Here is a 288,358-nt window from a genome sequence, read left to right as displayed (position 1 = left end):
ACAGAAAGCAAGGATACTTTGTGAAACCTCTCTGTTGTCCTAGCAGAAAATTTACCATTTTAATATCCACACAAATGATTCAGTTATACTCCTCATACTTCAGAAAGTCAAGGGCTATTTTTATGTCATTCTTACTAAGTCATTCAATTCAGGTTGGCTAAACTCCTGAGGGGTTAATGCTGCTTGGCATCAGAAGAAGACCCTTCAGATTCTACAACCATTTTCTCATGCATCTTATCCAAATACACTTGATCACCATATTCACTTTCTTTGTGCTTAGAAGAAATAAAATCATTGAAAACTGGAACCAGGAGTGTCTCAGAGTGTGGGATAGTCGTATTACAGAAGAAATATTAGGATATGTGATCATATACCATTTTTTCTTGTCAATGCCCTTTGTACGGATCAGACAGAAGTAACAGTCACTCCTATGGTTCTTAGGTTCACGCCTAACCATGAGAATATCAAAAGGCATTCCTTTGCATTTTCTTTTTGTCCAGTCACAAAACACTTCCTCACAATTATGACACACAATATGAGGAGCTTGATTCTTGTCTTGATTGCCAAGGGGAACTTGAAAATAGGCAATATATGCACGTGTCACAAATGATGAAATATTGTACCTTTGACAATGAAGTATGTAACAGCCACATATATAACAGAAGGTGTCAGGACTATTCTTACATTTATGCCTACTCGAAGAAGCCATGATTCAACCTTAAAACAAAGTAAGAGGGTGTTTTTATCAGATAAGATTTTTTTTTTACATTTAAAAACAACTACAATTATGTAAAAGTGATGTTTGTAAAACATTAATTGTCTTGTGGTTATGTTCAATCCAATAGTCATTGCCCTTTAATTCCAATTTAAAAATCAATGCATGCCATTAACTGTAACAAAAATAAATTAAAATTGCATAAAAACTAGAGCATGCACAAAAAAATGGATTTCAGATTGGAAATAAGCAGTGCAGAGATATATAGAAACAGTTTAAAACCTCATGGAACAGAAAATGAAAAGAAAATTGTTCCCCAGTGTTATTTATAGAACAAACAAATGTTTTGATTTTCAAGGAATTTTTTAGCTGTGTTCAATTGCTATCAAAAACAACTGTAAAGGAATTGCATCTTCAAACTCCTTCAAACTATTAGCATAGGTAGCTAAATACTAATAAGGTAAGGAAGTAAAGGGAATCAGACATTGAACATAATAAGCTAGAGAAGAGGGATCAAAATGTCAAGCTTAATAAAACTGGAAAGCTTGCTTCAGTCGAAAATTACAACATTCCATTTACTAGGTTATTATAGCGTTGATAGGCTCTTTCATACACTGTAAGGGACTATTGTGCCCTCTAACATATGCTTAGGACTTAATCCCTGAGCCATTTTGAAAGCATCTCACCAGGTTACTAATGGTTTAACCCTAATTATGAGGGTAGGTGTTTCTATGCTCCTTTTTTGAGGTATGCACAGTGCAAGCCAAGATGACAACCATGGAGGTCTGTCATTCTAGCCTAGAAGAACTTTCTTTTTGGTTAGAGGGATGGACCATAAGAAACCTGCAAAATATTAACCCTTTGAGTAGCACAAACGTTCATGTAAATCCTCGTGCCTCCTGGCCATCCACAGCACAATCATAACAAAAATTTTTATTTTCAAAATGTGTAACACAGAGATATAGATAACAGGACAGCAAATCCTAGTAGTAAAGGGAGAGGGAGTTAGGGGGAGGGGGGAAAATGGGTTTAAGAAGGGACACAAGGGTCGGGGGTAAGGGACTTATATTCAGTGGGACACTTGAATCCATGTAAACACAATAAATTAGAAATTAATTTAAAAAATGAAAAACAATAACCATGATTTCAAAACCATAAGAATAACTTGATTTTAATGACTCTTCTGAATTTTTCTAGTACAAAAGCAACAGTTTTTCTTTTTCCCTTTTGCAACTAAAATAAATTTAAGTTTAAGCCTGGAAAAAAATGTGTAAGGCAACATTAAAAAAAGGCAAAAGTATGTTCTTCTTGTTTCCATAAATAGGTTATCAAAAAAACATGATTTTAAATGAATAAAACTGTAACTGGAATTAATTTCATTTTTTGAACAACAACAACAAAAAAAAAACCTCACTCCTGGGGGTCCATGAGCATGAAAAAAATTCACTACTCAAAGGGTTAAAAAGCTGACTGGTTAGTTTCAGAAAAAAAGTTAGTCTTTCCCAACCCAAAATATAATAAACATCAGCTGAACAAAAAGGCTGTGCTCCTCTTCTCCGCTTGGAAACATATGCTCAGTCTGTTCCTTTGGAACTCTGTTGGTCACCTGGGGCCCAGAAGCAGCTCCAAGCAGGGACTCTAAACATAGGCTTGAGCACAGCACTAGCCTAGGCACAACTATGCTGGCCAAGTGAGCACAGGAAAAATCTCAGTTGAACCGTGGTGCAGATTTTCTGGACACTGATTTTTCTCCTGGGCCCTATGAAGACAAGGCTAGACTTTTTCCATGGTGGAGTGAAAAAACATAAAATGTTGGAAACTTATGGGCAGCCTTCTATTTCAACCCAGAATAAATCTTCCTGGGAAAGCTTTATTCCTTCTATATGTATGTCTTTCAGGATGACTTTTCTGTGGCTCCATAAAAGAACACTATTTCCACTGGCACCAAAACCAAATAATAAATTTTACAAAAATTGGTTGTTTTACACCTGGGTTTGATTCATTGTATAAATGCCATTAAGTCGTTGTCTGACTCTGTATTTATTTTCTCAGACACAAATAGGACTTATATTTATCAATCTGGTCACTATGAAACAATTTTCACAATGACATCTCAGAAAGTACATTGTATAGCAAAGGATCAGCCTGCAATGTAAAAATGTTATTAGTCAATAAGAGTTGATCTCAGTATGACAGCAGTAAAAACAGGTTTTGTTAATTTAACAAAATTGATTAGTTGCATGTGGTGACCGGTTGTGCAGCCCCAGTAAGTTATATGAAAAGTTACAATTTACAATGAAATGAATTTGCATTTGAGTTTCTGATCTCCAATAGCAAGTGTCAGAGTGCCCTCTGCAGTTCTCAAAGGAAGATCACATTTGCTTAGGTTGAAGCGGATGGAAACGCTAAACAATTTATCTGAAAAATTTAATATAAATCATGTTATTGAGAAACTGGCTTTAATTCACATCTTTAGTTTTATTTCTCACGAAAGTTGCCCCCACACATTTGAAGCTACTCTGAGTGATCCCAGCACTTCCAGCTGTCTGTTCATAGTATTCCTTTCTCTGTGCTTCCTTTCTCACAGACCTATCAGAACACTGCACATAACATCTGCCTCCACCATCACATGACACTCTCTCTAAAACTTTTTTTTATTTTCATTCTTTCTTTCCTTTTTTTATTGTAAGAGCTATTCTAATAGGTGAAAAGTGATATTACCCTGTTTTGATGAGGATTTTCATGATAATTTAGGGGTATTGAACAAATTTTTATGTTTATATTGACCATTTGAAAGTTGTCCTTGAAAAAAATGTCTATTTAGTTCTTCTGCCCATTTTGAATCACATCTTTTTTTACTATTGAGTTGTATGAGGTCCACATATATTTTAAATATCAATGCTTTATTAGTCAAATGGCTTACAAATATTTTGTCCCATTCAGTAGCATGTGTTTTTATTTTGATGATTGTTTCCTTTGCCAGAAAGAAGCTATTCAAATTAAGGTTGTTTCTTTTGTTAATTTTGTTGTTGTTGGTTAAAAATTTTGTGGGTATTTTTCATATGCTTATCAGCCATTTGTTTGTCTTCTTTGAAAATGTTCAGTCAGGTCCTTTTTCCAATTTTTTATTAGGTTGCTATTTTACTACTAAGTTGTATAAGTTCCTTAAATATTTAGATATTAAAACCTTATCAGATAATTTGTTTACAAATATTTTCCCATTCCACATGCTGGTTTTTTTCATTTTGTTGAGTGTTCCTTTGCTATGAAGAAACTAAGTGATTTAGTTTCACATGTTATTTTTGCTTAATATGCTTGTGTTTTTGATGTCACAACCAAAATACTAAATGTCAAGAGAATAACAAGAGGCTTTTATTTTATGATTTCTTTTTTCCCCCAGGTTATATTGACATTTGATTATGTTGCATACCCATCACCCAAAGTCAAATTGTCTTCCGTCACCTTCTATCTGGTTTTCTTTGTGCCCCTCTCCTCCCCCAACCTCACCCTCTCCTTCCCCCCATAACCCCCACACTCTTGTACATGTCTCTGAGTCTCATTTTTAAGTCCCACTTATGTATGGAATCATACAGTTCTTAGTTTTTTCTGATTTACTTATTTCATTCAGTATAATGTTATCAAGGTACATCCATGTTGTTGTAAATGATTTGATGTCATCATTTCTTATGGCTGAGTAGTATTCCATAGCATATATTTACCACATCTTCTTTATCCAATCATCTATTGAAGGGCTTTTTGGTTGTTTCCATGTCGTGGCCACTGTGAACAATGCTGCAATGAACATGGGGCTGTATGTGTCTTTACATACCAATGTTTTTGAGTTTTGGGGGTATTACACCCAGTAGAGGGATTGCAGGGTCATATGGTAGTTCTATTTTTAGTTTATTGAGGAACCACCATACTTTCTTTCATAGTGGTTGTACCACTTTACATTCCCACCAACAGTGGATGAGGGTTCCTTTTTCTCCACAGCCTCTCCAGCACTTGTTATTACCTGTCTTGTTTATAATAGCTAATCTAACAGGTATGAGGTGATACCTTATTGTGGATTTGATTTGCATTTCTCTAATAGCTAATGAAGATGAGCATCTTTTCATATATCTGATGGCCATTTGTATTTCTTCCTGGGAGAAGTGTCTGTTCATGTCCTCTTCCCATTTTTTTATTGGACTGTTTGTTTGTTTGTTGTTGAGTTTTATGAGTTCTTTGTATATTTTGGATATTAGGCCTTTATCTGAGCTGTTGTTTAAAAATATCATTTCCAATTTAATTAGCTTTTTGTTTTGTTGTCAGTTTCTCTTGCAGTGCAAAAACTTCTTATTCTGATATGATCCCATTCATTTATCATTGCCTTCACTTCCCTTGTGTTTGAAGTCAAATTCATAAAATACTCTTTATAACCAAGGTCCATGAGTTTAGTACCTATGTTTTCTTCTATGTACTTTATTGTTTCAGGTCTTATATAAAATATTTAGGTATTTGATCCATTTTGAATTAATATTAGGGGACAAACTGTAGCTGAGTTTCATTCTTTTGCATGTGGCTTTCCAGTTTTCCCAGCACCATTTGTTGAAGAGGCTTTCTTTTCTCCATTGTGTGTCATTGGCTCCTTTATCAAAAATTATTTGACCATATAAATGTGGTTTTATTTCTGGGCTTTCTATTCTGTTCCATTGGTCTGAATGTCTATTTTTCTGCCAATATCATGCTGTTTTGATTGTCATGGCTCTATAATATAGTTTGAAGTCAGATATGGTAATGCCCCCAGCTTTGTTCTTTTTCCTTAGGATTGCTTTGGTAATTCGAAGTTTTTTATGGTTCTATATAAATCTGATGATTTTTTTGTTCCATTTCATTAAAAAATGCCATTGGAATTTTAATGGGAATTGCATTGAATTTGTATATTCCTTTGGGTAATGCAGTCCTTACATTCTTTGTTATGTTTATTCCTAGGTATTTTGTTGTTGTTGTTGTAACCATGAAGGGTACTTTTTTTTTTTTTTTAGTTTGTTTTCTGATGTTTCTTTGTTGGCATATAGGAAGGCAATGGACTTTGGTATATTAATTTTGTATTCTGCAACCTTACTGTATTGGTATATTGTTTCTAGTAATCTTTTTGTGGAGTCTTTGGGGTTTTCGATGTATAGGATCATATCATCTGCAAAAAGTGAAACCTTTACTTCTTTTCCGATATGAATGCCTTTTATTTCTTTGTCTTGTCTGATTGCTCTGGCTAGAACTTCCAGTACCATGTTAAATAAGAGTGGAGAGAGTGGACAACCCTGTCTTGTTCCTGATTTAAGGGGAAAAGTCATCAGTTTTATGCAATTTAATATGATGTTAGCTGATGATTTATCTTAAATGGCTTTTATTATGTTGAGATATTTTCCTTCTATACCCATTTTGTTGTGTGTTTTAAACATAAAATTGTGTTGTATTTTATCGAATGCCTTTTCTGCATCCATTGATAAGATCATGTAATTTTTGTTCTTTGTTTTGTAGATGTGGTGTATTACGTTAACTGTTTTACCTATGCTGAACCATCCTTGTGTTTCTTGGATGAATTCCACTTGATCATGATGTATTATTTTTTTAATAAATAAATTTTTGTTTTAATGGGGTGACATCAATAAATCAGGGTACATACATTCAAAGAAAACATTTCCAGGTTATCTTGTCATTTAGTTCTGTTGCATACCCATCACCCGAAGAGAGATCGTCCTCTGCCACCCTCCATCCAGTTCTCTCTGTACCCCTCCCCCTCTCCCTCTTTCCCTCCCCCCACCCCCCGTAACCACCACACTCCTGTCCATGCCTCTTAGTCTCACTTTTATGTCCCACCAATGTATGGAATCCTGCAGTTCCTGTTTTTTCCTGATTCACTTATTTCACCCCGCACAATGCTACCAAGACTCCACCATTCCACTGTAAGTGATCCGATGTCATCATTTCTCCTAGCTGAATAGTATACCATGGTGTATATGTGCCCCATCTTCTTCATCCAGTCCTCTATTTTTTTTACAGTGATTAAAAGCCTTTAAGCAAACTCTTGGCCAATACAGCAAGAATCCATAAAAGAGTAGTATCCTTAACATGTTCACCAAGTCCAAGTTGGCCCCATCACCATGCCAAATCCCTGAAAAATGCAACCCAACCACAGTTCAGTCTGTTAGGAGCTGTCACAGGGAACAGGAGTCCAGGAAAGTTCTCCACAGGAAAAGTCTTCATGGCACTGGAATTGTTGTCACCATTCTATACTTTGCAGCTCATGTCCAAGTCCCAATGACCACTGCTTCTAGCTGGTAATGATTCAGGTAGACTTGAAAAAGCCATTTGCTGCATGCATGGATATAGAGCTTCTGTTCTCCTCTGCCTGGAGAGTTGAGACCAGGTTGCTTTTCCCTGGAACTCTGTGACTGTGCCATGGTAAAGAGAACCTTGGGATACACTAAGCTGGGTGGCAAAGGTAAATTCATAATACAAGTTGGCAAAAGGAAGAAAGAGAGCTCTAAATTAGGAGTAGGTCCCAGCCTGAAATATGAGTGGGGCATTGAGGTAGAAGGGATAAAGGAAACACTATATATTAAGCAAAGCAGCAGAAAATAGGACTATCAACACCCACAACAGAGATCTTTGAGGGAAGAATAAAAACCTGACTATTCAGGCAAAACATAGTTAAGTGGCCCTTGTGCAAATGAGATCAGTTTACCTGCTTCTTGGAAGAAATACCCTAGGCTCATCCACAGTGTCGTAGATGGGGCTGACAGCCCTGGGCACCTTCAGCCTTCAGTGGCAAACCCCAGCTTTCTGGGCAAGGTTAGGTGATAGGTGGCTGGAGCAGGGCTGGAAGAGACTGAACCCTCCCTTAGAGGAGTGAGGGGGAAGCCTACCTTCCAGTGTCCCTGTTTCCTCACAGCAGAGGCATGTAAGCCTGGCAGACTTTAGCTCAATGACCCTCCTTTCCGTATTTTTCTTCCTGGGTAATGTGCTTTGTTAGCCTGTATGGCTGGCAGAGGTGTACAGCCCGGAGAGGTCTGGGCATAGGGAAGCCGGCTTTCATGCACTTCCTGCGCACTGTGGTTTGGGAAGCAGGGATTATACAGAGACTTTGGTCGCAGCCCACGCAGAAGGCTACTGCTGACAGTCTCCAACCCTGTCCCTCTGTCTAGGAATGCAGGCGCCCATGCCCGGGTGCTAGGAGGAACCACTCGTACACTGTCTGCGCTTGCCCACCAGGGTATCAGGAGTAAACAAGGCAACTGCTCGCCCACCTCTCCCAGGGTTTCCTGTTGGTGTTAGCTCCACGCTCTGTGTGCGTTGAGCCACGGGCACACTCTCTCCTCAGCTTGAACATCTCCACCCTAGCCCAGCTTTTTCCACACCCCCAGCCCTCACTTTCTCTCAGTTCCTATGATTTCTTCTAAGAGGTTTATATTTCTTACGTTTAAGATCTATTTGTTAACTTTGTGAGTTGTACACTGTAAGGGCCCAATTTTATTTTTTACATTTTTCAGCACCATTTATTTAAAAGATTATCTTTTCTTCATTGTGTCTTCTTGGTGTCCTTGTAAATAATTAGTTGAACATATACGCATGGGTTTGTTTCTGGATACTTGATTCTGTTTATTTATCTAGATTTTTGTTTTCATGAAGGTACTATACTGTTTCGTATGCTATAGCTTTGCATACAGTTTTAATAAAAGAAATTGGATACCTCCAGCTTTATTCTTTCTCTGGAATGCTTTGACTATTTAAACTCTTTTGTAATTTTATACAAATTTTAAAATTCTATTTTCAATTTCTGTGAAAAATGACATTGGAATTTTGGTTAGGATGGTATTCAATTTATAAATGGCTGTTAGAAGTATGTACATTTTTTAAAATGATTATTCTGATTCATGAACATAAAACAGCTTTCCATTTATTTGTGTCTTCTTCATTTTTTTCATTAACATTTTATACTTTTCAGTATATACATTGCTAACTTCTTTGGTTAAGTATATTTTTAAGTATTTCATTACTTTTGATATTATTGTGAATTAAATTTTATTTCTTTACATTCATATATGTTGTTTTCATTTTATAGAAAATAATCATTTTACTCTATTTAGGCATAATTCAGGCACAAATTTATTAAGTTTTTCCAGAATTTTGGCCTTCATAACATTTCTTATTTTTCAAATTCTTTCTGATCTGTACAGTATCTCATAAAGTAACCTCCTTTAATGGGTTCAATGAAAATAAAATATCTAATTTTTTGATGGTTATTGAATGAAGTACAATAAATAATGTATCACCTGGAATTGTCGAGCTATTCATAAAAGCTTTAAAAAGTTCTCCATAACAATTAAGCTACTTTTTGTAACGTATAATAGATATTTGTCATAAAGCAAAACTTGAATAGTTTTCTGCTAATCTATTGCATTTCCATGTTTTAATCTGTAGCTTATATTTAATTATAATTATATAAATTATATTTATAATTAAATATAATCTACAGATTATAGAGATATATTGCTTTTACAAAGGTCATATAGATATGAGCTCTTTTTACTATTACTATTTTTTATTTTCATTTTTATTTTTTAAAATATTTTATTTATTCATTTTAGAGAGGAGAGAGAAAGAGAAAGAGAGAGGGGAGAGGAGCTGGAAGCATCAACTTCCATCTGTGCTTTGACCAGGGAAACCAATGTTTTGAACTAGTGATCTCAGTGTTCCAGGTTGATGCTTTATCCACTGCGCCACCGCCTGGTCAGGCTGCGTAGTCTCATGGAATTCTGAAGTTTCACGAAATTAATATTCTATACTTTTAAATATAATATTTATTATACTTTTAAATGATAGTGCTTGGCATTAATTAGTTGTAAACAAACTCTAAATTGTTAATCAATGCATAAATTCCTCTTTAACTACTTAATAGATACACTACCTCAGAATTAATCATTCAACAGAAATTAACCATCCCGAGTGGAAAAAAACATTGCAGAGTTTTATCATTTTCTTAAAGATATTCATGTACTATAGGAATACAAACTCATTTAAAAAACTAATGAGAATTTGGCATTTGATCTTGGTTTACTAGTTATGGATTAATAAAAGAGATATAAACAATATTCTTTAGCCTGACCAGATGGTGGCAAGTGGATGGAGCACTGGAATGGGACACAGAGGACCCAGGTTCAAAACCCTGAGGTCACCAGCTTGAGCACAGGTTCATCTGGTTTGAGCAAGGTTCACCAGCTTGAGGCCAAATTGCTTGGATTGAGCAAGAGGTCACTCTGTCTAAGGTGCCACAACAAAGAATTGACGATTCTCATCTGTCACCCTTTCTGTCTGTCTGTCCCTATCTGTCTCTCTCTCTGTCTCTGTCACACACAAAAAGCAATGTTCTTTATATTTTCCTGCTTAACATAATATACTAAGATATACTCTAACTGTTTGGGAACTATTTTCCAGCTTCTTTAAGTATGAGACACAATTGAAGTTCTATTACTGAGGAGAAATGAATCATCAATATTAGGTATCTTAAAAAGAAAATGAGGCCCTGGCCATTTGGCTCAGTGGTAGAGCATGGGTCTGGCATGTGGATGTTCCAGTTGGATTCTGGTCAGGGCACACAGGAGAAGCAACCATCTGCTTCTCTATCACTGCCCCTTCTTTGTCTCTCTCTCACTCCCCCCCTCCTCCTGTAGCCAATTCCTGATTGGTTGGAGGGCATGAAGATCTGTGGATGGCTCTTTGGAGCCTCACTCACCTCAGGTGCTAAAAATAGCTTGGTTGTGAGCATGGCCCCTGATGGAGGTAGCTGGGTGGATCCCCTTCAGGATGCATGTGGGATTCTGTCTCTCTGTCTCCCCTCCTCTCACTTGAAAATGGATAAAATGAAATAAAATAAAATAAAATAAAATAAAGGAAAATGGGAGACATAAAACAATAAGCTGATTTTGGCTTTTATTCAATAAGAACCTATCGTTGAGCCTGTCTTATGGCGGTGCAGTGGATAGAACATTGACTCAGGATGCTGAGGGCCCCTGTTTAAAATCCTGAGGTCTCCAGCTAGAGCATAGGCTTGTTGCCTTGAGTGTCAGTATGGCAGCTCGAGTGCGGGGTTGCTGACTTGATCATGGGATCATTGACATGGTTTTAGGTTGTTGACTTGAACCCAACATCCCTGGCTTGAAGGTCAAAGTCACTGACTTAAGCCCAAAGTCACTAGCTTTGAGCAAGAATCAGGGGCTCAGCTTGAGCTCCTGTGGTCAAGGCACGTATAAGAAGCAATCAATAAACAACTAAAGTAAAGTAATTTCTAGTTGATGCTTCTTATCTCTGTTCTGTCTCCTCTTTCTCCTTCTCAGTCTCCCACTTCTTATCTCTGTTCTGTCTCCTCTTTCTCCTTCTCAGTCTCTCTCTCTCTCTCTCTCTCTCTCTCTCTATATATATATATATATATATATATATATGTGTGTGTGTGTGTGTGTGTGTGTGTGTGCAGATTCAGCAATAACAACAGTAAAATAAAACATTACAATGGCAAGCCACCACTAGACAACACATATTAAGAATTCTGAAATAAGTAATAGATTTTTGTTCTTTTTGTTTTCTTTTTTACAGGGACAGAGAGAGAGTCAGAGAGAGGGATAGATAGGCACAGACAGACAGGAATGGAGAAAGATGAGAAGCATCAATCATCAGTTTTTCATTGTGACACCTTAGTTGTTCATTGATTGCTTTCTCATATGTGCCTTGACCGTGGGCCTTCAGCAGACCCAGTTAAGCTTTGCTCGAGCCAGCGACCTTGGGTCCAAACTGGTGAGCTTTTTTCTCAAGCCAGATGAGCCCATGCTCAAGCTGGCAACCTCGAGATCTGGAACCTGGGTCCTCCACATCCCAGTCCGATGCTCTATCCACTGCGCCACCACCTGGTCAGGCGATTTTTGTTCTTGCTAAACTCATTCTGTTTTACCTCCTTTTGGCTTTTCCTGGTTTTTGGTTGCAGGCAATTCAAGGCTTGCTCATTGCATACATTCAGCTTTTCACATGGTGATCTCAATATTATTATAGTCATAGTTACATAGCTTCACTTTTCATCAATCACATTCCATAACTTCACATTTTTGTGAAATTCATTCTTTCCTTTGAATACAATGTGCACATTTACCAATGTACTGTTTGGTACTACTTGACTAAGTCTGCTAATGAATTTTTAGTATATACTGAGATGTTGACTTCACCCTTAAGTCTGATGCCAGTCATGACTACAAGGAACAACGTGTTGCCAGCATCCTTTGCATTCCACATACATTTCCCTGTTGTACAGCTATCTTGGACTATGAATGTATTAAAATCAGAAGGGTGTTGTTGTTGTTGTTTCTCTACAATATTTCATCCCTTCATTGGAAATAGGTACTCAAAATATTGTGTACACAGAGTTCTTCTAAACTATGTAGACCCTAATGTGAAAAAAAACACTTTCCTCTTTTACATGTGGGGCCAATCTTAATTTTATTACTGTCTTTTACTTTCTTATTTTCTTCATTCCCTGAAGACAGTTTAAGTTTATCAAGTGCTTGTTTTAGGGAGTCAGGTATTTTTTTATTCCAAATTTGTCATTGGTTCATCTGGATTTGTCATCTCAATTGCTTCTATTGAAATGATGTGCTTCTGAAACTTGAGTTTAATCCAAATAGCACTTTTTTCTCAGTAGTCTTGATTTTAGGTTCTACTGGCTCAGGTGGCTTTTCACTATTATGCCTCCTTTTAGTACAGCCTATAATGCTTAAAACATCAAAAACAATCAGTAGTCTCTTAGAGTAAAACCAACCTTTTACTGCATCATGAAAGACAAGAACATCTGGGTGGTATGTATAAGCATCACTGGAATTAGTCTCAGGATATCAGAGAAGACCACAGCCCCAGTTTTAGCACAGCAGAGACATTTCTTTCCACAATTACAAGTTAGACTCAAATACCAGACATGTAGAAGGATTTGCTTACAATGCTCCTGACACAACCACCAGTCTCCAGATATTGTATTTTAAGTCCACAGAAATACAGGTGATTTTGTATCTAAATTTTGAACCTTGCAAATTTATGGAATTAATTAGTTCTAAAAAGATTTTTGGTGGTGTTTTTAGGATTTTCTACATATAAGATTTTATCATCTGCAAACACAAATAAATTTATTTCTTTTCTATTTAGATGCATGTCATTTATTTTCTTGCCAACTTTCTCTGGCTAGAAATTCCAGCACTACGTGAATAAGAGTAGCTAGAGGCCTGACCATGCAGTGGCGCAGTGGATAGAGCATTGGACTGGGACCCGGAGGACCCAGGTTTGAAACCCTGAGGTTGCCAATTTGAGCACGGGCTCATCTGGTTTGAGCAAGGCTCACCAGCTTGAACCCAAGGTCGCTGGCTTGAGCAAGGGGTCACTCAGTCTGCTGTAGCCCCTCCCCCCAGTCAAGAGACATATGAGAAAGTAATCACTGAGAAACTAAGGTGCCGTAACAAAGAATTGATGCTTCTCATCTCTCTCCTTTTCAGTCTGTCTGTTCCTCTCTCTGTCTCTCTCTGTCTCTGTCAAAAAATAAAAGAGTGACTAGAGAAAATACACTTGTCTTTTTCTTGATATTCAGGAAAGGAGAATCTTTTAACACTTTACCATGGATTATAATGTAAGCAGTGAGCTTGTCTCATATAGCTATAGCTTTTACTGCATTCAGATACATTTCATCTATAGCCCATTTTTACGAGTTTTTATCATGAAAGGCTGCTATATATTGTCAAATAATTGTCTACATTTATTCAGATTCTATTACTATATTATAATCATATAATACAGTTTTATTTTTATAGTTGATTTCTGATTTCATACCATTGTAATCTTAAAAGATGCTTGATATGATTTCAATATTTTTAAATTTATTATCTTGTTTTGTGACTTAACATGTGATTGAACCTGGAGAATATTTCATGTTCATTTAAAATGTGCATTATGTTGTTTTTAGATAAAATATTCTTTAAATATCTATTAAGTCTATTTGGTCTAATGTATCATTTAAGGACAGTATTTCCTCAATTTTCTATCTGGATTATCTATCTATTGATGTAAGTAAAGATTTAAGGTTTCCTACTATTTTTATATTGCTGTCTATTGTTCCTTTCAATTTTGTTAATATTTACTTTATATATTTAAATGTTCTAATGTTAAGTCTATTGTTGGTACTTGTTTGAAGTCGGAATCTCTGAGAATTGGTATAGGGGCTAAGATCATGGGGATTGTGCTGGTATTGGTGTGTTCCTGAAGATTGAAACCACAAAACCCAACCTGGGTCTACGAAGTTCAAGGGTACTTATTCCATGGGAGTTCACACAGATACTGGGGCTCTAGGTACCAGCCTGGTTGTTGGCTATACAGTTGCTATCTTGAATCAGGCATGGTCCAGAAACTTAGACGTACTGCATATTGCATATTGTATTTCCACCCTATGTTTTATTCTGAGGAGTTGAAGGGGCCTAAAACATGTGTCCATGGAATTCTGCCTTAAGTCTAAGGTTCTGGAAGCTGGTCTGATACTGGTCATGGACTGGTTATGGGATCCATGATGAAGTCAGGTGTTCTCTTAACTATCCTCCATGAAGAGGTTATATCTTCACAGATATGTTTATTCAGGTGATAAAGGTAATGCGAAACTGGCTTTTATATTATCTTCCATGTGTGTGTGCTTGTGTGTTTTTTCTTAATTTGAGCTCCACTGAGGTGCCATAATCCCTCACCTGGAATCTTTAGCTTTTGTAAAGATATTTTTGTGCATAAATAGTTGTTCAAATTTATTTGCCTATATGTAATGGTTTACATGGTTACATACAAATGCTGATTGTTTTATTATTTTTGTGAAAACTGTTATTGGAATTTTGTAACAGATTACATAAAATCCGTAGATTGCTTTGGGTAGTATGTTCATTTTGCAACATTAAATTTCCCAATCCCTGATCATGTTTTAGTCAAATCAAAAAAGTTTGCCATTTTATGACTTTTCCATCAAAACTTTACTAAATTTACATTTATTCCTGATATTTCTTTCTCCTAAAATATTTTCCTTCCATCTTAAAATCCCACTTATTCTTCTAGATATAATTAAATATTTTCAAAATTGCTACCAAAACATTGATATTATTATATTCTGCTTTGTGTTACACTAAATCATAGACATTTTATGTATGCTTTGTCAATTTTACTTGAAGGAAGAAGTAATTTTTTGTTCATTTGTGTATCCCTTCACAGTACCTAGTATAAAGACACAATCAACAATGTCCATTATTACAATGGGATATCACCTCACACCTGTTAGATTGACTATTATCAAAAGACAGGTAATAACAACTGTTGGAAAGGCTATGATTAAAAGAACCCTCATTTACCACTGGTGGGAATACAAATTAGTACAGCCATTATAGAAAAAAGTATGGTGGTTCTTCAAAATATTAAGAATAAAACTATCATATGAACCAGCAATCCCTCTGCTGGGCATCTACCACAAAGCCTCGAAAACATTGGTACATAAAGACACATGTACCCCCATGTTCATCACAGCATTATTCACAGTGGTCAGAACATAGATACAACCGAAGTATCCCTCGATAGAGGATTGGATAAAGAAGGTGTGGTACATATCTACAATGCAATACTACTCAACCAAAAGAAATGATGACATATTGCCATTTACAACATGGGTGGACTTAAAGATTATTATGCTAAGTGAAATAAGCCAGGAAGGGAAAGAAAAATATCACATGATCTCACTTATATGTGGAATCTAATGAACACGGTGAACTGAAGAACAGAAAAGAGGCAAAGGTTTGGTCACGGGTAACAGAGGGACAGCTGTCAGAGGAAAAGGGGTTGAGGGGACAGGATCAGATAAGGTAAAGAGATATATGAAACTGTATATGCATAACACATGGATACAGATAACAGCACAGAAAATCCCAGAGGGAAAGGTGGGAGGGAATTATAGGGAGGGGCAAAAGGGGATTGTAATAGGGGGCACATGGCTGGGGGGTGTTGGTGTTATATTCAGTGGGACAATTAAATTCATGTTAACACAGTAAATTTTAAAAATAATAAAAAAGGCTAAGAACTATACGATTTCACACATAGGTGGGATATAAAACTGACACTCATAGATATAGATGCAATTGAAGTTGTTCCTAGAGTATGGGGGATATATGGGAGGGTTGGAGGGAAGGGAGTAAAGAGGGACATATATATGTTGACAAAAATGATTTGACTTTGGCTTATGGGTATATGTAAGGCCAGGAGCCATGGCTGTCACTATCAAAGCAGCCGCCTGGCCCATGCAGGTTCCCATTGGATTCAGGCAGATGGTAAAGAAATGGCGGAGTTGGAAGATGGTGGGCCATCCTATTTATTGGTGTCTCACCAAGACAGGCAAACCACAAAAGAAGACAAGGGAAAAGCAGAAAACCAGCTTTTTCCATGAAGGGCAAGGGATCAGGGAAGCCCCTGCAATCGTGATAGCAGGAACTGAGAGAGCAAGCTCCTGGTCTGTCCCACTTTATAATGTAGAAAACTAAAATCCCTTAATCCAATATACAAACAAGGAAGTCTCTGACACAAAGTCACTTATCTAAGGCATAATTGGATTCCTCATGAGAGTGCACCACCCAGATCATACAATCAGTCAAGGGTGTGGGGAAAAGCTTAGTCCCAAAACCAAACCCCAGGCTACAACAACCTGGCCTGCTTATAGCCTGTCCCCCACACCCAATATAAGTCACAAGCGAGCAAACATATATATCATATTTACAAACTTATTTGACCAACATTCCACCCCTTTTGCTCGCTTTACAATCTAAACCACAGGCATCTTCCATGATGGTCACTGTACAAGGAGTGGGATACATTGCATAAACAGAAATAGTACCAACTACAGCAATGGGGTTAACAGATCAAAAACTATGGGCGAAATGAGAGAGCTGTAAGTGGCACCAAGAGAGGCAAAGCCTTTCCTTCTGGCAGAATACAGGCCAGAGTTTTGTCTGCAGACAGCACCGTAGCTGGCACCAGAGGCCGCCCTGAGCGGGCATACCAAACCTTATTGGCCAATACACCAGCATCTGCTGGTTCTATGTGTAGTAAAATAGGAGAACTCATTATTGGCCATAAAGAAATTACAAAGGTGCCCTTCAAAATGCTGTCCCCTTGAGCACTCAAGGGATAATACACTTCTACCTTAGGTGGCCAGGTGCTGGTTGCCCAAGGAGTTAACTGGAGGTCCACCTCTAGCCCCTTTCCCCATGGTGCCAACAAGGCCACCCATCTCAGATGGGGGGCCTGTACAGTCCAGGGCCAAGTCCATTGAAGCCATTGTCCTTTAATAAGGGCTGGCTTGAGTAAAATGTCCTTGGTGCGTATCTGCAACTGAATGGGGGCAGCTGTCCAATGCAGGAGGGCCTCTACTGCAGCTGGGCTCCCCCGTCGAGATCGCTCATTCAAAATCCGGAGTACTGTCCATAAGCGGCGTGTCCATCTAGTAAGAGAGCTGGTGCCCCCCTCCTATCACAGTCCCTGCTTTTAAGAGTCCATTATACCGCTCAATGATACCAGCAGCCTGGGGGTGGTAGGGAACAGGGTACTTCCAGTCCACCCCCAGCTTTTGAGCCCATTGCCTCACCATTGAACCAGTGAAGTGGGTACCATTGTCACTTTCAAGGACCAGAGGTTGCCCGTATGCAGCACTCAGGTGGTCCAGAGCCTGTATGACTGCCCTCTGGTCAGGGTTACGAGCAGGGTAAGCAGCAAGCAGCCCGGGGGCAGTATCTACACAAGTGACTGCATACTGGTACCCTTCTGACTTTGGTAAGGGTCCAATGATGTCTATCTGCCATCGTGTCAGTGGAACATGACCCCTCTGAATCTGTCCAGGCGACACCAGTGGTCTCCGAGGGTGTTCCTTGGAACATACTGCACATTGCTCACAGGCTGCAAGTACCTCTGCATAGGACACAGGCAAATTCCAAGCCTTAACCGTAGCCCACATAGTTTTCTGTCCTGCATGGAGCAGACGCCAGTGGAGCCACTGTGCCACATCACCTGCAGGGGCAGTCTCCAACCATCGCACCCTTGCCAACATATCTGCCTCATCATTCCCAGGATGGGGTAGAGGTGCCCTGTGACATGAAATACTGTCACCTGCTTCTGGTGTCCTATTTCCCATAAGTCCTGCCACATAGCCTGACCCCATAGTGGACGGTGCATTACCATCCACTGGTTAATGTGCCAAGTAGCAATCCAAAGGGTCAGTCCATGATAGACGGCCCAGCTGTCAGTACAGATTACCACAGGTGAAGGTTCATTATGGGCAACTAGCCAAACAGCTCTTAATTCTGCCTATTGGCTGCTTTGGCCTATACCTGTGTCCATCCAAATAGTCTCAGTGGCCAGATGGAAGGCTATAGCTGTCCATTTGGCAGGTTGGCCCCTGCTGGAACCATCAGTATACCAGGTATCCTCGGGGATGGGCACTCGCCCCTCCTGGTAGGGACTGACTTCAGGTTCTGCCTCCTGAGCCCCAGTTGCACCTGACTCTAAGGTCACATAGGTGACTGGACCCAAGACTTCCTGCAGTTATATCAATAGAGAAAAAAGCATTGGCCAAGTCTGCCACAAAGTGGTATGTCCCTAACTCATGGCTTAGCCGATCCATCATGTTAGCTATTGAGGGAACAGCAGCGTGCAAAGGGGGAACAACTTTATTAAGTTCCCTGTAATCTACTGTCATTCTCCAGGTTCCATCTGCTTTGCGCACAGGCCATACCGGGGAGTTGTAAGGACTGTGTGCTGGCCGGATGATCCCTACCTTCTCTAATTCGAGGATTGTCCCTGTGACTTCTTCATAACCACCTGGCAGGCGGTACTGCTTGGTGTTAGTCACACGCCGAGGGATGGGTAATAGCAAAGGGGAATGTGATGCATGTCCCCGCAATACGTCCTTCACGACCCTGATCCGCAGCCGAAACTCCCCAGCTGTAGTTTCCAACCACAGTCCTTGCAAGACATCTACCCCCAAAATATATTCAGGAATAGGAGATACATACACCTTATATGACTTAGGAGGCAGTCTTCCTATCCCCAATGGAATAGTTACTGGCTTCACTTGAACAGTTTGTCCCCCGTAACCGTCAATGGCCACTGGGGTCCCAGGAAACCGCTCTGGGTTCCCATAAAGGAGGGAACATTCTGCACCTGTATCCACCAAGGCCAACACCCGTTTTACATTGGAAGGGGACCAGTGGATAGCCAGTTCCACGTGTGGCCTCCGGTCCCCGCCCACCCCATTAGACGGGTCCCTCGGCCTTTTCCTATTCAAACTGGTACAATGGGTCTTGGGAGTTCTCCTCTCCCTTGGCCATCTCTATCATATAATCTTGTAACCGAGCTGTGCGCGCACCAAACGTTTTATTGGTAGCTGCTGGGGCCTTTCGTCTCAGTGGCTGGAACTTCTGTTCTGGTTTAAGCTGCCGCCAAAGCTCCAAAAGAATTTTATTAGACTGGCCATCCAATTTCCCCTTATCTGCTCCAGCCGCAATCAAATCTACCCACATCTGCGTTTGGGTAACCTTTACAGGCCCGTTTCCCTTGCTAGTTGGGGGGGCAACATAGGCAGCAGCCCTCACTGCTTTATGATCCCAAGTGGCCTCCAGCTCTCCCAAATCTGCTACCATCTGTGTGATTGCATTGATGGGCTGCCCCACATAGGGGCCCAATATAGCCACAAGTGACCCAAAAAGGGCTGACGGGGTGCTAGCAAGGACAAATTCCCTCATTTTTGCCGTAAACACTTCCTCATCTGGCCCACGGGACCCAGGGTTGAAAACAGCATTCTTCATACCTAGTTCCCGAAGGACCTTTACTAACTCACTGTAGCACTGCCACCGACTCATTGCCTCCAGCAATTCTCCAGCATTCTGCCAGACCATACGAATGGCAGCCATCACCCATTCTAATAGCATATGGTCTCCTGGATTGCCATGGCAGTTCTGAAGACGCTGCCTCAAGGAAGAGTGTGTGGTAATGGCGGCCAATTTCTCCATCTATGTTCCGGAGAGCATGATGCTATCCACCCCTATATCCCATAATCGTAGTAACCAGGCTACCAGGGATTCAGTAGGTTTCTGTCTAAATTGTGCCCCCAACTCCATCAGCTCTGCCTGGGTATAGGGCCGGACCACAGAGTGTTCCATTACCTGGGCAGGAGGCTGTGGCTGCCCCTGAGGGACTCTTTGGTGCTGGGTTTTTACCTTTTTGGCGACCACTGGTCGGGCTCTCAGTGTGCGTATGGCAGCTTCAGCCTGAGCATTCTCATCCTCAGAAGAGGAGTCGCAAGTGCCTGCTCCCGCTGACTCAAAGCCAATCCACCAGCACGGATGCTGCTGCTCCTTTGGTGACCATTTAGGCTCCTGTGGCTGCTGGCTTTTGGCCGGAAGCTGAGACTCGAGCTCTTGAATCCGCAGTTGTTTCTCCAACAAATGCCGGTGAAAACGTTCAGCTTCCAGGGTAAACTGCAACTCGCGAACCCGTAATTCCTTCTCCAGTGTTCGCTCCAATTCCAGCCTTTTCTGCCGTTCTATTTGCAATTCACACTGAAGCTTTTGACCTCAGGCAGCTTCTTGCACAGAACTCCTGGTTTCCTCTTGAGTAAAAAACACATAGCCCATGGCCCCTAAAAGGACAGCCATGGGGAACCAGAGCAGTAACCAGTACTCTATGCCACCCATCAAGGGTGGCAGCCCCATACCAATCTCTGAATCCTGCCAACTACGCCAGTTGTAAGGCCAGGAGCCATGGCTGTCACTATCAAAGCAGCCGCCTGGCCCATGCAGGTTCCCATTGGATTCGGGCAGATGGTAAAGAAATGGCGGAGTTGGAGGATGGTGGGCCATCCTATTTATTGGTGTCTCACCAAGACAAGCAAACCACAAAAGAAGACAAGGGAAAAGCAGAAAACCAGCTTTTCCCATGAAGGGCAAGGGATCAGGGAAGCCCCTGCAATCGTGATAGCAGGAACTGAGAGAGCAAGCTCCTGGTTTGGCCCACTTTATAGTGTAGAAAACTAAAATCCCTTAATCCAATATACAAACAAGGAAGTCTCTGACACAAAGTCACTTATCCAAGGCATAATTGGATTCCTCATGAGAGTGCACCACCCAGATCATACAATCAGTCAAGGGTGTGGGGAAAAGCTTAGTCCCAAAACCAAACCCCAGGCTACAACAACCTGGCCTGCTTATAGCCTGTCCCCCACACCCAATATAAGTCACAAGCGAGCAAACATATATATCATATTTACAAACTTATTTGACCAACAGTATACAACATAATCAACAGTTTAAATGCTATAGAAATGTTTATCTGAAACCTATGTACTCTTATTGATCAATGTCACCTTGTTAAATTTAATTTTCTAAATAAATATTAAATATGTCTATTAAATTGAATTTAAATTGAAAAATACTTCCTGTCTTGCTGTAAAGCCAGTATCCACGGCCAGGGCCACTATCAAAGCAGCCCGGCCCATGCAGGTTCTCATTGTATTCAGATAGTCGGTAAAGAAACAACGAAGCCAAAAACTGATGGGCCATCTTCTTTAATTCTAGCTTGCACCCGGCGGACAAGTAAAAAAATACACACTGGGCTCCAAAACCCACTCACATTCAGTGCTCACAAAGCTACTGACTTATCCGAGTTTCCTAGAATCAAAGGTTTCTAGCTCACCAGACTTATTCACCTCTGTTCCCCATCTCCTTCCTTCTCCAGCATCAAACTGCACAAACTGGCCTTTCACTCAATACTCCGCCATCTTGGCTGTTTCTCCTGGCCACATGGCCTCTTTCCACTGCCTCTGCTCTGCTCCCTCTGCCCTCTAATGCTAATCATCCCAGGAACCAAGAGCGCAAGCTCTTGTTCTGGTCCCATTTTATAGTGTAGAAATCCAAACCTTTAATCCAATATACAAAACAGGGAAGTCTCTAATACAAAGTCACTTCTCTGAGGCATGATTGGATTGTACCACCCTACATCAAAAAGGGTAGGAAAGGCTTAATCCCAAAACCAAGCCTCAGGCTACAAGGATTCTGCCTGCCTTTAGCCTACCCCAACATACATTAATATCACCTGGGCGATGGCCTCCTCGTGGGCAGCGTCATCTTTAACAAAGTGAGCATAATACATTTTATCTGCCCAACACTTGCCAAAATGAGCTTATAATAAAAATTCTAAAGAAAAGCAAGGCTATTTTTTTATTTATTCATTTTAGAGAGGAGAGAGAGAGAGAGAGAGAGAGAGAGAGAGAGAGAGAAAGGGAGGAGCAGCAGGAAGCATCAACTCCGAAATGTGCCTTGACCAGGCAAGCCCAGGGTTTTGAACCAGCGACCTCAGCGTTCCAGGTCGAGGCTTTATCCACTGTGCCACCGCAGGTCAGGCACAAGGCTATTTTTTTTTTAAAAAAATACATTAAGAATGATGTTAGCCTGACCAGGCGGTGGTGCAGTGGATAGAGCTTTGGACTGGGATGTGGAGGACCCAGGTTCGAGACCCCAAGGTAGCCAGCTTGAGTGCCGGTTCATCTGGCTTGTCCAAAAAAAAAGCTCACCAGCTTGAGCCCAAGGTTGCTGGCTTAAGCAAGGGGTCACTAGGTCTGCTGAAGGCTCGTGGTCAAGGCACATATGAGAAAGCAATCAATGAACAACTAAGGTGTCGCAAACGAAAAACTGATATTGACGCTTCTCATCTCTCTCTCCATTCCTGTCTGTCAGTCCCTATCTAGCCTTCTCTCTGACTCTCTCTCTGTCCCTGTAAAAAAAACAAAGAAAAACAACAACAAGAAAAAGAATGATGTTAGTGACATTTGTAATTGCATATTAGAATGGTAAGATCATATTTCATGGTTTAATCATGTATGTTATTCTAATAACAATAAAAACAAATGCTGTAATAGAAAATAACATGAAAAATGTGTAGCACCCAAATTTTAACTTATGACATTGTGAACAAAAATGGGCTACCTTGTTAAGCCTGACACGATCAGTAACTGAAAATAATCACACAGGATGCTTTTATCACAAAGCAATTACTAACTATGCAGTTTATAATGGAAAGGCCTATTTGATAGATTGATTTTTGCAATGATCATGCCCTATCTACTGTTTTTGTGCACCTAGGACCACATATTTAAAGGTCAGAATGATCTGTTCTTCAGACCTCCAGAAAGAAATACTCCTGATACTACAATACATATAGCAAAACAGCCCCAATATTCCTCATTATTATATTTTACCTAAATAGCTTCATAAACTATTTATGTTAAATGTTAATTACCGGCCCTGGCCGGTTGGCTCAGTGGTAGAGCGTCGGCCTGGCTTGCGGGGGACCTGGGTTCGATTCCCGGCCAGGGCACATAGGAGAAGCTCCCATTTGCTTCTCCACCCCCACCCCCTCCTTCCTCTCTGTCTCTCTCTTCCCCTCCCGCAGTCGAGGATCCATTGGGGCAAGGATGGTCCGGGCTCTGGGGATGGCTCCTTGGCCTCTGCCCCAGGCGCTAGAGTGGCTCTGGTCGCAGAAGAGTGATGCCCCAGAGGGGCAGAGCATCGCCCCCTGGTGGGCAGAGCATCGCCCCTGGTGGGCGTGCCGGGTGGATCCCGGTCGGGTGCATGCGGGAGTCTGTCTGACTATCTCTCCCCGTTTCCAGCTTTAGAAAAATACAAATAATAATAATAATAATAAATAAATAAAAAGTTAATTACCCTGTTCCCAGCAATGCTAAAAAATGTATGTTTTCATTTTACATTTTATTTATTCTTAGATTTTTTCATATTTTATTTTCTCCCATCTCCTTAAATGTATCTTCAATTAATTTTATGTAACTTTCTTTGCATCTTAACCTTTTACTCTAATGTATAAAATAAACTGCAAAACTGTTCATCTTCAGGGCATTTTCTCAATCCATGGAGATATAACTTCTGGGTCCAGATTTGGTTTAACACTTTGGCTTAAATAAACCTTTAGGTTTAGAATTCCTATTATCAACATCTTTTTTAGCAACTTAAGTAGATCTCCAAAGAAGACCACTCAGGATGACCCTGTGGATCCAGATACGGTGCTAGGCACCAGCAGGGCCCCACTATCGCCAGCTGGCATCCCATTTTACACCAGGTGAATTTTAGTAAACTCTCTTTTGCAATCCAAGACCTCCATTATTTTGGTTTCAATGATTTTATTTGAGCTGTTCTTAGAAAATCCTCAAGATGGCAGCAAAGGATAAAGAAAAGGAGGTGCCCATTTCTATCTCAGTCATTCTATTGGGATTGCTTTCTGAAAGTCTAAACAACAAAAATAAAAACCCTTGCTAATAAAATGAGATCTGACCTCAGTCAGATTCAAAGAAAAGGGACACCTACTACCTCCAGCCTGAAGTTTCTGTGTTCCTAAGTGACTAATAATCTTGTAGAGGTGCCTAGCGAACTCTCAAGGTATAAAATGACCCCATTAGGAATTTCATATCATTATGATTAAGTAGGTGACTCACTAAGGTAAATAAATAAAGATTTTTAATTGAACACTCTAGGTTCTCATGACAGTTTTATATTACTAGAGAGAGAAACTGAGACACATGAGAGGGTTTGAATGACTTGGGAGGATAAGCCTTGAGGAAATCAACCCACAAACCGCATACCATGTATGACAGAATATCCCTCAGAACTTGTTCAGATTCTGAAGATTTCAAAAAGAAACTAAATTCAAAATGGGAAATTATGCCACCAAGACAAAAAAGCCTCAAGGTGAGCAATCACCTACTACCACATCTGCATAAATTATAACAATGTTTTCACTTGCCTCTATTTTGTTCCTTAGTTCACTTTGTTCATTAGATTTCACATATAAGTGAGATCATATATTTGTCTTTCTCTGCCTGGCTTATTTCACTTAGCATAATAATCTGCAGGTCCATTCGTGCTGTCACAAAATGTAAGATTTTCTTCTCTTTCATGACCATGTAGTATTCCACTGTGCATATGTACCACGGCTTTTTAATCCACTCATCCACTGATGGAAACTTGGGCTGTTTTCAGATCTTGGCTGTTGTAAACACGCTGCAATAAACATAGGGGTGCATATCTTCTTTTGAATCAGTGTTTTGGTATTTTTAAGATATATTCCTAAAAGTGAGATAGCTGGGTCAAAAGGCAGTTCCATTTTTAATTTTTTGAGGAAACGCCATACTGTTTTCCATAGTGTCTGCACCAGTCTGCATTCCCACCAACAGTGCAGGAGGGTTCCCTTTTCTCCACACCTTCGCCAGCACTTATTGTGTGTTGATTTTTTAATAAGCACCATTCTGACAGGTGTGAGGTGGTATCTCATCTCATTGTGGTTTTATTATTATTATTATTCATTTTAGAGAGGAGAGAGAATGAGCGAGAGAGAGAGATAGAGAGAGAGAGAGAGAGAGAGAGAGAGAAAGGGGGAGGATCAGGAAGTATCAACTCCCATATGTGTCTTTTGACCAGACAAGTGCAGGGTTTTCAACTGGCGACCTCACATTCCAGGTAGACACTTTATCCACTGCACCACCACATGTCAGGCCTCATTGTGGTTTTAATTTTCATTTCTGTGATGATTAGTGACATTGAACATTTTTTCATATGCTTATTGACCATATAAATTTTTGGAATATTTGTTATTTGTCTTTGAAGTATGCCATTGGTATTTCAATAAGAATATCATTGAATCCATAGATTGCTTTGGGTAGTATAGACATTTTAATGATATTAATTATTCCTATCCATGAACATGGTATATATGCTTCCACTTGTTTGTATCTTTCTTAATTTCTTTTTTAAATGTTTTATAATTTTCAGAGTATAAGTCTTTTACCTCCTTGGATAAACTTACTCCTAAGTACTTTATTTTTGTCGTTATTCTTGTAATAGTGAAAGGAATTGTTTCCTTAATTTCTCTTTCAGACAGATTATTATTGGTGTATAAAAATGCCACTGATTTCTGAATATTAATTTTATATCCTGCCACCTTGCCAAATTCATTTATCAGGTCTAATAGTTTTTTGACTCAGACTCTAGGGTATTCTATGTACAGTACCATGTCATCAGCAAATAATGATAGTTTTACTTCTTCTTTTACCCTTTGAATGACATTTTTTTCTGTCTTATTGCTATAGCTCAGATTTCTAGAACTATGTTGAATAAGAGTGGTGAAAGGGAGCATCCCTACCTTGTCACTGATCTTAAGGGAATTGCTTTCAATTTTTGCTCACTGAGTATGATGTTGGCTCTGGGTTTGTCATAGATGACCTTTATCATGTTGAGGTATGTTCCCTGTATTCCCACTTTGCTGAGAGTTTTGATCATGAATGGGTGCTGGATTTTATCAAATGCTTTTTTGGCAACCATTGATGTAATCTTGTGATTTTCTTCCATCCTTTTGTTTAAGTGATGATCTAAATTTATTGATTTGCAAATATTGTACCATCCTTGCCCCCCAAAATAAATCCTACTTGATCATGATGTATGATTTTTTAATGTTCTGCTCTATCCAGTTTGCTAATATTTTGTTGAGAATTTTAACATCTATGTTTATCAGGGATATTAGCTTATAGTTTTCTTTCTTTGTAGTGTCTTTACCGGTTTTGGAAGGAGGATCATGCTTGCCCCATAAAAGAAGCTTCTCTACTCTTGAATTTTTTGAAATAGCTTGAGAAGGATATGGGTTAGTATATCTTTGAGTGTCTGATAAAATTCGCCTGTGAAGCCATCCGATCAGGACTTTTGTTTGCTGGGAGTTTTTTGATAACTGTTTCAATATCATTTGTTGTAATTGGTCTGTTTAGATGTTATAATTCTTCCAGACTGAGTTTTGAAAGATTGTATGTTTCTAGAAATTTGTCCATTTCATCTAAGTTGTCTAATTTTTTTGGCATATAGATCTTCCTAGTATTTTCTTACAATCCTTTGCATTTCTGCTGTGTCAGTTGTTACTTCTTCATTTTTATTTTTAGTTTTATTTATTTGAGTCCTCCCTCTTTTTTTTCTTGATGAATCTGGTTAAAGGTTTGTCAATCTTGTATACCTTTTCAAAGAATCAGTTTTTGGTTTCATTGATCTTTTGTATTGTCTTTTTAGCCTCTATGTCATTTTTTTTCCACTCTAATCTTTATTATTTAACTTACTTCTACTTCCTCTGGGCTTTATTTGTTGTTCTTTTTCTAGTTCTTTTAGATGCAGGGTTAAGTTTTTTATTTGAGCCTTTTCTTGCTTCTTAAGGTATGCCTGTAATGCTATGAATTTCCCTCTCAGGACTGCTTTTGCTGTGTCTCATAAATCTTGAGTTGTTGTATGTTCATTTTTATTTGTTTCAAGGAAAACTTTTTATTTTTTTCTTGATCTTGTTGTTAACCTGTTTGTTATTTAATAACGTGCTATTTAGCTTCCAAGTGTTGAATGTTTTTCAGTTTTTCTATTGTAATTGATTTTTAGTTTCATGCCATTGTGATTAGTGAATACGTTTCATATGATTACAATCTTCTTAAATTTATTGAGACTTGTTTTGTGTCCTAACATGTGGTCTATCCTAGAGAATGTACCATGAGCACTTGAAAAGAATGTATATTCTGCTGCTTTCGGGTGAAATGTTCTGAAGATACCTATTAAATCCACAGGATCTAGTGTGTCATTTAAGGCTGCTGTTTCTCTGTTAATTTTCTGCTTGAAGTATCTATCTATTGAAGCTAGTGGGGTATTAAAATCCCCTACTGTTATAGTATTACTGTTGATCTTGCCCTTTATGTCCATCAAAATCTGCTTTCTATATTTAGGTAGTCCCATATTAGATGTATAGATATTTACAGTGGTTATATCCTCCTGTTGGATTGCTCCCTATATCATTATGTAGTGACCTTCTTTATTCTTTACTATAGCCTTTGTTTTTTTTAATAATTTTATTTTTAATGGGGCAACATCAATAAATCAGGATACACATATTCAAAGATAACAACTCCAGGTTATCTTGTCGTTCACTTATGTTGCATACCCATCACCCAAAGTCAGATTGTCCTCTGTCACCTTCTATCTAGTTTTCTTTGTGCCCCTCCCCCTACCCCCTTTCCCTCTCCCTCTCCCCCTCCCCCCATAACCACCACACTCTTATCAATGTCTCTTAGTTTCACATTTATGTCCCACCTATGTATGGAATAATGCAGTTCCTGGTCTTTTCTGATTTACTTATTTCACTTCGTATGTTATCAAGATCCCACCATTTTGCTGTAAATGATCCGATGTCATCATTTCTTATGGCTGAGTAGTATTCCATAGTGTATATGTGCCACATCTTCTTTATCCAGTCATCTATTGATGGTATAGCCTTTGTTTTAAAGGCTATTTTTTTCAGATATAAGTATTGCTACCCCAGCTTTTTTTTCATTTCCTTTTGCATAAAATACATTTTTCCATCCCTTCACTACTTTCAGTCTATGTGTATCTTTTGTTCTGAGATGAGTCTCTTGTAGACAACATATGTATGGGTCTTGTTTTCTGATCCATGCAGCTACTTTATGTCGTTTGATTGGAGCATTTAAACCATTTACATTTTAAGTTATTACTTATTTATTGCCGTTTTATTCTTTAAATCTACTTTCCTCTTTTTCTTGACTTTTTTTTTCCTTTGCTCTTTTTATAGCAAGCCCCTTTTAACATTTCTTGCAATACTGATTTGGTTGTAATGAATTCCATGAGTCTCTTTTTTTATCAGGGAAGCTTGTTATTTTCCATCAATTTAAATGATAAGCTTTCTGGATATAGTCTTGGTTGTAGAATCTTGTTTTGTATCACTTTCAATATATCTTGCCAATCCCTTCTGGCCTCAAGTGTTTCTGTTGAGAAGTCAAATGTCATCCTTATGGGGTATCCTCTGTAGGTAATTAACTGCTTTTATCTTGCAGCTTTTAGTATTCCTTCTTTGTCTCTTAATTTTAGCATTTTAATTATGATGTTTCTTTGTGTAGGCCTCCTTAGGTTTCTCTTCAATGGGACTCTCTGTGCTTCTTGAACTTGTGTGATTATTGCTTCATCAATTTAAAAAAAATTAGCTATGATTTCTTCAAATAGTTCTCTTTCCCTTGTTTGTTTTCTTCTCCTTCAGGAATCTCTATGGTGCAGATGTTGTTTCTCTTCATGTTGTCACAGAGGTCTCTTAGAGTTTCCTCAAACTTTTTGAGCCTCTTTTCTTTTTCCTGCTCTGCTTTTGTGCTTTCTTTTATTGTGTCCTCTGACTAGCTAATTTAATCCTCTACTTCATCCAGCCTCCTGTTGATTCTTTCCAGTGCAGCCTTCATTTCTGATATTGTATTTGTCATTTTTGACTGGTTCTTTTTTTTATGATTTCAATGTCCTTTTTGATGCTTGCTATCTCTTTATTTAGGTGCTCATTGTTTCCATCCATTGTTGCTCTAAGATCCTTCAGTGTCCTAAAAATTCTTATTTTAAACTTTGCATCTGGGAGTTTGGTTACTTCCATTTCATTTGGTTATTTTTCTGGGGATTTCTCCTGTTGATTTATTTGGGTCACATTTCTTTGTATTCCCATTTTGTCTGTGTGTTAGGTAGTGCTGTCTGACTTTGAAATATTTGTGATGTCTTTCTGAGGAAGATGTGTTCGATGTTACGGATCTCCAGGACAACTGTTTTCCTTGTTCTAGGAATGTTTCTTGAGGGTACTATTTTCCCTCTTGTTATATGTAAGTATTGAATATAGTTGGCCCTTTTTTTTGGGTACAATTATTTCTCCAGGCTGGCTGGCTCTAAGGGTCAACCTTGATCATGTGTATTACACTCTGTGTAATGTCTGTCCTGTTGGATATATTTATTCTCCACAATGTCTGGTGCCTGCTGGACTCCTCCATTGGGCGTGCTGCTTGTGTAGCTAGATGATTCTAGGGTTGATGCTGTCTGCCACCCACTACCAGTTGTGTTGGTTCTAGATTTTCTTGGGTTGGCACCAGCTGTTATTTGTAACCTGCTATGGGTTACCTGTTGGCAGCTACTGCTCTTTTTGCTGTTTGCATCTGCATTTTTTGTGCCTGGGTAGTGTGGGAGGGGCAAGCTATCTATAAGGATCAGCTTCCCCCTGCTTAGAGATAACAGCAGCTCTGTAAAAGTCCCAAGCTCCATAAGTTTTGCCTCCACTTTTTAGCTGTTCCTCCTTCTCTTGCAGCTGCCTTGTCTTCCCACAGACTCCTCTGTAGACAGACTATACTGTGGGCTCAGACTGGCCTCACCCAACCAACTCCTCTACAGGTAGCAAGCTTGTTGTGCTAGGGCAGCTGAGGTTGGGAATATCATGTTAGTGGGACCCCCTATTTCAGGGTCCTCCTGATCAGTAGCTCAGTACAGAAATGTGTCCCTTACTCCAGAACCTAATCCCTCAGCCTCTGCTGGATAATCAAATTTTATTTCATCCCAACAAAGAGAGCAAAAAGTTCTGATTAAGTGGGGCCGATAGTCTTCTCTTCAGTTCTTACATCTGGTGAGACCCTGGTCTCAGGGAGGAAAACTGAGAGATTCCTCTCCTGAGGCTGACTGTGCTCCTATAGAAAGTGGCTAAGCCCCTTGACCAGATCCAACAATAGGCTCACAGGGACTCACACTTTAAATGTCCATGCTTCAAACTCTCTTCCTTTCTCCTGTGGAATCTAGCCACACAGAACAGGATATCCAGTGCCCAGGCCAGCTGACTGTGAAGCTCCACCTTATCCAATGCACATGAGCCACTGTGCAGGTGCTGATCACAGAGTGTAGAACTCATCTCAGCCTGGCCTGGTGTGAGGAACCCTTTCTTATGATTCCATTCGAGAAAAATTTGTTAGTTCCTGAACTGATGCTCTCTGCAGCTGGACACTGGATGTACCAGCCCTGAGACTTCCTGACAGAAAGCCAGTATAGAGCAGTGGAACATTTTGTTCATGACTGGCCCTCAGCAAACTTCTTGGAACTACAATCAATCCAGAAATTGTGACTGACTCTGCTGGGCCCAGGTGCACATGGAAATACCAAGCTGCACACCTAGGCTGGTTTTTACCCACATGAGGCCTGGGGGAAGGTCCACAAAAAAGCCAAGGTTCTGAGGAAGACAAGATGGTGCTGGAGTAGGCGGACGTACCAACATCCACCTCCCAGAACCAAAGAGGATTACAAAATAATTTTAAGAACTATCATCTGGAAAAACCAACTTTGGACTAAACTAAGAGGACTCTTCAACCAAGGAACACTGAAGAAGCCACACTGAGACTGGTAGGAAAAGCAGAAACGCAGAGAGGGCTGCCCAGCTCCCCAGAGCGAACAGCAGCCAGGAGAGACTTGCATGGCAGGAAGTGAGTTTAGCAGAGAGGGGAGGGTCCTGAGCCCCAGGAACAAAGCCCCAGCCTGCAGCCACAGAGCCCAGAAGAGGTATAAGGACAATATTTAGCTGGAAACAAGTCAGGATATGGTTTGTGAGAAAGAGTCTGATTTCTCAGACCCAAGATTCTTCTCAAAGGGACTGCACAGAAACCTCTCTCATAACCACTCACCCGGGGCTCCAGGGGTCAGAGAGAGAGGAGAGTACAGAGTAGCAAGAAGAGAGTGTAATCTAGGAGGCACAGGGAGAAATAATTTGGGAGACAGCCACCTAACCCCTGGGACAAGTCACTCCCCAAATCTGAAGTGAATATTTCCACTGGAAACAGCAACACCAGAAAAGGCAAGCAGGAGAGCAGCCAAACAAGCTCCCCCATGGCACTCAGAGCAGAGTTGCTTAGAAGGAGGGGCTTTCTGGTCTACAGTAGTGAGTGTTAGGGTCTGAGCTGCAGCACCCGCACCCCATATGGCTGAGGGCTCGCCGGAGAGCGGGCAGTGGCGGGACATGGAGGCGCGGCTCTGTCGGCAGGGGCAGAAACCTGCTGGATACACTGGGCTCACGTGTGAGCTCAGTCTTGCCCGAATGGGGAAGAGCAGGCGTGCAAAAACAGTCAAGCCCAGCTGCCGGCAGCCTGTAATCCAGCCTGTGGAAGAAGAGTGGGAACCCTGGAAGGGGCATAGAACAGCCCTTGAGAAAGAAAGCACAGCCTTGCCCTGCCCGTGGAACCGAGGTTTGTGGCCTGACTTGGGAGCCGGCTCCTTCCACGGGAGTGGAGCCAAAAGTCCAGAACAGGCACAGTTCCGCTACTGAGCTGAGCATGGGCACGCAGTCCTGCACAGCCAATAGAGCCAAGGCTAGTAGCCGTTCCACAAGCGGGCACCTCCTGCAAGGGTGGGACAAAAGCCCGGAAACAGGCAGAGACCCGCAGCTGAACAAAGGTGCTCGCCAGTGCCCTCAGTGCTGAGCATAATGCCACCCACGAGGACAGGGCAAAGGCCAAGGCCACCAAGGCTTGTGCACCCGAGCACATGATCACAGCCACTCCCATGAAGGAAAGGTGGAAACCAAAGCAACAGCCCCAGTGGGCAGGCACCAGCAACGCCAAAACCCAAAAACCCTAGGCAGCAACTGAAGATGGGGTGGCGGGCCTGCAAACAGACAATACCTAGGGAAGAGAGGCCTTACCCAGTTTTCTCCAGGAGCCAAAGCCTTCTTTTACACAGAGAAAATGCAAAGGCAGAGAAAAGCAACACAAATGAACCAAGAGAAATCCCCAGAAAAGGACATAAATGAATCAGATATAATCAAATTACCAGATGCAGAGTTTAAAATAACGATTGTTAGGATGCTTAAAGATATTAGAACAACAATAGATGATCATTACAAACACTTAATTAATAGATAGCAAATATAAAAAAGGACATTGAAATAATAAAAAAGAATCAGTCAGAAATGACAAATACAATATCTGAAATAAAGAACACAATGGAAGAAATTGAAAGGAGAATGGATGAAACAGAGAATCAAATCAGCAAGTTAGAGGACATGATAAATAAAGGCACGGAAGCAGAGCAAAAAAAGAAAAGAGAATGAAAAAGTCTGAGGAAACTCTAAGAGAGATCTGTGACAACATGAAAAAAAATAACATCTGCATCATAGGGGATCCTGAAGAAGAAGAGAAAGAAGAAGGGATAGAGACTTTGTTCAAGCATATCATAACTGAAAACTTCCCTAAATTAAGGCAGGAAAACATCTCACATGTTCAGGAAGCACAGAGAACTCCATTAAGGAGAAACGCAAGGAAATCAACTCCAAGACACATCATAATTAAAATACCAAAGCTAAGTGATAAAGAGAAAATATTAGAAGAAAAAAAAGACTATCACCTACAAAGGAGCCCCCATAAGGATGACTTCTGACTTCTCAACAGAAACACTTGAGGCCAGAAGGGAATAGCAAGGGATATTCAAAGTAATGTAGAACAAGAGCCTACAACCAAGACTACTTTATCCAGCAAGGCTATCATTTAAAATTGAAGAAGAAATAAAAAACTTTACAGACAAAAAAAATCAAGAAATTCACTACAACCAAACCAAGGCTAAGGAAATGCTAAGGAACCTGTAGTAAACAGATCAAAGGAGAAAAAGAATATAGCAAAAGAGAAATACAGTTTTAAAGAATAAAACAGCAATAAACAATTACATATCAATAATAACCTTAAATGTAAATGGATTAAATGATCCAATCAAAAGACATAGAGTAGCTGCATGGATAAGAAAACAGGACCTATACATATGCTGTCTACAAGAGATACACCTTAAATCAAAAGATGCACATAGACTGAAGAAAAAAGGAAGAAAAAATATTTCACGCAAATGGAAATGAAAAAAAAAAAAAAGCTGGGGTAGCAATACTTATATCAGAAAATATGGACTTTAAAACCAAGGCTATAGTTAGAGATAAAGAAGGTCACTACATAATGAAAAAGAAAGCAATCGGAAAGGAAGATATAACCTTTATAAATATCTATCTACACACTTAATATAGGAGCACCTAAATACAAAAAGCAGACTTTGATGGGTATAAAGGACGAGATCAACAGCAATACTATAATAGTAGGGGATTTCAATACCCCATTAACATCATTAGATACATCCTCAAGAAAAAAATTAACAAGGAAACAGCAGACTTAAAGGACATATTAGATCAACTCGATTTAATAGATATCTTCAGAACATTTCACCCTAAAAAAGCAGAATATACATTCTTTTCAAGTGCTCATGGTACATTCTCTAGAATAGACCACATGGTAGGGCACAAAAGTGGTCTCAACAAATTTAAGAAGATTGAAATTATATCGAGCACTTTCTCTGACCAAAATGGCATTAAACTAGAAATCAACCACAACAGAAAACCTGAAAAATACTCAAACACTTGGAAACTAAATAGCATATTATTACATAACGAATGGGTAAACAATGAGATCAAAGAAGAAATTTTAAAATCCCTAAAAACAAAGGATAATGAGCATACATCAACTCAAAATTTATGGGACATAGGCCTGACCTGTGGTGGCGCAGTGGATAAAGCATCGATCTGGAAGTGCTGAGGTCACCGGTTCAAAACCTGGGCTTGCATGGTCAAAGCACATATGGGAGTTGATGCTTCCAGATCTTTCCCCCTTCTATCTCTCTGTCTCTCTCTCCTCTCTCTCCCTCTCTGTCTCTTTCCTCTCTAAAAATGAATAAATAAAATTTAAAAAAATTATGGGACACAGCAAAAGCAGTATGAGACAGAAGTTCATAGCATTACAGGAATAACTTAAGAAACTAGAAAAAGCTCAAATAAACAACTTTACCCTACATCTAAAAGAACTAGAAAAAGAACAACAAGTAAAGCCCAGAGTTAGTAGAAGAAAGAAAAAAATAAAGATCAGAGTAGAAATAAATGACATAGAGGCTAAAGAAACAATACAGAGGATCAATAAAACCAGGAGCTGGTTCTTTAAAAAGGTAAACAAGATCAATGAACCTTTAACCAGACTCACCAAGAAAAAAAGAGAGAAGTCTCAAATAAATAAAATTAGAAACGAGAGTGGAGAAATAACAACGGACACAACAGAAATACAAAATATTGTAAGAAAATACTATGAAGAATTGTACACCAAAAAATTAGACAACCTAGATGAAATGGACAAATTCCTTGAAACATATAATCTTCAAAAAATTAATTTGGAAGAATCAGAAAACCTAAACAGACCAATTACAACAAATGAGATTGAAACAGTTATCAAAAAACTCTCTGGCCCTGGCTGGTTGGCTCAATGGTAGAGCGTCAGCCTGAAGTGCGAAAGTCCTGGGTTTGATTCCCAGCCAGGGTACACAGGAGAAGCACCCTTCTGCTTCTCCACCCCTCCCCCTCTCCTTCCTCTCTGTCTCTCTCTTCCCCTTCCGCAACCAAGGCTCCATTGGAACAAATATGGCCCGGGCACTGGGGATGGCTCCATGGACTCTGCCTCAGGTGCTAGATTTGCTCTGGTCCCAACAGAGTGACGCCCCGGATGGGCAGAGCATCACCACCTAGTGGGAGTGCCGGGTGGATACCGGTCGGGCACATGCGGGAGTCTATCTGACTGCCTCCCCATTTCCAGCTTCAGAAAAATACAAAAAAAAAAAGTCCTGGGTCTGATGGCTTCACAAGTGAATTCGACCAAATATTCAAAGAAGAACTAACTCCTATCCTTCTCAAGCTATTTCAAAAAATTCAAGAGGAAGGAAGACTTCCAAGCTCCTTTTATGAGGCGAGCATACTTCTGATTCCAAAACCAGGCAAAGATAAAACTAAAAAAGAAAATTATAGGCCAATATCCCTGATGAATTTAGATGCAAAAATCCTCAACAAAACATTAGCAAACCGGATCCAGCTATATATATAAAAAAATCATAAACCATGATCAAGTGGGATTTATTCCTGGGAGAGAAGGCTGGTACAATATTCGCAAATCAATCGATTTGATTTATCACATAAACAAAAGAAGGAGAAAAACCACATGATAAGTTCAATGGATGCAGAAAAAGCACTTGATAAAATCCAGCACCCATTCATGATCAAAACTCTCAGCATAGTGGGAATGCAGGGAACATACCTCAACATGATAAAGGCCATCTATGACAAACCCACAGCCAATATCATACTTAATGGGCAAAAATTAAAAGCAATCCTCTTAAGATCAGGAACAAGGCAGGGGTGCCCCCTTTCACCTTTCTTATTCAACATAGTTCTGGAAGTCCTAGCCACAGCAATCAGACAACAAAAAAATAAAAAATAAAAGGCACCCAAATTGGAAAAGAAGAAGTAAAACTATCATTATTTGCAGATGATATGATATTGTATATAGAAAACCCTAGAGTCACAATCAAAAAACTACTAGACCTGATAAATGAATTCAGCAAGGTGGCAGGATATAAAATCAATACTCAGAAATTAGAGGCATTTTTATACACTAACAATGAACTGTCAGAAAGAGAAATTAAGAAATTAATCCCCTTTACCATTGCAACCAAAAAAATAAAGTACCTAGGAATAAATTTAACCAGGGATATTAAAAACTTGTACTCAGAAAATTATAAAACATTGATAAAAGAAATCAGGGAAGATACAAACAAGTAGAGGAATATACCATGCTCATGGTTAGGAAGAATAAACATCATTAAAATGTCTATATTACTCAAAGCAATTTATAAGTTCAATGCAATACTGATTAAAATACCAATGACTTACTTCAAAGATATAGAACATATATTCCAAAAATTTATATGGAACCAAAAGAGAACACAAATAGCCTCAGCAATCTTGAAAAGGAAGAATAAAGGGAGAGGTATCACACTTCCTGATATCAAGTTATACTACAAGGCCATTGTACTCAAAACAGCCTGGTACTGGCATAAGAACAGGCATATAGATCAATGGAACATAATTGAGAACCCAAAAATAAACCCACACTTTTATGGACAACTGACATTTGACAAAGGAAGTAAGAGCATACATTGGAGTAAAGACAGCCTCTTCAACAAATGGTTTTGGGAAAATTGGACAGCTACCTGCAAAAAAAAAAAAAAAAATGAAACTAGACCACCAACTTACACCACAAAAATAAACTCAAAATGGAAAAAAGACTTAAATGTAAGCCATAAAACCATAAGCATCTTAGAAGAAAACATAGGCAGTAAGCTCTCTGACATCTCTCGCAGCAATATATTTGCTGATTTGTCTCTACAGGCAAGTGAAATAAAAGACAGGATTAACAAATGAGACTTTATGAAACTAAAAAGTTTCTGCACAGCTAAAGACAATAAGAACAGAATAAAAAGACAAACTACACAATGGAAGAATATGTTTGACAATGAGTCTGATAAGGGTTTAATAACCAAAATTTATAAAGAACTTGTAAAACTTAATACCAGGAAGACAAACAATCCAATCCAAAAATGGGCAAAAGATATGAATAGACACTTCTCCAAAGGGGACATACAGATGGTCAATAGGCATATGAAAAAATGCTCAACATCACTAATTATTAGAGAAATGCAAATTAAAACCACAATGAGATATTACCTCACACCAATCAGAATGGCCCTCATCAACAAAACAACACAGAATAAGTGCTGGCGAGGATGTGGAGGAAAGGGAACCCTCCTGCACTGCTGGTGGGAATGCAGACTGGTGCAGCCACTGTGGAAAACAGTATGGAGATTCCTCAAGAAATTAAAAATCGAACTGCCTTTTGACCCAGCTATACCACAGTTAGAAATATACCCCAAAAACTCCATAGCACTGTTTGAAAAGAAGAAATGCACCCCCATGTTTATGGCAGCATTGTTCACAATAGCAAAGATTTGGAAACAGCCCAAGTGTCCATCAGAGGACGAGTGGATTAAAAAGCTTTGGTGTATATATACTATGGAAAAACTACTCAGCCATAAGAAATGATGACATAGGATCTTTTACAACAACATGGATGGACCTTGAGAACATTATACTGAGCGAAATAAGTAAATCAGAAAAAACTAAGAAGTATATGGTTCCATCCATAGGTGAGACATAAAAATGAGACTGAGAGACATGGACAACAGTGTTGGTGTTACAGGGATGGTGGGGAGAAGAGGGAGGGGGTAGGGGAGAGGCAGAAAGAAAACCAGTTAGAAGGTGACGGAAGACAGTTTTATCAATATCACCCCATTAAAATTAATTTAAAAAAATAAAAAAAGAATGTGTCTCATGGCTAATTCAGGCAGTTAGAAGAATAGTATAAGGATCCTAATTCTGCTTCTCAGGCCACATCCTGCAAAAGGGGACCCAAGCAAATTGGTTATTTGGCTCCTCTGATTTTGCCAATTGGATTTAAAAAAAAAATAGGTCAGGAACACCCTGAAATGGAACTAACAATACATGAGCATAAATTTAAAGGACTTTTAGATGCTGGAGTTGATGTATCTGTTATTGCTAAGCTACATTGGCCTCCTTCCTGGCCCACTCATGAAGCAGCCACAGAATTACAAGGTATAGGGCAGAGTAAATCCCCTCCACAAAGTTCTAGTTTTCTACATTGGGAAGATTAAGAAGGTCATTCTGGATTTTTTTAAGCCTTATATGCATCCCTGGATGGCCAGTTAATTTGTGGGGTAGAGATGTTTGAAAAATATGGGATTGTTGCTTGTCAGTCCTAATGGTTTAGTCAGTACTCAAATGCTTGATCGGAAATTTTTGCCCACCAAGGGACTAGGGAAAGAACAGGGAGGAATTCTCACCCCCATAGAAGTGGCTCCCAATACCAGAAGGTGTGGATTAGGATATCAAAATTTAGCATAGGGGCCTTGGTAGCTCCTGCTACCCCAATAATGCATTGTGCAGAACCAATTACTTGGAAATCAGATAATCCTGTATGGGTAGACCAATGGCCCCTTTCTCAGGAGAAACTTAGGGCAGCTGATCAACTGGTACAAGAGCAGCTACAGCTTGGGCACATTGAACCATCTAATAGCCCATGGAATACACTTCCATATTTTGATCTTGTTGCCTCCTGGATTAACAAGGGGCATAGGCGACCCTTACAGCTTATAGGTTTTGAGCCTCAAAATTATTGTTGTTCCTTTTTTCAAAGGATCAACAACAATGGCTCTGGGAAACTTCCACTAAATGGCAAATCGCTCTTGCAAATCAATGGACAACTTTATACTGAAACTGTCAACTTAAAATCAGCTCAAAGTCTAAAATTATATGCCATGATCATGGCTTTTCAGCATTTGCCATATTCCCCCTTTAATCTATATACAGACAGCAAATATTTACTTATGGTGTTTCCACTATAAAGACTGCTGTCTTAGGGACAACTGCTGATGAATTATTTCAGCAGTTCCTCCTACTTCAAAGACTTGTATGTTAACATAGAGCTCCATGTTTTATAGGTCATACTCGAGCTCTCTCCATGCTCCCTGGAGCTTTAGCACAAGGGAATGCCCTTTTCTTTTCTTTCTTTCTTTTCTTTTTCTTTTTTTTTTTTTTTGTATTTTTCTGAAGTTGGAAGTGAGGAGGCAGTCAGACAGACTCCCACATGCACCCGACCGGGATCCACCCAGCATGCACACCAGGGAGTGATGCTCTGCCCATCTGGGGTGTTGCTCTGTTGCAACCAGAGCCATTCTGATGCATGAGGCAGAGGCCACAGAGCCATCTCAGCGCCTGGGCCAACTTTGTTCCAATGGAACCTTGTCTGCAGGAGGGGAAGAGAGAGACAAATAAGAAGGAGAGGGGGAGGGGTGGAGAAGCAGATTGGCGCTTCTCCTGTGTGCCCTGGCCGGGAATCAAACCCAGGACTCTTGCATGCCAGGCCGACGTTCTACCACTGAGCCAACCAGTCAGGGCCTAGGAATGCCCTTGTTGATCAAGCTACCCAAAAGAAAATTATTTGGAGTAACCATGACAGATTGAGCAATTCAGTCTCATACTATTCATCACCAGAATGCTGCAGCCCTGTGTAAACAGTTTTAACTTTCTCGGGAAGCAGCATGGCAGATTGGGATATCCTGTCCAAGGATTTGGAGTTATAATCTGTCCCTTCATTTGGAGTTAACCCTCAAGGGCTCTTACCAGGACAACTTTGGCAAATGGATGTTACTCATATACCTTTATTTGGCAAACAGTTCTATGTCCACGTTACAGTGGATACGTATTCTGGATTTATAGTAACCTCTGTCAGAAGAGAAGAGGCTGCTAAGCATGTTATAGCTCATTGTCTGTATGCATTGTTCTATTATTGGATTTCCTAAACTGGTTAAACTGACAATGTTCCTGCATATGGAGCAAAAGCATTTACTGTATTTTATCAAACCTTTCGAATTATGAGTATTTCTTACAATCTTTAAAGTCAAGGTATTATTAAAGTGTACCCAGCAAATATTTTAAGGTCAATTTAAAAAAAATTTAAAGGGGTAGTCATATCCTGGAACTCCTATGGGTCTACCATATCATGCTTTTTACTTAAAAAATTTTTAAATTATTTTGAATGCTGATGAACAGGAGACACCAAATCTTTTCTCCTGCAAACTACTACCTTCTTTATTTGATCCAGCTAATAACATTGTTTTGTCTTTTTCCAAATTGCTCCAGATATACGGAAAAGGTTTATATAGGCGGATGGGGGTCCTCAAACCCCTCAGCGTGATCCTCTGAACATGGCTTTTAAGATACCAAGAGGCAGAAAACGTCCAACAGAGATCAGGGGAACTACCAGCTTTTAGGATACACCCTTAAAGGCTCCAATGCCCCAAAGGGGTCTCATAGGATGCCATCTGGGTCCTGCTTCAATAGTGGAAAGGAAAGTCATTGAGCTAAAGCCTGCCAGACTTACATGCCTCTGCTGTGAGGAAACAGGGACACTGGAAGGTGGGCTTCCCCCTCACTCCTCTAAGGGAGGGTTCAGTCTCTTCCAGCCCTGCTCCAGCCATCTATGACCTAACCTTGCCCAGAAAGCTGGGGTTTGCCACTGAAGGCTGAAGGTGCCCAGGGTCGTCAGCCCCATCTACAACACTGTGGACGAGCCTAGGGTATTTCTTCCAAGAAGCAGGTAAACTGATCTCATTTGCACAAGGTTTTGCCTGAATAGTCAGGTTTTTTATTCTTCCTTCTAAGATCTCTGTTGTGGGTGTTGATAGTCCTATTTTCTGCTGCTTTGTTTAATATGTAGTGTTTCCTTTATTCCTCCTACCTCAATGCCCCACTCATATTTCAGGTTGATACCTACTCCTAATTAAGAGCTATCTTTCCCCATTTTGCCAACTTCTGTTATGAATCTACCTTTGCCACCCAGTTTAATGTATCCCAAGGTTCTCTTTACCAAGCCACAGTTGCAGAGATCCAGGGAAAAGCAACCTGGTCTCATCTCTCCAGGCAGAGGAAAACAGAAGCTCCATCTCCACACATGCTGCAGATGGCTTTTCCATTCTACCTGAATCATTACCAGCTAGAAGCAGCGGTCATTGGGACTTGTTCATGAGCTGCAAAGTATAGAATTGTGACAACAATTCTAGTGCCATGCGGACTTTTCCTGGATGTGGACTTTTCCTGGACTCCTACTCCTTGTGACAGCTCCAAACAGACTGAACTGGGGTTGGGTGGAATTTTTCAGGGATTTGGCATGGTGTTGGGGCCAACTTGGACTTGGTGAACATGTTAAGGACACTACTCTTTTATGGATTCTTGGTGTATTGGCCAAGAGTTTGCTTAAAGGCTTTAATCACTGTAAAAAAAATAGAAGACTGGATAAAGAAAATGTGGCACATATACACTATGGAATACTACCCAGCCATAAGAAATGATGACGCCTGACTTGTGGTGGCACAGTGGATAATGCATCGACCTGGAAATGCTGAGGTCGCCAGTTCGAAACCCTGGGCTTGCCTGGTCAAGGCACATATAGGAGTTGATGCTTCCAGCTCCTTCCCCCTTCTATCTCTCTGTCTCTCTCTCTCTCCTCCTCTCTCTCCTCTCTAAAAATGAGTAAAGAAAAAAAGAAAAAAAAGATTAAAAAAAAAAAGAAATGATGACATCAGATCACAACAAAATGGTGGGAGCTTGATAACATTGTACGGAGTGAAATAAGAAATCAGAAAAAAAAAAAGAACTGCAGGATTCCATACATTGGTGGGACATAATAACGAGACTAAGAGACATGGACAAGAGTGTGGTGGTTATGGGGGACAGGGGGAGGGAACGAGGGAGAGTGGGAGGGGCACAAAGAAAACTAGATAGAAGATGACGGAGGACAATCTGATTTTGGGTGAAAGGTATGCAACAGAATTGAATGACAAGATAACCTGGACATGTTTTCTTTGAATATATGTACCCTGATTTATTGATGTCACTCCATTAAAATTAATAAAAGTTTATTTATATAAAAAAACCAAGTTTCCCTGAGTCTCAGCTCCTGTGGCCTCTATCTACTGCTGCTTGTTATGCTCTGCTACTGAAATATCTCTGGTAAAGTCTAGGGCCAGTTGCAATTCAGGGATTAGAAAGGGTGGTGGGTGTGGCTCTGCTCCCTGGCCCAGGTGTCAGTTTGTCTGGATTTTTTTCACAGAACTCAGTAGCATGTGGCCACAGGAGTACTGTGGATGTGGCCTTTGAGACTCATATGTGTAGTCTGCCTGCCCTCCAGACAGTTTCTACCAAGTCTTCCATGAGGTGCAAGCACCATTCTTAGAGTCGGGAGAGTGTGGGATAAAGCTTCAGCCTCAACACAGAAAACTGACTCACTGACATGCCTCCTGCTTCCTGGCCTCTCAGAAACAACCTGTCGCCATGATTGGGACCAAAGAAAATCCTGAGGGTGGGGGAAGTTACTTTTCCCAAGGATGATGCCGCTCAAAGGGCACTGCTCCACCCAAGAAAGGTGGTGACTTCAGTATTGGAGAATAACTCAGCACAAGGGTTCTGGTAGCCATTCCCCACAGTGTCTTTCCCTGAGACACCAACTTCACACTGTCCTTATGCAACTCTAGTCCTCTCAGCTCTCCCTCCACAGAGTCCCATGTAAGTGGCTATGGAGAAGATTTTCTGTGCAAGCTCTTTAAGATGAAGCCTGCATCTCTGAGAGCTCCATTTTTTTCTCGCAGACAGAAACCCAAATCATTTTACCTCCAAATGCTTTGTGGGTGCCTCTTCTAGGCTCTGGGGCTCTATGTTGGGGATCTGGGCCTGGAGTTGAGGACCTCCTCCTCTCAGGGTGACCCTCCCTGCAGTGAGAGTCCTTCCAGGCTGTCAGCTGCTGCTCATTCTTGAGAGCAAGGCAGCCCTGTCCATGTCTTCGCCCTTCCTAACAGTCTCAATGTGGCTTCTTCTGTGATCCTTTGTTATAGACCCCTCTTCATTTAGTCCAAACTTGGTTTTTAAGATGATTGCACTTAAATTAAGTTGTAATCCAATTTGGTCCTGGCAGGTAGCAGTTGGAATGTCTGCCTACTCTATCATCATCTTTGAATCTGATGTGTTTCTTTCTTTACACAATAAATATATTTGTTTTACATAATAGATATCAAACTGTATGTCCAGTTTTATGTTCCTCTTATTTTTTCATGCAAATGCTAGAGATAATGCAAGTGTAAAAAAAAAACACATGATTCCTTACCTCATGGATTTTAAATCTAGAAATTACTGGAAATATTCCTTAATTTAGACACTTAGAGTTTTTCTAAATTTTAATATTTTATGTAAAGTTATACTGAACATCTTTAAACTGAAAGAATAAACTACTTAGGATGTATTCCTATAAATGGAAAATCTGAGTCTAAAGGTAAGAAGATTTTTCAAGTCTCTGTTTTTTGTTGTTTTTTTGTGTGTGTGTGTGACAGAGACAGAGAGAGACACAGAGAGGGACAGGTATGGACAAACAGACAGGAAGGGAGAGGGATGAGAAGCATCAATTCTTCATTGCAGCACCCTAGTTGTTCAGTGATTGCTTTCTAATATGTGCCTTGACTGGGGGACTACAGCAGAGTGAGTGACCCCTTGTTCAAGCCGGAGACCTTGGTCTCAAGCCAGTAACCTTTGGGCTCAGACCACAGACTATGGGTTCATTTCTTTGATCCCATGCTCAAACCAACGACTCCATGCTCAAGCTGGTGAGCCTGTGCTCAAGCTGTCATCCTCGGGTTTTCAAACCTAGGTATTCTGCATCCCAGTCTGATGTTTTATCCACTGTACCACTGCCTGGTCAAGCCATTTTGTTAGTTAATTTAATTTATTTTAATGGCTCTGAGTTCTTTACAATTTTTTTTGTAAGATTGTGGTTCTTTATTTTTTTTTACTTAAATATTGAATGTCTTTACATTACTTTCCTTCAGAAGGCAATACTATGTGAGAGGTTTGTGAAGTTAGTTTGGCCAATGAAATATTTCTGAGATATCACACTTCTTAAGTAGATACCAACTTGACATTTTGGATTACATTTTCTAAAATGAAATAGGATCAGTATTACATAACAAATGTAAACTTTCAACAATAAAAATTTAGTGAAAAAAACCTGATAATAAAGAATGAATTACTTCTCCTCCAGGGACTAAAAGATACTCACTTTCAAGAATTTAGAATACATAAAATACAATAGTAAACATCTTTACCTCCCACGTAAGTTTTTTATTTAATGAAATAAATAAAAGATTTACAAATTTCCTACCAAGTAGCATTTGATAACATGTTCTAACATAACTGTATACAAAACAGATGTTTTATATTGGGGAGAAAAAAACATTTTACAAACTTGTCAGTATATTCTATTTATTTTTAATTTATTTAATTTTTTAAATTTATTATGATAACACTGGTTAATAAAAACATACAGATTTCAAGTGTACAACTCTCTAATATATTATTTGTCAGTACTATTTAAGTAGACATTTTATCTATGATTAATTTATAAGTCTGAGAATAAACTATATACAAGGTGTTTTTAGGAAAAATCATCATAAATGTATACATAGCTTTTACAGAAAAAAAGCCAGAATATGAAGTAAATTTACAGAATCAGAGTTGCTTTTTGTAGAAAAATGTTTATATTCTTCTATTTTTCCTTCATCCCATTAAGCTCTTTCACACACACATACATACACACTTGTGTGCATCTGTGTACACATATACATGCTCCACTAGTTTTAAAATAGAATAAGAAACATAGATGTATATGCTTATGAAAGAACCAGACAGATTCAATCAGTGAAAAAATGATTCTCTCATTCAAGTTCTACAACACTGTGTGTGAAAAGAACTACAATTTTACAATATATTTCAGAAACATTTCTGCACTGTAAAATATAATTAGCCTGCTTCCCCTTTAATTTCTTGTTGCTCACAATGCCTTTATTACATCATCAATAAGCCTTACCAGTTTCAACTTAAATTGCCCAAGTCTTAGCAACATATAGCCAGGGGAAATGTCTCTTCTAAGATTGTAAGTACTCTTTCTTAATATGTTTTAATGTTTTTAATGACTAACATGCTCAATTTAGCTACATCTTTATTTGTTTAATATAAATAATGTTTCTGTTATGTTAATTTTATTTATAGATTTTTTTAAAAACAGAAAAATGAATTCCCATCAATGTCTTGAGTGTTTTGCTTTGAAATTTGGCTAGTTCAAGATCTGTCACAAAAATACCTGTATGACTTTGACCATTTTATCTCTTTGAGTATATTTCTGTGTTTATCTTTATAACAACATCCTATTTTAGAAAGAAGAGAAATAATAAGTGAGAAAGTCCTTTAAAATTTAAAGCAGAATAAAATATAGTAAGATTTTATTATACATTGATACAGTTAATTTTATTTGTAAGGAAAATTAGCTCATTTCTATGTTCTAATAAAAAGGAAAACTTAGTATTACTTTCAATGAAGGAAAAAATATACTGAGTGGACTTTTTAAAAGGAGTCATTAAGTGGCTACTAAAATATTATTCATAGGGAATTAAATAACAGTATTTCTACAGGCTTAGTGGCTCCATGTTTCAGTGTTAGCATTTTTATTTATTTATTCAGTGAGAGGAAGGTAAGCAAAGACAAGAGTACCGCATGTGCCCTGACTGAGACTCACTAGGGAGCGATACTCGGCCCATCTGCGGTGTTGCTCTGTTGCTCAGCAACCAAAATCTACCTAGCGACTGAGGGGGAGGCCATACATTTATCCTTAGCACCTAGGACCAATTCACTTCAATTGAGCCATGGCTGCAGGAAAGGAAGAGAGAGAAAGAGAGGAAGAGAAAGAGAAAAAAAAAGAAGCAAGAGGGGGGAGGGGTGCAGAAGCAGATGGTTGCTACTCCTGTGTACCCTGATTGGGAATCAAACCCCGGACATCCACACACTGGGCTGATGCTCTACCACTGAGCCAACTGTCCAGGCACATAAATATTATTTTTCATAAAACTTTTATTTTATTTTAAACAAGTTGTTATCAGTATTATTTGTAAATATTTAGTTTTCATGTTCTATACTCACATATTTACTCTTATTGATGGTCTTTATTTTATCTTGTATTTACTGTGCATTGTCTTGTGTCAATTTCTTATACCTAAAGTATTCCAACTTATATTTAATTTAGTGCTTTTTACTGGCAGTGAAGTTGACATTTTTGTTCATGTAATATTAATTTATTTAAAATGCTAAATTGACGTTTATTTATATTATAGCTTGTAAACTATTATTCCATGGTCTTCTGGCATCTATCTTAATTTTTCCTTTATGTCAAGATATAGTTTCATGTCATGTACCAAAGAAATATCCATAAAATCATTGATAAAATTTAAAACATATTTTAAAGTAAATATATTTTAATAATAATATATTTTAAAGAAAGAAAACTATTTAGAGGTTTAATTATATTTGAGCTTCTAATAATTTAAGACTGATACTACATCTATATAAAGCAGTGGTCCCCAAACCTCGGGCGGTGGACCGGTACCAGTCTGTGGGCCATTTGGTACTGGTCTGCAGAGAAAGAATAAATAACTTACATTATTTCCATTTTATTATATTTAAGTCTGAATGATGTTTTATTTTTTTTTAAATGACCAGATTCCCTCTGTTACATTCGTCTAAGACTCACTCTTGACTCTTGTCTCAGTCACGTGATACATTTATCCATCCCACCCTAAAGACTGGTTGGTGAAAATATTTTCAGACATTAAACTGGTCCATGGCCCAAAAAAGGTTAGGGACCACTGATATAAAGCATGTCATAATGTATGACTAAATTGTTTATTTTCAAATTGGTCCTTGATTGATTTTTCTAATGTTCTTCAAAATGATGTTCATATACAAATTAATCCTTTGAAGTGAGTGAATATGAAAAATTAAATTTATATGTTTTATTTTATTTTAAAAATTGTCTACCTATTATGTTATTTATATAATGTATATTATTACAGTAGAATACAAATTATACATGAATATTTCTTAAAAGAATACACAATTTTAGTCTGTGGAAAGAAAGTCAAATCCATGCAAGTGCAATGCTTTTTTCAAGAATTATGAAAACAGTAATTCAGTTAGCATGTCAGAATTTCAAACTTAAAGTCACAGGATCACTTTAATATCTTCTATCTACACTTTTGAATGTCTGTGATTGCAAAACAGAAATAGATCATTGATTAATTGCCATTAGCAAAAACAAAATGCACAACTTGAACAATTTCAGGTATCTAAGAAGTTTTCTTTTCTAAGACCATTCAAAATAGTAGTTCTTATCGAGAACTGAGGATCCAAATTGCCAGAGAGAATTTGAGTAACCACACCCACAGATTCTGTTTCATGGATCCAGGAGTTCTCAGGAATGTTTACATTTTTGAAATTTCTAAGTTAATTCTGATTTTTACCTTTAATTGAGAACCATTGGACTAAATAATTTTATTGCTCAGTGTCTCCAAAATCTTTCCTAAGTCAGTAATTATTTATTGTTGAGTACAAACCAGGCTTTGTGCTGGATACTAGAACTTTACTTAGGAAATAAAAATATATTTGATTCAAACATAAATACATTTGGCCATGTTTACTTATTTTTGTTTTTGTTTACTAATGATTTAGAAAAGTAAAATTTAAAAAAACTAAAAGTAAGAATAGCGCTAAATCATATGTGTATGTAAGTACAATTTCAGAATTAGGAGTGGTCACAACTCACAGTACTTCTAACTAATACGGAATATTTTTAAAATAAATTATACCATGGATATCATCAGTAGACAATATAATTTTATTACCAGATCAATTCAGCACTTTCCAAATGGAACATATCATGGGCCATTTTTCTTTGTGTGTAAGGACAATTTAAAGTCTAGATCAACAGTTACATATGCTACTATTACACATTATTAGTGGTTTCATTCTGTGTAAGTACTAGGATAATTTTTAAAGTTTTTTTTATACCTTATATAGTGAACGTAGAAAATATGTGGGATTATAATTGTTTTAGACATTTTCAATGAAAACTTGGAGGGATACAGCTTGAAATTATTACTCTATATTATTTAAATAAAATATTTTATTTTTTTGATTATATCAAATTAGTGTTTTTATTTAAGGTTTGTTCCATTATATATATATTTGTTAAAGTTCCTGGATAAAATACACATTTGTTCATTTATCACTTTATTTAGAGGAGAAGAAATGTAATATAAATTTTAAGTATATATTTTTAGATTATGAAGATCAGAGAAGGCATAAGATTTAACAGTTTTAGTATTGAGGGTTTATAATATTATTATTATCAATATTATTATTATTTCTTTTATTAGCCATAGTACAAATGCAATTAAAATATTTTTATTTTTTTCTTTTTTCTTTTTTTAAAGACAAGAGGTGAACTGCAGAGCATATGATAACTCCTTGCCAAGTAAGAATTTAGTTTTTGGAGTCCACTATAGTTTAAATTATATTTGAAAATAAATTTTGAGACAAATTACTAGTATCTTCTATTGAATATGATAAAGCATAAAATACCTTGAATATTTTTTACTTTAGGAGAATAATATATGTGTATGTATGTGTATATTGGTACATATTATGTGTAAAATATTTCTTGCTTTGATGTTGGTTTGTACTCACTATTTTAAAAGAAAATATTTTTGACAATTTTATTTAGAAATTTAAATTTAATTGGGTGACTTTGATCAATAAGTGTACATAAGTTTCAGGTAAACATTTTCATAACATTTTAACTATTGATTATGTTGTGTACCCAGCACTCAAAATCAAATAATTTTCCATCATCATATATTTGTCCCTCTTTACTCCCATCTCCCCCTTCCTCTGGTAACTACTTCATTTTTATCTATGTTCATAAGTGTCAGTTTTATATTTCACCTGTGTGTGAAATCACACAGTTCTTAGATTTTTCTGATTTACTTATTTCACTTAGTATAATGTTCTCAAGGTCCATCCATGTTGTTGTAAATAGTAATGTGTCATCACTTCTTATGGATGAGTAGTATTCCATTGTTTATATGCACCATATCTTTATCCAATTCTTTATTGAGGGACACATTGATTGTTTTTGTGTCTTAGCTACGGTGAATAATGCTACAATGAACATAAGGGTGGCATGTGTCCTTGTGTAACAATATTTTAAAGAAATATTTAATTTGGTCTTTCTAATTTTAAAAACCAACCTTAATTTGATAGGGCCCCTTGTGTATAAAATTCACAGTAACAAAACAAAAATTAGAACAGAAATATACATTCAGAATGATGAAAGTGCATGGTCCGTTTTTTACATGGCTACCACTTTAGGAAAGTTCACCTTAATAAATCATACATAACTCTACTTGCACTGCTATGACATTTGCCCAGTGATTCTAGTTCTTCCTTCAGGAAACATATAAAAGATATCTCTATCCTTGTGATTAAAAGAATGGACACTGGACACAAACTACTTGTGTTTGAATTTTAATTCGTAGAGTTCCATTGTAATTTTGAGCAAATAATTTAACTTCTTTTAGTGCTTCATTTTTCTATTTCTGTAAATTAAAGAAAATTTTAAATTATATTATCTAATTAAAAGTGTTGTTTGAGAATTAAATAAATTGATATGTATAAAGTGCTTAAAACACTGTCTTGCAATGGTATTATATTAGTATTAGAAGTTGCAGCAATTCTATAAATATTAATAATACTATTATTCTATTTAACATCTCTAAATATTTAAATATAGAGATAATTTTTTTATTAGTCTCCTTATTTCCAGGTAAACTGTCCTTAGTTATCTTACTAGTTCCTCTTTACACATAACTACCAGATAGCATGGTCCTTCTCATGACTATTCTGCATGCTTACAAGTGTGTGTATATGTTCCACTAATAAATTGTATTAAAATTACAGGGTGATATTAGATAATAAATTTAAATAAGTTTCAAGTGTACAATCCTATAAGACATCAATTGTATTTTGAGTGTTTGCTACCCCAAGTCAAGTCTCCATCCATCATTATTTATCTCCATTACTTTTCTCCATCTTCCCCCACCACTATTCTCACAGCGATCCCCACAGAGTTGTCTGTGTCCATGAGATTTTCACTATTTTTCCCCAATCACTTCAGCCCCTCTACAAACATACACCCAGCCCTCACCCCAAAAGCTTTCAGCCTACTATCTATCAATGATTCTGTCTCCATTTGGTAGGTTAGTTCACTTTGTTTATTAGATTGCACATCTGAAAGAAATCATAGGGTGCTTGTCTTTCTCTAATAGGCTGATTTCATTTATCATAATGCTCTGCAGGCCCATCCATGCTGTTGCTGTAGGATTTTTTCTTTTTTCTGGCCAAGTAGTATTCTATTATGTAAATATATAACAGCTTTTTTCTCCACTCATCTATTGATAAACACTTGGGCTGCTTCCAAATGTTGGATATTGTAACTAACACTTCAATGAACAAAAGGAGTGCATATATTTTTTCAAATTAGTGTTTTGTGTTTATTTGGATATATTCCCAGAAGTGAAATCACTGGGTCATAAGGCAGTTCCATTTTTAATTTTTTAAGATAACTCCATTCTGCTTTCCACAGTGGTAGTACCAATGTGCATTCCCACAAATAGTGCATGGGGATTCTCTTTCCTCCACATCCTTACCAACACTTGATGTTTGTTGATTTATCTGGCAGGGATAAAGTGATATCTTATTGTGATTTTTATCTGCAGTTTTCTGATTATTAGAGACGTTGAGCACTTGTACATAAATGCCAAGTTTTACCAGCACTGAGTTTAGAAGCAGGTCAGCAAATATCCCAAGGCACCTTGAAATCTGCCTCTGTCTGCTGGCTGCCTATTTCACTCAGTCACTAAAAAAGCATCAGGTTGTACTCTTCATCATGGTTAAGATCTACATTGTGGAGCAAGAGAGAGTCCAAGAGTGAGGTTATTGCTTTCTCTCAGGCTGATGCTGCATGGAACAGAGGGCTCTACTCAAGAAAAGTGATGTCTACCAAATGAGAGAATGTCTCAGTATAGGGATTCTGGAAGCTGTTCCTTCAGTTCTCTCCCCAGAATCACAAACCCCAGCTTCTCCTCACATAACTCTAGTCTGCTTCATTTTTTTCCCATGAGTCCAGAATGAGGAACCACAAACAAAATTGTGTCCACTGAACACCTCTCTCTCTCTGGAAGACAGAATCCTCATTACTTTTCACAGCCAGATATTATGTGGGTACCTTTTTCTGGCTCTGGTGCTCTGGGATGGGGAGACAACCTTGGAATTTAAACCTCATGTTTCTCAGAGGAAACCCTCCACAGCAGATAGTTCTCTAGAAACTCAATCTCCATTCGTGGGAGTGTTGCCAATCTTTTTTACATTTCTTGTTTTTCTACCAGTCTTATGTGACCTATGTAAATCCTTGATTATTAGGCTTCTCTTTAGCTAGAGTTTAGTTGGTTATTCGGGCTGATTGTTCTAAAATTTAGTTGTAATTCCAGTTTTATCCTGGGAAAAAGTGAAACAATCTTCCACCTACTTCATTACCATCTTGAATCTGTTGCCTTAATTTTTGTGTCTTGGAATGTTATTTGGGCCACAGTAGTACTCAAATAAAAATTTAGACTAGCCTGACCAGGTGATGGCAAAGTGAATAGAGCATCGAACTGGGATGCGGAGAACCCAGGTTTGAGACCCCGAGGTCGCCAGCTTGAGCGCGGGCTCATCTGGTTTGAGCTAAGCTCACCAGCTTGGACCCAAGGGTGCTGGTTTGAGAAAGGGGTTACTCAGTCTGCTGTAGCCCCACGGTCAAGGCACATATGAGAAAGCAATCAATGAACAACTAAGGTGTCACAAGGAAAAACTAATGATTGATGCTTCTCATCTCTCTCCATTCCTGTCTGTCTGTCCCTATCTATTCCTCTCTCTGACTCTCTCTCTGTCTCTGTAAAAAAAAAAAACTTAAACTTAATCAATTGAGATATTTACTACTTGCTTCATGCTAAGCATTGTCATAGTTATTGTGGGGACTATACAAAAAGCCATGTTGTCTGAAATCTAACCAAAAGTACATAAGTGAAAGAAGACTATAGAAGAGAATATAGATATGTTTGAAAAGAAGCAGTGCATGTTTCACTACTTTTCACTTCTACTATTGACTATATTTTTTAACTATCATAACTTAAATATCTATCTACATAAATAAGGTTAATCCTCAGAATGAAATTTTATATGATGATGAAAGAACATTTGACTTTAGGTGGTGTGCACACAGTGTAATATATAAATCATGTATCTTAAAATTGTACATTTGAAACCTTCATAAACTTATTAACCATTGTCACTCTAACAAATTTAAATAATTTTAAAGTTTACAAATGTCATTTTTAAACATGATTATTACTAAGTGGAGAGATATGATTTCATGGAAAACTCATTAAAATCTCTTATTTAAATGCTAATAAACTACAAACTGTAGTGGGCGATGAGATATTTTAAGTTATAACAGTTTAATTTAAACAATGTATCTCTTATTCATGAATATCTCAGTGCTTATGAAAGTCTCTCTACTAATTGCAAACATTTATTGTCTTCTCCTATGTTAGTCATAAAATCAAGCAGAAGATTGTGGAATCATGAATACTTCACTTTGATATTTACCAAACCACTTCTGTCAGATAGAAAAATGAGATCAAAACCTTCAGATTTACAAATCACTATTCCTGTAAGTAGTGAAAAGGTCTTTTTAAAACTAAATGTTTAAGATTATGTATTATATAAATATAGATAGATATATGTAATTTTAATTTTACCACCTATTGGAAGCAGATATTTTAAAATTCATAATTACCCTAAATCAGGTTGTTTTCACCTGTTTCAGATTAAACTTTTATTTATATGTGGTTCTCCATTTCAAAGGCATTACATAGCTAACAGAATAGGGAAGTTCGAGAACCTAATACTGCAAATTGTGGGATCTCTTAGGAAATCTTTATCAGCAGCAACAATATACAATTTGAAACTGTCTGGCTTATTTCACAATAGCTGATCTTGATGAGTTTCCATAGACTCTTTATTTTTCTTAATCTTGTGCTAAGAATATTAGATACTGGGAAATTCAAGTTCTTTTTTTTTTTACCATTTTTATGAAGTGGAGTTATCAACTAGCAAAGAGAAAGACTAGCACTCAGATATCAACACATGTTGATATTAAAATATGTTTTAAAAGCATCTCCCAAAATAGAGTTACAGTCAATGCATTTAAGCAAGGACCATTTATTATATCTGTAGAGTTCCAAGTACATGCTTCTTTTCATGGTCTTCCTTTAATTTCATATAACTTTCCTTGACTACTGATGTGTCTACTGAATCAGTGAAAAAATATAAAATGTAAAATTAACCAATGTGGCCACTACAACATTCATGTTTGACAAATGTTTGGGTGGGAGTTTTAGAAAATTAAACTTCCATTCCACAAATTAATGTGATTCAAATACTTGTTTCATTTCATGTCCTTTTTTTGACAGTACTTCACAGAAATTTTCGCAGGCTTTTAATTTGATCAGAGATCTTGAAATCAGTTGTAGAAATGAGGCTAGGCCAGAACCTATAGCTATCACAAGATTGTGATAACAAACTTGATGGGTATATTTCTGAAATAACTTGGAGGTGAAGACTGCACAAAATGTTCGAAAAGACCTCTCCCATTTTGGGGTGCAAAAGATACCCACTATCAATTGTAAACACAGGTCCTAAAATACTATGAATCATTGTGGGGCTGCTTCCCTCTCAATATGAATCATTGAGAAAATTCAAAGATTTCTTCAAAAGTAATTTTATTTCCAAAGTACAGTTATCCCACATAAATATATAAGCAAACATAGGACATTAAAAAATAAAACAAAAATTCGTTTTAAATGGGTTGTTATTAAGAAGCTAGACTATTTTCATGTTTCAATATTTAAAAGTGTAACTCATTCAAAATTTATTTTTGATTTTATAAAATTTTTAAAATTAAATTTATCAAAGCAACATTAATTTATAAAAATTATATAGGTTCCAAATGTCTAATTTTATTATGCATCATCTGTATATTACCTTTTCAAAAAAATTTATTATTATTTCAACCAATCTTTTTAGAGGTGTGATGAAAGAAAATTAGAGGAAGCCAATGAGCCAGGTCATGTATGGATAAGACAATTTTTAAGAAAAAAATTCCAAAAGCCACTTAATTACTTCATTGTCAAGAGACAGGCTCTATTTAGACATCCTTGTTACCATAAAATGCATCCTGAAAAGGTAGGATCTAAAAATTCAGGAGATGACAATAAAGGAACAACTTTTAATAAATATTTCAAGAAAAATACTGGCACACCCAAAACAACTTCAAAATCCAAGAAAAAAGAAAATAATAAAAAACCTAAAGGAGGGGATAAAGCACATAAACGTCCATCAAAATCATCATATGAAATTGAACTATTTAAGAAGTCAAAGTACAAATCAGAAACAAACACAGAATCCAAAGATTCAAAGGTAGTCTTAATGAAGGATCCAAACAAAAGTAAGAAAGACTTTAAAATTTTTGAGGAGGCAGATATTGAATCCATATGTACAAAAAAGGATTCTAAGATCTTAAAGAACACGTTTGAAGCCAAATCTGAGGCTTGCTCAAAAAATAGTTCAAATATAGATTTATTGATATATTTAGAGGAGTCTGAGGCTGAAACCATGGAATATAGTGTGTGGTTAAAAAATGACTCACGGAATAATTCACAGAAGCCTTCAAAAATGAAAGCAAAGCAAAGCTCTGATGTTGAAACTTCAGATTCTGAATATGCAAAGAAAGATAATAAAGGTACAAAGAAATACAACAAGAAGAAGGATGGAAAGAAGGACGCAGAGTCTACTGATGAAGAATATGAAGACTCAGAGGACTTAAAGAAAGATTCAAAGGAATTTGACAAGAAAAAGAATGAAAATAAAGACACAGATTCTACTGATATAGAATCTACAGATTCAAAGGATACAAAGAGAGGTTTAAAGAAGGCTAACAAACATTCAAAGTACTTTCACAAGAAAAAGGATGAAAATAAGAACACAAAGTCTACTGATACAGAATCTGAGTCTGAATCTGAATCAAAAAAGAGTAAGAAAGACTCAAAGCTTGATAAGAAATATTCAAAGAAAGGTAAGAAAAAGGATGTTGTTCCTAAATCTGAATTGATTTCAAAAGATGATAAGAAAGAGTCAAAGAAAGGTAGCAAAATGAAGTCTGAAGAGTCTAGTGAAACTAAATCTGATTGGGTCTCAAAAAAGAGTAGGAAATATTCAAAGAAGGTTAAGAGAGATTCAAAGAAAGATGCCAAGAGGCAGGATTCAAAGAACCTAGAGTCTACTACTGATTCTGAACCAGGTGTGTCCTCAAGGAAAGACATAAAAAAGCTTAAAAGGATCGAAAGTACAGATGTTGAATCTGAAGGGTCAGTGCATAAATCTGGGGCTCGACCAAAAAGAATTGAATCAAAGACATCATCTACAAATTTAAAGAAGAAATCACTGGAACAAAAAAAACGTTCTAAAATGCCATTAAAAAAGACCACATTCAAAGATGAAGAAACAAAATTAGATGCAGGTAGAATTCCTTCTTCAAGAGAAAGTTCACCACTATCTTCTTGGGAGCCTAAGACCAAATATCTCTGTTCATGCATGGTTCATCAACCACCTCCAAAACCAAGATATGCTCCTCTGGTAAGTTTACTCCTGTTTTATTTTAGAAACAATTGTATTTTTTGAGAGAGAGAGAGAGAAAGAGAGAGAGGGAGAAAGAGGAGAGAGGTGAGAAGCATCAACTCCTGGTTGTGTCACTTTGGTTGTTCAGACACAATATTTAAAATGAGATAAATTTTAGAGATTTGAATTTTTATTTTCTCTAAAGAAGTTACATTTTACTTGAATATTGACAAGTTTGGGACTCTCAGCTGAGAAATATAAAGAATATTTCAAAATGACTCAAACGAGTTGCAAAGCAAATATCAAAAAGTTAATAATAATAGAGTGGAACATAGAGAACTAGTTGTGATTTAAGAAAACATTTAAGATTACTTGTAAAGGGAATCATATTACAAAATTACTAACTGTTCTATAATTAAAAAAATGAAAATTTACTAAAACATGTACAGAGGCAGATCTGAGTAAGATGTGAATACATTTCTTAGAAAGTTGCTATATAATAAAAACATAACCAAAATCCAGAGAGGACTAGATGGAACATATCAGAATTCAGATAGGCAAAATATTAAATTATTTAATTCATATCTGAACTAAACTTCATGAGCATTATTTGTACTGATGATAAAAAAAAAAAAGTTAATTTGCCAGAAGTAACTTCTTGTCCTCTGGTTTATAAATGTCTCTTTCAGGTTAACCCAGTTTCTTTGAGGATAAAAATTCCACAAATTTAATTTTCCATTTTTGTCCTCCAGGGTATCTCCTCTTTCATTTTACTTCATACAAAATTTGGCTATAAGAAAAAGCTTAAGTAGACATTTTACTTTGAATAAAAGGTTTACTGTCTCCCATGCTGCCCTTATCTTTGTTTGGGATGTAGTTCTTTTGCATGGTTTCTGTTGATCAGCCTGTATTTCTCTGCTTTATCTCCCAGTGTTCTTTATCTATTTTCAGCATGGTAAGGCTGTTGCATTTTGTACTGATAAAATCAAAGAACCTGTAGATAAGGCTGGGTCTTGACCTTGAGTCTTTAATTTTAATTAATTGTCTCCTTCCTTTTCTCCATTTTTTCTCTGTCCTCCTAATCTTCCCTTTTTTTCTTTATTGGAGATGTTTCTTTTTTTTCTTTTTTATTTCTTTTTTACTTTTATTAATTTTGAGAGAGGAGAGAGAGAGAGAGAGAGAGAGTGAGAGAGAGAGAGAGAGAGAGAGAGAGAGAAGGGGGAGGGAGGAGCAGGAAGCATCAACTCCCATATGTGCCCTGACCAGGCAAGCCCAGGGTTTTGAACCGGTGACCTCAGCATTCCAGGTCGACTCTTTATCCACTGCGCCACTACAGGTCAGGCCTGGAGGTGTTTCTTTTTTTTTTCTTTTTTTTTTAATTTATTAAATTTAATGCAGTGACATTGATAAATCAGGGTACGTATGTTGAGAGAAAATATCTCTAGATTATTTTGACATTTGATTGTGCTGTATACCCCTCCCCCAAAGTTAAATTGTCTTCTGTCACCTTCTATCTGGTTTTCTTTGTGCCCCTCCCCTCCCCCAACCCCTCTCTACTTTTTCTCCCCATCCCCCCTCCCCCCACACCCCATCCCTGTTGCCATCACATTCTTGTTCATGTCTCTGAGTCTCATTTTTATGTCCCTTCTATGTATGGATTCATCTTAGTTTTTTTTTTCTGATTTACTTATTTCATTCCGTATAATGTTGTCAAGGTCCATCCATGTTATTGTAAATGATCCGATGTCATCATTTCTTATGGCTGAGTAGTATTCCAGAGTATATATGTACCAAAGCATTTTAATCCACTCGTCCTCTGACGGACACTTGGGCTGTTTCCAGATCTTCGCTATTGTGAACAATGCTGCCACAAACATGCGGGTGCATTTCTCCTTTTGGAGCCGTTCTATGGTGTCCTTGGGGTATATTCCTAAAAGTGGGATAGCTGGGTCAAAAGGCAGTTCAATTTTCAGTTTTTTGAAGAATCTCCATACTGTTTTCCACAGTGGCTGCACCAGTCTGCATTCCCACCAGCAATGCAGGAGGGTTCCCTTTTCTCCACATCCTTGCCAGCACTTATTCTGTGTTGTTTTGTTGATAAGCGCCATTCTGACTGGTGTGAGGTGATATCTCATTGTGGTTTTAATTTGCATTTCTCTAATGATTAGTGATGTTGAGCATTTTTTCATATGCTTATTGGCCATCTCTATGTCCTCTTTGGAGAAGTGTCTATTCATCTCTTTTGCCCATTTTTGAATTGGGTTGTTTGTCTTCCTGGTGTTGAGTTTTAAAAGTTCTTTATAAATTTTGGTTATTAACCCCTTATCAGCCGTATTGTCAAATATGTTCTCCCATTGTGTAGTTAGTCTTTTTATTCTGTTCTTGTTGTCTTTAGCTGTGCAAAAGCTTTTTAGTTTGATATAGTCCCATTTGTTTATCCTGTCTTTTATTTCACTTCCCCGTGGAGATAAATCAGCAAATATATTGCTCCGAGAGATGTCGGATAGCTTACTGCCTATGTTTTCTTCTAAGATGCTTATGGTTGACATGGAAACAACCAAAAAGCCCTTCAATAGAAGACTGGATAAAGAAGATGTGGCACATATACACTATGGAATACTACTCAGCCATAAGAAATGATGACATCAGATCATTTACAGCAAAATGGTGGGATCTTGATAACATTATAAGGAGTGAAATAAGCAAATCAGAAAAAAACAAGAACTACATGATTCCATACATTGGTGGAACATAAAAATGAGACTAAGAGACATGGACAAGAGTGTGGTGGTTACCAAGGGTGGGGGGGAGGGAGGACATGGGAGGGAGGGAGGGAGAGAGTTAGGGGGAGGGGGAGGGGCACAGAGAACTAGATAGAGGGTCACGGAGGACAATCTGACTTTGGGCGAGGGGTTTGCAACATAATTTGATGACAAAATAACCTAGACATGTTTTCTTTGAATATATGTACCCTGATTTATTAATGTCATCGATTACCATTAATAAAAATTTATTAAAAAAAAAACTATGTTAGAAAATGTAATTCCAAATGTTATTGTGCATTAGAAATTAAAGAGAAGTTTGCTGTTTAAAAAAAAAAAAAAAAAAGATGCTTATGGTTTCACCGCCTACATTTAAGTCTTTTATCCATTTTGAGTTTATTTTTGTGAGTGGTGTAAGCTGGTGATCTAGTTTCATTTTTTTTGCAGGTAGCTGTCCAATTTTCCCAACACCATTTGTTAAAGAGGCTGTCTTTACTCCATTGTATTTCCTTACGTCCTTTGTCAAATATCAGTTGTTCATAGAACTGTGGGTTTATTTCTGGGTTCTCTGTTCTGTTCCATTGATCTATATGCCTGTTCTTATGCCAGTACCAGGCTGTTTTGAGTACAACGGCATTGTAGTATAACTTGATATCAGGAAGTGTGATACCTCCCACTTTATTCTTCTTTTTTAAGATTGCTGAGGCTATTCGTGTTCTCTTTTGGTTGCATATAAAGTTTAGGAATATGTGATCTATATCTTTGAAGTATGTCATTGGTATTTTAATTGGTATTGCATTGAATTTATAGATTGCTTTGGGTAATATAGACATTTTAATGATGTTTATTCTTCCTAACCATGAGCACGGTATATGCTTCCACTTGTTTGTATCTTCCTTGATTTCTTTTATCAATGCTTTGTAATTTTCCGAGTATAAGTCTAGTCTCCTTGCTTAAGTTTACTCCTAGGTACTTTATTTTTTTGGTTGTAATATTGAAGGGGATTGTTTCCTTAATTTCTCTTTCTGACTGTTCATTGTTGGTGTATAAAAATGCCTCTGATTTCTGAGTATTGATTTTATATCCTGCCATTTTGCTGAATTCATTTATCAGGTCCAGTAGTTTTTTGACTGAGACTTTAGGGTTTTCTATATACCATATCATATCATCTGCAAATAATGATAGTTTTACTTCTTCTTTTCCAACTTGAATGCCTTTTATTTCTTCTTCTTGTCTGATTGCTGTGGCTAGGACTTCCAGGACCATGTTAAATAAGAGTGGTGAAAGGGGGCACTCCTGCCTTGTTCCTGATCTTAAGGGTATTGCTTTTAATTTTTGCCCATTGAGTATGATGTTGCCTGTGGGTTTGTCATAGATGGCCTTTATCATGTTGAGGTATGTTCCCTGTATTCCCACTTTGCTGAGAGTTTTGATCATGAATAGGTGCTGGATTTTATCAAATGCTTTTTCTGCATCTATTGAAATTATCATATGGTTTTTCTCCTTCTTTTTGTTTATGTGATGAATCACATTGATTGATTTGCGAATATTGTACCAGCCTTGCCTCCCCAGAATAAATCCCACTTGATCATGGTGTATGATTTTTTCCATATATTGTTGGATCCAGTTTGCTAATATTTTGTTGAGGATTTTAGCATCTATATTCATCAGAGATATTGGCCTATAATTTTCTTTCTTGGTGTTGTCTTTGCCTGGTTTCGGAATCAGAATTATGCTCGCCTCATAAAAGGAGCTTGGAAGTCTTCCTTCCTCTTGAATTTTTTGAAATAGTTTAGAAGGATAGGAGTTAGTTCTTCTTTGAATATTTGGTAGAATTCCGTTGTGAAGCCATCAGGCCCCGGACTTTTCTTTGTTGGGAGTTTTTTGATAACTGTTTCTATCTCATTTGGCGTAATCGGTCTGTTTAGGTTTTCTGATTCTTCCAGATTGATTTTTGGAAGATTGTATGTTTCAAGGAAGTTGTCCATTTCATCTAGGTTGTCTAGTTTTTTGGCATACAGTTCTTCATAGTATTTTCTTACAATATTTTGTATTTCTGTTGTGTCAGTTGTTATTTCTCCTCTCTCATGTCTAATTTTATTTATTTGAGTCCTCTCTCTCTTTTTCTTGGTTTGTCCACTTAAAGGTTTATCAATCTTGTTTACCTTTTCAAAGAACCAGCTCCTAGTTTCATTGATCCTCTGTATTGTTTCTTTAGCCTCCATGTCATTTATTTCTGCTCTGATCTTTATTATTTCCTTCCTTCTACTACATTTGGGCTTTACTTGCTGTTCTTTTTCTAATTCTTTTACATGCAGGGTTAAGTTCTTTATTTGAGCTTTTTCTAGCTTCTGAAAGTGTGCCTGTAGTGCTATGAACTTCCCTCTCAGCACTGCTTTCGCTGTGTCCCATAAATTTTGAGTTGTTGTATGCTCATTGTCATTTGTTTCTAGGAATTTTTTTTATTTCTTCTTTGATCTCATTCTTAATCCATTCATTATTTAACACCCTGCTATTTAGTTTCCATGTGTTTGAGAATTTTTGAGCTTTTCTGCTGTGATTCATTTCTAGTTTCATGCCGTTGTGATCGGAGAAAGTGCTTGATATGATTTCAGTCTTCTTAAATTTGTTGAGAGCACTTTTGTGCCCTAACATGTGGTCTATCCTAGAGAATGTACCATGAGCACTTGAAAAGAATGTATATTCTGCTGCTTTAGGGTGAAAGGTTCTGAAGATATCTATTAAATCGAGTTGATCTAGTGTTTCCAATAAGTCTGCTGTTTCTTTGTTAATTTTCTTTCTTGAGGATCTATCTAGTAATGTTAGTGGGGTACTGAAATCCCCTACTATTATAGTATTGCTGTTGATCTCGCCCTTTATATCCATCAAAGTCTGTTTTATATATTTGGGTGCTCCTATATTAGGTGCATAGATATTTATAATAGTTATATCTTCCTGTTGGATTACTCCCTTTATCATTATGTAGTGGCCTTTTTTATCTCTTACTATATCCTTTGTTTTAAAGTCCAATTTATCTGATATAAGTATTGCTATCCCTGCTTTTTTTTTTCATTTCTGTTTGCATGAAATGTTTTTTTCCATCCTTTTACCTTCAATCTATGTGTGTCTTTTGTTCTAAGGTGTGTCTCTTGTAGACAACATATGTATGGGTCCTGTTTTCTTATCCCCACAGCTACCCTATGTCTTTTGATTGGATCATTTAATCCATTTACATTTAAGGTTATTATTGATATGTAGTTGTTTATTGCCATTTTCTTCTTTAAAGGTGTATTTCTTTTTTTGTTATATTCTTTTCCCACTTTGATCTGTTTACAACAGGCCCCTTAACATTTCCTGCAGCATTGGTTTGGTTGTAATGAATTCCTTGAGTTGTTTTTGTCTGGGAAGCTTTTTATTTCTCCTTCGATTTTAAATGTTAGCCTTGCTGGATAAAGTAGTCTTGGTTGTAGGTTCTTGTTCTGCATTATTTTGAATATTTCTTGCCATTCCCTTCTGGCCTCAAGTGTTTCTGTTGAGAAGTTGGATGTCATCCTTTTGGGGGCTCCTTTGTAGGTGATACCTTTTTTTTCTCTTGCAGCTTTTAATATTTTCTCTTTATCGCTTAGCTTTGGTATTTTAATTATGATGTGTCTTGGTGTAGGTTTCTTTGGGTTTCTCTTTAATGGAGTCCTCTGTGCTTCTTGGACTTTTGAGAGTTTCTCTTGCATTAATTTAGGGAAATTTTCAGCTATGATATGATTGAACAACATCTCTATTCCTTGTTCCTTTTCTTCTTTTTTTATATTTATTTATTTATTTATTTTTAATGGGGTGACATCAGTAAATCAAGATACATATATTCAAAGAAAACATGTCCAGGTTATCTTGTCATTCAATTATGTTGCATACCCATCACCCAAAGTCAGATTGTCCTCTGTCACCTTCTATCTAGTTCTCTTTTTTTTTTTTTTTTTAATAAATTTTTATTAATGGTAATGGGATGACATTAATAAATCAGGGTACATATATTCAAAGAAAACATGTCTAGGTTATTTTGTCATCAAATTATGTTGCAAACCCCTCGCCCAAAGTCAGATTGTCCTCCGCCACCCTCTATCTAGTTCTCTGTGCCCCTCCCCCTCCCCCTAACTCTCCCTCCCTCCCTCCCATGTCCTCCCTCCCCCCCCCACCCTTGGTAACCACCACACTCTTGTCCATGTCTCTTAGTCTCATTTTTATGTTCCACCAATGTATGGAATCATGTAGTTCTTGTTTTTTTCTGATTTGCTTATTTCACTCCTTATAATGTTATCAAGATCCCACCATTTTGCTGTAAATGATCTGATGTCATCATTTCTTATGGCTGAGTAGTATTCCATAGTGTATATGTGCCACATCTTCTTTATCCAGTCTTCTATTGAAGGGCTTTTTGGTTGTTTCCATGTCTTGGCCACTGTGAACAGTGCTGCAATGAACATGGGGCTACATGTGTCTTCACGTATCAATGTTTCTGAGGTTTTGGGGTATATACCCAGTAGAGGGATTGCTGGGTCATAAGGTATATCTAGTTCTCTTTGTGCCCCTCCCCCTCCCCCTTCCCTCTCCCTCCCCCCCCTCCCCCCATAACCACCACACTCTTATCAATGTCTCTTGGTCTCACTTTTATGTCCCATCTATGTATAGAATAATGCAGTTCCTGTTTTTTTCTGGTTTACTTATTTTACTCCGTATAATGTTGTCGAGATCCCACCATTTTGCTATAAATGATCCAATGTCATCATTTCTTATGGCTGAGTAGTATTCCATAGTGTATATTTGCCACATCTTCTTTATCCAGTCATCTATTGACGGGCTTTTTGGTTGTTTCCATGTCCTGGCCACTGTGAACAATACTGCAATGAACATGGGGCTGCATGTGTCTTTACGAGTCAATGTTTTTGAGTTTTGGGGGTATATACCCAGTAGAGGGATTGCTGGGTCATAAGGTAGTTCTATTTTCAGTTTTTTGAGGAACCACCATACTTTCTTCCATAATGGTTGTACTACTTTACATTGCCACCAACAGTGGATGAGGGTTCCTTTTTCTCCACAACCTCTCCAATATTTGCTATTAACTGTCTTGTTAATAATAGCTAATCTAACAGGTGTGAGGTGGTATCTCATTGCAGTTTTGATTTGCATTTCTCTAATAACTAAAGAAGATGAGCATCTTTTCTTATATCTGTTGGCCATTTGTATTTCTTCCTGGGAGAAGTGTCTGTTCATATCCTCTTCCCATTTTTTTTATTGGATTGTTTGTTGTTGAGTTTTATGAGTTCTTTTATATCTTGCATATTAGGCCCTTATCTGAGCAGGTGTTTAAAAATATCATTTCCCAATTAGTTGGCTGTCTGTTTATCTTGTTATCCGTTTCTCTTGCTGAGTAAAAACTTCTTAGTCTGATGTAGTCCCATTCATTAATTTTTGCTTTCACTTCTCTTGCCTTCGGGTGTGTTGTGAAGCATCTAAAGACTCCAAGAATAGGTTTTTCTGTTTCTGGTTGAAGAACTTGTTGAGTTTATGGGGAGATTTTCGGTATATCTTCCTACCGTGCCATCACTGTGACATCATCCCTCTGTTCCTTTTCTTCTTCTTCAGGAACCCCTATGATGCGGATGTTATTTCTCTTCATGTTGTCACAGAGCTCTCTAAGGGTTTCCTCTGATTTTTTGAGTCTCTTTTCTCTTTTCTTCTCTGCTTTCATGCCTTCATTCCAGTTGTCCTCTAACTCGCTGATTCAATTCTCTGCTCTATCTATCCTGTTTTTAATTCCTTCCATTGTGGTCTTTATTTCTGATATTGTATTTGTCATCTCTGACTGATTCATTTTTATACTTGCTATTTCTTTATTTAGATGTTCGTAGTGACCATCCATTGTTGTTCTAAGATCCCTAAGCATCCTTACAATCATTATTTTGAACTCCACATCTGGAAGTTTGATTATTTCTGTATCACTCTGTTCATCTCCTAAAGGTTTCATTTGGATTGCACTTTTTTGTCTTCTCATTTTTGGTGTTTTGTTTGTAGAGTTGGTTGAGTCTAGGCTTGGTGTTGTCTGCCTCCATTTTTCAGTTCTGTTATTTTAACTTCCTTAGATGATAATACTTTTTTTGTGCATTCCCTAGACTCTTTCCTATGTAGAATAAAATATCTTGCTTACTACTATTCCCTTAATTGTCAAGTTAATTTCTCATCAAAATATTACAAGTTTAATTTTGATTGCTGTCTTAGTAAGCTTTGACTGTAAATAGAGTGCTTTTAAAAACATTTAGTTCTTATAGTTTTGAAGGCTATTAGTCCCGGCTCAGGATGCAAGCATGGCTCTTTTCTGGTGAAGGAACTTTCTTTGGGTTGTACACACCACCTTCTTTCTGTATCCTCCCACTATAGAGAGATATTCCTGGTCTGTTCATTCTCTGATAAGGACACTGATTTCTGATCCTATCATGGGAGATTCACCCTCATGACCTCATTTAAACATAATTACTTCCTAAATGCCTTGTCTCCAAATGCCATCATATTGAGGACTAAGGCCTTGTGATGTAGATTCTATGGGGACACATTCAATCCATAACAGTTACCCTTGCAGAGTTAACCATAGTTAAATTGAGATCTTGCCTGACCAGGTAGTGGCACAGTGGATAGAGCATCAGCCTGGGATGCTGAGGACCGAGGTTCAAAACCCTGAGGTTGCTGGCTTGAGCGTAGGATCACCAGCTTGAACACAGGGTTGCCAGCTTGATCATGGGATCACAGACATGATCCATGGTTGCTGGCTTGAGCAAGGGGTCAGTAGCTCTGCTGTGGCCTCCCAGTCACGACACATATGAGAAAGCAATCAATGAACAACCAAGGAGCCACAACGAAGAACTGATACTTCTCATTTCTCTCCCTTCCTGTCTGTCTGTCCTTCTCTCTGTCTTTGTTACAAAAGTAAAAATTAAAATTTGAAACCTTTAAAATTCTTAAAGCTCAAATATATAAATTAATGAATTTCAAATGTTTGGGTTTGGGGTCATGTGAAATGTTTTAGAAAGTGGTCTCTTAATGACTTCCAAATCACAAGTTATTGTACCTATATTTACAGCTAGATCAGTCACCACCACCTCATCCTAAATATTTGGTAAATATCTTGAAAAATATTGAACTACGAATTAAGAGCAGTAATGATAAAACACATTTCTGATAATAAAATCAAGATCCTTATAATAAATGGTCAAGAAATAGAAACAGATCATTTATGCAGAATGAAAAAAATATAAAAAACAAAACCATGAAAAATATTTGCTATGTAGCATTAGCAATCAAATCAATCCCATGAGGTCATTTTTTCATAAAATAATGCAGTAAATATACAAAAATTATATGAATACAAAAAATAAAATTTTGTATATATTAAGCATATGGTATATTGTAGAGAGATAGAGAGATAGATTTCATGTAGAGCTGTTTAGGCTTTAAGGTCAATGGTACATTTATTCACTGCTGACTGCAAAAGAGAAATGACAAAAACTTGCTCAACCTTCCTCTGGTTTTATATGGGATGATGTAGAAGGGTCATTAATGGGACAATACTATTTGACTTAGTAATCTCATTACTAAGAATGTATTTCAATAAAAAAATCAGCATAAATGGAAACAAATTCTAGGCATAAAAATGATAAGTGCAATACCACTTATAAAAAACTGAAATTAAACTAAACCTATAAAATTAAAAGAATGGTTTAGTAAAACATAAAACACAATAGTATGTATTCACTGAAATGATAATTATAAAATCTTGAGAATTTAAGAAAAAACCTTCATACTTTGATGTTGTAATTTGTGGACGGAGATTAGACAAAAATATGCAAATGTGAAAATACTTGTATTAGTGTATCATAACTTGAAGTGACTATCAGCTATTTTTAATGCATTTTTGTGTTTTTATAGTTTGTTATCAATTTTTAAAGTAATAGTCTGTTGAAATAATTGTGATATCTTAGACTTATAATGTAGCATTGTTAGGACATGCTTCCTACACAAATACTGTGTTTAGACTAGAATTCAGTACTTCTCATCTTTCAGGGAATATTAGAATTACCCAGGAGTGTTGTTAAACATGCACATTGCTAACTCTATCTCAGAATGAACCCATATTTTTAAGAAGAAATCATTAAACTTATATCCAAGGTTTCTTCTACCTGTGGCCTTCTGTGTTTGATGTAGTTCTTAATACATCAGAAAGTATCTATAATTACTAAATAATATACTTTTTTTTTACTTTATTCCTCAGCCTGAAGCAAAGTGGATTCAAAAGCTGCTTTAAAGAACAACTGAGCAGTGGGTTTCACAGAATGGACTTATTACCACAGTAAACACTAGCTACTCTCAAGAGAGCATTTCTACTTCTGTGGGAATGTAATAAATAAAATAAAGTCTTCTGTGAATACCAGGATCTTATTTTTTTTTTTGCATGTTATTTGTAGAGGTGCTTTATAGAGGGATGTGCTTTATTTCTTAAATATCTGAACAAAAATACTGCAGCATTGTACATTTCTGAAGCTTCATTTTGGAGTTTAGTTTAAAATTTAGAGATCTTCTTTCAGATGTACTTATTATGTTGTGTTAAATTTCTCGTTTATTTATCATTAAGAATGAGTAAATAGAATGGAAGGAAGTAGGCAGATCTTTCTCAACTTTAAAAAAAATAGAGTTTTATATATATTGTAATTTTCACTTCCCACATACCTATGCAGAGTTCTCAAGGTAATCATTTACCTTTAGACAAATTTCCCTTTAGTTTATTATTTTATTTAATGATAAACTGCAAGTGTCCTTGGAATGATAACACATGTTTGTCAATTATTATACATATTTACATGGTTGTAGTTGTCATATTCTTTCCTGAGGTCAGGAAAAGGGTTTGATAGGTAAGATAGATGATTGATAGACGATAGATAGATAGATAGATAGATAGATAGATAGATAGATAATGGATTATTGTCTTAGTACTTATAAACTGAATAGCTTAGAAAAATAAAAAAATATTTCACACAGTTTTGGAGACTGGTGAGTCGAACATCAAGGTGCCAGGAGATACAACGTCTGGTGAGAGCCCATTTTCTGGTTCATAGTCCTTCTCACTGTTGTCCTCACATTGTAGAAGGGGAATAATGAGCTCTGTGAAGTTTCTCTCATACAAACACCAATCCAATTCATATGGACTTTAGCCTCTCAAAACACCTCCTAAAGGACCTACCTTTGTAATATTAGGCCTCATTGTAATACCAAAACATTGAGTATTAAGATTTTACCATATGAATTTTGGAAAACAAACATTTAATCTATAGCAATGATACATACAAAGATAAACTTATATAGCTTCACCCAGTCTGCTTTCTCCCTTTTTATTATAATCTTCACTTCATTGTTACTTTCAGAAATGACTACATTTCACATCCAATTCTTACAGAGGTGTCACTTTTCTAACCCATTTGATTAGTTACACATGCCCTAACTTACAAATAAAATGTTTTTCACATTACAAATAGAAAAAAAATTAGAAATAATCTGATTATATATTAAAAAGTGATTGATTGAAAATATAACAATAATTCTCCACAATGGAATGCCATGTGAATGTGAAAAAGAATAAAGAAACATTCTATGCAGTGAGATGAAAAGATCTCCAATAGAAATTTAAGTGAAAGAAACAAAGATACCAGAGAGAATATATGCTTTATGAGTTGTAGCTTTTTTTAAAAGAAGATTATATATATGTATGTATATATGTGTATAATATATATTAATAGGTTACATATTTTTATTTGCTTGTATTTGTATTAAAAAACTCTGGGAGGATGTAAAATAAAATAAAAGTGATTACCTATAAAAGAGAAATAGTGTTTGGAGAAATAAATGAGCAGCAAGAATGAAGTTTAGACCCAATACTCATTTTCAGCTAGTATGTAAGGATAATTGTACTGGTTGATAAAATACAGTTGACCCTTGAACAACATGGGTTTGAACTGCATGGGTCCACTTACACATGGACTTTTTTTTTTTTTAATCAATAGATATAGTATTCTAAATGAGTTTTCCTTTCCTTAAATTTTTCTTACAATTTTTTTTCTCCAGCTTACTTTATTGTAAAAATACAGTATATAATGGATATAACATACAAAATATTTCTTAATTGACTGTTATTAAAAAGGCTTCCAGTCAACAATAGCTATTAGTAGTTAAGATTTGGAAGAGTCAAAAGTTATACAAGGAATTTTTTTTTTTGTATTTTTCTGAAGCTAGAAATGGGGAGGCAGTCAGACAGACTCCCGCATGCGCCCCACCGGGATCCACCCAGCACGCCCACCAGGGGGCGATGCTCTGCCCATCCGGGGCGTCGCTCTGTCGCTACCAGAGCCACTCTAGCACCTGGGGCAGAGGCCAAGGAGCCATCCCCAGTGCCCGGATCATCTTTTTGCTCCAATGGAGCCTCGACTGCGGAAGGGGAAGAGAGAGACAGAGAGGAAGGGGGGGTGGAGAAGCAGATGGGCGCTTCTCCTGTGTGCCCTGGCCAGGAATCGAACCCCAGACTCCTGCATACCAGGCCAACACTCTACCACTGAGCCAGCCGGCCAGGGCTATACAAGGAATTCTGACCGCACAGGGGTATGGCACCCCTATCTACCATGTTGTTCGAGAGTTACCTGTACTTCCAAACCAGTTGGTAAATGTCAGCTGTGCTGTTTACCCTCCACCTTATGTGTTGCTCTGACCTTCTGCTCCAGAGCACCAGGAATCTTCCAGATAGCAAAAGCTAAAACAAAATGATCGATATCTAAGATTTATTAAGGGAAACACGGGTGAAAAGTAAAGGAAGAAGAGAGGAAGGGTAGGTGGGGAGAGCTTTTAGACTCCCAAGCAGTTCTGACAACTATAAAAGAAGAACAGTAAAAATGGAAAGCTGTGCGAGAAGACTCTCACACGTGCTGCATCCCAGAGAAAGTCCCAAGCAGACCAATGAGAAGCCCTGAACAAACACTGCTCCTTAAAGGAATCTGGGTTGTATAGGAATAACCTGGCCTTAGTACATGCATAATGCTCAATCATTGGCCTGGAGCAGTCTAGTGCAAGTGTAGTCCCAGCTGGCACACTGATAGACTGCAAATTTGCAGGAGCTTGAGGCTGTCAGGTGACCACACTCCTCCCATCAAGACCTCTCTTTAAGTGAGATCCGAGCAGCAAATTCTCATGACTGTCACTACACAGATACACTTCTCTAAACATGTTCATTCCTCCAAAGTTCCCATGGGCTTCTCTTCCTTAGGGGAAAATTTAAAAAGAATATAGTGAGAAAACTTATCTTCCATCATTGCAGTTGACTTAAGGGCCACAAGTACTCAGCCTCCTATGTTGTCTAATCTAAATTTCTATTATACTCAACTACAGTGTCTAAAAGTGTTGATGCCTCATCTGATGATATGATCCCAAATTTTATTTCTGAAGAGTATGAGTTTCTAGTAATCATAAAGAATAAATATATATATTTTTGGAGGGGGGCAAGATGTATATAGCTGCAGTGACCAGAGCTGATTCAACAAAAAATATAAGCTCTAAGTGAGTCAGTAAAAGTGATGGTGAGACCACTCCCGAGCATATCTTTGGTTTCTGAGCACGAATGTTTTCTTGTATAACTCTCCTGATTTAATGCAGATATTGCATCTTAATGTATGGAACATAGTCTTGCTGAGTATTACATCCAAGCTATGTGTTGTACCTTCTGTACATCATTCAAGCTGTCTTTGAGGTGAGCTGCTTTTGAATAGTACAATATAGAATATATTTGGTGTACTTCATAGTCAGGTGCACACTCCCACACCTCCTTTACTTTGAAGTAAATACACATTGTCTCCTTAAGATCACTCACATGTTGCTGCAATGTAGATGTCATCCACTTTCAGCTAGCTTGAACCCACTGAGCCAATGTATTTATACATTAAGTTCAGTTTTACTCCCTTCGTTTGTATAACCATAGGTTCAAGATGAAGGAAGGTTCTGGTGTAAATATGTTGCATAACACAGAAGTCTGTGCTACTTTTTTATAAGCTTATGTATACCCTCTGGTTCTTCTCAGACTTGATTCCAGAATTAAAAATTCCATTTTATGATGGACAGCTGCTCTGTCTGTCTGGATTTACTTTGATAAGTTCAGCAGAATCTGACTTATAATTGGCGACTCTGAATGCATGGTCATTTTGTGACCTATTGTATAGCATTTTGTCTCTATTATGTCCCAGTACCATGCCAGGAGCTCTCTTTCAAAAGACATATCATTCTTTGCTATAGATAGTGTGACCTTGCTTCAGAATCTCAGGAATCAGCATTGAGATCCTTACCCTGGGGCCTGTCCTAAGCCTCACTTGCAACTTTTCCCACAACTGACAACTTCAAAACCATTGTATCTTCTTGATTATATGGCACAAGCGTCAGGTGTACTGATGCCACAACCCGGACTTGTTTCCAAGTCCTTTTCTGTCTCCAGGTCTCATTGAAATCTGGCAATTTAGTGTTACCCAGTAAATAAAAAGAAGCATTATTCTGAGGTGAGAAATGTGTTGCTTCAGAATACAAATTAGGCTACAAGAATTGTGCTCCTTCCTGTGCAATAGTAAATGCAAAATGCAGCAACATTTTTCTTTAGAAGGGACATTGTCTCAACGTCTTTTGACCTCCAGATTTTTAAAACTTTTACTCAAGTTGCAGTTTCTAAACATTATTTTTAGGATTTATTTTCTATTCTTTAAAATCATGTGCATTAATAAAACTTTCCAGCATATAATTTACCTTTTTTATTATCCTGCCTAATAAACATGATATTATCAATGTAAAGGAACTGGGTGATATTTTATAGAGTGTGCAGATATTCCAGAATATTTTACACTATTTTGACAAATAATGGGAAATTTACACAGCCCTGAGCAAAACTATAAATGAATAGTGTCTGTTACATGTGTAGGTAAACTTCTTCTGTTACTCATTTGTTATTGGATGAAAAAGAATTAATTTCCCACGCTCTGGCCAGTTAACTCAGTCAGTTAAGAGTGTTGTCCCAAAACAACAAGATTGCGGGTTGGGTCCCCGTCAGGATACACAAGAGAAGCAACCAAAGAATGCACAATTGAAACAACAAATGAATCTTTCCTTCCCTCTCTCTCCCTTTCTCTCTTTGTCTCTCTAAAAATAAGAAAAATAAAAAAATAAACCCTGGCCAGATAGCTTTGTTGGTTGTAGTTTTATCCCAGAGCACAGAGGTTGCCCATTCAATTCCCTGATCAGGGCACATACTGGAGCAGCTCTATATTCCTGTATCCTTTGCTTCCTGCCTCTCTCTCTCTCTCTCTCTCTCTCAAATAAGTAAATAAAATAATATAAATTTATTGTCCAAATCAGTGCTGATGAAGTCTTTCTAAACTGATCAAACTCTAATATTACATCCAGCAGAGTGTCTGCAATGGGAGATACTATATAGATGACTTTGTGGTAGTCTACAGTCATTATCCATAATCTTTCTAGGTTTTTAAGTGGCCAAGCTAGCAAAGTAAACAGAGATGAGTGAGACTGTTACCCATACATCATTTAGATCTTTAAAAGTGGTACAAATCATTGCCATGGACACAGAAAAGGTATGTTGTTTTGTATGTTTGCTTGTTTTGTTATAGATTATTTTGTATTTTTGTATTTATCTCCTGGAGAGGATAAGAAAAGTTGCAAATGTTTATACTTGGATCTTCCTGTTATAAGAGACCTTACCCCAAAGTCCATAGACCAAATACAGTGTGTCAGTAAAGTCATGGTGCACTTTTGACCGGTCACAGGAAAGCAAAAAAAAAGATGATAGAAATGTGAAGTCTGCCCCAAATAAAAGAAAAACCCTCCCAGTTTCTGTAGGATGATGTGGCAGCATGTGCGCATGTGCAGATGATGACATAACACCGTGTATACAAAGGAGCAGCCCACGGCCATGCCAGTCGAGATGTGGATGGTACAGAGGAAAGTTCAGTGTGTTCTGTGGCTTGCTACATTCGAATCCATGACCAAAGAGCAACATGAATATCGGCGCGTTTATAATGAAGCACCACCACATAGGAATAATATTACTCGGTGGGATAAGCAGTTGAAGGAAACCGGCAGTTTGGTGGAGAAACCCCGTTCTGGTAGGCCTTCAGTCAGTGACAAGTCTGTAGAGGCTATACGGGATAGCTACCTAAAGAGCCCTAAAAAATCTGTGCGTTAGCCCACATCAAATTGCACTGAATAGATATGAAACTAGGAGAGTTTTTCTTTTATTTGGTACAGATTTCACATTTCTATCATCTTTTGTTGCTTTCCTGTGACTGGTCAAAAGTGCACCATGACTTTACGGACACACTGTATAGGTTACTGCAAAGTATGGAATTGGCATATATATTCTTAGAGAATGAGAAAATGAGAACTGAGTGGGATTACAAGCTTCATCAGATATCGCGGTCCAGCCACAATGAGTCTATTATGGGGTCTTCGAATGCGAAAAGGTATGGAATTAAAATAAATGATATACAAGGACTTAAAGATAAATATACACAGATGGGTTCAGGAGGACGCCACTGCAACAGTCTGTACTGTTCATTAGCCGTAAAGTCCGCGATCCCAGAAGCACATCCACTTTTATTCATAGAACAAAACGTGGTCCATCAGCAATTCAGTTAAGTTTCCAAGGCAACTCAAAGGCAACCCCCACCATACCATCCAAATCTACTTTACAATAATAAGAAACTAGCTTCTAGCCTCCTCCAGACAACATGGGTGAGACAAATGAGAATCAGGTGTAGCTCTTTGTTAACTAGGCAAATGAGGTGGGGTTTGGGCCCAGCACCTCTGTCCAGATTGCAAAAATACCCTGTTTATTTATTCAGTCCCTAACAATCAGATCCACTGTTGCCTGAGCTAGAATCAATACTCTGTTTATTACCTGTCCACATGCATTCCTTTTCTAGGGCTCCCTAGCAAAGCAGCAGATGCCTAAGCCGCCACAAACTGAGTGGCTTAAATAAGATAAGTTTATTTTCTCAGGATTCCAGAAGTCCAAAATCAACATATTGACAGAGTATGTTCCTTCTGAGGGCAATGAGGGAGGGACACTCTCTCAGCTTGTAGATGGTTGCTTTCATGTTCACATGATATTCTCCTTCTATGCATGTATCTGTCCAATCTTTTGAAATTTTTACGTCAACACAAATCAAGTTAATTAGGACTTGGTATCATTTTAACTTCATTTCTTCTGTAATGACCCTATCTCCAAATGAGATTATGTTCCAAAGTACTGGTGATTAAGACTTCAACATATGAATTTTGGTGGTCGGATGTGATTGAACCCACAACACACTTCCAAGTCCTTACTAAGAAAGATACTGGAAAGATGATGCTTCAGTTCTCTGAATAACAACATCAAGTCAGGTCTTATCTCAAACAATACTCAAAATATGTGAGTATTACCCTTTCCCAGCATACAGTCACCCAAATTAATGGTTCTATGTCCTATAGAGAAAAGACTGAAGGAAGCTTTACATTCTACTCTTCTTGCAGTGTTGCAAGTTTTTATCCCCATGTGAACCTATATTCAATGGGTTGTGAAGTTGAATACTGGCTCAGATCCAGGTATTGTGCAATGAACCATGGCTTCTTATGGTAGCAACAGGTCTCAGATTCTGCTCTCTAATTCTTGTTTTCTTTTTTGGATTCTACATGTTAAGTAGTACTCTCATGAACTGCCCACATATTTTACACCTAGGAATGTCATGTTTTATTAACTACTTTAACAGGTTTCTCAGGGTTAAGCTTCCAATAGTGCCACTCCAACATGGCTGATTATTACGGTAATCACAATTTCCTGACTTCCAGCAATTAAGTGCCAACAGTTGGCCTCTGTGATTCTGGAGGCCCATCTTACCCACGGATGTTATCAAGCCCACTTCTCTGATGGCCCTTGCTACCACCCTGGCCTACAAGAAGAGTCACTACTGAACATTTTTAGTGAAGCCCGAGATTCTTTCACCAGTGGATTCCTAATGGCACTGGTAAATGAGAGGTCCTATGGGCCCTCCTGTGAAACACTATCCTCTGCCGTAGCTTCTTTGATTTTTTAAATTTTTAAATATTTAATGGCATTCATTTGTACAAACATCTTATTTATGTTTTTAATTTAATTTATTGGGGTAACACTGATTAACATAATTATACTGGTTTCAGGTGCCCAGTTCTACAACACATCTCTGTACATTGTATTGTGTCTTCACCTCCCGAGGTCAAGTCTTCATCTATCACCATTTATCCCACCTATACACCTAACCAACTCACACCCCTGCTCAAAAATTACCACACTGTTCTCTGTGTCTATGAGTTTTTCTCTTTTTTCTTTTTCTTTTTTCCCAATCCCTCCACCTTGATCACCCAACTTTCCCCCCAAAAAAACTATCAGCCTGCTCACTATCAATGAGTCTGTCTCTATTTTATTTTTTAGGTCATTTTATTCATTAAATTCTACATATGAGTAAAGTCATATGGTCCTTTTCTTTCTCTGACTGACTTATTTCACTTAGTATAATACTCTCCTGGTCTATCCATGCTGTTGAAAAAGGCAAATTTTCTTTTCTTTTCTTTTTTTATGAAAAAGTAGTATTCCATTGTGTATATGTAGCACGGCTTCTTTATATACTCATCAACTGATGGCCACTTGGGCCATGTCCAAATCTTGGTTATTGTAAATAATGCTCTAGTGACCATAGGAGTGAATATCTCAGCAATGAACAATCTCTAAAACAATGCATGCACTAGCCTTACAAAAACACAATTATAGGTCTGTGAGGTCTACTTACAGCATTGTGTAATTTTTAAAATATAGCTCAGTCTTTTTTAAGACGATTTCTAGAAGAGTTTATTTGAGCTTAACTGATGACATTGTCCGGAAGCAAGATCTCAAATGCTCCCCAAATATAGCTCAATCTTCAATTCCTTTATTTGGGAGACTTGGTGGCATTCTTCTTTATCTCCACTAGGGGACATTACAGCTCTACGACTTATTGAATGTTACTGTAGTTTCAAAGTAGGAATTTCATTTCATATACAAATGTATTGTCTACCCTGCATATAATTGTAAGTTATACAATTACTCTTGGGAATCACAGACAATTATTATTGGGAATAAATAACATCAAAATTTGACATTTTTATTAAACAATCACCACTCAGATGTGTGCAGAAAGGAGGCAGCTCACTTTATTTTAAAAAGACTGCACATAATGTTCTTGGCCCAGAAACCCTTGGGTGTCTAGAGCACACATCTTATTTGTATCCTATTTTATTTCAAAAATCCTATGTGGATGTTGAAATGTCAGATTCTTTTCAGTTTATTTCAGTAGCTACTTCACACATTCATAATATACAATAAAATATTAAGTATATTTCACATAATGAAAACATTTAGCATAGTCCATAAACCAAATATTCTATTTCATTTTGTCATTATTTATTTTAACTTATTGGGGTGATATTTCCTAATTGAATTATAGAGGTTTCAAGTGTACAATTCTATAATACATCATCTGTATATTGTACTGCCTGGGTGTTCGCCACCCCAACTCAAGTATTCTCTTTATTTTTGTAATAATGTTTTCCCATTTCTTAATTATTTTCTTTTACCATGGCTTTTATGAAGCTAGTGATGAACTCTACCCTTCTCTAATAAAATAGCACTAAATAATAATAATAATAACAATAATAGTAAGCTAGTATCAGCAAAAGGTTAGAGTCTTAATGAAATTCAAACATTGTGACTTTTTTTAAATACACTTTATTACTATCCCTTTTAAATAGATTTATTAAAACTTGATACAGTGTCTATCATCTCCTTTCCTTCTTTCTGCTTTGAATTTATTAATATCAAATCGGCATATAACTTTATGTAAGTTTAAGGTATACAACATAAGAATTAGATACACATGAATATTATGAAAGTATTACCAAAATAAGCTTAGTTAATAAATCCAACACCTTACATTACTTTTATTTTGGGATGAGAATATTTAAAATCTATTCACTTAGTACTTTCAAGTATGTAATACAGTATTGTTATCTACAGTCATCATGCTTAATCTTAGATTCTTAGAACTTATTCTTCTTTCAACTCAAACTTTGTACCATTTGACCAACATTTATCTAATTTCCTGCAACCCCCAAGCACTGGAATCGATCATTCTACTCTGTCTCTCTGAGTTTGGGTGGGCTATCTTTCAATTTCACATAAAACAGAGATCAAGTATTTGTCTCCCACTATCTGACTTATTCCAGTTCACATGATGTTCTCAAGGTCCTTTCTTGTCATAAATCACAGGATGTTTTAGTTTTTATGGATGAATAATATTTCATTGCATATAATACTACATTTTCTCTATTTATTCATGTGTTGATGGCCACTTAAGTGGTTTCCATGTCTTGGCTACAGTGAATAACGTTACAACAAACATGGGGTGCAAATAACACTTTGAAATGGTGATTTCACTTACTTTGACTAGATAGTCAGGGATGGAATCGCTGAATGATAAGCTAGCTCTATTTTTGAGTTTTTGAGTGCTCTCCTTACTGTTTCCCAGAGTAGTTTTATCAACTTATATTGTCATCAAAAGCATTTTAGGAAACGTGGGTGGAAAGAGACTTTGCATGGGGCATGGGAGCACAGTGCAGTTTGTAGAGGGTTTGTATTGAGTGGGACATTAAAACCATGTCAACACAATAAATTAAAAATATAAATTTTAAATTGAAAACAAACAAACAAACAAAAAGCATACTTGGGTTCTCTTTTCTCCACAAACTTTCTAGCACTTGTTATGTTTTGTTCTCTTGACAATAGCCATGCTACCAGTTTTGAGGTGATGTCTTATTCTGGTTCAGAGTTGCATTTTGCTTAACACTAATGATAATAAGGATCTTCTCATAGGCCTGTTGGCCATTTATATGCTTTATTTGGAAAAATGTCTTTCCAGGATGTCTGCCCATTTTTATTTATATTATTTGGGCTTTTTTCTCCCTATTGATTTATATATTTTAAATAGTAAAACTATAACAGATATATATCATATATCATCCCAGCCTGTAGATTGCTTTTTATTTTGCTAATTGTTAATTTTGCCTTTCAGAAAATGTTTTGTGTTATGTAGTCCCACTTACTGATTTTGCTGTTGATGCCTTTGCTTTTGGTGTGAAATTCAAAAACTTTGCCAAGATCAGTCTCAAGGAGTTCTTTTCCTATGTTTTACTTTAGAAATGTAATGTTTTCAAGGCTTACATTTAAGTCTTATACTCGTTTCAAGATAATTTTTGTTCTTTTACTTGTGCATATCCAATTTTTTCAGCATCATTTATTATAAACTATTTATCCCCATTGAACATTCCTAGCTTTCTTGTCAAATATTAATTTCTGGATTCTATTCCATTTCACTGGTCTGTTGTTATGTTTTTATGCCAATACCATACTGTTTTGATTACTACAATTCTGTAATATAGTTTTATATTAGGATATGTAGTGTCTATATCTTGCTCAAGATCATTTTATCTATTTGAGGACTTTGGTGATTTTATATGTCTTTTAGAATTATTTTTTTTTTATATTTCTTTGAAAACTCCATTAGAATTTTGAAAAGGATTTTATTGAATCTATAGATGGCTGATTTTATAGATGATAATATTTTAGCAGTTTAGATACATAAACACCTGATATCTATTCATTTATTTGTATCTTTTTCAATTTTCTTTGTCAATATTTGATGATTTTCAGTGTAGAGATCCTTCATTTCTTTGGTTAAATTTATACCTAAGAATTTTATTGTTCATAGGCAATTATTAAATAAATGATTTTACTTTTCTTCAAGATACTCAATTTTAGATGTATAAAAGTGCAACTGAGGCCTGACCTGTGGTGGCGCAGTGGGATAAAGCATCGACCTGGAACACTGAGGTTGCCAGTTCAAAACCTTGGGCTTGCCTGGTCAAGGCACACATGGGAGTTGATGCTTCTCGCTCCTCCCCTTCTCTCTCTCTCTCTCCCTTCTCTCTAAAAATCAATAAATAAAATATATAAAAAGTGCAACTGAATTTTGCATGTCGATTTTGTATCCTGCAACTTTACTGAATTTATTCATTAGTTCTAATAGTTTGTTGTGGCATCTTTGGGGTTTTCTATATATAATTTTCTGTCATATGCCTTCTTTTCTGGTTGGGGTGTCATTTATTTATTTATTTATTTATTTACATAATTTCTCTGGCTAGTACTTTCAGCAGTATGTTGGATAGGAATACTGAGAGTAAGCACTTTTATATTATACCTAATTTTAGGGGGAAAGAGTTCAGCTTTTCATTATTCAATATGATGTTAGCTGTGGATTTATCATATATGAAGTTTTTAATGTTGAGACATATTTCTTCTATGCTCATTTGTTATCAAATGCTTTTTCTGCATCTATTGAGAGGATCATATGAATTTTTACTTCATTCTATTAATGTGGTTCAATATGTTTATTGATTACCTTATGTTGAATTATTTTTGCATGTCAGGGATAAATCATCTCACTTCTTCAAGGTGTATGATCCATTTGCTGTACTGTTGAGTTCATTTTGCTAGAATTTTTTGAGTCTTTCTGCATCTAAATTCACAAAATTTATAGGTCTGTATTGCCTTTTTATTGTAGTATCTTTTTTCTTTCTTGCTTAAGTATCTGTGCAATGCTGGCCTTTTAAAATGAACTTGAGTGTTCTTTCATTTTCAACTTTATAAAAGTTTTAGGATAATTATTGTTCTTCTTCTTTAAATATTTGATTAAAATCACCAGTAAGAACAGTTGGACCTGGGCATTTGTTTAGAGAGTTTTGATTGTTGCTTTCATACTTAGTCAATATTTGTCACTTCAGACGTTTTATTTCTTTGTGTTTCAGTCTTGGTAGTCTTTATAATTTTAGGACTTGATTATTTCTTTTCATTTACCCAATTTGTTGGCAAATAATTGTTTATAATAGCCCCTGATGATCCTGTCACTAGAAAAATGACTCGCAGGTCTGGCTGACTGTTGCTAAGAAAAACCAGACTTGTGACACAGGTGCTAATGAGAAGAAAAGAAGTTTATTCAAGTGCTAGCCACCTGAGACTACAGGGGGACATCTGTCCTCAAAACTCATCTCTCTCTTTTGGTGCAGGCAGGGATTTTTATAAGGAAAGAGAAAGGGAAATAAACAAGTCAAATCTCCTTCCATCACCATTTGTCACCTCTATATCCTCTCCCACCTCCCCCAATCATTCTTTCACTTCAGGAATCACCATACTGTTGTCTTTGTATATGAGTTGTTTTTTCAATCCCTACAACTTTTGTCACTGAGTCATGCAAGCTTTCCCCTCTGACAGCTGTCAGTTTTCTGTATCTATAAGTCTATTTCTATTTTGTTAGTTTATGTTGTTCATTAGATTCCACATATAAATGAAATCACGTGGCAATTGTCTTTCCCTGACTGGCTTATTTCAGTTAGCGTAATACCCTCTGGTTTTACTGATGTTATTGCAAAGAATAAGATTTCCTTCTCTTTTACAGCCAAGTAGTATTTCACCAGGTAAATGTACCACAGGTTATTTACTCACTCTTCTACTAATGGGCACTTGGGTTATTTCCAAATCTTGGTTACTGTAAGTAATGCTGCACTAAACATAGGGGTGCATATATTCTTTTAAATTAATGTTTCTGATTCCTCTGGGTGTAATCTCAGATGTAGAATCACTGGGTCATAAGCAAGTTTTATTTTTAGTTTTTTACTATTTTTAGTTTTTTGACTGCTTTCCATAGTGGCTGCATCATTCTGTGTGGGTGGAGCACAGAGCGCGTTCCTAGCAGCTGCGGCTGATGCAATGCTGTGAGAATACTCCAGCTCCCAGAACCCTCCTGAGCACACCCAGGAAGGGAGCCCGCCCGCCATAAGGAAGTGACTCAGTGCTAACCAGGAAGCTCCCTGATCTTTTCAGCCATTGCCTTCGAGGTACACGCTGTAACACCCTATAGGCTGAACCTGTGTATATAAGCTAGCTTACTTCCTGAATAAAGTGGATCTGCGTCACTGAACCTGGTCCCCGGAGTCAGGTCTCCGCGTCTCTGTCATCCTCATTCCCGGCAGGACTTGTCCACAACTGGCACCCAACGTGGGGCAGGGACCTAACCAGCATCCAAGGGACGGGTGAGTGACCCTCTGCAATGGGAAACCTTCTCCCCCACTCTCGAGCCCCGCAGGCTCAAGCCCTTCACACCCTATTGCAGAGTAGGCGAGTTAAATTAGTGAAAAGGATCTCTGTACTTACTGGGAGATTCTCTCTGGTCTCAGTCCCTGGATTGAGGATGTGCCTCTCTGGGACCCGGATACTTGGGCCCAAGCTTTCCGGCACGTTTGTTCGGCCAAAGTACATGGGGGACAAACCTTCCCTCTCAGCTTCATTTCTGCCCTGCTAGCAATACATGCCTGCCTGACCAGTGCTCCTGCTGGGGACCCTCTGCTGGTGCCAAAGATATTGCAGGCTGCCTCTCTCTCTGAGGAGCCCTTAACTCCCTATTCACCCACCTCCACTGAGGAGAAAAGTAGTTTAGCCTCCGAGTTTGTGGCTGAGTGTGCAGAAACAAAACTAATCAAATTGCTAACTGCTCCATCAGCTCTGCCGCAGGAAAAAGTGGAAGTCGCTACTTCCGCATTTCCTGCCGGGGCTCAATGCCCCACTCCAGCCTCTCAGACGCCATTTTCTCCAACACGTGTTCCTGCTGCAGACCCATGGGCCAGCCTATACGCCCCCATGTGTCTTTTTTCTTCTGTCTGTCTGTCTTGTCTATTTTTCTGTATCTCTTACTCTTTCCCCTGCCCTTCTCTCTGAAATGATGATGGAAGGACCCAGCCACAGCACAGTGGCAGGGATCACACCCTCTTTTAACGCAAGGGAGACATTATACTTTTTTCAGCGAATTTGGACCCCAGGAACCCCCCAACCTGCTTGACAGGGTTTCTTGGGCACCCACTAAGTGGTTCAGTCTTCACCCGTCCAAAGCCACAGCCCTGGCCTTTTCCACACCGACTATACCTGAGGGGAGGAGGTCCTCGGCACTCCAGAAGAAGACCTTGCGACTTGCGTGCAAGCCCCATCACCTGGGGGGATGTGGAGGCTTTGGTGGGGCAGGCCCAAAGAATTGTCCCTGACAGGCTCCCAGGCCCTGGTGCTCTGTTCTTGCTTATGTGTGCTATAGTAACTGAGTCCCAGACGCAAGCGGCGGCAGCCCAGGGCTCAGGCTTGGCAGCGTGAGCTGGTGTTTTCAATTCATCTTTGGAGGATGAGGAGAATTGGGTTGGAGTTGCGATCCACAGACTCCAGAAGGTAAACAGTGGCAGCTGAGGCAGGAGGATGAATGGAAACAAGGCTTGCATCACTGAGTGGCCGCTAGAATGGCAGGGAGTGCCTGCTAAGCCGCTGGTGGGTTTGCTGACATTTTGGGACATAGGGGTGGTGCTATCATGCTCTCCAGAGCAGAGATAGAAATGCTGACTGCCACGTGCTCCTCCTTGGGACAGTGTAACACTTGCCAGGATGGCAGGAATGAGGGGGGTGGCTGATGCCTCATGTGCATGGACTGATTTCCTGGACTATGCCTGGAGTGAGTACTGGCTCCTTTGTTGGACGGACTTACAAATTTTGGACAATGTGAAATACTCTGATGGGTTGGGGGTGGCTTTGCTGGAGGCCCTTCCCCTGCCCCAGGAAGCTTTTCCCATGGCTAGAAGGAAGGCCGAGGACATTTTGTGCTTTTGGCAAAGTACACAGAGACTGGTGAAATGTACCTTTGTAATTGTTGAAATTGTATGATTTGTCATGTTGTAATTTGTGTAATGTGCCTTGCAACCATATGCAGTACGCAGCCCACAGCAAGCCATCCATTCTGTGTTTGGACGCTGGGACCTTTGTGGGAAGGGGGCGTGCATGGGCCTACGTCCACTTTTTACAATCAAAATGGAACTGTGTTTAACGGCACTAGAAGGTCGCTGTAACACAATGGGAGGGAAATGACATCCTGACCCCTAGGAGGAATCCCCTGTTTAAGATCCCTGTTCTATTTCCTAACTAGTCAAACATTATAGAAGCTTCCCTCATTGTATAATAAAGCTAATCTATTAGCATATAGTATAATAGGTATTATAGTTGTTTTAGTTCTACTAGGGTTCTGTTGCATAATGCATAGCATTCAGAAACTACAACAACAGCAAGCTGTCATTCATCAAGTCCAATTTGCCTTAATTAAAAGAGAAGGTGGAGGTGTGGGTGGAGCACAGAGCACATTCCTAGCAGCTGTGGCTGATGCAATGCTGTGAGAATACTCCAGGTCCCAGAACCCTCCTGGGCATACCCAGGAAGGGAGCTCACCCGCTTTAAGGAAGTGACTCAACACTAACCATACAGCTCCCTGATCTTTTCAGCCATTGGCATTGAGGAACACACTGTAACACCCTATAAGCTGAACCATGTATATAAGCTAGCTTACTTCCTGAATAAAGTGCATCTGTGTCACTGAACCTGGTCCCTGGAGTTGGGTCTTTGCATCTCTGTCATCCTCACCCCCGGCAGGACTTGTCCAGAAATCTGCATTTCTACTAAAAAATAATGCACAAGGGTTTGCTTTTACTGACATCCTCACCAACACTTGTTTGTTGTTCTATTAATGATAGTCATTCTGGCAGATGTGAGGTGGTATCTCATTATGGTTTTAATTTGCATCTCTAATGATTAGTGATGTTGAGTGGCTTTCCATATGCGCTTTGGCCATCAGTATGTCCTTTTTGGAGAATTGGCTATTCAAGGCCCTTGCCCATTTTTTTAATCTTTAATTGTTTAATCTTTTTTTAAGTTGAAACATGATAATCATACAAAAATAAACAAATCATCACATGTATCTCTATGAATTTTCAAAAGGTATAACCACAACCATAGACCAAGGAGAGATGTTGCCAGCATCCTAGAATCCCACCTTGTGTCCACATCCTATAATGGGCCCTGAACGATGAACAATATTCTGACATCTAACCACAAGATAAATTTATTAAACAATTTTGAAATTTGTGCTTGAAATCCGTAGTATATATGATTTTGTGCCTTCACTCACTTCTTTCTTTTCAAAAAGCTATTTCTGTAATATCATTGCTGATAGTTGTAGATTGTTCATTCTCAGTCTATGTAGCATTCCATTATGTGACTGTACATGGCACATTTGCTAATTCTGAGAAGGGATTTGCTACCTGTTGAACTAAGAAATCTTTGTCTATAGTAAAGTCCAAATAATCATTTGCCTTCTTGGCTTTGAGTTGTTTAAATTCTTTCCATAATTTGGAAATTAACCCCTTATCAGATATATCATTGGCAAATATTTTTTCCCGTTCAGTGGGTTGTCTTTTTGTTAACGGTTTTCTTTGCTGTGCAAAACCTTTTTAGTTTGATGTAGTCCCATTTGTTTATTTTTCCCTTTGTTTCCCTTTCCTGAAGAGAGACTGAAAATATTGCTAGAAGACATGTCTTGGATTTTACTGCCTAGTTTTCCTTCTAGAATTTTTATGGTTTCCTGACTTACATTTAAGTCTTTTAACCAATTTGAGTTTCTTCTTGTGTATGGTGTGAGTTGGTGGTCTAGTTTTATTTTTTTTTCATGTAACTGCATAATTTTCCCAATGCAATTTGAAAGGTTGGTACAATATTCACAAAAATATGTGACATATTATATAAACAAAATGAAGGATAAAAACCACATTATCATATCAATAGATGCATATAAAGCATTTGTTAAAACCAGACCCATTTATGATAAAAATTCTCAAAAAAGTGGGAATGGAGGGAACATACCTCAACATAATAAAGGCCTTCTATGCCAAACCTACAACCAATATCACACTCAGTGGGCAAAACTAATAGTTTTCCCCTAAGATCAGGAAAAAATAGGGATGTCCACTTTCACCACTTTTATTCAACATAATACTGGAACACCTAGCCACAGAAAGTAGTCAAGAAAAAAACTAAAAGGCGTCAAATGTGGTAAGAGGAAGTAAAACCATCATTATTTATAGATAAAATGATCTTATACATAGAAATCCCTAAACACTCCACCAACAAACTACTAGATATAATAAACAAATTCACAAAGTAGCAGGATACAAGATTAATACTCAGAAATGGTGGCATTTTTTATACACCAATAATGAACTATAAGAGACAGAAATCAAGAAAATAATCCCAATTACTATTACAACAACAAATATATATATAAATATAGTACCTAGGGAAAATATTAACCAAGGAGGTAAAAGGTCTTTACTTGTAAAATTATAGAACATTGAAGAAAGAAATTGATGAAGATACAAATAAATGGAAGCATATATTATGTTTATGGATAGGAAGAATTAACATTGTTAAAATGTCCATACTATCCAAAGCAATCTATAGATTCAACACAATTCCTATCAACATACCAATGGCATATTTGATAGAACTAGAACAATTATTCCAAAAATTTACATGGAACTAAAACAAAACAAACAAAAAAAGATCCTGAATAGACTATTCATCTCAGGAATCTTAGGAATGAAGAGCAAAGTCAGAGGTATCACACACTTTCTGATATGAAACTGTATTACAAGGCCATTATAATAAAAACTTGATACTGGCAAAAGAATAGGCATATAGATTAATGGAAAAGAACACAGAGCCCAGAAATAAACCCACATCTTTATGGTCAATTGATATTTGAAAAAAGGAGGAAATAACATACAGTGGGGTAAAGACAGTTTCTTCAAAGTGCATTATTTTGAAAGCTAATGCTTCAAAGACAAATGTAGAATGAAGTAATACTTCATTGGAATAAGATGTTTAAAGTATTATAATTAGAAATGATTATCAGATATTTTACTTAATGATTTCGGGCATAGAATGCATGAAAGAAGCAAAAGCAGAAGAGAGATAAAAAAGTGACCAATATGAAAGCGATTGTTTCAAACTTCCCAAAGTTGCCCAACAGTCTATCCTGTTCCCCTTTAAAAAGCTCAGATAAATAGAGGAAACACATAGAGATTCTGATTGCTGAGCTCCAAATGTATTTCTGAACCTTAAATGAAATCAAGTTTTATGTGTACAAGTAGCTGCTATAACCTAACATGGCCTATAAATGAATAATATTTGAGGGGGTAGAATTTGTTATTCTACTTGATTCCAAACTTGAAATATTTTTCCAATACTTAGAGACTAAGATTTTAATTTTTTCTTTTTTTTTCTGAAGCTGGAAACGGGGAGAGACAGTCAGACAGACTCCCACATGCGCCCGACCGGGATCCACCCGGCACGCCCACCAGGGGCGACGCTCTGCCCACCAGGGGGCGATGCTCTGCCCCTCCGGGGGGTTGCTCTGCCACGACCAGAGCCACTCTAGCGCCTGGGGCAGAGGCCAAGGAGCCATCCCCAGCGCCCGGGTCATCTTTGCTCCAATGGAGCCTTGGCTGCGGGAGGGGAAGAGAGAGACAGAGAAGAAGGAGGGGGTGGGGGGTGGAGAAGCAAATGGGCGCTTCTCCTATGTGCCCTGGCCGGGAATCGAACCCGGGTCCTCTGCACGCCAGGCCGACGCTCTACCGCTGAGCCAACCTGCTAGGGCCTTTAATTTGTTCTTAATGCATAAAATGTTTTCACCCTAACTAACTTGCAGACAAATGCATTTTCCTAATATGTCCTAAAAATGTAAACTCTTCATCTCCATTTTCTTGAGTCATCTTCCTTTATAAGCACATTAGAAGAGTTATCCTAAAGAGAAAATATTACAGTTCCAGCAATATCAAGGTATATGTATAAACAAATAATATCTTGAAACACTTTTTTACAACTGGCTCTTGAACAACGTACAGCTACTTTCAATGAAATCTGCAAGTTGCTGTACATATTTATAAAAGTGGAGTTTTATACCCATAAATGATCAAACAAGGTCAACTGTAAAATGTTAGAAAGTTGTAGCCTTTTTATTTAGTACTCAGAGAATGCCAGTAAGTTAACATGATATGTTGACAAATGTTGCTCACAGAGTTTTAACAAAAACAAAAATAAATATAATTTCTATGTTATCTTTGGCATGTTGTAAATTCAAAATGATAGCCATTTCTTTAGCAGCACTGTGAGGGAAAAAACACACTATAAAATGCACTATTGGATTGAGTCTTACATGAAAAATGTAGTACAATGAAAACTTTCATGTCAAAAGGAGCAATGCTTTAAAAAACATTTATAAAACAAATGATGTTATAAACTCCATATGGTAGTCAGTAAAAGAAAATACAGTTATATGAACATTGGGGTCCTTTCAATAGTCACATTTAAGTTCTTAATTACATGTGAATCAAATTTACACACAATTTCTATTTAATGCCATTTCTATCTTAAGAAGTACAATAAATGCCACTAAATATCATATTTTGTATACCAGAAAATAAGTTTAGGAATCCCAAAGTGCTTGGGAAGTGTTGGCAAGAAAAGATTTTTCAATTGTGGCTATAGCAAACTATACATCTGCATAATGGTAACATTAACTAACACTACATAGTATATTTTTAAAAAATTTAACACAAAAACACCACATTCTCCTTTTATTGTACTGTGAAATTTAATGCAAGATAAATTCTCATTTCCAAACCATGTTTGCATTTGAATATTTAATTAGGATATCTTCTATAACTTTTAAAATGGGTATTTCTTGTCATAATGCTTTTGAGATATAAAAAAGAATATTAACAAACTTTTTTTGCCACAAGTGCTCTCCTTTTCAGAGTGAGTGAATTTGAAATGAAAACTTAAATGTGACCTGAGCAATATTAGTTGATACAAAAGAAAAAAAGCAAATAAATCTGGTCACATATGACAATTTATTAAGAAACTAAAGCACTTAGTACATTCTCTAGCACAGTCCCACATAAAATTAGATGTCTAAAAAGTACTTTGTGAAGAGTAGATTAATTTATATAATTAGACAAATAGAATGAAAACAAAACAGATGTTCCCTTGTCCAAAGTTTTTAAATGTGAATATAGAGCAAAACTTAACTTGACAATTACATATATATTTATTTCTAAGTATTTTGTTAAGATGTCTTGCTGGTCAACAAACTAAAAGGTACATAATTTGTGCACTAGAATGAAAGCAAGCAAGCTTGAGTTTCTGTATTCTAAAAATAACTTTCTCTTTTTCTTCATAATTCAAAGAAATGTATGTCTATGATTTAGGAGTTACTAGACCCTCAAGTATTAGCAACCAACTTAAATTTTAAGAGATCAAGCATTATCATTTTATTAAAATTGATGGTCTTCACTATATTATAAGACTAAAACCAGTAGCAGAGCATCCATGAGTAAAATGTATTTGTGGATTTTCATGGTCAATGCCACACACTCTTGCACATGAATGCAGAAAACACACTTCTGAATTGTTCTATTCATTTCAGCAATCATTCATTTTGAGATACATGCCAAAACTATCTGAATTAGCTGTGAAATGCAAGAAACTGTTCTAAACATTTCATTGCAGTTGATCAATCTGCACTTAATAGGGCTTGCATTCTTGTTGAGAAGTAACACCGTGATAAATAGGATCTCTGTGTCCTGAAACCTAGTCAGGGGATCTGGAGACTTTGATCCCACTGACAGTTTGCATTCAACCTTTCTGTGCTTTCCTTTTCTGTATAAATACAGTAGAGATAGGAGCCTGGGGGCAAAGGAGACTCCTTATGTTATGGGCCATATACTATGAGAGGCAAAACTACAGATTAATATGGATTTGCCAACAACTGCCTCCCTCCACACCATCCTGTCACGGAAGTTCATTGTAAAGGTCATTGTGATTTAAAAAGCTTGGAGGTTTTAAGAGAAAATGTATATTGAGAAGAGGAAAGGAGTAGTACAACAACAGCAATTTATTGGATAATCTGGCCTTGGGGCATACTGTGTAAATTTCTTGCCCAAAAGTATCTTCTTTGATAATAACTGAATTTTAAGTCATTCTCATCCAGTAATATTGCCAACAAGTAGAAAGTCATTTGATTAATGGACATCATTCTTGAAAACTGCCAATTATTTACTAGCCAGTGACCTAGCTCTCCTTTCACCCTTTTAGCTCAAAATAGCTGCTTGGTGAGAAGGGTAGTTCTGATTAGGGGAATGGGAAGGTTGTGAGGTGCTTTTGGGATACAGAATCTTTCAGGACTAATTCAATCATATAGTCCTCTATGAGGTAATCAAATAGGAGAGCAAGAGTAAGAGGATGTAGAAAATGCCAAAGACATGTTTTGCCTAGTTTAAAGCCTAAGTGTTCTAGTTAACCTTAAGGCCAAGGTAAGTGCTTCTTTTTCTTCTTCAGATATAAAGGGTCTCTTATTGTCAAGAAAAATAGTAGTCGATCAATATAAATAAGCTTATGTGGTCAGTACTATTTCAGCATGATGTTTTAATAAACATCAAGTTTGAGGGTTGCCTACACATATGAAATCCCTTTGGGCTAGTCAGAAGTGTTATCAAAATGTTTTACTATGTTTAAATGCCAAAGGCAATAAGTCATAAAAATCAATGTTTTGGTACTACTCGGTTTAACAAAGTAGTCTAAGGTTCAGTTTTCATGAATGAACTGAAAACTTTTTTTCCCCTCTGCACAAAATCACCATCTCTGGCACTACATTTTAATTTTCTTGCAAATGGTTTCCTCAGTTTATTCATGATACTATGCGCTTTAAGACATCAGATAGTAAGTCTATCTGGGTGAAATTTGTGTTTTCGCTTTGAGGGAAAAAAAAGTACAATATCCTCTCCCTTCCAGAAAACAATATAAACCCTAAAGTGTGCTATTATTAAATACTACCAAGAAGTATCAACTAGAAAGAAAAGCAATGCAAAATTGTATTTCATGAATCCATTAGAAACCACAATATTCTAAAGTTTTATAAAAAGATTTTTTTAACTGGTTTAGCCCCATCAGAAAATGTACCATTCACATCTGTGTTTGTTGCTCTAGAGTTCTAGCCAAGATGGACATGATTAGGCATCCTTAACTTGGTTCCTTCTATAAAATGAGGGTACAGTTTGAAGGTCTCCCTTATATGAAGGTTGCTCCCTACTATAGATAAGCTACTAAGTTTGAATTTTCCACCAGAAAATGCTTGCACAATTATCAGTGTCTAGCATATGTGTCTTTTATACATTGTCAATCCTCACTGAGTGATGAGGAATCCTACTGTTCACTGCTTAATTCTAATTGTGTTCCTTTCATAAAAGGGCTGCATGGCATGACCCTTCCGTGCAAATTCACTAACAAATTAATAAAAATCACCAACTTTTTAAAAACTATTGATTATGGAAAGATTGAGTTATTTTTTGATCATTGTTCTTTTTCCAACTTCACTTATTTTAATTATGTTACTAGAAAGCACACATGGAAATAATATCTCTGTTCTGAAAAGTTCAACACCAAAATCACACCTCTGCATTTGTCATATCCATTTTGATAGGAAGCCTTAATAACACAAAGAAGATACCAACAAGAAGATAAGTCAGAATATATGGACACAAATGGTTACATGCAATTTCTTCTACTGATAAAGAAAAATAAAAGAAAAAGGCAAATTGGGGCATAAAAGTCTAATATAATACCAGTCTAAGTACTGTTTTCTATGTGACATAGATGTTCTTTTAATGTCTTTCAATTACTGCAAAAAGACACCTCAAAGTAAAGATACATACTTTTTTTTATAGATCACGCCCAATAAACAGATCTTTGTGCATGGAATATATATCACTCACATTATAAAGATACTATGTATACTTTCTCTTATTAAATACCAAAGTTAAGTCTCCTAGGCTAAATTGTATACTCCAGCAATAAGAAATCAATTGTCTCTGAATTAAGCAAAATAAAATACACAGCAAACAGCACACCTAGCACACACAAGTAGATCATTTATAGTCACTAAAAAAAAAAAACCCTGTAATATCCTCCAGTTTACATTCATGTGTTCATTCTGTCAGTAGTAGTAGTAATAGTAGTAGTAGTAGTAATAGTAGTAGTAGTAATAGCAGTAGTAATAGTATTTTATTCAACACAAAAAGATTTTTAAAATTTTTATCATTTAAAGAAAACAATACATACTACACAGTGGTTCTGAATCATATATATCAGACCAATTTGGCCAGATTTATTTTATGATATAATTTAAAAATGTGTTCAGATTTTATGTAGATCATTAATATTACTTATTTAAAATGTCAGTTTATCTCCTTGAAGCAAAATCAATTATGTAGCATTGTCTAAAGTTTACTAAAATGCATTATACTATGTCATGTGTGTCAAGCTCACAAGTCCACTGCAGTGAAATTTCAACTATGCTGCCATAGGATTCAAGGTAGACTAGCACACTACATTGTAACTCAAAGCACATGGAAAGTCCAAAGCACAACAGCATAGTTGATTCTGGGGTGGGGACAGGTGATGACTAAATCCAGTTGGTTCACTTGAAAGTAAGCTGACGTAACACCAAGGCAGTGTGACCACCATGTCCTTTATTTTCAAAGGTTTAATTATGACCTATTTAGTAGGTCACAACCCAATATAAAGCCTTTGGTTAAAAAACTCTTTACTTGTACTACAATTCCATTAGAAGTGAAATTTACAGAAGCCTTATATAAACCTTTATTTGTAGATGAGGCCACCTATGGATAATATACAGGTCTGACTGCACACATTACCATTTGATTCTTCTGTAAACACTTTGGTACCAACCATAGCACGAGTTCACATATTAACAGAAATAAATTTTTGCTCTGGTACCAAACTACTGTGTCTACATTTAGTAACTACAGGGTGGAGTTACTACCTAATAAATGGAGTCCTTTGATTCTACATAATAACACTTCTACAACACATTTTCAACTTATTTTTTTAAAAAGGTCTATCCTTCATGATCTGATGTTAAAAAATAGTGAAACTGATTGGCATTATACTATTATATTTGCATCTTAATTATTGGTAATGATTCTCCAAACTATTATTGATTGAAATCAGAAAAACTATTGAACTTTAATTAAAAGGAATTTTAGAAATTAGTGTGCAGAAAAGTTATTAGGGCCTTCTGTACACCAGTTATATACTTAAATAAATCTTGGATACTACTGCAAAACAACATATGAATATTGTGGACCTGTGTATGTTTATTCTTTAATCTCACTTCCCCCTAAATAAGGAGGCTGAAAAGAATATTCAAGTGGTGTAGCAGAAAACAATGTTTTTGATATAAGATTAGGCAAAAGCCACATATTTAGTTTATCTTCATCCAGTTTGATTGAGAAACACTGGAAATCTCACAGGCCAGTCGATGTCCGCTTTTTCATGCTCCGTCGCTGAGCTAAGCTTGATGCAGCAACAGGCTCCAGGACTGGTTGGAAGGTCTTATGAGCCAGGACCGAATATGTGGCAACCACTGCTCCCTAAAATAAGGAGAAATACCACCAGCTGAAAAAAAATATCTGGAAGCGACAAAAAAATAAACAAAACAGACTTCAAAGTATATCATGAGAGATTTAACTAGAATACACTTTCCCTCTCAGGAAAATTGAGAATACTTGATCTATACATTGATGATTCCCTGGTGAATTAATACCTAATTACTTGTATATTTTTTATTCCAATAACTATGCATCTTACAATATATCAATCTATCAGTCTTTTGTCACTAATTTAATTTGCTTTAAAATGTTTTAATATTTAATAGGAATTTTAAATGTTTAAAGTATATATATATTCTGATATACATGCACATTGTAAATGGTTACTGCATTCAGGTTAATCAAAATATCCTCATATAGTTATCATTTTTTGTGTGTGTGATGAGAGTACTCTTAGTAGATCCCAGTATTCAATTGGTAATATTAAATAAAATCATAATGCCATACATCAGATCTCTAGACTTATTCATCTGCGTAACTTCAATGTTATATGCTCTGATCAACTCCCATTTTCCCCTCCACCTTGGAAACCATCATTCTACTTTATGCTTCAACATACAGGACTTGTTTAGATTTCACATGTAAGAGAAATCATGTCACTTTGTTTTCCTTCTGTGTCCAGCTTATTTCACTCAACATAACGTCTTCCAAGTATATCATTTGTGTTGCTGCGAATGGCAGGATCTCCTTATTTTTGAAGCTGATTAATATCCCACTGTGTGCATGGCTGTGCATCTCACAATATCTGTATCCTCAAAGAGATAACTGTGCCCCCCATGTTCACTGCTGCATTATTCACAATAGTCAAGGCATGGAAACAATTTAAGTGTTCATAAAGAGATGAATGCATCTATTACTAAAATTTAAAATCTAGGTTCAATGTCTATACATATAGAATCATACACCAGTGGTTATTAAGTTTGGAAGCATAGCAATCCTTTGTTTCCATATGAAACTTGCATTTAGTGTACTCCTAGCCCTAGTATTTTCTAAGAGCTAGGAAAATACAATTGAGAAACATATATTTATCATGAGAAATGCTATAGATAAAGTGAAGAAGAGTCTGTGGTTGTTATTTAAAAAAAACCAATAAAACAAATTTATAACTACATCTTTAAAAGATAATACTTTTTATCAGTGAATTGCATACAATGACTTTACTAGGTATCAAGCATCCAGAAGGTATATAAAAGTATGTTTTACCTTAACGACAGAAGATGCATCATTTCTATTTGTCTGATCATTCGGCAACTGGTCTCTGTGGGTTATCCATGAGTGCTTTAACACTTGTTCTGTAGTATACCGCTGGTGTGGGTCCATATGTAGCATATTGGAAAGCAAATCCTAAATTTTAAAAAAAGTATATATAAAACTATGTATCAATAATAATTTTAGTAAATATATATCATTTCACATTTTCTCAAAATAAGAAAGCATCAGTATATTTTAAATCTGTTTGATTTGACCTACCCCTAAGGAAAACAAGCCTATACTCTCAACAGTTAACTGTACTTATATACGATGTAATACTACTCAGCCATAAGAAAGGATGACGTGGTGCCATTTACGACAACATGGATGGACCTTGAGAACATTGTACTCAGTGACATAAGTAAATCAGAAAAAGTTACGAACTATATGATTTCACACATAGGTGGGATATAAAACTGAAACTCATGGACATAGATAAAAGTGAAGTGGTTATGAGGGGGAGGGAGAGGAGTGAGGGGGAACAAATATACGGTGACAAAAATGATCTGACTTTGGGTGATGGCATACAACGCAATGCCACGGAGATGTTCAGCTGAAACCTGTGTACTTTATTGATCAATGTCATCCCATTAAATTTAATTTCTATAATAAAAAAAGAAGAAAAGAGAACCATGGAATAGATTTTTCAATATATAGTAAATCTTTACTATTTTTAAATAAGGGGATATTGAATCTGTGAGACTGGAATGTGGTTAGTGAGGGAGAAGGAAACTGCAAAGCAGCAGGAGTTATCCTGGAATGCGCTAAAAGGTTAAGAGGAGAAAGGAACTATTGATATTTGCTGGAAAGCTGGGCCCTAAAGTATAAGGGCATGTGTATACAGATACGACATAGAAGAGGGGAGTCCATTTCATTAATATACCCAATAACGGTTTGCTGTATGAAACACTGAAGAAAACAAAACAGAAATCAAAGGTTAGAAGTAGCAGTGGTCAGAGTATCATAAATTTTGCATCAGAGTAACTGCGAATATGTTTATTTTATCTTTGATAGTAAAAAAATGTTATAAAATAGAACCTTATAGTAAAGCACAATTTTAAAGATATAAAATTGTGTGATAATTTTAAAGAAACCTTCTCTCAAGCATATTTTAGAGAAAGGAGAAGTAAATTCCATTAACATAGCACATTCTAAAATAGAAACTGAACCATCACTTTTTAATATTTTCCTCAATAACAGAGGCAGTGAAATTAAGAAACTCTAAAGAGTGACATCAGAATTTGAAGAATAATGTATCTGGTTGAAATTATGGAAGTGAGCAGAACAACCAAGAAAAAAATAAATTGGAACAGATGGGCAGAACAAATTTAAAATAATATAAAAATATATAACAGTGATTAGTTCAATAAAACAGACCTAAAGGATAATCATAAAAATGATAAATGTTCAGCAATACAAGGACTTGCATCTCTGGCCAAGATGGAATGCCAGGGGCTGGATTAACTGACCTGCTTGAAACTACCATCTCACCTCCCGCCAAAAATAACCCCATAAATACAGGCACAATAGCTTTCAAAAGATCCGAGATTAGGCAATGAAGGAGAGTGATCCCTACAAGAAAGGAAACAAATAAATTAATCCCTATGATTGCCCCAGTTTACCACCTTGAAGAGAGTCTTCAGACTGTTGCGCAGGTAAGAGAAACCTGGGTAGAGCCTGGCAGTTTCCCTGAGATGAGCAGATGGAACTAAGAGTCAGAGAACATGACAGACAGAGAGTTAACAGGACAGACCAGAGAGGTAAGAGGATCAGAGACAGAACTACTGAGAACTGTAGGGGTCCTCCCTCAAGTATTCAGCCTATTACTGATAAACCCATAATGTGGAGGGGGTAAAAAAAACTGCCCAAAACAATGGAAATAAATATCTGAAAGGATTATAGAAATCAGAGCTCTTGCTGGTTAGAATATTGCCTGTTCCCATCAGCCAGATTTGAAAATCTCATAATTCATGGAGTATTTAGCAGAGTATTTAGAAGCAACCTGCCTGAATAGTGAATATCCCTAGACTAAAAGACATTAAAAAGAAGATGTAAAAATACCAAATTGTTTCCCCTAACTTTACTGAGGTCCAGAATAAATCTCAAGAATATTTATAGAAATAAAAACATGACCAACACCCACTGGGGTAAATTTTACTATGCCTGGCTTTTATTAAAAATAATCAGGCATAGAAAAGAGAAGAAAAATAAAATGCATAGTAAGGAGAAAAAAGATCAATCAAAATTGATTGACTCACACAGGTTAGAAGCAACAGATAAGACCTTAAACTTTTTATAATTCCATTTTATGTGTCAAAACATAAGTAGAAACAAAGAAAATATAAAAGGACACAAATTGAGCTTTTAGAAATGTAAATTGAAATGTGAGAAAAAATAAACTAATGGGATTAACAGAAAGTTTGATAAGACAATTAAAAACATTGCTGAGGACACAACAATAGATACTATCAGAGAGAAATAGTGCAACACAAAAAAGCAAATGAGAAGAGCATCACTGAGCTGGGGACAATGTCAAGTGGCATTCCCCCCCCCTCTCTCAAATTAATTAAAACATTAAAATTTTCTTTAAAAAAAGGTGGATGGGCCTAGAGTGAATTATACTAAATTAAATAAGTTACACAAAGAAGGACACATACCATATGATTTCATTTATATGTGGAATCATAAAGAACAAAGTAAATGAACAAACAAAATACAAACAAAGTCATAGATACAAAGAATAGACTGATGGCTGCCATATGGGAAGAGAGTGAGGTTATGGGTGAAAAAGGTAAAGGGATTAAGAAGTGCAAGTTGATAGTTACAAAACAGTCATGGGATGTGAAGTACAAGAGAGGGAATATAGTCAACAATATTGTAATCACTATTTATGGTGCCAGGTGGGTTCTTGAAATATTGGAGACACTTTGTAAAGTATATAATTGTCTAACCACAGCGCTGTATACCTGAAACTAACACAAAATAATGTAGACAGTCATTGAAAAATAAAATAAAAAATCTAAGGACTTCAGTAAAAATATTGAAAATATGAACTTAGTTAATAAAAAGTAAAATGTAATATAAATATAAATGATCATATCAAGTTTCAGCAACAATATGGAAGAATTCTCACAAACTGCTGGTAGGAATGTAAAATGGTACAGACACTTTGAAACACAGTTTCATAAAAATTAAATATATGACCCAATAATTCCATTCCTGAGTATTTCTACAAAAAAATAGAAGGCAACCATCCATACAAACATCTGCACATGGATAATCAATGCAGCTTTACTGGCAAGACTGCAAAACTGCCAACAACTTAAATGTCCATTGGATGCGAATGAATAAACTGTGCTGTATCATTTTGTTCATTAGATTCCACATATGAATGAAATCATATGGTACTTAGTCTTGCTCTGACTGGCTTGTTACACTTAGAACAATGCTCTCCAGGTCCATCTATACTTGGCAGGGGCAGAGATTGAGCGAAGAGAAAAAACTCATCGACACAGACTTTATGGTGATTTCCGGGGGGAAGGTGGGATACCAGGACAAAGAGGAGGGTATAGAGGGGAATAAATGGTGATGGAAGGAGACTTGACTTGGGAGGGGTGAACACACTATACAGTGTACAGATAATTTGTTGCAGAATTGTGCACCTGAAACATGTATAATTTTGTTAAACTGTTTCGCCCCAACAAATTCAATAAAAAGGAAAACCAAACAATGTGGTGTACCCACACAATGGAGTATTATCCAGCACTATAAAGGAATGAACTATTGGTATACTCCTACAACATTGAGGAATCTCAACATAATTATGATGAGTGAAAGAGGAACAACAACAACAAAAAAGAGTATGCACCCTATGATTCTATTTACAAACATTTCTGGAAAAATGTGAACTAACCTGAACTATCAGGTCCATGGTTGCCAGAGAATGAGGGGATGGGGGACTGCAGTCAGGGATGTGGAACAGGAGGAAAGGGTTATAAAATCAAAAAGGAAACTCTTAGGGGTGATGGACACATTTATTATCTTGATTTTGGTGATAGTTTCTTAGTGTGTAAATGTCATTACATTAAATTGCATATGTTAAATACACACATTTTTTGTAGTATATCAATTATACCTCAGTAAGGCTTTCTTTAAAAAAAATCAATGGTGGCCCTGTCCTGTTGGCTCAGTGGTAGAGTGTTGGCCTGGTGTGTGAATGTCCTGGGTTCGATTTCTGGATTGGGCACACAGGAGAAGCAACTATCTGCTTCTCCACCACTCCCCTTTCTTTCTCTTTCTCTTTCTCTTTCTCTTTCTCTTTCTCTTTCTCTTTCTCTTTCTCTCTCTCTCTCTCTCTCTCTCTCTCTCTCTCTCTCTCTCTCTCTTCCTCTCCTGCAACCATGGCTCTGTTGGTTGAGGGCATAGTCCCAGTTGTGAGGATGGCTCCATGGAGTATCTGCCTCAGGTGCTAAAAATAACTCAGTTCCAAGCATGGCCCCATATTAGAACATCGGCCCAGACAGAAATTGCCGGGTGGATCCCAGTCAGGGCGCATGCAGGAGTCTGTCTATTTCCCCTCCTCTCACACAGAAAAGAAAAAAAATCAATGGTCTAGCACAAACCACTAGGTCCCTTTATTCCCACTCACCAAAATGAGTTTCAACATACAATCAACTATGCACACAAAAATTTAGTAACAAAAACCCCACCATGTTGCTCATCATTAAAACTTATCTGATTTTGTTCGCTTTCCTGAGGATTCTGAGGGATTACTGAAAGATACAGGTAGTGATGGTGAGAGAACAAAAAAATAATTTTAGGAGATGAGCCTCTACAAATACGAAATATGCTCCTATGCCTTAAATTTTACTCAGAGGATGTCTATTGCTAATGGAAAGTTCAGATTAATACTAATTAGCAGAATGCTTTATACATTCTTAATATCAGCTGACACTTATTGAACACTTACTCTGTGTCCTATAGTAGAGTAACTTGTTTAATCTACATAACAACCCTGAGGCAGATGCTGTTACAATCTTCAGTTTATAGATGTGCACACTGAGGCTTAAAGTCGTTAAGTATCATTCCCAAGGTCACAAAGCTAGTAAGTGTGTAATGCATACAGGTGGTCAGAGTCTGGTTGGTAAGTACTAAAGCACACTACTTCTTATTCTTCCCCACTTAAGTCAGTGGTAATGCTTGAACTTTATATAACTACTGCAGCTTTCTTTTAAAATTAATAACCAGCATGTACACACAAGAAGTGGTCAATGTTTATGGCATTAACTAAGCATTCGTGGGAAATATCAAAATCTCCATTTCAAAAAAAATTCAGTTTTTCATAATGAAGTGCAAAAACACTGTTTTCTTATATTTTCATTGAAAAAATTTAACTCCACATACTATGGAATACTACTCAGCCATAAGAAATGATGACATCGGATCATTTACAACAACATGGATGGACCTTGATAACATTATACTGAGTGAAATAAGTAAATCAGAAAAAACTAACAACTATATGATTCCATACATAGGTGGGACATAAAAATGAGACTCAGAGACATGGACAAGAGTGTGGTGGTTACCGAGGGGGGAGAGAGAAGAGGCAGGAGAGAGAGGGCTGAGGGGGTGGGGGATGGGAGGGGCACAAAGAAAACTAGATAGAAGGTGATGGAGGACAATTTGACTTTGGGTGATGGGTATGCAACATAACCATATGTCAAAATAACCTGGATCAAAGGGCAGTTCCATTTCTAATTTTCTGAGGAATCTCCATACTGTTTTCTACAGTGGCTGCACCAGTCTGCATTCCCACCTGCAGTGCAGAAGTGTTCCCCTTTCTCCACATTTTCGCCAGCACCTATCGTGTGTTGTTTTGTCAATGAGTGCCATTCTGACTGGTGTGAGGTGGTATCTCATTGTGGTTTTAATTTGCATTTCTCTAACGATTAGTGATGTTGAACATTTTTTCATTTGTCTATTGGCCATCTGTATGTCCTCTTCGAAGAAGTGTCTATTCATTTCTTGTGCCCATTTTTTGACTGGATTCTTTGTCTTCCTGGTGCTGAGTTTTACAAGTTCTTTATAAATTTTGGTTATTAATCCCTTATCAGATGTATTGTCGAATATGTTCTCCCATTGTGTGGTCTTTTTATTCTGTTCATAATGTCTTTAGCTGTGCAAAAGCCTTTTAGTTTGATATAGTCCCATTTGTTTGTCCTGTCTTTTATTTCATTTACCTGTGGAGATAATTCAGCAAAGATATTCCTGCGATAGATGTTAGTGAGCTTACTGCCTAAGGTTTTTTCTAGGATACTATTTAAGTCCTTTATTCATTTTGAGTTCATTTTTGTGCATGGTGTAAATTGGAGGTCTAGTTTCATTTTTTGCAGGTAGCTGTCCAGTTTTCCCAACCCATTTGTTAAAGAGACTGTCTTTACTTCCTGTATGCTTTTACCTCCTTTGTCAAATATCAATTGTCCATAAAGATGTGAGTTTATTTCTGGGTTCTCTGTTCTGTTCCATTGATCTATATGCCCTTTGACCCAACCATCCTACTTACAGGAATATATGCCAAGGACACCATATCACGGACTGAAAAAAAGAAATGCACCCCCATGTTATGGCAGCATTGATCACAATAGTGAAGATCTGGAAACAGCTCAAGTGTCCGTCAGTGGACGAGTGGATTAAAAAGCTGTGGTACATATGTACAATGGAATACTATGGGGCTATGAAAAAGAAGGAAATATTACCTTTTGCAACAATATGGAGGAAACTATTATGTTGAGTGAAATAAGCCAGGCAGAGAAAGAAAAATATCATATGACCTCACTCATTTGAGGAATCCAAGGAATAATGAGAACTGAGGAATGAAATTGAGACAGAGGAGGGATCAAAGGAACCAGAAGAAAAGACGACAGAGGGAAAGGGGATGATAGGATGGGATAAACCTGAAGGGAAGGGGGGAGGGCACTGTAAAGAGGGGGGCAAGGGAAATGTTGAGGGGAATAGAGGGAGGGGGGATGCATTCGGGGTGACCCTAGAATCTATGTAAACACAATTAATTAAATAAAATAAATAAATAAATAAATAAATAAATAATAATAATCTGGAGATGTTTTCTCTGTACATATGTACCCTGATTTATCAATGTCACCCCATTAAAATTCATTAAAAAACTAACTAAAATTAAAGACAGTCAAAGTTAGGGTGGTCATTTAATTTGATATCCAAATCAGAGCCCTCGAGAATGGAAGTGTAAAGCAGGACCATCCCAGGCAATGTGGGATGTATGGTCAACCTAGTTAAAGCAAAAGGGGTGTAGTTAGTCCTGAGGTAAAATTCATGTAAATTATATGAGACCAAAGTACTTTTATAAATGTTCCAGAGGTGTTTAAACATGCAAAATGGTTAATTTATATTGGAAACAAAGACTAATTTCTAAAAGCAAAGTGGATTCTTCTGAAATGAAAATAAAAATATGCCCACATCCTAAATGCATATAATACATTATGCTTACTGTTTCCTAGGAAAGATACGAACAGAATGCTGACTGGTTTATGCTATTAAATAGCATCATAGGAGAAGCATCAACATTTTGCTTTCTTTTAAAGAAATTGAGGTATTTTTAATAGGACTTAATTGATCATATTTCTTTTTTAGTTTCCTCAGAATTAAACAGCAAGATCCCCTTGTCAGAATGACAAGCAGATAATGGAGGACAAATGAAAGAGCTGAAGTGTCATCATTATCTTAAATAATATTCACTGAATTCTCTTGATAGCTAAGAGGAAAATGAACTTACTTACAGTTCACAAAAATCTGTTACTTTCTTATGGACAATTTTCCATTTTTTCATAATGGATATAGTAGTGCTGGCCAGTTTAAAAAAAAGACACTCAACTATGACAAGAATGATCACTTGTATATAATTGGTTGGGTATTTAGTTAGATAATATAATTTGAAGAGAAGCATGACTAATAAAATAATTAATGTAATTGAACCTAGACCTCAATTATTTCTTATTTTTATACCTATTTTAAATAAAAGCCAGCAAAACTCCAAAGTTGTTGAATGTACGTGCACACGGCAAAAAAGCAATTTTGTTATTCTCATAGCACTCAGGTGGCAAATTCAATTTAAGTTTAGAAACTAGTGATTAATAATTCATCATTTAACCATGTGACTGAGATAAACACATTTACTGCTAATTATACTGTAAGCATTTTGTTTGTTCAAATGTGTCACAGTTCCTACTTCCTTAGCATAAAAGACTAAGTTCCATATATACTTAACACTCTGTGCCTTGACCATAGGTGACAACAAATAATTTATTTCTTACAATAAAACTAAGAGTAGGATTATAATTATTAAATTTGCTTGTGTATTTCCCTAGCTTACTTTGTACATTGTAGACTTTCTCTAGTATAATTTGCACAAGGTAGTTAAAAGGTATGGTACTACAAGTTCTAGTATTTCAAAATAATATTTTAACTGTAAAACTGCACTGCCGTATAGATTATGTAAAGGGTAATAAGCTTCAGTAGACTGAATTTACATATTACAGAAAAGAAGTGAGTGAACAAAAACAACTTTCCTTTGAGCCTTCTATTATTAAAGGGTTATAGACCTTTTCCTCCCCCTTTCCATCTACACAAGCCACTTAATAAAGCCTTACTTCCTCCAGAGTGTCTTATCAACATGTGGTAAACTGAAAAGCAGACACTGGACTGAGAATTTCAGTTCTCCCACGGATTAGTTCGTGACTATGGACAAGAAAAATTCTACACAGCTTGGTTTATCTATCTACAAAATAATGAACCAGTTCCCTTCTAGCTCCAGAAGTCTGTGACTTCTAATACATTAACAAACTAATCTTCTACTAAAAGCAACTTCAAGCCAAAATGGAAAAGAAATACTTATCTAAAACTTGACCATTACAGTCATTCACAAGAAGACAAATAACTATGTTTATATTGCTATATCGGTCAAAAAAGTTTATTGTGCAAATTAACAATGCAAGGCATACAAAAAGATAAGACTAACTAAACTTGTAATCACTATGTTGTATTCCTGTAACTTGTATAATATTGTATGTTAACTATAACTAAAAATAAATTATAAAATAAAATATTAAATAGCTAATATCAGTATATTCAAATAAGTAGGCATAATTCTAGATGTATAAGAAAATGCAAAAAAATAAATATGACATGTAAAGCTCCCCAAATGGGGAGACTAAAAATGTATGCTCATGAACACATGCCATGGGAGAATGTAAGAACTGCTCTAATAAAGTACATACAGCATTGTGATGGGTGCACAGGAAGAGGAAAGGGTGCAAGGGAAGTGGACATGAATAATTGTTCCATAAGAACTTCTGCTGGGCAATTCTTTGTTGGCTAAGGGTGTATGTCCTTGAAATAAGTAACACTTTACTTTTTTAAAATAGTCTAAAATTTACATAGAACAGTCCTCTAATTGAGCAAGTATCATTGTGTTTATGTTTAATATGTAGTGACACCATGACATTTCCATTGCTCCCTTGCCTCTTCTACTTTTATTTTGTTTACCAGATTTTTCTCCTGGTCTCGTCTTGTTTACAGAAAAGAAGCATTAATGCGAGTGTTCTCTGAGCCTGAGGTTTGGAGGTGAGGAGTTAGCTGAAACTACTGTACAAATAAGACTCATAAAGCTAACATGATTTTCATTATCACCCTGGCCATTTAACTGAATAAACAAAGTCTAGCAACTCTGCATGAACAGGAGGTGAACAGAAGCAACTTCTATATGCTGCTGCAGGTGGTACTAACCAACAGCAAGAAAACCATTCAAAAGAGAAAAATAGCTTGTCAGGAACTATAATTAAGTTAAACAATTGTTACTAGGTGACAGCATATACCACAGTTGTCACAACTAAAGAAACTTAGTTTAAGGGGTTATGGACAATTGAACAATAGTTTGTCTTATCACTGATTTCAACAGAAAAAATAAAGTGCTAAAATGTACAGGAGAAAGTTATTTTTTTTCTTTATGATTCATATACTCCATTGGCTCAGGAATTGGCCACCATTTTCAGAAAAGTTTTGAAGACAGAACTAAAGTCACTTCATTCATAAAAAGAGAATACGTGAAAGGCCTTGTGACACATTCCAACAATATGTCCCAGTACCTTTTCCTGTGTTAATTTCTTCAAAATATCAGATTATAGAGAAGGTCAGAATAAAACTGAACTTGAATATGTATTATTCCTTAAGCACTAGACAGACTGAAACAAAACACATGGACCAGGAAAAACTAAGACTCTAAGCACAACTGGCATATAAATTTCTATGTATTTCAGCCTTCTATTCACTGTTGGCAGTTATTTTTTAAAGAAATGCAAGAGGATTATCTATATCTATATCTATATCTATTTCTATATCTATATCTATATCTATATGGCTTTAAACATTGTAAATGTTCCTTGGGAAAATGTAACTTTGTAATGTACAGAGACTGCCTGACTAGAAAATACTATGATTAATAAATAATCTTAGTAGTCTCAACCACTTTACACGGAGAAATATTACAAATTATAAGTAATTCAAAATGCATAGAAATGGAATTTTGGAGGTGGAAGGAACCAAAGGGAAAATTTAATTCCCACATTTTACAGATGAGTAAACTGAATCAGCTAGTTAGTAGATCAAGACTAGCACTCAGCTCTGCCTTCTAATCAGATGTTCTTTCTACTACACTGTACAGCACACCTGTGTTATGGCTGAGATCCAGATGCAAGCCCTTCTCTGTTTCTCTAATGTTTGAACAGTATTGCCAATCACATTCCCTACTTATTTATTCTACAATGAATCAGGATATGAGATTTACTCCATAATATACCCTACAGTTAACTAGTGTTCTTGAGATAATTAGGTTTTATCAAGAGCAGATATTAAACATAAACAATTTCTTCTGTCCTAAAATGTTTTCTATTTCAAATGTAGCTTAAAAGTTTTAGGTCCCTATAATCTACATGCTGACTCCGTTTGGGTTTTTTCTTTCTTTTATTTTGGTGACAGAGACAGAGAGACATAGAGAGGGACAGATAGGGGCAGAAAGACAGGAAGAGAAAGAAATGAGAAGCACCAACTCTTTGTTGTGGCTCCTCAGTTGTTCACTGATTGCTTTCTCATATGTGCCTTGATGGGGGACTACAGCAAAGTGAGTGATCCCTTGCTCAACCCAGCAACCTTGGGCTCAAGCCAGCGACCATAGGGTAATGTCCATGATCCCATGCTCAAGCCAGCGACTACGTGCTCAAGCCTGATGAGTTGGCGCTTAAGCCGGCGACACCAGGATTTCAAACCTGGGTCCTCTGCGTCCCGGTCTGATGCTCCATCCACTGGGTCACTGCCTGGTCAAGCTGGGCTTTAGTTTTAAATTTTTTAAATTATAAATGTAAGAATTCATAGTCAAAGTTTGATGATTTTCCCCCTAAAATAAATAAGGCCAGTTACTGTGCAACTGCACTCATTCATCAGCCATTGGCTACATGCAGCTGTCATGCACTTTTCAATGTGGGCACTCCAACTCAGATAAGCTGGCACCATAAAATGCACATCAAATTTTGAATACTTAGTTAAGAATAAGGAATATAAAATATCTCACTATTTTTATGTTGATTAGATGGTAAAATATTTTAAATATACCAGGTTAAATTGTTACTAAATTCATTTCACCTGTTTTCTTATTTTTTATTTATTAATGTGGCTACTATAAATTTTAAAATTTCATGTGGCTTACATTATATTTCTATTGAGCAACTCTAAGCCATCAATAATAAATATCTAGATGCTACTGATGAGAAGTTTATATATTCTCTAAGAATAAGTCACCGTCAAAAAAATTGACTATATAATTGCTAGTCAGTATGTGTGCTAAAGAAAAAGTGATGTGTAAAAACACACTACATACAGAAGGCAATTTTAGTTTGCTTAAGTATGCATTTTTCCTCAGTAGATTTACATTTTTTAGTTTTGGTTAATAATGAAACTGGTTTAGATTCCCTGAACACATATGAACTAATAAGAGAGGAATGTTGGTCAGAAGCATGGCACAAAAGAGGAAAAAAGTCAGCCATTGTGTTGTTCAATCCACACATATGTAATAACTTAAGAAATGCTGACATAAAAAAAAGAAATGCCGACATATAACATGATCACATACTCTAAAAATATAGGCTAGACTTTAACTTCAAGAGTTCAGTAATTTAACATTAACACAACAAAACCAAACATAAATATTTATAATTTATACCTTTGCTCCATCTGAAATATTGTCCCAGTTTCCACCACTCAAAGAGAACTTTCCATTGCCGATACGCAGCAGAATCTCTTCAGGAGTATCATTGGGGCCGTTAGCAAATGGTGTGTAGCTATTAATAAAATACATTTTAATAGATATAAGGACCTAGTATACATATTAAATCTAATTGAAAGTGATGAGTATAAGACTACAGGCAAATATTTCCTATAGCAAATTAAGAATATCATTTAATATTTCCTTTCATTGTGCATATCAAATTTGATACTTCAAACAATGAACTTAATCCTAATTATTTAATAAAATGAAGAGTCTTGTCTATATGAAGGTTTTTTGCCCTTGATCAGTTAATCAATGTAAAATAAAATAAATGTGGCTTTTCGAGTAAATCTAGTCTTAAAATCAGACCAGAATAAAACATGCAGATTTTGTATTATCCCAGGCTTATATAAGTTAGCAAAAAAATACTAGGAGGAAATTATCGATTTTACATTTTCATAGAAATGCATTATGTATTGGTTCAAATGACACATCAGCATTATATAAAAATTATCAGTGAGAATAGGTTAACAATAATTTTAATCAATGGCCATGAACATGGGTTAAATATTTATATCAATATAACCAAAAATAAAAAAAACCCTACATATCCATTAAACAATTATGTGGATCAATAGTCATGGACAGGAAGAAAAATACATTGTATAAAGTTAAAGTAGTTTAAAATTAATACTAGAATGACAAAAAGTGATCAGTTTTGTAACATTTTTACAGATGGAACAGAAAATAGTATTGATCTCCCTCAAGATAGTGAACCAACAATATAAGCTAAGAATTTTGTGCCGAGAAGGATAAATATAAGGTCTACCGGAAAGTTCTGTCCGTTTCTATCACAACAAGTTTCGACACGTAAGCACGTTTATTTGGTGCATGTGTGCCTATTTTTATCACTTAATGTATACATACTGACATGGCAAATTAACTAAAACAAAGTTGATTCACGTTAGTCTTATGTGTGAAGCGATAGTGTACCCATGGCTACTGATAAAGTTCATTTACGCCACTATAATTTTTACGAATTTCAACAAGGAAGAAATGCTACAGAAGCACATCTGTTGCATCCACCATATTCCCTGGCACCCTCCGACTATCACTTGTTTTTGTCCTTACAAAATTTTTTGAAGGGCAAAAAATTAAAAAATGAAGAAGATATCAAACAAGCACTGGTTCAATTTTTTCATCAAAAGGAAACATTTTTCAAAAATGGGATATACAAAAAAAAAATGGGATATACAAATTGCCCTCATGCTGGCAAGAAATCATTAATAATAATGGCAATTATATTATTTAATAAAGTTTATTGACGGTAAGAAAAATTTGTATTTTGTTTTATTCCAAAAACGACAGAACTTTCCAGTAGATCTTATATATGCTGGTGCTCTGATGTGGTTTTATCTTGACATTTAACAAGGACAAGTTGGTATGGCAAGAAAAGGGAGGTTTTAATGAACTGTTGTTGATCAGACTTCGTCTCGGTCATATCATATGCTATTCATGCATCTTTCAAATCATCCATGGAGCACCTGAGACTATGTCCTTTTTTTTTTTTTCTCAAGTTGGAAACAGGGAGGCAGTCAGACAGACTCCCACATGCGCCCGACTGGGATCCACCCGGCATGCCCACCAGGGGGTGATGCTCTGTCCATCTGGGGCATCGCTCTGTCGCAATCAGAGCCATTCTAGCGCCTGAGGCAGAGGCCATGGAGCCATCCTCAGTGCCCGGGCCAACTTTGCTCCAATGGAGCCTTGGCTGAGGGAGGGGAAGAGAGAGACAGGGAGGAAGGAGAGGAGGAGGGGCGGAGAAGCAGATGGGCGCTTCTCCTGTGTGCCCTGGCCGGGAATCGAACCTGGGACTCCTGCACGCCAGGCTGACGCTCTACCACTGAGCCAACCGGCCAGGACCAGAATATGTCTTATTCACAAAATATGTTTTAAAGTTTTACTTTGTGTTAAAAAATAAAGTCATGTGTGCTGCTCTTTTAATAAAAAAATGAGATAAAAATGGTATTCAAATTTAAGATTGAAAAGAATTAGTGTTAAAAATTATGAGAAATGGCCCTGGCCAGTTTGCTCAGTGGTAGAGCGTAGGCCTGGCGTGCAGGAGTCCCAGGTTCGATTCCCCGCCAGGGCACACAGGAGAAGCGCCAATCTGCTTCTCCGCCCCTCCCCCTCTCCTTTCTCCCTGTCTTTCTCTTCCCCTCCTGCAGCCGAGGCTCCATTGGAGCAGAGATGGCCCAGGCGCTGGGGATAGCTCCGTGGCCTCTGCCTCAAGTGTTAGAGTGGCTCTGGTTGCAACAGAGTGCCCCAGATGGGTAGAGCATCGCCTCCTGGTGGGCGTGCTGGGTGGATCCCGGTCAGGCGCATGTGGAGTCTGTCTGACTGCCTCCCTGTTTCCAGCTTCAGAAAAATACAAAATACAAAAAAAAATAATAATAATGAGAAATATGTCTTAACGTATTAATGTCTTAATTCTCTCATGTAACAATTAAGTTGCTATAACACTAAACACACACATATACACTAAAAATCATGCTTTGTTCAGTCATAAAGTAACTATTTGAAAGCAGTGATCTAGAAAGAGTATCCCATGGTTCATGTGCAAACTTTAGCTATTCTTAACTTTAACACTTGCTTTGGACTATAAGTATTTTGCAGAAGTTTATAATATATCTATAAGCATGTAGAATACACCAATGTATGTAATTATCATCAAGCCAATAAATAAAGACCATTTTCATAACATTTATAAATCATCTGTTATATCAAGCATATTTCAATTATACTAAATACCTTCTCTAAAAAGTCAAACCTAAACACATTATAAATGTATTATAATTCTTCAAATTCTGTTTTGTACATTAGATTTTGTTAAACCTAGTCTTTTTCTACAGCCATACATTTCCACTTATAGATAAAAACATTAAGAGTAAAACAATACTTGCAAATTACCAACATTAACATAATCCAATTATTACTTTTGTTTTTAGTTTTTTATCTTCTTAAGAGAAGGTAACTAACTGTGTTTCTGTAATTTAGCATTTTGTTACTACTTAGATTTGTTATAAAATTCAATCTATTAAATATTTAGTGCCAGGAGAGCCAGAATTCAAGTACTTAAAAAATTAATTCAGTATCAGTTGAAAACTTTTTAATTATATATATGAACATTGGCCTCATTAAACACCTTTATGTTTTTTTTTCAATTTTACAATAAACAATATATGTAATATTTTGAAATGCCAGTAGAATTTTTCCTTAAGGTTATTTTCATCTGCACTCTTTATAGATGAAAATATACAGCTGAAATTCAAATAATGATATGAATTATTTCAAATATATAGTTTCTTACCCAGCCAACATTGTGTAAAAAAGGACTCCCAGGCTCCAAATATCACAAGAAGCATCATAGCCCTGTTGCATAAGAACCTGAAGAAAGAAATACTTATTACCTAATATTATCCAGTATAAACTCCACTTTCTCATCTGAAAGTTGTGCTTCTAATAATATCTCAAATGTTCACAATTTAAAAATTCAGATTTTTAAATATTTTCAAAAATATTCACATAATGTTAAAGGCAAATATTTTTCACTATTTCTCAGTATTAAATAAATGGATACTAATAAAGTGAGTAAGTACCTTGGTCATACAAAAAGCAACCTTTTAAAATATGATTCTTGACCTTAATGAGCTTTCACTTCTCCTCATAGGAAAACCAAATACAGACATCAAAATTTAAGATTAATATGTACAGAAACTTTAAATATACTACACAAAGTACTGTATTTAATCCTGACACTGACTCTGTGAGGTAGTTATTATTTCTACTTTGAAGAAACTGAAGCAAACATTCAGTAATTTAACCAACACTGCAAAACTAGGAAGTAGTGGCACAGGCATTCTTCATCTAAAGCTTGTGATTTTAGTATCTGTAACTGCCTCCTTACTACATAAGGGATGGTGACATAATATAGGACCTCAAAAAAGAAAGATTAATTCATATTTTATATGCAAGGCTTATGTCTTAAAAAGATTGGTATTTTTCTGCATCACAAATATACATTTGATACATTCTGAATGGTTTCATTAAATTTTCATGCAATAATTTAGGTAGCTGCTTTTTGCTCTTGGCATCAGTGTTAATAAAAATCAAATAATATGTTTGTAATATATTCATGTAAGTTTTCTCCATGAGGTTAATAGAGTTTGTTATAAAATAGATTAAATGAAGCCTTTTTATGTAGAAAAATAAGGCCACTGCCAAAGCCTTTAGGCATAGGAACAAAATAGAAACATTATTAATGCATTAACAACGGGGACCTTATAACTACCAGCATGGACATTTAACTTATAAAAGGCTAAAAGCCTTTTATAAAGGGTTTTCATGTTTGGCTTTAACAATTGATCTAAGTTAAAATTCAAGTTATAATTTTTCTTCATAGTTAAACTGGAATTATAAGAACACACATGTTTAAACTTGAAAAGCCAAAGAGGCAATCAAAATACTTATATAATTGGCTTATGCAAATACAGCACTTAGGGACAAAAATGGCCATAATAAATAATGAGGTGCAGCTAAACCACTCACATGATGGTAAATATATATTGACATCGTTTAGTAAAACATAAACCTCTCCTGCTTTCCCCCTATCTCATTTCTTTTCTCATCAACTCTTACATTCTGGACATCACAATATTTTCCCAGGTTCCTTTAGGATAGTATTTTTTTTAATTTATTTTTTTAGCGGGGGGGGGGGCAGACAGACAGACAGGAAGAAAGAGAGATGAGCACCATCAATTCTTTGTTGCGGTTCCTTAGTTGTTCATTGATTGCTTTCTCATATGTGCCTTGACCAGGGGGTTCCAGCAGAGCGAGTGACCCCTTGCTCAAGCCAGCGACCTTGGGTTTCAAGCCAGTTAATTTTGGGCTCAAACCAATGACCATGGGGGCATTTCCATGATCCCATGCTCAAGCCAGTGACCCTGTGCTTATGCTGGGTGAGTCTGCTCTCAAGCCAGAGACCTGGGTTTTGAACATGGGTCCCCAACATCCCAGGCCGATGCTCCATCCATTGTGCCATCACCTGGTCAGGTAGGACAATATTTTTAAAGTGTTCAATTTACAGCCAAGGTTGAAGGGCCGCCCAGGAACTCCTTGGGCACATGTGGCTTAATCATTGAGTCAGATATAGGTATTTCATACTCCCATAACCTTTCCAGTTAATGAGAAAAGGGCATAGGAGGTATCATGTTGATTAATTAGGGCCAACCATGAAAAACTTGTCTTACACATTTACTACATACTTGAACCCACTTTGTATGGGTAAAGAAGTTGCTGTTCACTTTAGCCCAAGAATGAGTCTTAATGCTCTATAATATTAAGAACATATAGCCATAAAAGAAAAAAGGCAAAATAGTGGGATGAAACAGTCCAGTGCAGAACATGTATTTAATACCTTCCTACTTGCATCAAATTAAATACTAGGAGAGAAATCAGAATGAACGTAGTTAATGACATTACCTTCTTTCTCATTTTCGTGGTTTTGCAAATTAGCAAAAATTAACATAAACAAAAAATATCATTCCCTTTGCTCTATAGCTCAACATAATTCACATTTGGAACAAAACATACTAAAGCCCAGGGCAGAGCAACACAGAGTCATTTCACTTATTTTATAAAGAGCTCCAGGAACAGCATCCATCCAATTTATTGTAATTTCCTTTATTTCAGGATAATTCTTAGACATCTGGATACATTTTTAAATAACAGTTAAATACTATAATAAATATACTTTTAAAAATGGTGAAATCTTTTAGGGACATTGATTTTGTGACAGGTATAGTAGAAAAGCATGTTTACTATCTAAATCTTATTAGATTGATTGAATTGATGCATATCAAAAATGAAATAAATTTCTTCCTTATTGTTATTCTGAAATTGTAATTAATTTAACACTTTCACCACTGTAATGAAATAATGAATTTATAAACCCATAAGACTACTATATATTCAAATATCTGCATAGGTACTCAAATATTTCTAATTTTAGTATTAAAATAATGAATGTGAATTCCATATATGTCATTACTAATTTTTAAATTTTTTATTTTTTTAGAGAGAGATACAGAGAGATGGAAGGACAGACAGGGACAGAAGGTAAGGGAAAGAGATGAGAAGCATCAACTCATAGTTGCAGTACCTTAATTGTTCACTGATTGCTTTCTCATCTGTGCCTTGACTGGGGGGCTTTAGCTGAGCCAGTGACCCCTTGCTCAAGCCAGTGACCTTGGGCTCAAGCCAGTGACGTTGGGCTTCAAGCCAGAGACATTTGGGCTCAAGCCAGCAACCATGGGATTGTCTATGATCCCACGCTCAAGCTAGTGACCCTGCGCTCAAGCTGGTGAGCTCACACTCAAGCCAGATGAGCACTTGCTCAAGATGGCGACCTTGGGGTTTCAAACCTGGGTTCTCAGCATCCCAGGCCAACACTCTATCCATTGTGCCACCCCCGGTCAGGCAATAATCATTTTTTAAAAACTTTATATGTGGTAAATTGCTTGCCTCCACTTCATTTATCACTTTTTTTCCCCAAGATTTCTCCTGTCCTTTCATTTTAGGCATGCTTATTTTTCTCATCATTTCAGCTGCCTCTTAGTGTTTGTTTTTATGTATTAGGTAGATCTAATGACTTCAAGTCTTGATAGTGTGGCCTTTTGTAGTTGGTGTTCTGTGGGACCCAGTGATACAACTCCTTTAACACCTGAACTAGGTGCTCTTGGAGTGTCCCTTATCAGGGTTTTGTGAGCCCTCCTGTTGTAATTGAGTCTTGATTTCTATTGTACTGTGTGTACAATTGACTCTCAGGCAGTATGACTGTGAGGATCAACTCATACTTCAGGGTACGAACTGCTTTTCAGGTGTTGATGATGTGAATCGCAATTTGCCTCATTAGGGTCTGCAGCATGTCAAGTTCTCCCTTTGGACATACCACCTGTGAAGCCAATAGGTTTCTGCTCTGATGTTGTCACTAGGCTTGTTGGTTCTAGGGCCTCCTGGGCTCAACTCTGGTACAGGGCAATGACAGACACTGCCTATGACTGGCCCTAAGGCAACCTGCTTTGAGCTACAATGAGATCCATAGTTTTCAGCTGCCTCTGCTGGGCCTGAGTATGGTCGGGAAGGACTAAGCTGTGCAGAAAGGCCAACTTTTACAAGCACCAATCCCTAGGACAGGAGCAAAAGCCACAAGTCACCCCAAGATCCACCTCTGCCTGCTTTTGCCTTTTGGCTGCCTGTTAGACTCATTCACTGAAAGAGGCTCTGGCTATACTCAAGTTGCATGAGGCAGGACTCAGTGAGTCACCAGGTAGAGACAAGTGGTGTTCAGCAGATCATTATAGGTTCAAACTCAATGCCAGTGCTGGGTATGAGGCCACTCAGCAAATGTCCCAGAGTTTACCAAGTCTAGTTTCCACCGACCGGGTGTTCAAATATCTTAATGGTATAGTAGGCTCTCAGGAGGTCATCAGGATGAGGCCAGCAGAGTTTATCAACCCCAATCAGACCAAGATTTGCCCATGTGAAGGGATGGCTATGCACGGGTCGGGCCTGTGAGGGAAAAATGGCCCCTCTTCTAGAGCCACAGAACTCACTCTGTTCCACAATCTGCCAGGAGAGTGATTTCAGCAGGAAGAGGGCACTGGGAGTCAGGAGGATGATGCTCGTGGATATTCCAGAAGGGAGAGGTACTGGTCAGTCTTGGGGAAGGTGGGGGAGTGGCTCCAATCCCAGTGCCTCACTATTCAGTCCGTTTCTGATTCTGACAAGACCTCAGTAGTGTGGAGCAACCAGGAGTCAGGCTTGTGGGGTGGCCAGAAGCCCCAAGAGTGGGTCTAACAGATCTCCCATGAGGGGGGCACTAGTGAGTTACATGTAAAAGTGGGGCAATGGCCCTTGACCCAATTCTACACAACTCAGATTGCTATATATTGGCCTAGGCAGCTGTCTCCTCAGCAAGCTGAAGCAAGAGAGAGTCGAGAGGGTGGTGCTATTGCAGTCTCCCAGGCTGATGCCTTAAAGAGGGGTGTGGTCCACCCAAAAGATATGCCATCTGTGGTGTGGGTGAGAAATTCACTACAAGGGTCCTGGTGGCTATCCTTCAGCACTCTCTCTCAAGCCACAAACCCATCTTACCTGACACAGTTCTAATTCACTCTATCCTCCCTTTATGGTGCCCAGGCTGACTTGCTGTGAATGACAATTTGTACATTAGCCCCTTACTTGGGTTCCTGTGTCTCTAGCAACTTCATATCTCTCCCTGGCAGACAGAATCCCCACTGATTTGCACAGCTAGATATTATGGGGTACCTCTTCTTAGGTTTGGGACTCTGGACGGGGGAGCCTGGCTTAGGGTTGAGACGCACATTGCTAAAGGGGCACCTCTACAGCTGAGATATCCTTCTGGAATCTAAGCCACCACCCATAGGAGAGGTGCCAGTTCTTTTCACAGCTATACCCTTTCTACCAGTCTTGACATGGCTTCTTCTGTAAATCCTTGGTTATAAGACTTCTCTTCAGCTACACTTCAGCTGGTTAGTCAGGTTGACTGCTCTATATTTTAGTTGTAATTCCAGATTGATCTTGGGAGAAGGTGAGTATAATATCCAACAATATCGCTGCTATCTTAGATCATCCCCTCAAAGTATTTTGAAAATACAAATACTAGCCCAAAGTTGTTCAGGCACCAGTTACAGAGAAGTGGTGCCACATGCACACTTGAAAAACTTCATTATTACTAGAGTGAGAGAGTCTTATTACAATGGAAGTCTGTTAGGATAAAAAATCATCAATGGGCTGTATTCTACTCTGTGGATTTGCACTCATTTAAAAATGTTTACCTAGCCATTAATCTAAAAATGTTTATCTAACCATTAATTTAAACACAGACATACCTGTTATTTTTCATTTTAATGTTTGTTTTCAAGATGTTCATTTGGAACATAATCACTTCTAACCTTTTCCCAGTAATAAGTTTCCATCATACCAAGGATCCAAGTCCCTAAAATTAAGTCAGTATTAAGAATTTGACTATTAAAATGGTTAGTATTTATTCTTCTGTTATGTCTACTGCAGAATATGTCAGAATATTTATTATGACTATATCCTATATTTAACAAAATTTCTCTAATCTCAAATATTCTGTCTTCCTATCCTACAAAAAAATCATTGAAATGCCCAAGAAAGGCTAACTTTTTAATATCTAAGTTATATCTCCAACACCTGGGGTAAATACAATAATCCTTCTTGGGTCATGCATGCATTTCCAACCTGTGTTTTTTTGGGGGAAATGTCATTTCTATATTTTTTGTTTTGATAAAAAAGTGTACATGCATTATGCTAAAATTTATTTAAAATATAGATTTAAGTACATTCTCTGGACATGTTCATAATTTCTTATACAGAAAATCTCTTATCATAAAAACCCTGTAAGGAGGTGTTAAGTTTCTTCCTCAACCTCATAATCTTAAAGATTTAACAAAATTTAAGTTGGGAATTTTTGTTTGTAAAGTACTGAATTATTTCATACATTTCTATTTTAATTATTAAAATAGTTCCTTTAATAGTTACATTAAAATATAGATTTGTTGATATTTATTTATTTATTTATTTATTATTTTTTTATTTTTGTATTTTTCTGAAGCTGGAAACGGGGAGAGACAGTCAGACAGACTCCCGTATGCGCCCAACTGGGATCCACCCGGCACGCCCACCAGGGGCGACACTCTGCCCACCAGGGGGCGATGCTCTGCCCCTCTGGGGCGTCGCTCTGCCACGAACAGAGCCACTCTAGCACCTGGGGCAGAGGCCAAGGAGCCATCCCCAGCACCCGGGCCATCTTTGCTCCAATGGAGCCTCGGCTGCGGGAGGGGAAGAGAGAGACAGAGAGGAAGGAGGGGGTGGAGGTGGAGAAGCAAATGGGCGCTTCTCCTATGTGCCCTGGCCGGAAATCGAACCCGGGTCCCCCGCACGCCAGGCCGACGCTCTACCGCTGAGCCAACCGGCCAGGGCCTAGATTTGTTGATATTTAAATACAAATGACTCATGCTAATCCAATGTGCCATATCAGAGTAAAAGATCTAGAATTTAATGCAAAAATAAAATCAGAAATTATGCACATAACATAGAAATTCACCCTCATATTTCTTGATTTTTCTCTGATTTGAAAATTTCATTTTTTCAAACCTGAAGATTTTTTGTATTTTGATTTGTGTTGGACATATAATGATTCATATGGGTTACCATTATTCAGTTTCTAATTTACAGATAAAACTTAAAAAGCATCTATATGACCAGTTCCATCCTCAATTCACTTTTTTATCAACCATAATTTCAACTGCTATGAGAGTTGCTACCATCAAAATTCCCCATGATCACCATACCTCCCCAGCCTCACCATTGCTGACTCTTCCCTCCAAGATTTATGTACAAATATCATTTCCCAAGAAAATCTTGACTACTTATAAAAGCCCCAGTGAAAATACTTTATCCAGGAATTGGAAGATCCTAAAAACAATCAGAGATATAGCCCATTAATGATTTTTTATCCTAACAGGCTTCCATTGTAGCAAGACACCCTCTCCCTAGGAATAGCAAAGGTTTTCAGGTGGGCATGTGGACACCAACTTCACTGTAACTGGTGCCTGAGCTACCTTGGGCTAGCATTTTTATTTTCAAAATGCTTTATATATTATGCATAATGCTAAACAATATGAAGTACCTCGTGGTTAGCACAAACCAGAATATTTGAAAATGTATCCTGGCTTTGTTACTAAGTAAATTATGGGTCATGAAAAAATTATTTAGGTACTTTAAGCCTCAGATTCATCATTTATAATATTTAATATGTTGAAGATGGAGTTATCTCTTATCTTCTTCCTAGCTTTAAAAAGGTACAATTCTAAAAATAGTACATCATCTCACATGAGAAAATAGTCTGATTATTACATTCAGGTTAGTTTCAGATGCTACCTCCTATCCTAAATATTTATATGAAGGGTTATTAGAATTCACTGATTTAAAGAGCTTTATAGTTGAAAACGAACAAGATAACTCAGCTTTTACCTACCAACCATAACATATATGTGCAATCATATACATTTGACAAAGGAAAAGAGTGAAAAAAACTGAAGTTTTAAAGAATACCTCAGGTGCTACAAAGTTTGCAGTGTAGCATGGAGTTAAGAGAAGTCCATTTTCTCCTCGAAGTTGTTTTGCAAACCCAAAATCACAGATCCTAATGGAGTCTGCATTGGCTGATTCATCCATGTATAAAATATTACTAGGTTTAAGATCACGATGAACAATCTTAAACAAAAATAAAAAAAACATTATATTTTATAGCTTAAAAAATCTGCTAAATAAAACATTTAAGTTAATAGATTTGCAGGAAAAATAACTTTCTTAATTAGAAAATTGTGAAAATGTTACTTCACTCTACCATGATAGTCATGAAAGCCTGAAGTATATACTACACGGGATGATTTCTATCAGACAGATGTCAGTTTTCATTCAAGCCACTAGTTCTGTTAACACATTCAAGCCACTAGTTCTGTTAACGACGAAGTCCAATTACAAAGTATCAAAACTTAATTCTCAGTTTCACTTCTGGTTCTAATGGATTAAGACCCTACACAGCATGCCACTCCCTATAGTAAACAACTATAAAACCTGAAAATAATACACAAATCAACCACCTGAAGGTACTGGGGAGTGAACAGAAGTGTACTCTGGTGAGGAGCACACACTTGGCTGAAGAAGGGAACATGGGGAGCTATATGAATGGCCCCAGGGTAGAGGTAAGTGAGGTCAGTATGGCACACTACAATGGTGAAGATTCATGTGGAAAAGCCCACAGACCTTCTGGGCTGGGGGACCAGAGAATACTGGGAAACCTTTAATGCTGAGTGGAGAAATACTTTAAGGGAAATAGTCACAACTACCCCTGCATCAACAATATGTGGAAGAGGGGTGTGGGGAGGTAGAAGAGGAAAATAAATGGTCACAGAAGGAGGTTCGTCTTGGGAGGCAGGTGAAACATAGGATGCAATACACAGATAATGTGTTATATAGCTTTATACCTGAACCCTATATGATGTTATTAACCAGCATCACCCCAATAAATTCAATAAAAAAATTTTAAAGTGTACAAGAGGTTCAAAGACAAAATATTAAGACAAAAGACAGAGACAAAAGCTGCTATCCAAAAAGCAGTTTTCAGTGTAAACAATGCCAAAAAAATGACCTACTAAAACAAAATATAATAAAACCAATAATAATCATTAGAGAAAAATAACAATGCAAATATCTCAAAAACTCAATATTCAAATGTGCAGTATAAAATCTAAAATTATATGATATACAAAGAACCTAGAAAGAACCAAGAAAATGGAAAACAGTTTCAAGAAAAAAGAAAATCGGCCCTGGCCAGTTGGCTCAGTGGTAGAGCGTCGGCCTGGCGTGCAGGGGACCCGGGTTCGATTCCCGGCCAGGGCACATAGGAGAAGCGCCCATTTGCTTCTCCACCCCCACCCCCTCCTTCCTCTCTGTCTCTCTCTTCCCCTCCCACAGCTGAGGCTCCATTGGAGCAAAGATGGCCCGGGCGCTGGGGATGGCTCCTTGGCCTCTGCCCCAGGCGCTAGAGTGGCTCTGGTCGCGGCAGAGCGACGCCCCGGAGGGGCAGAGCATCGCCCCCTGGTGGGCAGAGTGTAGCCCCTGGTGGGCGTGCCGGGTGGATCCTGGTTGGGCGCATGCGGGAGTCTGTCTGATTGTCTCTCCCCGTTTCCAGCTTCAGAAAAATACAAAAAAAAAAAAATTATATATAAAAAAAAAGAAAATCAATTCTAACTCTAAGGTTAACCACATTGGACCTAAGAGACAAGTATTTTTGCTTATTTATTTGTATTAAATTTACTGGAGTGACATTAGTTAATAAAATTATATAGGTTTTAGGTGTACAATTCTATAATAATATATCATTGGTATATTGTATTACTTGACTTGGCGTGGTGAACACACAATCATTTTTAAAATAATGTGATGGAGGTGCCAGCTAAAGCTATGATAGCAAACATATTGGAGCATATAAAAGGTTAAATGTTGTAAAGTTTAAATTTACACAACGTGGCCCTGGCCGGTTGGCTCAGTGGTAGAGCATCGGCCTGGCATGCAGGAGTGCCAGGTTTGATTCCCGGCCAGGGCAGACAGGAGAGGTGCCCATTTGCTTCTTACCCCTCCCTCTCTCCTTCCTCTCTGTCTCTCTCTTCCCCTCACGCAGCCAAAGCTCCACTGGAGCAAAGTTGGCCTGGGTGCTGAGGATGGTTCTGTGGCCTCTGCCTCAGGCGCTAGAATGGCTCTGATCACAACAGAGAAATGCCCCAGATGGGCAGAGCATCGCCCTCTGGTGGGCATGCCGGGCGGATCCCGGTCGGGAGCATGAGGAGTCTGTCTGACTGCCTCCTCGTTTCCAACTTCAGAAAAATACAAAAATAAATAAATAAATAAATAAATAAATAAATAATAAATTTACACAATGTTATACGTCAATCATATCTCAATAAATGTGTATTATTAAAGATTCACAAGACTAAATATAAAGTATTTAAAAAATAAAGTGGCTATTAACTATGTCAATAAAGTAAAGCAAATCATGCTTTCAGTGGATGAAACTATCAGCAAAAAAATAGAAATAAATAAGACCCAATTAAAATGCTAGAAATGGAAAATATTCTGAAACTCTCTATATGAGGATTTTCCTACTGATTATTGTGCATTTCATTTAATCTAGTCTTATCTTTAATCAGCAGTTTATAATACTGAAAAAATCTTTAAAGGACCAAGTCTTACTCATATTTGAATCTGCAACACTTTTTATAATGCCTGGAGTCTACAAATGCTCCATGCATCTCTGTCATTAATTTATTTAATTGATGTAAGAATCTGCAGGTTTCTAAATACTAAACTAAAGAAAAGGTGCTTAGTGTGCCACCACCCAAAGTCAACTTATGTTCCCTCAGCATACATTTGGTCCCCTTGCAATACACAGATGATGTCACAGAAGGGTACACTTGAAAACTATATGATCTTCTTAATCAATGTCACCCCAATAAATTTAATTACAAAATAATAAAATAAGAAGAGAATATAAAAATTCTGGTAGACCTTTATTTTAAAGTGTTGGCAAAGACTATCAAGCAATTAAATTATAACAGACCAAGTCATTATACAGTTCATATTTCATAATATTGAAAAATGTACACTATCAAATCAGACACAAAACTGAATACTACAATTTCTTTTTATTAAAGGTGATCATGTAGAATTTTCACTGTGCCAATTCTAAGTAGTCCATTATTTTATTGTTTATACTTATATGTATACATATCCACTATTACAACTGATTCAAACTTAAAATTTTAAACTATTTGTGACTTTGTATTCTAATAGAGGTACATATAATAAAAGTTGACCTTTTTCGGTAATATTTGCTTTCTTTATGAAGAAATAAGAAGCAAAACAACAACAACCAAAAAAAAACCCCCCACAAAACAGGCCTGTTCCACTACTACAAATTTTAATAGATTAATATTTCAAATATTTAAAATCCAAATTTCCTACTGTATTTGGAGGAAGGGTTGGCAAGGGTCAAGGCACATAGTCATTTTACTGCTAGAACTTTATATACTAGGTATTGCATACTTTGAATAGCATTCACATATTCTTGGACAATTTTGTTTCACTTTTAAATTTGATTAGGTTAAATAATTTCAAAATCAAGGTTAGATGCACCTATATAATCCAAACGACTTTTAAAACTAATATGTTATTAAATCAGGGCCAACAAGCAGAGTGAAGACAATTAATAAAGCATTTTCCAATTTTCTAAATCTATAACCTTCACTACTTTGAGGGGTTTTTTTTTTTGCTTTTTTGGTTTTTTTTTTTTTTTGTACTTTTCTGAAGCTGGAAACGGGGAGAGACAGTCAGACAGACTCCCACATGCGCCCGACCGGGATCCACCTGGCATGCCCACCAGGGGGCGATGCTCTGCCCACAAGGAGGCGATGCTCTGCCCCTCCGGGGTGTCGCTCTGCTGCGACCAGAGCCACTCTAGCGCCTGGGGCAGAGGCCAAGGAGCCATCCCCAGCGCCCGGGCCATCTTTGCTCCAATAGAGCCTCGCTGCGGGAGGGGAAGAGAGAGACAGAGAGGAAGGAGAGGGGGAGGGGTGGAGAAGCAGATGGGCGCTTCTCCTGTGTGCCCTGGCCGGGAATCAAACCTGGGACTTCTGCACGCCAGGCCGACGCTCTACCACTGAGCCAACCGGCCAGGGCGCCACTACTATGTTTTATTGGGATATTCTTTATAAAATACATTATAGAAAAATTAATTCTTTTTAAGTGACATCACCTATATATAACATTATGAACATATAAGTCCCAGAACTGAAGGGAAGTATGTAACTACAACTTACTCCTTGACGATGAAGATAGTCAACGGTCTTGGTTATCACAAACAGTACATCGCTCGCTTCCCGTTCGGAGAAGCATTTCTGTTTGAGAATTCGATCAAGTAGCTCTCCTCCTTTCATCAAATCCGTAACAAGATAAACATATCTGCCATCATCATAAACCTAAAAAAGAACACATTTTCAAGATACTTTTTATCATTATAATTCTGAAATGTTTAAATTACATTTATTTTGCTTTTCTAGTGAACCTCTAGTATTAAAAAAGACATTATTTCATTATTGTTAATATAGTAAGATTAAGTTGGCTAAACACCCTCTTACATATAGTCCTGTGAGACCATAAAAACCCACAATTATATTAACTTTACAGGTTGTCTGTTATACTTCATCAAAGGATATAACTGGGAAAAAAAACTCTGTGCCTCAGAAATGGCATTTATATATTTTTGGCTGTTTTTTTTTCTGTGTGTGTGTGTGTATGTGTGTGTGTGTGTGTGACAGAGACAGAGAGAGGAACAAACAGACAGGAAGGGAGAGAGATGGGAAGCATCAATTCTTCGTTGCAGCACCTTAGTTGTTCATTGATTGCTTTCGCATATGTGCCTTCACTGGGGGGCTCCAGCAGAATGAGTGACCCCTTGCTCAAGCCAGCAACCTGGGGCTGAAGGCAGCAACCTTGAGATTAAGCTAGCAACCTTGGGCTCAAGCCAGCAACCTTGGGCTCAAGCCAGCAACCTTGGGCTCAAGCTGGTAAACTCTCGCTCAAACCAGATGAGCCCGTGCTCAAGCTGGTGACCTCAGGGTCTTGAACCTGGGTCCTCCGCTTCCCAGTCCAACACTCTATCCACTGCGCCACTGCCTGGTCAGGCTATGACTGTCTTATAGACACTTCTCTTCTCTACTAACATTGACCTTCCTTCCGACAGTAAATACTTAGTAAAGTCCATTACCTGATATGGAATATTAAATGTTTGTTGAATTCAAATATATCAAGGAGAATAAATAGAAAAAATGTGTGTAACCTTTCACTAAGGGCTTGGGAGAAAAAAAGATTAAGTAAATTATTTTATATTAGATTAGATAAGATAGAGACAGATAAATGTAAACTACTGCTTAAAAATTACTAATCAAGTAATATTATATTATTTGAAACAAACTAATAGAGGTGATGGCTGATTTGAATGCCTTCTCTGAAGACAAAAAAAGCATTATTTTAAGTGGAAAGTCAAAATTCAGCAAAATCTATTTTTTTAAAAGAAGCATAAATCTTTATTATCAAAACAAGCAGCAGATATGAGACTAACAGAAGACATTAATAAATTAATTGTTCTCATCATTTGAGATGTCAGGGCCTCTCTATGGAAAGAAAAGCCCAGCTGGGTACATAGACAGGATCCCTCCAAAGCAGGAGCAGCAGTGGTTTGAGACAGTGCTCAGGAAAACGACTGCATATGCCCACAGCCAGGAGAGAGCAGGTGCTTGCCTGGTCCCGTTCCTCGGTGAGCTCTGTACATATACAAGTAGGAGGCCCAGCTGGGGGCAAATGATTGCATATAGAAAATATCTTTATTCTTCCACCTCTTAGAAAATGTTTCAGGCCCTGGTGACACTATGCTTGACACGAATGTCCACACTTTAATCTATGTATAGTTATCACCATCTTTACTTTTAAGAAGCTTAACAATCATTTGTATATATTAAAGGAATAGGTTGAATTTTATCCCTTAGAAAGTTTTCCACTGAATTGAAGTTAACTTAATCTTATTTTAAAGTACAACAAAAAACATGCAAGCCTTGTGTTTGTTGACACACGACAGAGAAGCACTGCCCAGCGGTTCTGCCCCAGAGCACCACGCACAAGAAGAGAGGGACCCTGTCAGATAAGGCTTTTCTTTATATCCAAATCTCAAGCAGAGCATAGGTCCTCTCACCAACAAGGTTGGAGCACACAGCTCCAGTAGCCGAGAGGGCCAGAGACTAGTCAGTGAACACCTCTACGGGGCCCCAACTTGTCCATGCTCAGAAGCAACTGAACGGTGGGCACATGAGGTATGTGCCCTGGGCGCACCCTCCCCAACTTCTGAAGGGCCGTGCAAAATTCCAACTTTACAGTTTCTTCTGATGACATCAAGTTTGGTTTCATATGTGCAATTAATAGTACATAATATTTTTTATTTATTTAAAAATATGGTTAACATGTATTTTTATTTTCCCTGTCTCTCTCTCTTTTTTAAGGGGCCCAATATTTTTTTCTGCGCCTTGAGCCTCAACAGACCTGAACCCGCCTCTGCCCATGCTCATGCTGACCATGGTAAAGGAATCAAGAAACCTCGGTTTTGGAACAACACAAATATTATCTACCTGATAAACAATGATCAAGTTCTTGTCTAGGCTAAATGATGCAAAAACAGGTGATGAGGATCCATTTATCATTGCTGAAATTATTTAGTCTAAATTTAAATTAAAGCAGTTTACAATGGCTTCTTCCACACAAGGACATATTTTGCAGTAATGTTCCTCCAAAACAAATTATGTCTCTAGTTCTAGCCTCAGTTGAAGAGGTTAAAAAATAAAGGTGTTGGCCGGTTGGCTCAGCGGTAAAGCGACTGCCCAATGTGTGGAAGTCTTGGGTTCAATTCCTGGTCAGAGCATATAGGAGAAGCACCCATCTGCTTCTCCACCTCTCCTCCTCTTCTTCCTCTCTGTCTCTCTCTTCCCCTCCGCAGCCAAGGCTCCATTGGAGCAAAGTTGGCCTGGGCACTGAAGATGGCTCCATGGCTTCCACCTCAGGACTAGAATGGGTCCAGCCGCAATAGAATAGCACCCCAGATGGGCAGAGCATCGCCCCCTGGTGGGCATGCCGGTTGGATCCCTGTAGGTGCATGCGGGAGTCTGTCTCTCTACCTCCCTGCTTCTCACTTCAGAAAAAGGAAAACAAAAAACAAAAAAACGAAACAAAAAATCTTTCATATCTCATAGCCAGGGCAACAGGGAAGTGGGTACAAGAAACATTTTATGTAGACCCCCTGAAAGAAAAAGTTCTAGAAGCTGGTGGGTATGAGCACATTCAAGTCACAAGGTCTCAGCCCTGCCTGTTGCCCAAAATGCTGACGGCTCTCTTGGGTCTGTTTTGTGATTAGATAACTCATGAGGACACGTGTGGCTTTAGCTTTCACCATGGAGATGCTATCCATGCTGTCAATGGCCGATGACAGGGTCCTGGCAAGGGAGGGAGGATACCCTGGCTTCTTCCTCCTCCACCAGGCCCTTCTGATTGTTTCAAAGCCACTGACAGACTGGGATCCAAGTGCTTTTTGTATACATGTAGATTTCAGAGCTGAATCCCTGACACAAGTGAAATGATGTGACGATCACGCTGACAGAGACAGTCATGAGAAAAACTGCCATATACTGCAATGAACTAAGTAGCTTGGGAGATTTCACCCATATTAGAGGTTCTGTTGCGCTGCCGTGGAGCCACCTGACGCCTGAGCTCTAGCGCTGAAGTGGCCACAACCCACATCTCTCTAGAGGCTGTAGTGCAGTAGGGACCCAAGCCACAGTGTGATCATTTGTGATAGCAGCAACCGCAAAGATCACGGGCACAGACCAGGGAGTGTGAACTCAGTAACATCTATTAATGTGAGTAATCTCCACTTTACAAAACTACAGAGTAATACTATTCCACTCAAAAAACAATGTACAATGCAACAACCCATTTCTGTAAAGTCAAGTAAGTAAAACCTAGAATTTGGCAGGTTCCATATATCTGTATTTATAGTATGACAGTATAATAAAGGTGCTCGTTATAATGATTACTAGCCATAATATATGCAAGTAATCAGGACACTCTCACTTGGGTAGGAATACAGAATCAAAGGGGAGAAAAGAATTGAAGTAGCACATTAAAGACTTTTGAGATTTTGTTGCATGAAAGTAAATATACCACAGGCATGAAAAGTTTCAAAAAGAAAATAAAATACCAAGAGATAATTTCATTAGCTTAGCTTTTGAATTAGTTTAGCTTTTAAATACCTACATCTTTTAAAGTGATAATGTTGGGATGTTCTCCATAGTGCATCAAAATTTCAATTTCTTCTGAAGGATCTCTCTTACTTTTGTCAATGATCTGCGAAATAAGACAAGAAAACTCTCAGATAAAAATAAATTATTTTCTTTGTTTAAAAATTAATGATAGATTTTCAATTTGGTTATATTTTTAAGCAAATGCTCAGAACTCAAGACTGATACTTGTCCCATTTTAACACTTAAAATATCCTATAACTTAAACAATAAAGAGGCCATTTTCTTTAACATTATATTCCATTTCACTGAAACTATACTAACTGATACTGTGAATCAAATGTAAAGTAATTGTCACAATTACTCAAACTTAACATAATACCTTAAAATAAAACTATTAAAAAGCAGGACATTCATGGAATACAAGGCTTCTCCAAAACAAAGTCTCAGAAAGAAATTCATAATGAAAATACTGAGTCTTAAAGAGTTCTTCCTCAGTATCTTATCTTTGCAAACTCCACTAGCTCCACAGAAAAATGTCAGTTAACCTGTCATTTAACTTACACGTATATATTTATATATATACATAATGAAAAAACAAAGTTAAGCTCAGGGACAATACCTTCACTGCAAATTCCATGTTGGTAACTGTATGTACGCATCGCTTGCAAACAGAATAGGAGCCAACACCGATATCTTCTTTCAATTCATATACTTCGCCAAATTGTGCAGCATTTCCATTTATCTGTTTTTGAAAGTAAAATACTAAGAATAACAAAATATTTTCACATTTTTATGTTCTCTCCTAAATATGTGTATATAGGGTACGGTCAAAAACAGGTTTTCAGTTGTTCGCATGGAAAATCATACAACGTTTAATAAAAAAAAAATAATACAAGAATAAACTGTTTCTTGTACTCAAAACTGAAAACTTACTTTTTACCCATCCTGCGTTCATCTTAAATATTTAAGATGATGAATAATTCATTCTAGAAAACTTTTATTGGTATTTATAAATGGCTCCACTAGACATGCGCTGATTTTAAACTGTAGGCTTTCTACATAATATGTCAACTAGTTTACATATCAACATTACATTTCCTTGCTAAAAGAAATTACATTAATATAATTAAAGATTACTACTGTCTACTTCTTGCAAAACATGTGGCAATAACTTTAATTCATTGTTATATACAGAAATAAATGAAGTTAAAAACCACTTATAATGATTGTAAATCTATTAGAAATAACTGAACAAAATAATTATCCCTAAATAATCAGATTCAGTGGAATTTACCTGAACAATTGGTAATACGTTTGAACTTGTGATAGGAGTGATTTTATATTTTTCTGCAATAGAAGTGGCAACAAAGCTGAATCCTTTGAAGAGTTGATGAGCATTAGCACTGGCTGGCAAACCAGGAGAATCTAATGTCCAAATAATTACATTTCATTAGAATTATGCAGACTTCTGTGATATAAAATGGCAGCATTTATTTGAATATAAATGAAATCATTAAATGGAACCACCAAACACATTACTTTATTTATTTGATTTACTGTATATTACTGTCTCCTCACGCTATCGCAAATTGCACGTGGGTTGTAATTTTTGTTCTATTCACTGCTCCATGCTCACTGGTGAATACATTATAGGTATTCAACATTTCTTGAGCTAGTGTACAGAACAGATTCCACCCAAAATAAACCTCAGTAACTTGTAAACTGTAAGATTCAGAGAGAAAGACCTTCTTATCCACTACCCTTTAAATATATTAGGATATCAAAAGTCTTTCAAAACAAACGAAACAAAAATACCTTTCCCCCTTTGCTCTAGTCACTGCTTCTCTGATCAATATTCCTTTTAAAGCCTGCACAGAAAGGTGCCCAAGCAAAGCTGTATGTAGAATCTACATTTCCATAAAGGGCAAACCAGCCCTGCACAAACATTTAAGTGTTTCAGTTTTTACTTAAGAAGCTAGTTTACTTTTTAACCATCTAATTGACTAAAAGCCTTGATGTCATACATAAATATGTGCTACCTTTTGGGGTTTTTGCAGTAAATTCAGGATCAAAACAAAAAGTATCATCTGGTTTTCCAGAAGCAGGTTTGAAAGGAGGTTGAACTTCTCTTTTATATAATTTCTAGAAGTAAAAGTATAAGACAAAACTATATTAGCACTTAAAATTTATTATATTTTGTAAGTGAAAGCAGAATATAATACTCATAGTTCTTAACAGAAGAATCATAATTTCAAAAATGAAATTTTAACAAGCTTCAGGTTCCTGTTAACCAAATTCTTAAAATCTGAGAGCTAATGTACAGAGTCAAGTGACACCAGGAAACAGTAGTGAGGCCACATGTTGTATTTACAAAGAATGATAATGTTGGGTTTGGATACCAAAAATTGTCCTGAATTTGCACTGGTAAAAATAACCTTACAGAATGTCACAATGTTCCCACAGTAAGATGACTAACAACACTCAAGGATTTCAAAATTAATAATCAGACTATCTTCAACAACTATATATTTCACCTAAAATATTTTGTGTTCACAATATGCATTAGAGCAGGTGTCCCCAAACTATGGCCCCCGCACGGGCCGCATGTGGCCCCCTGAGGCCATTTATCCGGCCCCCCGGCCGCACTTCTGGAAGGGGCACCTCTTTCATTGGTGGTCAGTGAGAGGAGCACTGTATGTGGCGGCCCTCCAACGGTCTGAGGGACAGTGAACTGGCCCCTGTGTAAAAAGTTTGGGGACCCCTGCATTAGAGGGATTGTATAGGGCTCTTCTTGTAGAATTCAAAAATTAATCTTGCCTAACATTCTAACTTCTGAAAATTTATGTTGATGAAAGACATAAAACCTTGCAACATACAAACATCTAACTTTTTGTGGAAATATACATTTTTTTAAAAGCTTACAGACCCATAATAAGGGAAGATTAATAGAGAATTACTTAAAATAAGTTTCATTTATATTTCTGTAAGTTAAGAGCAATAAACCTAAACTGTTTAGATATATGAATGATGGAAAATAAGAATTTCCAGCTTGTCTAGTTATAGGAAGAGTAGAGAAGCATTACAAAAAATGACAAGAAGATACAAGCACATCAAAAGCAGATGCACACAGATACACAAAGGACAAACGGAAATTACATGCACCATGGAAATTGAGTGACCATTTAGGGTATTAATACTAATGACTTAAAAATCAAAATATTGCCTTTTAAAATGTGTTCTAGCCAGACGGAGTGAAAAGTGGCTCCCTACCTCTGCCCTAGAAATCGAGAAACTTTTCTTTTTTTTTTTTTTTTTTTTTTTTGTATTTTTCTGAAGCCGGAAACGGGGAAAGACAGTCAGACAGACTCCCACATGCACCCGACCGGGATCCACCCGGCACGCCCACCAGGGCGCGACGCTCTGCCCACCAGGGGGCAATGCTCTGCCCCTCCGGGGTGTCGCTCTGTTGCGACCAGAGCCACTCTAGCGCCTGGGGCAGAGGCCAAGGATCCATCCTCAGCGCCCGGGCCATCTTTGCTCCAATGGAGCCTCGGCTGCGGGAGGGGAAGAGAGAGACAGAGAGGAAGGAGAGGAGGAAGGGTGGAGAAGCAGATGGGCGCCTCTCCTGTGTGCCCTGGCCGGGAATCGAACCCGGGACTTCTGCACGCCAGGCCAATGCTCTACCACTGAGTCAACTGGCCAGGGCGAAACTTTTCTTTTGAAAAGAAATTTAAATACCAATGCTTGAACTAGAAAATCAAAAACACTTACCTATGGTAACTGATAGTACATAAACTATATAAAGCTGTGTTGCAAAGCAGACAAAAAAAATGAGGTTTTCTAAGAAAAACTTATCAGTCTAGGAGTTGCAACTTAAAAAAGAAATTCTATAAAAGACTTAGTAGAATTTCCAAACATTTCTGTGTTCACGTTCTCTCAAAATTTAATGAAGTATCTGTACAGAGACATTCCCTCCTTAACAAACTTAATTCATTCTAATACATGTCAAAGAACAACTTGAAGTTAATTAACATCTTAAATTCTTTAGAATTCATTTTCTATAAGGCTATGCACTATCATTCTTTTTTTTTTTTTTGCCTTTCTCTTTCTCCTCCATTCTTCAACCTAGAAAAGGGGGGAATAGCCTGACCTGTGGTGGCGCAGTAGATAAAGCGTCGACCTGGAAATGCTGAGGTCACCGGTTCAAAACCCTGGGCTTGTCTGGTCAAGGCATATATGGGAGTTGATGCTTCCAGCTCCTCCCCCCTTCTCTCTCTCTCTCTCTGTCTCTCCTCTCTCTCTCTCTCTCTCTCTTTCTCTCTCTCTATCTATCTATCTCTCTCTCTCTATCTCTCTCTGTCTCTCCCTCTCCTCTCTAAAATGAATAAATAAAAAATTTAAAAAAAAAGAAAAGGGGAATATTAACCATACTTTACCGGTGAAACAAATGAGAAACAAAATTTACTAAATATCATCCACACACATCTACTATTTCAAGATTGTTTATTTACAGGTGTATAATAACATCATGGCAGTTACCTTGAACCAGAAGATGTGTGGATGAATTTACAACAAACAGATGGATCTTGAGGGTGTTATGCTACATGAAATGTCAGGTGTGAAAGGAAAAACCCATCTGATTTCACTGGTATGTGAAATATAAATAGAAAAGGAAACAAATGAACAAACAAAACAAAACAGCAAGCTAATAAATACAACAGACTGGTGGTTACCAGAAGGGAATAAAAGTGGGGGAAGGGTGAAATGGTTAAAGGAGGCAATTATAGGAGTGTCAGATGCAAACTAGACCTTTGACTGTGGGAATGCAATAGTGCACACAGGGATTACGCAGAGGGAAACAATTTGTAGACACATACAATAGCGTGGAGATTGCAGGAAGGAAAAGGGGTAGAGGAGGATCGAGGGGGTGTAGATGGTGACTGGGGTTGTGAATTCACAATGCAATGTACAGATACAATGTGTTGTAGAACCGTGCACCTGAAACCAATATAATTTTATTAATCAATGTCATCCTAACGAATTCAATAAAAATTATAAAAGAGATATCAAATTATAATGTTGCACACCTGGAACTTTTGTTATTAACCAATATTACTACCCCAATAAAAAAATCTCATACTAGTAAAATAAATGAATTTAATTTATGAGCAAAGTCTATATATTACCATTTACTCTCCAGCTTTCCCACATATTAAAGTTACTCAGTAACAAACTTTCTACTGAACTTACATTCCAGTCAATATTTGCAAAAAAATGATGTTTTTTGATTTCCTCAACTCCTTCTGAACCTATAAAAACAGAAAGATTTTTTTACTGTTGTGATTTTTAAAAAATCTTTATACCTGGCTTTCAGGCTGTTATGTATAAATAGGAGAACACAAATGTTATAGCTTTCTAGTGAAAGGTTTATGAGTTCTCATTTGATAATTTATTAATTAGTTCTTTCAACTTAATATGAAAAAGTGATGTTCATACTGAAGCACATAAAATACCAAGAACTACTGACACGCCTTCCAAATCAAATCAAAAACAATCTGATATAACATTAATATTTAAGTACATTTTCCTCATATTTGAACGTATGAACTCATGTCTATATACAAAATTAAAAAGTACAACATAATAAAGTGACTGAAATTTTAATATGAGGACATAAATAAGATAGCTTATAGGATTACATCTGGATCCAGGATATGGGTGCCTGAACGTGGCCAAATAATAAGCAGCTATGGAAACATAACATTTACCTTGAAGAACATTGGAAGTACAAAATAATTACCTTCAATTATCTAAAAGAGTTACCTATATAATTCTGTGAATTATTTCAAAGGAGGAATGCCATATGATATAAACAATGATGTATATTAAACAGAAGTATTGAATAACGTGACCATTTTTAATCATAGACAAAACAAAATTTACTGGAATCTTTGTGTATACAAAATGCAAAGTTCTGGGTATAAATATATTTAACAGCAGTGAAGGGACTTAAGCCAGAAAACATAAAATTCTAATTGTCATCACAAAGCATTCCTGTTATAAAAACTAGGAAAATAAACAATACCCAATCTATTTGCTGGATTCCTTTTGAATAACATCCTTAGAAGACTTTGTGCTTCAGCACTAAGAAACTGAGGCATTCCAAGTTTTGCTCTGGAAAAGAGGATTTCACAAAATTTCATTTAAATACAGCCACACTTGTAAATTTACAAATCACAGAAAGAATTTTAGAGAATACTTTCACAGTGGTAAATAAAATCCCCCATACAGTACGAGAAGAGAATAAGACAGTGTGAAAAATGTTATTTTTGTGTCAATTTAAACCAACAAGATTTTCAAAATGGAAAACGATAACTTTTTCTCAGAAGAAAAAAAAATAGTGTTTACACTTACTTCAATATCATATTCATGGTCTCATTTCTGTCTTTACCTTGAAATGGCAGCGTGCCAGTAAGCATTTCAAACTAAAAAGAACAAAACAAAAACAATTTAGTGCAACTAAGAATATGCATTTCTTTAGGAAAATGTTGAGACTTGTAATACACAATCACAAATCATACAGGATCTACATGACAGTACATCAAAACAGAAGCCAAAAAGTAGCTCACTTAAGGAAATGCACTTGTCGCACCGCACTATATATAACTCAACTGATAGAATCTGTAGCAAATGAAACCAATCACTTTCTTTCAGTCCTGTCAGATTTGGTTAAGTTACCAAAGAAACGGGGAAATAAATACATTTTCTTTTAAAACAAAGGTATGCTTTTAAAGCAAACAACCAAACTGATAAAGCAAAGTAAAAATAAGTATAAAGCCAATTCAAATTCATAAGTGATCAAAAAGAGATTCCATCATTCTCCTAAAATTGGGAAGCAAAAGGAGAAGCTACATACACACACACACACACACACACACATGTGCACACACACACATTACATTTTAAAAAGAAAAAAAATTGAGACAGCTGTACAACTCACAAGGAAAACATTTTCCCTAACAGATTTAATTGCAATGCAGATAACTCGAATATTAATTAATGGTATCAATAAGACTACATCTAAAATGAAGATCCTTCCCGTTCATGAAAATGTTGTTTATTATCTCTAATACATATTAAAACCTTCAACTTAAATTAAATAATGGCTTTGGCCTCAGTCCTCTGTTCAATTATTAACTCAGCACCTTAGTTATTAGCTTAGCCATTCAACTGCTTCCAGACACTGACAACTCTCAAATCTGATCCAGCCTCAACCTCACTCAAGCCCCAGTTTCTCTCACAAATGGAAAGTAAAGGTTAACTGGAAATTAAAGAGGTAGCAATGGGAGTTCAAGAAAGAAAGAAAAAAAGAATTACAGAGTATGGGGATCATCTCTCTCAAGCTCCAGTTCCCAACTCCATACCTTTGAACTGTCTTTAAGATTTCCTTTTATATTCTATAATCTTACATCTGTATTGGAAGGAGACCTTGTTGATTTTCCTACTTCTTGTTTCCTCCATTTACAATCCATTTATATTATTCTTCCTAAAATACATTTTTTCCTATAATTACCATCCTGTTTAAAACTTTGTGACTTTCCTGCTACTTAGAGAACTGCATACAAATGCTTAAGGCTAATAATTTCCTCCAATGTCACCCTCATTCTTCACTACTACTCTGGTCAACTGCTATTCCAGGTCCTTGCCAATATAATCACATTATTATCCTTCTTGACATGCAGCTATTTAAATTTTATCCATCTTCAGGGCTTAATTTAAGTTCCCTCCTCTACTTTTCCTACACAAACATATTAATTCTAGCCTAAATTCCTAAGGTAGAGCTAGACAGTTTATTTAGTTATTCCAATTGTTTCTCCAACCAGACAATATGCTTTCTTAGGTCACGGAAAATGCCAAATATTGTACTTTAGTCTGTTCACACCTCACTGCCTTCCCCAAATGCTGGTCTTATTAAAAGCAACTTATTACACTGATGTGTCATACTGAGTGCCATTCAGTGATAAATAAGCAAAATGGATTATTAATCTTCAAAAACAATCTGTATCTAATTCAATAGTTACTCATTTAGCATCTAATTAACATGGCAAATTATATGCTTAAAGTTATACCAAATTCGTTAGTCAGTATGCCAGATACTGAGGGAGACACAGAGTAGCTTATCACATGATTGACCTCCTTAAAAGTTTACAGTCTTTATATGCCTAAAGCAATTTGACAATAAGACAACATATGGTAAGGTGTTGAATTCTGTGATAACTAATTAAAGTACCGTAAGACTAATGATTAATAAACATAGTATTCTGAAATCTAAAACCTGGTAGCCTCTTTCCACTTTTTAGTATAGCTGAAATACAATATTCAATTAGTTTCAGGTACATCAGAATGATAAAACATTTATATATTTTACAAGTAACCATTTGTCACCATACAAAGGTATTCTGGTATTTCTGGCTATAATCCCTATGTTGTGGGTGTTATATATAACAAGCTCATGACTCATTTCTTTTATAACTGAAAGTCTGTATCTCTTAATTCCCTTCACCTTTTTCATCCATCCCACCACCAACCTCCCCCCAGGCAACCAAACTCCTGTTTTCTATATCTATGAGTCTGTTTCTGTTTTGGTTTGTTTGTTTGTACTATTTGTTCAGATGACACAGATAAATGACATCATTTGAAATTTGTCTTTCTCTGTCTGACTTACTTCATTTAGTATAATAGCCTATGACCCATCCCTATTGTTAAAAATGGCAAGATTTTATTCTTATTTATGGCTCTATTGTATATATGTACCACAGCTTCTTTATCCACTCATGTATCAGTGGACACCCAGGTTGCCTCCTCCATATCTTGGTTATTGTAAATAATAATGACATGAACACATGGTGCATATATCTTTTAAAATTAGCCTCATTTTCTTTGTATAAATATCCAGAAATAAAATTGCTGGGTCATATGGTAGTTCTATTTTCAATTTTTTGAGGAATCTCCATACTGTTTTCCATAGTGGCAACACCAGTTTAAAATCCCACCAATAGTGCAGAAGGGTTCCCTTTTCTCCACATCCTCTATGTCACTTGTTATTTGGTTTTTTTTTTATTTTATTTTTTATTTTTTGTATTTTTCTGAAGTTGGAAACGGGGAGGCAGTCAGACAGATTCCCACATGCGCCTGACCAGGATCCACCTGGCATGTCCACCAGGGGGCGATGCTCTGCCATCTGGGGCATTGCTCTGTTGCAACCAGAGCCATTCTAGCACCTGAGGCAGAGGTCATAGAGCCATCCCTAGCACCCAGGCCATCTTTGCTCCAATGGAGCCTTGGCTGCGGGAGGGGAAGAGAGAGACAGAAAGGAAGGAGAGAGGGAGGGGTGGAGAAGCAGATGGGCGCTTCTCCTGTGTGCCCTGGCAGGGAATCAAACCCGGGACTCCTGCATGCCAGGCCGATGCTCTACCACTTCAGCCAACAGGCCAGGGCGGTCACTTGTTATTTGTTGACTTTTTAATAACAGCCATTCTGACAGGTGTGTGGTGATAGCTCATTGTAGTTTTGATTTGCACAGCCCTGATTATTAGTGAAATTGAGAATATTTTCATGTGTCTGTTGGGATCTGCACATGTTCTTTGTAAAAATATCTATTCAGTATCTCTGCCCAATTTTTAATCCAATTTTTTTTTATTTTGACATGTATGAGTTCTTTATACATTTTGAATATTTCATATATATATTAATCATATATATGTATATAATTTGCAAATATCTCCGCCCTTTAAGTAGGTTGCCTTTTCATCTTGTAATGGTTTCCTTGATTTTAAGTTTGAGGTAGTTCCATTTGATTATTTTTGCTTTCGTTGCCCTTGCCCAGAAGACATAACCAAATAAAATATTGCTAATACCAATGTCAGAGTTTACTATTTATAATTCCTAAGAAATTTATGGTTTCAGAAATAAGTTTTAAAATGGAATAGTTTATAAAAGAATATTGCCCTTTACCTTTTCATCAGGTAACTTTAAAAGAAATCAGGACACCAAAATCCTAATTCTTGAATAATAAAACTTGTATAACATTGTATAACAGCTAGCCATGTAAGTTTTCAATGATAACATAAATTATTAAAATCTTATTCTCAGTTGATACCTCCCAAAATTTAAATTAAAATTCTATTTTTCCTTCTTACTAAGAAAATAATAAAACTAAATTAAAATTCTAAGTAGTATTGGTTTTATATTACCATAATTTCAAAATGATAACACTACATACCATAAGTACACCATATGACCACCAATCAGCACTCTGGGAATGACCTCTCCTATTCACTACTTCGGGAGCCATATACTCCACTGTACCGCAAAATGAGTAGGCCTTCTTTTCTTGATCTACTGATTCTTTGCTGAGTCCAAAATCTGTAACAGCAACATAAGACAAAAATATATCTAAAAGTCTTTGGAAAGTAGAAAATATCGATAGAAAGAAAATTATGTATTTAAACCTTAAAATTATTTATGGATGGTCTATAATTACTCTTAAGAAAGCTGTGATACCAAAATGGAAAATAGCCTGTATTTAATAATGGTACTCTTTAAGAGCATGTCCAGATTTCTCAATTATACCTCATCTCAAAAATATGTTTGTTTGGGGGTTTTTTTGTATTCTATACTAGCTTATCATTCACCAACTTTTAATTTTTTTTGTTGACTGGTTTTGAGAGAGAGAGGAAGGGAGAAGTAGAGAAAGAAACATCAATTTGTCATTCCACTAATTTAGGCACTCACTGATTGACAGCAGTATGTCCTGATTGGGGACAATACTTCACTGACTGAGCAACCCAGCCAGGGCTCATCAATAATTTTGAGATGATAATTAAAGTAAAGCTATCATAGTGGTCTAAGTTTTCATACAGATTAAGACAAAAAATGAGATAGTGATATAATTTTTAAAATACAGAAAAAAGCTTATTTTTCTTTGGCATTGGCGAGTTCCCATTTTTGTGTAAGGCCTTCAAAGAGCTAAAGGAATCAAAATAAAAATCTCATTTCTATGTACGAGCCATGAAAATTGAAGTTTGAAATTTGAAAAATACCATTTTTAATTCTACCATAACAATGCCCATGAAACCCACAGGTATAAATATACAATGCATATGCAAGACCTGTATGCTGAAAACTAGAAAAACCAATGAAAGAAATCAAAGTAGATCTAAGTGACTGGAGAGGTATACTGTGTATATGGTTTGGAAGATTTGTTAAAGATACAATTCCCAGAAGTGGAATTGCTGGGTCCTTCTTTGTCTCTTGTTAAAGTCTTTTTTTAATTGATTATTTTTCCTGTGCTGTACTTTACATGCCCTTGACTATTCTATAACAAACAATTTGTACTTCTTACTCCCTTCATATTTTCCACCCTCCGCCCCAAACCCCCTCCTATCTGGCAGCCATCAAAGTGCTTTCAGTATATCTATGTGTCTGTTTCTGTACTGCTTGTTCACTTATTTCATTGGTTAGATTAAATTGCTGACAGATCTGTATTTATTGCCATACACTAATTCAAAAAGATACATGTAATCCCATGTTCAGAGTAATTTTACAATAGCCAAGATATGGAAGCAACATAGGTTTTCATCAATAAATGAACAGATAAGGAAAAAAGATGTCAATTTCCCCAAAATTGATCTAAAGATTCAATTAAACTTTAATAAAATGTCTAGCAAGATTTCTTTTTTTAGAAATCAAATAGCTGAATTTAATGGCAGGGTGAAAAAGGTGAAGAGAGTAATCAAATAAATAAAAACAAACACAAAACAGTGTGAGGCTGCAAGAGGGAAAAGGGGTGGGAGGGGGGAGGGAAGTGCGGGGATAGATGGTAATGGAGGGAGACTTTACCTGGGAAGGTAATAACACAATGCAATAGATGGGTTATGTGTTGTAGAATTGTGTGCCTGAAACCTGTATAATTTTATTTTCCAATGTCACACCAATAAAGTCAATAGAAATTTTAAAGAATAAAATAAAATGGAGATAAAAATAAAATTTATATATAAATAAAAGACAAAGGCAATAGAACAGCCAAAACAATTTTGAAAAAGGGGGGGGGTGAAAAGAAAGGACTTATACTACCTGACTTCAATGCTCATTATAAATCTACATTAATCATGACAGAGTATATTAAAGAAAAACTAGACATATACATGAAAATATATGAACCAGACAGTTTCCAAGAATAGACTGACATATACAGTCAGTTCTGCTATAATGCATGTTTTGAAAATTCAACTGTTATCCAATTCAATTGATACATTAGGAAACAATATGAGTATAACACACATTTGAATTTTGAATGTCATGTGCAAGTTCTTACGCAAGAATCACTAGAGGAAATGTTAGAAAATTGCACCTAGCTGAACCAAGCCATGTAGAAATAGATACGTGCACACACCTCAAACATCTACCAGCTATTTCAGTTAATCATGTGTTAGGAGCTGCTCCTGTCCACCTGTAGTGTTACACATTCCTGTCAATCCCACACAACCTACCTTCCACTACTTCACAGTAACTTACAAACTACAACTTTTCTGACACTAATTCAACAAACAAGTTTAAAGGTTTTTCAAGGTAAGGTACTCTATTTATGGTAGTATTTATATAATCTTAATAATTTAGAACGTGCAAATCAATGCTGTCACTGTTATCCCAGGGTTCCTATCATTCTCTAATGTGGCATTGGTTTATATAGATTGCTGCTAACCCTCAAACCCATTTTTGCCATAAGTTCTCTGTTTTTTATTATGCAATAATGCATAGTGCAATAATTTTTAAGAACATATGTATTGCATTATTACAGAACTGGCTATACATTGCCAACTGATTTCTGATACAGTCCTAAAAGCAAACCCATAAAGAAAGGTCAGTTTTTTCAACAAATGGTGCCCTAACAATGAGATATTGATATAAAAAATCCATCTTCATTCTACATATAAATATTAACTCAAATGAATCATAGACTAAATATAAACATGAAAAATAAAATTGTAAAATTTCCAAAAGAAATAGAAAATATTTGTGACCTTGGATTTAGCAAGGACTTCTCTAATAAAACATGAAAAATATAGTCTGTAAAAGAAAAATGTTGACAATTGGGCTTTATCAAACTCAAAATCTGCTTTTCAAAGAATACTATTCAGAAAATGAAAAATAAGTTATAGACTGGGATAAAATATATGCAAATCATATATCTGATGAAGGACTTGTATTCAGAGTTTATTAAAAACACTCAAAATTGAGCTAAACCATGGCACACATATCTGGACTTCGGTTTTAATACTGAGCTTAATGAAGACTAGATTAGACTTTTCCCTTGGTGGGACAGACGTGAGAAATTGAGAACCTATAAGCAACCTTCTCTTTCAATCTTGAATAAACCTTACTGGGAAAAAAAAGAAAGAAAAAAATGAAAAGGCAGAAGGGAGGTAGGAAACAATACAGGTTTTTTTTTTAATAAAAAAAGAAAAGATCTGATCAGACACTTCTACAAAGAAATAAATTCAAGAAAACATACTCAATATTGTTAATTATTAGAAATAATTCAAATTAAAACCACAATGAGAAATTATTGCATGACCATCAGGAGAGCTAAAATAAAAATGCTGCAGTATCAGTAATGGCAAGGAAGCAGAGTGAGTGGAGCTCTCACGCATTGCTAGTGGGTATGCAAAACTGTCCAGGCACAATGGAAAGCACTTCAGAGATTTTACATTAAACAAACACCACATGACTAAGCAATCTCACTCCTTTGGTATTTACTCATACTCCTTTGATATGTCCACATAAAACCTATACAGAAATATTTATGGTGGCTTTATTCCTCACTGCTGAATTATACAGAAAACAACCCAAATAGCCCTTTATTGGGGATTAGATAAACAAACCATGGTACTATTATAAAATAAACACTACTCAACAATTTAAAAATAACATTATTATTGATACATGCAACAATATGAATTTCAAATGTACTATACTAAATAAGTAAAGCCAGACTTAAAAGACTATATATACTGTAAGCCTCTGTTACGGTGTGGAAAAGGCAAACCATAGCATCAAAAAGAAGACTGGTGATTGTCTTTGGGTAAAGGGAGGTTGACTTAACATGGGAAAATTTCGGGGAAGGGGTGATGCAACTGTTTTATATCTTGATGTTGCTGGTGCTTTTGAGACTGTAGATGTATTTATCAAAGCTTTCAAAACTAACTACACATGAAAGAATAATTTTTCTGAAACTTTATATTTGGAGGCTACTGCAAATTCACCTCAGTAATATGAAATACTACAGAGATTCTGTTTACCCTTCCCCCGTGGTAACATCTTTCTTCTTCCTTTCAATCCTTTCAAATCTACTTTGCTTCTTTATATACAAATAAGAGAATGAAGCTATGAATCAATAAGAATCACTAAACTTTATTTGAACTTTGTCATATTTGCTTGAGTTTTCACGTTAACAGCTTCATGCTTTATCTTTACAGTGAAGCAGTATACTTATGCACTTTGAAACAACTTTTCTTTAAAGCAAGGGTGGGGAAACTTTTTGGCTGACAGAGCCATGAACACCACATATTTTAAAATGTAATTCCGTGAGAGCCATACAACCACCCATGTACCTTACGCATTATCCAATAAAAATTTGGTGTTGTCCCAGAGGACAGCTGTGATTGGCTCCAGCCACCCGCAACCATGAACATGAGCGGTAGGAAATGAATGGATTGTAATACATGAGAATGTTTTATATTTTTAACGTTATTATTTTTTTTTATTAAAGATTTGTCTGCGAGCCAGATGCAGCCATCAAAAGAGCCATATCTGGCTCATGAGCCATAGGTTCCCAACCCCTGCTTAAAGTATACTGGTCCAAAATTCTCTGTAAAGGCCACATCTTCCTTTTATCTGTTTTAACATTCTGACAATTAAATACAGAATTTACTATCTATTGAAAACATAAGTAACCTTTTGAGACTGGCTCAGTCAACAGAATGCCCTGAGTTCATCCAAGTTACTGTATATATCAAGAATTATTTCCTCTTTATAGCTGGGTAGTAGTATATCATTCCATGGATATAGTATACTTTGTTTATTCTTTCACACTTTAAAAGCCATTTAGGACATTTCCAGCCTTCAGCTAATACAAATAGAGCAGCTATGAAAATTTATGTATAGGTCTTTGAGTGCTCATAAAGTTTTATCTAGAACAAGTGTCCAGAAATGTGACTGTTGCATGATTATACTTATATAATACTCTCAAAATAAGAGAATTAGAGACAGAACAGATAATTGGTTGCCAGGAGTTAGGGAAGAGTGAAGGAGAGTGTGACAATCAAAGCAAGCACAAGACAGTACTTTTGTGTTTGTAGAACAATTTTGCATATTAATTGTGCTGGTGGTATTCAAATTTACATATATGATTAAATGTCAAAGAATTAAACACAAAGATAAACAAAAAAACAAATGTATACAAAATTAGTAAAATCCAAGTAAAGTATATAGGCCAGTTACTTGTAAAATACCGGTTTCCTGAGTTTGATAACACAGTGCGGCTTTGTCAGGTGTCACCACTGAGGGAAGCTAGGTGAGGGATACACAAGACCTCTCGGTAGTATTTTTGCAACTTACTGTAAGTCTATTTCAAAATAAAAGTTTTTAAAAATGGTTTAATAAAGATACTTTATGCCTAAGATGCTTCTGAGGATTAGCACAGTGTATAAACCCTGAATATTAAAAATAAAACATGGTTTTGCAAATAAATGATAAAAGGAACCTTTGATTTTTAAACCCTTGGTTTTAAAGTTTATAATCACTGTATTTCAAATGTGATAAATACTTATACTTTTTCAGTCTAGTCTGAAACTAAGATGATGTGTTTTTACCTATAAAAACAAATGCATTTTTGAACAAATGTAGCAACTGCACTGTATAAATTTTTTGTATTATACTTAATACATATTCAGTGTTATCTACCCTTTAAATAAACCTGAGTTTACAAAAGAGATGAATAAAATGTGTATTAAATCAAGAAAGATAAAAGAGAAAACAGGCTTAAATATATGTTAGAATAAAAAAATATAAAACAAGCTTAAGGTAGAATAAGAAAATCTGCATACCTGTTAACTTGATATGTCCTAGTTCATCAAGCAAGATGCTGTAAATCAAAATTCACATTCAATAAATGGAATAAAATAGTTTATATAAAACAATACATAAAAATTATCACAAAATTAAAATAGATCAGTACTAGAAAAATTTTAAATTATTAACTTAAAATCAATGGGTATTTTATGAAGATTACTTTTTATAAGTTTCATATAATTGTAAAACTCATATATATATTCAATCATCTTTAAAATATAAGACTTAATGGAGAAAAAAGTCATTATGTAACACTGGTGATGGGAACAGATAAGGAAAACAGAACTGTACTTTTCTGGCTTCAGGTCTCTGTACACAATTCCTAATCGGTGCAGATGATCCAAAGCAAGGGCTAATTCTGCAAGGTAGAATTTCACGTCTTCCTCTGTAAACAGAACCTAAAATAAAAGAACAGTTTATCATTTGATTGGTTTTCAATATTGAAATTTTAAAACTTTACCTGTTTAAAAACCAGTTAAACAGACAAATCTAGCATAAAGGAAAATTAGAGAAGTAGACAAATTAAATTATCCCCTATAAAATCCTTCTCTTCAAAATTATTTCAATATAAATCATCCTAAAACATTGTATGTTGTTTGCATATCTCCTTACACTGAATGCACTGCACAGGATTTACCCTTTCTTTTAATATAATTATTAAGTTGAGTACTCTACTATAATACAGTGATTTTTGCAGTATACAGGAAATTGTGGTTTATCATTGGCAACTGCATTATTTTTGTTTTTTTCTTTCTTTCACTTGCTACTGCTTCTCAGAAAAGTCTCCCTGAACAGCCTCATTAACTAAAAGCTTTTAATATATCAAAACCAGGTATTAAATTATTCACTCATATTAAACAAAGCCCTAAACCAAATCTCTGACCTTAGGGGTAGCTCCAGGCTACTAAAGTACATCTGCTACTAAAGTACATGAGATTCATGACACTGTATTCCTCAATCTTTTTTTTTTTTAACTTGGGTTAAATCTGCTATGATTAAGTGAAAAGAGCACTGGACTTGGAAAGAGTATTAAAAGTGTAATGTTTGACATGTCACTTAGCACCTCTGGCCTTCAGTTTCTAAGCCTGTGAAATAAGAATGATACCTGCTATATCTAGCTAACAATGTTGTTGTAAGAATCAAATTAGTTTATATAGGGGGAAAAAAGCTTCTTAAATTATAAAAGTCTATGTGTAAAACCATGAGATACTGTTGTTACAAATTTATGTCTGTATTTGTTCATAAGTGAGTTAATTTATACAAAAATTGGCTACTACAACCATTAGATGTCATTTTTAAGATTTCTCAAAGGCTTCCAATTGGCACAAAAGAACTTGTCTAGAAATTGGTTATTTTCATTAAAGAAACCTCTGTATTAGAAAAGAGTAAAATTTTAATGAAATATCATAAAGATATATATATATATATATATATTTTTTTTTTTTTTTTTTGCATTTTTCTGAAGCTGGAAACTGGGAGAGACAGTCAGACAGACTCCCGCATGCGCCCGGCCGGGATCCACCCGGCACGCCCACCATGGGGCGACGCTCTGCCCACCAGGGGGCGATGCTCTGCCCATCCTGGGCGTCGCCATGTTGTGACCAGAGCCACTCTAGCGCCTGAGGCAGAGGCCACAGAGCCATCCCCAGCGCCCGGGCCATCTCTGCTCCAATGGAGCCTCGGCTGCGGAAGGGGAATAGAGAGACAGAGAGGAAAGTGCGGTGGAGGGGTGGAGAAGCAAATGGGCGCTTCTCCTGTGTGCCCTGGCCAGGAATCGAACCCGGGTCCTCCGCACGCTAGGCCGACGCTCTACCGCTGAGCCAACCGGCCAGGGCTCATAAAGATATTTTAACTGGATTGTCCATTTAGAGTTATGGCCACTAAATTATACAATGCAGACTCAGGTTTTTAGTAAAATAGCACAGAGTGAGCAGTTAAATATAAATTTTATATTCTATCTACTTTTTTAAATGATTTATAGAAAAAGGTTGGTTATTATCTAAGTTTCAAGAGAGTTCACTTGATGTCATGGTATAAATATGACATCATTTTACTTGATATTTTATTAAGAATAAAAATAATTATTACTTATTTAACTTCTGAGAAAGGCTAATAAAAATGTTCATTAACATCTAACACATAAGAAAACCCTCAACAAAAATCTTTCCAACTCTAAATTAAAGAAACCATACCTAAGATACAGTTTTATGGCAACACTATGATGGTTTATTGTCATAAAGTTGTGTTGTCTCTATGAAAACTTCATGATGGATGCAAATAAAAAACATACTAAGTAGAAATTATGGGCCAGTCAATTTATATTCATTAGGTTGTTAGTCTTCCAAAAAGTACTATAAGGAAGGTATTACTGTTACCTTAAATTTGGAGAAAGAGTCAGTGTTGAATTAACCTGCCCAGAATAACACAACCAGCCTAGGTTTTGAACTCAGGAATAGTTCTGCCCAAGAACTAGCTCTTCTGCAATATGCTGCATTGCAATTTTTCTTTAAGTTTTAGGTTCATTATCGTTAACACTTTCCTAGTCACTAATCATTCTATCATAAATACTCCTGAAAATGAAAATAATCTAAAACTCCAGTACCCAGAGGAAAGCACTGCTAGTCTTCTGCCATCTGGTCCTCAAATCATTCATGTATATATGTGTGTGTGCATACATGAGTGTGTGTTTTAACATATCTGAGATGGTACTACACACACAGTATTTAGTAGCCTATTTTTCCCAACTTATTATATCATAAGCATTGTCTCATATCTTTAAAACTTATTTATAGAGTTTTCAATGTTATATTATCAACATACTAATTTAGCATAGTTTCTATGGATGTTCATTTAGGTTATTTCCAGGATTCTACTATTTTTAATAATCACTCAATATGCATATATATATGTATGATATTTATGATTATTTCTCCAAAGAGGGTTCCTGAGAAATAAAACCAGAAATGCTGGGTCAAGGAGAATAAATAGCCCAAGATTCTTTATTTTTTCAAGATTTTTGACATATGTAACAAAATTATTTTCCAAAAAGGTTACAGTAATTACCACTCCCACCAGCAGTTTTAATAAAAAACATTTGTTTTGCCACTTCTGTGAGAGCACTGAATATTGCACTTTTAAAAACCTTTTCTATACAAAAATGACATCAATTGCTTTCATTTAAATTTTTATTTTCAGGCTCAACATGTTCTTTGTGTCTCGTGGCCTATTATTTTAATGAATTATCAGTGTTATTTTTGCCCATTTTCCAGCACTGCCTTAGTTTTGTCACTTTTTATAAGTCATTTAAGTATTGAAAATGTCAGTTCTCCAATTTTATGTAGCCAAATTTATATATCACTTCTTTGTGATTTTCCTTCATTACTTCATTTATCAAGGTGACCTCCACCTTGATTCAATAGTCAACTACTCATTCTGCTGCATTTTCTTTTACAATAAATATTTCCCAGATGTAGCATTTTAACATAAGTAATATTTATCTTTGAGTAGAGATGACATTTTAAAATGATTTTTGTATATTTAACAATTTCTCATATACTGTTTACTGAACAATCAATCTCTTTGTCATTAACTTCTGATTCTTTCTCTATTATAATAATAAATGCTAAATCATATATACTGGAATATTCCTGGGCTATATAGTATGTGTCTAGTCTTGTGTTGATATTAGGATGTTTTGCCTAAAACAGTAGCTTTATAAAGTTTTAAACAAGAGGTAGAGCAAGAAAAAGGGATTCTTTATTTTAAAAAGGTCTGAGTTAATTTCTTTACTTGTCTGTCTAAGTTGGCAAAGTCATTCTGTCCATTTCAAACAAACAAAAATGCCTATTGGGAATTTGTTTGGAATTTATTAAGCCCATAAATGAATAGAATTGACAACTTTACCATTATCAGTCACTCATCCCTATATATATATAGATATAGATATAGATATAGATATATAGATATAGATATATAGATATATAGATTTTTTTTGTATTTTTCTGAAGCTGGAAACAGGGAGAGACAGTCAGACTGACTCCCACATGTGCCTGACCGGGATCCACCCGTCATGCCCACCAGGGGGCAACGCTCTGCCCACCAGGGGGCGATGCTCTGCCCCTCCGGGTGTCGCTCTGTTGCGACCAGAGCCACTCTAGCGCCTGGGGCAGAGGCCAAGGAGCCATCCCCAGCGCCCGGGCCATCTTTGCTCCAATGGAGCCTCGCTGCGGAGGGGAAGAGAGAGACAGAGAGGAAGGAGAGGGGGAGGGGTAGAGAAGCAGATGGGCGCTTCTCCTGTGTGCCCTGGCCAGGAATCAAACCTGGGACTTCTGCATACCAGGCCGACGCTCTACCGCTGAGCCTACCGGCCAGGTCCTATATTTTCTTTATAGTAGCAAAGTAGGGTATGACTTAAGAGTTTTATGTGTTTGTTTGCATGTATATTTTGGAGAAAAGAAATTTGAGGAGGTACCATTCCCTTTAAGATATGCATGAGGCAACATTATAAAATTCTTTAGTGCATAAAAATGTAATTTTTAAAGTCTTTTTCTAAGGCATAAATAATAAGTCTTCGTTTTGGATGATATAACAGTTTTTGTACACTCAAGTGAAGTATAACAATAAACAACTTCTTATTAAAAAGCTGTCTATAGACATGGACAAGAGTGTGGTGGTTACCAGGGGTGGGGGGAGGGAGGACGCAGGAGGGAGGGAGGGAGAGATTTAGGGGGAGGGGGAGGGGCACAGAGAAAACTAGATAGAGGGTGACGGAGGACAATCTGACTCTGGGCGAGGGGTATGCAACATAATTTGGTGACAAGATAACCTAGACATGTTTTCTTTGAATATATGTACCCTGAATTATTAATGTCATCCCATTAACATTAATAAAAATTTATAAAAAAAAAGAAAAAAAAAGCTGTTTATAGAAGTAATCATTAAATCATTTTCAAAGCCTGTTCAATGCATATACTTATTTATCGTCTTTTGGGAAGTGCATTTAAAATGCTTGCTCTTACCTAATATTCCAGACTTAGGAATCAAAACTTACTGACTGCATCTCTGTGCTAGTATGGGTTTAGATAGTTCCACATCAAGAATGGAAGTCTGAAGAGTTTAAAAGAAAATTGGACATGACTACGAGAATTCTCAAATATATTCTTGACACTTCTACAATCTAACTCAAGAAATCAAGAATACTAGAGCCTTGTTATACTATTTGTTCCTCTATGTCTTGTAACCAGCTTTTAACAAGGTCCTTTAGAGACCTGGAGGGGGTCCTATACAGCCTCTATCACATACTGAATTCTGTTCTATAGTAAACAATATACCAAGATCATAGTCTATGCTCATGCACAGTATGATCTTCACTGGAGCATGACACACATAAGCCAGAGACCTTAGCCACTTAAGCACTGGCTAGCATCCCAGAAGCATACTGTTCCTTTGCACAGTAAGTTCTAAATCTCTGGGAATCAACAGTAGCTCTCCCACACTTAACATTTTAATTCTGCAAGTGAGAGGTTGAACTATATTCACCCAATTAAAGTGCTACCCCCAGACTACCATTTTAAGACAAAATGAAGTAGACAAGGACAGGATTTACTCTCCCACCTAAAACCAGTAAAGCACAGGACAAAATATACAAAATGACACTTTTCAAAACATTAAACATCAAGCAACAAAAGGACAGTAAATACTGACATGTGAAACAAAAAGTCTAAGCCCTACAACTGTCTCAGTTTACTACCTAGAGAGAGTTTTCAAGCAGCAGTGTAGAGATGGCTAAGTCAGGCAGAGTTGGGAGGACTCCCTGAGTGGATAAGACAAAGCTGAGACTCTGGGGAGACAAGAAGGGTAAAATTCACAAGTGAGAGCACAGAAGGGAGAACCGCAGAGTGAGAGAAGTGTAGAGTTATATATATGATCTTCCTCAAGAATTCAGCAGAGAAATGCTGAGCACACGTGCATGAGGAAACTATTCCAACCCAGGAAAAGAACCAATGAAAGAATTATAGGAACTAATCCATGGCTCTGACCCAAGGCCGGGAAGAATTCCTCTTACCACTGGCCAAAGAAGTAAACCTCAAAATTCACAAGGTATTAGACAGAGTAATCAGAAGGGTTTTGTTTTTAGACTAGAGGAAAATTAACCTCTGAATAATTGCTGTTCTGATCCAGTTTAACTACATGAAACAAAGAATCAAACTAGTTCCATATTCTCGAAAAAAATCAAACGAGTTCCATATTTATAAGGGCACCAAAATATCCATCACCTAACAAGATAAACTTCAGAATGTCAGTCATTTAATAAAAAATTGCCAAACATGAATATGAGGAAACTATCTGAGTTCAGGAAAAGAACAATAAAGGATTAAATGAAAGAATACACAGAACTTACAAATGACCAGGATAGTTCCTCTTCCAACAGTAAGAATAAAAAACTTTGTAATTCACACAGTGTTGTTTAGAGTACTAAGAAGAGTCATGACTGAGTATCTGAAAAAATTAATCCCAGATTAAATTCTGGTCTGTCCTCTAACAAATATATTATACTGTAACATAACAAAGCTTAAAAACAACTCAAAAGGTTAACTACATCCCAGAACAAAGCTAGATAGATCCTATTGACAAGAAAATGTAAGTATTTAGAATGCAAGAAAATTAAATTCACAATGCCTGCCATCCAATATAAAATTACTATGCAATTACACTATCACTGAAGCACAAAAGCAACCATAAACAACACTGAAACAAAGGTGCAGCCATGTTCCAATAAAACTTTATTTTTAAAAAGTTGACCATACTTAGCTTGAAACCATAAATCCTTATCTCCAGTGATAAAGATTTATACTACAAACCCTAAAGTAACACCTAAAATAACACAGTTGTTGTAGGTAAAAGGCTAACCACAGAAATATAAAAAAAAAGTTTAAAAATAAGGTAGGAAAACAAGAGGAAAACATGAAGAACATATGGGACAAAAAAAACACAAAAAACAACAACCAAACAAAAAAACATAAATATAAACAGGAGACTTAAACCCAAGCATATTAATAATCATCACATATAACACATAAGACCCCCAAATTAAAAGGCAAAGATTTTCAAATTGAATATAAAACAAAGATAGTAATATGTTGCTCGAGTACTGCACATTAAATATAAATATACAAGTAGATTAAATAACAATATAAAAACAATATGTCAAGCTTACCCTTATTTAAAAAAAATAGCTCAAGTGACTATATTAATATCAAAGTAGATTTCAAAGCAAAGAACATTAGCAAGTATAAAATAAGTCATCTAATAAGGCTAAAGGGGTCCAATTCATCAACAGGGAATGATAATCCTAAAGGTCTATCACTTAGTAACAGAACTTTGAAACACACGAAGCAAAATTTGACAGAAATTCAAGAAGAAAGAGATAAACCCATAATTGTCAAAGGTTTCAATACCTGTCTCTCAAAAATTTAGAGAACACATAAGCAAAATATTAGGAAGCATAGAGTAGACTTGAATACCATTATCAATTAGCTTGATCTGACTGACATCTATCGAACCTTCTACTACCCAAGAGCAGGATACACATTCTTCTTTCTCAAGTGCACATGGAACATTTACAAAGATACCAAATTCTGAAACACGTAACAATTACACATGAATTTAAAATAATTTAAGTCATATCATACAAAGTATGCATTATGACCACAATGAAATTAAATTCAAATTAATAGAAAAGACAGCACACATAACTCATACAAGGAACATTCCTGGAGCAGCTTACTCAGGTGATCAGGGAGACTGCACTACTGAGCCCCCCAGGACTCCTACTACATAAGATCGCTCTACCAAGACTGGGAGATATAGCAGATATACCTAATACATAGAAACAAACACACAAAAAAGCAGCCAAATGGGGAGATAAAGAGTCATGATCAAAATAAAAGACAAGAGTAGCCTCCAGAATAAGAGCTAAATGAAATGGAGGCAAGCAATTCATCAGGTACAGAATTCAAATATGTATATGATTATAAGGATGCACAAGGAACTTAGTGAGAAATGCAACAACATGAAACAGGACCTAAAAACAATTAAAAAGAGAACCAGTCAGAAATGAGGAATACGTTATCTTAAGTGAAGAAAACACTGGAAGGAATAAACAGTAGATTGGATGAAGTAGAATCCCAAAATAAGATGACTCCAAGGACACTCACAAGACACATCATAATTAAAATGTAAAACTTGAAGCATCCAATGTAGAAGCACACAAATATATAAAGCACGGTCATGGCCAGTGGGCTCAATGGTAGAACATCAGCCCGGACTGTGGAACTCCTGGGTTTGATTCCCAGTCAGGGTACACAGAAGAAACGATCCTATGCTTTTCCACTCTTCCTCCTTCTTTTCTCTTCTCTTCTCTTCTCTTCTCTTCTCTTCTCTTCTCTTCTCTTCTCTTCTCTTCTCTTCTCTTCACTTCACTTCACTTCTCTTCTCTCCACCCTCCCCCCCTCTCTATCTCTCCCCTCTTGTAACCATGGCTTGATTGATTTGAGCATGTTGACTCTGGCACTGAGAGTGGCTCCCTGGAGCCACCTCCTCAGGTGCTGGAAATAGCTCGGCTGTGAGCATGGTCCCAGATAGACAGAGCATCAGTGGGTTACCCAGTGGATCCCGGTTGGGGCACGTGTGGGAGTCTGTCTATGTCTATTCCTTGGAAAAGAAGAAAGATAAAAAAATAAAATAAATAAAAGTTCAAAAAAAACATATAAAGCAAATACTGGTGGACACAAAGGGAGAGAGTGACAGTAATACAGTCATAGAAGGGATTTTAATATTCCATTGACATCAATGAATAGATCTTCCAAACAGAAAATCAACACAGAAACAGAGGACTTTAATGACACAGTGTAATAGGTGGATTTAATTGATAGCTTCAGAGCAATTCAATTTAAAGCATCAGTATATACATTATTTTCAAGTGCACATAGAACATTTTCTAGGATAGACCGCATATTAAGACACAAAGCAAGTCTTAATAAATTTAGGATGACTGAAGTCATATCAAGCATTTTTTTTACCATAATGTTACAAAACTAGAAAGCAATCACAAGAACAAAATTCAAAAACACATAAAAATCCCTGCCAAATAGCTCAGTTGGTTAAAGCATTGTTCCAAAGTGCAGAGGTTACGGCTTTGATCCCCAGTCAGGGTACTTGTGGGAACAGACTGATGTTCTTGTCTTCTTCTCCCTTCCTATTTCTCTAAAATCAAGAAATTTAAAAGTTTTTAAAAATCACACACACAAAAAAACATAGAAAATAACATATTACTACACAGTAAATGTTTTAAAATGAGATCAAGGAAGAACTAGAAAGATGAAAACACGACAAAATGAAACAAAAATGAAAACACGACAACCCAAAATCTATGGCACACAGTGAAAGCAGTTCTGAGAATGAAGTTCATAGCTTATAGGCCTAATTAAAGAAACAAACAAAAAAAGTTAACAAACTCCAAAGTAAGCAGAATAAAAAAGATCAGAGAATAAGCAAACAAGATTCTAAAAAACAACACAAAAGATCAAAGAAACCAAGAGCAAGGTTGGCAAACCTTTAACCAGACTCATCAGGAAAATAAGAGAAAGGACGCAAATAAATAAAATCAGAAATGAGAGAGGAGAAGCAACAATTGCTCCATAAAAATACAAGAAACCGTAAGAACACACTATAACAAAACTATATGCCAATAAACTAGATAATCTGAACAAAACAGATAACTTCTTAGAAACACATAATATTCCATAAGTGAATCAGGAAGAACAAAAGAATCTGAATAGACAGACTACAATGGGTGAAATTGAAGAGGTAATAAAAAATTCCCAACAAACAAAAATTCTAGACCTAATGGCTGCACAGGAGAATCTTATCAAACATTCAAAAAGAATAGCTATCCTTTTCAAACTATCTTCAAAAATTCAAGAGAACAAAAGACTCTCACAATCATTTTTAAGAGGCCAGCATTATTCTACTTCAAAAATCAGATAAAAATACTACAAAGAACAAGAATTACAGGTCAATATCCCTGATGAACATAGATGCTAATATCCTCGAAATATTAGCAAACCAGATCCAACAATACATTAAAAGATTATAAGCCATGATCATATGAGAATTATTCAAGGCATGCAAGGATGGTACAATGTCTGCAAATCAATTGTCATACAACACATAAGCATAATGGAGGATAAAAATCACATGATCATTTCAATAGATGCAGAAAAAACATTTGATAAAATCCGGCACCAATTTATGATAAAAAAAAAAAACTCTTAGCAAAGTGGGAATAAAGAAAATATACTGCAACGTAATATAGGCCATCTGTGACAAACCCACAGCCAACATCATACTCAATGGGTAAAAATCACAAGCATTTCCTACAAGATAGGGAACAAGACAGGAATATCCACTATCACCACTCTATTCAACATAGTACTGGAAGTCCTAGAGAACAATCAAACAAGAAGAAGAAATAAAAGGCATCCAAATTGGAAAGAAGGAAGTAAAATTGATATGATTCACAGATAACATCATATTGTCTGTAAAGAAAGCTACATTCATTTACTAGAACTAGTAAATGAATTCAGTTAATTAGCTGGATACAAAATATCAAAAAATATTGAGAAATAAGCTGCATTTTTATACATCAGTAATGAACTATCAGAAAGGGATAATAAGAAAGCAAAACCATCATAATTATCTCAGAAAAATGAGCTAGGAATAATTTTACTAAAGTATAATTTTTTATACTTAAAAATTATAGTATATTAAAGAAAGAAAATGAGGACGATATAAATAAGTGGAAGCAGGTATTGTGTTCATGGATAGAATACTTCATATCATTAAAATGTCCATACAACCCAAAGCAATCTATAGATTCATTGCAATTCCTACAAAGATACCAATTGTGTATTTCACAGAAGTAGAACAAATATTCCAAAAATGTATATGGGACTACAAAAGACACCTAATAGCTACAGGAATCTTCACAAAAAAAAGAAAAGTTGGAGGAATCACACTACCCACTATCAAAATATACTATGGGGCCACAGTAATCAAACAGCATAGTACGGCATAAAAAGGAATATATAGATAAATGGAACAGAATAGAGAGCCCAGGAATGAACCCATGCCTGTATGGTCAATTAATATTTGACAAAGAGGGCAAAAACACATAACAGGTAATGATAGTCTACTCAGTAAATAGTGTTGGGAAAATTGAACACATATGTGCATAAAAAGGAAACTAAAACACTTTGTTATACCATACACAAGTATAAACTAACTCAATGTGTATTAAAGGCTTAAATGTTGGAGTAAAATCATAAAAATCCTAGAAGAAAACAGGCAGTAAAATCTTGGATATTTCTCATAGCATTATTTTTTCTGATATATTTCCTCAAGGGAAACAAAAAAAAAATTAATGGGAATATATCAAACTAAAAAGTTGTATTCAGCCTGACCAGGAGGTGGCGCAGTGGATAGAGTATTGTACTGGGATGCAGAGGACCCAGGTTCGAAACTCCAAGATGGCCAGCTTGAGCATGGGCTCATCCGGCTTGAGCAAGGGCTCACCAGCTTGAGTGTGGGGTCTGACTTGAGCATGGAATCATAGACATGACCCCATGGTCGCTGGCTTGAAGCCCAAGGTTGCTGGCTTGAGCCCAAGTTCGCTGGCTTGATCAAGAGGTCACTTGCTCTGCTGTAGCCTCCCGGTCAAAGTACATATGAGAAAGCAATCAAGGAACAAGCAATCAAAAAACAACTAAGATGCCAAAACAAACAATTGATGTTTCTCATCTCTCTCCCTTCATGTCTGTCTGTCCCTATCTGTCCCTCTCTCTGACTCGCTCTCTCTGACTCTCTCTCTCTGTCTCTGTCAAAGAAGATGTGTTTTTCAAAGCAACAAAAACTATCAACATTTTTTTAAGAAAACCACTGAAAGGAAGAACTTATTCTCTAATAATAAATCTTAAAAAGGGTTAATATCCAAATATTTTATAGAGAAGTTTTACAACTTAATGTCAAAAATTACCATTCAATTAAAAAATGGGTAAAGGATCGGAATAGACACTTTTCCAAAGAGGATATACAGATGATTAATAGACATATAAAAAGATGCTCAACATCACTAATCATTAGAGAAATGCAAATTAAAACCACAATGAGATATCACTGCACATCTGCCAGAATGGCTACCATCAGAATATCAACAAACGAGGATGCAGATAGTGCAGATTCATACAGCCACCGGAAAGTAGTAATAGTGTTGCCTCAGATAACTAATTATGGTACTTCCTTATGATCCAGCAATTCCAGTTCTGGGAATATATCTGAAGAAACCAGAAACACTAATTTGAAAGATTATGTGCAACCCTACCTTCACTAAAGCATAATTTACAATAGCCAAGATTTAGTAGCAGCCCATGTACCCATCAGTAGATGAGTAAATAAAAATGCTGTGGTATATTTGCACAATGAAATACTACTTGTCCACAAAAAATAAGAAAATGTTACCTTAGCAACAGCATGAATGGACCTGGAGATCATTATGCTAAGTGAAATAAGCCACTCAGAGAAAGCCAAGTGCCATATGATTTTACTTTTCATGTGCAGTCTAATAAACAAAATAGACAAACAAAACAGAAACAAACTCAGAGACATGGCTGTCAGGAGAGTTGAAGGGGGCTGGGTGATAAAAGGTGAAGAGATTAAGCAAAGAAAAAAACCTCATACACAAAAAACAGTGTGGTGATTACTAGAAGGAAAGGAGGTTGAAGGAGGTAGGAGAGGTTAAAAGGAGAATAAATGGAGACGGAAGGAGACTTGACTTCGAGTGGTGAACACACATTACAACATACAGATGTATTAAAGAATTGTACACCTGAAACTAATTTCATTTTATTAACCAATGTCATCTTAATAAGCACAATTTAAAAATGTGGAAATGGCATGAAGACAGACAAATAGGTCAACTGAATAAAGTATCTAGAAATATATTTTTATTTTTTACTCTATTGATTTTCAACAGAAATGCAAGGTAATTCTGTGAAGAAAGCATAGTTTTTTTCCAATGATGATGCTAGAATGATGGACATCTCTATACAGAGTGGGACAAAAGTATGTTTACAGTTGTGAGTATGTGAAACAGAGTTTGTTCTTATATCAGTATTTATTAATTATTGTATTATTTTACATATGAACCACTGTAAACATACTTTTGTCCCACCTTGTATAAAAAAGGACTTAAAATACAACACACACCTATCACACCATACTCAAATGAATTCAAAATGGATTATAAAATTAAGTATTAAACCTAAAACTATAAAAACTCTAGAAAACATAGGATAAAATCTTTGTGACAAGGGATTAAGCAAATATGCATTAAATAGGAGACCAAAACATAATTCATTAAATATATATATAAATCAGACCATAAAAATTAAGAACTGCTTTTAGAAAGACACTGTTAAAGAGAATAAAAAGACAAAACATAGACCACAAAAATTATTTGCCAACAACATATATGATAAAGGTCTTACCATTCAAAACATATAAAGACTCTCAAAACTCAGTATAAATTAAATAAATAAAATGTTTCAAATATTTAAAGGGACACTTATCAAAGAGAATATATAGTTGTCAAATATGTGCATGAAGTGATGATGAACATCATTAGCCTTTAAGGCAATAAAATTCAAAAGAACAACAAGGTACCAGTACACATTTGTAAAATGTTCAAAATTAAAACACAGCTGACCATACCAAGTGTTAGCAAGGATGTGGAGCAATTCAAACTCTGATATGCTGCTGGTGGGAATGTAAAAATTATATAATCACTTCAGAAAAGTTTAACAGTGTCTTCAAAATAAGCTAAAACATACATCTACTCTATAAGCAGGTCATCGTTGAGGAGAAAGAGGGATGGATAAGCAGAGCATGGAGGCTTTTCAGGACAGTGGAACTACTCCATATGATACCATGATGGTATATCTATCAATATACACTTCTCCAAAGCCAGAGAGTGTAAAACACCAGTAATAAACCCTAATGTAAGCTATGAAAAAAATTAAATAAAAAGTATAAGCCAGTCATTATACTCTAGGTATTTAACCATGAAAAATGACAACATATGGCTATATTATCATTTGTATGTAAATGTTTGTAGCACTTTTATTGGTAATATCCAAAATCTACAAACAACTCGAATATCTGTCAATAAGTGAACGAATAAACAAATTGTGGTGTATACATACAGTGGAATACGACTAAGCAATAAAAATTGGTACATGTAACAACATGGATGAATCTCAAAATAAGTATGCCGAGTTAAATAAGTCAGACAAAAATATAAACTATAGGATTTCTTCATATAATGTCCTAGAAAATACAAAGCAAACAGTGACAGAAAGTGGATTCAGTAGGGGTGGGGCAGCAGGGAAGCTTTATAAAGGGGTACAAGAAAACTGTTGCAATGATGGATAAGCTAACTATTTTGATTGTGATGATGATTTTTCACAGGTATATACAAACGTTAAAATTTATGAGTGTGTGTTTTAATATATGAAGTTTATTGTATGTCAAATACACTACCATAACACTGTTTTAAACATAAATAAACACTACTCCTACAAGTAGTTTGATAGCTTGTGTAGCCAAAAACCTAGGCTTGCCTTTAAATGCTTCATTTAGTAATTAAAATTGATCTTGTGCCTAGAGAATAATGAGTAGCCCGTTGAGATGATCTAAATAATAGGCAGACAGAACATGCCATTAATTAGCATAGCCATTCAAAACTGTACAATAAAACAAACAGAATAATTATCTTTTGAAATTTCTATAGGTAAAAAAGAAAAAAAAATATATTTTTTAGTTTTGTTTCCAAAAAAATAGCAAAGATTTATAAACAGATACCTCTTTGGATAATCTTGTGAAGACATCTCCTCCCCTGAGAAAATCCAGTATTAAATACAGCTTCCCTTCAGTCTGAAAGGCTAATTAGAAAATACAATGTAGTAACAGAACAATCTTAGAGACTTAAAAAGCTTAGTGTACTTTTCAATTAATATATATGTTTAGAATTTTATCACTAAACACTATATAGTAATTAAGCACTTACTCACATGGACCATTATCAGATAACATTATGTCAAAACTAAACCTGGGGTTGAAACAGCTATAAAACCCTTCCCACAGCATAATCAACCTTGCACATGGCTTCACACAGAAACTTCTATCATCTTCATTCTCCTGATTTATTGAGCATCATGTTATAGTAATATTGCCTGAATTCTGCATCCCCACCTACTTGAAAATCTACTAATATTTTCAAGCTCAACCCAAATGCCACCTCCTCCTCTATTAAGTTTTCCTCTATTAAGGATGCTCTCCTTATCACAATTCACTACCACATCCTCACCCTTTTTCCCTATCAGCATTTTGGTACAACTTTTGAAATCTCATTTTACTTTTTTTTATGTCTCTCTTATGGCACTTACTCCATTTCATTTGTATAATTAATTTGCTTACATGTCTGTATTGGTTTTTTTCTGTATTTTTCCAAAGTGAGAAGCGGGGGGTGGGGGGCGGAGAGGGAAGACAGACAGACTCCCACATGCGCCCAACTGTAATCCACCCAGCATGCTCACCAGGGGGTGATGCTCGGCCCCTCTGGGGTGCTGCTCCCCTGAAAATAGGAGCCATTCTAGCGCCTGAGGCAGAGGCCATGGAGCCATTTTCAGTACCCAGGCCAACTTTGCTGCAATGGAGCCATGGCTGCAGGAGGGGAAGAGAGAGAGACAGAGAGAAAGGAGAGGGGGAAGGGTGGAGAAGCAGATGGGCGCTTCTCCTGTGTACCCTGGGCAAAAATCGAACCCCGGACTTCCACATGCCGGTCTGACACTCTACCACTGAGTCAGCCAGCCAGGACTCTGTATTCTTTATAAATTATAAATTTCTTGAGTGAAGAGAGGCTTCATCTTTAGAGCTCACTACATTTAATACAGTGTTTTTCACAAAATTGGTAATTACTGATTAAACTAATGACATCCTGGAGATTGAAGAATGTCTTTATAGACTACCATTTTCATTCCATTAGAGCAGTGGTAGTCAACCTGGTCCCTACCACCCACCAGTAGGCATTCCAGCTTTCATGGTGGGCAGTAGCAGAGCAACCAAAGTATAAATAAAAAGATAGATTTAACTATAGTACGTTGTTTTATAGATTTATTCTGCCAAACTTAGCGAAAATCTGACATAAAGTACTTGGTAAGTAATTATTATTATATGCTTTAACTTGCTGTAACTCTGCTTTATAAATTTTATAAAGTAAAGTTACTTCCCTACTTTATAAATCACCATTACTGTGGAACCGGTGGGCGGTTAGAAAATTTTACTACTAACAGAGCTACAACAGTGGGCGGTAAGTATAAAAAGGTTGACTGCCCCTGCATTAGCATAACAAGAGAGTGAAAGGATAATGGGTAGAGATTTCTTGATGGTTTTTTATAGAGAAAACTGAGTATATATTTTAATGTACTATTAAATTATAATGTCACCATTTTCTAATAATAAAATCAATAGCTCATATTTTTTCAAATTTCAAAAATTGAAAGTGACAAAGTAGACTGTACCTGTGATTTAATGATGTCTATACCTTTGAATTGCCCAGGGAAGACAAACTCAACAATGTCATGTGCACATTACATTACCAATGGATCCAGGATTCAATCTCAGAACTGACTCTAAATTCATGTTCTTTCCATAATACCTATTAGTTCTCACTTCTATTAGTCTCCCCCTACAAATAAGAATGACTCAACTAGATTAATAAAACTATATGACTCTCAAATAGAACCAGAAAATAAGATAAATATGCTTACTCTGAACATGTAAGAGGACAGCCAAACACCAGAACGTTTTGACTAAATTACACAGTATTTTATAGCCTAAGGTCACTGGAGGTAGAGCCTATTAGGGTACAGAAATATTACCAGACAAATAATCAGAAGTTGCTAGCTTGCTATATTAGAATTTAGGAACTCCAAAATGTAATCAACAAATTTAGAAAAAGCAACTAATAGTTAGAAATTGATTCTTACTTCAGATACCTTTCATATAGTTGGATATACTAAATCAGTTTGAAATACTTATTTCCTGTTATATTATTGTTCAAAAGACAATCTTCACTCTCTAATTCCATAAATTAAAAAAGAGATCACATACCATAATGCAATTTCACAATAAATGGATGATTTACTTCCACCAGTATATCCCTCTCCATCTTTGTCCGAACTCTGTCTCGAACTAAAAATTACAAAAAGTTAGAATATATTACTATTGTATAAATTTCCACACAGATCCCATAAAAAAATCACCAACTTTATAAGTGCCTAATTTTGCAGTCTATATATTCCTAAACAGTAATTATCATATTCTCAGAAAGCCAATAAATTCAGTTTACATCTTGACACAGGGTAAAGTGACACAAACAGGCTAATATGCATTAATTAAACATTAATCTCTAATTGTTAAACGAGTTTACTGATTAAAACTGGGCACAGTGTTATTATTAACAGAGCCTAGATGATTATGTATATAAATGTATGCAGGCAGCTGTGCATTTTCAATACATTATATAAGCACAGATGGAACAGAGAAAAATAAAATAAAACCTAATAAAGTTCACTTTAATTAAATGAAATGTGTCACTTTTATACCATTAAATTTTCTCAAGTTATACTCTCACTAAATTAAGATATATTCAATTATCATTATACTGAGTGAAATAAGTAAATCAGAAAAAGCTAAGAACTGTATGATTTCACACATGGGTGGGATATAAAACTGAGACACATGGACATAGATAAAAGTAAAGTGGTTACCTAGGGGAGGGGGGGTTTAGTGGAAGGGTGGGGTGGAGGGGAGTAAAGAGGAACAAATGTACGATGATGGAAAATGATTTGACTTTGGGTGAGGAGTCTGCAAATAATCAACAGGTCAAATGCTATAGAAATGTTTATCCGAAGCCTATGCACTCTTATTAATCAATGTCACCCTGTTAAATTCAATTTTTAAATAAAAGTAAAAAGACATATGCAAATATCAACCTAAAAAATATCAATTACCAGCTAGAAAATTATAATTATTATTAAATTAAAAAATAAATTAAATCCAGACCAAAAAAATCAAGAGCCATATGAGATTTCACTCATATGTGGGATATAACACTGAAAGCAACAAATGAACAAACAAGAAAAACAAAACAGACACAGACAACAGTGTGGTGGCTACCAAAGGTAAGGGGGAGAGGTAGTAAAGGGTAAAGCAAGTCAAATATATGGTGACTGAAGTAAATTTGACTTTGAGTGGTGAGCACACAATATAATATACAGATGATATATCACAGGATCATACACTTGAATTCTATATAATTTTATTAACCAATGTCACCCCAATAAATTTTACATAAGAGAAAAACTAAAACTAATCAACTTATACAAGCGATACATACTGTATTTCTTAAAATAAGCTTTACCAAATTTTATTTTAATAAGCTTTCTAATTTCCTACCTTTTAAAGAAGCTTTTTTTAACACTTTCATTGCATAGAGCTGCCCAGCATCAGGGCCGGTCTTCTTTCTAACAAGAAAAACCTAAAAGGGAAAATAAACGAAAAAAAATTAATATTCACTTTCAAGCCATTTTTGCTACACATACACATTAGGACACACATATGTCCTTGAATATTTTAAATTTCATAAATATATATATTTCCCTATAAATTATATACTTAGTTAATACTTCCTCACTTTCTCATTCATTTAGTAAAATCACACTCTCATGCATACTACTATAAAAAGAAAAAAATTTTAAAATAGATGATACAGTCATGGACTTTTAGAATTTTTTGATGTAAAATATATATAACATCAAAAAAATGAGCTAAGAAAACTCCTGTTAAGATCCAAGATCCTTTTTGTTACCTTAAAAAATAGCAAACAATGTGATAACCCTTAATTTGATACTTTCATTTCTACTTTCTTACTGGTCCATTTTAGAAGTTACCAGGCATTTTAATTCCAAAAGTTTATATGGAATCAAAGAAGACCCCAAATAGCCACAGAAATCTTGAGAAAGAAGAAAGTTGGATATATCACAATACCTAATATCAAACTATATTACAAGATTATTGTAATTAAAACTTCCTGGTAGTGGCATAAGAACAGGCATATATATCAATGAAACAAAAGAGAAAGCCCAGAAACAAACCCATGTCTATATGGTCAATTAATACTTGAAAAAGGTGTCAACGGCATACAATGGAGTAAAAATAGTCTCTCGTCAGTAAATGAGGTTGGGAAAATTGGAAAGATACATGCAAAAAAACAAAAACATGAAACTAGACCACCAACTGACACCATACACAAGAATAAACTCAAAATGGATAAAGGACTTAAATGTAAGTTAAAAAAACATAAAAATTTGAGACAAAAACATAGTGAACTCTTGGACATTTTTTGTAGCAAATTTATTTGTATACATCTCCTTGGGCAAGGAAAACAAAAGAAAACATAAACAAATGGTACTACCTCAAACTAAAAATGGTTTCTTCACACCAATGGAAACAATCAACAAAATGAAAAACAACCCATTGAATGGGAGAACGTATTCCCCATGATATATCTGATAAGGGGTTAATTTCCAAAATATATAAAAATCTTATATACCAAGAACACAAACAACTCGCTTAAAAATGGGTAAAAGATCTGAATATACACTTCTCCAAAGAGGACATATAGATGGCCAACAAACATATGAAAAGATGCTCAATGTCACTAATCATTAGAGAAATGCAAATCAAAACTGCAAAGAGGCCCTGGCCGGTTGGCTCAGCGGTAGAGCGTCGGCCTAGCGTGCGGAGGACCCGGGTTCGATTCCCGGCCAGGGCACATAGGAGAAGCGCCCATTTGCTTCTCCACCCCTCCGCCGCGCCTTCCTCTCTGTCTCTCTCTTCCCCTCCCGCAGCCAAGGCTCCATTGGAGCAAAGATGGCCCGGGCGCTGGGGATGGCTCTGTGGCCTCTGCCCCAGGCGCTAGAGTGGCTCTGGTCGCAACATGGTGACACCCAGGAGGGTCGCAACATGGCGATGCCCAGGATGGGCAGAGCATCGCCCCCTGGTGGGCAGAGCGTCGCCCCCTGGTGGGCATGCCGGGTGGATCCCGGTCGGGCGCATGCGGGAGTCTGTCTGACTGTCTCTCCCTGTTTCCAGCTTCAGAAAAATGCAAAAAAAAAAAAAAAAAAAAAACTGCAAAGAGATATCACCTCACACCTGTGAGAAAGGCTATGCTCAACAAAAAAACAAGTGCTGGAAAGTGTATTAAAGTTAACATACCTTCTAGTCTACCCTCAGTGTTTGTTTTTAATAAAACAGAAGCATTAAAAATAAAATTTATTTCTTATAAATGAACAGTAACAATCACACTTTTTCTTTGAAAAAGTATATCATTCAACCTGGATAGACAGAAGACACACACAAACTAGATTATCATGGTATTCTAAATGTCATAGGACACCTATTTATTAACTTCAAGAAGCTAAGACCTCAGACGCACACCTGTTTGTTTTTTTTTCAAATCTGCAGTTGTTGGCAAACAAGTGACTTGTATATTATTTTTAAGCTGATTTAAGGGGCAGTGTTTATCAAAATTTTAAACATTAAATTAAATGAATTGTTATCACACACACACACACACACACACCTCCAAAACTAAGCATTAATGTCCAAAACCAGACTCAATTTTTTTACTCAATTTTACTGACGAGGGTAAATAAATGGAGATAACCAGTTTCCTTTTTCCTAATCTATATCATGTGACAAGAGGATGAAACAAAAGGAGTCAAGTCATTTTGTGAATATGACTTCACAACAAGTAGAACTATCTTTATCAGAATCTTCCAAGAAAGCAGTTCTTAATTTTTTGTTATAAGGAATCTGTAACAATGTTAAAAACTATTGAAGACTTCAAAATGCTTTTGTTTTTGTGGGTTATATCTATTGACATTTATCACATTAGAAATTAAAACAAAAAATATTTATTGATTTGTTAAAAATAATAAACCCATTAATATGAGTATAAATATTTTATAAAGATACTGTATTTTCTAAAACAGTAAACAAATGCAAAAAATGACACTGATTTACACTCTCACAAATCTCTAATATCTGGTTTAACAGAAGACAGTTGGATTATTATATCTGTTTATACATTCAATCTGTTGCAATTAAGTTGTTTTGCTTGCAGTATAGGAAGAAAAATCAGATCTCACACAGATATATATTTGGAAAAGGGAGTGATGGTGTAAAAACTTTTTAATATAATTATTCTTCTTTGCTGTGGTACAAGAACTTGACAAATGACAGTTTCTTAAAAATTAATGAAGAACACAATGGAGAATTTGAAACCATATCAAGTAATTGTCCATATTCTGTTATGTCATAATCCACTGATCTATCTTACTTTTAAATGAATTTTGTACTCATGTCTAATTTGAAAATACCATGTGAATTTTGCAGATCTTTCATATGTTGACAGCTGCAATACAATCAGATAAAAAATATTTCATGTATAGAGAAGACATCAAGTTTATGGTGGCAAAAATAATTTTTACACATTTCTAATTTATTGCTTTAAAGCTCAAATTTTATCATATACAAAAATACTGTCAGTTGTTTTCCGTGAAACAGATAGCTTACTCCATTTAATTTTTGAAAAATCACTACCAAATATCTAATTTAAAGTAACCATAATTTGTTAATCATTCATCTAAGTATTTTATTTTCTTTAAAAAAGTAGCTAGTTTTGCTCAAAACTCAAAATAAAAACACACAGTGCTGTCTTAAGACAACCATTATCTTTTTATATGTAGCTAAATTGCAGCATATATACTCCTCATTTCATTGCACAATTTTAAAAAGAAGTGTACTCAAAGGTTGAGATTTATAAATGTAATCAGTGTTAACACCTCACCAAAGGCATTCTTATGTAAAACTTGTATTTCTTAAAAATCTGAAAGTGTGTTATATTGAAGACTACTGAAACAGTTTGGAGTCACTGCTTTGATTGTGCCAAGGTGACATAAGTTTTACAAATAGTATCTCACTATTATTATAAAATACCATGTTTCCCCCAAAATAAGACAGTGTCTTATATTAATTTTTGCTCCTAAAGATGCACTAGGTCTTATTTTCAAGGGATATTTTATTTTTCCATGAACAAGAATTCACATTTATTGTTGGAACAAAAACTCAACATTTATTAATATACTGTAGTCATGTCATCACAAACATCAGCATAACCAGACAAACTCTGAATTCCATCAAGAATTTCTTGTGACTATTTCCATGTACAACAATCTACCCTGTTTCCCCGAAAATAAGACAGTGTCATATTAATTTTTGCTCCTAAAGACAAGCTAGGTCTTATTTTCAGGGAAGATCTTATATTTCTAAGCTTGAAAAAAATTGCACTAGGGGATTGTCTTAAAAATTTTGGGGGAATGTCTTATTTTCAGGGAAACAGGCTAATTTTGACCCTGAGGACAATGTGAAGGTATCTTCCAGATGCCAAGGGGTAAAAAGACATTAGAGAACCACTTTTCTAAAATACAGACCTTAGTAGGGCTGAAAAGAATAGAGTATAGAAGGCAAAAAGAGGCAGTCAAGGAAGAAAGAAAAAGCCCAAACTTTCAACTAGACATTTACACAAAATAACGAATTCTCCCCTAGCTCTTCTAATACTCATCAGTATCACAACAGAGCATATAATAGAAGCCATTCCTTCACAGTATAGAGAAGTAACTGTTTATTTGTTCATCACCTGAAATTTACTTTTCAGGTCTTAGGGGTAAACTTCTCCAGCAAAAGAAAACATGTCACTCAGCACTCTTCCCATGATCAACTACAGAAAAAGTGTCATGACTTCAAACTGCTGTATCTAAAATATATCTGTCCTGATGAGACATGTTTATTTTAATTCATTTAAATCCAATTATTGGAAACTGAACAGAAGAGAAATAAGTGAGTAAGTTATTCTGAAATACTTTTCTCTTGATCAGAACTTTATATTTTCCATTAAGAATTAGTGTTTGCTGAAGAGAATTAAAAGATCAACTGACTTTAATGTTGATTAAAGACAAAAGACCTGCAATTTTAAGATATAAACATGTATTTTTAAAACTATCTTTTGATATTTAATTACTTGAAAAGACAAGGGTTTAATATCCCAAAAAATTCATGTTAAATTTTATAAAGTCTTTATTATCATAAAAGTCAAAAAATATATAATCCAAAGATGTTATACATATGCCTTGACATGTAAAATACAAAAAAAGGTTGGTCTGACAATTTCAAACATGTATTTATGTGTTTTAATTGATTATGTTTTAAAATAATTAATGTAAGTTGTTTGGCACACCACATTTCAATCAATACATTAATGAAAATTAACAGCATTATAGTTGGTGTGTTTAGTACAGAATTTTATATTCATCTTGCATGATGATAATGCATGCTTCTTTAAAGTACAATTTTACAAATGACTCTAGTTGGTTTTCTCTATTAAATGGACTATAAATATATTTGTTTCAGTTCTTTATACAGGCTAAAATTTCTTTTATTAAGATTTAACAATGAAAGTTTGCATAAAAATTTAAATAAGGCTGCAGCCCAAAATTTCTTGGAACTGCTCCTACACTTTTCTGATTCACTGTCTTGGCTAAATTCCTAAATACGTTCAGCATGTAACAAGTAACACCCACACAATGCCTACACAAATGATGTAATACTGACAAGCAAACGTTCATATGCTAGGAAGAAAAAAAAATAAGCTACTTCTCTAATATTTCTTTGATTGAAGAACTGCATAAAGATTCTTATTCTGTATTTTTAGTATTAAGGATTTTAAAAGGCTTCTCTGATATCCTTTGTAAAAAGCAAAGTTCCTGCACAGACAAAGCTGAGTGTTTCCTGAATGTAAGAACTACATTGACAACTTGTCAGTGTGTTGCTATATTTAATGTGAAGATGTTACTGAAGACATTTCATTTTGTCATACTCTATTCTCTTTATAAAGGTCCATGAAAAGAATTTATCTGGCCTGTTGATCTAATTCTACATTAAAGATACTGTCAAATAATCAAACAATTAAATGAATCAGCTTCTTTATAATGGCTAACAGAAAATTTAAATCTTCATTTTTGTCCAACTTCTAGAAGTCATATAGGCCCATATATCATACATTTGTGAACAACAGAGTATATTTCTCATTTAATCTTTCCTGGTCTAATTTTTTCTCCTTCCATCACCTTCATTATTTTATTCAACATTCAGCTATGAAATAAGCTGCAGCCCAAAAAGTGCAGCTATGAAAGTGTCTAATCCTTACTGGAACAAAGATGGATATAAATAAATACACATATAAATCAATATAGACATCAAATAAAAAAGGAACTACTTGAAATGTCTTGAAATGTTTCCCTGGTATGATTTTTTTAAGCTGATATTTAATTACAGTACTTATATATTTAGGATATGAGTGAGCTTTGTTTTCTAAAATTAACAACACAGGCCCTGGCCGGTTGGCTCAGCGGTAGAGCGTCGGCCTGGTGTGCGGGGGACCTGGGTTCGATTCCCGGCCAGGGCACATAGGAGAAGCACACATTTGCTTCTCCACCCCCTCTCCTTCCTCTCTGTCTCTCTCTTCCCCTCCCGCAGCCAAGGCTCCATTGGAGCAAAGATGGCCCGGGTGCTGGGGATGGCTCCTTGGCCTCTGCCCCAGGCACTAGAGTGGCTCTGGTCGCGGCAGAGTGACGCCCCGCAGGGGCAGAGCATCGCCCCCTGGTGGTCAGAGCATTGCCCCTGGTGGGTATGCCGTGTGGATCCCAGTCGGGCGCATGCGGGAGTCTGTCTGACTGTCTCTCCCCGTTTCCAGCTTTGGAAAAATACAAAAAAAAAACAAGAAAAGAAAAATAAAATAAAATAAATTAACAACACACAAATATAATGTAAAATATTATAGTTAAATGAATATTATATTTTTTAAAACTTTTTTTTTTTACTGAGACAGAGAGAGGGATAGACAGGGACAAACAGACAGGAATGGAGAGATGAGAAGCATCAATCATTTTTTGTTGTGCATTGTGACACCTTAGTTGTTCATTGATTGCTTTCTCATATGTGCCTTGACCATGGGCCTCAGCAGATCGAGTAACCCCTTGCTCGAGCCAGCGACCTTGAGTCCAAGCTGGTGAGCTTTGCTCAAACCAGATGAGCCTGCGCTCAAGCTGGCGACATTGGGGTCTCGAACCTGGGTCCTCTGCATTCCAGTCCGATGCTCTATCCACTGCGCCACCGCCTGGTCAGTCTATTTTTTAAAACTTTTTAAAATAAAGGTATGCAGAATGCACATAACTACTCTACAAGTCAATTCTATGAACAACCCACACACTCACCATCTATTAAAAACTCCTTCTAGTTTTACTCTCCCCAGAAAAACCATTCAAGTCCTCTCTCATCTTCATAAATCTCCTGTACCAATTCACTGCTGAACTATAATCCACCTTCATTTGTTCTGTGTCCTGAAAATGTTTCTATTTCAAATGTTATATTAATACCATACAAATATTGTGCTACTTTAAGACAATTAATGTCTATTTTATGTTCACCAATACTGATTTTACAACTATTGGACACACAATGGGTGTTTAACAAGTGTCGTTCTTTTAAAATATTTCAAAGCATAATAAATCATTGCTCAATTGCTTTAATTTTTCTCTTTAAAATTAAATCACAGCCACCCTGAAATTAGTAGTTTCTTCTTATCTTTCTTCCTAAATTGTTATTTTCCTAAAGGCTGTCACTGTGTGTATGCAATCATTTTCATGTATTAGATGTTAAGTACATAAAAGTGGAGAACCAGACCTTTAAAATAGTTTTCCAAAAATCATGTCATTGAGCACTTAATAAACAATTTGAATAATGAATGTCACAGATAATTTCTCAGTTTTGCTTTCTCCCTTGAAATTTATGTTCCTTTAAAGGAAGGAGTTTCATATAACATATAGATCATTCAGTACCTATCCTCGCTGTACTTTATACACAAACTGCAGATGACAGGTGAATTCATATAGTTACACATGAATCGATACATGCATTCTGACTTCTGTATTAGAGCTGAAGGATATAGTTGAAATCACCAGGAGAGAGCAAGCTGAGATCATGTTAGCATGTGAACTGGAAAACGAGAACCTTTTTTACATAAATCAAACCACCTTGCTTTAGGCAGCTAAAGCACACTATACTTTGTCCTAGAGAATAAGTGAGCATGGGGTATTGGAAAACCTTGATTATTGTGGACAAGTATAAATAAATGGGGTTAAAATACAACAGAAATAACATGAGCGAAATTAGGAAGTTATCTGTGTATGTCTCCTTTGACAAGTTTAGAACTGGCACACTAAACAGAGTTCTATCAATGTGTACACCTGGTAAACGTTTAGAAGGGAAACAAATGTGGAAAAAGGCGTTCATTACCTTTCCAAAGGATCCCTGACCAAGAACTTTGAGCAACTCAAACTGTGCAGGATCTGCTTTCTCATATCCTTCCTTAACATGATGAGTAATAAGAATTTCTTTAACAACTCCTTCATCCTGTAAAAAGGAAACCCAGAGAATACTCATATCCAGTTGCAACATCTTATGAAAACTTAGCCAGAAAACATACCAGATATATATGATTTCACACATTGGTGGGATATAAAACAGATTCATGGACATAGACCAAAGGGTTATAAGGGGGAAGGGGAAGAGAAGGAAGGGGATGTGGGGGAGAGGGGGGGAGAAAAGAGGGACAAATACAGTGATGGAAAATGATCGGACTTTGGGTGGTGGCTATACAACACAATCAACAGTTTAAGTGCTACAGAAATGTTTACCTGAAACCTGTGTACTCTTACTGATCAATGTCACCCTGTTAAAGTTAATTTCTAAATAAAATTTAAAAATTAAAAAAAAGAATGAAACTAGATTACAGTTTTCCCCATATGAAAATATTAACTCAAAATTGATCAAGGACCTAAATATAATATCTAAAACAAAATATTACATGGAAGAAAACGTGAGTATTAAACTTATGGACCTTGGTCTTAGAGAAGATTTTGTGAATTTGACCCCAGAGACAAGGACAGTAAAGAGAAAAATAAATAAATGGGACTAATCAAACTAAAATGATTCTGCACACCTGAATAAATTACCAACCAAACAAAAAGGCAACCAACTAAATGGGAGAAGATATTTGCAAACAATAGCTCTGACAAAGGGTTAATATCCAAAAACATATAAAAACCTCATACAGCCTAACCTGTGGTGGCGCAGTGGATAAAGCGTCGACCTGGAAATGCTGAGGTCGCCGGTTCAAAACCCTGGGCTTGCCTGGTCAAGGCACATATGGGAGTTGATGCTTCCAGCTCCTCCCCCCTTCTCTCTCTCTCTCTCTCTCTCTCTCTCTCTCTCTCTCTCTCTCCCTCTCCTCTCTAAAATAAATAAATAAAAATAAAAAATTAAAAAAAAAAACAACCTCATACAACTCAACAACAAACAATCAAATTAAAAAATACAGAGAGGACGTAACAGACAATTCTCCCAAAAAGACATACAAATGGCCAACAGATATATGAAAAGATGCTCAACTACATTAGCTAGGAGGGAAATGCAAATCTAAACTACAATGAGATACCGTATCACACCCAAGAGAATGGCTATTATCAACAAGACAAGTAATAACAAATATTGGAGAGGTTGTTGAGAAAAAGGAACCCTCATTCACTGATGGTGGGAACGTGAACTATGTAGTATAGCCACTATGAAGAATATGGAGTTACTTCAAAAAAATTAAGAATAGTTACCATATAACCCAGCAACCCGTCTTCTGTATTATCTACCACAAAAAATTGAAAACATTTATTTTATTTATAAAAATATATGCACCCCTACGCTTATTGTAGCATTATTCATGGTGGACAAGACATGGAAACAACTGAAGTGTCCTTTGATAGATGAATAAATTAAGAAAATATGGTACATATATACAATGGAATACTACTCAGCCATTAAGAAAGGTAAAATACTGCCATTTGTGACAACATGGATGGACCCTGAGAATATCATGCTAAGGAAAATAAGTCAGACAGAAAAAGTTAAGAACCATATGATTTCACTCATATGTGGGACATAAGACTGAAAACAACAATGAACAAACTAGGCAAACACACGAACATAAACTTGTAGACAAAGACAACAATATGGTGGTTACCAGACTGAAGGGGTGCTGGCAGGTCGTAAAGGGTAAAGTTGTTCAAATATATGGTGACAGACTTTGGGTGGTGGATACACAATACAATATGAAGATTATGTAACACAGAAATGTCCACTTGAAACCTATATAATCTTATCAACCAGTCTCACCTCAATAAATTTAATAAATTTTTAAAAGAACCTTTTTAAATGAAAGTACATATGCCTTGTAGTTGTTTTGGGATTATATTAAAGTATGGCCTATCTGTATAAACCTCTGCAATACAATATATATGTGTGTGTGTGTGTGTGTGTGTGCGCGCGCGCGCGCGCGCGCGCCAAAAACATCAGCTTGTATATTCTTATTAATATGATGGTTTTGTGAATATAGTACTAACCTTCAAAAATGGAATATAACAAAAACATACTGATTGGAAGTTTTCTCTAGAGAAAGGAACATTGCTGGAAGAGTCAACAGAGTTTACTACTTTTGCTCCTATCTCTGGCATGTATAACCAAACAACCTTGTCCAAATCAGAAACCACTTTTCTTCAGTGTTCTCACATGACAAACAGGTCATGTTAGAGAGGTCTTTAAGGTCCCCTCCAAGTCTGTGATTTTATATTGAGCACAATACAGTATTTTTATGTTAAGAAGGCACTTCAATTTCAGCTAGGTTGAAGATCATTATTATAAACCAGGGTTATCAGTTTTAATTTTAAAAATGTTCAGAACTATAAGACAACTTTAAATCTAGTGATTTTCACCAAACCTAAGCAAGCCTTCTAAATAAAAACATTTACACATTGACTCTTCTCCTAATAAAAATCCACATATCCCATCCGTGAAAAATGCGAAGTAAAATAATTCCATCACAGAAGGACAGATACCATATGTTTTCGCTCATCTGTTGAGTCTAAGGAACAGTATAAATGAACAAACAAAACAGAAACAGACTCTGATACAGAGAACAGACGGACGGTTGCCAGAGGGAGGGGAGTTTGGGTAAAAAAAAATAGGAAGGGATTGAGAAGTACTAATTGGTAGTTACAAAATGTCATGAGGCTGTATATTAGAGCATAGGGAACATAGTCAATGATATTGTAATAACCATGCATGGTGCCAAGTTGGAACTGGAAATATCAGGGGATCTCTCTGTAAAGTATATGAGTCTCTAACCACTGTGCAGTATACCTGACACTAATACAAAATAGTAGTGAATGTCAACTGTCACTGATTTTTAAAAATATTTAAATTAATAAATAGCATGCAATATTCTTTTCCATTTTCAGCAGCATTACTCTAAAGTTTCCAGCATAAAAAATGCTACCAGATGAGAAAGTACTACTTTTCCCAGAATTTGCCACCGTGTATTATTACAACGTAACAATTTATTACTTTTTCTTAATCTCCAACTAGACTGTAAGCTTCCTGAGTGCAAGTATTATCACATATACCAGTATATATCTGCATTCCTAATGCTTAGCACAATAAGTACTTGTTTGATCTTTTGAGCACAGACAGCCAAAGAAATTTACCCAATTTCATAAAAAGGGAATGAAGAAAAGCTTTAATAATAAAAAAAGGTGGGAACGGAAGGTGTGCTTCTTCTGTGCACAGCTGACGTGCACAGTAGGGACAGATAATTTTTAGACTGACCGAGGCACACTGTACCTCCCATAGGGCAGCGGCTTGCATCGCCTACATTCCGTGGGTAGTAAAAACAGCCATGGGAGAAAAAGAGAACTACAGAGGGAAGCAGAAAATGTCTCCTGTTCTTCAGTAATTTGCCAATGTAAGGTCATACCCACCCTAGGAGCCCAGCAGGGAGGGTTGCCCTGTAGAGCAGGTGGTGTCCGAGGGGCACAGCCCACACAATGGCCCTGTGTAGCTGTCCCGTGCTCAGAGACTGGGAGAGTGGGTGAGTGGAACAGAGGGATGCGGGCCAGGTGTGGGTGACTTGACATAGGGCACCGCTGTCTCTCAAGGTTTGGCGGGAAGGAGCAGAGACAGGGCTGGACCCCTCCTGGGAATAGCTGTGTGCTATTGTGCTGACAGGATGGCGTGATGTTGTAACATCACGGAAATCAGAGCAGAAGTGAGCAAAAATACGCAGACTAATTCCAGGAGGTCATGCGAAGTGAGGGCCAATACAGACGGAGAGTAAGCTATAGATATAAAAGCTGCAGAACTAAGAGCAAGTCAAGAAGAAAAGAGCTAGAGTAAGGAGTTGCCACCCAGGAGAAGCCAAGTCCTGCCTTTGAGGAGAGGAGGAGGCAAAACTCTCCTCACTGTTGGGAGACCATCTTCACATTATAGTTACAATACTATGTTTCCCTTGAAAGCGGAACAAATACTGAGAGGAGGAAGCAAATACATAGAGACGTATTTACATAAACAAGGCACCTTTCTAGGGTGGGAGCCCCTTCTGCCTTTTTCTTTTTTTTTCTTTTTGAGCCATAATTCACATACCATAAAATTCACATTTTTTTAAATCCGTCTTAGCCTGTGGTTAGACTAAGGCCCTCCTTAGCTTATGAATGAGATGGCAGAAAACATCACATTTTATGAACAAACTGGGCTTGGTCTGTGTGGGGAAAAAAAACCCTGGCAGGTTGGCTCAGTGGTAGAGAGTCGGCCTGGGGTGTGGATGTCCCAGGCTCGATTCCCAGTCAGGGCACACAGAAGAAGCGACCATCTGCTTTTTTACCCCTTTTGCTTCTATCTATCTCTCTTCCCCTCCCACAGCCACAGCTTGATTGGCTCAAACAAGCTGGCCTCAGGCGCTGAGGATGGCTCCATAGCCTCTGTCTCAGGCACTAAAAAAATGGCTCCAGTTGCAACAGAGCAACACCCCAGATGGGGCAAAGCATCACCCCTAGTGGACTTGCCCACTGGGTCCCGTTCAGGGCACATGTCGAAGACTATCTCTCTGCTTCCCCTACTCTCATTAAAATTTGGTTTTAAAAAAAATTAAAGAGTTTAAAGGTAAAATGAATTAATAAGAAACCTCAAAATCATTTTAACGTATTTTTAAAAAAACAGAAAAATATGTATCCAGAATTTGTTTTTTAAACGCATGAAGGTAAGAGTGAAGCAGGATACCCATTCTATATAATGGAATTTTGTCCATTTTAAATACACCCGACTTTGTAATGACAATATTTCTAAAGTTAATAAAATAAGAATTTTCCTTAGAGTGTGAGGCATATAAACATTTTTCCAGATTATTCATGTTTGGTATTTCTATTGTACTGTGTTGTACACAACACAAATGAAGGGCATAATGATCCCAGAATCTACACTTTCAAAAATGGTGATACTGATGTACTGACCAGGTAATTGCCTTTTCTAACAAACACATATGTCTTTAGGCAAACAACTACCACTCATTCTACTACTAAATTTTAGCTAGTTTGCATTTATATAGACAGTAGTTTACAATGCCCTAGCTGCAAGTAAAAGTAATTTGTTGAATAAAAATTTATTTAAAACACATGCCTGGGTCCCAGCATCAGAGATTATACCTCAGTAGAACTAGGGTGGTGCTCAGGCATGTGTATTTGCTAAAACCTCCCCACATGATGATTCCGATATGTGGTCAGGATTCAAAAACAGAATTTAGGTTCTTCATACACACGCACACAGGGTGTGGCAAAATTAGTTTTTTTCGTATGAAAAATAATAATAAACAACAATTAAAAGAATAAACTGTCTTTCATGTATATACAACTGCAAACCTAATTTTGCCCCATCCTGTATATATAGTTACATAGTTATACATTAATATAGATATGAAAATATATAACTATAGGTATGCATACAAATATGCACACAGGGATACTTATTACATAAGTGTTTGATCATGTGTCCATCACAAGCTCTCTCTTACTGTCAAGTTATGTGATACACTCCAGTATACTCATTTCCAACATTGGTCATTTTTTTTTAAGTGAGAGGAGGGGAGACAGACTCCCACAAGTTCCTCAACTAGGTTCTACCCAGCAACTCCCGTCTGGAACCTACACTTGAATTAACTGAGCTATCTTCAGTGCCTGAGAATGACACTCGGACCAACTGAGTCACTGGCTGCTAGAGGAGAAAAGAGAGAGAAGGGGGAGAGGGAGAAGAGAAGCAGATGGTTCCTTCTCCTGTGTGCCCTGACTGGGGATCGAACCCAGGACGTCCATATGCTGGGCCAACGCTCTACCACTGAGCCACTGACCATGGACTGGTCTTTTCTCTTTAGTCTTCCCTGCCACATTCTTGTCTATTGCCCAATATTTCTCAGCCTCCCCAAGGCTATTTATATTCATTTTCTATTAAAATGATTTTTTTTTTGGCAGCTACAATCCTCCTTCCTTTCTCCACCTTACTTTGGTTCTAAAGCATGACAATGGTAGCAATGTAGCTTGAAATAAGGTTATATTGTACTTATCAGAGATCCATTTGTTTTTTCCTAAGAGTAAATGGTCTTCAAAAATTTCTTCCTATCCTGATATAATAAAGTTGTGATATATCACCTTATTTTCTCATATAGAGGGCAGGGTAAATGTAGCTTTACAGTAGTGAGTACACAAAACAGATTTTATTCTTGTATTATTATTTATTCATTATTTTATTATTTTTCATTTGAAAACTCTAAACCTGTTTTTGCCACACCCTTTATACACTTTTTAAAAAAATTATTCACTCACTCAACAAATCAACAACATTCGTGATACACATGTTTGCTATATATCACTTTGTGCTACATACACACTGGGGATACTAGATAAAATGTGGATTTCAGTATAGCAAGGTGATATTGTCAGAAATATAACATCCCTTAATAACACAAAAATATACAGTGTATTATGGGCTGAATCATGTTCCTTCAAAATTCATATGCTGCTGTCATAATCCCCAGTACCTTACAATGTAAATATATTTGCAGATAGGACATTTAAATAATAAAGGTGAAACGATGGGCAGGGCTTGCTGGGTGAGGGGGGTGAAGGGATTACACAGAAAAGTACAAAGAAAAAAGAAAAAATTCTCATGGACATGGACAATAGTGTGGTGATTGCTGGGGGTGAGAGAGGTGCAAGAGTGGAAGAGGGGATAAATGCCAATGGACAGAGACGACTTCAGGGGGTGAACACACAATACAGTGTATAGAGATGTGTTATAGAATGGTGTACCTGAAACCTGTGTAATTTTGCTAACTAGTGTCACCGCAATCAAGTCAATTTAAAAAATAAATGTGAAATGAGGCCATTAAAGTAGGCCCTAATCCAGTATGACCAGTGTTCCTATAAGAAGAGATTAAGACACAGGCATACAGACACACACACAGAAAAAAAAAAAAAAAAAACATGTGAAGGCATAAGGAGAAGACAGCCACCTATCAGTCAAGGAAAGAAGCCTTGGAAGCAACCAAACTTTGATCTTAGACTTCTAGCCTACAGGATTGTGAGAAAGAAATCTGTTGTCAAGTCACCCAGTCTGTGGTCCTTTGTTTTGGAAGTCCTACAAAAGTTACACGTAGTAGCTTAATCCTAGATGACATGTGAAAGGAAAGTTGCTCCTGTGATTAAGATTTTAATGACTTTAAAATAGAAACTACTTTTCTTTTCAACATCAAATGACAAATTTAAGGCAAAGATATTTGTGTGTGTGTGTATGTGTGTGTGTGTGTTGTAACGTCATAGTAACTGATGATCAATAGAAAAACTATTAAGGGTCAATCCACAACCAAAATAGTATGCGCTTAAACTCTACAATCCGTGATCATATTTTTAATTCAGGGCCAACAATGCTGTAATACTGGAAAACCATAATGATGAAGTATGAAACAATCTGCCAAATGATACACTACTGCTCCATTCATTTGGCAACTGATTTGATTAGGATGAAAAATATCACCTATTAATCATAAAGAAAAAGAGCTAATAAAAATCTATGTAAAAAACATATTATATAACTATTACAACAATTTTATAGGATTATGGAACTAAGCAGAGATACCTCCAGAAAACAGGTCAAAACAAAAGAGGAGGAATTTTTTAAGCCAATAGTTTTTTGTTTTTATGTAATAATGTAACATATTTTCAAACATTTGCCTTTTTGTGGGTAAAAAGGCCACAAAAAATCACCACTTGATTCCAAGACGCCCTTAGTTGTAAATTTGTTGAAACGTGCAGAAATCTGGAAAAGGAATCTGATGTACTCTTATTGCAATGAATAATCCAGTCATTGAAAACCAAGGTAAGCATCAGCATACTTTGAAAGAAGGCTAACACTAATAATATAAATGTCAAAAAGCAAACAACAAACAAACCACTAGGGTTAATTAATCATTAAATAATGTATAAATTTGAAATTGCAAAATATTTACATTTGTAAAATAGTATTAATTTGTATGATGACTAAAAATTAAAGACAGGTGACAAATATGTAAGTTCCCATTTGAGTTGGTGTCTTCTACTCACTAGAGTCAGCCCTTTACTTCCTTCATCTGTAAAATGTGAATGAAACTTGCCATGTACGTTTCAGAGCTCAGTTTTGAAAGTCAACCAAGAATTTTGAAAACTGCAAAACATCTATAAAAATCAAAGTATTAAACTTACTTATATTATTTATTTTTGCATCCCTTGTGGTATAACATACAACTCTAACTTGTAGTGGCTGTCCATAAATATTTAGTTGAATAATAATTGTTTATATAGGAATTTTTCCAATTTTTTTAGAAAGGTAAATAATTAAAAAGCAGAAGCAGGCATCCACTTTGCAAAGGAAAAATACTGAGGCATAGCAAGGCTAAAGGTGGATCACAATGGAAAAATAAATGGAGGAAGATAAAAAATCTACCACATAGGTAGCAGGACATCCAGCCTAAATACTCCCTATGTATGGCTACACATGAGTTTAAGTAAAACGCATGTGTGAAAGAATATTTTTAAAGGATCCTTATAAGAGACAGATGTCAAGAAGAATTTCTAAAATTAGAATAAAATTAGAAACTTAGGGCTTAAAATAACAGGAAATCAGTTTTTTAATGTATAGTATCAGTTAAATATAACATTTATGTTTCTGAGGAATAAAAATATCAATCAATTTAGACACTTTGCATATTGCCACATTGTGCTAATGCACTCAACCAAACATCTAACTGTCACGTGAATCTTCTTTTGACATTCTGAAAATGTTGGCAGCATTAAAAACATATATTTTATTCCAGAAAATAACAACTATTCTATACAAACTTTAAAAGTAAATATAAATGGACCATAAACTAACAAACAGATGACACCTATGCTTATTTTGACAACATAAATAATTAACTCTTATCAGTGATGTACTAAAGAAAAATCTTAACATATTTTTGTAACATAGATATCGTTGGGAGCAATAGTGGGCCAGGATGTGAATACCTTGCATTAGTGACCTTTTTCTTAATACTTCCCAAATGTGAAATCTGTCTTGAGAGGTAGAACAATTCCTCATAACAAATCCTGACATTAAGATTATATTAACAATAATCCAACTTTACAAAAAAAATCCATGCTAGATATACATGTAATTTGGGAAGTATTTTATTTAATTTTGCTTGTTTAACTGAAGAAAAGAGAGCAAATGACCATGAAAGTCTAAAGCTACAGTCACTGAGAAGAAGTGAGTTGGTTTCTAAATCAGTCAGTTGCAAAACAACATCATCAATAGGGCTCATATGCCATACCTACAGTTAAAATTTAAAGAACACTCTTTAAAGAATCTATACATTATAGAATGCCGGTCAAAGCACACATGAGAAAGCAATCAATTAACAAGGTACTGCACTATGAGTAGATGCTTCTAGTCTCTCTTTCTTCCTGTTTGTCTGTCCCTCTCTCTCTCTTGTGTGCATGCACACTCAAAAAAAAATTATGGCCCTGGAAACCATCATTTTCATCTCTGTTTCTATGACTCAGTTTTTGTTTTGTTTTCTTTTTTTCTGAAAAAAGTTCTAGAAAATTTATTTTTTTAAGTTTTGATCAAATTTTATATAATCATCAAACTCACATTTTTTTTAAAAAAATCATCTCCTAGATTTTTAAAATTTTATTTAGAAAATTAAATTTAATGGGGTAACATTGATCAATAGGCATACATAGGTTTCAGTTAAACATTTCTATAGGATTTGAACTGTTGGTTATGTTGTGTGCCCATCACCCAAACTCAAACCATTTTCCATCACCGTATATTTGTCCCTTTTACTTCCATGCCCTCCACCCCTTTCACCTGGTAACCACTTCACTTTTATCTGTGTCCATGAGTCTCAGTTTTATATCCCACCTATGCGTAAAATCATGTTTTCTTTTCTTTTGTTTATTCATTTGTTTTATTTTTTCAGAGTCCACATATGGGTTAAAGTTTAATTTATAGAATTAGCTATTTAAGTAATTCTATTACTCATATTTTGGCAAGTAAAATTTTTATCCATTTCACTTATAATGGGTGAATTCCATGTCATCTAAATTAAACTTCAATAACTTTGTTTTAAAAAATTAATGTATAAGAGTTTCTGACAGGAAAATCTATCATATATTTTGACCTGCTATTGTTTTATGTATACTTTATTGGCTTATTATTAATGTATCTGAATAAATTTCTTTAATTGACAGATTTTCTCCCTTAGTATCTTTCCTTTTATCTCCTTTATTATCTTTCCTAGTATTCTAAACATGTAGCTTAATAAGTTAACATGAGTACTTACTTGGCAAGAATCTGTTTCTCCTTCTTCCATTGGCTCATCAACCATTTTAGGATGATTTACCTGAAAAATATTGTTAAAAAGCTGAAGTTCAAGAGTACTTGAACAAGAGTAATAACTAAGAAAAGCATAACTCGAGGCATTTCCATTCACAATCTATTAAGACCCACACTTACTGAAACATACAGAAGGGCAAAGGACACATAGAAGATACAGAGAAAAGGAACATTATTAATGTAGTTTCCAGATGGCCCTTGGGAATCCTTAAATTTAAAAACTATATGTTTCATTTCATACTGTTTAGAGCTTTGTTATGATGAATGAACATAAACTAAATATTTATGAGATAGAGAAAAATGTTGCAGAAGAAATCTATTGGGGATATATTCAAATCAAGTTAGAATGGGAAGAGGTTTATATAATTACACTGCTGTGAATCCCTTTTCTTTCATTCAGTTTCATTACATTTTGAGTTACTCTATAGAAGAAAAATGTAAGTGGCTGTAAAAAAACTATTTCAACATACAAAGCTCAGTAGGTAATAATTTTACTCTTCAAGCACTACTTCAGGAAAGAGTGAATGTAATGGTCTTAGATCAAGGGTTTCCAAGTTCTGGACCCAGTTAACTGTTCCTGTAAATAAAAGTTTACTGGAACACAGACACATCCATTTGTTTCCATACTAGCTATGGCTGCCTTCTCTCTACAATAGCAGAGTTAAGTAGTTTACAGAGACCCTATGCCTGCAAAATCTAAAATATTTACTACAGTGGTACCTTGAGATACAAGGAGACCAACATGTGAATATTTAAAATACGAGCTGCAACTCCATCTGTATTTTTGTTTGAGATCCGAGCAAAATTCCAAGATACGAGGAATATGTGATTCAGGAAGCTGCTGCTAGTTGGTGCGTTGGTGCACGGGTCTAGTATCGGTAGCACAATGCCAGCATCTCGTTCTTTTTCACGTGTTACCCGCAGAATCAAGTTGAATCTCATGCACTATACTCATTCTTGCATCATTTTGCAACTTTTATTAACTTTTTTTGTGTGCTATTATAGGGCTGAAGAAAGTGAGTGTAAAGGACAGTGGTGAGAAGAAGAGAATGATGTTGATAGAAGTAAAGCAAGAAATAATAGAAAAACATGAGTGTGGTGTACGAGGGATTGAACTTGCAATGCTGTACAACCACAATACATCTACAATTTGTACCATCCTTAAACAAAAGGAAGCCATAAAAAGTGCAAATCCTGTGAAAGGAACTACAATTCTGTCCCAATTAAGGACAAATATCCATGAAGAAATGGAGAAGCTTCTGCTGGTGTGGGTGAAAAAGAAAGAGCTGGCAGGAGATACAGTGATGGAGACTGTAATATGTGAAAAGGCATGTAATATTTATGATGACTTGAAGAGGAAAGAACCATCAACCTCAAAAGAGGCAGCAGAAGATACGTTTAAGGCAAGTCATGGATGGTTTGAAAATTTCAAGAAAAGATCTGGCATCCACTTGGTGGTGAAGCATGGTGAAGCTGCAAGTGCTGACGTTAAGGCAGCTGAGGAGTACATCGCACGTTTTGCTGCGCTTATCGCAAAGGAAGGCTACATCCCCCAACAAGTGTTCAACTGTGACAAAACAGGATTGTTTTGGAAAAAAAATGCCCCAGAAGACTTTCATCACCACAGAGGAGAAGAAGCTACCAGGCAATAAACCCATGAAGGACCGTCTGTCACTTGCATTGTATGCAAATGCTAGCAGTGACTGTAAAGTAAAGCCACTGCTAGTGTATCATTCCGAAAATCCTCGAGCCTTTAAGACTCACAAGATTCTTAAAGAAAAATTGCAGTAACGTGGCACGCCAATGCTAGGGCATGGGATATATGGCAGTGTTTTATTGAATTGGTAAATCTTGTCTTTGGTCCTGCAGTGAAGAAATATCTTCAAGAAAATAAACTCCTGATGAAAGCATTATTAATCCTTGAAAATGCTCCAGCCCACATCCCTGGTCTTGATGATGACATTCTTGATGAGTTCAAATTCGTGAAAGTCCTCTACCTCCCACCCAACATGACTTCAATCTTGCAATCTATGGCTCAGCAGGTCATTTCCAACTTGACAAAGCTTTACACAAAGCACTTGTTCCACCTCTGCTTTGAGGTGACTGAGAATACAAATCTAACCCTTCGAGAGTTTTGGAAAGATCACTACAACATTGTGATATGTTTACACATCATTGACTTGGCACAGCAAAAGGTTACAAGAAGAACCTTGAATGCGGCATGGAAAAGTTATGGCCTGATGTTGTTGCAGACAGGGACTTCGAAAGATTCGAACCAGAGACCGAGACTAAGGTAGAAGCATTGGAAGAGTTTGTGTCCCTCAGAAAGTCAATGGGTCTGGAGGCAGATGAGGGTGATGTAAACGAGTTTGTCGAGGAACATGAGGAGGAACTCAACTGAAGAGTTAAAGGAGCTACAGATGATGCAATATACAGAGCTTCTGCAAGAGATTAGTAGTGAGGAGGAGGTAGAGTCAGAGGAAATGATTTCTACAAGTGAAATTAAAGACATGCTGGCAATGTGGGAAAAGCTTTCAAGTTTCATTGAAAAGAAAACACCCAGAAAAAGTTTCAACTGGTCGTGCTTCAGCACTTTTTAATGACACTTGTTTGTCACATTTCTGTAACATTTTAAAAGGCAGGAAAAAGCAAACCTCTTTGGATAGATTTTTATTCAAAACTCTTGGAAGTGAAAGTGCTGAAAGTGCAGCCAAAAAGGCAAAAACAGGAGATGATTAAATGAAAAATATTTAATGTTAAGCTTAGATTAAGTTTAAAGTTAAGAAAGTGCATTTTTTACACTTAAGTTTTTGTGGTTTCATTTTAAGTAAAGAAAGTGCAGTTTTAGTTTTGTTTAAAGTAAAGAAAATGCAATAAGGGGAAGATGGCAGTGGAGTAGGAGACACACAGACTCCCAGCTCTCACCACCAAACTGGAATACAAATCAATTTAGAAACAATCAGCATAAAAAAACAATTCTGGACTACAAGAACAGCTTCAGAAGCCAAGGAGCAAAGAAGAAGCCACAACAAACCTGGTAGAAAGCACCTGAATCTCCCCTGCTTACAGGAACAGAGGGCGGTGAGGCTGAGAGCCCAGAGGGGCTCTCACTCCAGGGAAAAGAGCAGAAAATACTGCTCACAGCCACTTGCCTGGCAACCAGGGAGTGAGGTGTGTTGAAAGGACTGGCTTGTAATCCAAGAGGAAAAGGGAGAGAGAGGGACAGAAGGTGAGTGGAAGAGGAATGCAGAGGAAGACCTAAAAAGCTGAATGATCTAGTGCTGGAGGCTGCCATAGCTGGGGAAGAGACTGATCCTTCCACATAACACAAGATAAAAGTGTTTCCAGATCACAGATCTCTAGACATTTCTCCAGTTCCAATCAGCACAACAAGACACAGCTGAAAACAAAAAGTGGGGAAGAGGGGCAGTAACTCAGGTCTCCATTGAAATCTGAGATACACCTCCCCCTATTGAAGCTGAGAAAACACCCTGCCCTCAGAGAGATTATCTGGTAGAAGAGGCCTTCAGAGTCTCAGGTTACACTCACCTCATTCCTGGATACAGTTTCAAGGAAGCCCCCTGCTGAGATCAGTAAACAAGACTATCAGCTGTTAAAAAAAACCAAACAAATCAAGACTTCAAAGAAGCCCAAATCCAAAAGTGGATTACAAGTAATAGCTGATGCCAACCAAAGGAGACCTAGAAATAATGCAATTGAAAACTAGAGGCAGACAACACTAAGCATAGACTCTACCAGCTCTACAAACAAAACACAGACAAAATGAGAAGACAAAAAAGTGCAATCCAAATGAAACCACAAGAGAAACCTTCAAAAGATGAACTGAGTGATATGGAAATAACCAAACTTCCGAATTTGGTGTTCAAAATAATTATTGTAAGGATGCTTAGGGATCTTAGAACAACAGTGGATAGTCATTATGAACACCTAAATAAAGAAATAGCAAGTATAAAAAAGGATATTGAAATATTAAAGAAGAATCAGTCTGAGATGACAAATACACTATCAGAAATGAAGACCAAAATGGAAGGAATTAAAAGCAGGATGGATGAAGCTGAGAATCGAATCAGTGAGTTGGAGGACAACTTGAATGAAGACAAGGAAGCAGAGAAGAAAAAAGAAAAGAGACGCAAAAAGTCAGAGGAAACTCTTAGAGAGCTCTGTGACAACATGAAGAGAAATAACATCTGCATCATAGGTGTTCCTGAAGAAGAAGAGAAAGAACAAGGGATAGAGACTTTGTTCAATCATATCATACCTGAAAACTTCCCGAAATTAGTGCAGGAGAAACTCTCACAAATTCAAGAAGCACAGAGAACTCCATTAAAGAGAAACCCAAAGAAACTTACACCAAGACACATCATAATTAAAATACCAAAGCTAAGTGATAAAGAGAAAATATTAAAAACTGCAAGAGAAAAAAAAGCTATCACCTACAAAGGAGCCCCCATAAGGTTGACATCTGACTTCTCAACAGAAGCACTTGAGGCCAGAAGGGAATGGCAAGAAATATTCAAAGTAATGCAGAACAAGAACCTACAACCAAGACTACTTTATCCAGCAAGGCTATCATTTAAAATTGTAGGAGAAATCAAAAGCTTCCCAAACAAACAAAAAAAAAAAACAAAAAAACTCAAGGAATTCATGACAACCAAACCAATGATGCAGGAAATGTTAACGGGCCTGTTGTAAACAGGTCAAAGTGGAAAAAGAATATAGCAAAAGAGGAATACATCTTTAAAGAATAAAATGGCAATAAACAACTACATATCAAGCACTTTCTCTAATCACAATGGCATGAAACTAGAAATCAACCACAACAGAAAAACTGAAAAATACTCAAACACTTGGAAACTAAATAGCATGTTATTAAATAACAAATGGGTTAACAATGAGATCAAAGAAGAAATTAAAAAGTTCCTAGGAATGAACAATAACGAGTATACATCAACTCAAAATTTATGAGACAGAGCAAAAGCAGTCCTGAGAAGGAAGTTCGTAACAGTACAGGTATACCTCAAGAAGCTAGAAAAAACTCAAATAAACAACTTGACTCTTCATCTATAAGAACTAGAAAAAGAACAGCAAGTAAAGCCCAGAGGTAGTAGAAGGAAGGAAATAATAAAGATCAGAGCAGAAATAAATGACATAGAGGCTAAAGAAACAATACAGAGGATCAATAAAACCAGGAGCTGGTTGTTTGAAAAGGTAGACAAGATCGATGGACCTTTAACCGGACTCACCAAGAAAAAAAGAGAGAGGACTCAAATAAATAAATTTAGAAACGAGAGTGGAGAAATAACAACTAACACAGCAGAAATACAAAATATTGTAAGAAAATACTATGAAGAACTGTACACCAAAAAATTAGACAACCTAGATGAAATGGACAAATTCCTTGAAACATATAATCTTCCAAAAATTAATCTGGAAGAATCAGAAAACCTAAACAGACCGATTACAACAAATGAGATTGAAACATTTATCAAAAAATTCCCAAAAAAGAAAAGTCCTAGGCCTGATGGCTCACAAGTGAATTCGACCAAATATTCAAAGAAGAACTAACTCCTATCCTTCTCAAGCTATTTCAAAAAATTCAAGAGGAAGGAAGACTTCCAAGCTCCTTTTATGAGGCGAGTATAATTCTGATTCCAAAACCAGGCAAAGACAACACAAAGAAAATTATAGGCCAATATCCTTGATGAATTTAGATGCTAAAATCCTCAATAAAATATTAGCAAACCAGATCCAGCAATATATGAAAAAAAACATACACCATGATCAAGTGGGATTTATTCTTGGGAGGCAAGGCTGGTACAATATTTGCAAATCAATCAATGTGATTCATCACATAAACAAAAGAAAGGAGAAAAACCACATGATAATTTCAATAGATGCAGAAAAAGCATTTGATAAAATCCAGCACCCATTCATGATCAAAACTCTCAGCAAAGTGGGAATACAGGGAACATACTTCAACATAATAAAGGCCATCTATGACAAACCCACAGCCAACATCATACTCAATGGGCAAAAATTAAAAGCAATCCCCTTAAGATCAGGAACAAGGCAGGGGTGCGCCCTTTCACCACTCTTACTCAACATAGTTCTGGAAGTCCTAGCCACAGCAATCAGACAAAAAGAAGAAATAAAAGGCATCCAAATTGGAAAAGAAGAAGTAAAACTATCATTATTTGCAAATGATATGATATTGTATAAAGAAAACCCTAAAGTCTCAGTCAAAAAAACTACTAGACCTGATAAATGAATTCATCAAAGTGGCAGGATATAAAATTAATACTCAGAAATCAGAGGCATTTTTATACACTAACAATGAACTGTCAGAAAGAGAAATTAAGGAAGCAATTCTCTTTCCTATTGCAACCAGAAGAATAAAGTACCTAGGAATAAATTTGACCAGGGAGATTAAAGACTTATACTCAGAAAATAATAAGACATTGATAAAAGAAATCAGGGAAGATACAAACAAGTGGAAGCATATATCATGCTCATGGTTAGGAAGAATAAACATCATTAAAATGTCTATATTACCCAAAGCAATTTATAAATTCAATGCAATACCAATTAACATACCAATGACTTACTTCAAAGATATAGAACACATATTCCTAAACTTTGTATGGAACCAAAAGAGAACATGAATAGCCTCAGCAATCTTGAAAAGGAAGAATAAAGTGGGAGGTATCACACTTCTAGATATCAAGTTATACTACCAGGCCATTGTACTCAAAACAGCCTGGTACTGGCATAAGAAAAGGCATATAGATCAATGGAACAGAACAAAGAACCCAGAAATAAACCCACAGCTCTATGGACAACTGATATTTGACACAGGAGGTAAGAGCATACAATGGAGTAAAGACAGCCTCTTTAATAAATGGTGTTGGGAAAATTGGACAGTTATCTGCAAAAAAATGAAACTAGACCACCAACTTACACCATTCACAAAAATAAACTCAAAATGGATAAAAGACTTAAATGTAAGCCGTGAAACCATAAGCATCTTAGAAGAATACATAGGCAGTAAGCTCTCTGACATCTCTCGCAGTATATTTGCCAGTTTATCTCCACGGGCAAGTGAAATAAAAGACAGGATAAAAAAATGGGATTATAGCAAACTAAAAAGCTTCTGCACAGCTAAAGACAATAAGAACAGAATAAAAAGACAAACTACACAATGGGAGAATATATTTAACAATACGTCTGATATGGGGTTAATAACCAAAATCTATAAAGCATTTGTAAAACTCAATACCAGGAAGACAAAGAATCCAATCAAAAATGGATGAAAGAAATGAATAGACACTTCTCCAAAGAGCACATACAGATGGCCAATAGGCATATGAAAAAATGCTCAACGTCACTAATCATTAGAGAAATGCAAATTAAAACCACAATGAGATATCAGCTCACACCAGCCAGAATGGCGCTCATCAACAAAACAACACAGAATAAGTGCTGGCGAGGATGTGGAGAAAAGGGAACCCTCCTGCACTGCTAGTGGGAATGCAGATTGGTGCAGCTACTGTGGAAAACAGTATGGAGATTCCTCAAAAAATTAAAAATCGAACTGCCTTTTGACCCACCTATCCCACTTTGAGGAATATAGCCCAAGAACACTATAGCACTGTTTGTAAAGAAGAAATGCACCCCCATGTTTATGGCAGCATTGTTCACAATAGCGAAGATCTGGAAACAGCCGAAGTGTCCGTCAGTGGACGAGTGGATTAAAAAGCTTTGGTACATATATACTATGGAATACTATTCAGCCATAAAAAATGATGACATTGGATTATTTACAATAACATGGATGGACCTTGATAACATTATATGGAGTGAAATAAGTAAATCAGAAAAAACTAAGAACTATGTGAATCCATACATAGATGGGACATAAAAATGAAACTCAGAAACACTGACAAGAATGTGATGGGCTCTCAGTCCTTCTCCAATCATAGACTGGTGCACGGTGCCTCCCTGGCCACTGGCATGGGGCATGACATCTATGACTGCTTCAGGAATCCTTCTGGGAGAAGAGGGCAAACACTCACGTCTATGACTTTTAAATATCCACAGACCCATAGAAGGATTTCTTCTATAAAATTATTGACTTCAATGTGATTTTGGTTACATCCATTGTTTTTCAAGCCCCTGCCATCTCTGTTCCCTGTTGTACAACAATGACTGGCTGTCCTGGGCTGTGTGCAGAAACTGACTCTTCACAAAAAGGACAGCCTGAAAACGCAAATGCCAAAGTCACTGAGACCCAAGATGCACAGTGCTGCCAGTTCTTGGTGACCGAAAATCTGCCTGCAGATAGAATTTTTGAAATCAGGATAACCTTTCAAACGCCAAGGACAGACTGCCAGTTAAGGAAGTCTGCTGAGGTGAAGTGAATCCTCACTCCGGGATTATCTAGTTTGCAGAGTCAGATCTGAGCAGTCAAGACCAACTGCTTCCCTGTCCCTGAGACGAAGGGAGGCAAGAAGTGGGCATCCAGAAGGAGCCCTAGCAACATGTAGGCTGATGAGGGCCGGCTACTCAGCATTCCTGGGAGAAATCAGACTTGATGGGGAAACTGAGGCCCAGTAGGCTGAAGTGCCAGGGCTGAATTGTCTACAGTGGGGATGAGACTCGAACCCGGCCAGACTTTCTCCTGTGGAGACCCCTCCCCATGTGGCCTCCGGAGGGCTCCACTCTGATCCCTTTCCTAGTGAGATCTACCATTATCTGATCTGCGTCCTGAAGGCATCAGAGCAGATGGTGAAAGATGGCGAAAGACATGTGTATCCAAGAAAAGCCAATCAATTCTCCAGAGAGCTGCTTTATTCTTCTAATGTTCTTTTTATTCTTCTAATATTTTTTTTGTTTGGTTAAATAACAGTCTATGTCATTCGTGGAGCAAAGAGTAAAAACATACAAGTCCAAATGGCTACATAAAAATGTCCTGTTTAATCTCATGTTAGGTGTTCTTAGCACAATAAGTAAAATATATAAAATGTCCTAGGTTAAAGTAAAGAATATGCAGTTTTAGTTTACATTTAGTGTTAAGAAAGTACAGTTTTAGTTTACGTGTCTACAGTGCCTGCATCCCTTCCTCCCTCCCTCGTTCTCCGCCATTCACCTCCGTAGCCTCACTTGTCTGTCTCCAAGGTAAGAATACAGTACTAAATAACACTTTTCTTTTATTTCATATATTTTGTTATGCATTGGTAAATTATACATGTGTGTTTCTTAATTAAAACATGTCTTTTTCATGATTTAGAATGGTTTGGGGATGTTTCACAGGGCTGAAACGGATTAAATCTATTTCAATTATTTTAAATGGGAGAAATTTGTTTGATATATGAGTTGACTAACTTACGAGCTCAGTTACAGAACCAATTAAACTCGTATCTCAAGGTACCACTGTATTTAGTCCCTTACATAAAATGTCTACCAACCACTGATCTGTTTGAAAATTAAGCAACAAAAAGACGGTCTAGAAAAAAATTAATTTTACCAATGCCTATATATTAGTCCACCAAAAATAAAAAATTAAAAAAGAAAAGTGAATTAATAGAACTTTTTGTGACAGCCAAGATGGAATGAGCCTATCTCTTCATTGATTATAAACTAAAACCTTTAGCTAAAATACAAAAAGGAATTCCTAAATACTCTGAAAATTAAATAAAAAGCAGTTTAGAGAGTAAGACCAAATTAGAAGAATCACAAATACTGTAATGAGTTTACCGAATTTATTGTTCACCTTTTTCTCCTGACTTTGACACAAAGAAAAACTAATTCATGGCACTCTACAAAGGGCATACACAAAATTTCCAAGAAAATGTCCACTTTCTAAATGGAGGACCAGAAAAAGTTGTACTTTTAAGTAGGTGAGCATAAGAATCTCAAATTTTCTTTTTTTCTCCACTTTTTTCCCTTTCTTGACTCCTAGTCTTGCTCCAAGGCAATCCCCAATCAAGAGAAGACCTATATATCTCTAATTATAGGTATCAGAAAAAAGAGGCTCATATGATAACTGTGGAGGTAATCACCGTTATTTTTCATCCTTCTCTCCTTAAGTTCACTCCAAGGATAGCCCTGGAAGTGCAGAGTGTGTGACACCATGAAAGGCTAAGACCCTGAGAGAAACTCACATTTCTGGTCAATGGGACAAAAATAGAGAGCCCATGGTCCCTGGAGATTCCATAGAAGAAATCATGGGACCTACCAAATGGAAGAAGGAGATCCTCTAATTCTGTGTATGAAGAGACAGAAGCCCTGGTCTCAACAACAAATTGCAACAACCAACCATGCAAGAGAACCAGAGAAACCTAACAAAGGCTTTAAAAACTGATCTGCTCTTGCAAGCACTGCTCAAGTCTCAGACTAACCACTAAGTTAGCACATGCACAGAAAGGCACATGCAGGGTGCTAACCAAGCACTCTGAAACATAATTACCATGGGGACCATCATCTAGGGAAGGTGAGATAGGATTGGAAATTTTCAACCTAACCAGGTGGATTGGCTGCTTAAAAAAAAAAATCAACAGGCATAAATTCCAGGATAACTCTAATACTGATAAGGGCTTTAAGCAAATATTATATATTTGTTCTTTTGGGTAAAAAACACACTTGAATGAAATGATAAAAAGTTATCAGCAAAGAAACAGAACCTATAAAAAGAGTTAAATGTAAACAGTTGTAGAACTAAAACTAATGATAATATATAAAATTTTAAAAATACAGAATGGGGTCAATAAAAGAAAGAAATGGCAGAAGTAATAGTAAACTTAAAGACAGATGAATAGAAATTAACCAGTATGAATGAGAGGGAAAAATTATCCAAAGCAAGTGAACAGAGCCTCAGATATGTGGAACAATATCAGAAAATCTAAAATCAATATTAACACCTCAGAAAAAGAAAAGGGTGGTACAAAAAAAAATGAATAAACACCACAATCCCATTCATATAAAATGTTAAGAATAAGAAACTCAAGTGAGACAGAAAATAAATTAGTGGATGGTTAGGCCTGGGGGATGGTTAGATGTGGATAATAGCTAAAAGGTAAAAAGATTATTTTAACTTGATGAAAAAATAGTTTTATAATTGACTGTGATGCTAACTGTATATTTCTGATGATATAATAAAACCAATTAGGTTGTACATTTTTTTGTTTTATAACCAAATTTATTTAAACTCATCACTTGCAAAAATAATAAAAGAATGCCATTATTGCTTTCCTATGCTGTCTACTATGGTAACCATCCTCCGGATGTGGCTACATAGTTCCCCGATTGCACTAGCCACATTTCTAATGCTCAGTAGTTGCTTGTAGGCATGAGGCTAACTAACATATTAGACAACACATATATAAAATATTTCCACATTACAAAATGTTCCCTTGGACAGAAGTGGTTTAAGCCAATTAGCCTTCCCTGAAGCATATAGATGAGATTCGATACCCAAATAAAATAGGGGTTCTGAAAAAAAGATAGGTGCTTGGTTTTCAAGGAAAATGTGTCTGCTACATGTGCTTATTTATGCAGCAAACAATTTACAAAATATAAGTGATTGCATTTACATTAACCAAGAAACCTCCGCTGTGCTCATCTCATAGGTTGCAAAGGATCCCAATTATTACATATGTTGCAGGTAACTAAGCTATAATTTCGTTGGTGTTATTGTTGCAAAGATTTAGTATAGTTGATTAATTCAAGAAATTTTTTGTTGCATAATCTAAACAGGACTGGGGACAATAAGGTGCATAATGAGGCTCCGTGGTAGCCAAAATGCACTGAAATTGGCCAGAGTTGTGAATTAGATGAAACAAGTACTCAAATGAACACTCTGTAGGCACCGAGTGCCATAGTTAGGGATAATTACAGAGCTACACAAGCCTTCAGGTTGTATATTTTAAATGGATGCATTGTATGGGTATGTAAATTATGTTTTTTAAAAAAGTTTCTTTTAAAAAATGGTTGAGAATTTCCCAAATTCAGTGAAAATATATAAATTTACAGTATAAAGAAGTTTAGGTAACACAGAGAAGAATATAATTTAAAGAAGCTACTCCAAGATATATCTTAATAAACTACGTACTCTAAAGCAAAATAAAAAAGAGGAAAAAATATCATTGAGAGAAAAACAACATATTACATAAATATCAAATTAAATAACTACAGATTTCTCATAAGAAGTCATGGAGGTCAGACACAGTGGAAGAATATTTGCTTGTGATAAATATAAATTTATGTTAAAACAAAAAAATCTATATATGAATGTTCATAGCAGTTTTGTTCATATTTATCAAAAACTGGAAACATTCTAGAAATCCTTCAACTGGTAACTAGAGAAATAGAAAATCATTCATCAATAAAAAGGAAAGGGCTACTGAAACCTGGAACATAATGGATATTAAATACATTTTGCTAACTGAAAGAATTTACCACCGGAAGGCTAAATAGCATATGAGAAAAAGTATATGACACTCTGAAAAATTCAAACCTACAGGGAAACAATTCATATCATTGATTTCCAGGGGCAGGGGGTAGAAAAAGGAGAATACTACTCAGCAATAAAAAGGAATGATCTACTGATACATTCCAACAACATGGTAAATTCCAAAGACATTATTATACATGAAAAAAATAAATTAATAAACAGCCTCAAAAAACGCTTCATACTATGTGATTTGATTTATATGACATTCTGGAAAAGGTAAAACTACAAGGTATGGAGAAGAAATTAGCAGTTGCTAGAGGTTAGGCCTAGGGGTAGAGGTGTACTACAAAGATGCAACAATGGGATTTTTTTTTGTGGGGGAGTAATGGGACTATTCTGCATCTTGATTGTGCTGGTGGTCTAACCTCAGAACCATACATGAAAAACTGAATTTCACTATATGTAAATTTTATTTATTTTTATATGTAAATTTTCAAATAAACATACTAAGAAGTAAATTACCTAGCACTGATTATCTGATTAGCATATTCCTTCTAAAAATGAACTGAATGAGGACTAAATAAAGTCACCAATAACAACAATAACTATTTTGCTAACAGATTCATTAGTCCTTATCTTATTCAATACTTGACTGCTGCAGCAAGCCACAGTTGGCCAGCCACTTTTACTTGAGTCTTTCACTTTTGATATAACATATTTTCATTTTCTTTTACTCCACTTTTTTCCTCTTTTTTAATATCCTTGAAACATTTAAGATCCTCAGGAAATGGGCTTTGGTCTCCTCATTCCACTCCACATTCTTTTCCCAGACTGTGAATTTAATGATATGACTCACATTTACTGAGGCTACTCTTCTGAGCTCTTGGTCCATATATCCAACTGCCTATTTGACACTTCCACCTGCTTATCTCACATGTCTCTCAAAAAATAACCAATACAGTCTGACCAGGCAGTGGTGCAGTGGATAGAGTGTAGGACTGGAATGTGGAGGACCCAGATTCGAAATCCTGAGGTCGCTAGCTTGAGCACAGACTCATCTGGTTAGAGCAAGGCTCACCAGCTTGAGCCCAAGGTCGCTGCTCAAGCAAGGCGTTACTTGGTCTGCTGAAGGCCCCCGGTTAAGGCACATATGGGAAGGCAATCAATGAACAACTAATGTGTCTCAATGAAGACTGATGCTTCTCATCTCTCTCCCTTCCTGTCTATCTGTCCCTCTCTCTGTCACACACTAAAAAATAACCAATACAAAAAGGAATTAGTGACCCCCTAAACACACACACACATACACACAAATCCTCTTTCCTCCAAAGCTCCCAATTTAAATACATAGCACTATCTAACATCTTACCTCAAAAGCACAGATAGACTATGGGAGATGGGAAAAAAATAACCATGTTGAATTTATCATTAAAATATAGGAAAACACCTTCAACAAAACAGTCCAAAAACCACTATTAACATAGAGTTCTGACAATTAAAATTTCACTACAAAATGACTGTCAAAATGACCCACAGAGACCTTAGTTACTGGTTACTTCCTATTAATACAATCTTATGACTAATTTATCATAAAACTTTGGGACTGAGAAACTAGGAATAAAATGAATCTAAATGAGCCAAAGAGATCATTGTATCCTAAAAATAATTTCAGGTTGAAGAAATAGCCTTTAAAATCAGATGCTCCATTACTCCCACCTCATCCACATTCAATACCAGGTTGTCACAACAAGAATATTCACTCCTATAGAGGACCTCAGGATCCAGTGATATTTACTCAAATGTAAGTCATTTTGATCTGTATAAAAACAAAAATATTTTCCAAACTCTGTAGAACATTAAACATCTCAAAAACAAATGCAATTTATTTGTAATTTGAATTTGTAATTTAAATAGACAAGCAGCCATACTGTTTCCCCAATTTATTACCAAATAGGGAAAAAACAATTTTCTACAGGAGACTGTAGAAAGCTTATCAACAATTAAAAAGGTAGTAATAATAAATTCAGATACTACAAATCCCAAATGAACAGACTCTCTAAGTGAAGAATTCTTTAAAATTACTTGCATCTTCTCAGCGAATAATGAAATAAATCACATTAGAATATTCTTGGCAAAGAGAAATACCAAAGTGAGTTGCTGTATTCACCTGTTCTCAGAAAATCACATGGGTCCTCTCAAACCTGTCCTTCTCTTTCTATACTAATGACAAAAACAGCTCAGCTATGAAAAACTGAACTGAGAAAAAAATATTTTCTCTCAGAGCCTTAGATTTGGAAGTGGTATGGGAAATGAACATATAAGTACATATCGTTTAATAAAAGAGTTGTTATCTGTCATCAATAACTCTATTAAGCATACACCTGTTCCTCTGCGTTAATCTCAAGCCCAATTAACAGAAGTCATGGCCTGATGATGAAAGATATACTGAAGAATAAAATGGAAAGATAAAGAAGAACAAGGTACAAGCTAAGTGAAAAGAAATATGGGTGACATAAATTAATAACAAAACATACATAAAACAAAAGTTTTCACAACAAATTTGATAGTATTATAAAATTTCAAATAGTCTCCAGGATGCCCAAATATCATCTAGTACACAAAAGCACTAAATTTATACAGTACCTAAATGTTAAAAACGTTTAAGAAGTTCACATCTAAGAGAAAATTTTCTCTTAAGTGAGCTCCACATTTATATGTTAGCCACTGACAGATACAGAAAAAAGATTTCTTCAATTTCATTTCACTTTCTTTAAATAACTACAGAAAATTAGATATAAACTTAGAGGTAGGTCCACATCTGCCTAGAATACAGGTTTATGTCTGTATATTGAATAAAGTCTATGGCAAATAAAAGAAACCTCCCAGTTCACCAATGAGGCAGAAAGATTCTAAGATGGGCCTCTTCAATCCTCACCTCTTGGTGTTCATGCCCTTGCATAATCCTCATCCCTTTGAGTGTGGACTGCATCTGTGTCTTGTTTCCAATCAATAGAATATTGACTAGATGACGAGATTTCATATCCATGTTATATGAAAGTCAAGAGATTTGCCTTGCTGGCTTGATTAAAGTGGTTATGTTGAAGAAGCCTACATAGCATGGCAGCCTCCAGGCACTGACAGTGGCCTCCAGTTAACACTCAGCAAGAAGCAAGACAATTCTTCCATAAATCTGAGAAAGTTTAGAAATCGATTCTTCTCCATTCAGGCCACCAGATAAGGATGTAGGAAAGCTGAAAACTTGATCACAGTTTGTGGGACCCTAAGGAGAAGATCTAGTTGACCAATGCCTAAACTCCTTACCCATAGAAACTGTGAAATAATAAATGTGTCTTGGTTTAAGCTGCTAAATTAGTGGTAATTTGTTATGCAACAATGGATAATTAATACCATAAGTATTACTATTGCACAAAAGTATGATTTAAAATTATTCTAAGAACCTGGCTGGTTTGCTCAGTGGTAGAGCACTGTCCCAGTATGTAGACATCCCAGGTCCAATTCCCAGTCAGGGCACAGAGGAGAAGCACCCATCTGCTTCTCTACCCCTCTCCCTCTTGCTTCTCTCTCTCTCTCTCTCTCTCTCTCTCTCTCTCTCTCTCTCTCTCCCCCTCTCCCTCTCCCTCTCCCTGCAGCCATGGCTCAATTGGAGCAAGCTGGCCATGGGCACTGAGGATGACTCCATGGCCGCCGGCCTCAGGCACTAAAAAGAGCTTGGTTGTTGAGCAATGGAGCAACACCCTAGATGAGCAGAGCATCACCCCATAGTGGGATTGCCGCGTGGATCCCAGCCAGGGCACATGCAGGAGTCTGTCTCTGCCTCCCCTCCTCTCACTGAATAAAATTTTTAAAAAAAGATAAAATTTTTCTCTAAAGAAAACTTTCTAAAAAAATTATAGTTTAATAGTTTTAGAATATATCTTTACTTGGTAAACTCATGTTTTGTTCTCATTTGGCAAACATAAAGCTATAAATTACATAGTAGTCAATGAACTAGAAAAAAATAATAAATCAGAACCAAATTTCTGTTAAACAAAAATAATAATAGGACTAACTAATTTTCATTTTAATTAACTTAAGATTAAGTGGTTATATTTTTATCCTTCTTTTTGAAAGAAAAATCAATTACAAATTTAATTACAGAGCACAGAGACCATAATGTCATGTTCCTTTAACAATAAGGGATATTTCAGTCTTAAGAGCCATCTTTTTAGACATGATGCAGTTTTGTTGCTATAGCAAGCAGAAGATAAAATATCCTGGGATTTGCTTTTTCAAAATAACTCCACCATAGGTGAGGATTAAAGAAACTGGAACCTTTTTATACTGTTGTTCACAATATAAAATGTTACAACTGCTATGAAAAACAGTATGGCAGTTACTCAAAACTTAAAAATAGAATTATCATAACGTCAAAAAATTTCACTTCAGGGAACAGGCAACCCTTGAAGTTTGCTGGGGTTAGGGGCAATGAACTTCACAGAATTGAAAATCCACATACAATATCTGACTCCTCAAAAACTAAACTGGGACTAATAGCCTATTGACCAGAAGGCTTACTGATAAGTTGATTAGCACATATACTGTATTCTTACAGTAAGTTGAGGAAAAAATGTTATTAACAAAATCATAATAGAAAATACATTCACAGTTTTGAACGTATTTACTGAAAAAAAATCCATGTTGAAGTTGACATGTGCAGTTCAGGTTTCAAGGGTCAACTCTATATACACAAAAGAATTGAAAGCAGGGTCTTGAAGAGATATTTATAAACCATGTTCAAAGAAATTTTATTCATCATAGCGAAAAGGTGTAAGCAACCGAAGTGTCTGTCAATAGATAAGTGAATAAACAAAATGTGGTATATACAAAGAAATAGTATTTAGCATTTAAAAGGAAATTCTGACACATGCTACAACATGGATGAATCTTAAAGACATCATGCTAAGTGAAATAAGCCTGTAACAAAAAGACAAATACTATATGAGTCCATTTATGTGATATATCTGAAGGCGTCAAGTTCACAGAGACAGAAAATATAATACTGGTTGCCTGGAGTTGGAGAGAGAGGAAATAGACTGTTATTTAATGAGTAAAGAGTTTGTATTGTGCAAGATGAAAAGAGTTCTGAAGATTGATTGTACAACAATGTAAATGTAGTTGACACTACAGAACTGTACAACTAAAAATGGCTAAGATGACAAATTTTATGTTGTATAACCATTTTAAATGCTATAAAAATAATAAAATAATAATTCTATCATATCTGGCAAATTTCTTGTCATATGCATCTAAATAGACTGCTGCCGCGCTTTACTCATGAGACAGGCATAGTAGTAACATTATGAAAAGAATAATGCTTTGGTTTCAAGCCAACCTAGATTCAAGTTGCGAAATGATCCTTTTACTGCCTTGAGAAAGTTTCTCCAACTTTCTTAATATCCATTTATTCATCTGTAAAATAAGTAATTTAGGGTTGTTGGCAAGATTAATATAATGTTCTTAAAGAGGCTAGCACAGTGTCTGATATGTGCCCAATAAATACCTGATGTGTAAATGTTTTCCTGCCAAAAGAAAATTTAAAAAATGTATGAAATACTTTAGATAATAATTCACCAAAAGGTGAATAATGCTACCTGTATACAAAATAATATATCTGTGAATCAAACCTTATTGCTACTTCACCATAAACTACTCATTTAATACTTACAGTTTGGGCATGTCATACTATTGTGGGACAATTACAGTCACTGTTCCAGTGAACGCAATGTTTGTATATTTTCAGAGTTGTTTTAAAAAAAAATACGTGACAGGTTATAAGCAGCAAACTCTAAAATATTTATCTAGCCTTTGGTCTAAAATACAATGTTTAAATAATTATAAATAATTTTGGATGTCAGAAAAATGGCAGCATGGGAGATATCCTTGATCTCACCCCTTGAAGTCTCAACAATTTGAACAGCTATAATTCAACAAAAATTACCTGTTTTAAAAAGACAGATATACCTCAGAGATCCACATATAGACCCATTTAAAGGTGGGCAAGTGGGAATGAATTGGGTAGACAAGAAAGGAGAAAAGCTAGATACAAACACACAGTTGGGAACTCAAGGTGGGGCTCAGCCTGCAGAGGGGGGGGAATCAATTTATGGCTGTCACTCCCTTCAGCTGAGAGGAACAGAGAGATGCAGTAAGCATTCCTGCAATAGTGGGCAGTACGAGTTATGGCTGAGTCAAGATACCTAGGCAGGAAACATAGCACCTTGTGGATGTGGTTGTTGGGCGGACCACATTCCAGACAGAGAAACAAAGCTATGGAACCTGATTGCACCAAAACCTCCAAGAACTTGCCTCCCTTCATCCATGGTATCAGATTACAGAGCACATTATCTGCAAACCTGAGAACTTGTACTATAGAACCCCCTTTTTTCCCAGAGGAAAGGGTACACTTTGTGACTAGTCCTGGGGTTGGGGAACAGGGGCCCCATGAAGGGTGAAGGTCACAATTACAAGAAGGGAAAAACAACAAAGCTGAAAGGCCAGTATCCCCCAACCCAACCCACCCTCATGCATCACTGCTATGCTGATAGTAGCATCTGGTTGTGGGGGAGAAAAATGGAATTACATTGGTTTGTAGCCTCGTCGTCTACCGCACTGCCCTTTGGGGTTGTGGCTCTGGGACCAGGGCAACAGAGCACAGGAGAGAAAATTACTTACACAGGGAATATTACCACATGGAGATCTGGAAAGTCAGAAGAGTGTAAGAAAGCTAAAAACCTATTATTCAGCACCACACATAAAAATAATACAAAGCATCTTCAGATTAATCTGCTAGAGAAGTGCCACTCATACATAGATGCCTAGACAAAGAAATAATCCATTAAAAGCTATGAATAGCCAAGGTAGTGAGTCAGCTCAGAAAGGAAATGAAAAATCTTCAGAAAACAACCTTAAAAACATGGAAATATGTGATTTAAATGACAGAGAATTCAAGATTGCAATTCCGAAATAAAACTTAATGAGATACAAGGAAATAGAGACAGGAAACTTAATGAGCTCAGAAACTTTACCAACAAACAAAATAAGTAGTTCATCAAAGAGATTGAAAATTTTTAAAAGCACAAAACAGAAATTCTAGAGATAAAGTATTCTATAAAAGAGACCGAGCATGAACTAGCGACACCTTCCACCCTGACAATTACCACACTGTTGCCTGTTTCCATAACTTTTTTTTAATTCATTTTAGAGAGGAGAGGGAGAGACAGAGGGAGAGACAGAGAGAGAGAAGGGGGGAGGAGCTGGAAGCATCAACTCCCATATGTGCCTTGACCAGGCAAGCCCAGGGTTTCGAACCGGCGACCTCAGCATTTCCAGGTCGACATTTTATCCAGGTCGGCGCCACCACAGGTCAGGCCTGTTTCCGTAACTTTTATTTTCTTTTTTCCCTATCCCTCTCCTGCCCTCAAGCCACCACACTGACACCTGTCACCCTGCTTGTTATGTATGAGTCTGTCTCTATTTTGCTTATGATGTACAAAAACTTGACATTGGGGGGGTGGTGAATATAAAATGCAGTATACAGAGACGTGCTGTAGAATTGGGCCCATGAAACCTGTATAACTCTGTTAACCAGTGTCACACCAATAAACTCAATTTAAAAGTGAATGAAGTAGTGATCATATGAAGTAATCAACCAGATAGAGAAAAGAATTAGTGATATGGATGATAGAAATCTAGAAAAGATGCAGAGGGAAAAGAGACTTGAGCATTAAAAAAAATGAAAGAATTCTATGAGAACTGGCTCCATCAGAAAGAAAAGGTATGCATACCAGAAGAAGAAGAAGGGAATGGAGAGCCTATTCAAATAAATATGTGATGAGAATTTCCCAAACCTATACAAAGAGCTAGAGCCTCAAATCCAAGAAACAAACAGAACATCTAATTACCTAGAACAACAACAACAAAAAAAGACCTCTCCAAAGCACACTGTATTAAAACTGTCAAAAATTAATGACAAAGAAAAATTCTCAAGACAGACAGAGAAAAGAAAAAGTGACATATAAAGGAAAGCCCATTTGGTTATCTTTGGACTGCTCAGCAAAAACTCTATAAGCTAGAAGAGAAAGAGACCAAATATTCAAACCACTGAAAGAGAGACATTACCAGTCAAGAATAATATGTCCAGCAAAGTTATCTTTTAGATATGAAGCAAAAATAAAGAATTTTCCAGAAATACAAGAGATGAGAGAATTACTCACCAGAAGACCTCCACTGCAGGAAATACGCAAGGGAGTTATTCTACCTGAAACAAAGAACAAAAGGTCACAAAACTACAGGTAAGTTCACCAACAAACTTACAACATAAATAGGGGAGGGGTAGAGGTCTAAATTTTGAAAGGAGAATGGAAATCAGATGTATCCAACAGAGAAAGGACTACTGTATACATGAAACTTTCTTCTTCATAAATCTAAAAGTAACCACACACAAACATAGAACCCAAAACAGAACTCAGAGCTTAAAACAAAGAGGAAACAAAGGGAAAAGGTACTGAATATCACATATACAAAAAATATATACACACACACAGGAACACAAACAAAAAGAACCAAGGGAGGCACAGAGTTACCAGGGGAAAAAAAAAGATAAAATGGTTATAGGAAATCCTTATGCATCAATAATTACCCTAAATGTAAACAGCCTGAATTAAAAAAATAAAGAGGCACAGAGTAGCAGATTGAAAAAACAAACAAACAAGCAAACCAACCAAAAACCAAAAAACAACCATACGCTTCCTTCAGGAGACACATATCTAAGCTGCAAAGACAAAGTCAGACTCAAAGTGAAAGGGTGGAAAATGATTCTACAAGTAATGGCATCCACAAAAAAGCAGGTGCAGCCATACTGATAATAGAAAAAATAAATTTCAAAATAACAAAAGTAACAAGAGACAAAGATGGACATTTTGGAATGATAAAGGGGACACTACATGAAGAAGACATAACACTGCTCAATATATGTGCACCCATCAGGGAGCAACAAAATATACAAATCAACTGCTAACAGAACTAAAAGGGAGAAACTGACAAAAACACAATTACAGCAGGGGATCTAAGTTCCCAATTGGCAGCTATATAGATAGATCAACAAACAAAAAACCAATAAAGAAATACCAGATTAATTAACGCATTAGACCAAATGGACATAATTTACATTTATGGAGCCTTTCATCCCAAAATCAGATTATATACTCTTCTTCAGTGCATATGGTACATTCTCAAAGATAGACTATATGTTGAGTCGCAGAACCAGCCTCAACATATTTAAGATTAAAATCATACTCAGCATATTCACTGACTGCAATGGTTTGAAACTAGAAATCAACTCAAAAAGAAACCCACAAATATGTATAGGTTAAACAGCATACTACTAAAAATGACTGGGTCAAAGAAGAAATAAAAGTTGACACCAAAGGAGATACAGAAACAAATGAGAATGACAATACAATATACGAAAACGTCTGGAGTGCAGTGAAAGCAGTAATAAAAGGGAAGCTTAAATCATTACAAGCCTGACTTCCCCCCTCCAAAAAAATACAAAACAAGAAAAAGGCCACTTAAATAACCTAATGTTACATCTTTTGAAAAGTAGAAAAAAGAACAGAAGCAACCCAAACTCAGCAGAAGGAAACAAAATGCAGCAGAAATGAATGAAGTAAAGAACAGAGAAACTATACAAAAAATTAATATACAACAAAGCTGGTTCTTTAAAAAGGTTAATAAAATTGAAAAACCCCTGGCTAGACTCAACTAAGGAAAAAAGAGTAAAGACTCATAAAAAAAATTTTAAATGAAAGAGAATTTACCATAAAACAAACATCCCAGATATGCAAAGGATCATACTGGAATATGAGGAAAGACTATATATGCCACCAAATTCAATAACATATTAGATATGAATATGTTTCTAGAAATACACAATCTTCTTAGATTGAATCATGAAGAATTAGAAAATCTAAATAGACCAATTAACAGTCAACAAATTGAAAAAAACATTAAAATATTCCCCAAAAGCTAGAGTCCAAGATCAGATGGCTTCACTAGTGAATTCTACAAAACATTCAAAGATTTGATATCTAGACTTCTCAAATTCTTCCAAATAATTGAAGAGGCAATACTTCCTAATACATTTTATGAGGCCACCATAATACTGATACTAAAACCTGACAAGAATCACACACACACACACACACACACACACACACACACACACATCAAACCAGTATCTCTGATGAACACAGATGCAAAAATCCATAACAAAATGTTAGCAGATTGAATTCAACAATACATTAAAAAATAATGTATCACAATCAACTGGGCTTTATTCTAAGGGCACAAGAATGATTTGTCATGTGCAAATAGATCAATGCAATATACTATATAACAAAATAAAGGAATTATGATCATATCAATAGATGTAGAAAATCATTTGATAAAACATAACATCCATTTATGATTGAAATACTCTATAAAATGGGTATAGAAGGAAAGTACCTCAACATAATACAAGCCATATATGACAAATCCTCAGCCAAATTCATACTCAATGTTGAAAAACTATTTTCCTCTATAATCAGAAACCAGGCAAGGATATCCCTCTCACTACTCTTATTTAACACAGTTCTGGAAGTCCTAGTCTGAAAAATTAGGTGAGAGAAAGAAATAAAAGGCATCCAGATCAAAAATAAAGAAGTAAAAGTGTCACTCTTTGCAGATGACATGATTCTGTATATAGAATTTCTATATATAGAAACCCCTAAAGAATCCACCAAAAATGATTAAAACAAGAAATAAATACGGGAAGTTGCAAGATAAAAATACAAGTACAAAAATCCACTGCATTTCTATAAACTATTGATGCAACATCAGAAAAATACATGGAAACAAAATACCTTTGCAATTGCAACCAAAAGAATTAAATACCCGGGAATAAACTTAGCAAAGGATGTGAAGGACGTATGTCCCTGGGTTACTAATTAGATAGGTTCTGTTGGTTTGTTCTTAAATTGAATTTATATCTAAGTTGGAACTAGTATATTTTCCTATTCAATGCAACTTAGAACAGCTGTTTGTCTTAGCATAGTATTTAATTTTACCTTTCTACACATATAAATACTTAAATATGTGCAAATACAACCATCTTGGATTATGCAGAAGATGGTGTACTTGTTGGAGAGGATGGAACTGGTGTTAGAGAGTCAGAGTTTGATTCTGCTCCTGGATTCGGTTTCTTGCATTGGCATCAAGGGAGGTTTGTACAGAGCTTTTTTCTCATCATAAATGGCCCTGTAGCATCTTGGCCCTTTGGTAACTGTAAGACAAACTCTGGTGAACCTCTCTGTATCAGGATCTTGCTCCTCTAATTTTGCCATTCCTGCTGCAGTGAGTCGAAAAGCATCAGCTCTTTTGTAGAAAGCTTTTTCAGTTCTAGAATTTCTAGGTCCCAGTTTTCTTCCTTAATGCTGCCATCTGCTGCTCTAGTTCCATAAGGTCTTAATTGGTTAGTTCTTCACCGTCGAAGTCGAGTAACTCTATGATATCATTTTCACTGATGTCCAACTGTAATTGATGACCAAAGCCCTATGGTGCTCCATTCGTGAGAACAAGTTGTATGTAATTTGGATGTTTGTAACTCGAGGACTTGACTAAAACTACAAAGCAAAATTAAAAGAGAGTGAAAAAGACACAATGAAGTTGCCTGGCTTGTAGTGGCACAGTGGATAATGTGACTACCTGGAATGCTGAGGGCACTGGTTTGAAACCCTGGGCTTGCCCAGTCAAGGTGCAGATGATAGTCCATGAGCAACTAAAGTAAGGCAACTATGACTTATACTTCTCACCCGGCCTTGTGTCTTTTTGTAAAATCAATAAATAAAATCTTTAAAAGAAAAGACACAATGAATAAGAAAAAATATTTCAATTTCATGGTTTGAAAGAATCAGCATAGATAAAATGGCCATATTACCCAAAACAATATATAAATTTAATGCAATCCCTATCAAAATTCCAATGTCATTTATTAAATGAAATAGAACAAAATATCACCAGATTTGTATGGACCCTCAAAAGACCCAAAATAGCCAAAGCTACCCTAAGAAAAATAGAACAAAGCTGGAGGTATCAAATTACCTGATCTCAACTTATACTATGGAGCTATGATAATCAAAAGAGCATGGTATTGGCAGAAAAACTGACAATACAGACCAATGGAACAGAATTAAAAGCTCAAAAATAAAACCACATGTGCAGTGGTGGGATTCACATAATTTAACAACCGGTTCTCTACCCTAATGGCTGTTTTCAGTATAAAAAAATGATATATCAAAAGGTAGTTTGTCATTTCATGCATTTAATACTTAAATAAGAATAATAAACGAGATACACAAAACTAGATTTTGTTATGAGTTTTGAAATATTAATAAAAATATTAAATACCTGACCAAAAACAATAAAACTGTTATTTAAGACAGTTTCATATTGTTTTTCTTTACATTTAATTTTTTTTTATTTTGAGATAACTATAGATTTGCATGCAGTTGTAAGAAGTAGTACAGAGATCCAGGATATCCTTTACCCAGATTTCCGCAATAGTAACATCTTGTAAAACTATAGTTAATATCACAACCACACTATTGGCACTGATGATGATATTGATTTCTGTTATCATATTCTTCCTTTTCCTTACTTTAGATTTGTTTTGTCCTTCTTTTTTAAGTTCTTTATGATTGAAACATAGATAATTCATTTGAGAACTTTCTTCATTCTTAATATATTTAATGCTACAGATTTCCCTCTAAGGACTGTTTTAATTGTTTCCCATAATATTTCTTCATTTATTATTTTCTTTTTCTTTCAGTTTGAAATGTTTTCTATTCCTTGGGAGTTCCTTTGAGCTATGGATTATTTAGAAGTGGGTTAATTTTCAAATGTTTGGAGAATTATTTTTGCTATCTTTCTTTTACTGATTTCTTGTTCAATTTCATAATTTCTGACAACATACTTTACATTTCAGTTCTTTCAAAAGTTAAGGTTAGATTCATGGCTACAAGTTAGAGTTTAAGACCTTGGCCATGGTTTATCTATTGGTTTGATTGTCACAATTTTTGGTTTACTGATTAAAATCAGACACCTACATTAACAGATCAGGGTGAACTCATATTTCTTTTTGACTAGCATCCTCACTTGAAATTTTTTCACCTATGAATAGAATGAACATTACAATGGGTGCTTAAAATATGTTGTTGCACAGATGAACGTTATAAAAGTAAGGAATGTAAATTTGTGATTTCCACATTAGGCAGCTGACCAGGTGCCCACTTTAGAGAGAACCCTGTTTACAAGTGCCATTCTAACAACTGGTTTGCTGAATTCAACAAAAAATTAGGTGTCGGTTGTGCAAAACTGGTGTGAACTGGCAGAATCCCACCACTTCACATGTGTATCGGTAAATAATTTTTGACAAGTAAGCCAAAAATACACAAAGGAGAAAACACTTTTCAATAAATAGTGCTGGGATGATTGGAAAGCCCCATGATAAAGATTAAAGATAGACTCCTGTTTTTCCCCATGCACAAAAATTAATTCAAAATGGATCAAAGTCTTAAATAAGAGATTTGGAACAATAAATTATATACAATAAGACATAAACATAATACTAAACTTATGGACCTTGGTTGTAGAGAACATTTTATGAATTTAATCCTAAAGGAAAGGAAGAGTAAAAATAAATACATGAGACTGTACCAAACTAAAAAGTTTCTGCACAGAAAGAAAAATGAAAACAAAACTAAAAGGCAACCAATCAAATTGAAGATGGTATTTTCAAACAATAGCTCTGACAAGGGATTAATATTCAAAATACATCAACAACTCATACACATGTTATCTTTGAATATATGTATCTTGATTTACTGATGTCACCCCATTAAAAAATAAATAAAATTATTTAAAAAAACAACTCATACAATTCAACAGCAAACAATCCAATTAAAAAATGGACAGAGGACATGAACAAACACTTCTCCCAAAAAGACATACAAATGGCCAAAAGATATGTGAAAAGATGTTCAACTAAACTAGCTATAAGAGAAATGCAAATCTAAATAACCTACAATGAGTTACTACCTCACACCCATTAGAATGGCTATTATTAACAAGACAAGTAACAACAAGTGTTGGAAAGTTTTGAGGATGAAAGAAATCCTCATTCACTGCTGGTAAAAATGTAAACTGGTACACTCACTATAAAAAATAGTATGACAATTCATCAAAAATTAACAATAGCACTGGCAAGTGGCTAAGTGTATAGACCGTCAGCCAAGCATATGGACGTTTCGTTTCTGATTCCTGGTCAGGGAACACAGGAGAAGGGACCATCTGTTTCCCCCCTCCTCCTTCTCCCCATTCTCTCTCTATACCCCTCCCACAGCCAGTGGCTCAACTGGTTCGAGCATGGCCCGGGTACTGAGGAGAGCTCAGTTAGTCCAAATGCAGTGCGTCAGCCTCAGATGCTGAGAATAGCTTGGTACTGGAGCATCAGCCCCAGAATGGGTTGCTGGGTGGATCCCATTCAGGGCACATGTGGGAGTTTGCCTCAGTATCCCCCCTCCTCTCACCTAAAAAATTTTAAATAATTAACAATAGAGTTACTATATGACCCAACAACCCCTCTTCTGAGTATCTATCTACCAAAAAAAGTAGAAAAAAAACTTCAATTCACAAAGATATATGTACCCCTATGTTCACTGTAGCATTACTCTCAGTGATCTAGACGTGGTGATAACCAAGGAGTCCTTTGATAGATGATTGGATAAAGAGTATGTAGTATATATAAACCATGGAATACTACTCAGTCATAACACTACTGCCATTTGCGACAATATGAAAGGATCTTGAAAATACATGCTAAGCAAAATAAGTCACTCAGGAAAAGTTAAGAACCATATGATTTCACTCATATGTGGGATATAAAATTGAAATTCATAGACACAGACAGTATGGTGGTTGCCAAATGGAAGGGGGAAGGGTAATAGTAAAGGGTAAATACTAATAAAAGGAAAGTGGTGATGGGGGATGATTTGACATTGCCTAGTAGGCACTCAATGCAATATACAGATCATGTATTCTCAAAATGTACACTTGGAACCTGTATGATCTCATTAACCAGTGTCACCCCCAAAAATTTGACTTCAAAAATCGATTAAAATGTTAAATACACAAAAAAGTGCAATGTTGGCATAGCTATAAAGGAACAAACTAAAATTATATACTCTATGGATTATAATTGCCACAGTACAACCAGAATTTTGCCTCACTCAGAATATAGTCATAATTTTCTCACATTCAACCTGCAATTACTTTCTACTTACTTTTACTCCAATGTTCCTTGTGCCTGTCTACAATTTTTTTTAAAAAGCCAACATAATGAACTCTTATTTTTCACGCTTTTTGAAATCAAGAACTTTAGAAACTTGTGAAATACACCTTCCTGAAAGCAAGAAGAACAGTGCATTACATTTTAGAAGCTGTTAATCCTAATAAGACACTAATGGGTAAGAATACTTAGTTCACTTTTTGGAACAGGTATAATAGCCAAATCATTTACCATATTCTACGTGTTCCATATTAAGTGTTACAAGGATTTAATACAAAAAAGATTAAAAAAAAAAGTCCAGCAGATGACTTCTAAAAAATGTAGAATCTCATATAAAAACTAAAATAATTATGATACTTCTTATTTAATTTTTAGAGTTTATTGTGATGACATTAGTTATTAAAATTATATGTTTCTTTTTTAATTTTACTTAGAGGATTAAATTTAATGGGGTGACACTGATCAATAAGAGTACATAGGTTCCAGGTAAACATCTTTATAGCATTTGAACTGTTGTTGATTGTGTTTTGTGCCCATTACCCAAAGTCAGATCATTATCCATCACCATATATTAGTCTCTCTTTGCTCTCCTATACCCACACCCTCCACCCTGAACCCCTACCCCTGGTAACATTGGCTTCCAATGTACAATTCTATGATACAATGTATGTTGTATTGTGTGTTTAGCACACCAAGCAAAGTCTCCCTCCATCACCGTTTATTTCTCCTATAACATATCCTGATGTTCTTTTTTCTTCTTAAATCTTTCACCTTTTCATCCAGCCCCTCAAACCATCTCCCCTCGAACAGTTTTCATTCTGTTCTCTATGAGTTCATTTCTACTATTTTGTTTGTTAGTTTATCTTGTTCATTAGACTCCACACATGAGTGAAATATGATACTTGTCTTTCTTTGACTGGCTGCTTACTTCACTTAGCATAATGCTCTTCAGATCCATCCATGTTATCACAAAGAGTAGGATTTCCTTTTTTTTTACAGTCAAGTAGTATTCCATTGTTTAAATGTACCATAGCTTTTTTATCTACTCATCTAGTGAGGGATACTTGGGCTGCTTCCAAATCTTAGCTAGTGTAAATAATGCTGCAATGAACATAGGGGTGTATACATTCTTCTGAATTAGTGTTTTGAGGTTTTTTGGATATATTCTCAGAAGTGGAATTGTTGAGTCATAGGCAGTTATATTTTTAATTTTTTGAGGTAACTCCATACAGCTTCCCACATTGGCTGCACCAGTCTGCATTCCCACCAGCAGGGCACAAAGATTCCCTTTTCTCCACATCCTCACCAGCACTTGTTCTTTGCTGATGTATTGATTACAGCCATTCTGACAGGTGTGAGGTGACATCTCATTTTGGTTTTAATTTGCAGCTCTTTCATTCATCATTGAGCATAGTTTTATATGTCTGTTGCCTCCTGAATGTCCTCTTTGGAAAAGTATATATTCTAATCCTTTGCCCACTTTTTAATTGGATCATTTGCCTTCTTTGTGCTGAGTTGTGTAAGGTCTTTATATATTTTGGAAATTAACCCCTTATCAGATGCATTATTGTGGAATATTCTCCTATTCAGTGGGTTGTTTTCATTCAGTTGGTGGTTTCCTTTGCTGTGCAAAAACTTTTTAGTTTTAAGTGGTCACATTTGTTTATTTTTTCTTTTGTTTTCTTGTCCAAGGAAATATATTTTAAAAAAGTAATTTTGCTATTGGAAATGTCTGAGATTTTACTATCTGTTTTCTTCTAACATATGTATGGTTCTGAGAATGACATTTAATCCACTTTGAATTTATTCTTGTGTAGGCCGTGATGGCGAACCTTTTAATAAAAACTGCCCACTTTGCAGTGCTGTTCAACCTGGCCCCTCCCGCCCACTAGTGGGCATTCCCGCTTTGATGGTGGGCCAATCAGGGCGCCATTTGGTTGCTCCACTACCGCCCACCATGAAAGCTAGAATGCCCACTAGTGGGCAGGAGGGACCAGGTTGACCAGTACTGCAAAAGTGAGCAGTTTTTATAAAAAGGTTCGCCATCATGAGCATAAAGTATTCTAGTTTTATTTTTTGTACGTATTTAATTTTCCCTACCATTTATTGAACAGAATATCTTTACCCCATTGTATGTTTTGCCTCCTTTGTCAAATATTAATTGACCATAAAGCATGGGTTTATTTCTGAACTCTCTATTCTGTTCCATTGATCTATGTTTGTTTTTATGCCAGTACATGCTGTTTTAATGCCTTTACCTTTGTAGTATAGTTTGGTATCAAGTAACATGACTTCTCTAACTTTGTTCTTTCTCAAAATTGCTTGATGACACTTTTGTTTCTCTCAAATTCAAGAGTGGTGACTCTAAATTTAATCAATTCAGACAAGTCTCCAAAACAATATTCTAATTTAAGAACACTATCTTCAGAGATGTTATTTGTAGCAAAATATCCACACTATAGTCCCCTTAATAATCGCTCTGCAACATAGACCCCAATACCTCAAATAAAAGGACTAAAGTCAGCCTTATATTATCCAGACAGTCACATGTTTCCCACAGACTGCTTACAGGTACCTGTTAAAATGGGTCACATAAGCTACTATTTATCTTGCTATCCAGGCTCTTTTTTTTTAATAATTTTATTTTTTTTAATGGGGTGACATCAATAAATCAGGATACATATATTCAAAGATAACATGTCCAGGTTATCTTGTCGTTCAATTATGTTGCATACCCATCACCCAAAGTCAGATTGTCCTCTGTCACCTTCTATCTAGTTTTCTTTGTGCCCCTCCCCCTCCCCCTTCCCCTCTCCCTCTCCCTACTCCCCCCGTAACCACCACACTTTTTTTTCCAGGTTATCTTGTCATTTAGTTCTGTTGCATACCCATCATGATAGTATCATTATGAAAATAGAAGAAGCTTAATTTTAAAATTTTCCTCCTATTGCTACAATAGCCATTGATGTTCTGTAACATACTTCTGTATACACATCGGTAATTTAGAGGTAGAATACACAAAATCAAGCATCACTGAATTGAGAACTATTGCTAGCTACTCGAATGGTGATTTGTTAACCCAGAACACCAACCAGTAGAAACCTGATCTCCTGACCTGTGGTGGAGCAGTGGATAAAGCGTCGATCTGGAAAACTGAGATCACTGGTTCAAAACCCCAGACTTGCCTGAGCAAGGCACATATAGGAAGCTACTACTATGAGTTGATGCTTCCTGCTTTTCCCCCCAACACACACTTTCACTTTCTCTCTCTCTCTCTCTCTCTCTCTCTTTCTCTCTCTTCCTATAAAAATCAATATATAATATCTAAAAAAAAAGAATCCTCATTATGGCAACATCATTGTAGTCAGTCCACAAAGACTTAAGAGACAAAATTTCAAATGCAATTTATTAATAAAAATGTTTCCTTTTTCTTGTACTAAAAATTCTTGCAGAAGAACATTAAATAAAAGCAAAAGGAACATCCTTACTGGTCGTGGCAGAGTGACTAGAGCATCGATCTCAAATCCTGAGGTCCCCAGATGAAACCCCGAGGTCGCCGGCTCATTCAGCTTGAGTGTGGGGTCTCTGGCTTGAGCACAGTATCATCAATATGATCCCAAGATCACTGGCTTGCATAAGGGGTCACTGGCTCAGCTTGAGCCATCACGTTCAAGGTACTTATGAGAAGCAATCAATGAACAACTACAGTGGCAAAACTATGAATTGATGCTTCTCATCTTTCTTCTCCCTCTTGCACCCTGTCTCTGTAAAATCAATTTAAAAAATAAATAAAAGCAAGAAAAAACATATGCTGAAACATTATAATCCTCTACAACTGCCATCACTGAATGCCAGGAATAAGGGGAGGTATGTAATGCAAAAATGAAGTACAAATTCAATTGCCATACATACTATAACTCTTTCTTGATAGTTGATTTGAATAGGAGAATCCTACTAATATTCTTAAAAACTGTTAACATTTGAAGCCAAGGAGTGGAAAGGAGCTTTCAATGAATCTGCAAGTAATGGATGTCACAGAAATATGGAATTAAAATATTAATACCCCCCAAAATTAAATTTTAATAAAGCTTTCTATAAGCCTAAATCTGTTGTTCTCTGTGACACAATACACTACTTAGGGTCATTTCAGACATTTCATTGTGACTATGGCAGAAGCCTGGAGCAATAACCAAATGAACTCTATCTTATCTTGCAACTATCACAATGCTTACATGTACATAGGCATTTAATAATTAGTAACTTGATGTATGCTTGAATAATAATATTCAGAACCAATAAAAATCAATTTAAGTATCATCATGCTTAAAGAACCTATTGTTTTACAGGTGACAGGATACTATGAGTTGAACTAAGCATATCAATATTATAGATATATGAGGAGGTATTTATAGAACATTTGATTTTTTTAAAATTTTGTTTCAGTGTCAGAAAAGCAGCTTCTCTGGTTATTATTCAGGCAGGAATTTGTTCACTCTACTTGATTGCAATCCAGGCCAGTGAATTGAATGGTTCTGAGTTGCTCCAAAGTGTTCCCAATGCCAAGGCACTGACATCTGGTCAGTCTCATATGAATCAACATATATACTTTGGAAAGTTCACTTGCAAATGAGACATGTATTATGTATGGTATGGATGAATGCATAGATATGCATGATGTGTACATACATAAAATTCTTTAGAAGTATTTATTTTCACTGTAGTAACCTTTTATAGATATGAGGCCCATGTAATTTCATTAAAATACTACCTTGGGGAATGTATAATTAGTATTAATTTGTCCATTGATTAAGTATTTTGTATAGGACACCTAACTCTTACAGTTGTTTTGTTGAACAATAAAAAATATATACTTCTCAAACATTATATACAAAGCAAAATCACTTTATTTACTTCTCAAAATAATTATAAACACCTTTATTTTTTATATATAAAGAAACTAAAGAACTTAATGTTGCTTCTTCAGTTTTCTCAGAAATCAATTGAACACATATGCATGCATCTATTTCTGGATTCTCAATTCTGTTCCATTGATCTATGTGCCTATCCTTCCACTAATACTATATTGTCTTAATTACCTGCATTAACACAGTGAACCTTAGTATCCTGCACAGAGAGTGATTTTTTGCACTTTATTTTAGCCTTTCTTTTCAACATGGTTTTAGATATTCTAGACTCTGTATTTTTACATATAAATTTTAGAATAAACTTGTTTATATCTACAGAAAATCTTGTTGAATTTTATTGATTATTATTTTAAGTAGATATGGCTATCGAATCAACAGGTACAATTTACTGATCTGATACGGTTTCTAACAAATTGTCTATGCCCTGTCCTTATCTTCAACATTGTCCTACTGGGAGACACAACAATGAACACAGGAAAGAGCATGAACTTAAAATTCAAATCCCACTTATTTGTATATCTATTTATCATCTGTTAAAAAGACAGATCTTCTTCTTACAAAGCTACTGAAGGGTGAATAAAACTGATTAATGTAACCAAAAAATTTTATATCTTTCTCCCTTAAGTTTAGACATTATAGAGAAAGAGAGAGAGTTAAAATTACTATATTTCCTCTTAAAATCTGTCCCCAATCTCTTTATAAGAATCCTATAGTAAGAATAATGATTCATGACCTATAAACTTTTTGTTAGAGACATGAAATATTTTATACAAAATTGAGTCACTATTCCCTTATTTAGTTAGTAATAAGGTATGAAGATTATATAACCCCTGAATTATAAGGCTAAAATCTAGCAAAGCCAGCTAGTACCCTAACAATTTACTTTTACTGTCATGAAAAAGCAAAATTTCAAATCTATGCAGAAAGAGCATACAAGACAGCTAAAATACATCCTTTTCCGGAACCGTATCTCAAAACAAAAACAGAATAAAACACACTGAAAAACATTCCAATTCACAGAAAATATTTCAAAGCTAATTGCTGAGGAACTAATATTGCTTTCTTTTCTTGTTGGATAATGAAAACTAACTATATGACTATTTCTCTTTTTACTCTGGCCTTGAGCTGTAATTCTCTATCGCTGGCTGTACATCACAATCTGCAGAATGATATGCAGGACCCCATCAGCTAATATAATTATGAATCTCAGTGAGTAAGGCACGATCATGGAATTTTTTAAATTCCCAGGTTAATTTAATATACAGTCAGAGTGATGAGAAATATTAGCCTGGGGAAATTCAAGGTCAAATATGCAATCCAACTATATTTCAAATGTGTAGCATTCGCTTAGAGCCTGCTTACCTGTGTTCTATTTCCCTCCAAATCCACACTTTATTCTTTCCATACACTTCCTAGTTTAGTTTTCCTTATTTTCAATATCAGAATAGTTTGTTACAGGCTTACCTTGTTTTATTGTGCTTTGCAGATATTGCAGTTTGGAGGGTATTTTGTTTTCTTTTTAACATAGTGAAGGTTTGTGGAAAACTTAACTCAAGAAAGTCTACACACACCATTTTCCAACAGCATTTGCTCATTTTCTATTTCTGTGTTACATTTTGGTAATTCTCACAATATTTCAAACTTTATTATTATGTTTGTTATGGTGACTTATTTTTTTAATATTTTTATTTATTGGTTTCAGAGAGAGAGGAAGGGAGAGAGAGAGACAGAAACATCAATCTGTTCCTGCATGTGCCCTGACCAGGGATTGAACCCGCAACAACCTCTGTGCATCAGGACAATGCTCTAACCAGCCAAGCTATCCAGCCAGGGCGTTATGGTGATTTATAATCAGTGATCTTTGATGTTACTACTGCAATTATTTGGGGGAGCTACAAATCATGCACATATAAGTATGATGCACTTAATCGATAAATGTTGTGTATGTTCTGACCTCTATATTGACCACCCATTGCCCAGTCTCTCTACCTCTCCTCAGGCGTTCCTATTCCCAAGACATAAAATATTGAAATTAGGCAAATTAATAACCTCACAATGGTATCTCAATGTTCAAGTGAAAGGAAGAGTCTCATGTCTCTCATTTTAAATCAAAATCTAGAAATGACTAAGTTTATAGAGGAAGGCACATCAAAGCCTCGATAGGCAAAAAAACTAGTCCTTTTGAGCCTAACAGGCAAGTTGTAAATAAAGTTTAAGGAAGGAAGCCATTTCCACAACATAAAAGTGCAAGGGGAGGCAGAAAGTGCTAATATAGAAGCTACATCAAGTTATCCAGAAAATCTAAGTAATTAAGGAAAGTGACTACACTAAATAACAGATTTTCAATGTAGATAAAAGTAGCCTTGGCCCTGGCCAGTAGCTCAATGGATAGAGTGCTGGCCCAGAGTATGGATGTCCTAGGTTCTATTCCTGACCAGGGCACACAGGAGAAGTGACCATCTAATTCTCTCTCCCTCCTTCTTTCCTTTCTCTCCCTCTTCTCCTCCCATAGCCGGTGGTTCAGTTGGTTCAAACGTGGCCCCAGGCACTGAGGACAGCTGTGTTGGTCCAAGAACATCAGCCTCAGACACTAAGAATAGCTCTTTACTCGAGCATTGGCCCCAGATGGGGTTGCTGGGTGGATCCCAGCTGGAGCACATGCAGGAGTCTGGCTCACTATCTATCCTTCTCTCACTTTAAAAACAAAACAAAACAGGCAGCCTTATATTGGAAGAAGATGAAATCTAGGAATTTCATAGCTAGAAAAAAGGCATGCCCAGCTTCAAAGCTTCTAAGGACAGGCTGACTCTATTATTAGGAGCTAATGCAGCTCATAACTTTAAATTGACCAATGCTCATTTACCGTTCGAAAAACCTAGGGCCATTAAGAATTTTGCCAAATCAACTCTGCCTGTTCTCTGTAAATGAAAGAAAGCCTAAATGACAACACATGTTTACAACATAGTTTACTGAATAATTTAAGCCCTTTGTTTAGACATACTGCTCAGAAAAAAATATATATATTGCCTTCAAAATATTTCTCATTAACAAGGCACCTGGTCACCCTATGTATATATAACTCTGATGGAGATGTACAGCAAGATTAAAGTTATTTCTATGTCTACTAACACAACATCTATTCCATACACCATGCAACAAAGAGTATTTTAACTTTTAAGTTGTATTATTTAAGAAATACATTTTATAAGACTATAGCTACCACAGTGATTCCTCCAAAGGATCTGAGCAAAATAAATTGAAAGCTTTCTGGAATGGATTCACAGAGTTAGAATCCATTAAGAGTATTAGTGATTCATGAGAAGAGATCAAAATATCAACATTAACAAAAGTTTAAACGAAGTTGATTTTAACCCTCATGGATGACTTTCAGAGGTTCACGACTTCAGTGAAGGAAGTACCTGAAAATGTGTTAGAAATAGCAAGAGCACTAGAACTAGAAAGCGGAACGTGAAGATGTGACTAAAGTGCTGCAATCTCATGATAAAACTTTAATGAATGAGGAGTTGCTAGTTATGAATGAGCAAAGAAAGTAGTTTCTTGAGATTAAATCTACTCCTGGTGAACATGTGAAGATTCTTGAAATGATAACAAAGGATATTACATAAACTTAATTGTAAAAGCAGTTTTGGGGTTTGTAAGGATTGACTCCAATTTTTTTTTTTTTTTTTTTTTTTGCATTTTTCTGAAGCTGTAAACCAGGAGAGACAGACAGACTCCCGCATGCGCCCGACCGGGATCCACCCGGCACGCCCACCAGGGGGCGTCGCTATGTCGCGCCCAGAGCCACTCTTGCACCTGAGGCAGAGGCCACAGAGCCATTCCCAGCACCAGGGCCATCTTTGCTCCAATGGAGCCTCGCTGTGGGAGGGGAAGAGAGAGACAGAGAGGAAGGAGAGGGGGATGGGGAGGGGTGGAGAAGCAGATGGGCGCTTCTCCTGTGTGCCCTGGCCGGGAATCGAACCCGGGACTTCTGCACGCCAGGCCGACGCTCTACCACTGAGCCAACCGGCCAGGGCCAGAAGGATTGGCTCCAATTTTGAAACAAGTTCTACATTTGTAAAATGCTATAGAACAGCATCACATGCTACAGAGAAATTGTAAACGGAAGAGTCAATCAATGTGGCAAACTTCATTGTTGTCTTATTTTAAGAAATTGCCAGCCACTCTAATATTCAGCAACCTTCACCCTGATGTGTCAAAAGTCATCAACATCCAGGAAAACCCATCATCAAAAAGATTACTACTCACTAAGGCTCAAATGATGGTAAGCATTTTTTTTAGCAATAAAATAGTTTTAATTAGGGCTATGTACAAATTTTAGACATAATCCCATTGCACACTTAATATATTACAGTATAATGTAAACATTACTTTTATATGCAATGGAAAACAAAAAAATGCATGTGACTTACTTTAATACAATATTCACTCTATTATGGTGGTCTGGAACCAAACAGCAATATCTCAAAGGTATGCCTGTATTGAATTGTGTTTCTTATAAACCATCTCAAATACTTTGTAAAATGAAGCAGGTCATACATAAAATTCTCTCTCTCTCTCTCTCTCTCTCTCTCTCTCTCTCTCATACACATACATATACACACACCAAGACATCAAATACATAGATAGAGGCTAAAATCTAACAGCAAAACCAGTTACATAGAATTCCTCTGGTGCTATTTAGAGAACATTCTATTATCTACAAAAGCCAAATTAAACTAAGCTTTAAGTCTCTCTCATATCCAACTCCTTCCCCATCTACAACCAAACCACAACTAAACAAAATACACAACAAACAAAAACTGTCACCAAAAACATTAAATAATCTTTGGAAATCACATAACTGTATAAACACAGATTAGGAAATTTGATAAAATACTAAGAGGCTTAACTCTAGATTCCAAGTGCTCACCAGATCTTCAGAAATACTGCTAAAGACAAATGACAGCATCCACAAAAAGAGAAATTACTGGAAGAGAAAAAATCTTGTATTTCCTCCTCAAAATTATAGATGAGGGAGACTATGAGAGGTGTAGTATTAAAAAATATGGCCCAAGAAAGCAGCAGCACCAAGTCAGGCCTTATTGTGGAATGAGGTAATGATTAGTTCTCTTTATGAAATAGTCAAGGCAGGGAAATATAGGGGCCCTGCCCTGAAGGAACTGACCTGAATATTTCTAACCAAACATGTTTAAAAGAAGATAGTCTTGGAGGAACTGAAAAAAGACCTAAAGGAGGAGGGCCCAATAGCACCCTTTCTACTAGAAATAAACCTGGTGAAAGCATATAAGAAATACAGACATTCCTGTTCTCTTTTGCACATTACAGAAAGAAGCATCTATTGCAAAACAGCCCTCTGTACATAGGAGCTGCTGACTATTTAAGGTGAACATTGATAAAGCAAAAACTATAGACTTAAGGATCATTGAGAAAGCATGAAAAACTTTTTAGTTAGTAGTAAGTGCATCCACCATTGGCAGTAAAGATTTTAAGCATGCCAAGCACGACCAGAAATCTTTAGTGTTTTCCTCTTAATCAAGACAATATGAACGAGGGAACTAATTTTAGCTTTCTATCTCCTTATGCTGCAAAGATCTCTTTATTTTTTGAATTACTCCAGTGGCTAGCATATACTTAAAAACATTTATTTATTAATTTTAGATGGGGGAAGGGAGTAACAGAGACAGAAACATCAATCTGTTTCTGTATGTACCCGGACTGGGGATCAAACCTGCAACCACTGCGTATCTGAGACAATGCTCTAACCAACTGAGCTATCTAGCCAGAGCATTTTTTTAAAGATACTGTTTTTTATTTATTGATTTAGAGAAAGAGAGAGAAAGGAGGGAGGAGAGGGAACCACTGATTCATAGTAGTTGCATCTTGTATGTGCTTTGAGCAGGGATAAGGGTTTCGAACTGACAACCTCAGCATTCCAAGTCAACACTTTATCCAATGCACCACCACAGGTCAGGTAGCATAAACATTTATATTGGCAGGCAGGCATTAAATATCTGTTACATTTAATAAATCCTACCACAACATTCCTAACCTCAGTGTTTTTTTATTCTTTTCTCTTAGTCCCCAACAGCTAAGCAGTTCCAAATTCTATTTTATTTCTGCAAGGTCTCTACCATCAGCCCTCACCTTTCTATGCTGACCTTCTGGTCTAGTTCAAAAATCTCACCACTACATACACTGATTAATACAATATCCTCCTAGCTGGTATTCCCCACCTTCAGTTTCTCCCCAACTCCAATCCATCCTACACACACTGACATCCATCAGTTTTTCAAAGCATATATCAGGTCATATCACTCATGTCTTCAAAAAACTTCAATAACTCTCATGGACAGAATAACACTGAACCCTTAAACTGGGTTAAAAAGTGGCATTCAGTATAAGCCTACCCTACCTTTAATACACTGCCTTCCTCATCTCACACTATATTCCCACTAACACGTCACAGTCTTATATCCCTGCAATATCAGATCCTTTCTTCCTCCCAAAGTACCTTCATGCCTTGGCTTATATTATCTTTATTCACAATTGGTACGCTCTTTTCATCTCTGAAAATATCGACTTTCTAATGCCCTGATCATACTCTGGTTTCTCTTCAGATCGCATAAATCTTTCGCCTTTTACTAATGCCCTGATCAAATTCTACCTCTTTCACAAGGCCTTGCCAGGTCCAGCCCGAAGCCATCACTATAAATATCTCATTGTTGATGGTCTTCTGAATTGTATTATACCAATTTCTGCATATACCTATCTTGCTTACCTGAATGTAACCCTATGGAGGTGGTGTGAACTACCAGTCTTGTACCAATAAACACTGAATGAACTGAAGCAATTCCCACCATGACAAACGTTCAGAACAGGGAAAAAAATTAAATGTGAAACACTTCATTAGCCAGTAATGACAAATAAAATAGTCTCTCCTTAACCCCCAAAGTATTCCTAAATATAACCATATATTTAACCCTGAATCACTCTATCTATAATTATAAATGTGATTACTTTACTTAGATGAAATGATCATATCTAGAAAGGAGGTCTTAAGAAAAACTGCTCATAATAGAAAAGGCTAGAGCTATGGCCATGACTATTTAAACCCCACGGTTTAATACAGTTGACAACAATTCAGTTTAGGGGCAGGGAAAGGGGCATAAGGATGATTGTGGGGAAAAACTACTGTATATAAAAGATCTATTTTGTGCATAGCATCTTATAAAGTGTATTAAACATAGGCCCTGGCCGGTTGGCTCAGCGGTAGAGCATTGGCCTGGCGTGTGGGGAACCCAGGTTCGATTCCCGGCCAGGGCACATAGGAGAAGCGCCCATTTGCTTCTCCACCCCCCACCCCCTTCTTCCTCTCTGTCTCTCTCTTCCCCTCCTGCAGTCGAGGCTCCATTGGAGCAAAGATGGCCCGGGCGCTGGGGATGGCTCCCCAGGTGCTAGAGTGGCTCTGGTTGTGGCAGAGCTACGCCCCGGAGGGGCAGAGCATCGCCCCCTGGTGGGCAGAGCATCGCCCCTGGTGGGCGTGCCGGGTGGATCCCGGTCAGGTGCATGCGGGAAGTCTGTCTGACTGTCTCTCCCCGTTTCCAGCTTTGGAGGAATACAAAAATAATAATAATAAAGTGTATTAAATATAGTGCAGCACATATATATATATATATATATATATATATATATACACACACATACACACACACACTTAAAGATTTTTTTTCCCATTTACAGATGAAGAAACTCCGGGAGGTTCAGGAAAGTTAGCTGACTTTTACTGGGTCACACAGCTAGCATGAATGAAATTGAGATTGGAATCCAGATTAATCATTTTCCACAGCAGCCCATGTTTTTTTTTTCTCTCTCTCTATTACTACAGGACCTGATGAAATTAATAACAGTAGCAATTTTTTTTCTAATTTGTCATATATTTGCAACCCTGATTAAATTTTAAAGCATGTGGCTTTAATCCCATACTGTTTTTCTAGCAGTGAACTGCATTATTCTCAAAACCAACTTACTTAGACAAAAGTAGCATTGATAAATATCCAACTATCAATCATAATATAATTTAATATATACAATATAACATAATGATATAATATGCAATTTGAAATCTCTATAGTTAACTCTTCTACCAGGAAACAGTCTCACCAAAACAAAACACAAACAACTGACTATACACACTACAATGAACATGGCACTAACTCATGAGAAGTTCACTTTAGTAAAACAGGCTGTTCTTTCATGACCCTTGCCCAGATAACCAATACCCATCATACCTCCAGTAACAGCTCTTCCCCAATCCTGACAGAATCCAGGCAAGAGCTGAAATTGTGGCTGCTTGAGGAATGATGCCTTTTGAAGTTCCTATTCCCAACAGACCTTACTAAGACAGTTCCTGCAAGTGCTCTCACAACCAAATCTTCTTGCTTATCCTATTTTCCTTTTCCCCAAAACCCTTTTTCCAGTAGCCAACAGCCCATACTTTCCCTGTTAGGTCCATTTTCCACCTCTAACTGGATCTAAGACAGTTCTTGTTTGAAACCTCCAACACACTTTTCCAAAGAGTAATTTTACAGTGTTCAGGTTCTTCATCATTATACCTCGCTATTGCGCACTGGTCAAAAAAATCTAACTAGCTTTAACAATTTTTCCTGTGGGAAAACATGGTAAGAGTCTCATGCCTTGACCTGACAACTCGGTTGGTTAGAGCATCTTCCCAAAATGTTAAGGTTGTGGGTTCGATCCCCAGTCAGGGCACAGACAGGAACAGATCAATGTTTCTGTCTCTTTCTTTCTCTTCCTTCCCCTCTCTATAAAATCAATTTTAGAAAGTCTCAAATAACAAATTTGCATACTTTTGAAAGGTTACCAACAGCCCATGAAACAAAATGGGTAAAGGATATTGAAAAAGACTCCATGATATATAATAATATATATGATCTTTAATTTTACCACAATTCAACATACACAGAAACAGACAGGAATTATTTCCTTTTACATTAAGTTAATTGATTCTTATTAACAATTTCTTTAACAATTCTAACATATTTTCAAATGAAAGCACCCTTAGTCTCCAAATCTATCACAGTTGAGGACTGCAAAGCTCATGCTCAAACAATAACATTTCTAAAGCCAACATAAACAAACATGTAATTAAAATAAATATAAATCATTTCCTGCTCATCAAAAAATACCATTATAAACAAACAACAACTAATACCTCCTCTAAGTACTAAGCAGGTCTGTTTATATGTAGCTTTTAGTTTTCACCTAGAATATTTTTAATTAAGTCACTTGTAGGATTAAATCTAACCAACCATAACTGTTTTAGACAAAGACGGCAGAAATACTATCTTAACTACATTCCCTTCACCTTTCGTTTTACATTCTAGGGATAATTTGAACTCGAGTATTTTCTCCAATTTGATGAGGTAGAAAGACCCATTGTTAAATCTTTAAAATACATAATATACACTGAAAACAATTTAGAAAAACCATACGTGGTAATTACAGTATAAACCATTTCTATATTCAAAGTTAACAAAAATAATAAAATAGTAGGCATGCAAAACACTCCCCACTTCCCACCCCATCCTTATATACAAGTATTTAGCTGTTTTTATAAACCAGATGCCCTGGGTCTATGTCAACAGATTACATACAAGGATAAAACAAAATTCCTCTCCTCTTGAATAGTGTTGCTAGAAAATTCGTGGAAGTATAAAGCACCTCTACATTCCAAGAAATTAATCTCTCTTCATTTATCCTGTTATTAAGATAGATAGAACAATAAAATGTATTCTGGAATAGTAAAATATTTCCTATAAGTAGAGAGGACTCAACTTTAGACTCTTGAATGTGTTTCCACTACATTTCTTGTTAAATGTTATCCTGGCATGTAATTTTAACCCCAGTTCAGTTGGAAATTGGAAAGGAAAAAAAGAACAAGTTAAACAGACAAGAGTGCAAAGTGTACTTTTAAGGATGAAGCAACACTGAAAGACAAATTTGTACCTTGAGATGGTGAGGATTGCAAGTCCTACCTCAGAACATCCGACTGGGAATCAGTTCGGCATTCAAGTATTTTTAGGCGGTCTATGGTGGCCCCTACTGGAACATTAGGCTGGCAAACGATTAAGTTATCATAGAAGGATCTGACTTTCCATCCCAAAAGTCTCATTACTGTGTTTAAATGCTGTCTGCTTTTATAGTAACAACAACAATAAAGCAAAGTACCTGTGCACATCTAAGTTCTTCCCCGCACAGCTGATCAAAGTTCAACCAGAACAGTTTCAGAAGAAGAGCGGGAAAAGAGGAGAACCAAAATATGGTTAAACCTCGCTGTCTTAACAAACACACATCTTATAAGGGCTAAAGTTAACTGCGGGTCTTTTTTGGACCAAGGGGGCGGGGCTAACAGTTGCAGAAGGCTGAAAGAAGGGGCGGGGGGAAGAGGGCGGTAGGATGAGGGGACCACAGAGGAGGCAGCAGAACATCACCTGAATGTAGATTAAGAAATCTGGCGTCCAGTTAACCTGCATCTGTGCTGTGACAAAGAACTACAACAAAGCACACAGACACGAGAAAGCTAAGTAACTAAGGAGCGTTCGTCCGTAGGTGTACATGTCCCCATAGTTACTTAGGCACCTTGGTGTGTTTTTGTTGCGCTGGGTTCCTAAAGCACCCAAGATTCAATAGTGAGCTGGAGTTAGCAGTTGTCTCCCAAAGTGTTTCCAGCAAGCCAACCGAGCAGAGCGGAGAGGGAGGGACTTGCGGACTTGGGCGCACCATCTGGCGCGTCCCCCGGTCCCACTCCGGGTCGCAAAGTACAGAAACTTAGTCAAAACTCCAGCGAAGCTCGCGAGGCGGGCACTCTCTCCCCATGCCCGCACCCGCGAGTGTCCCCGCCCGTTCCGAGCGAAGGCTCAGTTGGGGCAGCGCTAGTTGCGCCGCCCCGCCCCTCGCCCAACGCCCCTTCTTTCTCTCACCCGCGCCGGGGTCGCGAGGGGAGGAGGGGGCGGCTCCAGCCCCTCCCGGGTACCGCACTAACCTCGCCGCCGCTCTCGCCGCCACCGAACACCTCCATGTCCTGGTCCCTTAGCTCGTCCTGCGGAGCGAACGGTAGCATCGCCCCTTCAGGAGTCCTCGAGCGGGAGCTGCTGAGCGACGGCGCCGCCTTGCATCCCGTCCTCGAAGTGTGCCCGCCACCGCCGAGACCCCAGTCCTGCCTTCCACGACCTCGGGCCACGCTGCCGCGTCCCTCTGGGGCTGGGAGCGAGAGGTCAGCCCCGCTGCAGGCTGCCACTCCCCATAGAGAAGGCAACTCGGCGGGCGCTGTCCCTCCGGGAGCTGCCGCTGGGTTCCGCTCGCCGCCGCCGCGACCGTCGCTTGGCGGCGACGCCCCCGCCCCCACCCTGCGGTCCGCGCCCCCTACCCGCGCCCGGCTCTGTCAATATGGCGGCAGCGGCGGCGTTACCTGTGCGGCGCCCGGAACCCCCCACAGCGGCGGCACGGTAGCGTCACCCGAACGTCAGGGGAGATTCCCCAGCCCCGGGTGATGGGGGTGTGGGCAAGACAGGAGGGGGTGGGTGCGCACGACCGCGTGGTGGGGGGTGGGAGGAGGGGAAGGGGGCGTGCTGGGCAGGGGAGGCGGGAGAGGAATAGTAAAAGCCACTGCTCGCGCTTGGGGAAACCTGCCCACTCCACGGAGCATGCGCGGAGCTGTTCACACATGCTCAGCAAGCCCTCTCAAGTCTACGAAGCAGCCTCGCAGGCGGGAGGATGCCCCAAAAAAGACGCAAAAACTTGGGGACCTCTTGGAAACGATGGGGAGTTAGTGTCAGGGGAAGGCTCCGGGAATATCTGCTCGCAGGACTCACAAAAGAAGGTGTCCTCTCCACCGAACCACGCCCATTTTAATACTTCGGGACAAATACGAGGACGGGGATTTTAGTCCATTACACCCTAGCCTCCAAGAAGCGGGAGGAGGAAGAAAATGCATTTAAAATAAATACGTATATCTGCTGTCCCTAACACTCCTCCCCTCCCGCTTGTACTTCTTAGGTTGTTTCTGTTTGCCTTCATACTGTTGATAACACACAGTGTTTCCAGTGGACACACACATACACACATGCCACTTATTGTACTTTACTTGTGGCAATGAAGGTACAGTGTATATAAAATATAACCTTACACCCACCCCACTTTACTGCTTTGCTACTGGAAACCACACTGTATTAGATGCTAGCAATATAACTGAGATAAAGTACATTATCATACCCAGGAAATAATAAAGATTCTTCTCATCAAAACACTTCAGAACTTAGTTATTCTACCTTTCACACTTCAAAAACACTTAAAAGAGCAACTGTAATGGCGACTAAGCTTGCTCAGTACCTTGGAGAGGTTTCTAATGGTGGACGTATAAAACAGCACCCTCTACCCTCTACTACACCTAATGCTGTTGTGTTGTGTTTGAGACAATGAACTACGCCCTCCATTACACCATCTGGCTTCCAGCGGACCACAGAGGTTGGTTCGCTGAATTTGCAGACAAGGATCACTAATAGTGCCTTCCCAACCACTCTGCTTCAAATCCCAGGGAGAACGCTTTAAGAATATGATTCTGTAAAGGTAAAAGCTTCGGAAATAGAGGGTGTATGGGATTATAAACACTGAAAATATCTGAGTGTGTGTGCACACATCCATGAAGTTGTTTTTGGCTGAAATGACAGTGTTTTTAACTAAGACCAAACCTTTTGAGCATTGGATTGCCTCCCTTCTTGCCTATTCAAAGTCTTTGTCCTGAAAATCCACCCCCATCTCTTTCACAGCAACTTTTTCCCCCCTCTACTGGACTCCCATTAGCAAAAAACAGGCTTGTAATGATTTCAACTTGCTGGACCACGCATTAGTATTTGGTGCAGTTCATGACTTGCTCTTTCTTGTTCATTTCCCTCCTACATCATTGGCCATTTCTTCACGGTTACCTTTGCTGGATCGTTTCTTCTCAGTCTCTAAAAGTTATTAGCTTCAGGGCTCAGTCCTCTACTTCTTTGGCACTGGACATCCATATGGGATATGTTAATATCCCATCTGGCTCCACTGCTTTAAATCCATGTATAAACTGATGATTCCATTTTTTTTCTTCAACTACAAACTCTAGAAATCAGTACTTATACATGCAACTTGCCTATTCTACTTGGATATTAATATGTATCTCAAAATTAACCTATTCAAAACTGACTTCTTGATTTGACCCAAACCAACCTGATACTCATACTTCTCCAGGGTAATTAACGACCTCCACCATCCACCTAGTTTACTGCTCAAATGACACTTCAAAGTCCTATAATCATCCTTCCTAAAACACCGACTTCATAATTCTCTAGTCTCATCCTGCTTTTTCTTCATAACACCAATCAACATGTGGTTATGACATATTTTCCATTTATTCCCCAAAGCACCTAGCATAAAACCCAGAACACGATGGGGCTCAGTAAATATTTTCCGAATGAATACATTTGTTCTTTGGTATTGTTTTGTGAATTTGATAGATATACCACATCACCTATATCAAAAAGCTTACTTCTGTGAACGCATTACTTTGTTTCTATACAAAATGTAACCTTTCTATATGTTCATTCATTCAACATTCCCCAGCATATAAACATGCAGACATCTCTCTCATTTATAAAATAATCATTAAAACCTCCTTCCTCAACTTAATGTTTTTAATAGACTCCTATTTCTCAAATGATTCAATCTGTTAACAAGGCTTTTTCTTATATCTCAAATATTTTTTTTCAAAATACCTGCTCCATCTCTATTGTCATTGCTTGAGTTCACCTCATACGTTTCCTTAAACTAGTGGCACTAATGATTTGTCTTAACTGGTCATTCTGACTCTAAATTTAGCTTCTCCCTCTCTCGTTCTTTTTCCAATTCATTCTCCTCACTGGCAGCCCAGTGATCAAAATTCTTCAATGATTTTCCTTTATTTCCACTAAATTATCCAAACTCCTTAGCTCTGAATGCAACTGCTTTCACCATCTGGCCTCTGACTGTCCTTCTAGCTTCATCTATCACTCATATTCCAGTCAAATATAATGGACATGTTAGTGTCTCTTCCTTATCCTACTTTCCCTAGAAAACTTATTTTTAATAGCAATCAATGCTAACTATTATTTACTGAAAACCCATTATGCTCCATGAATATGCTCTTCATTAAATCATTTAGCCCTCATATAAATTTTTAATATATATATTCTACTGCCAAAATAAAGTAAACAAACCCACAAAAATGTGAAAATTAACATACTTCTAAAAATGAGGGGGGTCAAAGAATAAATAAAAGCATAGATCAAACAATATATAAAGACAAAAGTGGCAATACAACATATCAGAGTCTCCAGGATGCCACAAAAGCAGTAATAAGAGGGAAGGAAGTTCATATCATATATATATATATATATATGTGTGTGTGTGTGTGTGTGTGTGTGTGTGTGTGTGTGTGTGGCATGAATTTTACAGATGAAGGACGTGAGCCTTGAAAAGTTTCAATGATTATTCCAAGATTTCACAGATATTAAATTGAAATTTTAGAATTAAAACTAGGTCTGCCTGGATGCCAAATGTTCTACCCCACTTTGATGCTCTGTGAAGCTTCTCTGATCTTCAGTCTTCAGGAAACTTTTCACCTGAAATTTTCTATATACCTATGTATCCTGAATTTCCAATTAATCATAACACTGCATTAAAAATCACACAATGTTTGACAGTATTTTAGTGGCTCTGGAACTATTTCTAAATAATATATATTGTTCATAATAAAAGATGATAATATTAAAACATGTGTTCTGAATACATCTAGGACTAGGGAAGGGTACACATAAGCTTCCACAATGACTTCTTTACCCTGGGACAAATAACACACATTGAATGGCCAGGGTCAGGGGTGAAAGTTGATGCTAATGTAATTTAACTGAAAAAACTTAACTGATCCATGTGGAGATAAAAACCAACTCGCCTTAACCTACATAAGGGGGTGTAAAATATAAACCAAAGGCCTTTGATCAGCAGTTTACAGACCACCCACAGATCCTACACTGTGGATCTGATTTCTATACTGTGACATATGCAAAATAATGCATATTTGAGGTATACTTATAGAAAGATTCATAGAGTTTATCAGCATTATCTGTCTATTTCCCCAAAGTTTATAATCCAAATAGCTTGAAAAACGGGAGCCAACACAGAGAATAAAAACACTATTAAAAATACTTAAGTATTATATTTTGGAAGATATTCTGATTTAAAGGTATAAAAATGGGATTTATGTCCAGAAACAGGAAAGTTTCAAGTGTTTAAGTTTTAACAAATACTTACTACTTTTCATTCCTTAAGAGTGTCAGATAATTTTTATTCTCTAAAATATTAAGTAACTTTAAGTCCCCTAAAAACCAATTTCAAAAAGGGGAATAATTCCCATGGATGTGTGAAATATAAGCTCATTATTGACTTTTTCTTGAAATGAATGATGTTAAATAATAAATTTGATCATAGTTTAATAATTTATCTTTTCTAGACAGTAAAGTTTATAGTACATTGAAAGTTAAATCCCTTAAAAATAATAGAAAGAAGGATGAGTAGTAGTAAATGTCACTTGTAGTCTAACTCCCAAGATTTTTGTGAAAGATACTCACATTTTATGATTTACTAGAATGCCAATTAATTTAATTTTAGCAATGGTACCTAGTGCAAAAGAGTCCTGCTCTACTGTGTATAAGCAAAATATTAAACAGTAAAGTTTAAAATTTTTAGTTCTAAATCATTTTAAATCATGTCAACATATTTAGCTAAAATGTTATTTTCTGTCTGACCAGGCGGTGGCATGGTGGTAGAGCATCGGACTGGGATGCAGAAGACCCAGGTTCGAAACCCCGAGGTTGCAGGCTTGAACACGAGATCATGGGCTTGAGCATGGGCTCACCAACTTGAGAGTAGGGTCACTAGCTTGAGCGTGAGATCATAGACATGACCAGTGGTCACTAGCTTGAGCCCAAAGGTAACTGGTTTGAAGCCCAAGGTCGCTGGCTTGATTGAGCTCAAGGTTGCTGGTTTGAGCAAAGGGTCATTCACTCTGCTATAAGCCCCCCAGTCAATGCACATATGAAAAAACAATCAATGAACAACTAAGATGGTCTAATGAAGAATTGATGCTCCTCATCCCTTGTTGCCTGTCTGTTCCTATCTGTCCCTCTCTTTGACTCTCTCTCTCTCTCTCTGTCTCTATCAAAAAAAAATAATTTTTAAAAAAGTTATTTTCTTAAAGGGTGGAGGGACACAGTCTCCCAAAACGTTAAAATAACAGGTCAACTAAACAAATGACTTCTAAGGATGAAAAACATAAATTAATAATCAGCCAGAGTGGACAAAAAGGATACACTTTCATAAGTCAGAATGATGACAGAAGATGTGAAGGTAACCTGGCTCCCACATCCTTCACAGGCTCACCAAGTTTGAGTCAACCAATTTGATTGGTTATTCTTCCCTAACTCATACTTTTCCATTTGAGTACCTGGCAAATTTTGGAACTTTGTTAAGGAAAGTTTCTTATCAGATAAAGTCAGACAAGTCTTTGGTTAAGGATGTAGGAGTAACCATGTTACCCTATTCAAACTTCCAACATACTCATGAATCTATAAAGAAAATTAAAAAATAATTTTGCACCTATCAATTTATCTAATTTCAGACTGTCTTTTGCGTATAATTTGGAACACTGATGTCACCTACAATAAAACATTTGATTCAAAATACCATGACAAAAGTAAAGATAAAGGATTTCCATGGGCCTATCCATACCTGCTTACAAGTTTACCTGGTACTTAACGTTCGAAAATAGGATTCATGTTATACTGAACCAGATTATTTTAGACCTATAGTCATGGTCTTGTTAACCTTATTACTCTAAATCATTAGTAAGTGTGCATCATTTTCAGGGCTTTGTCAAAACACAAATTACTGAGCTCCAGTGTCTCTGATATAGTAAATCTAGGTTGGAGGCTAAGTGTTTACATTTCTACACAGTTCTTGGGTAATTCTAATGTTAGTATGGGACCACACTTTGAGAAACACTGTTTCAAGTTATAATTAGTTAAGGAAAGTAAGAGATATTTTCAAAGTAATTTTGTTCAAAAAGCCTAGATGATTCATTTAAATTTTAGATATTTTAGATTCATGTCAACAATAAATAAGGACTTGAAAAGTAAATGAAAATTTAAATGGCAAGAGAATTTATAAAATAAATCATATATAAGTACAAACTCTATTGAGGCACTTTAGGACTTCATTATATAAAAACAGTTGACACACTAATAACTACTTATAAGTGTACATAGTTGAATGTAATAAAAGTGCCTTTTTTATTCCCTGTTTTAAGAATTCAACTGAGAAAATGGGCAAATTTGGAGGTGACTATAAAAGAAAAGGATGTATTATTATGTGTGTGTATATGTATACATATTTAGAATGGGCACACAGAGGGGCAGGTGTTGAGCTTCCAGATTAGTTGTGGTCAATAAATCAGAGACAAGCAAGATGAAATTAGGAAGAATGTTAGACATTTGTATGGATATGGGTAGAGTTTCTTGTCCAGTGGGTCAGAACAACTTCAGGTAGCTGTGATGTATTAACCTGGATAGCTCCATGGAAGAGAAGTTGCATAAAGTCTAAGCCAGTCCTTTCCTAAGTAAGTTTTTTTTTTCTATTTAGAGCCCTGGTCTTCATTAGTATTCTGAATGTTAAAGGATGCCACACATATATCTAAAATTATGCCCCTAGGAACAAGGGGGTGGAAAATTATTTTAATTTTCCAAGTAGCATTTGGACACCCTGTCAGATAAAAGGGGTACATATTTTGACTTAATTCAGAGCAACAGATACATTCATAATTCCAAGTAGGCCTATGTCAAAACCTTGACATATTTAGACAAAATAAGAATTTAAAAACCAAGAATTAGTTTTCCATCCTACAACTGAGAATTATTTTTATTATGTTTTCTACATTTAGTGATTCAGTTTTCATTAGCTTCCTAATTATTTATTGAATTGACATAGAGTCTAGTTTCAAGCTATTTTCAAAGTAAATGTTATACAAAATAATCTTATAACTCCTTAACAAATTCCTAGAAAACACATTTTATACAATCATGATAAGTTCTTAAAGGCAACACATCTTCTACCTATTTTTTTTTTTTTTTTGCTTTTTATGCCTTTGAGTATGGTCTAGTATATTTAAGTGGACATTTACTTGAAGCAAGATCAAAAACTATTTTTCATAAAATTAAATATGCTTAAGGTATACAATATGATGATTTGATATACATATACACAGTAAAATATTACTAAAGTCAAGCTAATTTAAATGTTATCACCTTAAACTTATCACTTTTTGTGTGACAATAACACCTAAAATCTATTCTCTAAACAAATTGCCAGTATTCACTACAATATTATTAACTATAACCACCATGCTGTAGATGATCTCTACACTTATTCATCTTATATAACTACAACTTTGTATCCTTTGAGTTCCCCACTTACTTTATGTCCAAGTGCCTGTAACCACCATTTTATTATTTGCTTCTATATATCCAACTTTTTTAGATCCCATATATACGAGAGATCATGCAGTATTTTTTTTTCTGTTTTTGGATGATTTCACATAGTATAATGTTCTCTGGGTTCATCTATGTTGTTGCAAATGGTAGAATTTATTTCTTTTTATGATTAAATAATATTCCAAATATAACATTTTCTTTAACATTTCATCCATCAATGGACACTTAGGTTATTTCCATATTTTGGCTCTTATTAGTAGTGTTGCAATAAACATGGAAATGCGGTATCTCTTTCAAGCACTGGGTTCACTTACTTCATTATATATCCTGAAGAGGGGTTGCTGGACTATATTGTAGTTCTACCTTTAGTAAAATTTATGGTTAAGTGGAGGTCCAAGAATGCCATTTCTTTTCTTTTGAATTTTAATCCATTTGAAGACACTAAGTTATAGTGTTACTTAAATTAAAAGCTATTCAAATTGAATCTAATATCATACCATAGGAACATTTTCTTGTTTATAATATGACATTGAAGTTAGAAGATAAGTCATTAAAAACATACATAAGTAGGGGAGATGGAAGAGGGTACAGTAGGGATAAATAACAATGGATGGAGACTTGACTTGCAGTGGTGAACACACATTACAGTGTACAGATGGTGCATTGTAAAATTGTGCCCTGAAACCTGTATGATTTTTTAACCAGTGTCATTCCAGTAAAGCCGATAAAGAAGAAAAAAACATAAATAATATACTTTAAGCTAGAGATGTTTGATAGCTTTACAATAATAAAATATTAATGCTGTTAACATCTTAGAACTATAATAGATAACTAGACCTATACACAAGGAAGCGTGACACCAAAGGGAACTCCTATATATCCTTTTTCATTAACATTCTTTAGAGAAATTGACTTAAAAAATAGCAATCAGAGTTTCATTTCAGCCTAGGTCATATAAAAGATGGGAAGTATATCACTTCTACCCTAACAACAACAAAAAAATGCACATAAGCAATAGAATCATAGCATTTCTTGAGCTTATCAGACAGCTGAGGTCACAGGGCAACAGAGTAGCCTAAAAAACTAGAGAGAAAATGAAAGCAAGCATTGATTCACCTACCGCAGAACACAGGAGTAAAAGACATAGGGTGCCATAAAGTACTAAAAAGAACTGAATTAAAAATGTCAATGAATTGCCATAGGACATATGTCTAGAAGCATGAGATTATAGAACTCTTTGGAGCTACAGAGACAAGGAAGGAGGCTGACATCCACTCTCTGGCTGTTCTCCACAGACTTACATCTGGTGATCCTGAAAGAGATGAGTGTCAGGGCAGAACAATAGATTTTTCCTGCCTGAACATTGCAGGCATAGAAGAGGGGGACAGCCACTCTTGCAACAAAGGCACAATTTCTGCACAAATGTTACTGGGTGATGCAGGGAGGGGGGCAGCACTCGCTATTGCCCCTCAGAAAACGTGTAAATACCCACTACTTCTGAGGAAGGGTAAAAGGAAAAAAAATAATAATCCTCCTACTCCTTAGCAAAGAAAAGCTGTCCTAGACCCAGATAATTAGAAGCTTCCTACCAAGGAAGGAGCATAGAACTCTTTCCCTCACAGGTCAACCAAATATGCAAGGGGAAATGTGGCTGACATATGGAAGACAGGTAGTGTCACTAAAGAACACCACAATAAAAATCAGGGGCACAAGGCCTAAGACTGAGGTTAAACCAGGTCAACAGAGAAACCACTTTGTCTCCCCACCGTCCTAGAATGCACTAAATAAAAAGCAACAACTTATTAATTGAATATGTGGCATACTAATAAATTAGGCCTCATCATATTAAAATATTCTACTCTGAGCTACATGCAAAACAAAGAAACTAAACTACTGTTTGTCCCCATTAACACAAATTAATTGAAAATAGATCAAAGACCTAAATAAAAGATTTGAAACAATAAACTACATAAAAGAAAACATTAGTACTACACTTATAGACCTTGGTCTTAGAAAGGATTTTATAAATGTAATCCAAAATTCAAGGGAAGTAACAGCAAAATTAAATGAATTGGAGTATATCAAATTAAAAAGTTTCTGCACAGCAAAAGAAAACACCAACAACAAAAAGGCAATCAACCAAATGGGAGATATTATTTGAAACAACAACTCCAACAAAGGGTTAATATCCAAAATGCATAAAGAACGCATACAATTCAACATTAAACAAACCAACAAGCCAATTTAAAAATGGGGAGAAGGTCTGAACAGGCACTTTTCTCATGAAGACATACAAACAATAAATATATATATGAAAAGATGCTCATTTTTCCATAGCTATTAGAAAAATGCAAATCAAAACTACAGTGAGATACCACCTCACACTTGTTAGAGTGGCTATTAGCAAGACAGGTAACAAGAAATGTTGGAGAGACTGTGAAGAAAAAAAGAACGCTCATTCACTGCTGGTGGGAATATAAACTGTTACAACCACTATGAAAGACAATTTGGCTGTTCCTCAAAAAGTTAAGAACAGAGATAACATAGGACCAAGAAACCCCTCTTCTGAGTATCTACCTGAAATTTTCTTAACATTTATTTACAAAGATATATGCACTCCTGTGTTCATGGCAATATTATTCATGGTAGCCAATACACAGAAATAGCCAAAGTATCCTTTACTATCCTTTACTAGAAGATTGGATAAAGAATATGTGGTATGTATATAACACAGAATACTACTCAGCTATAAGAAAAGATGAAATATTGCCATTTATGTCAAGACGGATGGGTCCTTAGAAAACCATGAAATAAGTCAGACAGAAATGTTAAGAATCATATGATTTCACTCATATGTGAAAGCAACAAATAAACAAGCAAGACAAACAAACAAACAAAAACTTATAGACATAGACAACAGTATGGTTGTTACCAGAGAAAAGGGGTATGGAAGTATTAAAGGGTAAGAGAGTTCAAATATATAATGATGGCAGACCTGTCTTTGAATAGTAGATACACAATGCAATATTGCAATGATATATCATAGGATTATACACTTGAAACCTATATAATCTTATTAACCAATGTTATCCCAACAAATTTTATATATATATATATATATATATATATATATATATATATATATATATATATATAAATGAGCCACAAACTGGAAACAACATCTGCAAAGCATATATAACTGACAAGGCCTTGTTTCGGAATATATAAAGAATTCTGTAAACAAGCAGGGGAAAAAAAGAATCCAAATAAAAATAAGAAAACTGCTGAAACAAAAACTTCATCAAACATGAAATATGTGCAATCAAGCACATGAAAAGATATTTAACACTGACAAAACCAGTTGCTAGCAAGGATATAAAACAAGAAGTACTTTTATCCACTATTGGTGGGAATGCAAAATGGTACAGCAACTTTGACAGACAAAGCATATGATCCAGAAATTGTACTCTTTGGTATTTACCTAAAGGAACTGAAAACTTATGTCCACACAAAACCTGTACATGAATGTTTATAAGAGCTTTATTCATAATTGCTTACCTTGGAAACAACCAAAATGTCCTTCCGTAAGTAAATGGATACATAAAGTGTAATAAATCTGGAAAATGCTATATTATTTAGTGTTAAGAAGAAATAAGCTACCACGTCATGGAAAGATTTATAAAAACCTTCAATATATTTAACTAAGTGGAAAAAAAGCAATCTGTAAAGGTTATATATTATATGATTACAATATATGACATTTTGGAAAAAGCAAATGTATGCATACAATAAAATGAGCAATGATTTAAGGGATTAGTGGGGAGGGAAAGATGCATAGGTGGATAAAAGAAGACATTTAGGACAGTAAAACTATTCTGTGTGATACTATAATGGTGTATACAGGCCATTATATATATTTAGGAGTTTTATCATTTATTGATTGAATGATTTTTAGAGAGAGAGAGAGAGAGAAAAACATCGATTTTTTTGATGTACTTATTTATGTATTTATTGGTTGATTCTTGTATGTGTTCTGACCAGGGATCGAACCCACAACCTCAGTGTATTAGAATGATGCCCTAAGCAACTGAGCTACCCAGCCAGGCAGGCTGGGTATATTTGTCAAATCCCAAAGAATGCACAACATCAATAGTGAACCACAGTGCAAAACAAGAATTTTGGTGATAATTATGTTTCAATGTAGGCCCAATTGACTGTAACAAATGTATCATGCTGGTATGAGGTACGGATAATGAGGAAAGCTGTGTACATACACAAGCAAGGTATACATGAAAAAATTCTGTATCTTCCTTCCAATTTTGCTGTGAAACTAAAATTTCTCTTGAAAATGTCTATTTTAAAAATAAAATATTTAACATTGCTATGGTATGAAATTTTTGTTCTCCCTGAAATTTTAGATTAATATCTAGAAAAAAAATAATAGCATGAAATACTTGTATTAGAAAAGAAGAAACATCTCAATCAACCTAAAGTCTGCTTTAAGAATATAGTAAGAGCCTGACCAGGTGATGGCACAGTGGATAGAGCAGGGGTCCCCAAACTATAGCCCCCAGGCTACATGAGGCCCCTGAGGCCATTTATCCGGCCCCTGCCACACTTCAGGAAGGGGCATCTCTTTCATTGGTGGTCAGTGAGAGGAGCATAGTTCCCATTGAAATACTGGTCAGTCAATACTGTTGATTTAAATTTACTTGTTCTTTATTTTAAATATTGTATTTGTTCCCGTTTTGTTTTTTGTTTTGTTTTTTTACTTTAAAATAAGATATGTGCAGTGTAAATAGGGATTTGTTCATAGTTTTTTTATAGTCCGGCCCTCCAATGATCTGAGGGACAGTGAACTGGCCCCCTGTGTAAAAAGTTTGGGGACCCCTGTGATAGAGCATCAGACTGGAAGGCAGAGGACCACGAGGTTCAAAACTCCGAGGTCGCCAGCTTGAGCGCTGGTTCACCAGCCTGAGTGCGGGATCATGGTCACTGGCTCGAGCCCAAAAGTCACTGGCTTGAAGCCCAAAGTCACTGGCTTGCAACTCAAGGTCACTGGCTTGAGCAAGGGGTCACTCTTTTTTATGTAGCCCTCCCCCTGGTCAAGGCACGTATGAGAAAACAATGAACAACTAAGGAGATGCAACGAAAAACTTATGCTTCTCATCTCTCTCCCTTCCTGCCTCTCTGTCTCTATCTGTTCCTCTCTCTGTCTCTGTCTCTGTATCTGTCACAAAAAAAGAATATAGTAAGAGAAGATCAAATTAAACTCATGACAAGCAGAAGGAAATAAAATTTTTTAAAAGACTGGGAATCAATGAAACTGAAAAGAGAAAAAACAATTCAATAACACAAAATTTGGTACTTCTTGAAAATGTAAGTCAAATTGATAAATCACAATCTGCACCAATGAAGAAGAAAAGAAGAAAGCATACATTATAGATGAAAGAAAGAAAGAAAGAGAGAGAGAGAGAGAGAGAGAGAGAGAGAAAGGAGGGAGGGAGGGAAGAAAAAAAGAAAAAAGGAAAGAAGGATTATCACTGCAAATCTTACAGATGTGAAAAGAATATTAAGAACAACTCTATGACTGTAAATCCAAAATCTTAGATAAAACAAACACATTTTTTAAAGATACAAATAACAGAAGCTCACTCAAGGCTAAAAAGATAGTCAATGGAATATTGTTCAGCCATAAAAGGAATAAAGTACTGAAACATACTACATAGATGAACCTTGAAAACATTATGCTAACTTGAAAAAGCCAGACACAAATTACCGCACATTGCATGATTCCATTTATATGAACTGTCCAAGTAGGCACATCCATATATAGAAAGTAAATTAATATTTTCCAGGAATTGAGAGGTGGAGGAATTGAAGATTAGGAAAAAACGGGTATTGTGTTCTTTTTTGAGGTGATGAAAATGTACGGGAATTATATAGTGGTGACAGTGATACAATCTTGTAAATATACTGAATTCTAAACTCCAAAAGGTTGAAGTTTATAATATATATATATTATATCTCAAAAATAATAAATACATAGCATGAATAATCTTATATCTATTAAAGTAATTAAATGTATAGTTTGAAATTTTCCAACAAAGAAGATTCAGGCCCAAATAGTGTGATGGTTCAATTCTAGCACATATTTAATTAAGAAATAGCACCAATTTTACACAAGCTCTTTCAGAAAATAAAAAAGAAGAAAACACTTCCCAAGTTATTTATAACCCCACTGTTAATATCAAAAACGACAGATATTACAAAAAAGAAAAAAAATGAACAATATATTTCATGAACATGGATGCAAATATCTTCAATCAATATATAAGCAGAGTCCACAAATAAATTATTTGAAAAAGAAAATGCATTAAGACCAAGAGAAAATTCTCACAAAAATGAAAGGTTAGTACAGCATTGGGGGGAAAAATCAATGTTATTCACCATATTAAGAGATTAAAGTAGGACAAATATATAATTGTTTCAATAGATGTAGAAAGAGCATTTGACAAAATCTAACATCCATTCATGATTAAAAACAACAACAACAAAAAAAAACTGTCCATCAAATTAGGAACAGAAAGAAACTTTCTCAACCTGAATAGAGACACGTATGAAAAGCATACAGTTAGCATCATAGTTTAATGATAAATATTGAATGCTTTTTTCCCCCTAGTATTAGGAACAAGAAAGTCAAGAATGGTCATTCTCAACAATGCGACATTGCACTGCAGGTTCCAGCCAGTGCAATATAAGATGAAAAATAATCAAAAAGTATACAGATCAGAGAGGGGAATAAATAAAACTCTATTCATAGAAAACATGAATATCTACATAGATAAAACAAATCAAAACAAAACAATATTTATTTATTTATTTATTTCTACTAGACTTAATAAATTAGTTTAGCAAGGTCATAGTCTACAAAACCACTATGTAAAACTCTTTTTATTTCTACATGCTAGCAATGAATAATTGGAAGTTAATATTAAATAAACTATACCATGAAATACATAGACATATTCTGACATGTGCACAGGCTTTGTATGATGAAACAAAAAATGTTGATGTCGGTTAAAAAATGAAACTAGATCACCAGCTTACACCACTCACAAAAATAAACTCAAAATGGATAAAAGACGTGAATGTAGGCCGTGAAACCATAAGCATCTTAGAAGAAAACATAGGCAGTAAGCTCTCCGACATCTCTCGGAGCAATATATTTGCTGATTTATCTCCACGGGGAAGTGAAATAAAAGACAGGATAAACAAATGGGACTATATCAAACTAAAAAGCTTTTGCACAGCTAAAGACAACAAGAACAGAATAAAAAGACAAACTACACAATGGAAGAACATATTTGACAATACGTCTGATAAGGGGTTAATAACCAAAATTTATAAAGAACTTGCAAAACTCAACACCAGGAAGACAAACAACCCAATCCAAAAATGGGCAAAAGAGATGAATAGACACTTCTCCAAAGAGGACATACAGATGGCCAATAGGCATATGAAAAAATGCTCAACATCACTAATCATTAGAGAAATGCAAATTAAAACCACAATGAGATATCACCTTACACCAGTCAGAATGGCGCTTATCAACAAAACAACACAGAATAAGTGCTGGCGAGGATGTGGAGAAAAGGGAACCCTCCTGCACTGCTGGTGGGAATGCAGACTGGTGCAGCCACTGTGGAAAACAGTATGGAGATTCCTCAAAAAACTGAAAATCGAACTGCCTTTTGACCCAGCTATCCCACTTTTAGGAATATACCCCAAGGACACCATAGAACGGCTCCAAAAGGAGAAATGCACCCGCATGTTTGTGGCAGCATTGTTCACAATAGCGAAGATCTGGAAACAGCCCAAGTGTCCGTCAGAGGACGAGTGGATTAAAAAACTTTGGTACATATATACTATGGAATACTACTCAGCCATAAGAAATGATGACATCGGATCATTTACAATAACATGGATGGACCTTGATAACATTATACGGAGTGAAATAAGTAAATCAGAAAAAAAAAACTGAGATGAATCCATACATAGAAGGGACATAAAAATGAGACTCAGAGACATGAACAAGAATGTGATGGCAACAGGGGCGGGGGGTTGGGGGAGGGGGGATGGGTGAAGAAGGAGAGAGGGGTTAGGGGAGGGGAGGGGCATAAAGAAAACCAGATAGAAGGTGACAGAAGACAATCTAACTTTGCGGGAGGGGTATACAGCACAATCAAATGTCAAAATAATCTAGAGATATTTTCTCTCAACAAATGTACCCTGATTTATCAATGTCACTGCATTAAATTTAATTAAAAAAAAAGACGAATTACATAAATGGAGAGATATACTAAATTCATAGATTGACTTAAAGACACAATATTATGAAGATGTCAATTCTTTCCAATATTATTTACAGATTCAAATGAAAATCACACTAAGATTTTTGTAGAAATTGATAAACTGAATCAACAATTGATACAATAAGGCAAAAGAACTAGAATAGCCAAACGACTCTTCAAAACAAAAGTTGAAGGTTTTACAATTTCAGACTTCAAGACTTATAAAGCTATATCAATTGAAAGAGTGTATTATTAAAGGAAGACAGATCAATGGGACACAATATAGACTCAGAAATAGAGCCATATACATGTGTTCAACTGACTTTTTACAAAGTTGCAAAGGCAATTCAGTGGAGAAAGAATAGACTTTTCAACAATGGGAAAAACAGGGCACCCATGTGGAAGAAAATGAACTTTGGTCCATTCCTTGCAGCATACAAAAAGAGCAACCAAAATGGACCATAAATATACATATAAATGTAAAACCTAAAACCATTAAATATCTGAGGAAGAATGTAAAAAGCAAGAAAAATTTTGTGTCCTTCTTGTGAGGCATATCTTTCTTAGATTTGACACTAATAAACACATTATCCATAAAAGAAAAAAAGTCATCAAAATTTTAAAAGTCTGCTCTTGCAAGATACTATTAAGAAAATAAAGAGATAGACCACAGGGTGAGAGAAAATATTTCCAAACCATGTATCAGACAAAGGACTTGTATCCAGAACATCTTAGGAAATCTAAAAATATCAATATAATGATAAGAAGAAAAAGAATTTTTTAAAGTGCAAGTTATTTGAACAGAAACCTTACTAGAAAAGATACACTGATGGAAGAAAGCATGTGAGAAAATGCTAAGCACATTAATCATTATGGAAATACACTTAAAAACCACAATAACATGACACCTGTTATGGACTGAATATGTATTTTCTCCCAAAATTAATATTCAAATTTCTAACACCCAATTTGATGGCACCAGGAGGTGAGGACTTTGGGAAGTAATTAGGTCATGAGGGTGGAGTACTATGAATGCAATTAGTGCCCTTATACCAGGTATTCCAGAGAGCTCTCTCTCTCTCTTTCTGTCATGTGAGTACATAATGAAAAGACAGCCAGAGAGCAAGTGCTTCTAGCACCTGACTCTTGGACTTCCCAGCCTCAAGAACTGTTAAAAATAAATGTTTGTTGTTTATAAACCACTCATTCTATGGTATTATAGCAGCTCAAATGGCTGAAGACAACACCTATTAGAATGACTAAAAAATATAAACTAACAAGAAAAACTCGACAGTACCAAGATTTAAAGAGAATGTGCAGCAAATGGAACTCTCACATTGCTGACTGGAATGCAGAATTTTATAGTCACTTTGGAAAACAGTTTGACTGTTTCATATATAGTTAAGCATACATTTATCAAATAACCTAGCACCCAAGAGAATAAAAATATGTGTGCAGACAATAACCTGTATTATGTGAATGTTTATAGCAGCTCTAATCATAATCTCCAAACCCTGGAAACCACCAAAATGTCCTTTAACTAGAGAATGGATAAACAGACACAGACTGTTAAGTGCATCCATTGAAAAGAATACTTCTCAGCAATAAAAATGAAAGAATGGTTGGTACCTGTAACAACATGCATGAATTACAAATACTTGGTTATTCCAAGTGAAAAAAATACAGCCTCAAAATGCTTTAAACTCTATTATTCTATTTGTATGACATCTTAGAAAAGACAAACTATATGCAGCAGGGAACATAGTATTGCTTGCCAAGGGCTGGAGGTGGAAGAAAGGGTTTTGTACAAAAGAGTCAGAAAATGAGTGTGTGGGGGGCGGGGGGGGGAGAGGGAAACGTTCTGTAGTTGTGTTTTCATGACAAAATGAAGTGAATTCTAAACATAATGTTTTATTGTATAAAAAGTATTCATCAATAAACCTGACTTAAACAAAAGGCATCAAATAGTCAAAAAAAAATACCTACATGTAGATACACAAAATATGAACAGTAGTGTAGGCTAATGTTAAGAGAACTTAATATTGTTGGGACAGCAAGGAGATTTTGCAACAGGGCATTTTGACACGAAAGGAGAGTATATGAAGTACAGGAAACCTTTGTGACCAAACTAGCTTTGTTACCTTGGTTATGGGTGTGGGTGTTTATGTGCTGATTATATAAGAACACATTAAATCCTTTTTAGCAATAGCCTGTTATGTCACCTGATTTTCCCTCCCACTAACATACTGAGTCACTGTTTTTCCAGAGTATCTGTGCAGCACAAGCAACATATTCCCTGCTATAGTGACGTACATCCTAAAATTGGAGTCCTAGACTGTTTGCTCTGATATGTCCTATACCCTGTGGTCAACTGCTCCACCTAAATAATTTTTGATGGACACCTTAAGAAAGGAGCACAATCAAATTGAGATATTTTAAATTTTATATATGATTTCTAAATGTAAATATAGTAGAGCTTACATTACTTTATTAAATGGCAGAGAAATTACCTTTCTTAAGTTCATCTTACATCCAACAATAGTTAACATTACACAAGAGGAATGGAAATCATTATTTGAGGGATCTTATTCATTTTTCTTTGAAATCTGTTTAAAATATGTAAGGTTAAGAATGCATATTTGGGAGATACAATATCTTTAAAATGTAACATTTATATTCTATACCATAAAAATAAATATGCCACATGTACAGATTTAATATATACTGATGTTGGAAATATTTTATTAAAGCAAGAAGTAATGCTATTTCTTACATACTTCCTTTTATATTTAATAGTTTCTTATGACCAATTAGGATTATGTTATTCATTATCATATTAGCATATTTCATATTATCTCAAACTTAAGATAGAAGTATTACATAAAAATAAGCAACACTTTAAACTTCTTTGAAGAGAAAAAATTGCCATATACAAATTTTTTCAGTAACCTCCCAACCAGGTGACTACATGCCATTGCTAATTATCCCATTGCTCAATCATAATTACAGCTCTTTTTTAGAAGGTAGTAGTGGAAGGGTTAGAATTATTTATTAATACATAGTTTACACATAATTTATCTAACTTACCTATGCCCCATAATGATTTGAGGAGCCAGATTATTTATATTTACCAGTGCAAAAAAAAAAAAGAAATTAAATAAATTACTCAAATTAATAGAAGTCACCCATCCTCTTTGCATGGAATACATCAAATTTGTAATATCCAGTTGGTTGCTTTCACAATAACCCCTCTCTTTCAGCCTCACTGTTCTCCTTTCCAAATCCTCTTCTACTTCTGCCTTCCTAATTTTTTTTTTGTATTTTTCTGAAGCTGGAAATGAGGAGAGACAGTCAGACAGACTCCCGCATGCGCCCGACCGGGATCCACCCGGCACGCCCACCAGGGGCGACGCTCTACCCACCAGGGGGCGATGCTCTGCCCCTCTGGGGGGTCGCTCTGCCGTGACCAGAGCCACTCCAGCGCCTGGGGCAGAGGCCAAGGAGCCATCCCCAGCGCCCGGGCCATCTTTGCTCCAATGGAGCCTAGGCTGCGGGAGGGGAAGAGAGAGACAGAGAGGAAGGGGGGGTGGAGAAGCAAATGGGCGCTTCTCCTATGTGCCCTGGCCAGGAATCGAACCCGGGTCCCCTGCACGCCAGGCTGACGCTCTACCGCTGAGCCAACCGGCCAGGGCCCTGCCTTCCTACTTCTTTTTGTACCCATTGTGTGTTCAGGCTCCCTCAACCCCTTTGCACTCTCTCTACCTCCTTGCTCCCAAACAACCCACTCTTTCTCTCTCCTGTACACTTTCTTCTTACTACTTCAGTCTCTTCTCACCAAACCAAGCCCCTTAACTCTTCGTTATCTTTGTTATCACTTCTCTGTCACTCTTTGATGTCTTTCCTGATTGCACGCCCCACAGCCCTTATGCTCTAGACCCTCCTCTGATTTTGGGGACACTCATCAATTATCTCGCTAATACTACTTTGACTACCATCAATTAGCTACCACCATGCCCTCTGAACACTTCCACCTGCCTTTTAGTGTGTCTTTTTACTATCTGCAGCTAAATTTATTCCAAAGTAGCCATTCTACTGGGCATGTTAAACTCCAATTATTTATCTCTAGTGGCATATGGGCCATCATGCTTTTGACTGAGTTCGTATTTTGATATAAACAGTGGTAATGATATATTTTGATTACTATTCTCCTTAAAACATACTATAATATGAATATGGGATGCTAGAACAACTGAGTATGCTTAATAAATAATCAAATTTCCAATTTTATTAAAGTGGTAGAAATAACATTCCCTTGCTGACCAACAAGCATGATTTCAATATAAAAAATTGAAAAAAAAGCTATCACATTTCCTGATAAGAATCTCGATCATAATAAAGAAGTAATTTATGCAATATCCAGTTGCATACTGAAATGTTTCAATTCTTCTCATAATCTATGATGATAATTTATATTTCCTGGATAAGATAGCACTGTGAAATCTAAATATATTTCTTTTTTAGTCACTGAGATAAAGACCTGTTGGTGGATAAACTATCAAAAGAATAGTTATCATCAATAATTTATGTAAAAAGAATAAAAACTTGGGCACAGAGGACTGCAGATTTTCTAGGCATAGAAAATACTCTGTATAGTATTATGTTATTAAAATTTTTTCCAAACCTATAAAATGTACAACACCAAGAATCAACTCTAAGGTAGAGTATGGACTTTGGGTGATGACTATGTGTCAATGTAGGTTCATTCTTTGTACAAAAACTGTACCATTGTAGTGAGTGATGTTAATAACAAGGAAGGTTATGAATATGTGTGGGAAGGGCATATATAGAAAATCTCTGTACCTCCGTCATCATTTTGTTGTAAACCTGAAATTACATTAAAGAAATAGTCTTAATTGAAAAAAATAACTTGAAGCCATACTATCTTCAAACCCCTGAAAATGTAGTAGTTATCATAAAATTTCTTCGAAATAAATTGTCCTTGCAATGTTGAACTCCAGTAACCTGACTCAGGACAGTACATGCAGACAATAAAAATTTTAATTCTGTCGTCACCAAATAATTAGGAACCATCAGACTATTAGACCTACATAATGGCCTACCCATGGCTATCATCTGCTATTGGCAAAAGGCATCTCAGTCCATTTACCCACGCATAGTATGCTTTTATTTCTAGCATGCTGAGTCTGTCTGCTATCACCCAGGTATTTCAGGCAATTGTTATTTTGATAAATTCTACATTAATGAATAGATAAGTGAGTGGAGGCTTTAGAATTTAGTCAGTTCTTGCATCTATGTTAACTCTTCATATAATGATACTTATCAGTCCCTATTGTCTTACTCTAATATGGGTATCCGTCTACTCACAACTGAATTATTTCATCTGCACTATAGAAAGAGAACAATGCACTATTGATCTTAACTTGATTAGCACCAGTACTAAAAACCTTTATCAGAGGCACAGGGCCTTGCTTAGATTAGATCATCTCCATCTAGCATAGAAGCTAATGTGCTTACAATTTTAAAAGCAAATTACTTTTACTTTTATACTGCACTTTGAATTACATGCCTAATGGATAAATTAGAGTTAGATCCATTATATATGATGTGTCCCATTTACTTGAATAAAGATATTGATTTAAAAGTATTCACTCATCATGGTAAATATCCAATCTTGTTTTCAGAGGTAAATATTAAGCTTTCAGAAAAATATTCAATCAACCTGACCTTATAGCCATTACAGAAGTAAACTTTGTATCATCACTGACACATGTTCTGACAGGTCTTCTTTTTTCAATCATTGGGGAAAATAACTTGTTTATGGCTAAAATATTTATGATTGTTTTCTGCTTTAGTCTACCTTAGAACAAAATGGATAAAATAAGTAAGAATAATTTGTAGAAAACATCATGAGTAATATATCATAATATAAAACTTGTTTTACATTGCCAGTACTTTTCCCCATTGAGCCTGACTTGTCAGTATCATAGAGAAATGCAATGCTGCAAGGAGGCTGGCATTACTCCAAATGACAAATGAAAGAGTGACACTCCCAGGTCCTTCAACTTCCAACCAGTCCCTGTCAGATTCTCCAGACTGCTTTTATTCTAAAACAGATTTGGAGAGGGGGGGTAGAGAGAAAGCAGGAACACTTAGACTAAAGATGCATAAATTCTTGTCCCTAAAGGCTGGAAATCTTTAAAACAAAAATAGCCTACTCTGTGCATAGTATATCAAAGAAAGGCTTTAACCATCTTGTTGCCAGAAATATTTGGGAGTACAAACTTCTGTCAACACAGCTATTCCATATGGGAAATTCCCCCATTGTAACAATTGGTCCAGAGTTAGCTGCTCCTTCTGCAAAAACCTCAGTCAAACAAAGATATCTTTGCCAGCCCTCTCCACATCCTTTTAATTTCACTTTCCTCCCATTGCCCCAGATATACCTTTATTACACAGAAGATTTTTTTTTACTCTTTGTAACCTCCTGACCTAATCTCTATCAGACTTAATCTCTAACATACAATTTTCTAAAAAATAAGTTTTATTTATTTATTTATTTTACAGAGACAGAGAGTGAGTCAGAGAGAGGGATAGACAGGGACAGACAGACAGGAACGGAGAGAGATGAGAAGCATCATCAATCATCAGTTTCTCGTTGTGCGTTGCGACTTCTTTTTTTTTTTAATTTAATTTTATTTATTTATTTATTTTTTAGAGAGGAGAGGGAGAGACAGAGAGAGAGAGGAGAGACAGAGAGAGAGAAGGGGGGGAGGAGCTGGAAGCATCAACTCCCATATGTGCCTTGACCAGGCAAGCCCAGGGTTTCGAACCGGCGACCTCAGCATTTCCAGGTCGACGCTTTATCCACTGCGCCACCACAGGTCAGGCCGCGTTGCGACTTCTTAGTTGTTCATTGATTGCTTTCTCACATGTGCCTTGACCGTGGGCCTTCAGCAGACCGAGTAACCCCCTGCTGGAGCCAGCAACCTTGGGTCCAAGCTGGTGAGCTCTTTGCTCAAGCCAGATGAGCCAGCGCTCAAGCTGGCGACCTCGGGGTCTTGAACCTGAGTCCTTCCGCATCCCAGTCCAACGCTCTATCCACTGCGCCACCACCTGGTCAGGCCATACAATTTTCAAATATGAAATTATGTTATCTTTTTTATTGACCCAGCCTCGACCAACTCCATAGGAAAAATCCTAGCTCTCACCCTCGTGGAAACTCCGTCTCATCTACACTTACTCTGTGTAGAAGCAGAAATAAGCTGAAAACACCTTTGTTTTGGCTCTATGATTTATCAGATATTTCTTTCACGGTGTCCTAAGTATGCATAAGTAGGGCAAGCCACAGGAGTTTCATTTCTATTTTGTTCTGTTCACCTGAGCTTTGCCAGCATAACTGATATTCATTTGCGCCTACTGAGTGGCACTATGTCAGTCTGAGAGTTGTAAATTTTATTAAAGTTGTGTCACCATGGTACTATTCTTGGCAATGGTGCTTAAAAATATTTATTATTAAGATAATTCACTAGGTTGTTGTGAAGTTCAGGTACATATACAAGTGTAAAGCTTTGCAAAAACAGAGTGTTACAGAACCATGAGGGACTGCTATGTCATTTAATTATTCAGTTTTGTTTTAATGGATCATCTTTCAAGTTGACCTTTATAGCCATTCTGAATATCTGGTTTTGTAATTGAAGATTTAATAATGTGTACTGTAATACGAAATCTGCAATATTTAATCTTGGTATATTTAGAGTCACAAATCTACTTTCAAATATCACTATTTGGAGAGATAAATGTTATCCTTGATGGAGACTATATTATCTCTTACATATATATATTGCATATATATATATATATAAATATGTAGAGTAGGTTTATAATATATAAAGTATATATAGAGAGAATCAGTCTATACCTGATGTTTTGCATAATATTTTCACCAATTTACGTAATTATTCACTCTTATTAATTCTACTATCAATCCAATATGTATTTCTTGAACATCTACAGGCACTCTACTAGGTAGTGGAGGTAGTAAAATGAACAAAATATAGTAGCTCAGGTCAATAAATAGTCTAGTTAATGTAAAAATGTAGTGTGATATCCTGGATGGAAACCTGAGGGAGAAAAATAGGTAAAAATTAAAGAATCTGAATAAAGTATGGGCTTTAATTAACAATTATGTACCAATATTGGTTGTGATAAATATACTTATTAATTGTAAGGCAAATTGGTGTGGGGTATATGAGAACTATCACCACAAACTTTCTATAAATCTAAAACTGTTTTAGAGCAAAGTTTATTTAAAAAGAAATGGTATAGTGGGGAAAGAATACAGAAAAATAAATAAATCATATCTGTAATAAAATTTGTAATCTAAATACATATAAGGAAGGCTGCTAAACCAGTGTTGTCACAGTTAGTGGATGGGCTGATTGGGAGAGATGTTTAAAGAGTTTCCAGGAGATAAATCTTAAAGAAAAATCAAAATTTGCATGACTTGGTTTGTACATGCCCTGAGCATATTAAGAAGGAAAACAGGGAAAGAGGAAGATTAGTGGAGATAAGGATATTCTAGGCAAAGGAAACAGCACGTGCAAAAATCCTGAAGCATGACAAAGACTGTTGTTTTGGGGGAATCAAATATAGTTTCTTTGTGTTGGAGCAAAAGGTACGTTGGCGTACATGTGTTTGTGCTCTTACATGCATAATGCAAATGTTTCTAAAAAGTATGGATTTATAATGCTATCATTCTGTTCACCCATTGAATTTACTATGGCAATTTGACCATTTTCTTTTGGTAGATCATACGTTTTACCCTTTTCTGGTTTTCTTCTATCCACATATAACTATCCAGGTAGTTAAATGATGGAAATTAGAAATATTTAGCATTTAACAGAGATAAATTATTTGCTCAAGGATGAATGGTCATTTCCTTGAATACAACAAATGAAAGATGAATTTGGAGCTGGACTGGCGTTTGAAAGTTTCCAGAACTGGAGATTACAGATTTCATCGGGGCAAAAAATTGTGCTATAAATGCTTATGCCAGAGTGCTTACACCAAATATTCAACAGGTTAATCCATTTCAGAATGTGTCTGAATGATTGTATAAGACCCTTGGGCTTTACTATATTATACTATGTATAATTTTAGGTTCACTCCTCATGTACCATATAGGTTCCCTGTAACTTTCTGTTACTTCTCCAGTCTTCTATGATGACTACTCATTCTATGAGAACCTATAAAATACAGACTTTTTTCCTTTTTTATTCCCCCATCCAATCAATCATTTACTCCTATACCTTTGATCATACCATTATGAACTGATAACTCCTAAATGAATATCTTTAGTCAGATTACTTTCCTGAGCTCTAAATAAAAACTCTGAATAGCTGTTACACATTTTTATATAAAATTCCTCCGTCACCTCAAATTCAATGTGTCCAAAACCAAAATCATTTATTTTCTCATTAAAATCCTACTATTAGAGCCTGACCAGGCAGTGGCCAATGGATAGACGTGAGACTGGGATGCAGAGGACCCAGGCTCGAAACGCCGAGGTCACCAGCTTGAGTGTGGGCTCATCTGGTTTGAGCCAGGCTCACCAGCTTGAGCCCAAGGTTGCTGGCTTGAGCAAGGGGTCACTAGCTCTGTTGTAGCCTCCTTGTCAAGGCATATATGAGAAAGCAACCAATGAACCACTAAGGTGCAGCAACGAAGAATTGATGCTTCTCATCTTTCTCCCTTCCTGTCTTTCTGCCCCTATTTGTCTTTCTCTGTTTCTGTCACACACAAACACACAAAAAATTCTACTATTGCTATTTTGTGCTAGCCCTGTTAATGTCATAATCTTGCACGCAGTCATGCATGCTAAAAATATTGTCATTATCTTTAATTCCTCTCTCTTCTTCATTTTGCCACATTCAGTTGTCAAATTTGGACACTGCTGTGCAAATGAGATTATTTGCCTTTCTTGAAAATATTCACTGGACCTTCAATGTGCCTAAAACAAAATCCAAACTCCATCTAATGGTCTATAAGGCTCTGTATATTTCTTCAGCCTCATTTCACTACTAAAGTCTAGCCACACTGACCCTTTCCTACGTTCTTCCTCATGCCTTATATATTGCTTTGCTAATCCCTGAGTGCCCAATGTAACTGCCTCTTTCTTTGTGTAGTAAAGTTTTTTCTGACTCTATTCATTTCACTGGATTAGACTCTTCTCTCTAGTATTTTCAAGGCTCTCTGTCTAGTTTACTTTTATATCACATTACTATGAGAACTTACTATGAGACAGGTGATAGCTGTATCTCTGTTTAATAGATGAGACTTCGAAAGATTAAGTAACTTTTCCTAAGCCACATAACTACCAATAATATAAGCAAGGTTCAAATCATAGCAATCTCACTAGAGGCCAGTGTTCTGAAACACCATATTACACTTTACCCAAAATTTGGATGACAACAATATCTGTGTTGTTCAATGCTGTATCTTCAACAGCTTAGTTGGTTCCAGGCACATAAAAGGTACTCAATAAATATTTGTAAAAGAATGAATGTATATATGAATGAATCTCTTAGATCTCTTCTCTTCTCTTCTCTCTATTCTTCCTTTTTCTGGTTCCAGTACAGTCACTCATCAAATGTCACATGGACTATTTAAGCAGTGTCCAAGTAGACTTCTTAATTTGTTTTCTGGATCATGTTGGGAGTGTAGCTTATAAACCCTCTGAGATTTTTCTCTTTTCATCTCACTGGCTCATTACACACATCTTTCCCTTGCAGATGTGCTACAGAGGATATCAAGATATTTCCTGACCTTTAGAAGTTCACAATCTAATGTGGGAGACAGACTCATATGTCAGCAATATTAATAGAAAGCAGATTGTATATTGTCAGTATAAAAAATGAAAACACTTTTCTTACTAGCATATGGAAAAATCAAAGAAGGTATTTTAGAATTTAAGATTTAAGTTAGACTTTGAAGGAAGGATATAATGATCTTCCTAACACATATATCTGATTATGTAATCTCCTGGATTAAAAACTTTCAGTGACTGCTCATCAATTCATAATTAAATCTAAACTCAGTACCATACAACACCCTCTATGAACCTGTGTAACTCTTCAGTGTTATTTTCTGATAAATTCTCATTTACTATGCCATGTTGCTTAAGCTTACGTGTCTTTGTATAAACCATTTCTGTACCTTTCTATTCCTCACCTTATCCAAATGACTCATAAATTTCTCTCACAGCTTAATTTAAGCAACACATTCTCTCTGAAATCTTCTTAATGAATTATATAAAATTTTCCTCTTTTTTTCCCTAATAACATAACATACCTTTCTTTCATAGCCTTTAGTTTGTCCACCTATATTGATTGTGAGATTATTTTATTATTTTCTGATCTTTCCACTAAGAATATAAGCTATAAAATAATCATGTCTGCTTTTTCTAACCACTGTATACCTCCATCATCCAGACAGCTCTCAGAATATAATACATGCTCAGAAAACAATTTTGGATGAATAAATACACATTCTTTGTGTTACTTTTTTATTTTGTACATATCTCTCTCATTGTACTTATCTGTGTACATGTCTATTTCTCCTATTAGCTTGAAAGCAGAAAGGCTATGATGAAATTATATACATGATAAAGATGGAAGTTCCAAGGAAAGACTTCATAGATTTGCATGCTTTTATATAAATGAAGAAAATTAAGCCCGTATTTAAAAATTTACCCAATTTCATATGGCTACAAAATATTACAAATTGGATTCCAAATAAAAATTCATAATATAATAAATATATTTGTAAATAGTGGCATCTATTCCCTGACAATTTTTTAATGACTAATTCTCAATTTATGTATCTTTTTTCTCATCAACAAGTAGTAGAATGATATAGCATCTGACAGACTTGGACTTAAATTATGATGGTACCATACAATAGCTATTTGAACTTAACAAAGATACTTTAATCTCTCTAACTACCAGTTCCTCATTTTTAAACTTATATCATCAAAGCTATTTCATAGCATAGTTGTAAGAATTATAAAACATAATGATTGAAAATGCCTACATTTGGAGGGGAAGTAAATGCGATTGGAGAGTGCCATATTAATGGTTAATTGTCACAAAGGTATGTCCATTCTGTCACGAATTTATACTGACCACACTGTGCCAAAATCAAATAGTCGAGTGGTCTGCTTTGTGTGTGTGTGATTATATAAACATCTTCAACTTCAAAATCCTAAATTCATTGAATTTACAACTTGTTCCATAGTCACATTACCTATGTTGATGTGCTTTTCTGCTTTGCCAAGTAATGATGATAAATTAATCTTGCATTTTCTGTTGCTTTAAAACACTCTTCAGCAATAAAATACTCCAGCTGTCTTGTTTCTGCTCATTCTTCCAATTAACTAATGTTGGAGTAAAGATGTGTGTTTGTAGTAGAGAAAAAAATGCTCTAATTATTTAGCCACCACTGTTTGTAGCCACTTGTACTAACTCTTTAGTATTTGACTTGCTGCCATTTAGAATTTTAATTTTAAAGCCTCCTTATTTTCTCATTACACATTTTTGGTATAACTCCACCATAGTAACTATAAGAGACATCTTAAAAGCTCTGTCATCCTTTTATTTTTTTCTTAATAAGCTAGTTCTCACAAAAATAATTTAGAATTGTTATGTATCTTCAAAAATGTCTTTCTTAACAGGAATCAGTATATTATGCATTGCTTTAATTAGCACTATTGCAGTTAATGTTCAAACATATATAACCCAATGCAGAAGTTCAGAATTTAGGCAGTTTTTTTAAAAGAAATTTACATCTGTAAGTATTTAACACTAACGTTCTTACCATATTTTAAGCGAAGCTCACATTTTGTTCAAAATATATAGGTACTATAGTTGAGGTCAAAGAGGTCAACATTTTGTTTAAATCATGTATAAAATTTCTCTAATTCTCCACTTCATTTTGTGAAGTAACTAATTAAAATTTCCACTGAAAATTTTAGTGAAAAAATAGACAAAAGCCAGTGTTAGATATTTAAGCCCAAACAAGTTGCTAACTGCATGAAATTACTAGTTGATAGGTTATTGAGTCTTGGTACATTTGGATATAACCATGGTAAAATTGGAATTAAGGCAAAATAAACATCCCTTTAGCATACCTACCACAGTAATCAATTATGTAGACTCATTGAGTTAGCATATTGGAAATTATTTTCTTTAATTTCTCATTTTATCTGTTGAAAAAAATTTATGTTATGAGAATTTATGTCAGTACAGACTTTAAAAACTGAGTTGAGGGACAGCTTAACAGCTAACTTTAACTCAGCCAATTATCACAAACATTTGCTTGAGATATGGAGAAAAATTCTAGAGAAAAGAAAGAATTAGCTAGAATCATAAACTAGAAATGTGATAATTATATAGAAATATTTTTACATATGTCATATTTATGTTGCTAGAACACAGTCTTGGAAGTTGGATAAAGAAATGACAACTTAGTAGACACATTGAGAACTGAAAAATAAAGTTGGTGTTAAATATTTACAAATATAAAAAAAAACATCTGCTGACCTGAAGATGGCAGTGGAGTAGGAAGATGCACAGTCTCCCAGCTCACACCACCGAATTGAATAACAAAATAATTTACGAACAATCAGCATGAAAAACCAACTCTGGACTATAAGAACAGCTTTCAAAAACCAAGGAGCAAAGAAGGAGCCACAACAAAACTGGCAGGGAGTGCCTGAATCTCCTCTGATTATAGGAACAGAGGGTGGGAGGGGGTGAGGCTGTCAGCCCAGAAGGGCTCTCACTCCAAGAAAAAGAGCAGAAAATACTGCTCACAGCCACATGCCTGGCAACCAGGGAACAAGGTGTGTTGAAAGGACCAGCTTATCTTCCAAAAAGAAAGGAGAGAGAGAGAGATGGTGAGGGGCAGAGGAATACAAGGGACAATGTGAGAAGCTGACTCAGTATGTGCTGGAGGCAGCCATAGCTAGGGGAGAAGCTGATCCATCCACAAAACAAAAGTGCTTCCAGGTCACAGATCTCCAGACAACTCTCCAGCTCCAATCAGCACAACAAGACACAGCTGAAAACAAGAAGTGGGAAGGAGAGGAAGTAACTCAGGTCTCCATGGAGATATGAGATACACCTCCTCCTACTGAAGCTGAGAAAACACCCTGCCCCCTCCCCAGAGAGAGTAACTGGCAGATCAGGCCTTCAGAGTCTCAGGTTACAACCACCACATTCCTGGATACAGTTTCAAATAAGCCCCCTGCAGAGATCAGCAAACAAGACTATCATCTGTTAAGAAAACAAACAAATCAAGAATTCAAAGCAGCCCAATCCGAAAGTGGATTACAAATAATAGCTAATGCCAACCCAAGAAGACCTAGAAATAACACAGTTGAAAACTGAAGGCAGACAACACCAAGCCTAGACTCAACCAGCTCTATAAACAAAACACCCAAACACACAGACATAATGAGAAGACAGAAAAGTGCAATCCAAATGAAACCCGAAGAGAAACCTCCAGGAAATGAACTGAGTGATATGGAAATAACCAAACTTCCAGATGTGGAGTTCAAAATAATGATTGTTAGGATGCTTAGGGATCTTAGAACAACAATGGATGGTCATTAAGAACATCTAAATAAAGAAATAGCAAATATAAAAAAGGATATTGAACTATTAAAAGAGAAACAGTCAGGGATGATGAATACAATATGAGAAATGAAGAACACAATGGAAGGAATTAAAAACAGGATGGATAGAGGTGAGGATCTTATCAGCTAGTTGGAGGACAAGTGAAATTAAGGCATGAAAGCAGAGAAGAAAGAAGAAAAGAGACATGAAAAGTCTGAGGAAACTCTTAGAGAGCTCTGTAACAACATGAAGAGAAATAACATCTGCGTCATACGGGTTCCTGAAGAAGAAGACAGAACAAGGGATAGAGACTTTGTTCAATCATATCATAGCTGAAAACTTCCCTAAATTAATGCAGGAGAAACTCTCACAAGTTGAAGAAGCACAGAGAACATTAAGGAGAAACCCAAAGAAAACTACACCAAGACACATCATACTTAAAATATCAAAGCTAAGTGATAAAGAGAAAATATTAAAGACTGCTAGAGAAAAAAAGGCAATCACCTACAAAGGAGCCCCCATAAGGATGACATCTGACTTCCCAACAGAAACACTTGAGGCCAGAAGGGAATGGCAAGAAATATTCAAAGTAATGCAGAACAAGAGCCTACAACAAAGACTACTTTATCCTGCAAGGCTATCAATTAAAATTGAAGGAGAAATCAAACAAAAAACCCAAGGAATTCATGATAACCATACCAATGATGCAGGAAATATTAAGGGGACTGTTGTAAACAGATCAAAGAGGGAAGAGAATATAGCAAAAGAGGATTACACCTTTAAAGAATAAAATGGCAATAAACAACTACATATCAATAATAACCTTAAATGTAAATGGATTAAAAGATCCAATTAAAAGACATAGGGTAGCTGCATGGATAAGAACACAGGACCTGTACATATGCTGTCTACAAGAGACACACCTTAAAACAAAAGATGCACATCGACCGAAGGTAAAAGGATGGAAAAAAAAAACCATTTCAAGCAAATGGAAATGAAAAAAAAACCTGGGGTAGCAATACTTATATCAGACAAAATGGACTTTAAAACAAAGGATATAGTAAGAGATAAAGAAGGACACAACAGAATGATAAATGGAGTAATCCAACAGGGAGATATAACTATTATAAATATCTCTGCACCTAATATAGAAGCACGTAAATATATAAAGCAAACTTTGATGGATATAAAGGGCGAGATCAACAGCAATACTATAATAGTAGGAGATTTTAATACCATACTAACATCACTAGATAGATCCTCAAGAAAGAAAATTAACAAAGAAACAGCAGACTTAAAGGACACAGTAGATCAACTGAATTTAATAGATATCTTTAGAACCTTTCACCCTAAAGCAGCAGAATATAAATTCATTTCAAGTGCTCATGGTACATTCTCTAGGATAGACCACATGTTAGGACACAAAAGTGTTCTCAACAAATTTAAGAAGATTGAACTCATATGAAGCACTTTCTCTGATTACAACAGCATGAAAGTAGAAATCAACCACAACAGAAACACTCAAAAATTCTCAAACACATGGGAACTAAATAGAAGCTTGTTAAATAATGAATGGTTTAAGAATGAGATCAGAAAAGAAATAAAAAAATTTCTAGAAGCAAATGATAATGATCATACATCAACTCAAAATTTATGGGACAGAGCAAAAACAGTACTGAGAGGGAAGTTCATAGCACTACAGTCATACTGTAAGAAGCTAGAAAAAGCTCAGATAAACAACTTAACCTTTCACCTAAAAGAACAAGAAAAAGAACAGGAAGTAAAGTCCAAATGTAGTAGAAGGAAGGAAACAATAAAGAACAGAGCAGAAATAAATGACATAGAGGCTAAAGAAAAATACAGCAGATCAATGAAACCAGGAGCTGGTTTTTTGAAAAGGTAAACAAGATTGATGAACCTTTACCTATATTTACCAAAAAAAAAAAAAGAGAGAGGATTCAAAGAAATAAAATTAGAAATGAGAGCAGAGAAATAACAACTGACACAACAGAAATACAAAATATTGTAAGAAAATACTATAAAGAGCTCTATGCCAAAAAACTAAATAACTTAGATGAAATGGAAAAATTTCTTGAAACATTCAATCTTCCAAAAATCAATCTGGAAGAATCAGAAAACCTAAACAGACTGATTACAACAAATGAAATCGAAACATTTATCGAAAAACTCCTAACAGAGAAAAGTCCTGGGCCTGATGGCTTCACAAGTGAATTCTACCAAATATTCAAAGAAGAACTAACTCCTATCCTTCTCAAACTATTTCAAAAAATTCAAGAGGAAGATAGACTTCCAAGCTCCTATTATGAGGCGAGCATAATTCTGATTCCAAAACCAGGCAAAGACAACACAAAGAAAGAAAAGTATAGGCCAATATCCCTGATGAATTTAGATCCTAAAATCCTCAACAAAATATTAGCAAACCAGATCCAACAATATATGGAAAAAATCATACACCATGATCAAGTGGGATTTATTCTTGGGAGGCAAGGCTGGTACAATATTCGCAAATCAATCAATGTGATTCATCATATAAACAAAAGGAAGGAAAAAACCACATGATAATTTCAATAGATACAGAAAAAGCATTTGATAAAAACCAACACCTATTCATGATCAAAACTCTCAACAATATGGGACTACAGGGAACATACCGCAAAATGTTAAAAACCATCTATGACAAACCCACAGCCAACATCATACTCAACGGGCAAAAATTAAAAGCAATCCCCTTTAGATCAGGAACAAAGCAGGGGTGCCCCCTTTCACCACTTTTATTCAACATAGTCTTGGAAGTCCTAGCCACAGAAATCAGACAAAAAGAAGAAATAAAAGGCATTCAAGTTGGAAAAGAAGAAGTAAAACTATCATTATTTGCAGATGATATGATATTGTATATAGAAAACCCTAACGTCTCAGTCAAAAATCTACTGGACCTGATAAACGAATTCAACAAAGTGTCAGGATATAAAATTAATACTCAGAAATCAGAAGAATTTTTATACACCAGCAATGAACAGTCAGAAATAGAAATTAAGGAAACAATCCCCTTCAATATTACAACCAAAAAATAAAGTACCTAGGACTAAATTTAACCAAGGAGACTAAAGACTTATACTCAGAAAATAATAAGACATTGATAAAAGAAATCAAGGAAGATACAAATAAGTGGAAGCATATACTGTGCTCATGTTTAGGAAGAATAAACATCATTAAAATATCTATATTACCCAAAGCAATTTATAAATTCAATGCAATACCAATTATCAATAAATACCAATGACATACTTCAAAGATATAGATCACATATTCCAAAAATTTATATGGAACCAAAGAACATAAATAGCCTCAGTGATCTTAAAAAAGAAGAATAAAGTGGGAAGTATCACACTTCCCAATATCAAGTTGTACTACAAGACCATAGTACTCAAAACAGCCTGGTATTGGCATAAGAACAGACATATAGATCAATGGAACAGAACAGAGAACACAGAAATAAACCCACAGCTCTTTGGACAACTGATATTTGACAAAGGGGGTAAGGGCATACAATGAAGTAAAGACAGCCTCTTTAATAAATGGTGTTGGGAAAATTGGACAGCTACCTGCAAAAAAATGAAACTAGACCACCAACTTACACCATTCACAAAAATAAACTCAAAATGGATAAAAGACTTAAATGTAAGCTGTGAAACCATAAGCATCTTAGAATAAAACATAGGCAGTAAGCTCTCTGACATCTCTCGCAGCGATATATTTGCTGATTTATCTCCATAGGCAAGTGAAATAAAAGACAGGATAAACATATGGGACTATATCAAACTAAAAAGCTTTTGCACAGCCAAAGACAATAAGAACAGAATAAAAAGACAAACTACACAATGGGCGAACATATTTGACAATAAGTCTGATAATGAGTTAATAACCAAAATTTATAAAGAACTTGTAAATCTCAACACCAGGAAGACAAATAATCCAATCAAAAATGGACGAAAGAAATGAATAGACACTTCTCCAAAGAGGACATACAGATGACCAATAGGCATATGAAGAAATGCTCAACATCACTAATTATTAGAGAAATGCAAATTAAAACCACAATGTGATATCACCTCACACCAGTCAGAATGGCGCTCATCAACAAAACAACACAGAATAAGTGCTGGCAAGGATGTGGAGAAAAGGGAACCCTCCTGCACTGCTGGTGGGAATGCAGACTGGTGCAGCCTCTGTGGAAAACAGTATGGAGATTCCTCAAAAAATTGAAAATCAAACTGCCTTTTGACCGAGCTATCCCACTTTTAGGAATATACCCTAAGAACACCATAGTACTGTTCCAAAAGGAGAAATGCACCCCCATGTTTATGGCAGCATTGTTCACAATAGCGAAGATCTGGAAACAGCCCAAGTGTCCATCAGAGGACGAGTGGATTAAAAAACGTTGGTACATATATACTATGGAATACTACTCAGCCATAAAAAATGACAACATCAGATCATTTACAACAACATGGATGGACCTTGATAACATTATACGGAGTGAAATAAGTAAGTCAGAAAAACTAAGAACTATTTGAACCCATGCATAGATGGGACATAAAAATGAGACTTAGAGACATGGACAAGAATGTGATGGTAACGGGGGTGAGGTGGGGTGGGGAGGTGGGGAGGGGCACAATGAAAACCAGATAGAAGATGACAGAAGACAATTTTACTTTGAGTGAGGGGTATACAACATAATCAAATGTCAAAATAATCTGGATACGTTTTTTCAGATCATATGTACCCTGATTTATCAATGTCATTGCATTAAAATTAATAAAAATAAGATAAAAAAAATCTGGGAATTCTTAAAATTTATGGAACTATTCAAAACACCCCTGAGGTCAAATGCTATAAAATCATAATGAGAAATAAAATGGACATTTAAAAATAAAATTTTCCCCTTTGAATCGTTGATACCAAGGTGAATAAACTTTATTTCACAGATTTCTATTACTTAAAAGATTTTCCAAAAATAAACTAATTGATCCACTTTTCCAATAGCCAATCCACAATAGTCATTTTATAAAGTTAGCTGTTTGTCCTTACTCAGATCTCTTAGAGGAAATTGTTGATCTATATTTACTTTTAAAGAATTCTACTTTTTTAGTATTGTAAAATGAGTAGAGCTGTTACATAAAAACAAAGCTCTGATTTACTCCAGTCTAGCTTAAGCTCATCTCTCTTCTGGTCAGACTTGAGTGGATATGTTGAACAGTTGCCTGATCTATCCCTTTATTCCTTACATAATATCTTCCCTACTATTTGAAAACGTGGGTAAGCTAACCCTTCAGTTCTCTTAGGCATTATTTACAGGGAAAATTTTGTACATCTTTCAAAGGAATCATTTTGGTCAATTTACTCTCGCCCTTCTCTAAATACTTCAAGTCTCATTTAAGCCACAGATATTGAAACAATATATTTTTCCACATAAAAGATATAAAAATTTAGCTGATGCACAAAATACCAAGATAGTTTATGTCACCATTTTGATGCTATTAATATATCTATATATTTATATCTTTAGCAACATATAAATTAATGGTCATCATTTTTATCCATATGACATTCTAGTAATGACATTATTGATCTATGAGTCCCACAGTCTCAAGGCAATTCTTTGCTATATATATACATTATCAGTCAAAGACCATCTTGTACTCATTTATTGAATTTAGTATTCCTCCCTAATTGAACTTGCCTTTATTAGACTTGATCTTGTTCATTTTCACTTACTTTAGCCTTCAGTTGGTTTGGAATCCTTATTTTATCCCACTTCCCCTATCTCCTACACCCACAAATGGAGAATTCTTTGGACTTGTATGTTTCCTAGAGAAAGCCTGAATCATGACACAGTTATTTAGTAGATACACACACAGTTATAACACTGAGAGTTCCAACATTTCACTTTTCTGCCCCTTGGTCACAACTTAATAAAACTGAAACTTTGTTTCTAGATACTCTTACCTTATTCTGAGGTCTCTGCTGGTATTCAAAGAATGGAAAGCAACAGCACAGGCTTAAATTGGAGTTGGTCTTACAGCCAGACAGTCTATGATGAGTCCTTCTAGAACACATTGTGCCTCAAAGTAGACACTATCTATTATGTAGTATGTTCCCCCTGGAGTACAACCTGAAAAAAAAAGAAAAAAATGTAACTTGACACTTGGGGTGGAACAGTGGTGGAATTGGGAAATATGATGATTTAATATGGGGAAAGAGAGGGGGTGCAGTGGGGAAGAAGTTCCCAGAATAGTAGATATCAACCCTTGCTCTCTGGAAATGAGGAAAGAGTCTTATGCTAGCTGTAATAGTAGTAGTTGTAATAATACAACAACAACAACAATAATAATAATAATAATGCAACTCTTTAAGTCAACTGTTTCTCTTGGACATGAGAAAGATAATGCAGAAATAATGTTGAATGAAGCCTGACCCCTACAAAGCCTAGGCTTTACATATCTCTCAAGCACGGAAGGAGAAAATGGGCAGAGTAATTCCCTTTTCTTCTAGGTCTAGGACCTTCACTCATTCTTTCACACTTAAATTCCTGACATTCTTGTTTCAAAACTGTCTTTATCACTGGAAAGTCCCTGACATAAATATATCTTTCCACACCAGCCAACTTGTCATGTCTCTTATATTAATAATTAGATTTTCCTTAATTATACAGCATTTATGCTACAAATATCAACATGAATAATTAGCTTGAGTTGTGAACCTAATTGACAGCATCTACTATGCCATTAACACTCAATATGTATTAATTATAATAAACCAGTGTATTATTATATCAATGTAAGTTTGTGGTGAAACAAATAGATCACACCAAGCATTAAGGGTTTGGGGAGATTAAAGTGTTTACCAATTGAAAAGATATTTGGTATTTCAGTTACTTTGGTATAGATGTAGGTAGTTATTTTACAATTTTAAGCACTTGGATTTATGTGGGACAAAGAACAGCTGAAATTTGACATTGAAATTTTATTTTATTAATTTATAATTTATACATCACCAACTTCAAAAAATAATCCAAGGCAGCTGACATTGAATTGGAGAGTGTTATCATCAATTATTTTTAAAGTATTTCATTTAAATATTTAAAACAGTATATATATTTGCACCATTCTTGTTTTTATTTAAATAATCCTAAATAACTAAGTTTCAAACAGATTTTAAACTTCCAATAATAATAATGATGAAGGTTGTACAGTATGTTGCTTTAAAGAACAGATCTCTATTCTAAGGAATGGATAGGTGACAGAACTTTTTTCTCCATCAAACATTGTCCCCGCCTCCTCCTTTTTAAAATCTCTTCAATAGTGTACTATGATAGAGAAGATAGAATCTGCCCCATTAGAGAGAAATATTATGTTAGTACCTGACATTGTCTTTTTCTCGTTCTTCAAAGGCACCCTTTGAAATATTGCTGCACATTATTAGCTTTTAGAATCAATGACCAAGATCAACAAATTCTTGATAGTGACACTGTACTGACATAATAGTTGTCTATAAGCATTATAGCTGATATGAATAAAAACAATGAAAATAACATCCAATTTTATAGATAAGAGTGGTTAGATTTAAAGAAAAATGCACAATGAAAAGAAAAACAGTCTAGGTTAGGCAATGAGCTAGATGCTTTATATAAGCTATCTTTTTAAATCTTTAATTTTCTACAAAGTATATAAAATCTGCACCCAAAAGCTGTGCTTTTTTCACTACTCACCACTCTGGTAAAGGGAGAACATAATGAAGAATGAGGCACATGAACAGAAGCTAATTTTTCATGGAGTGACTACTCATTCCAATCACCAATATTCTACTTTGACAAAAAAAAATAAAACAAAATTAAATACCATTAGTATTCCAAGCCCCCAAACTTAGACTGTATGGTTATAATCCAATCTTTTAAACTGCCATATACACTCTTGGGAATCCATTCCAAAAACCACATTATAAAAAAACATTGTCATGGTATATTATAAATGATTTAAAATGAGCTAACAGCTGCAGCATTAATATTGTAGCACTGAATGCACAATCAACTTATAGGTCTTTATTGGCTCTCCACTTTATTTGATGGCTTGATGAATTTGTCGAAAAACTAGAAGACTTTACAACCAGAAAATGCATGTGATAATAAAATATTTTATTCTTTAAGAACTTTCTGGAAACATTAGGCATACCCAACTTTGAAAACTATTATATAATCTTACTGCTCCCTCTACCTACCATTTACTTTTATTTTCCTTTCATGGTCATACTTATCAAATGATCTGCATAAGCTTTCTCTTCTTTCTATGTAAACTTTCCCTGTATATGTCACTTTAGTTTTTTTTTATGTATGTCCCACCTCACTAGGACAACTGCTTTTTCTGAGTTTACCAATAACTTCTTGTTAAGAAATTCACATTCTCTCTTCACAGCACATTGTTGCCTATCACCTCAACCTTAAAAATCTTTCTTTGACCACCGTAACAGTATCTATCTTGATTCTTTCCTTTCCCCCTATATTTATTCCTTATTTACTTCACTGGTTGTTCTTCCTTCTACACCTTTCTGTGGATTTAGTTTTTAATGCTTTTGCTATTTTTTCACTCTTTAGAAATTTCACTCATCTTCATGGCTCCTATCACATGTGTTGATCAGCTAAAGCTAGATCTTCTGGCAACATCCAGGCTCATATTTCTTACTAAAATATTTACATGGCTATTAATGATTATTACAGATTCCTTGATTTTAAAACATAACTCATCATAGTTCCCTTGTAAATGTATTGTCCCCCCTCTCTCTTGCTCTCTCTTGTATCTTAAACTTTTCCTACCCTACTAGTTCTTCCCAGCAGGATTGAAACATGCTTAATGCTTCTATTTAAATATATGTGTAGGCCCTGGCTGGTTGGCTCAGTGGTAGAGCGTCAGCCTGGCGTGCAGAAGTCCCGGGTTCGATTCCCGGCCAGGGCACACAGGAGAAGCGCCCATTTGCTTCTCCACCCCTCCCCCTCTCCTTCCTCTCTGTCTTTCTCTTCCCCTCCCGCAGTGAGGCTCCAATGGAGCAAAGATGGCCGGGCGCTGGGGATGGCTCCTTGGCCTCTGCCCCAGGCGCTAGAGTGGCTCTGATCTCAAAAGAGTGACGCCCCAGAGGGGCGGAGCATCGACCCCTGGTGGGCAGAGCATCCCCCCTTGGTGGGTGTGCTGGGTGGATCCCAGTCGGGCGCATGCAGGAGTCTGTCTGACTGTCTCTCCCCGTTTCCAGCTTCAGAAAAATATAAATAAATAAATAAATAAATAAATAAATAAATAAATAAATAAAATATATGTGTGATTTCTTTTCATTGGATGCCACCTCTAGTTACTGCAATATTACCTGCTTCTAGATAATAACTAAGTTTCTTTAAAAGTTGTCTACACTTATTGGTTCAATGTCCACACCTTTTATTTATCTATCAACTTACTATAATTTTGTTTCCACCCCAATGATCCATTGGAATTTCCACAGTCTACAATGATCAATTGATTGCTAAATCCAATGGTTACATTGATCTCTCCATCTTACCAAAATGCCTCTCATCTTTTTGGTTTCTAAGATACTATATTGTTTTGTTTTTCCTCTTATCTTTGTAGGTACTATTTCATTGTCTTTTGGGAGAACTCTACTTACTTCAAACGTTTCTTAAATATTCCTATTTCTTAGTATTCTACCCTCATACTTTCTTTGCAACATAATCTTATTCTTAAATGTTAATATGTCACAAATTTCTTCTTCAATCCAGATCTCCTTTCTAAATTATGAAATATCTCCACTTGACTATTGAAGATTTAATTGTTAAACACTCCTTTAAGACTTCATTCCTCTGAGCTTCCATAACAACCTCTTTATGTTGTAATAATTATCCCATTTTTTCATTCACTTCTCTGCATCTGAGTAACTGTAATGTGAAGGTAGAGGCTGTGCCTTAGTAATATTAAGATCTACATAGTTAATATAGTATATTGGCACTTAAAAATGTTCGTTGAATACATTTCTAAAATCCTGGCAAAATAGAAAAGACAGTAAGAAAAACGAGAGAAACATATAAAAGATATTTTGGTAAGACAATATAGAAATGTATAATCTATAGTAAATAAATAATTCCTTTATTTCTCAACATTAACAGTCTTAATCACATTCTTTTCATTATTAAAAATATAGTGTTCATTATAGAATTATTAGAAAATATAAATTTTTTAAAGAAAACATATCATTATTCTTTTTATTTCAAAAATATTTTTATAACAAAATGTTATGAAGGACATTATACAACTTTTTGTATACCTATGGTTATTCCTCAAGAAGAGATTTTTTAGTCTTCCTCATATAGTTTTCATTCACACGGATTTTCTTTAACCTAACACTCAAAAACTTGTTTTTGGAAAACAGAGATCTGTCCTGCTTTTAAATTAAGTTGTTGTTGTTTTTGTTTATCGGAAAACTATTTTATAGTTATAGGAGACAAGCGATCAGTGACTTATTTTTCTCTACATAAACCTCTTCCACTTTTTTGCAGACAGCAATTACATTATCCCTTATCATCTCCTCTCCAGATAAAATATCCTTAATTGTGTTAGGGCCTAGTCTCCAACTTGTTGATTATTTTGGTTCATTCTCAGCAGAGACCTCCTAGTTTTTCTAACTTTTTTTTTTTTTTAATTGGTTCTTTTTTTTTTTAATTTTTTTTTTATTTATTCATTTTAGAGAGGAGAGGGAGAGACAGAGAGAGGAGAGATAGAGAGAGAGAAGGGGGGAGGAGCAGGAAGCATCAACTCCCATATGTGCCTTGACCAGGCAAGCCCAGGGTTTCGAACCAGCGACCTCAGCATTTCCAGGTCGATGCTTTATCCACTGCGCCACCACAGGTCAGGCAGTTTTTCTAACTTTTATAGCAAAAAAATTACTACTCCAAAAAAGAAAATAAAGATTGATTTTAATAATAAAAGATATCCAGCTTAGAGACTGAAGAGCTACATTTTAATGAAACACCAGGAACGCTTTTTGTCTTCTCCTGTATTTAGGACCACATGAAGGCAATTCCTCTCTATTTTTTTATTGACTCATTGCTAAAAATTAGGATGTTCAGGGGGTTAAAAAACACTAATGAATTTCATGCTATACAATTCTTAGCTCTTTATCAAAACTACTCTTCCTCACAGCTAGATTTCATATAAAGTCAATGTTTTAAAGATTAATTATAAAAGATTTCTGCAAGCTGACTGATATCCTACTGACTCATTTTACTGGGTTGAAGCTGATGTTTTTTCCCTCAACTTCCATAGCCTCCTACGCAATAGAGACAAAAGAATTTTTCATCACCCCACGAACTCTCTTACATGTGGCTTTTAATAAAGAAGTCTGTTAATCAACTCAAAATTTTTGACAAAATTTTTTCCAATTAATTGATATCCTACTTCATTCTTTTCAAAACTTTTCTCCTTAGCTCTATATTCAATGTCCACAGGAAAGGACAATGCCCTAGCTTCCTGTGAGTTAAGCTAATTTATTCCTTTTTTCCTTATCTGTGAACCTGAAAAACAAAGGGACCAAAAAGATAGAGAAGTTGGCCTGTGGTTATTAAATATCTTCTTTCATTATCATGGCCATCCTCTGCTAAACAAAGGCTGAAAAAAATAGATGCCATAGACAGGGGACAAGAAAATGGCATTTTAGCTTTGTAATTGTCTTCTTTTCTTGAGTTCTATTCCAGCCCCTGCCCATAGGTGCCTAGACCTCCACTGTCTTTCTATTATCCTCTTAAATGCCCAAGTTCCCTCTCCAAATCTGTTTGGCTGAGGTCTCATCTATGCTCTGGATCTCTCTCTTCCCCCTGTTTTCCACTAGCAACTCTCACCTATATGGTGTCTTTTCCATTCAAGGACTTACGAGGCAATTGAAACTGATTTGAGAAAATAAGTCATGTTAAGATATTAATAGATGGTAAAAGCTTAATGAGCTTCTGTTCTAAAGTAGCAAGTTAAGACTGTGATAAGAGATTTCCACATTTCCTTAACCCCAAGTGTGATCATTTCAGGCACTATAAAAGACTTTTGAGAGAGAGAGATCTGTGGCTTTCTCCAGTACCCATTCTGTAATCTTGTGTGGATGCCAACCAGAATCTTTTAAGCATCTGCTTATAATAGCCATACAGTTTCTCTTTTCTCACCTTTTTATTCTTACTATCAAGCCCCATCCTCTATCATATGCAATCAGTGAAAGTAAAGGACCTCTACGTTTTATCAAACATTGCCTGGGGCCGTCTTTTCCCTTTTCTCCCCTCCTTAATGTTGTGCTTCTCCCTATTTGGTAAGTGCTTGAGTGCCTGCATAAAGTAGCCTGCGTTCTTAATTATATACATATACTCAAAAGGCCTCTGTAATAGGCTATTTCTATAAATTGAAATAATTAAGGAAGCCAGTAAAAGGATCACATTGGTTAGCCCACAGGGGCAAATGGGCACTCTGAATTCAGTACCCCTTTCAATCCCATACTTCTGGCATTACACAATTAGTTCTGTGCATTGCAAGAAAAGGTCAAATTGAGAAGATATACTTAGCCAGGCCTCTCTGCACATCCCTGGCAGAGATCCATTGCCTGCTACAATAATCAAATTACTATACTACACCCTGTGACTGACTTACATACATGTTAGAGATGGTATTTTAAAATGTTAATAACAAACTCTTTTGAAAACTGCTCATATGCTCAGTTCAAAGCACTACAGATCAAGTATGTTTAATTATTTCCCATAAACACAAATCTGAAAGCTGTTTTATGTTCATTTCAAGTGAAAAAAGCCATCTTCTCCTTACTGTTAGTAGCTTAAATGGTAAAATAAAAAGCTTTTTTATTTATTTTTGTTTAGTATTATCTCATATTTTTTAGCTTAAGCTCTGCTTTGCAAAACACTTACCATACAAATTCTAAAATAAAAAAATATATACAAATCATCCAAACAAGATTTTTGAAGAAAAAATATTTGCTAACATTAAGCACAACGATTTATCCTTAGTGATGAGTTAAATGGGACTATTTTATAGACTGTCATCCATTGTTTTTAAAATTATTTCTGTCTTTATACTGCTATAAATCACTATTGACTATCCATCTGTCTCTAGGTCTCTTTTCTCCTCCATATTCACACCTACACATTCATTCTCAGTTCACCTTGTCAGAGACTAAATGAAGATATTTTGCAACTGCTACAACCACTGTCACTTGATTTTTCTAAGTCGTCTAAATCAGTTAGTGGTGCTAGACTTCTTCCTGCCTAGCTGCCTAATTACTGATCAAGCACTGCATCAAGTATAGCAATAAGTAATCACACGCAAGATGCAAAAGGAATCTATTACCTTGGGAGATGGAAAAAGGTAAAGATGATGAAACATATTTCTCTTGGCTTTTAGCTGCTATTCATTCTTTCTTTTTGCATTTTATTATTATTATTAATGGGTAACATTGATAAATCAGGGTATATATGTTCAGAGAAAACATCTCCTGATTATTTTGACATTTGATTATGTTGCATACCCCTCACCCAAAGTAAAATTGTCTTCCCTCACCTTCTATCTGGTTTTATTTGTGCCCTTTCCCTCCCCCCATCCCTTACCTCTCCTTCCTCCTCCAATCCTCCCCCCGGTCCCCGGTAACCACCACACTCTTGTCCATGTCTCTGAGTCTCGTTTTTATGGCCCATCTATGTACGGAATCATATAGTTCTTAGTTTTTCTGATTTACTTATTTCATTCAGTATAATGTTATCAAGGTCCATCCATGTTGTTGTAAATGATCTGATGTCATCATTTCTTATGTCTGAGTAGTATCTCATAGTATATATGTACCAAAGCTTTTTAATCCACTTGTCCACTGATGGACATTTGCACTGTTTCCAGATCTTCGCTATTGTGAACAATGCTGCCATAAATATGGGGGTGCATTTCTCCTTTTGAAACAGTTCTATAGTGTTCTTAGGGTATATTCCTAAAAGTGGGATAGCTGGGTCAAAAGGCAGTTTGATTTTCAATTTTTTGAGGAATCTCCATACTGTTTTCCACAGAGGCTGCACCAGTCTGCATTCCCACAAGCAGTGCAGGAGGGTTCCCTTTTCTCCACATCCTTGCCATCACTTATTCTGTGTTGTTGTTTTTTTTTGATGAGTGCCATTCTGACTGGTGTGAGGTGATATCTCATTGTAGTTTTAATTTGCATTTCTCTAATGATTACTGATGTTGAACATTTATTCATATGCCTAATGTCCATCTGTATGTCCTCTTTGGAGAAGTGTCTATTTATTTCTTTTGCCTATATTTGGGTTGGAGTGTTTGTCTTCCTGGTGTTGAGTTTTACAAGTTCTTTATAAATTTTGGTTATTAACCTCTTATCAGACGTATTGTTGAATATGTTCTCCCTTTGTGTAGTTTGTCTTTTTATTCTGTTCTTATTGTCTTTAGCTGTGCAAAAGCTTTTTAGTTTGATATAGTCCCATTTGTTTATCCTGTCTTTGATTTCACTTGCCCATTAGAGATAAATCAGCAAATATATCGCTGCGAGAGATGTCAGAGAGCTTACTGCCTATGTTTTCTTCTAAGATGCTATGGTTTCACGGCTTACATTTAAGTCTTTTATCCATTTTGAGTTCATTTTTGTGAATGGTGTAAGTTGGTGGTCTAGTTTCATTTTTTTGCAGATACATGTCCAATTTTCCCAATACCATTTATTAAACAGGCTGTCTTTACTCCATTGTATGCTCTTACATCCTTTGTCAAATATCAGTTGTCCATAGAGCTATAGGTTTATTTCTGGGTTCTCTGTTCAGTTTCTTTGATCTATATGCCTGTTCTTATGCCAGTACCAGGCTGTTTTGAGTACAATGGCCTTGTAGTATACCTTGATATCAGGAAGTGTGATACCTCCCGCTTTATTCTTCCTTTTCAAGATCGCTGAAGCTATTCGTGTTCTTTTCTTTTCCCATATAAATTTTTGGAATATGTGTTCTATATCTTTGAAGCATGTTTTTGGTATTTTAAATGGCATTGCATTGAATTTATAAATTACTTTGGGTAATATAGACATTTTAATGATGTTTATTCTTCCTAATCATAAGCATGGTATATGCATCAAATTGTTTGTTTCTTCCTTGATTTCTTTTATCAATGTTTTATAATTTTCTGAGTAAAAGTCTTTAATCTCCTTGGTTAAATTTAGTCCTAGGTACTTTATTTTTTTGGTTGCAATAGTAAAGGGGATTGTTTCCTTAATTTATTTTCTGACAGTTCATTGTTGGTGTACAAACACACCTCTAATTTCTGAGTATTAATTTTATATCCTGTCACCTTGATGAATTCATTTATCAGGTCCAGTAGTTTTTTGACTGAGACTTTAGGGTTTTCTATATACAATATCATATCATCTGCAAATAATGATAGTTTTACTTCTTCTTTTACAACTTGAATGCCTTTAATTTCTTCTTTTTGTCTGATTGCTGTGGCTAGGACTTCCAGCACTATGTTGAATAAGAGTGGTGAAAGGGCGCACCCATGCCTTGTTTTTGTTCTTAAGGGGATTGTTTTAATTTTGGCCCTTTGTGTATAATGTTGGCTGTGGGCCTGTCATAGATGGCTTTCATCATGTTGAGGTATGTTCCCTGTATTCCTACTTTGCTGAGAGTTTTGATCATAAATGGGTACTAGATTTTATCGAATGCTTTTTCTGCATTTATTGAAATTTTCATGTGATTTTTCTCCTTCCTTTTGTTTAAGTGGTGAATCACACTGATTGATTTGCGAATATTGTACCAGCCTTGCCTCCTCAGAAGAAATCCTACTTGATTATGGAGTATGATTTTTTTCATATATTGCTGGATTTGGTTTGCTAATATTTTGTTGAGGATTTTAGAATCTAAATTCATCAGGGATACTGGCCTGTAATTTTCTTTCTTTGTGTTGCCTTTTCCTGGTTTTGGAATCAGAATTATGCTCATCTCATAAAAAGACATTGGAAGTCTTCCTTCTTCTTGAATTTTTTGAAATAGCTTGAGAAGGATAGGAGTTAGTTCTTCTTTGAATATTTGGTAGAATTCACTTGTGAAGCCATCAGGTCCAGATCTTTTCTTTGTTCGGAGATTTTTGATAACTCTTTCAATTCCATTTGTTGTAATTGGTCTTTTTAGGTTTTCTGATTCTTCCAGATTGATTTTTGGAAGATTGTATGTTTCAAGAAATTTGTCCATTTCATCTAAGTCGTCTAGTTTTTTGGCATACAGTTCTTCATAGTATTTTCTTACAATATTTTGTATTTCTGTTATGTCAGTTGTTATTTCTCCACTCTCATTTCTAATTTTATTTATTTGAGTCCTCTCTCTTTTTTTCTTGGTAAATATAGGTAAAGGTTCATTGATTTGTTTATCTTTTCAAAAAACCAGCTCCTGGTTTCATTGATCTACTGTATTTTTCTTTAGCCTCTATGTCATTTATTTCTGCTCTGATCTTTATTATTTCCTTCCTTCTACTATATCTGGACTTTACTTGCTGTTCTTTTTCTAGCTCTTTTAGGTACAGGGCTAAGTTGTTCATCTGAGCTTTTTCTAGCTTCTTACAGTATGACTGTAGTGCTATGAACTTCCCTCTCAGTACTGTTTTTGCTGTATCTCATAAATTTTTGAGTTGATGTATGATCATTATCATTTGTTTCTAGAATTTATTTTTATTTCTTCTCCGATCTCATTCTTAAACCATTTGTTATTTAACAACCTGCTACTTATTTTCCATGTGTTTGAGAATTTTTGAGCTTTTCTGTTATGGTTAATTTCTACTTTCACACCACTGTGATCAGAGAAAATGCTTGATATGATTTCAATCTTCTTAAAATTGTTGAGACTACTTTTGTGCCCTAACATGTGGTTTATCCTGAAGAATGTACCATGAGCACTTGAAAAGAATGTATATTCTGCTGCTTTAGGGTGAAAGGTTCTGAAGATATCTATTAAATCCAGTTGATCTAGTGTGTCCTTTAAGTCTGCTCTTTCTTTGTTAATTTTCTTTCTTGAGGATCTATCTAGTGATGTTAGTGGGGTATTGAAATCCCCTACTCTTATAATATTGCTTTTGATATGCCTTTTATATCCATCGAAGTCTGCTTTATATATTTAGGTGCTGCTATATTAGGTGTGTAGATATTTATAAAGTTTATATCTTCCTGTTGGTTTGCTCCCTTTATCATTATGTAGTGGTGTTCTTTATGTCTTACTCTAGCTTTTGTTTCAAAGTCCATTTTGTTTGATATAAGTATTGCTACCCCAGCTTTTTTTCATTTCCATTTGCATGAAATATTTTTCCATTCTTTTACCTTCAGTCTATGTGCATCTTTTGTTTTAAGGTGTGTCTCTTGTAGACAGTATATATATGGGTCTTGTTTTCTTATCCATGCAGCTACCCTGTCTTTTGATTGGATCATTTAATCCATTCACATTTAAGTTTATTATTGATATGTAGTTGTTTATTGTCATTTTATTCTTTAAAGCTGTATTGCTCTTTTGCTGTATTCTTTTCCCACTTTGATCTGTTTACAACAGGCATGTTAACATTTCCTGCATCATTGGTTTGGTTGTCATGAATTCCTTGAGGTTTTTTTTTGTTTTTTGTTTGTTTGTTTGCTTTGTCTTGGAAGGTTTTTATTTCTCCTTCAATTTTAAATGAAATCCTTGCTGGATAAAGTAGTCTTGGTTGTAAGTTCTTGTTCTGCATTACTTTGAATATTTCTTGCTATTCCCTTCTGGCCTCAAGTGTTTCTGCTGAGAAGTTGGATGTCATCCTTATGGGGGCTTCTTTGTAGGTGATAGCCTTTTTTTCTTGAGCAGCTTTTAATTTTTTCTCTTTATCACTTAGCTTTGGTATTTTAATTATGATGTGTCTTGGTTTAGATTTCTCTGGGTTTCTCTTTAATGGAGTTCTCTGTGCTTCTTGAACTGTGAGAGAATTTTCCTGCATTAATTTAGGGAAGTTTTCAGCTATGATATGATTGAACAAAGTCTATCCCTTGTTCTTTCTCTTCTTCTTCAGGAACACCTACGATGTGTTATTTCTCTTCATGTTGTCACAGAGCTCTCTCAGAGTTTCCTCAGACTTTTTGAGTCTCTTTTTATGCTCTGCTTCATGCATTTGTTCAACTTGTCCTCCAACTCGCTGATTTGATCCTCAGCTTCATCCATCCTGTTATTAATTCCTTCCATTGTGGTGTTCACTTCTGATATTTTTTTCCCATTTTTGACTATTTTTTTTAATATTTCAATATCCTTTTTTATACTTGCTATTTCTTTATGTAGTTGTTTATAATGACCATTCATTGTTGTTCTAAGATCCCTAAGCATCCTAACAATCATTATTTTATACTCTGCATTCAGAAGTTTGGTTATTTCCATATCACTCAGTTCCTGGAGGTTTCTCTTGTGGTTTCATTTGGATTGCACTTCTTTTCTTCTCATTATGTCTGTGTGCTTGGGTGTATTGTTTGTAGAGCTGGTTGATGATAGATACGTAAATTCCAAACTGCCCTCTTGATGTTCCGCTTATCTGTCAGACCTCACCTTTATTGGACTATTGACCCTGAGACAGAGGAATTCCAAAAAGCTGAGAAGCCGCCCCAAGGAGGGGCTCTGGACACACCAGGACTTTTGATTCAACACCCACATGCTCGAAGCCCCCCAAGGAGGAGCATTCCGGACATACCAGGACTTTTGCCTCAATATCCCCTCGGGCTCTCCCAAACACTACATAACTCGCCCCTAGTCTGTAACTGGTGCTCTTCTCCCCCGGGAGAAGTGCCTGGTAGGGTTCCTTTCTTCCTTTCAATAAAGCCTGTTACTCTGGTCTTTCGGACTCCCATGGATTCCAACATTTGGTGCCGAAACCCGGGACAGGGTACTAACTGCCTGGACGATCCCTCTTTGCCATTCAAACTTACAACCAGGGAAGCAATGGGCAGCGGCAGCTCGTCCCAGGCTTACTCCCTGATTCTGTTTGGATGTGTAATTGTGGGTTGATTGGCTGGCAGTCTAACCCTGTCCTGAACCCCTGCTGGACCAGAAGGTAAGGAGTTTCTCCCTTCCCCTTCCCTGGTTGGCCTCTAAATTTCTCTCTAAAAACACCCCTTTCTGGTTGGACAGTTTTCTCTGACACGCCTCACGTTTTGAGGGGTTTGACTCAGTCTCAGTGGACTGCATGGAAGACTAGGCACCTAGCCAAACCTCTCCACTCTCTCGGACTTCTCGTCCTCGGAGCTCCCTGACAGGTGGTGACGACCTTTATCAGGGACGACTCCCCCACATGGAGATTCTCTCCTCTTGAGACAGTGACAAAAGGCGGGGATGCCCCCTCTTGTTCACCTGTCTCCACTCTGGGCTCTTCAGGGTCTAAGCCTTCCGACCAGACCCCTCTAGGATGTCTCATAAAAATCCTCACCAAATTCGGTCTCTCAGACCTTAAACCAAAGAAATTAATCTTCTTCTCTAACACGGCATGGCCTCAGTACAGACTAGACAATGACTCCCATTGGCCTGAAAACCGGACATTCGATTATAATATCCTAAGAGATCTTGACAATTTCTGCCACTGGACGGGGAGGGCATCAGAAGTTCCTTACGTGCAGGCTTTCTTCTCTCTTCTCTCCTGTTCTTAATTTCTGTACTTTCTGTTCTACACGCAGGCCATCTTTGGCCAAAGAAACCTCACCTAAAACCTCTGCTCCTAATCTTTCCTTCTCCGCGGACTCCCAAACTCTCTTCTCCTCCTGCCTGACCCCTGGGGCACCCCTCTCTCGGGACCCCTCTCTAGTCTCTCAGTAAATCTTTTTTGCTGGAGTCTCTTCCCTCCAGAAAGCCTCTTCCCTTCACTAAATCCTGTTTTCTCATTTCACCAGTCTCTCTTTCTCCTCCTCTGCTGGCCGGGGGCCTCTCCCTTCTCTACTGTGTTCTTCGTCACCTCCCCCCTTAGAAACTGTGGCTCTGGCTGCGGTGCCTGTCTCATCTCTGACCTCTCTTCCCTCCTTACAAACTGCAGTTCTGTCTGTCTCCTCTCCGACCCCTCCTCCTTCCTTACAAACTGTGACTGTGCCTCTTTCCTCCTTGTCCTCTCCTCTCTCCTCAGAGCTCTAAATCCTTTTGACTCCTCTGACCATGTGGCGCCACACCAATACTTTAACCTCCTTCTCTCCTCTTGTAGATTCTGACCCCCCTTCTTTCCATCCAGCTGCTCACACTGTCCATCCTTCTGCTTTCTCTCTTCCTCCCCTCTTTGCTGGCAACTCTCTGCCATCTCGAAAAACTTAAAAAACAGAATTGTATATTAAGCTATGTGATTAAGTAATCTGTCTTGTCTCATTGTTTGTCAGAAAATATTTCTATTGAATTGAAACAAGTAAAGCACGCTCATTTAAATTTCTTAATTCATAATATGTGAAGTCTTTGTTTAATGTGTAACTGTGTCTGTTTCTAAGGCCTTAAACCAGTAATTACCCACCCCATAAACCAGGTTTACTCATCCCCACGGACTCTCCCTGCAATACCCCCATCTTTCCTGTCCGAAAACCTTCAGGAGCTTATCACCTCGTACAAGCCTTACACCTAATCAATGAGGTAGTAATTCCCCTCCATCCAGTGGTCCCTAATCTCTGTAAATTACTGTCACACATTTTCTCAAACACCACTCATTCACAATCCTAGCTCTCAAGAATGCCTTCTTTACCATTCCTCTGCACCCTGACTCTTACTTTCTGTTTGCCTTTACCCAGACACTAATGCAGCCCAGCAATTTACATGGACTATTTTACCCCAGGGGATCAGAAACAGCCCACACCTGTTTTGGCAGGCACTAGCTCAGGATTTAGCAGCATGCAATCTCAAAACTAGTACTACTCTTTTACAATATATAGATAACCTACTCCTCTGCAGCCCCTTCCTGCCTGCCTCAAGGAGACTCACCACCACCCTTCTTAACTTCCTCGCTATGAAGTGTTATCCTGTCTTCTCTGCTGAGGCTCAACTTTATTCTCAGTCCCTAGTCTATCTAGGCATTACTTTAATCCCCACCACCTGAAGTCTCACCCTAGATCAAACTCAGACTCTCCAGTCTCCAACCACCTACCACAACAGATCAAATCTTTTCTTTCCTCAGTCTAATAGGCTTCTTTAAACACTGAATTCCCAATTTTGCTCTCTTAGTCAAGCCCCTCAGTGAGATCTTTTGAGCATGGCTTTTAAGGTCTATAATGACCAAGGAAGTAACAGAAAAGGCAAATAAGGCCCAAAAGAAGTCAGAAAATACCAACTTTTGGCTCCAGCATCCTAAGGGGTTTTATAGCATTCTATCAAGGCCTGCTCCAGAGTGGAAAAAAGGTCATTGAACTGAAGCCTGCCAGGCTTCCTGGCCCCACCAGTGACACACCTGTGCTGTGGAAAGAGGGACACGAGAAGGTAAGCTGCCCCCTTGCTCCATGGAGGGAGGGTTCAGTCTCTTCTAGCCCTGCTCCAGCTACCTGTGACCTGACCTTGCCCAGCATGCTGGGAATTGCCACTGAAGGCCCAAGGACATCGTTCACGAGCCTAAGGTATTTCTTCCAAGTAGCAGATAAACTGATCTCATTTCTTGTAAACACAAGGGCCCTCTACTATGCCTTGCCTGAATATTTAAGTTTTATTTATCCCTCAAAGATCTCTACTGTGGGTATTGACAGTCTGATTTTATTGCTTTCTTTAATGTTTAGTATCTCCTTTGTTCCTCTTATCTCAATGCCCCATGCCTATTATAGGCTGGGACCTGCGCTAATTCCAGCTAGAAGCAGTGGTCACTAGGACTTAAACTCTAACTGCAAAGTGTAGAAATGTAACACCCTTTCCCTAAGTACTTGCAGGTTTTATAGGTCACTCAGCAAACTGTTCAAACACTGTCCAAGAGGCACTTCCAGCATTACATCACCCAAGGACTGACTTTCACATGGACAGGTCCACACACCATGATCCTGACAACTCCCACTGCTGCTAAAATAGAAAAACGGAATGCCTTACTCCAATCACAAACCTGAAGCTGGTTGGTTTATGTATGGCAAATATATAAAAAAAACTAAGGACTCTTTTAGTCAGGCTTTGGGAAAAGGGAAACTAGGATAAAAAGAAAGTCAACTTGATTGTCACTAGAGGTTAAAATTTTTTAAATCAAGAGTTCTGACTAGAAAGGAATTGTATAATTTTGATAATAGAAGGTATAAGGTATGAAAATACTTTTGAAAGAAAAAGGAAAAGCAAGTTGTTATGAAGGCCAGTTATTTCTGGATAAGAAAGTGCATGAAAGTTGAAGGTTTATGTAAGTTGTAGAAGGTTTGTGCAGGTTGTAGGAGATTTGTACCGAGAAAAAAGAATTTGTACAGTCAGAAAACTGGTTTTCAAAGAATGTTTAATCAATCACTCTAGCTAACAATCCTCTACCCTCCCCACTTATTAGGACAACTCTTTCCTCCACCCTGACCATCTGGAGCTCAGAAACAGAGAAACAAAACTGACCCCTTGTCCTTCTATTCTCTATTCACCTCTCAGCCTGCCTCACCAAATCAGGAACTTTCTACTCGTGTGGGACCAACACTTATCTGCGTCTCCATACTAATTAGACAAAAACTTGTATCCTAATCTATCTCACCCTAAATATCGACCTGATCCCACCCATGAGCCTCTTCCAGTTCCTAATACACTATCCATCAATGTAAGGACCAAACGAGCTATACAGGTAATTTCTCTTCTTATTGCTTTAGAAATCTCTACAAAAGTGGATCTGGGGACAGGGGGACTGGCCACTTCCCTGTCTTATTCCTACTTTCTCTCTCTCTGAAGCCCAGCGGATTTGTGTACATGGAATCAGTGGTTTTGCGCAACCTGGGTATCTTGACACTTGCCTTTCATTGGTCCACTCACTCTCCTATTTATTTTTCTAACTTTTAGACCCTGCCTCTTACGTTTGTTCACTAGTTTCTTACAGAACCGCATGCAGACCTTCGCCAATCAGACAACTGGAAAAATCTACCTAACCCTACACATCAACCCTGAAACCTGCCCTCGTGAAACAGAAAAATCTGAAATCCTATATCAGCAAACCTCCTAAATCCTATCTTTCAACCCCTATAGGTCCCCAAACCCTAAAGCTCTCCCGTATCCCTAAAGAACTAGGAGAATGAATAGCATTCACTTCTTAATACATTTCAGTCTTTTTACCCTTCACATAGTAAGAGGACAAGATCACTGGGTCTTCTTGGAGCCTACAAACGGACATGAAACATTTCTTTTAACTCAAGCTAACTGCTCTCTCCAGGTCTACCAGGAAAAAATATCTCTAACTTTACCATGGAAGAACTGTCACACACACACCCCTATACAATCCTCCTTATCTCTGCATTGCTAATCTCCAAATACCTGCCTCTTTCTTTATTAAGTTCCTACAGGCCGGGATGAGAGAAATCTCTAGGATTACCTACAATCAAATGCTCCTACACTCCTATTCCCCAGTACCCCAAAGAGAACTTCATGAGGGAAACATCAAATAGGTAGGGATGACAGCAGGAAAAAGCCGCCCCTCAGCCCGAGAAGTTCCCTCCTGAATGTTCTCCAAACCCTCTTCCTCTTTACCACACATATTCAATCCTTCTAAAAAACTTACACCAACAAGTTTCCTGTCTCTTAAAATCTCCACATGTCCTCTCATTCGAGAGGAACCAGACCAGCATGTTTCATGAGGCTCATCCAGGAGGCCATGTATCACCATGTCACTCTGTTCACTTGGCACTAGCAGCAAGCAACTAACAATTATTACCTCACAAAATTTTTTTACTTCCTCACTCAGGTTTCCAGAGACGTCACCTGGTTCAGACCTTACAGCATGGAAATTGATGACCTCCTTAACTGGATGAGGGACTTGGCTTGGCAAGATTCCCTTCTTGAGTTCTCTCCAGAAGAAGAAATAATTTTCCAATTGTTTCTCCTCTTTCTCCTCATCACCCCTCACCATATATTATAAAATTAATAACTGCCTTTCTTTTATAAAGTAACCACAGAGTCGAGAAATGATAGATACGTAAATTCCAAACTGCCCTCTTGATGTTCCGCTTATCTGTCAGACCTCACCTTTATTGGACTATTGACCCTGAGACAGAGGAATTCCAAAAAGCTGAGAAGCCGCCCCAAGGAGGGGCTCTGGACACACCAGGACTTTTGATTCAACTCCCACATGCTCGAAGCCCCCCAAGGAGGAGCATTCCGGACATACCAGGACTTTTGCCTCAGTATCCCCTCAGGCTCTCCCAAACACTACATAACTTGCCCCTAGTCTGTAACTGGTGCTCTTCTCCCCTGGGAGAAGTGCCCGGCAGGGTTCCTTTCTTCCTTTCAATAAAGCCTGTTACTCTGGTCTTTCGGACTCCCATGGATTCCAACAGTTGATTCTAGGCTTAGTGTTGTCAACCTCCAGTTTTCAGTTTTGTTATTTCTAGGCATTCTTGGGTTGGCATCAGCTGTTATTTGTAAACTACTGTGGGATTTGGCTTTTCTAATAGAGCCATTTTGAAGTCTTGATTTCTTTGTTTTCTTCTCAGTTTTCTTAACACATGGTAGTCTTATTACTGATCTCAGCAGGGGGCTTATTTGAAACTGTATCCAGGAATGCAGTGGGTATGACCTGAGACTCTGAAGGCTGGATCTGCCAGTTACTCTCTCTGGGGGTGGGGTGTTTTCTCAGCTTCAGTAGGGGGACATGTTTCTCAGATATCCATGAAGACCTGAGTTACTGCCCTCTTCCCCACTTCTTGTTTTCAACTGTGTCTTGTTGTGCTGATTGGAGCTGGAGAGATGTTTGGAGATCAGTGACCCAGAAGTACTTTAGTCTTATATTCTGTGGAAGGATTAACCCCTCCCCCCAGCTATGGCTGCCTCCAGCACTGGATGAGTCAGCTTCTCAGGTCATCTCATGCATTCTTCTGTCCCTCACCATCTGTCTCTCTCTCTCTCCCCTTTCCTTTTGGAAGATAAGCCCGCCCTTTTGACACACCTCTTTCCCAAGTCCCCAGGCAAGTGGCTATGAGCAGTATTTTTTGCTCTTTTTTTATTGAAGTGGAAAAAAAAAGTAGCCTCACACCCCTCCATTCCTGTAAGCAGTAAAGATCCACTGCTCCTTGGCGCTCCCTATGAGGCTCGGTGTGGCTTCTTCTTTGCTCCTTGGTTTTTGAGAGCTGTTCTAGTAGTCCACAGTTGGTTTATCATGCAGATTGTTCCTAAATTAATTTTTAATCCAGTTTGGTGGTGTGAGCTGGGAGTCTGCGCATCTGCCTACTCCACTGCCATCTTCAGGTCTCATCCTAGGGTTTTGGTGGAGGGAAGGCTGAGAGGACTCGCTGCTATTCATTCTTAAATAAGCTAATTCTTAAAAGCCTGCCATGGGTTTTTACCTGAGATCTAGAAGGCATTTTGCAACAACACTTCTTGGCACCTGGAAAAAAGAATGACTTATTGTTGCAGTAAAAATAAAAATGCTAATGCACATATGAGTAATGTTTTTCTCCACTGAATTTTAGGCTATGTGGAATCATTTACTGATGCATATACTGATTTAAATCCAAATAATCTTTAAAATTAATAACCTATTCAACATTCTTGGGAAAGATTATGGCCTTGAAAACAAATGTTACTGTCTCCTCGTAAGAAATATTCCCACAATAAATCTAATCTCTTAGATTTGCAAAAGAAATTAGAATTCTCATGTAAACTCTGATTTGATAATGTACAGATTACCTGACTCAAAATTTTCTCCCAATAAACAGTGTATACACAAACGTATATGCCAAAAGTTTCTCTCTTGGTGTAATGGATGAGATTCAAACTTTCCTTTTAGTTGGCTCCGGGTATCCAGATTGGCAGAGATTACTGTGGGTTTAGAAGGAACAGTTGTTTGGGAATAGGTACAATATTTAACTGTTTTCTAGATTTTATTTATTGTTTCCATAACTGTAGTCTTTGAGCTTATTTAAAAGGTGGACTCTGAAGTGAGAAGCAGAGAATCACCAGAGGAAATACTAGATTAAATATAGGACCCCTGGTTCATTCACAACCTTTACCTCCTACCTTCTTTCCTCTACTTGCAGAATAATAGAATAAAATTACTTAACTGCATTGTGCCTGTTGCTTAACACTCTAAAAATTAGCAAAAGAATTAAGTGTCCTCCATTTAAGAAATTGCACACAAAATTTTAATTACATACTTTTAATTTTATTGAATTAAATACTTGTTCAACAGATACTTGTTGACCAGCATGTCACTTTTAAAAGGAAATCACAAGCTCCGAACTGTATCATCACACTGTTACTTCAGCACTCTAGCTTTGTCTTCTTAAATTATTAATGGAGTCTGTCCTCTAGAGTTATAGGAAAAACCAAAGGTTTATACTTGTGAAAAAGTAAATAACAAAAAGACCTAAAGATAAAGCAGTCCACAGACCAGAATGCCTTGCTTCTAAATGTGCCTAAAAACAGTTTACTATAACTAGTTAAGAAGGTATGGAGAGGGGTAGATAAAGCATTTCATTATTCATCACTTAAAGCACTCATAAAAAAGTATACATTTTATTAACAGTAAGTTGAATCATTATGGAATCTAAGCTACTTAATTCATATTCAGTGTTTGCTGTGCTATGCTAAATGAGTACTGCAGAGGTGAGAAGGTTGCCTTTAAATAAGTTTCCAACTGAGAATTTATTTTTCTTCTGAGACCAAACTAAGAGCTCAAAATTTCAGAGGAAATTTTTTCAGCTTTGTGACATTATAAAATTTTGCATCAGCCCAAGAGTTTATAAGTCTTAAAAACCTATCTTATCTAACAATAATTTTGAAGCTGTTAATTTATCTTCCTTTGCTTACTCTCTCCAGAGTGTTGCCTCATGATACGTCAACTACCATTGCTTTCTACCCAACCCATTCTCTTTCCCTTAGTTTCCATAGCTCCTTCATCCTCCTTGATTTTCAATTTTAATATCTTGTCTTTTAAAGAAATGATTACAAAGTCGCTTTGCAATCTAGTTTGTAATCCTTGAATTCTGACAGTTTTGAGATTCTTCATTGCCTTTTATTTTTCTCTTTTTGAATACTCATTTTTCTTCTCCAATTCTTCCAGAAAAAAAAATGGAGGAAAGTGAATAGATAAAGGGAAAAAAATCACTAGTTTATTTCTTTCTCTCTACTCTTGGTAACATAAATTTTTAGGAATCTCTAACTCTTCTCATAATAAATGTCTACCTCTATCAATTTTTTTTATAGACGACCATTCTTTTTTTTTGTTCTTAGAATTATTATTATTTACCTTTAAATATTCTGCAACAATCCTGTCTTTTCTGATAAAGTTTTTTTCAACTTTTGAAATCATCCTATCATTTTAATCCATTTTAATTTCAAGCTTTTATGGGTTTACCACTCCAGAGTTTCATGACTACTTTGTTGATATGCTCAATTTAAGCAATATGGTTTGTTTGAAATAAGAACTAATTCTTTAAAAGAAAGCAAAGACAATCTTTTAAAGCACTTTTAAATATTTTTTCAAGATAAATCTTGGCTGAAATCTAGTTAAGAAGAAAATGATCAAGGGTTCTGGAGTTATTATCTTAGTCATAATATACAGGAAATTATTATACCATCCACCTTGCAAAATCAATCACAATCCCTTATGAGGAAGAGCAGCTATTGAGGTAAAACAGAATGAGCCAGTGTGCCCTTTTATTGCCTTATGTCTTTTTCTATGTTTTTAAATTTTAGTGTGATGTTTAATCATTAATAATACTAATAATAGCAATTTCCAAAATATGATGTTTTATAATCCAGTCAATTTAGATCAGCTCTCCCCAACAACTAGATGGTAATCTACTGGTAGAACTCAAAGCCTTACCTAGGTGGTCTCCAAGCAATGTAGATCAAAGGTTTAAAAGTTGACATGTATGTGGGTTTTTCCATCCATGTGTTCTTCTCTATGGATTAAAGACAGGCCCAGTAGAGAGAGGCTGCATGCAGCATTCTGGTTAGAGTGGAATTAATCTTTTAACTTAACAACTCACACTCACCTGCATGCTTGCAAAATGACAAAACTGCAGTTAAATACAACTGGATCCTTATCAAGAAATGGTTGCCATTTTATTCCTTTTAAGATAATTTGATAAACCCAAAATATATAACTGAAATTAATATTTTGAAGGCTCGTTTGCAGAGGTCTTGCTTAATGAAACTAAAATACGGAAAGGTAAAGTATTGTTTTTCACCAAAAGTCAGTCCCAAATTGTGGACAGGAGAAAGGGTTGTTACTATGCAGTGATTAGGCACTAAAAAAGATTTCAAGAGCCACCAAGACAATAACGTCAGAGGTTTTGGAATCACTGGATGATTGGTTGTAATACAAATCAATCAATCACCAAGTCACATTTCCCAGGACTCACATTAAATAGACAACAGGAATGTAATTATGCTATTCTCATTATGTCACTCGATTGGAAACTAGCAAAACAAAGTTCATACCAGCAATGGTTTCTCATGATTTCCCTTAAATCTTTCCCTTGAATCCTCATTCAGAAAAAGAAAGTTTGTAAAATAACAAAATATTATAGATTCGCTGAAGGCCATTGTGGAAGAAAATACTCTAGCTACAGCTAAAACCAATGTCATTAAACAAGAAGTTGCAGAAGAATATGGACTTAACTAAACAGTAAATAAAGAGACCCTTGTAACTGATAATTCAGAAGATAAAGCTATTGTTTTAAGTTATGAAAACAAACAAACAAACAAAAAAGGGCAAGTGGTACCTGTGAATGAAAAAAATTATGAATAACGTAATAGAAAACCATCATAATGTTATTATGAAAACTATGTACTCTTATTGATCAATGTCACCATGTTAAAGTTAATTTTATAATTAAATTTTTAAAAATAATGTTATCATGAACTTATTCAAAGATACTAAAGCTCTATTGGACAAAATTGTAACCACTCTTTTCTCCAAAAGGTACATATTATCAAATTTATCAAATACTTAAAGTATTTCAAAGAAAGCACAGTGAATTCATTTTAAACTCTATTTCTTTCCTGTTTAAGTACTGATTTAAAGGTTATACATATAAACATGAAAGAACATGCTAGCCTACACCCTGCAAATAGAAAGCTGTGTCTCATAGTTCTAGAAATTAACAGCCATTACGGCAGCATCCACAAGAAGTATTAATGAATAACTTTGATTAATTTTTGATAAAAATTGGAATTTTACACAAGCACTAGCTTCAAAGAGAAGGAACTGAGCTGAGCAGAAGGGGAAGACCAGTCACCTGGTTAGGAAAATATTCATGTAAGTCCAATAAAGGTTTTTAGGGGGGGAAGCAAAATAGAAGTTATCTTGTTTACAACTGCCTCAAATTGAACAATAAGAGAATGGGCAGTCAATTATAAGATTTTTCAATGTTAGGCAAGCATTTGGGCAACAACAAAGTAACATGCACTGAAGAAACATGCTTTAAACAAAATGGGAAATTATTTAACAAACAGTCAAATGTTACACACTAGACTATCTAGACAAAAGTTTGCTATTCAAACCCATTGGCCACATAAAAGTACTGGGCTCTGGATTGGTGCAGAATTTTTAAGAAAAGATGCTCATGCCAATACATACAACTATTGCAAAATATTTATTGGTAATATTGTAAAAACAGCACAACTTTAAATTTCACCATGTGGACATTTAACATCTATCAAATAATTCTAAACAATACCCACTCAAATTTTGACAGAAGTGGCATTACAAATGGTAAACAAGACTGATTTAAAGCAGCCAAAACAGCCACTTGATTTAAATCAAAGTACTATTTAAGAGGCATTGGGAAAAGCATATGTCCCATTCCACTTCCTTAAATAATGGTTGAAATTTCATCTTTAGAGATTCATTAATTTAAGGGTTTCAAGTTGGTAGGTTTCAGCATTTTTTTCATTCCTAAATTAAAATGGAATTATTCCTGAAGAAGGTCAATGGCTAATCTTTTTGTAATTATTAGTTATTAACACCATAACACTTTATAACAGCTACGTGCACAAATATAAACACTTGTTTAGAGAACAACACTCTATGGTAGAGAGGGCACACAGAACAAGATTGCAGCAAGAGAAGATACTAAAATAAAAAAGGGAGAAAACTTTACTTAATTTGTTTTTAATTGTCCCAAAGACTTGTCCTGTCTACAATCCTGGATAGCATATGAAAGCAAAATCATTGTAAAAGCAGAATACAAGAAGAATTAATAACTTGGGTATAGGGGTTAGCATTGTAAATAAAGTAAGAACAAATGCACTGATAGAAAAGAACATTTAAAAGATATAGAGTAAAAAGATAGAGATTTGAGTTGGAAAGAATAAAAAGTTTCATTAATATAAATATCTATTTGACAAAGTCAATGTTAAGACTGCTGAGAAGCAAAGTGATGAGGATGAATTTGGAATTTAGGAGCAAATGATACTAGTAACCATTTGGAAATATAATAGAGGTTTATAGAAAACCTCAACTTCCTTTGGAGATACTTGACTATCCAGTTATAAAAATGGACAAAACAGATTACTATTGACAAAATATTATATGTCTTACCTGAAAGTTGCTATTGATTCAAAGGTATTCCACATGAAGACAGAGAATATTGAAATGTAAATTTCTTCCAACTTGTCACAATTGAAGTAAACCTTTTAGAGCAAGTATGCTTATAATTTATATAAAAGTGTCAGGGAATTGACTAGCTCTGCATCACTAATACAAAGAGTGAGAGATGGTACTCCTTGATTATGCTATCTAACAGTAAAATCAGACTTGAAAACTGAGTTTCACTGTCCTGAGTTATATTGGTTTAACTGAAGTTTAAAATGTAAAACTGTACTGACTAATCTTAAGGCTAAAAACACATATCTTGCTTAGTGACACTGAAAGATTTGGTGATTTAAGATAATGATGGTCATTAAAAATAACACTCAGATAAAATTTTTTAGAAATTCATAAAAAATAAAATACTATACATTCTTTAGAAAAATTAAATTATGCCATTTTGTTTGCAAAAGGTACAGTGATTGAGGCACACATTTAACTTAGAAATATATGTGGCCATTCTTACATTATATGTAGTCAAAATAAGAGTAATGCACCCAAGCTTCATCAGTAAATTAAGAGATACTGACATAGAGGAAACATTGAGTTGATTTAAAACAAGAGACAAAATCTCAGTACATTTGATTCACCATCAATTATTTCTAAAAGTTGATAAAACAATTCAATGGCTCTTTCTTATGATCACCATAAGACGCACAGAGAATGAACAATAACAACAAACCAATAAAGTCTGGCCAAGACAAAGATTTTGTCCATTAAGCAAACCCTCCAACGTAGTGAAATATTCAGATGGTGCTATTATGCTTACAATCTAAACTTTATATAGTACTTTCACAGTTTACAAAACCTTTCACAAACATCATTTTTGTAAGTCATCACAACCAACTATTTGAACTTGTTTTTCCATAGACAAAGCAGCTTATCCAAGGTTACAGCAACAGAGCCAATACGTGAAACCTTACCTTTAGCTTCCAAGTCCGTCTCTCAATAAACACATTATTTTTTGCTTTTGAATATTTCAATAAATATATTTTTAAAAACTTACATAAAACACATAATTAAGAATGTAACTTCTGTTGCCTGACCAGGCGGTGGTACAGTGGATAAAGCGTCTGACCGGGACGCAGAGGACCCCGAGGTCGCAGGCTTGAGCACAGGCTCATTCGGCTTGAGCATAGGCTCACCAGCTTGACTGTGAGGTCGCTGGCTTGAGTGTGGGATCATAGACATGATCCCATGGTCACTGGCTTGAGCCCAAGATCTCTGACTTGAGCAAGGAGTCTTTGGTTCTGCTGTAGCCCCTTGATCAAGGTGCAAATGAGAAAGCAATCAATGAACAACTAACGTGCTGCAATGAAGAATTGATGCTTCTCATCTCTCTCCACTTCAGTCTATCTGCTGCCTGTCCCTTATCTGTTCCTCTCTCTGTCTCTCTGGCTTAAAAAAAAGAATGTAACTTTGTGTGTGGGGAGGGGGGGGGGATGTAGCTTTGGCAATTTCCAGGCATCAGCTTGGTAACTAGAGACATTTGACAAATGTTGGTTATAGATCATGTCCCAGTGACAATGTATGTCACTTATAGATGCTATTTCAAGTTATTTATGGCCCTAAAGCAGATCACTTTAAGAATATTGAGCAACTGATTCCTTGTTACAAAGAATTTACTCCAGATTAGCAACAAATGAAGATCATCTCTTAGGAGAGGACTTCTCAAATGTTTGCATTTTGGGCCAGGGAAAGGTAAATTATTACACTTTCATCTCCAATAATTCAAGAGAAACAGGGACTCTAATAATAGTTCTACATTTTATTAATTTGTGACCTTGGATGAATGACTTAAAATATGTAAGCTTTACTTCTCTCAATTGTGAAATAGGGATTATATTGAGAACAAATTGTTATAGCTTATATGAAGGTATGTTCCCTCTGTCATATTTTATAAAACTAATTTTAATCGATTAATTCATTTATATTATAAAATTAATTTTTAGTCCATGGATCAGAGAAGAGACACCTCCTTGAGCATAAATAAGAGGTATGAGGGGCAGAACTAAAGCATTCCTTCTCTTTGTGAACATAATGGCAATCAGTACAGTTGGTATTAAAATATCATAAACTATCATTGTAAAATATCTTTTACAATGGCCTGTGCTATGGATACCAATTATAACACACACACACACACACACAACATTAAAAACAAATCAATTAGGAAAAATAGAACCCATGCAGAAATCACTAAAAGCCAGGAGGTTAAGAATCAACCACACAAAGACAAATTGGTATGTATTTTTTTCATTAGTACTTTTTAATGTGTTCCAAAACCAGCCACACAAGTTAAGTCTGCTCTCATAAGATTTTGAGATTCACATTTTGAAATAAATTAACTTTATTCCCTAGTTGTATAAAGTCTTTTTTCTTTGTTTCATCATATAAATCTTTCTAACTCCCTCTGTATGCATATATGCAAAATCTAGACAAAGCAATAAATTTCTATTTCTAACATGCATGACAGTATTATAATGTATTTTTAAAAATTCTATACTCCTCAATATCATGAAGTAACTTGTACTCTCCAAAGGATAAAACTTTTAAAATATTTTTTATTAATTTTTCAATTACAGTTGACATGAAGTAATATGTAGTTTCAGATACAGAACATAGTTATTAGACACTTATATAAAATGACACTTGTAGAAATATGTTCCTACATCTTTTTAACAAAGCTAATTCTGTGGTGTAGTGCATTTGAAAGAGTTAAAGCTCTAGCAACCTGTTATAATAAGCTTTAACTTGAAATGTGGAATTGTGATAACTGTAGAGGTCGTAATAACTCCAGAGAATCATATCTTATTCAACTGTAACTACCGAAAACAATAGATCTTCAGCAAAATTTAATTTGCCCCAATTAGAAGCTGGTCAAGAAAATCCTCTGCAATTTTATCATCTTGAAATGGCCCCAAAAAGCATATTCTCTTCAACAATCTAGTATTGTTTAGAAATTTGCTATAGTAACTGCTCTGAGATGATTCACAAGTATCCTACATGAAGTAGCCTACATAGTATAATACACTTCCCTGCCCAAAAAAGCATATTCTCTTCAACAATCTAGTATTGTTTAGAAATTTGCTATAGTAACTGCTCTGAGATGATTCACAAGTATCCTACATGAAGTAGCCTACATAGTATAATACACTTCCCTGCATTTTTATTCTGCACATATTACATAACCCTTAATGAAAAAAAATGTATGCTAATCACGTGGGTGGACATATCAATAAATTACACCCAGGCTTACTAACAATTTTTTAAATATCTGATTGATGTGGCAGCTTAGAAACCAATTGTATCCTTGTAACTTCAAGTTGCAAAAATCAATTTTGCAATGATTTAACAGATTGCTTTGGCATGGCAGAAACAGAGCAATCAATGGTTATGTCAGCAACCTCTTTGTCATGCAGACCTAAAGGAGTTGGTTATAATCAGTCTGCAGCAAGGAAAAGCCAGTGCTGCCAATATCAGCATTGAGTGCTCAGTTTCTTTGCTGCTGAAACAATATGGCAAAACAAAAAGAAGCATCGGGGCTTAAAACACACAGCTAGAAATGAATAATGTATATATTAAATATGATAGTAAATTGGTGTTTAAAATAAGAACAGAAGAGATTTACAGAAAGAAGATGATTTATATTCTAAATAACAGAGAAGTGAATTGGCATTGTCATGGTAACTCAAAGGAAAACGCTAGAGCTGGTGGCTGGGTAGTAGAAGGAGAAAAGACAGAATTTACAAAGTGTATCTGTAATATTAATAGGAAAAATATAGGCATTACTATTTAGTCATTCAATAAGCCTTTTGCATCAATATTACTTGAGCCTTGATTGGCTAGCTCAATTAGATAGAGTGTTGTCTTGATGTGCAGAGGTTGCCAGTTCGATCCCTGGTCAGGGCACAAAAAGGAACAGATCCATGTTCCTCTCTCTCCCTCTCTCTCTCTCTCTTCCTTTCTCTATCTCTAAAATCAATAAATACTTTAAAAGATTACGTAATACACATCATTTCTGAAAGTTTTTAAACAAGTTAACAAG

The 288,358-nt window shown here is 36.3% G+C and overlaps 2 protein-coding genes and 1 pseudogene across 7 annotated transcripts; 1 reads left to right on the top strand and 2 right to left on the bottom strand.

The window, feature by feature from the left end:
- Positions 1 to 11,688: 11,688 nt before the first annotated feature.
- Positions 11,689 to 12,675, bottom strand: LOC136317336 (cysteine and histidine-rich domain-containing protein 1 pseudogene; annotated as a pseudogene).
- Positions 12,676 to 54,505: 41,830 nt separating this feature from the next.
- Positions 54,506 to 56,763, top strand: CYLC1 (cylicin 1). The gene is made up of 2 exons (XM_066250475.1): positions 54,506 to 55,969; positions 56,704 to 56,763. The coding sequence occupies exons 1-2, from the start codon at positions 54,506 to 54,508 to the stop codon at positions 56,761 to 56,763; spliced, it is 1,524 nt and encodes a 507-aa protein (XP_066106572.1).
- A 30,108-nt stretch (positions 56,764 to 86,871) lies between these two features.
- Positions 86,872 to 223,427, bottom strand: RPS6KA6 (ribosomal protein S6 kinase A6). Of its 6 annotated transcripts, none has more exons than XM_066249207.1 (24): positions 223,299 to 223,427; positions 222,873 to 223,090; positions 222,322 to 222,381; positions 178,895 to 178,954; positions 168,400 to 168,516; positions 160,381 to 160,462; positions 159,034 to 159,114; positions 156,724 to 156,803; positions 142,039 to 142,145; positions 141,723 to 141,760; positions 135,839 to 135,981; positions 131,971 to 132,041; positions 131,642 to 131,730; positions 130,807 to 130,865; positions 127,596 to 127,698; positions 126,851 to 126,981; positions 126,176 to 126,298; positions 125,570 to 125,659; positions 121,534 to 121,692; positions 117,209 to 117,370; positions 109,356 to 109,432; positions 105,941 to 106,058; positions 93,589 to 93,729; positions 86,872 to 92,367 (listed from the first exon to the last, which is right to left on the bottom strand). In XM_066249207.1, exons 2-24 carry the CDS (start codon positions 222,948 to 222,950, stop codon positions 92,242 to 92,244), a joined length of 2,295 nt encoding a protein of 764 aa, XP_066105304.1. In that variant the 5' UTR covers positions 222,951 to 223,090; positions 223,299 to 223,427; the 3' UTR covers positions 86,872 to 92,241. The 6 variants fall into 6 exon arrangements, with proteins under 6 accessions (XP_066105304.1, XP_066105308.1, XP_066105303.1 ...); XM_066249211.1 differs by lacking the exons at positions 222,322 to 222,381; positions 223,299 to 223,427 and adding exons at positions 182,497 to 182,557; positions 199,690 to 199,733 and having other exon boundaries at positions 222,873 to 223,284; XM_066249206.1 differs by lacking the exon at positions 223,299 to 223,427 and having other exon boundaries at positions 222,873 to 223,284.
- Between the last annotated feature and the right edge of the window lie 64,931 nt (positions 223,428 to 288,358).

Source organism: Saccopteryx bilineata, chromosome X, assembly GCF_036850765.1.
Source record: "Saccopteryx bilineata isolate mSacBil1 chromosome X, mSacBil1_pri_phased_curated, whole genome shotgun sequence".
Lineage (NCBI taxonomy): Eukaryota > Metazoa > Chordata > Mammalia > Chiroptera > Emballonuridae > Saccopteryx > Saccopteryx bilineata.
Note: the sequence above shows the minus strand (reverse complement) of the source record. Positions and strands in the feature narration are given on the sequence as shown.

Coding starts and splice junctions, on each gene's coding strand:
- CYLC1 (XM_066250475.1), top strand. CDS start 54,506: ATGCATCCTGAAAAGGTAGGATCTAAAAATTCAGGAGATGACAATAAA. Junction 55,970..56,703: donor AACCAAGATATGCTCCTCTG/GTAAGTTTACTC, acceptor TTTGTCCTCCAG/GGTATCTCCTCTTTCATTTT.
- RPS6KA6 (XM_066249207.1), bottom strand. CDS start 222,950: ATGCTACCGTTCGCTCCGCAGGACGAGCTAAGGGACCAGGACATGGAG. Junction 127,699..130,806: donor TTGCAAATATTGACTGGAAT/GTAAGTTCAGTA, acceptor TTTTACTTCTAG/AAATTATATAAAAGAGAAGT. Junction 106,059..109,355: donor TTTTACACAATGTTGGCTGG/GTAAGAAACTAT, acceptor TTTTATTAATAG/CTACACACCATTTGCTAACG.